This window comes from Brassica rapa, chromosome A02 (genome assembly GCF_000309985.2).
Source record: "Brassica rapa cultivar Chiifu-401-42 chromosome A02, CAAS_Brap_v3.01, whole genome shotgun sequence".
Lineage (NCBI taxonomy): Eukaryota > Viridiplantae > Streptophyta > Magnoliopsida > Brassicales > Brassicaceae > Brassica > Brassica rapa.
Genome location: NC_024796.2, coordinates 7,712,835 through 7,989,377, shown reverse-complemented (window position 1 = coordinate 7,989,377; position 276,543 = coordinate 7,712,835). Strand labels below are relative to the sequence as shown.

Below are 276,543 nucleotides of genomic sequence, written 5' to 3'. Positions count from 1 at the left end.
TTTATATGCATTTTTGAGTTGGATTTCATTTATATGCATTTTTGAGTTGGATTTTCATTTATATTTTCTCATGGTTTTGGTTCTAATTAAAATGGAATTTACTCTGAAGTGATAATTTGATTTATTTATTTACATGATTGACCTATAGAATGAGCCATTTTCTTCTTCTTGATTATCTATTGTTTTACTTAAAAATATAGTCACACTTGAAAAGAAGAAATACACGTACATACGCCTCTGTATTTCTAGAGACAGTGCTGCTTCTAAACCACTGTCTCTCATGTATAATTTTGTTAGTCCTGTAACTGAAGCCTTTTACTAATCTATGGTGTTATCCTTCTGCTAATTAGTTCTTAGATTCTTCACCGTCTTACTACTGTGACTCTACCATCTTTGCTTTATGTATTTTCAGGAATGAATCATCTCTCTATGCCATTGAGTTTTCTCATAGAAGTGGTTGATATTTGGTGAGCACGGAAAAGAAGAGAACTATGGTTATACCAATTATTGCAGATGCTAGATAAACAGAAGACTATATCTGCATACTAAATATTTTTCTTATAATAATATTCTACAATTCCCTAAACATTAGTTGCAAAATGATTTTTTTTTGTCAGTATTTTTTTTTATCAGCAAAGTGATTTATACTCGTTTTATCACCATATTCATTTTCACCAAAAAGATGATATGGATATAAAAAATAGTGATAAGGCATCAATCTAATTGTGGCATGTAAAACTTTTTTATAAAAATTTATATATTTTTGGTAAGAATTTTTAAATATGGTAATACCTAATAACTTTTATAATTTATACTTTTTGGTAAGAAATTTTTAATATAGTAACTAATAACTTTTATATCACAATTTAAAAGTTAAAATTTCTGTATAAAAGTATTTTCAGCAAAACTTTTAAAATATATTAGTAACTAATTATTCATATATCACCATTAAATAAATATATATATATATATATCATATATGCAAAAAAACTAATATATCATATATACAAAAAAAAAACTAAATGTAATTATATTATATATATATATATATATATATATATTATATATATATATATTATATATATATTAGAATTAATTGTAAATGTGCATTAACAAATATAAAAGTAAAGCAATACTAATAAATTAATTTTGTTTTGTTGATAAATATATGTTTAAAATTTTATTATCATTTATTAGTTTATTAGATTAATTAGCAAATTGATGTTTACCAGTTTAACATATTTTGACTATAAATTTATGTGCAATCTTAGTTATGCAAATTTTTTTTTAAATTATGTTACATGTCTGATTCAATAGTAAAGAAAATTGATTTTTTGTTAATCATTTTATTTTGCAAAAAGAAAAAAAACATCATTCTTTCCAAATTATGTGCAACTCTTGAAGATTATTGTTGGCATTCAAAGGCCACCAATATTGTTAGAATGAAGTGACATATTGTTACCAAATGTTTAATCTACGATATACAATTTTAATACAAGTTTTGTAATTTCAAATAAGACAATACTAGAAGATAATCCACTCGCATGCGCAGAGTAAATTTTTTATACTAATGTTTGTTCATGCTTTTAACATTTTGTAATACTACAATTTTTATCGATTGTAAAATAATTAATACAACTGTTGGTCTCTTAAATATATCATTGTTGTTGAAGAGTTAACATATTACAGTTTATTTTAATTATTTTGAAGACTTCATATGCATAAAATAAAATTAAGTTTTACGGCTGACATAAATCACAAAAACCAGACAGGCAATATCGATTGTAAAATGACAAAATGGGATTAGGTTTCTGCTCCCGATTTGTTTACTATTGACTCTCCATAAGTGATTTCATTTTCTACCTCTTTAAGATTGTGCTTTCATTCTCGTTTTTGTTTCACTGATATGAGTTTTTTTTTAACTTCTTCTGTGAATTCGATGAATTACATAAGTATCAATTTAAAAAGATTGTCATCTGTAAAAATTAGTTTCACTCCAGATACATATCTAAGAATCATTTTTTTTGAAGAAAATCAAAGGCAAACTCTATTCACATGTTAGTGTTTAAATATAATATATCAAGCTGTTATAGAATATAAGTGCAGATTCGAAATATAAATACATGTCTAGTATATATTCACCATTTCGGTAAAAAAATCATTTAATTCGAGAACAAAAAACAAATTACTTATTTTATTAACCTACGCTTTTGAGATTTAGTTACTTAAGAGTGTACCGATAAACAAATATATATATATATATATAATACTTTACCATTCAAGTATATATAAACTATGTATAAAGTAAGAACTGTTTAATTTATTAAATGATAAACCAGAAAACTTATAATAAATAGTTCAAAATTTTTATTCTTATAATTATAATAGCTAGATATGGTATTAGGGAGAAACAAATATTAGACGAATTATCAAATCTCTCATTCTTCGAACAAACTCAAAAGGAGGTGGTTGGAATCTTGTCATGATATTTCATTAAAAGCATTTTAGGAATAAAAATCAAGACTAAAATATTTAATCTGAATAAAATAATATATATAGTGCTTCCAATATTAAAAATTACTTAAAGAAGTGTATTTCTGGGATTGTTATGATCAAATAACATATTAAAAACTATCTATTTAAAAAATAGTTTGTATACATAAAATTATATACATCAGAGTAAACACATAAATCAAAATCAATACTTTTTTGTTTATTTACAATCATGGTTTTGGTGAATAAATCAAAACAATCAATTTATTTACTTTATATGGTATATAATTAACTTAAGGGATATTGACATATATATATATATATATATATATATATATATATATATATTATATTTTAATATAAGTATTTATTATTGACACTTCCTACTCATATGATTTTATTAACATTTGTGTATTTGCTGTAGCAAAAATTTAAATTGTTAATCACAAAACTTGTAATATGAGATTTATCAATACAAATTTCAAAATTAAAATATTCCAATGCAAAATTTGAAATTAACATATTTATATATTTTATATAGTATATAATTTAATTTAAATGATATATATACAAATATCTATTAATGAGACTTCATATTCATACGATTTATGATCATTTGTATCTTGATTGAACAAAAAAAGTTAAACCATTGATCACAAAATCTTCAATGTGGGACTTTCACCATTTTTAGTAATTTATAGTCGTTTTAAAATAATTAAAGTATAAGATATAAGAAAACATTCGATTTTTTTTATTATATCCTTAATGTGATTGTTTAATTTCTTCTAATAATATAAAATTAAACAAAAAAAAGAAAGGATACAAAAATTATTATCAAATATGCATTATTCATAATCATTAATTGACATATATATGTTGATCATATTAGGTAATTCCGTAGCTTTTATTTGAGGAAAAATTAAGAATCTTGTTTTGTACACTACTAATCAATTTGATAGTTAGTTTAATAAAAAGTACAATATATATTTATATGGATCAACTAATTTTTCTAAAGATTTTAAGAATAATCATAGTGATAACACATGGCTACGAAAACATATTGTAATGCTCGAGGATTAATATATAGGGATAATGTGATGATGATGTAGGTAGAGTTCATTAGAGCACCCCCATTAGTGAACTTATGGGGGGGGGGGGGGGTTCACATACATTCCAAAAAAAAAAAAATATTAAAATAAGGAATAGTGATGAACCTGTCTCTCTCCACCCCTTCCCAGTGAACCTGGTTCATCACTGTAGCGCGGGCCCCACGGCACGTGGCGGCCCGCGACTGGTCCGAAAAAATATATATATTTTTTTTTTTTAAAAACAAAAATCAACCCAAAAAAAATAATAATAAAAAAATACTTTGTGAACCCCTTTCATGGAGTTCACTAATGGGGCTGCTCTTACATGTTTTATGTGTCTTTTAGAACACATTAAATGATCAAATATTAAAGGAAATAGCTAAATGATTATTTATTGTAATTTGGTTATATATACTGAAGTATTGAGTGGTCAATTCAATGGTACTCTTGTAATAATCCTAGTAAAAATTAGTCCATTAAAAAAGGTGGGCTGAAAAGCGCTTTCAAGGTGACACCTAAGCATACTCATAAAAGTTGTCATTTTAAAAATGCTTGAGGAGTAATTTGCTAGATAAACCAAACAAATGTATGATTCTAGCAGTCCCTAAGTAATTACCCATGTACTGATAGATAAAATTCAATGGTATCATGGTAAATTTTAAGAAGGGAACCATCATTTCGTTTGAAACAATCACCGACATGGGCATATTGTTTACAGGAGCTCTATGTTCAGAAGTCATGTCCCTGTATAATATGTCCACTGGCGAAGCAATAGTAAAAAGCTCTCTTGCTCATTCCTGTAATAAAAATGATTTTCAGAATTATGATTTTTAGATTAATAGTCCTTCCCTTTAATATAGCAGGTTTTATATTCACCGATTTGTTGTTCAGAATAAAGGTTTATGTACATTATAAAGTTACTTTGGAGTAGTAAGGTTTAAGAGCATTGTTGTTTTAAGAGCATCTAGCCATTACAGTAAATATCAAATAGCGTTTGAGGAAGATATAAATTCTGATATGCCTATCCGAATCATAGTTTTTGTAGTCTATTGCGATTCACCGAAAACAGTCAGTTGGCTTAGACGCGTACGAGACAAGCCAGTTTCCTTTTCTTAAATGAGTTTTGTTTGGTTCTTCTCGGACTGGTGTTAAGATCTTTAGCAACAGAATTGTACATGTCAGAATCATGTGCTTCGACTTTAGTTTCAGTAATACCTTGACTCTCTGTTGTGGTATGGTTTTGATCTTGGGCTCGGGTCGTCTGCTCCACAATCTTCACTTCTCAGCTCTATATTTATATTTAGGTCTGGTTCTGGTTTGGGGTTTGCCTTTCCGATGTGCAGTTGTTGCAGGTGCATCTACAGTATCTTCTTTCATTTTTTGTTTAAGAATGTTTTACCAAAATGATCTCATCCGGTAAATTTCTTTTCTTGTTTCTAAACATTACTATTATGTTTCATCTTAGAATCATAGCATTAACCATTTTGTATATATATATATATATATATATATATATATATATATATATATATATATATATATATATCATGTAAATAACAGTAAAGTCCAAACCATGAAAGTTCGAAAGTCGAATAATGCAACGATTTTTTTGTTGTTGTAAATGCTACAAAATTTATTGTTTTGCTCTTTAGGGTGATAGACTATTAGTAGTCTTTTCTTAACACTGTGTTTATTGAAAATGATTTGGAACATATTAGTAGTCTACATGGCCCTTTTATAATAACCAAAAGTCGGCATGTTTAAATGTTGTTCTCATATAGTAATTCTAATTATGTTTTTCTCTGCATTTATTAACCAACCAATATTGCGTTGCAATGCACGAAGAAGATTACGTTATACACATACAAGTACAACCAATAAAGTTGGAACTCCTTTAACACCAAACAAAATTAGTTGGAACTGCGACTTTGTGTTAATAATTAATATATATGGTGGAGAAGAATCGAGTTTGGCAAGGCAGAAGTAGAACACGTGGTGATTAGAGTACTATTCATGTCTTATGTTAAATTAATAAGAAACCGTCTAAGAAATAAACTAAAGTACTCAACATTTGTGTTACAAAAAAAAAAAAGAACTCAACATTTAAAATAAAATTTAAGGTGGAATGTATTTTGGATGATATGGTTGCTAAAGGAAATTCTACTCATTAGGTTTTCGCCTTCACGCAACCTACTAAGAAATGTCAAAAAGTTTATGGTTTGGTTCTATATTTTAATACTTGTGATTTTCATGTTGCTCATAAAAAAATACTTGTGATTTAGAATTACAAGAAAGCTTTAGATCATTGTTTGATGGAATTCCAAAACAATTTTCATTATTGGTCAACATACCAATTCTCATTATAAAACTTTCTGGAAACCCTTAGTTCAATGGTTGATGAAAGGGTTGATTAAAACTTATATGTCAAGGATGAATTCTATTTTATCTCACTTTTCGTGCCACTATTCATTTTTACTTTTATTAAATGGATATTTTCATATATAGTTAAGTATAAAGTTTTATTAAAGGAGCAGACGACGTTTATATCTTTGTTTAATAGATATATAAATTAAATAATTATTTAAATAAAAAAAAATATTTTTTAATAATTTTTGAATTATTCGTATTCAAATTCAACCTAATCTGGACCATATAAGATCATAAGTTTTGCGTTAATATGCAAAAAATAATTTACTTACTAGGACATAAAGTTGCACGATGATAGTGTTCGTGTTTTATTGGAAGAGGTAAAAAGAAGAATAGGAGACGGAAACATCGCATTTGCATGTGAAAATCTAGGGCTACTTTGAATTGAAATCCAAGTGGCATATTTTTGTTATTTTCTCGTATTTTAAGGATTTTAAGGCTTTATTAAAGGTTCATAGAATACAAACAACATTGTGTTTATTTTATGTCACGGATATTTTGTACACATTTACAGATACAATATTAGGTGTGTAGATAAAATGAAAATACATTTTTTTTTATTTTTTTTCCTTAATAAAGAACTTAAGAGGGAAATTATTTGTTCCCGATTTTTTTAATATTACCACAAATTTGATACTAGTTTTCATATTTACCCTTAAAAATAAACACTTTCATAAAACCTTAAATATATGAAACATTTTTTTTTGTAACTTAATATATGAAAGATTCTCACATTTGCTACTTTGTAATAGTCTGATTCCCACAAACATTTTAGGGCAGTAAAATATTTCCTCTATTTCGTATATATTGTTATTTCAAAATTGTTATTTTTGTTTCACAAACCATATCATTTTATTTTTAATGTAATTTTGTATATTTTTGTTCTTTTGAATAACCAATAACTTTTTAAATTATTTATATTTAATTATTTTTCTAATAAATAAAAAATCTATTAATATATTTTATACTTTTCTTAGTTCGTTGTGTTAACTTTTTACAAAATAGAAGAAGTATTATGCTGGTAACTGTAAGAACTATTGTTATTTTTGATTGAAAAAAATTATTACTCGAACTAATTCAGAACATATATTTTTCTTATTTCTTTGAAACGGGTTTGATATAAACATATTAAATAATTTAATTAAGGTAACAAAAATACTACACCTCTCAGTTACAAACAAAAAAACACTACACCTCTTTATAAAAAAAAAAAGGGGGGAAAAGCTTCTTTTTTTTTCGTTTGGTTCATAAGCAAGTGCAAATAAATAACCGACACGTGTTGAATACTCCTACCCAGATTAGCCGGTAATCTTGTTAATTAGACAAAAGCGAAAGAGAAAAGTAAAGATGGAAACTGAGGATATCCACAAGGCCACAAGTACTCGAAGCCAAACTCTCTCAATTTTAACACAAAGAGAGTAAAAACTTAAGAGCAGCATTAACCGGGGTTCTAATGAGGGGTTGCTAATGTTTTTGGCTTTAAAAAAAAAGAAAAATAGGTAATTAAGGAAACAACGTCGCTTAATTTAGGGACAGAGGAAACGTCTCTAATTGGACAGGTGTTGGTGTTTGGAGGCTCCATCCTCGTTTCATCCGCTTCGTTCTCTCTCCATCGAATCTCTCCATCTCTCTTGTGATCTCTCCTCGTTGACGACTCCGTCTCTCTGATTCTCCTCGACGGAATCAGTCGGCGCCCCTCTCGACGACTAGTCGTTTCTCCGACTCTCCTCGACGCCTCCGCGCCTCGCGCTCGATCGTCGACGCCTCCGCGGCTCGCTCTCGATCGGCGACGACTCTGCCTCTCTCTCTTGATCTCTCCTCGCATCTGTTTTTTTTTTCCGACGACGCCGCATGTCTCTCTACGGCCGGTGGCTCTCGTCGACGAAATCAAACCGAAAGGTAAATCGAAATCAAACCTGAATCTGTCTTAGTTATTTTGATTTGGTTGTTTATGTCTGAATCATACGTACTACTTATGTCTCCTAATTCATTATTGGATCACAACTGATACATTTTCATTTGTCAAATACGAGGACTACACTTCGGATCAAGCGATATGAAAGTTCGGCAAAGACGAGGGGCAAGCAACATTTCAGCGGCGTCAAAGACTACACTTGCAAAACAGGTAAATCATTTCTCTCTGATAGAAGTTTTAGGATGTGTGATATGAAAGGAATTGATAATGAATTCAATGTGCATCTGCTTGCTTTGATTAACTGTGAATCTGGTTGTGGTTATCGTTTTTGAAATGGTTAGATATAGTTAATGCGATTTGTGTAATGGTGATGACTGCGCTTGATGTAATGGTTAGATAGAGTTAATGCTATTAGTGATGGTGATGAATGCGCTTGGTTACGGTTAGATAGAATTGATGTAATGGTTAGATAGAGTAAATGCACTTGTTAGCTAAATGTCAACTCTAATTTGTTGGCTGTGATGAATGCTTGTACGTTATGGAGATGAAATGTTCATTTGCTTTCTCTCTTCTGTCACCTCTTCTCTTGCATCTATTAAAGACATATCTTTCTCCTCTAGCTTTTCATCTGTCAAACGTTTCATTCTTCTTCTCTAGCTTTTCTTTCAAAAACCTCGGTATGGATTATAATCCTTCAAATTTTGTTGACCTTCTCAATAGCCAACAAGACGTTCCGTTTGGGTTAGGGGAAGATAGTGTCCATGTTTCTTCATCACAGGTTCCTCATCTCGGTGAGACCCCTGCAGAGCGTAAAGAAAGAAGAACATGGACGCCTACAGACGATCAAGTGCTCATATCCGCTTGGTTAAACACTAGTAAGGATCCCATTGTAGGGAATGAGCAGCGATCTGGAGCTTTTTGGCAGAGAATTGCCGCGTACTTCGCAGCATCACCAAAGATTGGAGCCAGTGAAAGGAGGGAGTCCAGTCACTGCAAGCAGCATTGGCACAAGATCAACGATCAAGTTGGGAAGTTCTGTGGCGCGTTTGAAGCTGCAAGCAGAGAGAGAACCAGCGGGCAAAACGATAATGACGTTTTGAAGCACGCCCATGAGATCTTCTTCAACAACCACAACAAGAAATTCACTCTCGAACATGCGTGGAAGGAGATTCGGAACGATCAAAAATGGTGTGACCTGTCAAGTTCTAAAATGGAGAGTGCCTGTAAAAGGAGGAAGCTCGACAACAGCGCACAATCAGCAGCCTCTCACGCCTCTGAATCCATGACTGATCGTCCCCCGGGTGTTAAGTCAGCTAAGGCCAATGGTAAGAAGGGAAAGGCAGAGGAAAGGCTGTCTGAGTATACGGGTATGTGGAGCATCAGGCAGGAGGATATGGCTAACAAAAAGGAGCTGACGAAAATGAAGCTCCTTGATAGGCTAATTGCAAAAGTTGAGCCGCTTGATGAGTCTGAAGAAATCTTGAAAAAGAAACTCATCAAGGAGTTGTTTAATTAGGTGAAGATAATGTTAGTATAAGTCTAAGTCTAATAAGTCTAAGTCTAATTTGTCTAAGTCTAAGTTGTTTGAGCACTCTGTTGATTGTTTATATAAATGCTTATGTTCTTGCCTTGGTTATTGGTTCTCTCTCTTGGTTTTACAGGTTCCATTGTCACGGGAAGTGAAGGAGTGGAGTCTGTCTTGTAGTAGTCACGGTCTTGTTGTCACGGAAGTGAAGGAGTGGAGTCTGTCTTGTAGTAGTCACGGTCTTGTTGTCACGGGAGTGAAGGAGTGGAGTCACGGGAGTCACGGGAGTGAAGGAGTGGAGTCTGTCTTGTAGTAGTCACGGGAGTGTATAACGTTTGGTTCTTGTATTGTAGTAGTCACAAGTCTGTATGCAACTTAATTTTATAAGTCACCTTCTCTATATAGTTGTCATCATTTTCTCTTTGTTCTCTCATCATCTCTTCCCTTCTCTAGTTGTCTTCTTTACTTTTCAAGCTCCCGTAAACTATATTGATCCTGTATAATTGTGATCACAAGTCTTTCTCATAACCACTCTCATCTTCTCTCCTCTTTATTTTTATCACATTTTTTAAACACAAAATTTATACACAAAATTTTACGTTTCAAGCAAGTCAATGGCATCTGGTTCTCATAACCCTTTTGAGGCATCAGATGATGATGATGAATTTGATCAATATTTCGATCAAACTTTCGATCAATATTTCGATCAAACTTTCGATCAAACTTTCGAAGATTTTACCAATGATTATGCTAATGAAGAAGAAGAAAGGAAGAAAAGGAAGAAACGCATATATATCGAAAGAAATCGTGAAGAAGGCGATTTACGGTTATGGAAAGATTATTTCTGTGACACTCCTACATATCCTCAAAATCTATTCCGACGACGTTTTAGAATGAACAAGCCATTGTTCATGCACATTGTTGACCGACTCTCCAACGAAGTTCACTTCTTTCGCCAAAAGAAAGATAGTCTTGGAAGGCTTAGTCTCTCACCACTCCAAAAGTGTTCAGCAGCCATTCGTCTCTTGGCATACGGTAGTGCGGCTGATACGGTTGACGAATACCTCCGGCTCGGTGAAACTACAGCTCGGTCTTGTTTGGAGCATTTTGTGGAAGCAATAATAAATTTGTTCGGCGATGAGTACCTACGAAAACCAACACCGGCTGATCTTCAACGTCTTCTTGATATGGGAGAGTATCGTGGATTTCCCGGGATGGTAGGAAGCATCGATTGTATGCATTGGGAGTGGAAGAATTGTCCCACTGCTTGGAAAGGCCAATATTCTCGTGGGTCGGGTAAACCAACAATCGTTTTAGAGGCGGTTGCTTCGTATGATCTCTGGATATGGCATGCGTTTTTTGGACCTCCAGGTACTTTAAATGATATCAATGTTCTTGATCGCTCACCTGTTTTTGATGACATAATAAATGGTCAAGCTCCGCAAGTCACTTACTATGTCAATGGAAGAGAGTATAATTTGGCTTACTATCTCACTGATGGTATTTATCCGAAATGGGCAACTTTTATCCAATCTATTCCGATGCCACAAGGACCGAAAGCGGTTTTATTTGCTCAACGTCAAGAAGCTGTCCGCAAAGATGTCGAGCGCGCTTTTGGAGTCTTGCAAGCTCGCTTTGCCATAGTTAAAAATCCGGCACTTTTTTGGGATAAAGTCAAAATTGGGAAAATTATGAGAGCTTGTATCATACTCCACAATATGATAGTGGAAGACGAACGAGGGAGCTATACTCTATCTGATGTTTCAGAGTTCCAAGGAGAAGACACCGGAAGTTCACATGTCGATCTCACGTATTCTACAGATATGCCTACGAATATTGCCAATATGATGGGTGTTCGAACTAAAATTCGAGATAGACAAATGCATCAGCAACTGAAGGCGGATTTGGTTGAACATATGTGGCGTAAATTTGGACGTGATGACGACAACAACTGAGCTTCAATTTTTTTTTTAATTCTCGTTTAATTTAGTTATCTTTGTTTGTATGCTTTTTTAAAGTTCTGTGTTAAAATGTAATATTTTATAATGTTTTAATTAATAAAAAAAATTCATTTATATAAATTTTTAATTTTTTAAAAAATAAGAACCTTTAAATAAGAGACTCCCATTGGAGGTCCAAAATTAAAGCGTTTCTTAATGAGTTTCTTATTTGCTTTTAATTAGTTAAATAATGATTAAGAGACCCATATGAGTATATGGGTTAATGCTGCTCTTAGAGACTGATCACAAACCCGACTACACAGAACTACGATCGAAAGACACGTGTCTTAATAATAGTCGTAGATCAGGTCAGTCTCGTGTTTTCGTAAATGACATGTCAGAGCAGAGAGAAAACATTCACTTACAAAACGGTGGAATGAAAGAGAAAAACTATTTGCGATTTGTTTCTAAAAGGGTAAAAATATAAATTGAATATCTGATCGGACGGTAGTAAAGCCATTTACTCTTTCTTTTTATATTTTCGTCACTATCATCCATCTCAAAAAGACCATAAGAGAAACCAACTTCGTCTTTTTTTTTCTCTCTTTCTGCGCTTTTGCGAAAGAATAAAAATGGTTTCTGGATTCCCCAGCGGCGGTGGTGATGGTAGATCTACCCCTGGAGGCTTCGGAACCGTCGTGAACAATAATCCTCAGCCGACGTATAGGAGTCAGAGTCCCGGAATATTCCTTGATCAGACCGGAAACAGATTCTCCGGTGGGAAACGCACTCTAGCTGATTTTCAAGCGGCTCAGCAGCAACAAGCAGCTGTCAACGCGTTTCTTCTGAGGTCAGTGAAGCCTAGAACTTTCCAGAACCTCCAATCCCCGACGATCGGTCTCACGTCCGTTAACGATATGGGTTTGTTCGGTGGTTCGTCTCAGACGCAGCATCAAACGGATTTGGTTGGGATCCGAATGGGATACGGTTCGAGTATTGAACCGGTTCAGAACCTAAACCGGGTTGAGGATTCAAAGAACATGTTGAGTAGCAGTTTAAGAGAGCTCGAGAAACAGCTTTTAGAGGATGACGACGAGAGTGACGCACAAGGCGGTGGTGATGACGTGTCCACCATCACACATTCGAACAGCGACTGGCTTCACAGGGTCTTGACTCCGGTTTTGTCCTCTTCGCCGAGCTCTGCTTCCTCGCCTTCCACGACGTGTTCGAGGCAAACAGTGATGGAAATCGCGGCTGCGGTCGCGGAGGGGAAGACGGAGATCGCGGCGGAGCTTCTGGCGTGTGTTTCTCCGACGCCGAATCAGAAGACGAACTCCGAGGAGAGGCTGGTGAATTTCATGGTGACGGCGCTTCGGCTGCGGATTAATCCGGCGGAGAAGGAGAGTCGTGCTCCTCCTTCTCCGGCGACGGCGACGGAGCTGTATGGGAAGGAGCATCTGATCTCCACTCAACTGCTTTACGAGCTGTCTCCTTGTTTCAAACTAGGTTTCATGGCGGCTAATCTCGCTATTCTCGACGCCGCCGGTGACAACCACGACGGAGGAGGGGTGCTGATGCACGTCGTCGATTTCGAAATCGGTGATGGGGGACAGTACGTTAACCTCCTACACGCGCTCTCCACGCGCCGGAGCGGTGATGATAAACCTCTGGTGGTTAAGATCACCGCCGTGACGAACCACGGTGGAGAGAGGAGGCTGAAAGCCGTGGGGGATCGTTTGAGCCAACTCGGTGATCGACTCGGTGTCTCCTTAAGGTTTAAAGTAGTGGCGAGTTTAAGACTCGGCGACATAAGCCGCGAGTCGCTTGGATGCGGTCCCGACGAGCCTTTAGCGGTGAACTTGGCTTTCAAGCTCTACCGTGTCCCTGACGAAAGCGTGTGCATGGAGAATCCGAGAGACGCGCTTCTCCGGCGCGTGAAAGGACTCGAGCCGCGCGTTGTGACTTTGGTGGAGCAAGAGATGAATTCGAACACCGCGCCGTTTTTGGGGCGGGTTAGCGAGGCGTGTGCGTGTTACGGTGCATTGCTCGACTCGGTGGAGTCGTCCGTGGCGAGTTCGAACTTGGACCGTGCCAAAGTGGAGGAAGGGATTGGCAGGAAGCTGATAAACGCTGTGGCGTGCGAAGGGATTGATAGGATCGAGCGGTGCGAGGTGTTTGGGAAGTGGAGGATGAGGATGAGCATGGCAGGGTTCGAGTTGATGCCAGTGAGTGAGAAGATAGCTGAGTCGATGAAGAGTCGACTCGGTAACGGAAACATAGTGCACTCTGGTTTTACCGTTAAGGAGGATGACGGAGGTGTGTGCTTTGGTTGGATGGGACGGACACTCGCTGTCGCATCCGCTTGGCGTTAGCTTCACAATCTTTTTCTATTTTGATTTTTTTTTTTTTGCTTCTTATGACTACCATATTATTACTGTTGTTATTAATTTTGGGGATATACTAATATTACTATCGTTGTGATTTTCCATTTTAAAGTGTATCAAATATATAAAAATGGAGGATTGGATGAATAAAGGGAAAGGTAGGAAAGCTTATGTAACAAAGAAAGGGGATTTTTCAGATTTTATTAATATAAAAGAAAGTGCGATTGAGTTTTAGGGAAATATCTTATGGTTATTTAATATTCTATCATTGTAATATCTTGTCAATATCTTATATTCACTAAAATATTACAGAATTTATGCCCAAAAACTGATTTTGATGAAATTTTGTAATAGAATCTTGAAGTGGTGTATCAAATAACAACTTGACAGATAGGTGATCCTTAGACATCATGCCTACTAATTACTTACTAAATCAATTAAACACTGCAAGATCAAATTGCCTACACACTCAGTATTTTCACAGCCTCGTGATTTTGCATTGAAGCAAACTTTTTTTTACCAAGTTTATTGTTGAAGCAACGTATTACTTACTTTTCATTTTTTACTACTTACTGAGCTATAGGAATAAATATCTCTGAATATATTTTAATGATAATCTCGGTCTGCCGGTTACGCATTTTTGGTCTAACAAATATATTATATGGTATATACGTTTGATAATTATGATTAGAATTCGTCAATTTCTCAACATGAGTTAGTTTTAACGTGAGTGAATATGTTGGTGAGAATATAATAAAACACTTTTTTTTGGAAATTAAAGGAAAAAGTATACCATATGGTAACTTTTATGGTCATGGACCTCATAGTTCAATTATTTAAACTAATAAAAGTTGGCATTAAATGGGTCCATTTCTCATGGAATTCGATGTTCTTTCTTATTTTGTAGTTGTAACTGAAATTCTCATAGCTATGCATCCTTACGCAAAACTTGTAAACTCTGTGTCTCTGGAATATTTTAATACAAACCTGGTCATTGAGAAAAGTAATGTTATTATTGTTTGGTGCAAGCTGTTTACGGCTAAATTATATGCATAATCTCTTGAAAGGACCTCTCTTCGTATATTTAATTTCTTGTAACTTGTTGGTTAATTAAGAATCTAAGATTATTTATTTCCTGTTTCATTGTACTGTTCTTTTTTGTCAACAATATCACAAAGATAAAACTTGAGAGAATTTCTTCATAAAACTGATTCATAAAGCCAAATTCTACAATGAACAGTTGGTCAAGCATGTATTTGATGTTTCACTTTTTTTTACCAAAAAATGTTTTGCACTTACATATTCCCTTATATGTTTTTTTTTAACATTTAACAACATATATATAAAGTTTTGAAGGCAATAGTCAACTTCCATTTATAGAGTAATGCTCTTTTTTTTGTTCATTATTCTATTTTTCACTCTATTTTGTAATAAAATATAGAGATAGAGATGATCTTATACTTCCAAATTCCAATCGAGTAAGTATGTGTTTATTAAGATTATTGTTTATAGTAAGTGGAACAAAAAACGATTTTTCATTTTTCATTTTATTTATTTATTGGGTTTTGAGCAATGTATTTTCTTTTTCTTTTAATTTCCATAATGATGTATGTTTTTTTTTAAAAAAAATCCTATTTATAATAGAAAACCTTTTCTTATAAAAATATTCATTGGAAATCTCATGAGGTAGTAACATTTCCGGTCCTATCTGAGTTGTGATGTAATCGAACTACCTTTCCCGATTACGACATTATATTGCACATTCATTTTTTGTCAACCATTATACTATTGTACATTCATTCGAAATAAATGAAGGGTGAAATTCATATTCGTTTAACTAGAAAATATTAATGAATAAAATTTGAGAATTTTGAAAGAAGTGAAAAAGTTATGCAGATGACTTTGGCATATTTTTCACTTGATTGAAGTAAGGAGTGAGCCTACAACAAGAAAATAAAGCAACAAAACGCCTTACACACGCTTGCAATAAATGTAAGATGGCGAGAGCCATGCATGTATTGTGTGTTATGTGTATGTATGCATTACAATATGTATACTACTATGTAGGCCAAGTGCATTATATTGTACCATGCACTAAATTAAGATTCAGTTATTGTTTAAAATGTACGACTTAGTTTGTGATCTGGTGTAGTTCAGTTTTTAAATAATTTACAGAACAATGAAGATTGTTTTAAAAACAATAATTATTTTCAAAGGGATGAAGCAAATATAATAGAAGATGGTACTTTTGGACTGTGGTCTACATGTGACGGAAGGCCATACAAAAGCGAAATATCAGTGAGTTTACTCCGAAAATGAGTTTAGATGTTTGGCAAACTGAACATTTGAGTTTGATTTAATAAAATAATAATTTCTTGATCCTTCAAATTCAGCATAAACTGAAATATACCAAAATATGATCATATAACCTATTCACACACTTTGATGTGGATAGACGTACAATATCATAATAATAAATTACATGGAGCTAAAAATAATAATATGACTTGGCTTGAAAACAAAATTTAACCAGACAGAGAAAATGAAACTATATTATACAAACAACAAGTACAAAATAAACGAAGTGCATATGCAAAAATATAAATTCCCATCATCCTTCCGCTTTCACAGAAAAATATATATACTCCCATCATCCCATGTTTCATTTATTATCATTAGGCTAATTATCATCGCCAAATTATTTTTTTATTTTTCTAAATTATTCTTTGGTATTCTAAAAATGATCCAACTCTCCAGCCCGAGAAATTAAAATATAAGGAATATGAGACGTGTATGTTTAAGTTTTTTAATTTATATATTTGTTTTAATTCATTTTAAAATTCTATACATCTGCATTATTATTATTATTATTGTTAATTTATACATTGAAAATTGATTATTGGTTAGTGAAGAGAGTTGGAAGAGTTCAGTTTTCTTCAAAAGTACCATACTTTTTAATTATCATTTGTCCGTTAAAAGCATATTTGTAACATATGCGAAAAGCCCAAGATTTGGAAAGATGTGTCCAAAAGATTAACATGGTCTAGACCTACGATGATTACTGGAGAAAAATATGAAGCATTCTGCTTAAATTTCAAATCAGTTTTTTTTTTCTGAGTGAAAAGGTTCAGAAGTATTTTCTCAAACTTGATTGTTTGTGGTCAATACGGAACGGTAGGGGTGGGCACTTTACCCGATATCCGAAGTGGCACCCAAACCCGATCCGAAAAACCCGAACCAAAATCTGAACCGAAGTAGCAAAATACCCGAACGGGTATTGAATAAGGAGAGATTGGATACCCGAACCCGAACGGATAATACCCGAACTCGAATGGATATCCGAAGATAACCGAACATTTGTATAATTAACCTTATATTTCTAGTTTACATCTTTCATTTTATATAAAATATTTATATTGATACTACACATACTTTAAGTTCATATGATATACATACAATTACGGAAAAAATAATTTGCTACTCACTTAAAATGCATGTCAAGTTTTTTATTTCAAAAATTAACAAAAAATTACATCCAATTTTTTTTTAAAAATAATTAAATTAATGTCTTTTTAGTTTTAAATGTTATATCCAAATCTATTTACCATTCAATCTATTAAAAATAAAAAATTAGTTAACAAAAAGTTGTATTTTTAAATACAAGAAACTTGAGAAATGAAAATTTTAATTTTTTTTTCAAAATCTAAATATCCGAACCCGATCCGAAATAACCGAATCCGAACTAAAAATATCCGAACCCGACCCGAAGTACAGAAATACCCGAACGGGTTCTACACCTCTATACCGAAATATTCGAAAATCCGAAATACCCGATCCGAACCCGAACGGATACCCGAACGCCCACCCCTACTGAACGGTAAAGAATGCGAAGTCATAATGTGTAAATGATAGTAAAGTACATAGCAAATATTTATACAAAGTCGAGACCTACAATGATAATAACTCCAGTTTAGTTTGGTACAATAACAGGACAGAGTCTGTGACTATTTTGTTTCCGGACAAAGGAATGAGTTTAACATACAATGCATGCTATATTGGATTCTATTTTGTTTTTGGACAAAGGAATGAGTTTAACATAATAAGCTGTTGACGGACAATTGTATTAGTAAATTATCATTTGTTGGGCCTAATGGGCTTATAGATTCATTTGAAGCTTAATGGGCTTATCTATGCATGAGAAGAAGCTGTCCGAGTCATCATCTCAGAGAAAGAAGAGAAGAAGACTTTTTATTTTAGCCTCTGACCTTAGCAACATCGTAAGGAAACACCAATCTCTCTGAAAAAGGAGATAAATGGTAGCTTCTCTGCGACTCCCTTCTCTCACCTCCCTCCTCTTTCCCGCCACCACTCGTTATCCAGCAGCTCTCCGCCGGTCCCTATGTCTACGGAACAGACCCGCTTCCGGATTCGCGACGGCGCCGAGCGGCACCGCTTCGCCGGAGACTAAGTCTGAGGTCGGGAGGCTACCCAGGTCGGACCAAGCCGTCACGCCTCGCTCGCAGGACTTCAACGCTTGGTATCTGGATGTCATCGCCAGCGCTGAGCTCGCGGACTACGGTCCGGTTCGTGGTACGATGGTGATTCGTCCCTACGGTTACGCGATCTGGGAAGCGATTCAGGTTTCTTGTTGAAAACTGTTGAGTCTTTGGAATATAGATTTGAAGTTGATTGCCTCCTTTGTTGTTGTGGTTCGCAGGACTACTTGAATGTGAAGTTCAAAGAGACTGGTCATAGCAACATGTACTTCCCTCAGGTACTGTTTTAAGTTGAGCATCATATTAAGACAGAGTCAACTATATAGTTAGTACAAGACAGATGAAATTTAATTACAGTTTGAAGTTAGAACATTAGATGAAGCTGGTGTGTGTTGTTAGCTCAGACATAGTTTAGAATATAGTTTGTGTAAGACTGACTGATTAATTAGAGATTATTTATCTAAGTTTGCTTCTTGGTGATAATCGTTTTTTTTTTTTGTATTCTTAGTGTTATCCTTCAGAGATTTTTGGTGCAAGGGCTGGGTTTTTTTTTTAATACATAAGACAAAGTTTCATTACATGTGTTCGTAAAGGAGGAAACTTTACTAGTAATTAAGTGAATGGATTGCCATTCTTGTTTTCGTCATCATTGCTGTTGTGTTCTTATGTTTTTATGTTACATTGAGGTTTCGGTGATAGTTTGTTATTAATCAAGAACAGGTGTTTTATCTCTTATGTTAACTCTATTCCAAACTCTGACTGAACAAACAAAACAAACCAGCTTCATCTAATGTTCTACTTTCAAACTGTAATTAATCAACAACACGTGTTTCATCTGTCTTGTACTAACTAGCTTCATCTAATGACCTTTTGTACAGTTTATACCATACTCGTTTATTGAGAAAGAAGCTTCACACGTTGAGGGATTTAGTCCTGAGCTAGCTCTTGTCACTGTTGGAGGAGGAAATGAACTTGAAGAGAAGCTTGTGGTAAAGAATTTCTCCGGCATTATTTTGTTGTGCCTAAGTTCTGGCTTTGATTGTTACACTTGTTGAGGTTGTGGCAGGTTCGGCCTACCAGTGAAACAATTGTGAATCACATGTTCACCCAGTGGATTCACAGCTATCGTGATCTTCCTCTCATGATCAATCAGGTGCGGACAGAAATTCAAATTTGTATATTATTCTTCCTATATGTTATTTTACTGCTCCTGATTAATTTCGTCGTCCTGTGGTTTAGTGGGCCAATGTCACTAGGTGGGAGATGCGGACAAAACCATTTATTAGGACTCTTGAATTTCTATGGCAAGAGGGTCACACTGCTCATGCCACTCCTGAGGAGGCAGAAAAAGAGGTTTGTTCTCCACTTTGTTATAACCAACTCATGGAGTCTTTTTTTTTGTGTGTGAAGAATGTTCAGTGCTGTATTGCAGGCAAAGCAGATGATCGAGATCTACACCAGATTTGCTTTTGAGGAAACTGCTATACCTGTGATTGCAGGTCGAAAATCAAAGATGGAGACCTTTGCTGGTGCTGATACAACCTATACTATTGAGGCTATGATGGGAGATCGGAAGGCTTTGCAGGCTGGTACCAGCCACAACTTAGGCCAAAACTTTTCTCGTGCTTTTGGAACTCAGGTACAGAACTATTATCGTAGGAGTATATCATATTTTTCTTTTTATTATATGATGAAAGCATTGTTTCCTACCTGTGGTTCATCTATGCTTTAGCTTTATTCACATTCTTTTTGCAAATTCATGTAAAATGAGATATATGAACATGCCAGTTCCAAGATGAGAATGGAGAAAGGCAACATGTGTGGCAGACATCATGGGCAGTCAGTACACGTTTTGTCGGTGGGATTATCATGACTCATGGAGATGACACTGGTCTTATGCTTCCTCCCAAGATAGCTCCAATACAGGTGCCTTAACATTTTCATTTTGCTTTATATCTGAATAACATGATAATGACAGTGCATTATCTTCTCTTTTCTTCCTTGGTAGGTAGTGATTGTACCTATTTGGAAGAAAGACAGTGAGAAAACAGAAGTTCTCAATGCTGCATCATCAGTGAAGGAAGTTCTCCAAACTGCTGGGGTTAGAGTTAAGCTTGATGACACAACAGAACGAACCGCAGGGTGGAAGTTCAATTTCTGGGAAATGAAGGTTCGTTACTCTCTTAGGTGTGAAAGATAACAATCAGCTCTGATAACTTGTGTTTGCAGGGAGTCCCTATAAGGATTGAGATTGGTCCACGCGATGTTTCTAACAACTCGGTTGTTGTCTCGAGGAGGGACATACCAGGAAAGGCAGGAAAAGTGTTTGGAATATCAATGGAGCCGTCAACGTTAGTGGCATATGTAAAAGAGAAGTTGGATGAGATCCAATCATCACTTCTTGAAAAGGCAATATCATTCAGGGATAGGTACACTTTGTTTATTGTCATGTTTCTTCTCCCATACAAAGACTCTTCCTCATCACAATATTTTGTTTGATGTGATTGTGCAGTAACATAGTGGATGTGAACTCATACGAGGAGCTCAAAGCTGCGATTTCTTCAGGGAAATGGGCAAGAGGTCCATGGTCAGCCAGTGACTCTGATGAGCAAAGGGTAAAGGAGGAAACTGGTGCGACCATTAGGTGTTTCCCGTTTGAACAGACTCTAGGGAACAAAACATGTCTAATGACTGGTAATCCAGCAGAGGAAGTTGCTATCTTTGCCAAGTCTTACTAAGGAGGCCTCTCGTTATTTTTACACACATTCTCAAAATTATATCCAATCTCTGTTTATTAAAAAAAAAAAGGGTCCAGAAGTGCTATAAGATTTTGTTTCCGTGGCTGTTGGGAGTGGAGTGATTGTTTCTCTGGTCTTTTCTGGTGCATTTGCCCCCAATAACTTTCTCGTCTTTAATTTTGTAAAGGAAAAAAATGAATGATTGAGGATTTCAAATGGCAAATTCCTTTTATTGCACTCTTCTGTCTTCAGCTCAGCTCTTGTTGTTTCATTACTAGAAGAGACTGTTCTATTGGTTAACGAAAGATAGACAGAGAGAGGAGATAGATAGGGTCCAATCCATAATCTAGTCATAACCATCTTTACATGAACTTAAGGACTTTCACTCCAAACCCAATCCCTATGAAAGTTGCAATGGAGATACCGAATATTCCAGCGAGAATCCCGGGTACGATCAACGAGTTCCATCCCTTTGCAGTCGCCATACCAGCTGCAGTCGTGGGTCCTCCAACATTAGCATTTGATGCCAAAAGCAGCAACCTTAGCTCCACGTTGAGCAGCTTTCCTACCCCCAATATCACAGCAAGATGTGTCCCAATCTGGACCAATGCAAACAAGAATATGCTCGGCGCAGTGTTTATCACACTCCATATGTTTCCGCTCGCACCTATCACAGTGAAGAACACCTGAACGAAAAAAAGTAGTTTGATGTATAAATTTTTCAGAAACTTTGCTCTGTTCTTGAAAATGAAAGTGTGTAAGATTCTCTCTCACACGTACCTGCATAAGAATCAGAGCCATGGCTTCTCCAGATGGAGCAAGACGACCAAACTGGGAGGGGAAGACAGTCGCTAAAACAACAACCACGGCGGTTATAGCTGGCAAGCTACCACCCGAAACCCCGAAATGCTTTGTTAGCAAAGCCCCGACCTTGCATATAGCTAATGACACAGCGATTCCAGTAGCTATCAGTAGCACAGGGATTTTGTTTTCAGTTTCAGAACCTTTGCTCGTCTCTGCATCTGTACACGGGAGCGCAACATCTAAGTTAGAGAGTTCAAAAACTGAGTCTATCCAAACATCACAGCTAACATTCAGACTTTACCACTAGTTGGTGGAGGTAGAGTTTCAGCAGGTATTTTGGAGCCAATAGCGAACAAAGACGTGAAATAAACAGCGCAAATAACGTTATCAGCAGCGAGTCCAGCAGCTAACACTGATGGAGAAACTTCAAGAGCATTGGCTATGGCAACATAGTTGACAGCTGGACAAAACAACAACAATCAAAATGCACAATCCAAAACTATAAGAGAGAAATGAAACAAAATCAGCATCCTCGAGAAAGTAGAAGATACAAATGGAGCTAAGCTACCTCCACCGATATGCCTCCCCATGAGAGCAGCTGCAATCTTCCAACTATCCGGACCAAGTGCTCTCATCGGCACTAGGTAGTACGCCAAAGCTGTACCCACTGTTGTCGCAACTGTAATGAAACCACGAATAAAAAATGATCAAGCTTTCTGATAACACAAGAGGAGACATGATTCATGTCGGTCCTAGGCCAAGCCTAATGAAACATTCGTCTTGAACCCCTAAATTTTTCGAAAAAATTTACATATAAATAAAATAGGCCCCTAAATTTGTAAAAAAAATTTTTTAAGGCTTCAAATTATTGAACTCCTTAAACCGTCTATAACCCCAAAATCTCAGGGCACCGAATGGTTAGAGATGCCGCAAGCAAAGATCATATAGCAAGGAAAGTACATTTTCTTCAATTTCGCCTTCCAATTCTTTCAACTCACTTATTAATTTGAATGACTATTGAAACATTCATCTTAAACCCCTAAATTTTTCGAAAAAATTTACATATAAATAAAATAGACCCTTAAATTTGTAAAAAATAAATTTTAAGGCTCCAAATTATTGAAATCCTTCTTAAACCATCTATAGCCCCAAAATCTCAGGGCCACTAAATGGTTAGAGATGCCGCAAGCAAAGATCATATAGCCTAATTGACTACAAGTTGAATAAGCGATGATCCTCTTTAGATCGTTCTGTAATATTCCAGTGGTTGCCGCAAGGAATGTACATTTTCTTCAATTTCGCCTACCAATTCTTCAAACTCACTTGTTAATTTTTATCTATCCATAAAAATAATTAGATAAAATGGATTCGACCTTGTCACCGCTTCTCACCTGAACCAATAACAAAAGCCAAGAGAAGCTTCCCAGTGGACTGAACCACACGGCGCAAGTCAGCTCTAAAGAGCAAGAGAGGAACAGCCAAGGGGAGCAAGAAGTTCAAGACGACAGCAAAAGCAGGAGAGTCCGAAGAGATGACGCCAAGGTTACTAGCGGCAAGGCCAATGAGTGTGCTGACCAACGCACCACTCACCGCACTCCCCACCTTCGTCTTCTCCGACCTGTACTTCCAAGGGAAATCAATCACACCACTTCTCAAAAAACAGCAGATCATTATTTACCGTACGTACCAGAGACCGAAAGCGCCAGTGGCGAAGAGCGCAGTCCATGTTCCCCATTCGTCGTTTCCGGAAATGAGAGGCGTGTTCAGCTGCGATCTCACTCTCACCGATCTGATCGGGGACGATGCGTTACGAGAGTCGCTAAGCCGCGGCGAGGAGTTGATGATGGAGAGTTTAGGAAGATCCTGGCGTGCGACAATGTGCGATCGCCGGCGAATTAGTCCAGACGTCGGGGATGAGATGCCTGTCGCGTTGAGGAACGCCAAGCTCGTCGCCATATCTCGGAGTCTGTGTCTGCTTTACGATGGAAAGTGACGATTAAAGAGAGAGAGAGAGAGAGAAAAGTGGGAGTGTTGACTCCATACATAGTGCGTCAACTTTTCTCTCTCATTCAAAATATCAACATCCACCAGCACCTACAATCAAAATTGGTTTAATTTCAAACCAGTAAACCAAAATTGTACCGAACCAATCCATAACTTGTATATCAATAGCCAATTGGTTCAATTCGGTTTAGCCAGAAATCTGAATCCGGTTTAAAAAAGCGTGAACCATTTTCCGATTGATAAGAATTAGGTGTTGTGAATACGTCACATTCGCCATATCCGGTTCGGTTTCCTTGTTAACCGGTGGTTAAACAGTGTTTTCGCCATCTTTGGGAGTTTTTAGAGTCTTCGAGATCGCGCTTTGAGCTCCCCCGTAAGTTGCTGCTTCCATGGAGATTATCTAAACAGTTTTGATCTATAGTTTACAAAGATTTAAACTTTCTGGGTTTGTCCTTCTACTCTCTCTAGTGTGTTCAGCTTTGTATTGTATTGATTACTTTGCAATTAGGGTTCTGTCTCTAATAGTTACTCTAGTTCATCGCTCTTAGAACGGACAATGAATCTGAGTACACAGATCTTGCTCCTTTGACCTAAAGGTTTCTCCTTTTTTGGTGCTTACTTCAATTCTCATGTAGAAGCCTCTGTTTTCGGACAATGTAGAGAGTTGTAACTGGGTTTTGTTAGATTATGTTTAACCTTTTCTTTTGATGACCAATAGTTCGTTTTGTTCTCATGTGTGTTCACTATTGGAATCTTGAAAGGGAACTTGTTTTACATAAACAAGTCTTGTTGCTTATTTTCAGGTGGATGCATAATACATATTCTTAATATCTTGAGCTGCCTGCAATTAAATGGTGACTACACTATCCTTTTATGTCAGTTCGTATATCATCAATTATTTCGTTTTCAACTCAGTCAAAGTTAGCCTTTTATCTAGCTTCTCTATTGAGAGAGGTTCAACTATCTCTTCATTCTTCAGTTATTTTGTTTGGTATTATTCTCTCTTATGTTAACTATGTATACCATCTTCTAACTAGTTTTTTACATGCTTCAGGACACCATTGGGTTTGTAGATGAAAAGAGCGAGAGCAGATTATATGTTGGAAACTTGGATCTTAGAATAAACGAGTAAGGAAAAAAATAAATCACCGTGAAGCAAAGCTTATTTTTACTGCCCATAGATCAAAACTTTGAAACCTTGTCTTGTTGATAGGGCTGCGTTGATAAAGATGTTTTCTCCATATGGGAAGATCATATCAGAAGACTTCCTCTGGCACACACGCGGTCCAAAGAAAGGAGAGCCACGCGGCTATGCTTTCATTCAATACAGCTCTAAAGAGGTAACCAATAATCTGTCTTTCCTGTTTTTTTTAAGTGCTCCTTAGATAAGATGGAAAAAAATATATATGGTCTAATTTTTGATTGAGCAAATCTCCTGATTTCTACAATCTAAAGTGAGTACACAGGAAGCTGAATTGGCTAAGGAGAAGATGCATGGGAGATTAGCTTGTGGTAGGCCCTTGGTGGTTCGTTTTAGTGACAAGCTTCTAGAGGATTCCTCTCATGATCGTCCTAAAAGATTATTACCAGAAGCAAACAGAACGAGGTCTGCAAGTGGAAGCAGCTCAGGACAAATGAGCCGAGATGAAAAAGTAGCTGCCATTAAGAACAAACTCAAAGCGTTGGAGGAAGATGAGAAACAACGAGATCCCAAGAAACTGAAGAGCTAAAGATCCCTTTGAAACACAAAACAAACTTGATGTAAAAGAGAGTTGAAATGTTTTTTTTTTCGAAGTTAAACCAAATTAAATTTGGAGGAATGGTATCCTGTTTTAGTAGTGGTGTTCTGCCCCGTACGTACGGGTAAATTTTTTTTTAAATTTGATATCAAAATCAAGATGTATTAACACAACATTTATTATTGGGCCTGGCTATCTTACACAATATTGCATCTGCAGTGACATCATGCAATAATAATTGAAACAACTTTGGAGAACGAATACTTCCGATAATGACAATTAAAAAACTGTAATATAAAAAGAAAACATAAGATATAATGAAGATCAATTTCAAACATACCAAAATATTATCTAATGATATTATCTTTCAAGCATATAGTACATATGATTAGGTTAATTCATCTTGAACCCATATTTTTGTTTTGAATATGACAACAACATGCATCAGTAGTACACAAACCATAGAAATAATCATGGCCTTTACAAAATATGGTGCATCCTCTGTTTCCTCCACGGTCACAAGTTTCTGTTCCATCGAAGCATTGAACATCCATCTGATCTGTTCCATCATTAAATTTATTAAGTTCGTTGAATCAGAATATGTATGTTTATCAAAAAAAGATGAATCATGTTCATAACTATCAAATAAGGGTACAAGAATAAATCATAGTACCTGGAATAATAGCGGCTGTCGTATGAGAATGAGCACAAGATATGATGAAGAAGAATGTAAAAACAAATGCGACTAAAGTTTTCACAGTGATATTCATTTCTAGTATTTTCTCAACTTTTTATGAATCCTTCTTTGTTAGTCTATATATATATATATATATATATATATATATATATATACTAGCTAATACAAATATACAATAAAGTCATTTATGGCCAAAGATGAAAATAATATATATCCACATTTTTTCCTCATAGTGTTATAGTGAAGAAGGTAATAGAATGATTTCTTACCAAATTTACGTTTGACTTGGTGAGATAGTATTTAAGATAAAGAGGGTATATGATTTTGTTTGATCCATGACTTCAACCTTGCTTGATTTGCAGAGAATTAGCATAAACATAAACATAAGCATTATCCAATCAACATTTTTTTCAAAAGCATTTAGAATAGCATCTACGTGGTGCAAAACTGCAAATGGTCCTCAAATGCTCTCTATCCAGTGGCGGATGCATGTGTATTAAGAGGGTGACACTTGCACCCACAAAAATTTCAAATTCTTTGTAAATGTTAGCTATTTTTTTATATTAAAAATCACATTTTAACCTCAATTTCTATATTTATGTGTAATTTGCCCCCACTAAAATTTTATGCTACGTCAGCCACTATTTCTATCAATACTTTCATATGAAGTTTTTGGTAGAGCAATTGCATTAAGAATATATAAAATCTTTCAAATAATTTAATATAATAATATCACAAAATTATTTTTATATCCAAAATTATATTAAAAAATAATATTTTTTATAAAAATAAATTTATTAAAATAAAATAAAATTTAAATATTAAAAATTAAATTATTTTAAAATAATTTTAAATTTTTAAGAAATTAATTATTTTTTAAAAAAATGTTAATTAATTTTAAATAAATAAAATTCTTTTACATTTAAAATATAAATTATATATATAATTAAATATAATTCACTATTGTCAATAAAATATAAAAATTAATATACCTATACAAATAAGCAAATTAATTATACATATAATATATCTATATTTTCAGAAATAAGCAAATTATATATCATATAATAATTATATATAATTGCTGCTCTACCAATCATTTTATTAATTGCATTCATAAGAGTATACTGTTTTTATAGTATATTGCTACTACTTTGTCATCCACTCTACCAATCAAGCATTACTAGTTAAGAAATTGTGGAGGTTAATTAAGTATCCAAATTATATTTTAGCATGGGTGTTATGAGGCAAGTGTTACAGACTTTGTTCGCTATTGCTCGTAGTAATCCATCATAGGCCCAGTGCCGGTCCAACATTCTCATTTTTTTCTTGATGCCCTAAGCTCATTTAAAATTTTATGGTTTTGTTATTTATGTAAAAAAAATTTTATGCCCTATATACAACTAAATTTTTCGCTTAAAATATGATGTCCTAAGCGGTCGGTTACCTCGCTTATGCTCGAGACCGGCCCTGCATAGGCCTGGACAAGTATTTCAGCAGCAAAATCATTGTTATCTTTGGTTAATAGGAGAAAAGTTCATTTTGGCTATGAGATCAGAGCTTTGGAGGATTCTTGGGTCCCATCGTCTTCGGCTAGACCGGATCAAGCTATTGCACTAGTCAATGCCATTTTGGAAGCTTTAGTGGTGCTAGACAATATTTCACTTATACAAAGCTTGGCACTGAGTCAGTCAATCACTGCACATGGATGACTTACGTGGAGTTATACGAAATATAGTCAGTATACATTTAAATACGGATGGATATTGGGTGGCCAAATGATCCTTAACAGGAAAACTATATCAATGGGTACAGAGCCGAGCATGCATCTGTTTCAAGCATTTGCTTGGAAAAATAAAGACATCTAAAAAATACGCCTTTTTATATGGCAGATTACGCATGGAAACTTGGTGGGTATGAGTAATCTTAAGCTCTACAATATGTGATGTGATAATCATTGTCCTTGATGTGGGGGCTATGTATGAATCTATAAACCATGTGATCTTCAAATGGCCTCCATCTCGTCAAACTTTGAACTTAGGAACTAGACAAACCTGCCATCAATTTTCAGAGATCGAGTTTATACACCAATCAATATGTCCTGGAGAAAAACCAAATTAGAATACTTATAACAGGAGAGAGATCCATATCCAGGAAAAAAATTCACCCCAAAGCTCGAAATGACAAGCTTTTTAGAGGAACTAGTTTGATATCCATTAGACACACAGAGGAGGAATCTCGAGCTTGGCATGAGGCAAATATGGGAGAAAATCAACTTGACGTACAAAAAAATCATCAATTAACATAAGCTGTAATCTTTCAAAATATTTGAATGTTCGATGGTTCTTGGCGTCAAGACTTACATTTTAACGGTTGCGATGTTGGATTTGGAAAGATCAATCTAGGAAAACATTACTTGTTAGAACCAGAAACCGTAGGAGAAGGTTGTCTCCACTACAAGCTAAATTTGAAGCATTCATATGGCCAATAAAATGTATTCTCCAACACTCAACATGCAACGCTTTGGAACAGATTGTCAAGATCTAATAATAGTGATTCACAGTCCAGAAGCATGGCACATATTTTCGAGAAAGCTGATGGAGATAGTACCACAAAAGAAACGTTTTCAAAACTTCAGAATTGGTACTTTTCTTGAACAAAAAATTCTAGGCCGGACTCATTATCTAAGTTTGCTAGATCTTTTTATATGGTGTTATGTTTCGTTGGTTATTCTATTCCGATTTGGTTACTAGAATTTTTACTTTAAGTATTAGAATAGTCATGTAAAGTTATTAAATTACTATTGGTTAAAAGTTTTGGGATCTTAAGATCGAGTACAGAAATTAATTGATCCTAAACCCCCTCCCTAATTCTAGGTTAATGATGGTGTAGATTATATACTTCAGTTAGTCATATATACAATTTCCCTTTCACCCAAGTGAATTAGATGTTACCTAAGATAGTAATGAAAATTCCAATGTTACTGGAGACAGTAATGAAAATTTCAATGTTACAGAAGATGCCAATCAAAGGTGATAAGAAATACATTAACAGAAAAATGGAAACCAAAGAGAAAAACAAAAAATCTTTTTGTGTTACGCTAAAAATAAAAATTAGTATTTATGTTATTTAATTCGTAAGCCGGTAACATCCTGTAGCGAGAGTACAACCTCGCCGGTATGAGTTATCCGGTCGATCCTTTTGACCATGTTGTTTAGCTGGTACATTGTGCTTCAGTGCATCGTAGTTTATATACCGTGTCCCTTGGAGAATCCTATGGCTCACACCTATATATGATATCATCTTCGTGATGTCTTCTGTTCCACCTTTGATGCAATTCCCACTTAACCAGTCACATTTTATCTGTCGACATTGGACTAATGCTGGACATAAAGCCATTGAGATGGTCATGACAATAACCAAGAACTTCACAAGATTCATCATTGAATGTCAAAGAGGGGTATGAAATGGAGAGTAATTGATTTCGTTACTGATTACAAGCCTTCTTATTGTAACTAAACACTTGATTTAGTCTACAATTATATATATGTTGATTTTTATAGGTTCATGTTTTATGACTACATATTCATTTGTATTAATGGTTCTTGGAATATTTGACTTAATGATTTTGGATTCTTTTACTTTGGGTAAAAATCTGGTTTTCATACCTGAATTATAACAATATAATCATGATTCATTGTACTTGATAGTTGATATTATTCAAAGAAGACTAGTTGAACTAAGCGAGTCAATTCGCATAACATAAACCGGTCAAAAAATTAATTATTGTTTTCCATATGCATATTAGCATTTAAGGCTCAATCAAAATTAAGGGAAGTGTATCAAAATAACTGATAGGATGCATTAGAATTTAGAACATGAACTTGTATTTCAATTTTTATAAAAAAAATAATTTCATAGTTGAATATTGCTAGTGTTTTTTATACTCCATCCGTTTCTTAATGATAGACTTTTTAGAAAAAAAATTTGTTTCATAAATAAGTATTTTTTGTGTTTTCTATGAAAAAATTGTAAACTTCAAAAAAATTAATTGATTTTATTGAATTACTATTGGTTAAAAGTTATTAAAAATTGAAAATTACAGAAAATGATATATTTATTATGGTAGTTTAATGTGTTTTCTTAATATCTGTAAAAATACTAAAAAGTTTATCTTTGTGGAACGGATGGAATAAAAAACAAAAACGAATCTGAACGGGACATGATTTTATATTAATATTTCGTTTTTGGTTTTTATAAAACATGATTAAATATTAATATAAAAATAAAACCTAATCCAATACGGATGATTTGGAATGATTTATATTTTACGTTTTAATCAAATATTTTCCTAATTAATTCTGGAGTTGGATGCAAAGAGTAAAGAATGAGAGCTACAAGCAACTATAGTAGAGAGGAAGGAGCTCAAAGAAAATCCTTTTGTCATTGTATAGCTTATCCGTCTCTCAAAAAATCTTTATCAAATGTAGTTCCTTCAAATTGGTAATGTCTACTAGGATGCAACTGAAAATTACAGAAGAGAAAAAGAAGATAGACTTGTTGCTGAAAAAAGCTCAAGTATTCTTAAAGCTTGACAAAGTGAAAGAGAGATGATGATTGCCAAGCATAAGGTACAGCAATTTTTCGTCTTTGTATTTAGATGTTTCATTCTATGTAACTCCTAATAACTCCTGCCATAATGAATGTTCATGAACTGCATGAAATTATCATTTCAAACATGCGTAACTCTCCGGTAATACGGTGCTACTGTCATCTTCTGAACATTCCATTGAAGACAACTGCGTCCACACTGGCATTCTCAGATATCTGCAGTGATGAAACAGCTTGAGCAGAAATCAAATCAGCCGATATTCCCATGTTATTGCTGTCACATCCCCTTGCAAAAGACTCATATGAGACTGACCAGTTACAGTCTCTTACTCTGCTTCTGTGAACCGCTAGGTGAGGAAAGAACCCGTTTCTTCCGCCTGCAGAAAGATTGAGTTTGGCAGTACAATCCCAAGGCTTGAAACCCGTTTCTTGGTTTAGCATGGTTCGACACGAGTCATCAGAGTCCTCGCCAAGTAAGACATGCAGAGCAGCAGCCTCTGCAATAGCGGCACCTTCCTCGTCCAATCTTCTCTGTTCCTCTAGCTTTTTAAGCTTCTTCTTCTCTAACTCAGCCCTGATAGCTGCGGAATTAGCAAGAGATTTCTCCAGACGAATCTTTTTCTTCTCCGCTCGTTTGACACGCTCCAGCTCGTCTTTATCCTGCTTCTTCTTCTTGGCCAAGCTTTCTTCATCTCCTTCTTGATGTCCTTCCTTGATCCTTTGCTTCTTCTTCTCAAGCTCAGCCCTGATCGCTAACGAAGCAGCAAGATTTTTCTCAAGACGTCTCTTCTTCTTCTCGGCTTGTTTGATTCTATCCGCTTCATCTTTCCCTTGCTTCTTCTTCTTCTTCTTCCCATTTCCAACAATCGGCTGATCTTGTTTACGCATTAGGCTACTATTATCCATGACCTCTCTGTTCGTCTAGCTTTAGAACACACTAACGAATAAAAAAACAAAAACTTGCTTTTTCTTTGCTTGTGAAGAAAACAAAACCAAACTCAATGACTACTACACCCACTCAGGTACGTAGGTATACCTCATTTTACGAACGATACAATCCCAAACAGACACAACAGGAGACAAGAGAAGAGAGACGCTGTAGGAATCTGCAGACTTATCACTTGGAACCACTCGTTGTAATATCCAGCATCCCTTAGCTTGTCCCATTTTCTACAAAAGAAGAACTTTATTAGATTTGAGTAAAACCTAATTCAATCACCCGAGCCCCCAATTTTTCAGATCTATTTCCGAAATTCATCAAAATCAAACCAAAAACACGATTCAATCAAGTGCCTTTAGGCAATAAGAATCACACAGCAGACACCAAATCAAATTGATCTATGAACAAACTGAAGAATCAACGGAAACTCAAAGAGGAATCGGGTACTAACCTGGGCTAAATTGCATAGAAGCGGAATAACTCAAACAACTCTCAGAGATTTATCGGATGATAACGAGAGAGAAGACCAAACGTGGACGTAAAGTTTTCTCTTTGGATCCCAGAGAGGTTCAAGTATAGAGTAGAGAAACGTAGAGAGAAGGTTTCGCGAAACAACTAAAATAGGAGACGAAGTACACGAGACTAGCTTGAGGCCCATGTAGTATTAATCCAATAGAAATATGCCACGTGGTACCGTTAGAGGCGGTTCTAACAATTTCTCAAAATATACTTTTAACACAGTTAGTTTTTGTGGGTCCCACAATTCTCACCATTAGAACATCTGTATTGGTGGGATGAGGAGAGAGGAAGAGAAAGTCCCTTGTTGTTGTTTTTTTTTTTTTTTTTGATCATAGAAGAGTAAAGGACAGCCCTTAATTAAGGACTTTTCCCTTCTCTTTCTTCCTCGGTTCCCACCCCCTTCCCCTAAGGGATGCCTTAAGGGCCTTCCAATACAGATGCTCTAAAAGAATGTAAGACTTTTTGTGAAGTGGAAGTTTTCGATTGGGAGTGTAGGACTTGGGCGGTGCTAACTCAACTGGTGAAAGAAAACTCCGCTTTGGTGCAAATGACGCTGTGACAAAAGGTTGTCCTCAAAATCCAAGTGAACAACATCGGTAGCAAAAAGAAGAAACCAAATGAATACTGAAGACAGCTATGGTTTTTCTCTCGAACTAAGGAACATAGGTCCTTGGTGGCACACCTCACAACCACCTTTCACTCAATCTGAGAGGTGAGATCTACGAAGAACCTTGGAATAAGCCGATAGAGAAAAACGACTGGAGCGAGGTAAAGAGACAGGAACGGTGACGGCAGATTCGGGTACAGCTGACGGCTAATAGGATATCCAAAGCCCCTAAGATAACCCAGACGAGGCACGTCGGAGTTCTTGAGGAATCAAAGACACATGTGATACCCGACTATCCAGTGGAGAAGTCCAAGAATCCAAATACACCGCGAAAGGAGGCAAAACGAATGGGAAACATCATAGAGATGAGGCGGAGGTGAACTTGGCGGGAGTTTCGTGGGCTCTCTCACAGCACCAGGAGCACCGAAGAAGCTAGGCGAAAGCGAAGATCGAGATCAAAAGTGTTAGGGTTCGAGAGAGAATTTAGGGTCGCTTCCGTTAAGCCGTTGGTTCTTTCATCTTATAGTGATACACACTTGAAAAGTCGTTTTGGCATGAATGCTTTTAATAATGATTTTGTCCATGCATAGTAGGAGCCATAATACTAATACAATTGTAAGTTCAACCCGACTTTCAATCGACGGCAAGAATACAATTTGATAATATATCTATATCATTATTTGCAAAGTAATTTTTCGCATTAGAGCTCTCATTTAAAAGTTAGAGTGGTTAATATCGGTAGATCCTTAATGAAAAATATATAAATTACCTAAAAAATAAAAACGAATTTAAATTATTTTGATTAGATAAGTGATAAAACTAATAATATTAAGAATTATCCGACATTTTAAAGTATATTTTAAAATAAAAAGATAATTCTTATATATACTATGTTGTTATCTGAAAATATCTTTTATCCAAAAAGTTAAAAATTAAAATAAAAAACAGAAAACACTCTAAATTAATAAAATAATTTTTTAATTTTATATAACTGAAAATAGAATATTGAATGATTTTTAATATATATATATATAAATAATGAATTTAGTATACAAAGAAAATTTCAAAAAAATCATACTTAAGAATGTTCAAATGAAAAAATAAATAATAATTGGTTTAAAATATAAATAATAATTTATCATTATGATATTTTTAATTGGTTAAAAAATTATTAATAAAGTAATTGTAAAGTGTTTAGGTCCGCATGCCCGGACTAAATATCTAGTTTTTATATTATTTTGGAACAAATTTCAGATGTTACTAGTTTGCAAATTAACTCTCTTTTCTTGTATTATTTGGAATAAAAGCCTTTTATCTGCACACGTAATGGAATCGATTCTCAACGCGCCTGTAGCTTCCTTAACGCACTCTTCTTTTTTTTTACTTTGTCTAGAGGGTAATCGATCTCTTCTTCTCCTTCTCTCGTCTCTCTCTCTCTCTCTCTCCTCGTGAAATCAACCGAGCATGGAAGCATCGGAGCTACACGATCTCTCTGACGACGCCGACTACGCTGCCTCTCAACTACAAGTTTGCTCTTCTCTCACTCCTCCTCTTCCCTTAACTTTCTATTTCGCAATTCTCTGCAAGTCAATCTTAATCGCAATCGCAATCGCAATCGGATTCTTGTTGTACAAACCTAATCGCTATGAATCTCTCCGTGAATTCGTGTTCCTTGGTTTGATTATGTTTCTATCGCTTCAGGGATCGGCTAGCATGATGCGGTGCGACAGCGATAAGAGAAGCAGATCTAGTGATCCCGACGCCGCTGAATTAATATATTTGAAGGATAACGTCGCAATTCATCCCACGCAGTTCGCATCGGAGAGGATCAGTGGTCGTTTGAAGTTAACAAAGCAAGACGCTCTTCTCTTCCTGGTAATCTTTTTGATTGCTTCATCTACAGTTTTGTATTCAGTTGCTTACTCGTTGATACTTTGTATGGCTAGTCGTGGATTCCGTACAAGGGACAAACCTCTAATGCAAAGTTATCAGAGAAAGGTATATTCATACTTTGGAATCTTCGGAACTAAGATTAGTATCAAGAAAATGCCTTGAACTTGGTTTATTAGTTTCTCTATCTTTTGTAGACAGGAATCTTTATACCATCACAGCAGTTCCATTCACTGAAGTTAGGTCCATCAGGCGACACACTCCTCCTCTCGGATGGCAGTATGTCATCGTTGTGCTCTCTTCTGGTAACTAAACAAGACCTTTATACTCTAGCTGCTGCTTTCTTGAGATGGATACTATTGATTCACTGTTTGGGATTGATCATTTGCGCTCAACAATGTTCTGGAAACTGTTAATTTGTTATAAAATGACCTGCAGGACTTGCATTCCCGCCTCTGTACTTCTACAACGGAGGAGTTAAGGAGTTTCTAGCCACAGTGAAGCAACATGTTCTTCTTGCTAGGTTTGTCCCTGATGTGTGATGTTTATTTAGTATGGAACTGGATGAGTCGTTACATAGTTATGCCGGAAATAATATTGTCTTACATAAGCTTACCTTTTATAGGTCAGCAGAAGATGCAAACGTGTTCATTGTGAATGATTTTCAGAGTCGCTTGCAGGTAACTATAACAAATCATCTCATGTTGTGTGGGGTGATCATTTTGGTTTATTTTATGGGCTAATATATTTTATGGTAATATCCGACAGAAAACTCTTTCTTCATTGGAGTTGCCAAGTTCATTGCCTGTTGCAAGTGGACAATCTACATACCCATTAGATGAAGTATATTCTAATGAAAATCAAGGGGGAACAAGTGCAGGTGTCGACAACAGAGTTTCTAATCTTTCCCAGTATGGATTGAGGAAGCAGAAGAGTCATGATCCTACTCGTGATCTTTCAATTCATCTTCTGGAGAAGTTTTCTCTGGTTACTAAGTTTGCTCGAGAAACAACAACTCAGTTGTTTTCTGAAAACAATGGCTTTGGTTCCGCCGGCAAGAGATGGAATAACCAGCCCGTGCATAGTTATCCCGAGAAGCTGTCAAATATTGTTGAGGAAAAACATGATCAGAACCCTCATAGTTATCCTGAAAAGGAGCATCTCAATGATGAAGAAACTTATAATGACATTGATGTCCCTGCTGATCCCTTAGAGGTAAGGATAATATTTAGTTTATCTTTTTGTTATAAGCATTAGCATGTTGGTAGAAATTCTGTCCGTATATTGTGATTCTTACTTTGCGCCATGATGCAGCATCTAGTTTTCTTCTGTGTTTTGTAAAGATTATCATTTAATCTTAAATCTTTGGGGTAAAATCGTACTTATGAATTTGTTATAGATTATGCTGTATAACTGTTCCTCCTTTGCAGTTTAACAAGTTGAGCTTGGTGTGGGGAAAACCTAGGCAACCACCAATGGGGTCTCAAGAGGTAAGAACTTTCAAATGCTGTGTTTCATCTTTTTACTAAATGGTAGAGAAGAAATAGTATATCTCCAAGCATTATGGTGAAGTTTAAAATAACGACTTAGTACCCTGTTATAAGATATGTTTTTTTTTTTTTTTTGTTTGCAGTGTGTACGCACAAATTTCTCTTTTTTCTTATCATTTGCTTAAAAATAAACTTTTCCTGGGTTCTCAGTTCACAGCATTCTTGGATTCTGAAGGACGAGTTGTTGAATCAAAAGCTCTTCGAGAGAGAGTTTTCTATGGAGGCATTGAGCACCATTTGCGAAAAGAGGTGAAATTTTCTATTTCAGATGAAAGTCGAATTTAGGCTTTGCGCAAGTATATGTAGATTGATAACTTAGGATCACAATTACAGGTCTGGCCCTTTCTCTTGGGATATCATGCATATGAATCAACGTATGCAGAGAGAGAATATCTTCGATCTGTCAAACAGATGGAATATGCAACCTTGAAACAGCAGTGGCAGGTTCGTTCATCATAATTTGACATCTCTCAAAATCACTTAATATTGGCTATATAGTTACTAGGCAGAAAAATTGTCTGAGCTAGTTATATAAAACTGAGGCGTTCCTCGACCAGCTTATTTCCCTCGTGTTCAATGGCATTCTTAACAAGTAGTTATTCTTTTTAACAGAGCATCTCCCGCGAACAAGCAAAAAGGTTCACAAAATATCGGGAGAGGAAGGGGCTGATAGATAAAGATGTGGTAAGAAGAGTTTGAGAATCTATTTTATGTATGCAGACTCATCGAATTCCTGTTGAGCTAAATGCCTTGTTTATTTCTTCTTCTGCAGGTAAGAACTGATAGGTCATTTGAGTACTATGAAGGGGATGATAATCTGAATGTCAATATCATGCGTGATATTTTGTTGACGTACTCCTTCTACAATTTTGACCTCGGTTACTGCCAGGTACTGAGTTACAAGTTGGCTGTGTCCATACTGTTAGTTTCCATTTTGTTTTGAATGTCTCCACGGGAATGCTGGACAGTCATCTATTTCTGGCTTTTGCATTGAATATTCCCACTGTGATTTAACTGACAAATGTTTTTGTGGTTTTTGCTTGTTAGGGAATGAGTGATTATCTGTCTCCTATCTTGTTCGTGATGGAGGATGAATCAGAAGCCTTTTGGTGTTTTGTGGCATTGATGGAACGCCTTGGACCCAACTTTAACCGTGATCAGAATGGGATGCATACTCAGCTCTTTGCACTCTCAAAGGTTTATAATTTTGGCTCGACAACACCTCTGCGTTTTATATTTCTTCCTTTCTATCAGCATTCAGCATTAATTTTTGGGATCTGAATCTGGAGCCTTTTCATTTTCACTGTCCAACAGCTGGTGGAGTTGCTCGATAGCCCACTGCATAATTACTTTAAGCAGAATGACTGCTTGAATTACTTCTTCTGTTTCCGCTGGATCCTGATACAATTTAAAAGGTTTTGTGTATTCTTCTACACCTTTCTCAGTTTAAAATACTTTGAATACAGTTCCATCACACTTGGAATTTCGTTGGTTGTATTTGACTGTGGTGGAAACGTACATGCATCAGGGAGTTTGAGTACGAGAAGACAATGCAGCTGTGGGAGGTGTTATGGACCCAGTACCTCACAGAACACCTTCACCTCTATGTTTGTGTAGCAATCCTGAAGCGATGTCGCAGTACGATTATGGGAGAACAGATGGATTTCGACACTCTCTTAAAATTCATCAACGAGCTTTCTGGGCATATTGACCTGGATTCCACAGTCAGAGATGCCGAAGCACTTTGCATATGTGCTGGTGAAAACGGTGCTGCTAGTATCCCTCCAGGAACCCCTCCTTCTTTGCCTCTTGATGATGGTATCGTATATTCTCTGGACGATGATGTTTTGTAAGTCTTACAACTTTCCCTTTTCTTAAGGACATGTTACCAAAATTACGCGCAGTTATTAATTCAATGGACATATGTTTTTTTGTTTTCTTTACTTGAGTGGCAAAATAGTCTGGTACATGTATTGCACTGGAGTTGATGTTTGATAAGATAAGGATAGGATCCACAATGAATCAGGGCTTATTACAATTCATGATTAATTCTTGCTTAGACTAATTGTATAATATGATTCGCAAAGTCTATGCAAGAATTTATCGCTCAGAGATAGAATCAGGAAAGTCCTAAAGGCTAAAGCAGAGGAAAGCAATCGGTGAAGGCAAAAGATGGGTCAAAACAAAGAGTGTCTGGGTAATGAGCAGTGAGAGGCTGGGGAGATTCTATGCGGGCGAAGAAGTTGGTCTCCTCCATCCAGGTAGTGGTAGTGCCCTCTTCTCCCTCTCCTCCTCCATGGCTTCCTCTCACTTCTGTAGACATAACTGGCTTGTCGACCAACGGAGTGGCTTCCACTGATTCAGCTGCATTTTGTTTCCTGGAACTGGATTTCTTGTTCAAATGGGTATTCCAGTAGTTCTTGACTTCGTTGTCAGTCCTACCCGGAAGGCGACCCGCGATCAACGACCATCTGGTGGTAGAAAAGAATTAAGTTAAATCTCTGAGAAAGTGGTGATGAATGGTAAAAGAAGAGGAAATACCGGTTGCCGAGAAGCTTATGCATGCGGATGATGAGGTCTTGTTCTTGAGGCGTCATGCCTCCTCTTTTGATGTTTGGTCTTAGGTAGTTCTTCCATCTCAACCGACAGCTTTTGCCTCCTCTCTTCAATCCTGAAACACAAGAAAACATATTCCTAATCTTCCCAAAACTTCAACACTCTGATTCTGGAGTAACTGAAACGTATGTGGAGAGTTTGAATTCGGACCGGATCTACGAGAGATGTCTGCCCAGTTTCCTTCTCCATGAGTGTCGATATAGCTTCGAAGTATCATGTCTTCTTCAGGTTTCCACAACCCTCTTTTAACATGAGTCTTCCTTCCTTCTTCCCTTTTCTCCATCCTTCTTCTTTGCCCTCCACAGTTTGAAAGTGAGGCGGTGTTTGCTATAAAATGCGCATAACGTGCGCGAGTTTCCAGCTTTAGTTCTAACATGTGGGGACTATCTATTAAAATTATTGAAGGGATAAAGGCTACTTTTCAAACAGTGAAACTACTGTAAATTCGTGCAAACCATAGCTGTAAAAGCTCTACTTCCTTTGTTTTTATCCGCAAGTATTGTTACGAAGGCAAACATATAATCAAGGCAGATCAAGGGTTGGAGATTGCCATCAACCTCGATACCTGCGCAACTCCATATACCATTCAGTCTCTTTCTTCAATCACACTGATATTTTATTCCTTCCTCTCTATACCAATACCAGTACCAATACCGACCTCTTTTCTTTATCACTGTGGAAACATCTACATTAGAGCTTAGAGGCCCTTGCAGAAATTCAGAATTGTTTATTCAAATAAGTTATTAACCATATTGTCCTTTCTAAGTTTTTGTTTCAACACACTTGAAAAGAGGAAAACAACATGTGCGTTTATAGCTTTTGAACTTGAGGGGTTCTTTATCACTCAAAAAGATAATGACATGCAGTTTCATTGTTTTGCTCAAAATGGTTGTTCGGCCGTGCATGCCCTAGATTAGTGCATACTATTGTATAACAAAATTAATATCCAACATACAAAGAGAAAAGAAACAATATTTTCGAAGTTTACCAAAAAAAAAAAAATATTCAACATATTAATTAACCAAAAGAGACTGAATTAGTTAGTTGTTCTGATATGGCTTCATATATATCTATATCTATACTATACTAAAAGGGGGATATAAGCCATGGAGAGGGTGTCCACATAGGATAGAAAAATCAACCAATCAGAGAACCCGAAATTGCCATGTCATCTCATTTTTTTTCGTAAAAAATAAAAAAACAATGCGAAGGTGAGGATCGAACCCGGGTTAGTATGATATATATATAGGACAGTTACCACTAAGCCATTGAAACTTTCTTGGACACATATACAAGAACCACTAAGTATATAATCACAAACTCTTATGTACATTTACAATAATATGAATTCAACTTTCAAGACTCCGATACTTTATTTTGTAAAAAAAAATAAGTAAGTGACTAAGCTAATATATTCTTAGAAAGTGTGAGAACGTTGACAAGTATGAAAAAGCATAGATTTTTGTTTTCGTGACAAAGTTAAGAATTTTGTAAAAGTAAGTTTAACATATAAATTTTCGTGACAAATATGAAAAACCATAGATTTTTGTAAAATTTTGACAAAATAACTCATAACATACTTCTCTAATGTCTTAATAAAATATTATTTAAGGGTGCAATAATTAAATATATTAATTCAATAAATTTTGTAATTTATAGACAAAACAATAACACAACAAATTTTGAAACATTTGTTTAACCTATCGATTTTTTTTCATGAGAATCCAACTAAACAAGATAAAAAAATAATTAGATTTACAAATATTTAATTACCATTTTATTCAATTTTGATTAATTTCAAATTATCATAATGTATCTTTTTGAAGTTACAAATATGAAAAAGCATAGATTTTTGTACAATTTGACAAAACAACTCAAAACATATTTTTCTAATGTCTTAATAAAATATTATTTAAGGATGCAATAATTAAATATATTAATTCAATAAATTTTATAATTTATAGACAAAACAATACCACAACAAATTTTGAAACATTTGTTTAACCAATCGATTTTTTTTCATGAGAATCCAACTAAACAATTAGATTTACAAATATTTAATTACCATTTTCTTCAATTTTGATTCATTTTAAATTGTAATAATGTATCTTTTTGAAGTTACAAAATAATAATGTTCTTTTTTTATTACACTAGAATTATATATAGATTATATATACACAAAATAAATATATTATAACAACATAAATTTACTTTCCCCGATTCATATGAAAACTTTTTAAGTTATCCACCAAAGCAAATTAATTAAATCAATGAAATTGTTAAAATACAGCAAATTAATATATTATTTTATTTTAAATTAAATTATTTAAAAAGTGTATTTTTGTTAAAACAAAATAATAAATAAGTAAAACTGATTTGATGGTAATTTTTATGATATATATATATATATATCAATTCTGTGAAAGAAACAGAAGCTTAATATGGAAAAAAATCTTAAATACAAAAACCTCTAAAAATTAACAAAAAAACTAACAAATTAAACTATGATATCACTTAAAAGCTTCTTAGACCATATTAATAAAATATTTAAGCGATAATTAGACAAATTTGATTTTTTTTCCAGCAAAAAGTTTATTATTAATTAGCATCAGTTATTTCAAGATGTTAAAGAAATGGTGGACAAAAAAATAGGATGGACATTAATGATATATGAACTATGAATAGTACTTTGTGAAGCAGACTTAGATAACATATATGCACATACATTTTCAGTCCTTTTTGATGCCTAAATTCAATTTCTTCAGAGTAATTATTCCACAAATAGATCGTATGAGATATTGTTTTGATATGTAGATTTGTTTTTTCAATGTTAAGAAGATTGATAACTGTAAAAATGTCTCATTCGTATATGATATGTCTATAACCGAGTCCCCAACATGAGACAAGTTTGTTTAAAAAGTAAATAATTTTATTTTTCTTATATTATATAATAAATATATATTATTTACTGATAATAAAAATATAGTTATTCATCTATCACAAATATCTATGCAAATATGTGAATCAAGTACAACAATCAAACAACATAATGATTTCCACAAAGAAAATTTAAAAAATATATTTATGTTATGTAGTCATATTTTATATTTTTAAAATAATATAATACAATATTATACATTATTTTTTAGAATTGAGAAATACATATAATATCTTATCCGCGCGTAGCGCGGTTAAAAAATCTAGTATCTATACTATACTAAAAGGGGGATATAAGCCATGGAGAGGGTGTCCACATAGGATAGAAAAATCAACCAATCAGAGAACCCGAAATTGCCATGTCATCTCATTTTTTTTCGTGAAAAATAAAAAAACAATGCGAAGGTGAGGATCGAACCCGGGTTAGTATGATATATATATAGGACAGTTACCACTAAGCCATTGAAACTTTCTTGGACACATATACAAGAACCACTAAGTATATAATCACAAACTCTTATGTACATTTACAATAATATGAATTCAACTTTCAAGACTCCGACACTTTATTTTGTAAAAAAAAATAAGTAAGTGACTAAGCTAATATATTCTTAGAAAGTGTGAGAACGTTGACAAGTATGAAAAAGCATAGATTTTTGTTTTCGTGACAAAGTTAAGAATTTTGTAAAAGTAAGTTTAACATATAAATTTTCGTGACAAATATGAAAAACCATAGATTTTTGTAAAATTTTGACAAAATAACTCATAACATACTTCTCTAATGTCTTAATAAAATATTATTTAAGGGTGCAATAATTAAATATATTAATTCAATAAATTTTGTAATTTATAGACAAAACAATAACACAACAAATTTTGAAACATTTGTTTAACCTATCGATTTTTTTTCATGAGAATCCAACTAAACAAGATAAAAAAATAATTAGATTTACAAATATTTAATTACCATTTTATTCAATTTTGATTAATTTCAAATTATCATAATGTATCTTTTTGAAGTTACAAATATGAAAAAGCATAGATTTTTGTACAATTTGACAAAACAACTCAAAACATATTTTTCTAATGTCTTAATAAAATATTATTTAAGGATGCAATAATTAAATATATTAATTCAATAAATTTTATAATTTATAGACAAAACAATACCACAACAAATTTTGAAACATTTGTTTAACCAATCGATTTTTTTTTCATGAGAATCCAACTAAACAATTAGTTTTACAAATATTCAATTACCATTTTCTTCAATTTTGATTCATTTTAAATTGTAATAATGTATCTTTTTGAAGTTACAAAATAATAATGTTCTTTTTTTATTACACTAGAATTATATATAGATTATATATACACAAAATAAATATATTATAACAACATAAATTTACTTTCCCCGATTCATATGAAAACCTTTTAAGTTATCCACCAAAGCAAATTAATTAAATCAATGAAATTGTTAAAATACAGCAAATTAATATATTATTTTATTTTAAATTAAATTATTTAAAAAGTGTATTTTTGTTAAAACAAAATAATAAATAAGTAAAACTGATTTGATGGTAATTTTTATGATATATATATATATATATCAATTCTGTGAAAGAAACAGAAGCTTAATATGGAAAAAAAACTTAAATACAAAAACCTCTAAAAATTAACAAAAAAACTAATAAATTAAACTATGATATCACTTAAAAGCTTCTTAGACCATATTAATAAAATATTTAAGCGATAATTAGACAAATTTGATTTTTTTTCCAGCAAAAAATTTATTATTAATTAGCATCAGTTATTTCAAGATGTTAAAGAAATGGTGGACAAAAAAATAGGATGGACATTAATGATATATGAACTATGAATAGTACTTTGTGAAGCAGACTTAGATAACATATATGCACATACATTTTCAGTCCTTTTTGATGCCTAAATTCAATTTCTTCAGAGTAATTATTCCACAAATAGATCGTATGAGATATTGTTTTGATATGTAGATTTGTTTTTTCAATGTTAAGAAGATTGATAACTGTAAAAATGTCTCATTCGTATATGATATGTCTATAACCGAGTCCCCAACATGAGACAAGTTTGTTTAAAAAGTAAATAATTTTATTTTTCTTATATTATATAATAAATATATATTATTTACTGATAATAAAAATATAGTTATTCATCTATCACAAATATCTATGCAAATATGTGAATCAAGTACAACAATCAAACAACATAATGATTTCCACAAAGAAAATTTAAAAAATATATTTATGTTATGTAGTCATATTTTATATTTTTAAAATAATATAATACAATATTATACATTATTTTTTAGAATTGAGAAATACATATAATATCTTATCCGCGCGTAGCGCGGTTAAAAAATCTAGTATCTATACTATACTAAAAGGGGGATATAAGCCATGGAGAGGGTGTCCACATAGGATAGAAAAATCAACCAATCAGAGAACCCGAAATTGCCATGTCATCTCATTTTTTTTCGTAAAAAATAAAAAAACAATGCGAAGGTGAGGATCGAACCCGGGTTAGTATGATATATATATATGACAGTTACCACTAAGCCATTGAAACTTTCTTGGACACATATACAAGAACCACTAAGTATATAATCACAAACTTTTATGTACATTTACAATAATATGAATTCAACTTTCAAGACTCCGATACTTTATTTTGTAAAAAAAAATAAGTAAGTGACTAAGCTAATATATTCTTAGAAAGTGTGAGAACGTTGACAAGTATGAAAAAGCATAGATTTTTGTTTTCGTGACAAAGTTAAGAATTTTGTAAAAGTAAGTTTAACATATAAATTTTCGTGACAAATATGAAAAACCATAGATTTTTGTAAAATTTTGACAAAACAACTCATAACATACTTCTCTAATGTGTTAATAAAATATTATTTAAGGGTGCAATAATTAAATATATTAATTCAATAAATTTTGTAATTTATAGACAAAACAATAACAGAACAAATTTTGAAACATTTGTTTAACCTATCGATTTTTTTTCATGAGAATCCAACTAAACAAGATAAAAAAATAATTAGATTTACAAATATTTAATTACCATTTTATTCAATTTTGATTAATTTCAAATTATCATAATGTATCTTTTTGAAGTTACAAATATGAAAAAGCATAGATTTTTGTACAATTTGACAAAACAACTCAAAACATATTTTTCTAATGTCTTAATAAAATATTATTTAAGGATGCAATAATTAAATATATTAATTCAATAAATTTTATAATTTATAGACAAAACAATACCACAACAAATTTTGAAACATTTGTTTAACCAATCGATTTTTTTTTCATGAGAATCCAACTAAACAATTAGATTTACAAATATTTAATTACCATTTTCTTCAATTTTGATTCATTTTAAATTGTAATAATGTATCTTTTTGAAGTTACAAAATAATAATGTTCTTTTTTTATTACACTAGAATTATATATAGATTATATATACACAAAATAAATATATTATAACAACATAAATTTACTTTCCCCGATTCATATGAAAACTTTTTAAGTTATCCACCAAAGCAAATTAATTAAATCAATGAAATTGTTAAAATACAGCAAATTAATATATTATTTTATTTTAAATTAAATTATTTAAAAAGTGTATTTTTGTTAAAACAAAATAATAAATAAGTAAAACTGATTTGATGGTAATTTTTATGATATATATATATATATATATATATATATCAATTCTGTGAAAGAAACAGAAGCTTAATATGGAAAAAAATCTTAAATACAAAAACCTCTAAAAATTAACAAAAAAACTAATAAATTAAACTATGATATCACTTAAAAGCTTCTTAGACCATATTAATAAAATATTTAAGCGATAATTAGACAAATTTGATTTTTTTTCCAGCAAAAAGTTTATTATTAATTAGCATCAGTTATTTCAAGATGTTTAAGAAATGGTGGACAAAAAAATAGGATGGACATTAATGATATATGAACTATGAATAGTACTTTGTGAAGCAGACTTAGATAACATATATGCACATACATTTTCAGTCTTTTTTGATGCCTAAATTCAATTTCTTCAGAGTAATTATTCCACAAATAGATCGTATGAGATATTGTTTTGATATGTAGATTTGTTTTTTCAATGTTAAGAAGATTGATAACTGTAAAAATGTCTCATTCGTATATGATATGTCTATAACCGAGTCCCCAACATGAGACAAGTTTGTTTAAAAAGTAAATAATTTTATTTTTCTTATATTATATAATAAATATATATTATTTAGTGATAATAAAAATATAGTTATTCATCTATCACAAATATCTATGCAAATATGTGAATCAAGTACAACAATCAAACAACATAATGATTTCCACAAAGAAAATTTAAAAAATATATTTATGTTATGTAGTCATATTTTATATTTTTAAAATAATATAATACAATATTATACATTATTTTTTAGAATTGAGAAATACATATAATATCTTATCCGCGCGTAGCGCGGTTAAAAAATCTAGTATATATAAATATGTGTGTGTGTGTTTATCTAATACGAGCAATATAATTAATGTGCAATAGGGTACCGTCACTTTCTCAAATAAAAAGAAACAAGAATATTGGTATATAATCAGTTACAAAAAAAAAAGAATACTGCTATATATTTAGTTTACAAAAAAAAAATTGCTATAGAGGTCCTAAAATAACAATACCAATAGGAAATGAGGTTTTGTGTAAATGTAACCAATGTGGAATCAAACATTATTTGTGTGTTCCACAGAAAAAAAACATTATTTGCTTTCAAAGTAAATCGTGTAACAAAATAATTGGGCCATCGAGAAAATAACCCTGGAAACAAGCCAACAAAATGAACGAGCTCACAACGAAACCTGTGGATAATATGTCATGTGTACAGACAAGCTAGATAGTCTCTAGGGCTGGCATAAAATTCAGAATCCGAGATCTGAACCGAAAAACCCGATCCGTTATCCGATCCGAAATATAAAAAACCCAAACATGTTTTGTAAGGTGTTTTAAAACTTATTGGAATCCAAAATGTTATGAACCGAACCCAAACGGCTAATATAAAAAATCCAAAATTATTGTCAATATAAATATTTGAAATACATATATATATCGATGTATATAAGTATTTTCAAATACTCAATTCAATATTTATGTTGATATGATATATAAAAATGAATATTAAAATTTTAGATACTGTAACTATCAAATTAATTATAAATTAGTACTTCAAAATTTGCTCGTTGAAATATCAAGTCTACTCTATCTATAAGATAATGCATATTGTCTATATTGTCTACAAACAATGTTTGTTTTTGTGCTTGATTTAACATTTTACTGTTATTTTATTCAATTTAATGTGTATTAGATTAAATTCTATTCATTTTAAGTATTTTTTATGTTTTGCTTTAAATTTTTTTTTTTACTTCAGATATATCCGAACCAAACTTATATAACCGAAGTGGTAACTTTATGGATTTTAGGATGTAATACAAATTTGAACAGAACCTGAAGTATTATTATCTAACCCATTCATACTAATAAAATATTAGAACGTGACTTAGGAGCGTAAACCTGAAAATATGAAAATTCAAAATACCCTATTTGAATCATAACAATGAGAGTAAGAACTAGAGTTATTTCCGAATCAATGAAACAACTAGAGTTACAGTAGTTTTGATCTTGCAGCTAGCATGCTGAGACACGTGATGCGCATACCTGCTAAACAGTGTATCGATATTGATGGAATCTCCAAAGTGAGCTACGAGCATTGATTCTGTCACTGCTCTTATACAACCAGCTTCTTTTTGTCCTTCTCTACCTGATTGTGAGACACAATCCTCGTAACTATGGCCGAGATCAAATCCATGTGTCTCCAAGTCGTTTATTTGGAAGGATCCTTCTTCTCTTATTATCTCCTTAACTTCTTCCTTGGTCGGATCATAAAAAGGGATTTTGAACGAATTCACTTTTGATGCACTCAGAAGACCCTATACAAAAATCATGACAATCTTTGAAATCATGCGTACGTGAACATATCCAAATATGGATATTTTTTCCTTGATACCTCCAAGACTAAGTCACGGAGAGAGTTGGATAATAATGTCCAGCAATGACAACAATCCCTATACAATGGATCATCAATAGTGTTTCTGCCCATGATTGTAAGAATCACTCGTCCATTAGAAACCATCTCTTCCGACCGCACTTTCAGAAATGTTGAGAAATCTCTTTGGAATTGATTCAAGTAAGCATTGTAATTACTTAGAGGACTTGAAGCTGTTATGTACACATTCATGTTGTTCTTCTCGAGTCTGTCCGGAACCTTAAAGTCCAAAAATCCAATAGTTATATACAATAAAAACTCTAGAAATTAGTACTCGATAAATAAAAATTTATCGATTTCGAGTTGGACCAAATTAAAATATATCACAAATCGATAAAATAATAGTTTTATAAATTTTATGTAAATGTATTGTCCCACTAGAATCATAAATTCATAATTTAGTTTATATAAGTTTTTAAATGAATTAATATATAGAGTTTTACTGTATTACAGTATGCAGAAGTTTAATATAAAATACCTTAGAGAGGAAATGAATACTGTAAAGTGTAAACTGAATGTACCAAATGGAGAGAATTGCGAGGGAAAAGCCTATACTAAAAAGAACCAGGGACTCCAGATATGAAGCACGATCCTTCACTTGTCACTTTTTTCTTGAAGAGAGCTATGAACTTGAAAACTGCGTTGAAATTGTTACTAGGGAGATCATTCAAACAACATTCTATCTCTGGCTGTTTTTGGTTTCGTTCTTGACATAGCAAATTGATTGTGTCGACGATCTCAGACATCACTAGAAACGTGTTTTGTCCCGACGAACACCCAAAATCTGCGACTTTGACAGATTCAAGAAAGTCCAGGTTTGCGAACATTTCCTTTGTGTTTTTAACCAAGACCGGCTTGGTTATTGATAAAACTCTTCTCTGAAATAAACAAAGAGTGACAAAGAAATCAAGATATTGCTTACGATTTCGGAGATTATAAATATGTTCTTAGGCTCTCAGCGTGTTCACCCAACGTTATCTTATTAAAAAAAAACTTATAACATTATTAACGTATGTAGTGAATTAAAAAAAAGGTATGCAGTGAATTGCACCCAAAAAACGTATGTAGTGAATTCTTCTAATTTAGGACTGTTTTTTTAGTTAAAAAAATTATATGGAAGATGAAAGAACCATAATAAGAGAATTGGCGGAGTAACTCTTATCTCCATCACCACCGTTCATGCATAGAGCACTCACATAAGGATATTTACTACTATCCTCTCCAGTCTCCATCGCCATTATTTTCACTTTTACCATTACACGTGCATCAGACACAAAAACTAATTTACGATCCGTGCCATGCGCGATAATTTTTTATTTAATAGATAAAATATATTTGGCGTATATGATAAAATTATTAAATAGTACAGTTTGAAAGTGTATTGTTAGATATTGTGTAAAAATAAACCCTATTCAAATTTTATATAATATTTTATGTTCTTTGACATTATATTTTGAGGTATGTTTTTATTAATAATATTAGTAACTGATCTGGGAATATAATATATTAGTTCTAGTGAAAGAATAATGGTTTTTATACTAGTTAGGTCCTAGATTGGGGAACCTTTGTTAGTGAAGGAAAATATAGTGGATTACATTGGATATAGAAAAAGTCTAAAAAGGTTAGAGAAATAACTACTAAATATTCTTTAGAAATATTTGTATATATATCTCTAGAAACATTTGTATATAAATATTTACTGAATCAAATTTAGAGAAATAACTACTTAAATATTCTATAGATATATTTGTATATATATATATCAACAATATAATACTTTATTTTTAAGTAATAGTAGATTTTGACGTGGATTTTCAAAGTTCAAAATTATTTTGCTTACACAGTTGTATTTAATTGCATCCATAATTTATGTAATTAAATTCTTACATCATTTCTTTAAATTTTTATACATTATTTGATAAAATGTTAAGTATGAATTTTAAGAAAAATATAATTAGTTGCTCAAAAAAAAAGAAAAATATAACTATTATTCTATATATATATTATTCATTTAAATATTTTAAAATTAGTTGAAAATAATTAATGAGAAATGTCATTTTGTAGTTTCATTACATGTGTATAAGTTTATATTTAATTTTTAAAAGTTTAAATAAATCATAAACATTAATAATGTTAATATATTTATATTTTAGATTTTTGAAAAGTAAAATTTTAAAACTAATTGCACAAGATAAGAAAATTATTTGTAGAAAAAACAAAAGAACTTGAATTAGAGAGACGATGCAGAGGTGGCAATAAACCATTCATCCACTATATTGATAGTGGAAGCTTCATTAAATATCTCAAACGTGGGAGGGGGGAATGAGAGCTGCCAATTGCGCATGGAATTTATAAATTTTCCGGAGCCACTTGACCCCCTACCTTTAGCCATAGATAGGCCCTTACAGCACACACATATATAGGGTGAATCTTGAATCCGTTGTTAAAGATTAAAACGATAACTTTTACAACAAGTATGTTGTTTAATGAGAGCCAAATAGGCGATTTGAAATAAATATCATGATTGTTAGCACGAAATTTATAAATTTTACGGGGCTACTTGACTCTCATACCCTTGGCCATAAATAAAACATAGTCGCAAAAAAAAAAAGAATAAATGAAACATATATATCGAGTATTTTTTGAGAAAATAATTATGAATACAAGTTCATGTAATTGATAATTGACATTTTTGTGATATTATAGAAATTTTGTCTCGAGCTGTTTCTCGTTTCCTATGTCTTTTATACTTGCAAGATAACAAAAGTTGAGCTGTGTTCTTATATGTTCAGCTTATAAATATATAAATATAAAAACTGAAAAACATATATGATTTATTAGTGAAATATTTTCTTTTCTGTTACTGCAACTTATTTTAAAACTCAACGGCTTTCTTTATAATCAATTTTTTTTTGCGCTCTATTGTTTTAGTGGGGATCATTGGTTCTACTATTTGAATGGATTTATAAATTCTATTTGGATTTTATAAATCTTTGACAAATACATTGATTTTAAAATCAAATAGATAGATTTCAGAATTAATGATATAGATTTCAAAATTAAAATAAATGGATCTGGACTCGAAGTTCTCATTATTGCTTCGTCAAACATATATTATGACAGAAAATATGTATGGCATCTAATTCATCGTAATGTGATGGAGATATTTTTTCTTCTTCTGAAGTTTCTTGTTTTTTAAGAAATTCTTGATTCATGTTTGATAATGTACAAATGTGACAAAAGAACCAAGTTTGAAGCAGGACCAAGTTTGACGAACAAATTTCTTGTTTCAGTTGAGGATGTTTCTTCGTGATTTGTGATTGCTTCTGCAGTTTTGTTATTTGAAAATAATATGATAACTAATTCAGAATTGCAACTCCTTCATTTATATCTCTTTTGAGATAAATTCAGTGTAATCTGGAGACTTCGTCAAACAAACTCCACCACCTGCTCTTTCGCAACCACTGTGGTTTCGGTAGAACCCAATGATGCAAATGTATATGAGCAAAGTAATTACATCTGAGTCTCGCCTTGGTACGGCAAGAAGTTAAAACGTTCTGGCCATCTAGGCTTTTCCACTCCGTCAATGAAAACTCCAGCAGACAAAGTCACAAAGCTGATGAGTCTTTGGTGAGAAAAGGTTCTTATTAAATTTGAAGTAGCATATCAACCGATGTTTATTAATTAGTATAAGAAAATATAAGGAGTTACCAATAATACAAATCCCATCAAAATAACAAGCTTCAACTCAATATTTGTTTCTTTGTATTTTTTCTTAAAAACAATTCTAAATCCATTCAAATCCAAATTCAAATCAAATCTCTAAACAAATCCCTACTATATATTGAATAGCACCTGATTCTAAAATCTATTTTAAAATTATAGAACCAACAACAATAGATTTTGAAATTAGATTTTTAAATGTAGAACCAATAATACTAGATTTAACTTGAATTCCTAAATCCATTGAAATATACATACCAACAAATTTCTCACCTTTTTCATGAAATAAGACTATAAATCAGTTATTTTCTCACATCAATACGCGACCTCGTAGACAAACCAAACTACAAATGCCAGACTGTTAGCGATAACATTCGTAATAACGGAGTTAAAAAATACATTCATAATAACTAGCCTAGTAATAACGATTAGTTTTTGGTTGTCTCAAAAGTTGAATCCGACAATGCTTTTTTTCAACGTTACACTACGAAACGAAATCGGTTGATATTTGCATGGAAATAAGGAAGTCAAAAAAAAAATTCTTGGTTCACAATGATTCCTACACTTGACGACTTAATTACCGCTATTTATCTAGTCGTTGCACATTTAGGACGACTTGTCCATTATGATTCATTCAACTCTAATCTCGCTTTCTTGGTCCAATTTTTGGCTGGGCATAAATCTCCAACAAAAGAAATACATGCTACAATTAATTAAAAAACCTGATTTAGTTTAAATAATATCTTTTGGATAATTTAATAATTTTTATATTAGTTGCAAATTTTGTTAAGAGTGCTATTTTTATGAAGCCATTTGTACATATTTCGACAGATAAATTTATGGTTTTGAAAAACATTACAAGTAAAAAAATTTCTTTATTTGAAAATATAAAAACTGGTAATTTATGCACCAAATTAAATTTAAAATTTTAGCAATTTTTGTATATATGAATGGAGAATACAGAAGAAAAAAGCTTATAAGAGATTTATATCTTGATTTTCTTCATTCTCCACGTGAAAAGGAAAAATTGTGAGTTTAATTATCTCTGTCTTTTCAGCATGACTTGTTCCATTTGTTTTCCGTTTTTATAGTAAATAAATAAATATGGTCACGTAGGTGCATGCGATGTAATGCAAGTCCTTATATAAGGAGGCACTTCCAAAGCTTATTAACAATCCACGACGACATGCTTAATTTCTTGACCATTAGTTGAAGAAAAAATGCAGGTTCGATTCTCTATCATTTCTTAGCATATTGTTTCTCAATTGGAAGTTTGTAAAATATGTGAAGGTTTTCAAATGGCTTCCTTTTTGCTTTTATAAATTAGCAATGGATGTAACGTCATTTACTATCCTAATTAACTACCGTTATGTATAATATCTTCATGATAGAAAGCGGTACTAAAATTGGATGTTTGTTGTGAAAGAACCAAACAAAAAGCTATGTCAACTGTCTGTTGTCTATCAGGTACACGATTCAAGAACACTCAACAATGATTAATATATAGAATTTAATTTACTTTGAACCTCAAAATTCTGTCATGTAACTGATTAAGTCATAATCATAGAAGGCAAATAGTCAAAAAGAGAAAGGAACGCTCCCAAGCACTAAAATCGAGGCAACCCTTAGATCTGTATCTTCTGGCGCCGGTGACGCCTTTTCTCGCCGGCGTCGGGACTGTCCATCATCTCTCTCCCTCTGCTTCACTTTCAAGTTCTTCTTTCTTACTGTTATGATGTCCACTCTTGTATCCTCTGTTCATCGTTTGGCGCCGCCACCCTCTGTGCAGATCTTCGTGGTCTCAGGGCCTTGGCTCGAGCCAACCGGAACAGTACATTTTTCCGGGGGCTCCCGGAAAGCCCGATCAAGTAGCACCGCGGCTCAGTCCTATACCATCTCTTTCCACTCCTGTACTCTGCTCTTCAGCAGTCGCAGCCTCTGCTCATCCGCACCAGTAAACAGACTCAAGTCTGACGAAATGCTCCGACAATCCCATTCCTATTCACAGCAACACCTCTTCCTTACCTCTGCTCCCGAGATGGCGTCCAGTGTCAGTGGGGTTCCACATTTGATCTGACGACCAGTTCAAAAAGCACGAGGTACAATGAGGTTGTGCTTTCCTCTTCACGCCCTCATCATCATTACTCCGTCAGACGTCTATCTTGACTGTTGCTCCGGCGAGAGCTTCTGTACTATCAAAGGCTACATCTCTTCTCCGATCTGCCTTGCTGCGCAAACCGTTCACTCCGATGAGACCAGCTTCAGCCCCGCCGCGCTCTTCTTTTCCTCCACACGTAGCCTCGGCGGCGTACAATTTGGTGACCCAAACCCTAGTAACATAACTATCTGGGCCTGGCCCATTAAGGGTTATAAAAAGGTCAGTCCACTTCTTAGAAGTCTGTCGGTTTCAAAGCCCACATTTGTGTGGGGGAGTTTGGTCATTTGGTCCAACTTGCTAATATTTTTCGGTGGGTTCACTGAAAATATTACCGAAACTGTTGATATGCATACAACGCCTTATCTCTCTTATAAGAAGAGTTTTCGAAGTTTCTATTTACCGGTGGATTCATCGGGATAATCTACACCACTTTCATCACTATCATCCTTCTCTCAGGAGATGCGAGCCGTATTACCCCATGCCTCAGTTATGAGAAATGTTTTCCCCCCAAACACTAAATGGAGGTGTGTATCTTTATCTATAGCCGTTTGTTCATCTTGCGTAGCGGTCCGTTTGGGGCCTAAAGATGCAACGGATATCGTTTCGACGATATTCCGAGGTGCGGATTGGATCTTAACGTCACGATACAAAGTGACTAAATTTCAAGTCTCTAGCACTGCTGTGAGTCTTGCTCCGACGCATTCGAGCCATGCTTCGAGTTCGCTGTCATTCTATCTTAGAGGTTTCTCTACTTTTAGCTTGTATGCTTTATTACTTGTTGTTAGAGTTTGGTTAAACTCCTTCCTTATTTGTAGTTTGAATGTTTGAGTATTAATGAAAGTTGTGTTTCAAAAAAAAAAAAAACTGATTAAGTCATAACTATATTATGATTTGTAAGGAGTCCAGTCGGTGGACGTTAAGGAAGGTAAACTAACGGTGGTTGGAGAGATTGATGCCTTTATTATTGTGAAGAAATTGAAGAAGATATGTTATACCGAGATAATCACTGTTGGGCCGGCTAAAGAACCTGAGAAGAAGCCTGAGCCGAAACCTGATCCGAAACCACTACAAGTAATTTGTCACTATGTCCCCACATGTTCTCCACCTTACTATCATAATTTCAACGGATGTGACGGTGAAAATCCCCATGGTTGGTAATCTAAAAAAAAAAAAAAAGAATGGACCAAGTCGGTGCCCAATTCTACACTTATCTGTCATCAGCTTCTTTGTAGTCATTGGTTTTGCTATGTTGTTACTGTAATGCTCTAAAATTTGATCCCACTTCATAATATATGGAAATGTATGTGGAAAAGATTTTAAAAATTGATTTAAGTATTGCGATCAGAATACATTTATTTTCGGTTATTAGTCTTGATAGAACTTTAAAGTTAGGTTCATTTCAACATGAATATTGCGATCAATGGTGAACTATTGGGAAATATATTTTTAGTACCGTGAGGTCAAAAAATAGAAAGAAGAATCTTTCGAGCCTTGCTTTTTTTTTTGAACAACTCTTTCGAGCCTTTCAAATAATGTCCCGGCTGTCAGACGAAGATGAAACCCATGGAGCGAAAGAAGAATCATGGAGCCCCCCTAACCGTAGGAGTTGAGGCATTACAACAATATTGTTTGAAAGAAAAGAAAATCAAATATTAAAAGTCAAATCTTAGTGTCTGGATTTAAACATTAATCTCAAAAATCACGAATAAGTTTTTTTTTTTCAATTTTACTTTGATAATTTGTCCAAGTACATGATTGATAATGTTACCAGTCAAGTGGTTAACACGGCTCGGTTTCAGAAATACCAATGTTTGTGTACCGGTATATGATAACAAAACAATCTCCTGAGCCTCTTAAAATAAGGTACCGGTCGTCGGTCGTCGGACGAATATGAAACTCACAGACCAACAGAAGTTTCATGGAACCCACTAACCGTGGCAGCCAGACATTACGACAATATTATTTAAAAGAAAACAAAATCAGATATTAATTAAACCAAATTTTTTTTTATGAAATATAATCTTAATACCTGGATAATCCTGAGCTTCGTCAACTTCGCTCTCGCCTGAGCAGCTTTGAAGCTCCGACAGTTGAGGGCAATCCTGAGCTGGAGAGAGCTTGGCGTCCATGACGCCATCGTAGATGCCATAGTTCGAAAAATCGCATCAACTGACAGATTACATGTTTGGTTTTGCTTTTGGTTCGATGCCTTCATAAACGAGACAAGAAAAAGTGATACGAAATGTTTCGTATAATTATGGAAATGGTCCTTGTATTTATCTACTACTTCCAACTTGTACCCATCTTTATTTATCTTTGATATTGCACAATAACATCTTCTTCTGTTTGCTCAAAAAAAAAAAAAAACATCTTCTTCTTTTTTTTACAAAGAGACCAGGCCCATTGTAATATTGGGCTTCTCACTTATACACATGATGAGGCTCTCAAGAGTTTGCGTGGCCAATGAGTTGTGTCTGGGGGAGTAGTTTCTTTGGATAATGTGTTTAACGACTACCTTTTTTGTCTGTTTTTTATATAATATCTTACTTTATTCCACTTTAAAAGAGACCAATATATTAAAAATTAAGACGGAAAAAGTTGGTGGCATGACGATATCGTTCTACGAGTTGAAACATTGTAGCAGTTACCGTGTAGAAAATTGGTGCCATAAACACACTGCTTAGACCATCTCCAAAAAGGAACTCTATTTTAAAGTTTCCAAAACTCTATATTTGAAGTTTCAATGTATTATTCTCCAAAAGTAAAACTTCAAACCTAACTTTAAAATTATTTATATTTTACACTATAGTCCTTATATTTGTCATAGTTGATGTAAATTCATAAAAACTTCTATAAATAACTAGTACATATATATAAATATTACAGAAATATTAATTAAAAAAATCTTACACTAAAATATAAAATTATAAATAAAAATACATAATTAAATATTAAACTGCAAGCAAATACTCCATTATTCCATAAAATTATTTTCGTAATGCTTCCATATATGATCAACTAGTGCATTTCTTATACCCGCTGATAGTTTGATATCATCAAATGAAAAAATCCTTGATCTTTTAAACGAAAATACAACAAGCAGGGAAAAAGGTCATGAGATGATTGAATTACGACTGCAAAATGAAGCAAAAAATAGCTTTCAAAGAAGTAAAAGAGGAAAATAAAATATTTCTAAAAAACTTAGCTTCTATCGATGATGTTAATATTCGTGAATACATTCGATCTGAACAAAAAAGAATCGTACGAAAAAGGCGTCAAGAACAACAACAACAATCATCTTCGGTTACACAAAATTTGTTTGAGCAACATTTTGGAGATTTGGGAAGTTTTGGAGCAAATTTACCAGACTGCTAGTGTTTTTATAATATTTAAATTTGAGTAATAATTATGTCTTATGTGTTTTTAATACGTTTTTATTATGGTTTTTGTAATATTCTTGTTGTTTAATTCTAGTTTTAAAATATTATAAATCTTGTTTTAAATTTTTTATTTAATTTCATGTGTAAACTTAAATTTATAAAACAAATTTAAAATATTTATGAGATATAAAATTTTTAAGGATTAAAACAATAAACAAAAAATATTTAAGAATTATAAATATGATCTATAATTGTAAGGACCAAAATGCAAATAAAAAGATGAAACTTCAAATTTGAAGTTTTGAAAAGTGAAACTCTATATTTGAAATTTCACTCTTCAAAACTTCAAATTTGAAGTTTTGAAGTTTCTTTTTGGAGAGCAAAAAACTCTATATTTGGAGTTATAGGAGTTTCTTTTGGAGATGCTCTTAGAGATGTCATGTCTTGAGAAAGTGTTACAGATGCCTCATTCGATTATCTTGAACTAATTGTCAGGTATTAGAGCTGCCTCATCGACTAAAAAGCCCACTTGTTCTCCACCATTTTGCTAATACTTCAAGAGTACGATTTTGTTATACAAGAGAGAGTAATAAAGGAGCTTAACTAAAGTAATAAAGTAAGATGAGAGAAAATAAATAATAAAAAGTAGAAAATGAAAAAGCAAAGTATATATGAATATTTATTAATATATATATATATATATATATATATATATATATATATTTATAGAATTATTTGAAATTCAATTGTGTATTATTTTATGTAGCATATAAATATAAAAATAATTGATCAAACATTGAACTTTAAAGTTAGGTCCAATGTTTGATCAATTCTTTTTATATTTATATACTACATAAAATAATGGATAGAAATTTTTTTATATAAATTGATATAATGATTTCATATTCATATAAAAATATAATCTAATCTTTAATAATTATTAGTCTCTTATAATGTCCATATATGCTTTTTAAATAATTAGACTTTGAAGATTAGATGAATTATATTGAACGAACATGTTAGAATTTTGATTCAAAATTGTTTGGTATTTAAATCAAATAATAAAGTGAATAAGGTGATGTTATGATTGAAAAAAACTATAAGATGGTTTTTGGTTCATTGATTGTATAATTTTTATTACTATTTAGAGAAAAATAAATATTAAGTAAAAATTAAGAAAACATTAGCAAAAATTTAATAAAAATAAATAAATAATAACAAAAACAATAAGAAGAAGATGCATAATATACATTGGAAAAGTACGTATGATTATTTTAGATTCTACCATACTTGTCAAAAAATGTTTTACCAACAAGAAAGTCTTTTAACATCCCGAAATCTTATAACATAAACAACTCGAGCGTCTTATTTGGCAGGAACTCATAAACTAGCAATCTTGGAGATCCAGTTACGCAATAACCAATATGGGAATTCCTGTGATGAACTCTACTTATGAACTGTATCTCTGCTTGAAACTCTCGTTCTCCTTGTCTACTTCCATCTTTAAGATGCTTAACCGCAACCTCAGTCCCATCTTGAAGAACTGATCAATCCAAAAAATATCAATTATATTTACAAATTCAAAACAATTGAAAGTGAATTTATATATAATCTAAAATAAGTAAGTAAATAACTTAAAATAAATAAATATATAAACACAATACTTAGAGTTGTCCCAAAAATGTGGTCATGCTTGTGATTATTTTTAAGATAATCTTCGTAATGATTCTTTCTACAAAAAATTACAAAATAGTAATAAGTTAAATATTTACTTATTTTAATTAAGTTATATCTGAACTTATTTTGAATCTCTTTTATTAAAAAATATTCATTCTCATAGATCCAAAATATTGTAAGTTTTTAAATTAAATACCAGTGATTTGAAATTCGATCCGGATCCGCGGTCAAACCGGTAAATCCGGTATGTAATCCGGTTTGGGTTTTAGAAAAAGCCCATTATTTAAAACCCTGATAAAATCCACAAAGAGACGTTAAAACCCAGAATTTGACTACTGGTTGAACCACTGGTTTAACCCATACATAAATTTTAATTATTATTTTTTGGATTTTTCAGTTACATTATTATAATTTGTTTTGTATTCTAATTAATATGTTAATTTTTTTTTTAAAGATCATACGATCATGTGGAGCATGAATCTGTTAAGAAAATTAGTTGATATGAATTGGCATTAGTTTTTTTGTTAACGATAATTTATTACAATTTAATGTTTTATTTTTAGCTTATTTTGAATTTAAAATTTTAATCTTATTATTCATATTACACATTTAAATACATAGATTTTACGTCTTGATATATTTTTATCCTATCTTGTAACTCTTAACTTGTTACTAAATTGTTTAATAGTCTTTTTTTGTTGATATTTTGTATATTAAATGAAAATAAAAATTAAGAAAGCTAAAGTTAATTATTTTTCCAAATATTTTTAAAACATAAAACACTTATTATATTTTTCAATAGGTAATATATTATTATATAACATAATTTATTTATTTATTAACCCGTGATTTGCATGTGGTCGACTCAATAACCCAATAACATCAAGTAGTTTTATGCAAATAAAATCTTATAGTCAATAAATTAACATCAAATAAGTTTTATAATTAAAAATTTATCAAATAACTATATATCACAAATTTAATCAGAAAAGTTACAGATATTTGATTAAAACTTCGTAATGTGGGTTAAAATAATTAAAAAAAAATTAAGTAATATTGTAGATAATTTTTTATTTAATATAAATATAAAATAATATAATTATATAGTTATCAATTACACTAAATAAAAAAAGTTAAAACATTACTTATCAATTTGTTAAAATATATTGATATCGTAAATTAGATTTTGGTAAAAATATTTTCGGTACTTTAAACTTGGGTCATAATCTAGTTTGGGTTTTAAAACACTAACAAATTTGTGTGTAACCAATATAAGATATTACGGATCGTAAAATACTTCAACATACGGCCACGTGACAATAGCCACAATGATTTTGCTACTTGTAACACGTAAATCCACCATATATTTCTTATTTTTGTCAAAAGCTTCAAAGGTCAGGTACCACTGAATGGGATTTACGAGAGACATGTCCGGAGTCTTTAGATCGACGAGAAGAAGATAAAATCATGAACTCTAAAATCGACTTTACATCAGCGTGAAGACAACGAGAATATATTAGGTCTTCTTGCCCAAAGTCACAAGTCAGGAACTCCAATATTGAACTTGGGTGTATATCTTTTTGGTTTGTCATGTAGCTAACATAACATCTTCGCTTGTTATTCCACCTTGACAAAAAACTCGAAGAAAATGATTACCTTGATGACCACAATAGGGCAGCTCGAAGTCATTGTAGATCGCAGAACTTGGGTCCACGTAGAGAGCTAGATATCATCTTGAAGAAACAAATTTTTGGTGTAACCCAGATCTCGTGGCTGGCCAGTGACTTCTCGACCCTGATTTGTAAAACCAATTTCAATGTCAAATTTGCTAATCGCCTGAACATGGTCAGTAGATTTAAGGTGATGACATCCACCTCTTGAATTCCAATGAAACTGGCATCGTTTTCCTCATCAAGGATGTCGGAGGTTGGATCTTCATCAACACCATCATGATAGACATGATTGACATCATCATAAACATCAAATATTAGGTTGATGATCGAGGCCTTCTCCAACCTCATCGTCGAAGAACACAGTACTTGCTCTTCGTTGTCGAAGACCATCATAGATATTGGAAATAGGTTCACCATGAATCCTCATAGATCAATGGATAGATGATTGACTCGTTTCATGAGTCTCCAGATGTTTTACGATGTAACTCAGCCCAATGATCTACTGTATTCGTTGCTCTGTCAATCCGTCAAGAATGTATAATTGTCCCATGCCATGATTTTTATAGATTGGGCCAGCCTCAAACTGGATAGACTCGAATCTCGATTGATTCGAAAAGGAATATATGTTTGACAAAAAGTTGATGATCGTTGATTTTGAAGAATAACAACTCAAACAAGGATTCCAACAATCATTTATTCAAATAAATGATGAAGACAGAAGAAGAACTGTACATTCTGTCATTTTTGTTCAAGATAATATTAATGATTTACAGGCGAGATAAATTACAATTTAAATAGAAAATACTAATTAATGAAACCCTAATCTAATGATGTACATTTTTAAGAAAGATCATAAAAGCCCAAGACTAATTACAAGCCAACACGTAATACAAAGAAGTGGAAATCATAATCACGATGAGGATCAATGAGACGGGATCGTGTGTGAAGATGCACTGCATCAGATAATTTATTGATCTATAAAATATAGATTCTCGTACATTCATAGAGCTTTCGTTTTTCGAATTGGTCAAAAGTTATCTAAACGGTTAGGCCAAAGTGGACTTTGCTACTTGGAACCAAAATACACTCATAATAATGGTTAGAGTTGAACATAGACTTGAAAATCCTAACACAACATAACCATCCTACTTAACCTTTAAACACTACAACCAAATATCTTAAAAGTTCATCTCACTACAAGTCATTCAATTGTTATTATACACCCAAACGACGGTCCTAAGATTTTGTTCCCATTTCTCTCATGGTCAACCGCCAAAACATGTAGCAAAAATAACCTAGTGGTGTATTTTCGATTTCCTTTGTGAACTAAATTATCATCATTTGGTGAGTCTATACTTGGATTTCGGTCCAAATAGTTTACATGGTGGATCGTAACAGATGATCGGTTCACTTCCTGGCATTAACCGGAATGTATTCTAAACTCGGGCCAGACAGTATGATAACCAGTTCATTCTATAGCACTAAGTGCGTTCTTTCCGATGTCAACCGGATCAACCGATAGGATTTATCAAAAAAATAGAGCAAATGTACCAGCTGTCGTCTGGTACGATGCGGGATATATTAAATCTCAACCAAATGAGACAAATTTTACAGTAATGAAATATTAAGGGCACGACATGCATCTACATTACGGGTAGTTTTTTTTAAAGATTATGAGTTCATTCAATTTATTTTTGTCTGACTGATTCTGTTAGAATAGATACACCGGTAACAACATTGTTATAAGGTACATAAATTGGCTTCTTGTAGTTATGAACTTTCTCTATTCTTTGACCAAAATTCAGTGAATGCTCCCTGTAATTTTTCCCTCAAAATTTTACTACTGGAAAATTTTATCCGTCTTTCAATTCTCTTATGGAAAAAATTAAAGATCCCATATTGTGGAATTGGATAATATATAAGAGATTTGAATCATTCCACTTACCGCCAATTGGTTTTAAACTTGAAGTCCAAGAGTTGTCATGATATCAGAGCTAGGTGCCACACCATAACCCATTAATCCGGCCCGAAAAGTGGCCCGATCAACCCACTAATTGATGGTCCAAAGAAGGTTCAATTTCTTCGAGATTGGTAGAAAAAATAAAACATTGTCTCGGTTGGATATAATGGACTCTGCGAAATTAATAGTTTATACGCACTATTATCTCGAAGAAAGGTATTAGAAAGAAGATCTCATATTAAAAATATATAAAAGACTTGAGTAATGTATAAAGACCACTCCATTTACCGCCAATTGGTTTTAAGTTGAAAGCCCATAAAATTTGTCACTCTCTAAGCTTAACTCTGAGTTGTGCCAAGGAAATTAGGTTGTTAAGGTCCTTAATGTGTTTGACAAAAAAAAAAAAAAGAAGGTCCTTAATGTAAAAGTTGGCAGAATTGCTCTCTAAGCCGATATATAAACTTTATTTACTCATGCGATACATTTTATCCTTGTCCAGTATATTTGTTGATCCTTTGGAAATACTTTGTTTTCAATCAAACATATCTGCAGTTCCAACTTGTATTTTTGTATTTACCAAACATGAATTTTAATAAAATTCACGTTCTAATTTTTTTTAATAAACTTAATATATTAATATAACTCCAAAAAGGTAAATCGGAAATCCACGTTCTATAATTTAGGTTCATCCGTAGGAGATCTCATCCTTTCTTATATGTGGCAATCTCAGATTTCTAGTGCTACCCTATGAGAATTTAATTCATAGACGAATATATTTTCAAAATGAACCTTTTCAGTCTAGTTTATGTGAGAATTTTTGTTCCAAATCAAGCTAGTCAGCTACTCCAAGCATGACATCGCCCAACTAAATGACCAGAATAATTCAACACAGCCAAATAAACACAACAAATTTCCACCTGTAACAAAAAGAGAGACCTCTCTCACTCTCAAAACAACTCTAATCTCTCTGAAAGATATGGATTGATAAGAGAGGAAGAGATCGAGAGAAAACTCTCTCTCTAGGAGAGAAGAGAGACTGCTTTTCAATCACATTCTGACCGGCTTTCGTCTCCGGCGTTCTCGCGTTCTTCTCCGGCGGAGAACGGCTGGATTTTGACTCTGGGATGCGGTGTAGTTCTCAGCTCCGTATCGCCGGCTTTTGGCTCCGTGTCACGCGTCTTTCGTGTTGACGGCGGCTTTTCAACGGGGTTATCCCGGTTTAGTCTGACCGGCGTTTCTGTTCTTCTTCTTCCCAATCGACTCTCCTTCCTTGGCCTCGTCTGTCTCTTCCTTCCTCTTCATGAGTCGATTCATCTTCGGGCTATTTCAAATCATAAAAGATGTCTGATTTGCATGTTGGAAGATCGATGGTTGAGGGATGATTGAAGACGATTGAATCTTTTGGAAATGACTGGTCCGGAAGCGATTTGGCTAACCGTGAAGAAGGCTCTGTCTGAGTTTCTTTCTTCATCGGCTTCAGTTCCACTGACGGCGGAAGTCCGTCGCCTCTCCGTTGCAGTGCCGGTGAAAGATGGCTGACTCTCGCCTTGACACGTGTCTCAGGATGCTGGGCGTTCGTACACGCGGTGGGCAAACTGTCAGTTCCTTCCTCATCCGGTTTTCGTTTTGGGCTTTAGGCCCAGAGCGGTTTGTACAGTCTGGCCCGTTTGTTGGGCCTGTTGTTTCTTGTTATGTTTTGGAATGGGCCTAGTTGGGCCTTTTTCCTTTTAATAAAATACCAGTGGAAAAAAAAAATATCAATGACTAGGCGGAAACAAATATTTTAATAGTCTAACATGATATTAAAAGAACCACCCATGCTAATAATGAACTCACCTGAGTTAGTTCTGATTTTTGGGTCCTTGCAATGGGGCTCAAACAAACATTTTCTTCTAATGATTGTGATACTTAAAACATAACAAAAATTATTCATTAATTTTTTAGAGAGTAATATGAAACAAGAATATAAATATATTAGTTTTCAGATCTATGTTTTTTTAGATCTATGTTTTCTTACGATTAAAAAAAGCAACCTAACTAAGAACAAACAAATGAAAATCCAACATCTTTAAAATCTATAGGGAACCGCTTTGACTTCAGTCCCAATTGGATTTCGATTTCAGTGTTCGTTTTAATGTATGTGTCTTACGCAATTGACTTACAAGTTACAACTGAACTTCTCTCAGAACAAACTCTAAAGAACTTCTAACGCAAAGTTCTTACGTGACCGAATAGGTCAACAGGGTCAAAAATCAACGTTGTCCAAGTCGTTAACGTGGCCTAATAATGAGCAAGCGACACTTCTTCAAATTGATTTCGTCGTCAACCAAATCCAAAAATATACTAGTAGAAATTAAAAAGTTGACTCGTTCATTCCTTTTGTGGTCCTTCACAATGCTTGTTATTAAAAATAGAAAGAAACAAACACTTTTCGTGGGTCAATATTAATTTCCACGCATATTCCTATGTACTTTGTATATATAATAGATACCTTTGGACTTGCAATTGTCATCAAGAATCTCTCAACATCTCAAGTTACCTCTATTCTCATTCTCCCTCTTTAAAAATATATCAGAATTTCTGAAGCTTTTCAATAATTGTCTCGAGCTATGACCGCCCAGGTACACCCTTTCTTTAAATATATATTCGCTCTTGAAATAATTAAACTATAATTTACTGATGTTTGATTAGTCGCTATATATAGAAACTGATCAACCTTACTTAGATTTTTTCAATTTGCAAAACTGATGTCTGGTTTCAAATTACAGAAATCTGTGTTGCAATTGAGTGTTCACGAGGAAAGAATCAGGAAGAAAGTGTGGGCGACCGTTTCTAAATTTTCAGGTATTTTTTATAAACTTCAACATTTACAATATGATCATTAATTTTAATAAGTTGGCGAAATTAACTTTTTCATGATTGTTAAAAAATTTAGGGGTTACTTCGATAACAATGGATGATAAAACCGGGAAAATGACGGTAGTTGGTGAAGCTGATGTACCGGTTATCGTAAAGAAGCTAAGGAAGATATGTAATGCAGAGATTGTTACGGTTGAAGTTGTTAAACCACCAGAGAAAAAGCCAGAACCAGAGAAACCGGCCGAAATTGTTGCCTTCCCTGTTACGCATTTTAGCTACCCGTACCAATATCATTCGTCCTATGCTAATTCTTACTATCAACCATGCGATAATTACAGAGTTGTGGTGGAGGAATCAAATACTTGTGTGATTATGTAACACTCCATTTTAGTCTGTAGAACTATTAATTTTGATGGAAGAATGTATTTTTGTGTTACTATGATATAAATTTCTTGTAATGAGCTTAAATTGAAGGAAAAAGGAATTGTAATTTTTGTTTATAGAAATTATATTTTCTTAAAAAAATAGGAAGACTTTCCTAAATGTGTATAATATCTTCATGAATTTGAGTTTAGAATGACCTTCCCCAATAAGTATAATATGTTCCTAGAATTGTAGAAGATATTAAAAAGATGTATAATAACTTCATCAAATTTAAGAAAATTTTCATAAACGTATTTGAAAAAACATTCCTAAATGTGTATTTAGAAAAGCCTTTATGAATACCTTACTGAATTTTAATTATATGTTTATTTAGTAAGATATTCTCAAATATGTATAAGATCTTCCTAAAGTTTTTTGAAGACCTTCCTTAATTTGATATCTAAATTTTATAAAGATATTATACATATTTAAAATCATTTTCATAAAGTTTTGAAATATGTTATATATCAAGTAATATTTTCCAAAATATACATATAAAACAAATTCATTAAGATCACGTACACATTTAGAAATTCCTAAATATACATACCAGTTACATTCAAATATTATATTTACACATTTATGAAGGTAATCCTAAATTCATGATTTTCTTTTTACAAATTTAAACAAATATCATACACGTCTAGGAATGTCTTCATAGACTTCGTTTAAGAGAATGTTTCCCCCAAAAATTGAAAAACTGATTCTCTTTTTGAAACAAAATCCAAGAAACACATTATTTATTTTAATATTTTGATATTCAATATTTATTTATTTTTATATATGTAATAAAAAAATTAGTTAAAATTATAAATGATGATAAAATTTTCAATTGAACTTTTAATAGAAAATATTTTAGTCACTTTGACTTTTGAGGGTTATTAAGAGAACAAAAAAATTTAAAATGTGCTATTTAAGAGATTTGCCATTTAAAAAAACCAAAAAAAGTTCTCGACAAGACACTATGTTTTTTGTGAAGGGACCCAAATCATTTTTTGTACCTTCAGAACAAATTTAAGTCAACTTCCTCGACTAGGTTTAGGCTATTTTCCAAGTTTTCTATACTTAAGAATTACTTCGTGTTTTTCGTTCTTTCTAGACAACTACTAAACATAATTGGATTCATATGATTAAACGAGGTTCAAGTACAACATATCAGTTTGCTAATATGCTATTACATGTTTAATATTTGACATAATCAACCTGAATCCATCATTCGTCATTCCTGCCTTAGTCCCGCATTCATGATATGTCTTTCTTTTTTGGGTTTGATCTTTTAAGAGGGGGGGGGGGGGGGGGGGGGGGAGCCAGAAACTTTTTGTACCAGGGTCAGAAAAACAAATCAAAGCGAAAAACTGGTTTTTTTTTCAATTAAAAAAAGTAATAAATGATGAAAAAAACAATTTTTAAACCATAAAAATGACAAATGTATTCTACGCTCACCCATAGCTTGAAAACTTTTTATACCAGTTTCATTGGTTACATCTTAAATATTTTTTCTTACTGAAGGAGACTAACTTTATATCCTATAAAAAAATAAAAAAATTATCTTTCTAAATATACAACTAATTGTTAAATATTTTTCAAATCATGAACATAAAGTAAAAATGCAAACAAAGGAGTAGAGTATTAAAAAAATATAGAAAACCAGCCTGACATTTAACAAATAAAAAATTGTAAAGCATGAGTTGGAACTTCGCAAAAAATTATCTTTCTAAATATCTCTATAATATTATTTGAGAAGTCCCTTTTCTATGTGTCGCGTTTACGTTAATTCTTACGACGGTTAATTACCGAGGTATCCTTAGTGAATTAAAAAATTTACATTTAAATACTATTATTTATTTTTATGTAGTTTCCTTTTAAAAAAATTCGAAATAACATATAAAAAGGAAACACTTATACAGTTAAAAACATGAATTTAAAAGCGAAAATATATTATATATAATTTGATTTCATTAAAAAGGAAAGTTCACAAAATAGTAATACTACATTTAAAACATATTTTTAAATAACATAAATATACTTTTGAAGTAATAAAATAATTTTTTTGTTCAAAAAATTACATTCTTTATATCTATTTTTTTTCTTAGATGAATTTTTTTTTTTGTATATAATGTGATTTCAAACAACAAGTTTACATAGATAATCTTGATATTAGAAAAATTAATATTTTTTTTTTATTTTAAAACATAATTTTAAACAATACAAAAAAAAAATATTTGTTTTATTAATATTTAGATTGGTCTTTTATTTTATGTTTTTATGTTAGTGGAACTTAATATAACCGTAATCAAAATACCCAAACAAACCTCAATTCTCATTTTAAGTTTATTTAAAATAAATTTCATATTGTCATTCAATAAATCTAAGGCAAAAAAATATTTAGAATTTATCAAATATTTTAATTATTATAAATATTGATATGTGTTCATGATCTTTCAAAAATTTATCAGTTACTTATGTAACTTCCTGTTGATCATCGTTTTATTTTCTAATATTTTTAAATATCAACATATAATTTGTTAAATAATATGGAAATACATGCACATTCAAGAGATCAATAAAACTAATTTGATTTGAATTAATTATAATAAAAAATAAGTACATGTCAGTGTGAATTTGAAAGAATATATGTAACTCAATATACACAAAACATGAGTGACTCGATCCAACTTATATCTAAAATCATAGATTTAACTACAAATATATAATTTTATAGTAATAATATATTTATTTATTTTATAAATATCGACTAATCCAAATAATATCTAAAATCATTGATTTAACTACAATGAAAATATATAATTTTAAATAATTAATTATTATTTATTTTATAAATATAAATATAGGATGACTCAAACTATATTAATAAACTAAAATAAAATATTAACCAACTGTTACAAATTAGTTCTTTTGTAAAATTTATATATATGCATGAGACTTCAGAGTGTTATCGTTATATTAATTATGTAATTTTGAATTAAATACTTTCGTTTGTTTTTTATTTCAATCTAAGCATAAATATTTTAAGTTATACATAATCTTACTAAAATACATTTATATATAAAACACGACCAACCTAATTGCAAATAAAAAATAATCAAAATTTAATATATTAAATAAAAAATATTATAGTTGAATTAGATAAATAGATGCAATTCAATATGCATAAATGATAACTAAATCGACTGTAAAAACAATAAAACCGACTAGATATAACATATCAAAAATCATGTCTATTTAAAGTAATATAATATTATTAATATAAATTATACATATAAATTATAAATTAATTTAAAATTAAAAGTAAATATCAATCAATTATTATAGTTTATTTATTGTATAAATATTTATACCCGTGCATGAGCACGGGAAAATCACCTAGTACAACTAATTGTTAAATATTTTTCAAATCATGAACATAAAGTAAAAATGCAAACAAAGGAGTAGAGGTATTAAAAAAATATAGAACACAGCCTGCCATTTAACAAAAAAAAAAATTGTAAAGCATGAGTTGGAACTTCGCTGTCGTCTTGAGTTTGTGAGGAAGAGGAACATATTTTTTTTCATATTTTTCGTTTTACTTATTTTCTTAATGTTTCTGTATTATAAATTAGTTGGGTCTGATACAATTTGGGCTTAAATAAACATACAGTTAAAGTTTAAAATAACAAAACGTGTTTAGTAATTTAAGTTTTTTTGTAATTATAAGGAAATGAGGTTAAATCCAAAATTTAATATTTTAATTGTATAATTAAATTGTATAGTTAAATTGTATCTTTAATGTTTAGTAATTATTTTTGTGTTGCCAAATTTATTTTTGGTCAATACAAATTTTATTTAAATAATACAGTGGTGGGTTCAGCTGACCCCCTCCCCCTGCTCTTAAGCTGTCTCCACCCCTGCCTGTATTTATAAAAGAGGCATAGGCAATAGATTTGTCCTGTATCACTTAGACAAACATTAAAGAAAATATATCAAAACAGAAACCCATCAAGTCAATTATGCTTATCAACAGAACCAAAAAGCCCGACGACGAGCTTGTGAAACTAACTGGAGTGTATAACTCGGTGGAACTAAACAAAGAGATAGATACGAAGAAACATCACAAAAGAAAATTGAGAAAACGACATTGTTTGGCCGAGCTTTCTTTTATTTCTTTTTAAATAGCTAGCTAGATTTTCTGTCACATTTAGCATTACCACATAAATCATTAGTATTAGACATGTCAGCTTTTTAAATATTTGACAAACATATAAGTAGTCAAAGTATGATTTAGTCTAGTTATGAGAGTTCAAGTATTAACTTTGAGATATGATTTAACAAATGTCATTAATGTATGTACTAATCGGAACCATTGGCATGTGTTAAGGTATGAAATAACCAATTTTTCGTTTCATGTTCCCAAGTTGCTTCTTATTCCCCATTGCAGTCACATGCAACTTGGATTATTTTGACTTTATTTCTGCCACCTGTCTTAACTTTCTTGCTAATGACCTAGAGTGGTATTCCCTCTACACTTAATTTTCTCTTAAGTCGGATGGTGGTTCTGAAATCACATTATCCCGATCACTTCCATAGCATAAATACATGGAACACGTTATGGAACTGAGCCATCGATGAAGGAATATCCAGTTCCTAGGTGACTTGTCCAATCCTTTCCAGGATTTTGAACGGTCCCATACTCCCATGTATCTTGGACGAACTTTGCATTCTTTGATGTTCAGTCTTTGCATTTGTAAGTGATGGTTTTGAGATATACTACATCTCCAACTTCGAACTCATACTGTTTCATGTATCTGTCCTCATAAATCTTTTATCTATTTTGAGGCTCTTTCATTTTCATCTTCAGTAATCAGATTCTTTCAGTTGTCTATTCAAACAAAGTCTAGACCAAATATATTGTGCTCCCTCATTTAGGTCGAGCATAGCGGTATTTTTTAAGATCGTCCATACAATGCTTTGTAATGCGAAATTCCAATGAATGCACGATGATTGGCATATGAAAACTTAACCAATGCAAGTGCTTGCTTAAGAAAATTTAATTAATAGATGACTACAGTTTTTAAATGAACATTTTCAGTCTAGCTTATGTGAGACTTCTGGCTCCATATCAAGCTAATCAGCTATTCCGAGCATGACATCGCACAATAAAATGACCAGAAAAATTCAACACAGCCAAATAAACACAGGAATTTTCTATATCAAAGACTCAAAGGAAAGAAAATATTACAATAGTCTAACATGATATAAAAAATACCACTCTTGCTAACAATGAACTCACCTGAATTAGTTCCCATTTTGGGTCCGTCTCAAACATACATTTGTTTTAAATGATTGTGCTACTTAAAAAAAAATTATTCATTTAGAAAAATAAAATATCTTAAATATATTTTTGGAGAAAACGGTCAACTAAATACTGAACTTGCACATTTTTGCTAAAAAATCACGAACTTTTTATTAATCCAAAAAACATATTAACTTATGTTGACCAAACCAAATTAGATATAACTTTAGTCAAAATTATTTTTTTTCTTAAACCGACATTTATTTTTTAATGGAAATTAAAACAATATTGTTTTGCTAAAAAAATTAACAAAATTCACCTTAAAAATATTTTAACTTACATATTTTGGCTAAAAACATGAACTTTTCACTGATCCAAAAAAATATAAACTTTTTCGGTTCGGATTTTTGAGTCTTGGTTTATATATATTTTTTATTAAACAAAACACTCTTTACATTTTTGGATCAATGAAATTTTCATGCTTTTTAGCGAAATTGTGTAACTTTAGTATTTTTATGGTGAATTTGTTAGATTTTTTCTTTTATTTTAGCAAAACAATGTCGTTATGATTACATTAAGAAATAAACATTGGTCAAGTGTAATTTGGCTTGATCAACAAAAGTTTATATGTATTTTGGATTAATGAAGTGTTCGTGTTAAAGGTTGTAAGTTCAGTATTTATTTGAAAATTTTCTCTATATTTTTGTCGAGGGTAAATATGTAACAAGAATCTACATATATTAATTTTTCAGATCTACGTTTTTTCTTCTTTTTTTTTTGAAACACAAAAAAAAAAACATTTTTTCAGATCTATGTTTTCTTGCGATTAAGAAGCAACCTAAGGACAAACAAATGAAAATCCAACATCTTTAAAATCCATAAAAGGGAACCGTTTTGACTTCAGTTCCAATTTGATTTCGATATAAGTGTTCCTTTTGATGTATGTGTCTTACAAGTACAACTAAACTTCTCCCAGAACAAACACTAAAGAACTTGTCAAGCAAAGTTCTTACGTGACCGAATAGGTCAACAGGGTCAAAAATCAACGTTGTCCAAGTTAACGTGGCCTAATAATGAGCAAAGGACACTTCTTCAGTTGATTTCGTCGTTGCCTCGTTACATCTATTTTAATGTTCAACCAAATCAAAATATATACTAGTAGAAGTTAAAAAGTTGACTCGTTCACTCTTTTTGTGGGTCCTTCACAATGCTTGTTATTAAAAATAGAAAGAAACAAACACTTTTCGTGGGTCAATATTAATTTCCACGCATATTCCTATGTACTTTGTATATATAATAGATACCTTTGGACTTGCAATTGTCATCAAGAATCTCTCAACATCTCAAGTTACCTCTATTCTCATTCTCCCTCTTTAAAAATATATCAGAATTTCTGAAGCTTTTCAATAATTGTCTCGAGCTATGACCGCCCAGGTACACCCTTTCTTTCAAATATATATTCGCTCTTGAAATAATTAAACTATAATTTACTGATGTTTGATTAGTCGCTATATATAGAAACTGATCAACCTTACTTAGATTTTTACAATTTGCAAAACTGATGTCTGGTTTCAAATTACAGAAATCTGTGTTGCAATTGAGTGTTCACGAGGAAAGAATCAGGAAGAAAGTGTGGGCGACCGTTTCTAAATTTTCAGGTATTTTTTATAAACTTCAACATTTACAATATGATCATTAATTTTAATAAGTTGGCGAAATTAACTTTTTTGATTGTTAAAAAATTTAGGGGTTACTTCGATAACAATGGATGATAAAACCGGGAAAATGACGGTAGTTGGTGAAGCTGATGTACCGGTTATCGTAAAGAAGCTAAGGAAGATATGTAATGCAGAGATTGTTACGGTTGAAGTTGTTAAACCACCAGAGAAAAAGCCAGAACCAGAGAAACCGGCCGAAATTGTTGCCTTCCCTGTTACGCATTTTAGCTACCCGTACCAATATCATTCGTCCTATGCTAATTCTTACTATCAACCATGCGATAATTACAGAGTTGTGGTGGAGGAATCAAATACTTGTGTGATTATGTAACACTCCATTTTAGTCTGTAGAACTATTAATTTTGATGGAAGAATGTATTTTTGTGTTACTATGATATAAATTTCTTGTAATGAGCTTAAATTGAAGGAAAAAGGAATTGTAATTTTTGTTTATAGAAATTATATTTTCTTAAAAAATTAGGAAGACTTTCCTAAATGTGTATAATATCTTCATGAATTTGAGTTTAGAATGACCTTCCCCAATAAGTATAATATGTACTCCTAGAATTGTAGAAGATATTAAAAAGATGTATAATAACTTCATCAAATTTAAGAAAATTTTCATAAACGTATTTGAAAAAACATTCCTAAATGTGTATTTAGAAAAGCCTTTATGAATACCTTACTGAATTTTAATTATATGTTTATTTAGTAAGATATTCTCAAATATGTATAAGATCTTCCTAAAGTTTTTTGAAGACCTTCCTTAATTTGATATCTAAATTTTATAAAGATATTATACATATTTAAAATCATTTTCATAAAGTTTTGAAATATGTTATATATCAAGTAATATTTTCCAAAATATACATATAAAACAAATTCATTAAGATCACGTACACAATTAGAAATTCCTAAATATACATACAAGTTACATTCAAATATTATATTTACACATTTATGAAGGTAATCCTAAATTCATGATTTTCTTTTTACAAATTTAAACAGATATCCTACACGTCTAGGAATGTCTTCATAGACTTCGTTTAAGAGAATGTTTCCCCCAAAAATTGAAAAACTGATTCTCTATTTGAAACAAAATCCAAGAAACACATTATTTATTTTAATATTTTGATATTCAATATTTATTTATTTTTATATATGTAATAAAAAAATTAGTTAAAATTATAAATGATGATAAAAGTTTCAATTGAACTTTTAATAGAAAATATTTTAGTCACTTTGACTTTTGAGGGTTATTAAGAGAACAAAAAAAATTAAAATGTGCTATTTAAGAGATTTGCCATTTAAAAAAAAACCAAAAAAGTTCTCGACAAGAGACTATGTTTTTTGTGAAGGGACCCAAATCATTTTTTGTACCTTCAGTACAAATTTAAGTCAACTTCCTCGACTAGGTTTAGGCTATTTTCCAAGGTTTCTATACTTAAGAATTACTTCGTATTTTTCGTTCTTTCTAGACAACTACTAAACATAATTGGATTCATATAAGATTAAACGAGGTTCAAGTACAACATATCAGTTTGCTAATATGCTATTACATGTTTAATATTTGACATAATCAACCTGAATCCATCATTCGTCATTCCTGCCTTAGTCCCGCATTCATGGTATGTCTTTCTTTTTTGGGTTTGATCTTTTAAGGGGGGGAGCCAGAAACTTTTTGTACCAGGGTCAGAAAAATAAATCAAAGCGAAAAACTGGTTTTTTTCAATTAAAAAAAGTAATAAATGATGAAAAAAAACATAATTTATAAACCATAAAAATGACAAATGTATTCTACGCTCACTCATAGCTTGAAAACTTTTTATACCAGTTTCATTGGTTACATCTTAAATATTTTTTCTTACTGAAGGAGACTAACTTTTTATCCTATAAATAAATAAAAAATTATCTTTCTAAATATACAACTAATTGTTAAATATTTTTCAAATCATGAACATAAAGTAAAAATGCAAACAAAGGAGTAGAGTATTAAAAAAATATAGAAAACCAGCCTGACATTTAACAAAAAAAAAAAAATTGTAAAGCATGAGTTGGAACTTCGCTGTCGTCTTGAGTTTGTGAGGAAGAGGAACATATTTTTTTTCTTCATTTTTTTCTTTTTACTTATTTTCTTAATGTTTCTGTATTATAAATTAGTTGGGTCTGATACAATTTGGGCTTAAATAAACATACAGTTAAAGTTTAAAATAACAAAACGTGTTTAGTGATTTAATTTTTTTTGTAATTATAAGGAAATGAGGTTAAATCCAAAATTTAATATTTTAATTGTATAATTAAATTGTATAGTTAAATTGTATCTTTAATGTTTAGTAATTATTTTTGTGTTGTCAAATTTATTTTTGGTCAATACGAATTTTATTTAAATAATACAGTGGTGGGTTCAGCTGACCCCCTCCCCCTGCTCTTAAGCTGTCTCCACCCCTGCCTGTATTTATAAAAGAGGCATAGGCAATAGATTTGCTAAGTGAGAGCAGTTGTCCTGTATCACTTAGACAAACATTAAAGAAAATATATCAAATCATAAACCCATCAAGTCAATTATGCTTATCAACAGAACCAAAAAGCCCGACGACGAGCTTGTGAAACTAATTGGAGTATATAACTCGGTGGAACTAAACAAAGAGATAGATACGAAGAAACATCACAAAAAAAATTGAGAAAACGACATTGTTTGGCCGAGCTTTCTTTTATTTCTTTTTAAGTAGCTGGCTAGATTTTCTGTCACATTTAGCATTACCACATAAATCATTAGTATTAGACATGTTAGCTTTTTAAATATTTGACAAACAGATAAGTAGTCAAAGTATGATTTAGTCTAGTTATGAGAGTTCAAGTATTAACTTTGAGATATGATTTAACAAATGTCATTAATGTATGTACTAATCGGAACCATTGGCATGTGTTAAGGTATGAAATAACCAATTTTTCGTTTCATGTTCCCAAGTTGCTTCTTATTCCCCATTGCAGTCACATGCAACTTGGATTATTTTGACTTTATTTCTGCCACCTGTCTTAACTTTCTTGCTAATGACCTAGAGTGGTATTCCCTCTACACTGAATTTTCTCTTAAGTCGGATGGTGGTTCTGAAATCACATTATCCCGATCACTTCCATAGCATAAATACATGGAACACGTTATGGAACTGAGCCATCGATGAAGGAATATCCAGTTCATAGGTGACTTGTCCAATCCTTTCCAGGATTTTGAACGATCCCATACTCCCATGTATCTTGGACGAACTTTGCATTCTTTGATGTTCAGTCTTTGCATTTGTAAGTGATGGTTTTGAGATATACTACATCTCCAACTTCAAACCCATACTGTTTCATGTATCTGTCCTCATAAATCTTTTATCTATTTTGAGGTTCTTTCATTTTCATCTTCAGTAATCAGATTCTTTCAGTTGTCTATTCAAACAAAGTCTAGACCAAATATATTGTGCTCCCTCATTTAGGTCGAGCATAGCGGTATTTTTTAAGATCGTCCATACAATGCTTTGTAATGCGAAATTCCAATGAATGCACGATGATTGGCATATGAAAACTTAACCAATGCAAGTGCTTGCTTAATAAAATTTAATTAATAGATGACTACAGTTTTTAAATGAACCTTTTCAGTCTAGCTTATGTGAGACTTCTGGCTCCATATCAAGCTAATCAGCTATTCCGAGCATGACATCGCACAATAAAATGACCAGAAAAATTCAACACAGCCAAATAAACACAGGAATTTTCTATATCAAAGACTCAAAGGAAACAAAATATTACAATAGTCTAACATGATATAAAAAATACCACTCTTGCTAACAATGAACTCACCTGAATTAGTTCCCATTTTGGGTCCGTCTCAAACATACATTTGTTTTAAATGATTGTGCTACTTAGAAAAAATTATTCATTTAGAAAATAAAATATTTTAAATATATTTTTGGAGAAAACGGTCAACTAAATACTGAACTTGCACATTTTTGCTAAAAAATCATGAACTTTTTATTAATCCAAAAAACATATTAACTTATGTTGGCCAAACCAAATTAGATATAACTTTAGTCAAAATTATTTTTTCTTAAACCGACATTTATTTTTTAATGGAAATTAAAACGATATTGTTTTGCTAAAAAAATTAATAAAATTCACCTTAAAAATATTTTGACTTACATATTTTGGCTAAAAACATGAACTTTTCACTGATCCAAAAAAATATAAACTTTTTCGGTTCGGACTTTTGAATCTTAGTTTATATATTTTTTTTCTTAAACAAAACACTCTTTACATTTTTGGATCAATGAAATTTTCATGCTTTTTAGCGAAATTGTGTAACTTTAGTATTTTTATGGTGAATTTGTTAGATTTTTTCTTTTATTTTAGCAAAACAATGTCGTTATGATTACATTAAGAAATAAACATTGGTCAAGTGTAATTTGGCTTGATCAACAAAAGTTTATATGTATTTTGGATTAATGAAGTGTTCGTGTTAAAGGTTGTAAGTTCAGTATTTATTTGAAAATTTTTTCTATATTTTTGTTGTGGGTAAATATGTAACAAGAATCTACATATATTAATTTTTCAGATCTACGTTTTTTATTTTTTTTTTGAAACACAAAAAAAAAAACGTTTTTTCAGATCTATGTTTTCTTACGATTGAGAAGCAACCTAAGGACAAACAAATGAAAATCCAACATCTTTAAAATCCATAAAAGGGAACCGTTTTGACTTCAGTCCCAATTTGATTTCGATATAAGTGTTCCTTTTGATGTATGTGTCTTACAAGTACAACTAAACTTCTCCCAGAACAAACTCTAAAGAACTTGTCAAGCAAAGTTCTTACGTGACCGAATAGGTCAACAGGGTCAAAAATCAACGTTGTCCAAGTTAACGTGGCCTAATAATGAGCAAAGGACACTTCTTCAGTTGATTTCGTCGTTGCCTCGTTACATCTATTTTAATGTTCAACCAAATCAAAATATATACTAGTAGAAGTTAAAAAGTTGACTCGTTCACTCTTTTTGTGGGTCCTTCACAATGCTTGTTATTAAAAATAGAAAGAAACAAACACTTTTCGTGGGTCAATATTAATTTCCACGCATATTCCTATGTACTTTGTATATATAATAGATACCTTTGGACTTGCAATTGTCATCAAGAATCTCTCAACATCTCAAGTTACCTCTATTCTCATTCTCCCTCTTTAAAAATATATCAGAATTTCTGAAGCTTTTCAATAATTTTCTCGAGCTATGACCGCCCAGGTACACCCTTTCTTTCAAATATATATTCGCTCTTGAAATAATTAAACTATAATTTACTGATGTTTGATTAGTCGCTATATATAGAAACTGATCAACCTTACTTAGATTTTTACAATTTGCAAAACTGATGTCTGGTTTCAAATTACAGAAATCTGTGTTGCAATTGAATGTTCACGAGGAAATAATCAGGAAGAAAGTGTGGGCGACCGTTTCTAAATTTTCAGGTATTTTTTTATAAACTTCAACATTTACAATATGATCATTAATTTTAATAAGTTGGCGAAATTAACTTTTTCATGATTGTTAAAAAATTTAGGGGTTACTTCGATAACAATGGATGATAAAACCGGGAAAATGACGGTAGTTGGTGAAGTTGATGTACCGGTTATCGTAAAGAAGCTAAGGAAGATATGTAATGCAGAGATTATTACGGTTGAAGTTGTTAAACCACCAGAGAAAAAGCCAGAACCAGAGAAACCGGCCGAAATTGTTGCCTTCCCTGTTACGCATTTTAGCTACCCGTACCAATATCATTCGTCCTATGCTAATTCTTACTATTAACCATGCGATAATTACAGAGTTGTGGTGGAGGAATCAAATACTTGTGTGATTATGTAACACTCCATTTTAGTCTGTAGAACTATTAATTTTGATGGAAGAATGTATTTTTGTGTTACTATGATATAAATTTCTTGTAATGAGCTTAAATTGAAGGAAAAAGGAATTGTAATTTTTGTTTATAGAAATTATATTTTCTTAAAAAATTAGGAAGACTTTCCTAAATGTGTATAATATCTTCATGAATTTGAGTTTAGAATGACCTTCCCCAATAAGTATAATATGTACTCCTAGAATTGTAGAAGATATTAAAAAGATGTATAATAACTTCATCAAATTTAAGAAAAATTTCATAAACGTATTTGAAAAAACATTCCTAAATGTGTATTTAGAAAAGCCTTTATGAATACCTTACTGAATTTTAATTATATGTTTATTTTGTAAGATATTCTCAAATATGTATAAGATCTCCCTAAAGTTTTTTGAAGACCTTCCTTAATTTGATATTTAAATTTTATAAAGATATTATACATATTTAAAATCATTTTCATAAAGTTTTGAAATATGTTATATATCAAGTAATATTTTCCAAAATATACATATAAAACAAATTCATTAAGATCACGTACACATTTAGAAATTCCTAAATATACATACAAGTTACATTCAAATATTATATTTACACATTTATGATGGTAATCCTAAATTCATGATTTTCTTTTTACAAATTTAAACAGATATCATACACGTCTAGGAATGTCTTCATAGACTTCGTTTAAGAGAATGTTTCCCCCAAAAATTGAAAAACTGATTCTCTTTTTGAAACAAAATCCAAGAAACACATTATTTATTTTAATATTTTGATATTCAATATTTATTTATTTTTATATATGTAGTAAAAAAATTAGTTAAAATTATAAATGATGATAAAAGTTTCAATTGAACTTTTAATAGAAAATATTTTAGTCACTTTGACTTTTGAGGGTTATTAGGAGAACAAAAAAAATTAAAATGTGCTATTTAAGAGATTTGCCATTTAAAAAAACCAAAAAAAGTTCTCGACAAGAGACTATGTTTTTTGTGAAGGGACCCAAATCATTTTTTGTACCTTCAGTACAAATTTAAGTCAACTTCCTCGACTAGGTTTAGGCTATTTTCCAAGTTTTCTATACTTAAGAATTACTTCGTGTTTTTCGTTCTTTCTAGACAACTACTAAACATAATTGGATTCATATAAGATTAAACGAGGTTCAAGTACAACATATCAGTTTGCTAATATGCTATTACATGTTTAATATTTGACATAATCAACCTGAATCCATCATTTGTCATTCCTGCCTTAGTCCCGCATTCATGGTATGTCTTTCTTTTTTGGGTTTGATCTTTTAAGGGGGAGAGCCAGAAACTTTTTGTACCAGGGTCAGAAAAACAAATCAAAGCGAAAAACTGTTTTTTTTCAATTAAAAAAGTAATAAATGATGAAAAAAAACATAATTTTTAAACCATAAAAATGACAAATGTATTCTACGCTCACTCATAGCTTGAAAACTTTTTATACCAGTTTCATTGGTTACATCTTAAATATTTTTTTCTTACTGAAGGAGACTAACTTTTTATCCTATAAATAAATAAAAAATTATCTTTCTAAATATACAACTAATTGTTAAATATTTTTCAAATCATGAACATAAAGTAAAAATGCAAACAAAGGAGTAGAGTATTAAAAAAATATAGAAAACCAGCCTGACACTTAACAAAAAAAAAAATTGTAAAGCATGAGTTGGAACTTCGCTGTCGTCTTGAGTTTGTGAGGAAGAGGAACATATTTTTTTTCTTCATATTTTTCATTTTACTTATTTTCTTAATGTTTCTGTATTATAAATTAGTTGGGTCTGATACAATTTGGACTTAAATAAACATACAGTTAAAGTTTAAAATAACAAAACGTGTTTAGTGATTTAATTTTTTTGTAATTATAAGGAAATGAGGTTAAATCCAAAATTTAATATTTTAATTATATAATTAAATTGTATAGTTAAATTGTATCTTTAATGTTTAGTAATTGTTTTTGTGTTGTCAAATTTTATTTTGGTCAATACAAATTTTTCGTAATGCACATTCCAATGCTTACACGATGATTTTCCTATAAAACTTAACCAAATGCAAGTGCTTGCTTAAGAAAATTTAATTAATAGACGATTACATTTTTGAAATGAACCTTTTCAGTCTAGTTTATGTGAGAATTCTGGTTCCATATCAAGCTAATCAGCTATTCCGAGCATGGCATCACACAATAAAATGACCAGAATAATTCGACAAAGCCAAATAAACACAACAATTTTCTATATCAATGGCTAGGTGGAAACAAAATATTACAATAGTCTAATATAAAAAGAACCACTCTTGCTAATTATGAACTCACCTGAATTAGTTCCCATTTTGGTTTTTGGAATGGGTCCAAACAAATAGTTGTTTTAAATTATTGTGCTACTTTAAACAAAAATTATTCATTTAGAAAAATAACAGATTTAAAATATATTTTTGGAGAAAACGGTCCAATAAATACTGAACTTAACACATTTTTGCCAAAAAAAATCACGAACTCTTCATTAATCCAAAAAAATATGAACTTATGTTGACCGAGCCAAATTAGGTATAACTTTAGTCAACACTAATTTTTTCTTAAACCGACATTTAGTTTTTAAGGGAAATTAAAACTACATCGTTTTGTTAAAATAAAAAATAAACAAAATTCACCATAAAAATATTTAACTTACATATTTTTGCTGAAAACATGAACTAGTCACTGATCCAAAAACTATAAATTTTTCGGTTTAGATTTTGGAGTCTTGGTTTATATATAATTTTTCTTTAAAAAAAATACATATTTTTTAGATCTACGAAATGTTCATGCTTTTTAGCGAAATTGCGTGAGTTTGATATTTTACGGTGAATTTTGTATGTTGGCAAAACAATGCTGTTTTGATTTCCGTTAAAAAGTAAACGTTGGTCAAGTAAAAATTATTGTTGACTAAATTTATACCTAATTTAGCTTGTCAACAAAAGTTCATATGTTGTTGGAATTAATGAAGAGTTCGTGTTAAAAGTGTGTAAGTTTAGTATTTATTTGACAATTTTCTCTATATTTTTGTCGAGGGTAAATAGAAACAAGAATCTAAATATATTAGTTTTTCAGATCTAGTTTATTCTGATCTTTGTTTTCTTACGAGTAAGAAGCAACCTAAGGAAAAACAAATGCAAAATCCACCATCGTTAAAAACTATAAAAGGCAACAGTTTTGACTTCAGTCCCAATTGGATTTCGATTTGTGGTCGTTTTGATGTGTGTCTTACAAAGTACAACCGAACTTCTCCCAGAACAAACTCTAAAGAACTTGTCAAGCAAAGTTCTTACGTGACCGAATAGGTCAACAGGGTCAAAAATCAACGTTGTCCAAGTCGTTAACGTGGCCTAATAATGAGCAAGTGACACTTCTTCAGTTGATTTCGTCGTTGCATCGTTACATCTATTTTAATGTTCAACCAAATCCACAAATACACTAGTAAAAGTTACAAAGTTGACTCGTTCACTCTTTTTGTGGGTCCTTCACAATGCTTGTTATTAAAAATAGAAAGAAACAAAGACTTTTCGTGGGTCAATATTATATTCCTATGTAATTTGTATATATAATAGATACCTTTGGATTGGAATTGTCATCGAGAATCTCTCAACATCTCAAGTTACATCTGTTCTCATCACTCTTTTAAAAATATATTGAAAATTTCTGAAGCTTTTCAATAATTTTCTCGAGCTATGACCGCCCAGGTACACCCTTTCTTTCATATATATTCGCTCTTGAAATAATTAAAATATAATTTACTGATGTTTGATTGGTCACTATATATAGAAACTGATCAACCTTACTTAGATTCGTACAATTTGCAAAACTGATGTCTGGTTTCAAATGACAGAAATCTGTGTTGCAATTGAGTGTTCACGAGGAACGAATCAGGAAGAAAGTGTGGGCGACCGTTTCTAAATTTTCAGGTAGTTTATATAAACTTCAACATTTACAGTATGATCATTAATTTTAATAAGTTGGCGAAATTAACATTTTTCATGACTGTTAAAAAAATTTAGGGGTTACTTCGATAGTAATGGATGACAAAACCGGAAAAATGACAGTAGTTGGTGAAGTTGATGTACCGATTATCATAAAGAAGCTAAGGAAGATATGTAATGCAGAGCTTGTTACGGTTGAAGTTGTTAAAGCACCTGAGAAAAAGCCTGAACCAGAGAAACCGACTCCAGATAAACCGGCCGAAATGGTTGCCTTCCCTGTTATGCATTTTAACAACCCGTACCAGTATCATTCGTCCTATGCTAATTCTTACTATCAACCATGCGATAATTACAGAGTTGTGGTGGAGGAACCAAATACTTGTGTGGTTATGTAATTTTCTACTTCTCTTTCAATAAATTCAGTTTTGGTCTATGGAACACTAAATTTTATGGAAGAGTGTATTTTTTGTTTACTTTTATATAAGTGTTCTTGTTTGAGTTTATTTATAATAAAAAAATCAATTTCTGTATGATTACTTTTACTCATCTAGTAATCATTTTATCGAGGAAGGCACTTCGACATTAGTGTAGGACAATAGAAGATGTGTTTTTCTTTCAAGACGATGGTCACAAGTCAGGTTTGAAGAACACTCAGCTTATCGTGACATACACTCTTTACGTTGAGATTCACGCATGCATGGTAAGGAATGAACGACCGATAAGTTAAGGTAGACCTTTTCAGAGATCTCACAATGAATATAACAACAATCAAAAGAAACAATGATGACACTTCATTAAATCATTTCTGAGACACGGTTTAAGAGGAACTTCAAAATACTTGGATATGGTACATGCAATCTACAAAATAAGTAGTTCTTAGATTTTTTTTTTTAATTTTGTTTTTAAAATTTTAATTGTTTTTCATGAATTTATCACAGGTGGTGCTTAACGTACATTTAAAAAGGTCATTGCCTCGAGCCCCCAAGAGAGATATTTTTAGGGCCCAGTTTTATGAAATGCGATGTGTATCATATATATATTCTATTAAAACTGAAGTACAAAATAATATTTAGCTATTTTAAGTGATTTCTTACTTTTTTTTCTTTTTTAACTAATTTAAACCACTTTATTTATTATCTTTTTCAAATAATTCAACTTCGCTTACAAAATAAAACCTACATGTTTTTAGTACATCTTTTACATTCATCTTTCACTCTTCCTAATTACTTCATTAATTATTTTTACCATAATAATACGACAATATTTATTTTACGTGTTAACCAAAATAGTTTCATAATAATAGTAAGTTTTTTATTTGTTTACAAAAAAGTTAAACATGGACATCCAGGTACCCGTTCGTGTACGGATAGTTTTTTTTGGGTATCATATTTTTGGGTTTAAAATTAAATTTTGATCAGATATTATAATTTTTTGGACGTGGTTTGGATTCGGATCCTTCCAGGTCCGGATAGATTTGTAAGAACCTATAAATATCCAAATAACTTATGTGTTTAGATATCTCATTAAACAATTTATAAATATGTAAATATTAACACCTGCAGGGGCATGCGGGTCAAGCTCTAGTATTGATTATAATACAACTTTAAATTATGTTTTTCCTCGTCCTAAGTTTGACACCCTAACTTGATTTTACTTTTTTTTCAAATAAGATTTTAGGAAAATGAAATCTTATTTTCTTGTCAATTTTCCAAAATCGAAAATATGTATCTCCAAACAGGAAAGCTAAATATATAAATAAATGAGGAATACAAATTTCAGTGAATTTTAAATATATTCTCTATTTAATTTGAAAATTGAGGATTTAACTATGATTTTTAGAGTTGTGAGTTTTCTTTTCTCTCACCCGGTATCAAAATTACATCTGAAAACATAAAAAGATAAAAATATCAATTATAATTTTGTTAGGAACCTAATAAAAATATTATTTAAGAACTAAATTATGAAAGTCTAGTGAAAGGTTTTTATTTTTTGAATTGAGGCTAAAATGAAAGATTTTACTAAGAAGAATGAAGACATATTTTATTTTAGTTTGATTTTTTTAATCTCATTTCAAAATTATATTACAATTTTTGAAAAACATAATTACATATATAGAAAAAGGTCCCGTATGTTTCATTCACCTTAAGCCCCTCAACACCTAAGCACATCACTGGGTAAAACTTATTGCTTTGGAACTACTTTTTATTAGTGTATTTATGATAACTACTCAAAGATGTCGGTGGTTGTTAGAGCATCTCCAAAAGAAACTGTATAACTTCAAATATATATTTTTTTATTTTCTAAATAGAAACTTTAAAACTTCAAATTTGAAATTTCTATTTTTCTATTTGTAGTTTGGTCTTCATAACTAATTTCATATCACATTTATGATTCTTAAGTATTTTCTCGTTTATCATTTTAGTTTTTAAAATTTTTATCTCATAAATATTTCAAATTTGTTATTATAACTTCAAATTTTACACATAAAATTAAATAAAAAACTTAAAAATCATATTTATAATATTTTAATTACGAGAAATTTTTAACAAACATATTAACTCATTTATATTAATTCTGTATAAAAAATAAATTTGACCAGTGCAAGACATGTTAAGAGATGTTTTAATCCGGTTCAATTTTAATCTGTTAAACTAAACCAAAAAATACGAGACAGAACAAAGAAACAAATCATTCTATGTTGATTATGATATAGTTATATACAAATTTTAGTTTGGCTATAGAATATTAAAAACACATATGAAATTTTATATGAACATATGTTATTTCATAAAACAAAAAAAATTATAAATGAATGCAATACATTTTAAACTTACATTGACTAATTTATTAAAAGTAAAATCATATTTTTAAATTATGATATTACGTTGTAGTAAATTTTAATTAACAGAATCACTATAAAAATGTTTTTCAATTTGTATTACAATTTACTATTCACAAAATTATAATATGCATATATTAACCTCTCAAATTAGCGCTTTCTCTTTATTTCACAAGTTTAAAACTAAAATCTAAACTTATACACATGTAACAATAAAAATAACATTCCTCCTATTTTTTTCATATAATTTAAAATATTTATATTAAAAATACCTATATATAATAGTGATTAAAAATACTTATAAATATATATAAAAAGATACTTGTAATCCTATGGTTAACTAATATAGACTTAGAGTTTAAAGTTGAGTGGTAGAGTAGAGTTTTTGGAATATGAAATTTAGGATTCTAATAAATATATAAATAAATACTTAAAATATATATAAAAAAATTTAAAAAATAGTTTCAAACATCATTTTCAAATTTCGAAAACAAATTTGTAAAAACAATTTGTAAAAAAAATCGAGAAAAAAATCAAAATTTTTTTAATAAGAAAGTTAGAATTTGAAAAAGTATAATTCGAAAACATGAAAAATAATAATAATTATTATTTTTTATTTATGTATTTAAATAATAATTTATTATATATAGAGAACAAGGGTATAAGAGTTTTTTGCCACTTAATGAAGAATGTATTTTTGAAATTGTCACTTTAATAGTGGTAAAAATGAAAAGTGGTACCATGAAATTGGTAAACATGAAATTTTCCCTTCTATTAAAAAAAATTTGGTAAGCAAAAATAATCTCGTATTTTGAAACATGGATCAAAATATAGTTGAATATTATGTTTGCACGTTACCAAACATTAATAGATTTCACATGTTAAACTTAAAACTGAATTTACAAATCAATAAATCAAGAGTTGATTACATCAAAGGATACTTTTTGTCTTTCTTTATTACCTAGAGACACTTTCCACATTTGACACACTTTCTGGTGGGACCTATGCGTTTTTTTGATAAATCTACCCTTAATGAGAAGGAAAAAAATGTTTGTGGACATGAATACATGAAAATTTGTAGACATAGGTACATTAATGTTTGTGGACAAAGCAAATTGTGAACGAACAATTTTAACGTACACATCTCTTATACACATCAATATCTTGTATAAATGATATTAATTATATAGAACGATGATATCGTTTGAACCAATAAATTGTGGATATACAAATTGTGGACGGGTTGATATTAATTATGTTGAATGAATGATATGGTTTGAACCAATGAATTGTGGATATACAGATTGTGGACGGGTTGATGCCATTTAGTATTTCATTAATGCCATTTAGTATTTTGGTTTTGGATCTATAACTACGAATAAAGCTCAAATAAATCATGGGGTTAGATCGTAATTATTAAGATTATTTATTAACTAAATGCACTTATTTAAAAACTCATTTGTTTCATTTGAAAAAATATTTTATATACATAGCATAAATTTAATATTAACTATAGGCCATAAAATCAAACTTTTAGTGGTGATACTATACCATAAACATACAATACATAAGAATTATATATTTTTGAAATTATTTATTCACAAACGATACTTTTAATATACGCAAATCAGTAGGAAAACAGATTTAACCACGTGTGTTTACTCTTTAAAACATAATTACTCAAAATTATAATATAACAACGTACTACAACAGTATGATTATAGTCCATCAGGATTGCATAAAATTTGACCAGGCTGTATATCATTTTCTAACTGGATAATAGGGGGTTTTTTGGGTTTTTACCGGTCTAATGAATTTTTAATTAACGAAATTTTTATTAAATTCAAACCAAATTATATACAAGGCGCCAGGTCTACCAATTTGACCACGGATCAGAATCAGATATGAAAATAATGCTTGAAACTCAAATATTATAATATAAAAACTTTTAAATTATTCATTTCTAATAAAAAGTTATAAATTCGTGCGAATATAGAATAAAAAATAGGTATTGCTTCTAAATCGAATAGGGATTAAAAATAATTTAGTTTGATGGTTAGAACTAAGATACGAATATATGACAAGAGAAAATCATTTTCAATTTAAAACTGACAATTCATAATGTTATTACATTTTAATAATGAAAACACATTGGTCTACAATATAGAATATCTATATTATTAAATCACACATATCATCTTTAAATATATTCCGAACACATACCACACTTTGAAAGAAAAAAAATTGATAAAACATTAAAACTCAATTTCTAAGATCCAAAAAAAAAATGGTAATCTTTAAATAAAATTTAGATCAATAAGTGAAAAACAAATATATGATTTCTAAGCACGGATCAAAATCTGCTAATTAATAATAAAACAGTAGCTATAACAACAATATGCTACAAAAGTGATATACTTTCATTAATCTACTTATTTTAATTGATTGGTAGAAAATAAAATTATTATATAATATATGGTATATGTATTTATGCATTATATATTTATATTTTTAACAACTTTTACTAAAAACATATCATATTTAGTTATGTTTATTAAATTATATCTTACATTATTATTTTTGATACAATTTTTAACTAATTATATACCTTAGTTTTAATAATAATTTTATTATTTCTAATATCAAAAATATCTGATATTATAAAATGAATCAATTATATATAACTACTTATTACTTTTAAAATTTAATCAAACCATTAAAAAGGTTAAAGGTCCGCCCATAATTATTGAAAATTAATCTTTGATTTGGACTCATGAAGGAAATTTTGAAAAGAAACCTTAGTTTCCAAGACTTAAATGAAGAACTTATGTTCTAAGTTGCTCAACAGCTCCCCTCCGAAAGATCTCTAAGGTAGACAATTGTTTTCTAATTGTTTTTTCTTATGGTTTTTGTGATTCTACTATGGATTGCTAATGAAGATCTGCTATGGATTGCTAATGAAATTGATAAAACATTAAAACTCAATTTCTAAGATCCAAAACAAAAAATAATGGTAATCTTTAAATAAAATTTGAATCAATAAGTGAAAAATAATTATGTGATTTCTAAGCACGGATCAAAACCTGCTAATTAATAATAAAACAGTAGCTATAACAACAATATGCTACAAAAGTGATATACTTTCATTAATCTACTTATTTTAATTGATTGGTAGAAAATACAATTATTATATAATATATGGTATATGTATTTATGCATTATATATTTATATTTTTAACAACTTTTACTAAAAACATATCATATTTAGTTATGTTTATTAAATTATATCTTACATTATTATTTTTGATATAATTTTTAACTAATTATATACCTTAGTTTTAATAATAATTTTATTATTTCTAATATCAAAAATATCTGATATTATAAAATGAATGAATTATATATAACTACTTATTACTTTTAAAATTTAATCAAACCATTAAAAAGGTTAAAGGTCCGCCCATAATTATTGAAAATTAATCTTTGATTTGGACTCATGAAGGAAATTTTGAAAAGAAACCTTAGTTTCCAAGACTTAAATGAAGAACTTATGTTCTAAGTTGCTCAACAGCTCCCCTCCAAAAGATCTCTAAGGTAGGCAATTGTTTTCTAATTGTTTTTTCTTATGGTTTTTGTGATTCTACTATGGATTGCTAATGAAGATCTGCTATGGATTGCTAATGAAGTGTAGAAAGATGAATTTTAAAAACTTCAGAACATTCAGTTTCATATTTTTGAACTTCATAATTCGAAAAAATATTCCAACGAATTCTCTTTTTTGTTTTCTGGGAATTATTTTCTTGGTAAGAAGGATAATTAAACAGTAGGAAATGTGTGTCTGTGGTGTGGCTAAGAAAATAATATCTTAAAGATACAAACAAAACTTGCCACCTTATCTACATGTATTACAAGGCGAATAATAAAATGCACAAATGAATACTAAAAAGAAATAAAACATTAGAAGTAGAAGAAGAAGAAAGAAGCAAGAAGATGAGAGCTCTCTTGTGCTCACACCACTCACCACCATTATCATTTCTCCCAAGAACAATTCTCAAAAGCAAACCTCAAGATCCAAAAACCCTAATCTCTAGCAACAACAGGATCAGATATGAATCTAAGCTCCACGCTAGCCCTAAGGGGTTTCAGCCTTCTAAAAACTCTGAAAAGCCTGGTAAGTCAAAGCCCGACCCGGAAGACGACCCGCCGATACCTCAAGAAGTGTTCGAGAGGATGATGGGGAGGATCGTGGTGTCTGTGGGGACACCACTGGGATTGGGAGTGGCAGTATTGAAACTACTTGATATTTTGAAGGATAAAAACGTCTGGGACGTGCCTTTGTGGGTTCCATTTTTTACCACGCTCGTGACCTTTGGTGCGTCTGCGCTTGGGATCGCATATGGGAGCTTGTCCACAAACCTAGATCCCACCAAGACTAACTCTCTTTTCGGACTCGAAGAGGCAAAGGAGAACTGGGTAGAGATGTGGAAAGAAGATCAGTAATGTTGATGTTTTTGCCTCTTGGCACTTGTGAGTACATAAATTAATCTGTATCCGTCAGTTTTTGTTTGATATTTTTGTTCAGATTATAATCACATCTAGATTCTTAGAGTCATCCTCGATTCTGGATGTCTTATCCAAAACGATTGTGATTTAGGAGGATGGCAAATGATATTGATAATCATAATGGTCCAAACTCCAAAGTAGGAACATTTGAATCCGGATTTCAATTTTGATTGGGGTTATTCAGTTTTCAAGAATTTTGGTTACAGGTAATATGAATCGGTTATGGTATGATGTAAATCAGTTTGGATCGATTTTAATAATAATATACATATTCTTAGTAGTAAGTTTAGGTTAGTTTTCAGACTGTTTGAATATGATTTTAGTTGTTTTTTGGGTATATCAAATAATTCAGGTTGATTTGGTTCATACCGGTTTGGTTTGGTTGTTCAAATTTGGAAACTACTCTTGCTTTTTTTCTTTCTTGAAACTAAACTTATTCTCATATAATTAAATCATTTATAACCTTATTATTAAAATATAAAATCAGTAAAAAGATGCCATCTAACGTTTTTTTAAGTTTTAGACATATATTTCTGATATTAAAAACATTGTTATCCCAAAAGAATTTAAATATATCTGTATATATGGATATTCCATTGATGAAGTCACCGTGTACCAAAAGTTATAGTCTTGTGGGTTCAAACAAAGATAGAGAACAGCAAATTTCACCAATTTTTTTTTTTATCTAAAGATATATTCATTGGGAAGATCTTATTAGATACAAAGTGTTCCGCATCGAATGTTGGAAGTGATCTTTAGTAATATATAAGATAGATGGACCATTCCACTTATCACCAATTGGTTTTATGTTGGAAATTCATCTAGCTTAACATGATATCAGAGCCGGATCCACGTAGTCCAACCCGATGCACATCGATCTGGTTCAAAGTTGGCCCATCGATCCTTGCCCGAGAATTTCGAGAATGACGCTCAAAGAGCCATCATCTCAAGGGGAAGTGTCACACATCGGATGTTGGAAGAGATCTTTAGTAATATATAAGATAGATATACCACTCTACTTATCACCAATTAGTTTTAGGTTGAAAGTTCATCTAACTTAACATATCTCACCAAGATATAGTAAAAAGAAAAGTAAAAAATAAAAGAGAAAGAAGAAAAGTTTTTCAAATGAGAATTTATGAAAAGTTCCTGAAAAGTTGTTGTCACATTTGTCTTTTTAATTGGTTTAAATTTTTAGATATTATAATTTAATTATATATTATATTCTTTATAATCTCATTTAAACGATATTTTGGAATGGAGGTAAACTAATTTTTCTTCGATTTCCAGTTATAGAAGAATTAATATCTATACTATTAAAAGGGAAGGAGTCCCAAAAAATCTACTTATGAAAGGTTGTTGGACCTATTCATTAAACTTAGCTATTTTTTTGGCATCACCTTATATTTCTCTAACTATACACTAATCAATTATCTTATATTTCTCTAACTATAAAATAACCAATGCTCTTATTTAATACTCAACTTACTATAATACACCAAAGATTTATACATCAATATTATTAATTCAGAATCATTGGTATATTTCACTCCTTTTTTTTCTTGGAATAATACTTTTGTGCCACTAAACCTATTAAAAAAAACAGATTATTTTATAACTGATTTAATAATCATACAACCCATGCTCATTTTTCTTTAACAAAAGCAGTTACTATAAAAACATTTGGATTTATTGGTAATTAAAGTCTGAACAATACCATACTTTCAATTCATATTAAATGTTTTATGACCCAAACTAACATAAAAACATGATGCAAGTACGGTTAACAAAAAGTTAAAAACATGATACCATTCGACAGTCAAAACATATTAACTTCCAATTACGATTGGAGAAATACTTCACAGTACAACAACAAGCTTAATTATATTTCAAAATTATAGCTTTTTTTTTGAAAATCTTCCTAGGTTATTTTTGTGATGAAAATCGTTTACAACTGGGTTTATTAGGAGAAAGGGTTTTGTATAAATATTTTCTCAGGAAATTATAGCATTTTAGAATGTTTTTTATGTTTAAATAAAATATATTATTTATTTTTAACATTTATAGGTAACTCAACTATACTCAACTTAATAATAATTTTATTTCTAAAACTCAAAAATTTAATCTTAATATAGTCATTATAAAACCTATAAACTAGAATGTATAACATAAAAAATGTAGTTTATTCAATTTTATATCTTAGTAAAATTTATATGAAAAATTTAATCAAATTTTGAAAAATATTATCATGTTATTTTAGATTTTTACCATGTCATCTGCTATAGATTCACGAGTTAATATGGGTTTTAGATTTAAAATGATTTTAAATAATATATTTTTATTAAATTGAAACTAGATTATATATGGTGACTGCGTTTACTGGTTTGACTGTGGATACCACTTATTGGTGTTTTGGTTCCTTTTAGTGAAAAATTAGACTGAATGTTGAAGACTTATTAAGATATTTTTTTAATATTTGAAAAACATGTTTGAGTAATTTGTTTTTATTAAGTAATTCAGCTTATAAATAGTATATTTAAGATATTTGGTTATTTAGAAATTACATATAATTAATATTTGTAGGTATATAATTTATGTTTTAAAAATTCAGGTATCTATTTATCTATTTATCTTGGTTCTAGATATATATAATATGTTCGGTTATTTATAAATTTTTGTTCAAGTTTGGTTTCATTTTTTTAATTTGGTATGGGTTGATTATTCGGTTCTGAATAATATGGCCAAACTTATAAACTATCTTATATAAAAATTTATATTAAAAATTATTAAATTCAAAAAATAAATCCGCGCTTTCTAAGCGCGGATCAAAATCTAGTTTTCTATTATAAAGAAGTACAACGGTAAATTTGATGACAAAAGTATGAATCAAATCCATGCAGCTGATTTGCTTGATTGATTCTCTATTTTAGAAAAGTATGATTTCTAACGAGACAAACATTCATATATATATTAGCTACTTTAACCTCTCTCTAAACTTGCTCTCTCTTCTCTCTAAATCTCCTAAAGGCAAGCTCTGTTTTCCTAAAGACAAACTGGTCTCACCTCGTCTTCCACGAATAGTTCCAAGCGGGGAAATCTCGTGGCTCCTTTGAAGTTTTGGAGCAACATAATGAGTTGTGTTGGACTTCCTCAATAGTTTCGACTTTAAGCTCAATCAAATCATGCCCTTCCGCTTGTTTTTCATCGTTTGTCCAAGGTCTTAGTTTGTTAAATCAATTTTTTTTTTTTTTGTGTGTGTAATCTTAAGCTTTTGTTTCAAATGTTCTTTGGTATTGTGAATGTTTTGTCTCCCTTCTTTAGAAGAACTGGATTTCTTTTTTGCTAAGAATGTTAATATCATTAACTAGTAATGAAAGTGATTACAAGTGGTGAGACTTGCAATACAAAGAGCTTCAAGAAGCTAATTTGGTTGTACAAGCTGCAAAAAAAGTTAAAAAAGCTTGTAGAACTTAATAGGATTAATCTAGTGAACTAGATTAATGCTAAAATTAAAGATGTGTTACTTTGCACTAGACACTTGAAGAGAAAATGACTGAGCCCACCTTAAGCTGGAACCTGCAAAAGGAATCAATAGGCATCAAAGAAGTCTGATAATCAGAGTTCCCCTTGGGCAGGGAGGCTGCAATCGCATTAGCCGGAAGAGGTGACCAAGCTCTGCATCAGCACATACAACGCTACCAACTCCAGGACTATCAACAACAGCAAGCCTTACAAGACTCATGACCTTCACGGTGTGGAAGCAGGCGGTAGGGACAGAAACCGGCCACATACCAAGTCGGAAGGCTCGACGAGACTCAAAGAAAGCCAGCTAACATCTTTGGGCAGCCATAAACAATCAAATGATTTGAGGACAAGGAGAGGCAGAGCTCTCAAAACAGGCGAGAGCTACGACGAAGGTGAGAGACTCCAGACAGCCCAAGATCCCTTGCCGATCTGCGAAGAGGAGGAGCTCACCGGAACCAAAAGCACTAAATGCACTGCTGTGCAAAGAGACAAATCTAGCAACAGAGTAAACCTCCACGATGGCCTCTACATCGTGTACCTGCAGGAGACAGAAAAGAGGAACCCACACAAACCAGTGGATAGCAAACCAACGACAAAGGGTCTGGAGAACGGTAAGGAAGGCTCCAGGCGAGGCAGCGACGCTCTCCATTCCAGACGAACCGTACGCCCCTAGATCTGACCCAGATCTAAGAAAGGACACTTTGTTGCGAGAGATCTCCGACTGGCACCACCAATCGCTTCAGCTTGCTACACCTCGCTTCTCCTCCAGCGGCTTGACGGACGCCCGTCATTGCCGTCGCAAATCACCGGTGAACCAGAGAAACCAGAGGAGAAAAGCATGTCGGTATAGATGGAGAGGAGAAGGATGGAGGACAGAGGCAAAAGGAAGAAAGAAAAAGAAGGAGGGGTGGCGAAGAAGAACGGAACAGCAAACTTGCCGTCGATCTTCTGCACTATAACAGGATTGTGATGTTGGCGGCGCTAGGTTAAAACGATTTGGGAAGGGAGAGACTCTAGAGAGAATATTTTCTCTCTCTCTCTTGGTTTTTTGAAAAAAAACTTAGCGGCAATCAGAAGCAATCAGAAGCATCTCACTTGCTTCTTGCTGGTTATGTATTCTTCAGAAGCAATCAGAAGCATCTCACTTTGTATCCTCCCTTGTTGGTAAATAAATTCTAATGGATAAAAAAAAAAGAGTTAAACATTCACTCTCCACTACTTGCAAGGTAAGACAAACATGAGTAGTTCAAGTTGAGAGTGTCGTGGTTATTAATAAAAATGCCACCGAAATTATAAGATGGTAACATGTTTCTCCAAGAGTTTACACCACAAGTTACGCAGGACTCATCATTTCAAGAGTTGATCTTTATCACAAAGTTGTGCTTAGTTTGAGATTTATAGAGAGCACAAATTGAATGACAAAGCGTGAGGAGAATTATCAGCCCGAGATGTTAGAAGGTGCAAAATCAATAGGTGCCTGAGCTGCTACAGATCAAGTGCATTCATATATTTTAATGTGTTATACAAATAGTTATGAAAAGGAATTTCATATAGTTTTATACGTTGAAAAGTTTTTTTTTCTGAAAAGTTAATATACGTGTGTTTAAAGTTATTATTAATCATTAATAAAGATAGCCGGTCATGAGAGCTTTTTTAACAAGTTTAAATGGTGTAATTTTCAGAAAAGGGGAAATTGTTTTTTAGGGTAATTTTACAAATTTTCTTAAGACTAATATTCATCATCTCTGAGTCAAGATACGAAATATCATCGTAAGCCTTACTCGACATGTGGGAGCCCCCAGTCAATGTAGACTTTTGCATTTTCTTTTAGTAATTTTTTTTTAGTTGTGAAAGAAGACTTTCGACCTTGACTCTTTCTCGATTTCTTCATTGCTAAATTATCTCATTCGCATAGTTCACACATGTTTACGTTTCCTCTACAATCGAATAGACTACGTAAAACCCAACATGGCCTAATGATAATGTAAAATGTTTGATTCTTTTGTATCCCAAACTCAAACCTCTTTTGATACATTTTTTTGTTGAGAAGAACCTCTAGCTTTTGATACATAATGCATTTCTAAATCATACTTTTTTGAAGATTAAATATTATTGGCTTAAGACCTACAATTTGGTTATTATAAAAAACAATTTGAAAACCAACATAATGTATTTTTTGGGGTCAAATGTATATATATATATATATATATATATACATTACATGGAATTTGCATAATCCAAATATGAACGGATTCAACCAAATTCTCGCAACATATTGATTTAGTAATATATAGTACTTTTGTGATGAAGAAGATTAAAAGTAAAGATTATTTAGCATTAGAGAAAAGTCTACGTGAATGAAACTTCGCGAAACATGATCACTTGATTTTTTTTTCGGATATTCTATTATTCGTACTTGAGATAGTTTGGAAAATTAACCAAAATAGAACAACCAACATAATTTTTATAGAACGATCAAAAAGGTAGCTCTAGTTAGAAACTCAGAAATTGTAGATGATTAAAAGTATAAAGTTAACAAAGCATATACAGCATAAATCTTACCATCCACCAATTGTGTTTTTCTCTTCAAAATAAACTCATACGAGAAATGTATATTACATTAACTCCAAAAAATTACCATACAAAATTGTGTTTTTCTCTTCAAAATAAACTGATACGAGAAATGTATATTACATTAACTCAAAAAATATGATTTCATCAAAAAGTTGTTACATTGCTAATATATATGATGTTATCTGAAAGAAATCTAGGAAAATTACATAACTGCACGTATTATTTGGTTCCTCCACCACAATTACAATAACAGTATGGTTGATGGTACGAATGGTATGGGTACGGGTAGTTAATCGAAAATGGATAGGCAACAAAATCTTCCGATTTCTTCGGTTCAGGCTTTTTCTCAGGCGGTTTAACAACTTCAACTGTAACAAGCTCTGCAGTACATATCTTCCTTAGCTTCTTCACGATTCTCGGTACATCAACTTCACCAACTACCGTCATTCTCCCGGTTTTGTCATCCATTTCTATCGAAGTAACCCCTAAAAATGTAACAAATTATGAAAATGTTAATTTTTCCACCTTATTAAAATTCGTGATCATATTGTATATTTTGAAATCTATAAAATACCTGAAAACCTAGAAACGGCCACCCACGCTTTCTTCCTAATTCTTTCTTCATGAACACTCAATTGTAACACAGATTTCTGTCATTTAAAAACATAAATATGACTGATTAGTTTCTATATATATAACGTTTAATGAACCATCTGTTTATTATATATAATCATTTCAAGAGCGATTGTGTATATATAAATATATGAAAGAAGGGGTGTACCTGCGCGGTCATGGCTCAAGAAAAATATAGAGAAGCTTTAGAAATTTCTGATATAACTTTTGAAGAGAGAATAAATGAGAAGAGATGATATCTGACTATTGTAAGTCCTACAAGATACATATATATACAAAAATTTCATAGGAATTTACGAGGAACTTAATATATGTGTCCCCCGAAAATTTTATCTAGTTTTAAATAGCAAAACCATAGCGAACGGCCCCAAAAAGAGAAAATGAGTCAATATCTATTAAAATTTCAGGAACTGTTTGAAAATTAAAATCAATGATTCAAGATAACGACGAAATCAAAGGAAATAAGCGACGAAGTGTCACTACTCATAACGTAGCGTGTACGACCGGTAAAACGTTAGTTTCTGACCTTCTTGACACTTCGGTCACGGTAAGAACTTCTCAAGCAAGTTCTCTAGATTCTCTTCTTGGAAATGTTGTATAGATATCACTTCAAAACCAAAACTGAAATTAAATTCACAACGGTTCTCTCTTATAATTTACAATTTATAATAAGTTTTACTGCTGTTGGATGCATGTTTGTCCTTAGTTCGCTTTTTAATCATAAGAAAATACAACTCAACTAATTCTGTTAAAAAAAAACTCAACCAATTCAATTTCTGTTTTGTGTTACTAGAACAGTCTGTTATTTTTCAAGTGATTAAAAAACTAATTTTTTTTAAAGCGTAATAATTTATGAATTCCCTTTTGGGAATTTTTTTCAAAAGATCCTAAAATATTTTGTTTAATAAGAAAACACATAGAAAATGACAAAAAGAAGTTTCATTAAAAAAGGTAAAAGATCCTTCTACTCTAACTTTAGATTTATAAATATAAATAAATAATAAATAATTTGAAAATATTATTTTTTGAAAAAAAACATTTTCAAACCGAAGTTTCTGATTTTTTTTCAACTTGAAATTTTATTCTGAAATCCAATTTTTTTATACTTTTAAATTTAAAATATTAATTTTCTTTTAAAACTATAAATTCCACCCATCTCTCAAATTTAAATTCTAAGTCTAGATTAGTTAAACTTATGGATATAAATATATTTACCTTTTTAATGAAATTTATTTTGACATGTGTGTTATATTTATGATAAAAATTATTTTAGTAATATTTTAGGAAATTTCTCTTTTCTTTGGTGAATAAAATGTTTGTTGGAGACCCTATGTAAGGACCCCAAATTGGAATATATTGGGTATAATCATAGATAGGATTTATTTTCGTTTAATAATATGTTAGCCTATTCATCTATTATTTGATTTATGAGAAATTTACATCTAGAGACACATTATCACTTTACAATTATATCTAGAGACACATCTTGCTTTTGACACACTTTCTTCATGTGATTTGTCTCTTCTACCCTTTGTTTAACCAAACAATAAGTTTAACTTTTATTCCAAGTAAAGAGAAAAAATCAATTATGGAATCTCACATCGACGCAGCTGTAGCCAACCCTTCTTCTCCGACTAGAACCGCCGGATCCTCTTCACTGCTGCGATCTTCCTCTTCTACAACACAAACTCGCATCGGTTCTTATTGACAAGATCTGGAGCCGTTGTCTCTCTAATTCAATCTATCACGAGCTTCTTCCCTTGGTAACATCTCTCCTCCGCCGTTTGTCTCCACCCTGAAATCTCACATCAATGTCGTCGTTCTCCGTTTAAAATCAATTGTGCCCATTACAAAGTCACAAACTTCACTGTCCGAAATCAATTGTCACTAATGAAAGATAAAGTTCTTGGTTTTAACGAGATAGCTTTATCTGAATTGTAAAGTTTTTGGATTGATTGAATTAAATCCACATAAATCCTCAAATACGAAGACTATTGATGCTGAATTGCTAATTAGTGTTTTTTTTTCTTGTTGTTGATGTAATCCTACGCTGATCTATTAAATTGAACTTTTTTATCAGCAAGATTAAGGTCAGAAACCCGTCCACAATTTGTATATCCACAATTCATTGGTTCAAACGATATTATTCATTCTATATAATCAATATCAACCCGTCCACAATCTGTATATCCACAATTCATTGGTTCAAACCATATCATTCATTCAACATAATTAATATCAACCCATCCACAATTTGTATATCCACAATTTATTGGTTCAAACGATATCATCGTTCTATATAATTAATATCATTTATACAAGATATTGATGTGTATAAGAGATATGTACGTTAAAATTATTCGTTCACAATTTGTTTTGTCCACAAACTTTAATGTACCTATGTCCACAAATTTTCATGTATCCATGTCCACAAACATTTTTTTCCTTCTCATTAAGGGTAGATTTGTCAAAAAAATGCATAGGTCCCACCAAAAAGTGTGTCAAATGTGGAAAGTGTATCTAGGTGTAAAAGAAAGACAAAAAGTGTCTTTTGATGTAATCAACTCAAAGTAAAGAGCAAAGAGCGTTATAAATACTAATCAAAGGCTAAGACGACACAGTGTGTTTACTTATAACCTTCAAACGGCAGGTAGTGTTTCTTCCAATGAAACATTTTAACTGATATTTGGATATGACGACGACGACTTCCGCTTACGTTTCACCCCGCCGTTCGATTCGAAAATTTACGCTTAAAGCGGCTCTCTCTTTTTTGCTCTTGTGAATTTGTGAGAGAAGAGACGAAAAGGGTAGAGGAATGGCGAAGAAACTAAGCGGGAAGACGACCATGGATGACGTAGATCGATTGTTTCAGTGTTTCAAGTGTGGAATCTCTCCTCCTGGTCAGCCTTTCCTTCTTTCCCTCTCTCTCTCTCTCACTCTGTTACCAATCTCATCTCCTGTCTTCACTTTCAGCCTCTGCTATGAGAGAAAAGAAACGGAGCAAAAAGATGTCGAATCCCGATAACAACACTCCTCCTGGGACCCGCAAGAGCTTGCAGACAACTTCTTTGTCTGGAAAAAGAAACCAGATTGATGCAAGTCCCAGTCTTGACTCCCTTGTATGTTATCATCAACCCAACTTGTTGTCTTTATTTCATTGGGTTATTATTATGATTGTCTTTTTATATCATATCCCCAGTCTGGTTCCAGTAATGTACAGAAGACTATTGGGAGACAGTTCTCACCAGTTGTATTCTACGGCTCTCCCAATGGCGTTCCTCCCAAAAGGCCCTTGAGTTTGTTAAGGCTGTTGCGCGAGATACGTATTGATCTCACTGAAGAAAGGAAAGCAATCTCCAGGTGAATAAGCTCTTTATATTTATCTCTAGAAGGTGAGGTGTATCATTTGATTTGTTTTAGGAAACAAGTTTGGGCTACGTTCCCTCGGCAAGATGAAGCGGTTAAGTTTGTAAAGAGGCATGAGAGCGCGCGGGTTTTTAGTTATCAAGATCATTTCAGTGGCCAGAGAAGGTTTCTTGTTTCAACTTATGAAGAATTCTGGAACAGGTTCCCTTTTTTGCTTACCTCTTTTAACATTCGTATAGTGTTGTAGTGCCTAACTTGTTTTTGTTCTTCTGCTACCTTAGATACAAATCTATGGATCCAAGGCGTCGGCACCATTATGAAGTGATTCAAGAGGTGTCTATAACTCATTCTAGTACTATTATGCATGTATGTCTGGCTTTGGTTCACTGCATTTGATTGGTTACCTTACTAGGGACTGCCATGCCATATGTACTTTGATTTGGAGTTCAGTCAGAAAGAAAACGAAGGAAAAGATGTGGATGAAATGGTAGATATATTGATATCAGTCATTCTAGAAGCATTGCATGAGAAATATGCTATTGAAGGACAAGAGGAGTGGATAGTAGAGCTTGATTCCTCTACTAAAGGTATAGTTGCTGTCCCTACTGCTAGTTGATTATGAGTTGAGTTGTGTTCTGTTTGCTTCAGTTTTATTCTCTGAAAAAAAAAATGCTAGTTATTGTCAACTGTCCTTCATTAGATATTTCACTATTAGAAGGTTGATTGGTTGGTTCTCATTGCAGATAAGTTCTCTCGGCATTTAATTGTCATCATTCCAAAGGTTGCTTTCAAGGACAACTTACACGTTGGTGCTTTTGTAGGAGAGGTATGCTTCAAACATTAGTTTCATTTTTATTGCCTGAAACGATGGTTTCCTAAGTTGCAAGTTTGGAGGTTATGTTGGGCATGGCTCATTTTCATCTTGATGTTTCTTCTTCAGCTATGCTCACGGATAGTAAGCACAAAGGAAAAAGATGAGAGGTTACGCAAGTTGTTTGTTCACAAAGAGGCTAATGATTCGGCATCCCTACTTTTTGTGGATACTGCTGTTTACTCGAGAAACCGTTGCTTCCGTCTTGCATTATCATCCAAAGCTGGAAAGACGTCGGTACTTTTACCTACAGGACGCTTCAAATGTAAGGATATGGTAAGTCCACCTTCCCTCTCATTTTCCATGTTGATGTTTCAGCTCTGACTTGTTGTATTACTTAAGAACAGTTCATAATAATTACAATATCTAACAAAACCATTGGTAAACAAACAGACCGAACAAGATGTATTCATGTCATCCTTAATCTGCAACGTGACATCAGATTGTGAGAAGCTTCTGGTTTGCAAAATGGAGTCAGACTGTATGAAGACACTTTGCTTTGACACTGAGGTAATTTCCATCAATTTTGCTTCGTACAATCACAGACGTGTGCCTTTTGGCTTCCTGTTGAATCTTCCTTCTAACTTGAGGGAGGATTCCACAAATGTGCCTTTGACCTGAACTCTTTGGAGATGGCAGGTGAACAATAACAGTATTGTAAGAGACCAGAGAGCTCATAAATTCCAAGTGGATGCTTGCACAAGTGACATGTCAACATCGTACTTCGGGGGCAAGTCCCCGTTCCCGCTCGTAGACCAATTCGTAGAATCCACTGCTTCCACCGGGGATGTCTCAGGTTTCAATTTATCTTTGTGCAACGTCTTTGTTCTGGAGAGATTGTAATGCTTATATTCTAAAGAGTTATTCTGTGATATTTAGGTAAGATAAGGTGCTGGTACTGGTTTTCAGAAGATAGCCTGATTGTGTACAGCATGTTGAGAAATAGATACTGCGAACGCATTGGCAGGGAACATAAAAGCAATCATGGTACCATCTGCATTTCATCCATTTCTGCTCTGGGTTTCATTCGTTTTCTGCTATTCTCAGCTAACAAACGTTGTTATTGTAGTGATGTACATTGTTGACATCAGAAGGGGGATCTATTATCAGAAGTGCTATGATCCAGATTGTCGAGGTGTGTACTATTCTCAGAAGATTTTCTTCAAAAAAAACATTCTGAAAGCAGAATCTTGTCCAATACCACTTGCCTTTTGTATTTTTCTCTTGCAGATTATAGATCTCCTATACGTCCAGTTCCAGATAGTTGTTTACCTGAAGATATAGTTTACGACCAAGGGGAGGCACAAAATGTATCTAATAATCTTTACCTAGAAGGAGAAAGTTACATTGATGACGAACGCGAACCAGATAGTGCTTCCAGCAGAGACTCATGGTGGCTTGAAGCAGCTAAAATTGCAGATGATCTTGAAAGCAAACCCAAGACACTGGAACCACACACCTTGGTTAGTTTACTAAACCATTTTTACTACAAGGAACAACAAAGTGTCATGTTCTTGACTTGACTCCAGATGCCGTCTAGTTTCTCGCGTTTAATAAAAGAATAAGCTTTTGTGTTGTGTTGGCACACAGGAAAGTTTCGAGGAAGATGATGACTGGTGGATAGCTGTAGAAGAGTCCCTACAAGGAATCTCATCTCTACGTAATTCCCCAAAATGCCCTTTGATTTAGACAAAAGTCAAGAATAATCTGGGTTCTGTCTTCTTTTCTTTTCTCTCCTTAAAACAACCATCGTTTCGTCCACACCTAACCTCAACAGATCTCTCCAATGGCTTCACTCCCAGTTTTCATTCCGGCCAAGTTGTTTCCTTCGATCCTCTCACATGAAACCTTGATCAATCACTTTCAGACCAATCTTCCCAGACATTCCTCAGCAATAACAAGCCCTGTCCGCCAAAACCACATCGTTTCGCCACCTTCTTCTCTCCTACTCATGCCTTCTTGGTCATCTTCTCCTTCTCTCCCTTACATGGGCGTCAAGCTCGTCACATATTTCCCTCATAACTCCTCTCAGAACTTACCAGGCATCCATGGATCCTACACACTCTTCAGCTCCACCACAGGACAAACCTTAGCTTCAATGGACGGTACCGTTTTAACCCTTTACCGCACTTCCTCTGTTTCAGGCCTAGGCTCCAAAATCCTAGCTAGAGACGATAGTCAGGTGCTGATCATGGTTGGTTCCGGTGCTCTGGCGCCACATCTGATCAAATCTCACCTTGCTGCGAAACCAAGTTTGAGAAGAGTGATCATATGGAACAGAACCCCTCAAAAGGCTCAGGATTTAGCTGAAACTCTCTCTAAGGACTCTCAGCACAGCGAGATCTCATTCGAGAGCCACCATTCGTTAGATGAGCTCATTCCTCTTGGAGATATCATAAGCTGTGCAACAAACTCAACAGTTCCATTGGTCAAAGGTGAGTTGTTGAAACCCGGAACACATCTTGACCTTGTTGGATCTTTTAGCCATGAGATGAAGGAATGTGATGATGACGCGATCAAGAGAGGGAGAGTGTTCGTGGATAACGACACTGCGTTGGTAGAGGCGGGAGAGCTGGTGGGAGCGTTTGAGAGAGGAGTGATTACGAGAGAAGAGATTTGTGGGAACTTGGTTGAGTTGATAAAGGGAGAGAAAGAAGGGAGAAAGAGTGCAAGTGAAATAAATGTGTTCAAGTCTGTTGGTTCGGGAACTGTAGATCTCTTAGCTGCACAACTTGTTTATGAGACGTATCTCAGTAGTTCTTAAGGAATATGTCTTGTAAACGAAATAAGGTATTGAGATGGGGTGTGTGACGTGTCAATAATGCATTTGGTGTTAGCCATTTATTTATTAAATAAAAATGCAGTTTTGTTGTGGAACTTTGGATCTGTTGAATTCTGGTTGCTGTAGATGAAGGAAGAGGACTTGCTGCTAAATGAGCTCAGCTCAAGTCTTGTCCACTGCAATTACACAGATTTATAGGCCGGTTTAAGAGGAGTTGGTTTGGTTTGAAATGTTGATATTCTAAGAGATAGAATGTGTTTGTTATATATATATATACAACAAAAACTGAACAGATATGACACTTAATCGCACAATGTTATGCGATATATTCTTATTAAAATAAATAATCATGATCTTGAAAATGATCAATAAAAAAAATTGTTTTTTTTATTGTGATGAGATTACAGTAGCTGCTGAACCAGAGTTTAATCAAAGTAAGCTGAAGATAACATATAACTTATGTTATGGAGTATGTTGGTACAATATATGTTGGGAATTGTTATTTATCTCTTATGACACATCAAAGTTTAGTTTTAAGGCTCTTGCATTTGCATGAGGTAAGTATGGATCTCATGTACATATGCATAAGCTGGTGCTGGCTTTTAATTCTTAATGCCTCTTTACAAATTACAACATTGTAATATCATCATGGCATAATCTTGGACAGCACTACAACATAATCGCATTACTGACTAAATAGCTATCTTCCTTTGGTGTACACATGAATGTGGCAATGGGATCAAAAAACTTGGATGCGAACGAATATATTAAGTATTAACAAATAACAAGGATGCCGTCTTAGCTCAGTGGTAGAGCGCGTGACTTTTAATCCCGTGGCCGTGGGTTCGATCACCACAGACGGCGATAAGTTTTTGTCTTTCGCAAAATATTATTATCTTTTATTTTATTTTTTGTGGTTTTTGGCTAAAACCCTAAAAGCCTCGGGTCGATTTAAAGCTAAAACAAACCTAATTGCAGTTCCTCTTCTCTCAAAACGGCCAACACGAAGTTGGAGTTTTGTAGCTAAACTCCATCCTCGTCGCGATGAACATGGAGACGAGCCAAGCAGGGATGGGGAACAACACGGTGATGTGTCTGTTAACAGACCCAGAAGGAACGAACTTAGGTTCCGCCATGTATATTCCTCAGACCGCTGGTCCTTTGCAGCTTACTCAGCTCGTCAACAGGTTCCTCAACAACGTAACCAACACTTTCCCCCACCTAATTTCGTTTAAAGAAATGATTTTTCAGAAACTTTGTTAATTACCCAACATTAATTATGTATAAAGTTTTGAACTTTTTGAGTATTGGTTTGCAGGAGGAGATGTTGCCTTACAGTTTCTATGTATCAGACGAAGAGCTTCTTGTTCCTGTTGGAACTTACTTGGAGAATAACAACGGTAACCATTCAATTAAGCTTCGGTTCTTATGTGTTCTTACAAACTTGTGTTTTTTTAACAGTGTCTGTGGAGACGGTGTTGACCATAGTTTATCAACAACAAGCTGTGTTTCGAATTCGTCCAGTTAACCGCTGCTCACAAACTATTGCTGGTATGTCATATCATTGTTCTAGTACTATGTTTCAGTTGCTTACTTGTGGTTTTTGTTTTAAATCTTAGGTCATGCGGAAGCTGTTCTTTGTGTTTCGTTTAGTCCTGACGGTAAGCAGCTAGCAAGTGGCTCAGGTGATACAACTGTCCGGCTTTGGGATCTCTACACTGAGACTCCATTGTTTACTTGCAAAGGTTCGACATTTTCCCTCACCAGATGTGTAATAATAGTTCATCCTTATGATATAGCATAAAATCATTTTTCAGGACACAGGAACTGGGTACTCTCAATTGCTTGGTCTCCAGATGGCAAGCATCTTGTGAGTGGGAGTAAATCAGGTGAAATCTGCTGTTGGAATCCAAAGAAGGGAGAGCTAGACGGCAATCCACTTACAGTAAGTCTACTTGATATTGTTTTAACTTGTGGAATGTTTACATGTATGATCACTGATTACCTTTGATGTTTACATTGTTACCTTAGGGTCACAAGAAATGGATTACTGGTATCTCGTGGGAGCCAGTCCACCTTAGTTCACCATGCCGTCGGTTTGTAACTTCTAGCAAAGATGGGGATGCAAGGATTTGGGATGTTACACTGAAGAAAACTTTGATTTGTCTCAGTGGACACACACTTGCTGTGACTTGTGTCAAATGGGGCGGAGACGGGATTATCTATACAGGGTATGTTTCTTATCCACTTTCATAGGTCTGTTGTCAGATATTTCAATGTATTTTAAAGCTTAGTCGATTTAAGTGTTGATGTTGGGTGGATCTCTAGTCTAATAATCATATATTGAGAAAGAAACTTAACTTGCAGTGTATTTATCTAGTTAATGACTTGGTACTTGCCCCCATGATCACTTTTGTTACATGATTTTGTGTTTTTTTTTTCTTGTCAGTTCCCAAGATTGTACGATAAAGATGTGGGAGACTACTCAGGGGAAGCTCATTCGTGAGTTGAAGGTAAACTTTTAGCTACATTTGGACTTTCTTATGATCATTGTTCTTCTTCTGCCTACTATCTCTAAACATGTTTTGTGATTTGTAGCTCGTTCAGATTCACTTTTTGACCACTTCAATTTTACTCTGCTTCTTCTGATTACTTTAGGGTCATGGACATTGGGTTAACTCCCTTGCATTGAGCACAGAATACGTTCTTCGAACAGGAGCTTTTGACCACACTGGAAGACAGTATCCTCCAAATGAAGAAATGAAAAAGGTAAACTTCTCACCCCACTCCACACTTAGAGACCAGTTTCTCCCTTTTCACCATGACTCTGATCTCTCTCTCTTTGGATAATTTGATATAGGCGCTAGAAAGATACAACCAAGCAAAAGGGGATTCCCCAGAAAGATTAGTCTCAGGTTCTGATGATTTCACTATGTTCCTTTGGGAACCATCTGTTAGCAAACAACCTAAAAAGCGCTTGACCGGTCATCAACAGGTAAAACATTACTTTACAGTTTCACTCTTTTCACCTAAGCCTTTTAGTTACTTCTGGTTCTAATTATGTACCTTTGATTATTTGATCAAAAATCATCAACAGCTTGTAAATCATGTGTATTTCTCACCTGATGGGAAATGGATTGCAAGTGCTTCATTCGATAGATCAGTTAGGTTATGGAACGGTGTCACAGGACAATTCGTTACAGCTTTCCGTGGCCATGTTGGGCCTGTTTATCAAGTCAGTTGGTCTGCAGACAGTAGATTGCTCTTGAGTGGCAGTAAAGACTCTACTCTCAAGGTAATAGCTTGCTTTTATATTGATAAAAATCCATTCATATTCATTACCAGAGATGTTATTCAGTTTCTAATTTAATTTTTTTTGTTACTTCCACACAGATTTGGGAAATTAGGACGAGAACGTTAAAACAAGATCTTCCTGGTCATGCAGATGAGGTACTAACCAACACCTTCAAAAGCTTAACTTGTTGCCTCAGTTTCAATCTCTTTCCTCTCTTAATTTTGCGACCCTTTTGTTTAATTATTGGGGATAGGTTTTTGCTGTGGATTGGAGTCCAGATGGTGAGAAAGTAGTCTCTGGTGGTAAAGATAAAGTTTTGAAGCTATGGAAGGGTTAAAAGGAAAGTGCATTATGGAGCTTATGTTATTTGAATTAATCATATATTTATTATCTAGATATTTAAGTTCTTCAACTTGTTTGGTTTCTGTACTGAAAGATCAGCTTTGCATCTCCATACTTATTATTGGCTATTTTGATATAATGTTTAATAAAAAAAGCAGTTTTTCTCACTTGTTGCTGTGAAAGTAAGCATGGAAAATGTTTTACATTAAGGTAAATACATGAAATTGTTTATGCACATTGAGGTGGTTTGTTAAAGTCACGATAATGTAGGTTTGGACCTTGACACCTTGTTGGTCCATCTCAACATCCTGATCTTAAACGTGCACTTGAATCAGGGAAAATCAGTGACTAAGAGAGAGATGTTATAGTTTTAAATGAACCGCTATAGAGTTTAAATTCCGATGTTGTAGAGAAGGCGGCGGCTCATGTTCCTTCTCTGATGCACCCAAAAATAGGGTGACAGTGAAAGGAAAGATTGATGTTGAAGAACATATGCCTCTCCTCACTAAGAAGCTCAAATGAATGTTGAACTTCTTTTTTTTTTGAACATCGTTGAACTTCTTGCACCGGCCAAAAAAATGAAGCCTCCAAACTGAAAATTAAATAAATACAAATAGATAAAAGAGTTCACCTGAAAATAAAAGAATAATCAAATTTAATATTTTAAAAGATTGTTGCGTAGTGCTGAAAAACTGTATTACTAACTAATGGAAACAAATTTAACACGGTGCAAAGAAAACTATTTGCTACACGTCAATTATAAGTTATTTACTAGATTTTGATCCGCGTTTTCAAAGCGCGGGTTTTTTTCTTTTTTTTTCAGTTGACAAATATTTAGTAAATGTAATATTTTCATATATTTGTGTTTTATTTTATAAAAGATTTACACTTTTTATCTTTATTTATCGTATTTCATTTTAAATGACTATTTATGTTTAAAAAATTAAACTTTATTTCTTTAATGAATTAAGTTTGTATAACTCTCATAAATTAATTTTATTATGTGGTTAATATTTTAATAAAAAAATTATATACTTTTAATAAAGATTTATACTTTTCAATGAAAAATTTAATATTTTTATGAATGCTTAAATTATATTAAGAAAAGAAAAAAACAATAATTAAGAATAGTTGAAAAACATTATTTGAACTTGGACTCAATTGCCCTAAGAAAAAAAGTGAGAATTGGATCTGATTTTTTAATCGGCCCAAATGGCCCAAGAGAGATCTGATGTGGGCTGGATCCAAAAAAAATAACCCAATATAGATGTGTTATTAATATTACTTGATTGTCTTTAATGAAACATGCAATGTTAGTAAAGAAAATGGTAAGCTAAGGTAAAAAGCACAATAGGATCCTCCTTAATAGTATAGACTAGATTTTGACCCGCGCTTTCAAAGCGCGGGTTTATTTTTATTTTTTTTTTCAATTGACAAATATTTAGTAAATGTCACATTTTCATATATTTGTGTTTTATTTTATAAAAGACTTAAAAACTTTATCTTTATTTATCGTATTTCATTTTAAATGACTATTTATGTTAAAAAAATTAAACTTTATTTTTTAATGAATTAAGTTGGTATAACTCTGATAAATTAATTTTATTATGGGGTTAATATTTTAATTAAAAAATTATATACTTTTAGTAAAGATTTATACTTTTCAATAAAAATATTCAATTATTTTTATGAATGCTTAAATTATATTAAGAAAAGAAAAAAATTATAATTAAGAATAGTTGAAAAAAAATTATTTGAACTTGGACTCAATGGCCCAAAGGAAAAAAAAAAGTGAGAATTGAATCTGATTTTTTAATAGGCCCAAATGGCCCAAGAGAGATTTGATTTGGGCTGGATCCAAAAATAATGACCCAATATAGATTTGTTATTAATATTACTTAATTGCCCTTAATGAAACATGCAATGTTAGTGAATGAAACATGCCTCTAAGGTAATTATGACAATAGGATCCTGCTTTAATAGTACAGATTATAAATATGGTATAGAAGCGTCTGAGATTAGTGTAGGCACATGTAAATAATCCGTTATCGAATTGTCTAAATCGTTATTTTATAATTTGTAGTAGGTTGATGATACGAATAAACAAAAAAGAATCTGATATTATATTTGTTCGAATCAAATTTACCAGTTGTAAATAATAAAAAGGGTTTTGAATATATAGATGACATAATCTTAGCACGCAAAAAGAAAAAGTTACTTGAGGCTGATCTACCATAGTTGTCGCTTGCCAAACCCATAAGAAACAAAATGCGTAGAGGGGCCAAGGTTTAAGAAACGATCTTTGGCTCATCCTCCTTTGAAACCAACCAAACCCACAAAAACTAAAACATGGTCACGAAATATTTTACACAAACACCAAGTGATAATGACAATCGCATCATTTTGTTCTTATCTCTCTCTCTGTCTCTAATGGCCCCTCTTTGTAAGGACCAAAAGCTTTGGTCGATTCTTTCTATCATCCATCACCTCTACCGAAAGGAGAAAGAGATATCAACAAATTCTTCTTATAGAGACAACCAAATTGATTCATAGAATGAGTTTTGAATGGGATCATCACCATAACACTTTCTTTGGCTTGTTTTTTTTTCCTTTTAGACGTAGACCAAACTATTAAAAACGAAACCCTCTTTTTCAAAGATAAGTGAAAGACACTAGAACCATTAACTTAACATCTCTCTCATCTCATTCCCTTTAGATGTCTTTTCTTCAAGAAAAAAAAGAAAGATGAAACATCAAATATGAATAAAACATTATAGTGGGCGTGGTACAGAAATCATAAGATTAATCTTTATATATATCCTTTAGTTACGTCTTATCATATGATCGTATAACCTCATTGCAAAATTAAAGCCACATATTTTTTCATGTCTCCAACGTTACGTCCTGTTTCTTTTTTCTTTCTTTCTAAGTTCTAACTTCTAGCCATTTTCCTGAAACAAACCAACACTTTGTCTTTCCACATATGGTCTTACAATACAGTTTATTAAAATAAATTTTTGTTGGAAGATATTGAACTTTAAAAGTTATTTTTTTATACAGTATATATATGTGGATACTGTTTTAGATGATACAATGCTATTAGAAATAGAATTACTGTATATTATATTGCTAATAATTCCAGCTCAGAAAGATAGTTACTTGTGGACATGGTATCTCTAGATTATTTCATAGCATGTAAAACACAACATCAAGAATCAAACCCCTCACTGGTCACTCCGCAATTCAAATTGTTTGGGACGTAACACTTAAATAAAAGAAAAAGGAAACTCATTAGTCAAAACTTACTTCACTGTTCTTCTTTTTTTTACTTTGTGAAAAGAAGAATTAGAGGAGTGAAAAATGTGTAACTTTGCGAGTAAATATAGTGTGATGTTCGGGTGTGATTCCTTGTTTTCTTTCTAGAAGCATATATTCCTTTTTTTTTTATCAACGTATTCCTTTTTTCTATCTCGTCTTATTTCCTGGAAAAGGGAAGGTTTATACATGCAATGAAGCCATATTCTTTTTGGTGGTAATCATATATGAGAACCCTTTTGTGCTCGTAAAGGGTTATATTCTCGATAGTTTGTTGCAAAATGAATAACAAATGGAATATTATTGGTACTATACCTTCTTTTTATTTTATAAAGTGGCATCCTTCAATACTGTCCAAAGAATTTTTTTTGCTTCGGACCCCTTGATGGGAAAAGACCTATTGTGCGTGTGTGAATTCTTTGTGATTTTTTTTCCTTCGTAAGCTTAATTTTTTTTCTTTATTCCCATTAAACTTTTCAATTTGAACGATATATAAACCCATTTCGCTCTTTTAAATTTTGAATATGCAAAAAAGAAAACTTACTTTTGAATTTTTGACTTATCTTTTTAGTTGCAAAAAAATTGTAGCAAATTGTTGTCATTAATTAGTAGTAAACAGAATATGTAATGTTCTGTAGTAGTAGTAGTAATTATTATTAGTGTATCAGTGAACGTTATGATTGTAGTGGGAACTAATGCAGTCATGTCTGGTAATAAGAGTGATGCCTTTTTGCTTCAACGTTTTATGTAGGAGGGTTGGATTGGATATCTTTTCTGCAATTTGTTGTCCACCTTCCACTCTTTTGATGTGCGACTATATTTTAACCCTATAGAATTGATCACATGATATACGTTAGGCGCACGTGCTCCTGAATCATAAACACTATTGACCTATGATTTATTTTATTTCCATTTAGAAAATATAATTTGTTTCTTATTATAATACTTCAATCGGTGAAAGTTTAGGTAAAATGAAATGCTATCTTGATATGGATAAAGTTTACTCCTCAAAGTCAATGTAGTACAAGAGGTGTCAATCTAAATCATAAACGATTTTAATCATTATGCAAGGCATTAATCGTAATTTAAGTGCAATCAAGTGATTCAATAAAGTAACCAAGTAACAAGTTTAAACTCAATGATTCAATTTCAAGTAACAAAGAATCTAAGCAAGTTATAAATCAAGGAATTAATACGAACCAATGGGCAAGGGCATTGAGTTAAGATGATCAAAATCCAACCTAGAGTGCTCATACAATCAATCATGTATAATAAGTCTAGACTCAAACAGATAGATTAATCCATTTCCGTGACAATAATGTCTATACTAATAAAGTATTGAACATCAAGTTTCATTGGTTTAATACAAGCAAGCATGCATGATTAACGAATCTATTAGCTTCCTAAGTTTTGCTAATATCAATCTCCATTGGTCAAACAAGCAAACAGAATATTAAGATGGTTCAAATATTTCATCAAACACATTTCAGACATGAATTCCGTTGGATTTAGATTTAGGGAGATCAACCTTAATCTAGCATGAAGATCACAAGATATGCATAGAATAAGAAGGATATAACAGTACTACACACTCTAGATAATCACTCAATCATCCTAATCTACCAAGTCTAGTGACTCAAAATGTATCTACTCACTAATCATTATGAGAAACGCAAAACACAAGTAAAATTTAAGATTAATCATAGTAGATAGTAAGATAAACTCAATAAACACAAGTTTCAAAGATCAAAATAGATTAAAGACGATAAAATTGAGTCTTTCACCAAATATGTAAGTGTTTAGAAAAAAAAACAGAAACTAGGTTTTTGGCTTCTAAAAGTAAATATAACTCTACTAAAAACAAGTTGGGTCAACCCAAAAAAAATTAGGCCAACCTGAAATAAATTAGAAAAATGTGCGGTTTTTCGCTCGTAGCGACCACACAAAGACGCTATGGGTGGCTCCTACTTCCTATGAAGTCGTTACGCCCTAACCGCTATATACTTAGTGTGGAAATTCCTCTGCACCTTATTCTTCACTCTTTTGTTCCAAAATGCCTAAATCACCTTCATATTCACCAAGAAGTATCTCCAACACCTGGTAAAGACAAATACAAATTTTATGAACCTAAATGAACTTTAAATGCACCTAAATAATCAAAATGAGAGTCAAAATAAAATACAAAACAAAGAAAAATCAAGAGACATCATATCTTCAACGAATATATTATCCAAATTTCAAGCTATAATTTTTGTTAAAGCAAAAAATTTAGGGTGATTTGGTTCACCTACTTAATGTGGAAGTAGGTTTTCATATTTTAAACAATTTAGAATCAGAGCAAATTGGATCCATTAACGCAATTTTGCCAAAAAAATATCAGTTAGATTGGATCAGTCAATTAAATTTGCTCATTAAAATAAATGATACTAATCGTTAAAATTTGAAAATTTTGTAAGAATACCTTATACAATTTACATTTCAATTCAACAGATTATGGTCATGTCTAATAATAATATATCTACATGAAATGTCTTCCTGTTTAGCCAAAAAATCGTCTTCTAGTAAGAATTAGTTGATCAATAATGAGTGAGGAATTCTAACTTCACTTCAAATTTGATCACACTTTTCAAACACCTTTAAATGAAAACTATTTCCATAAAATCTTAAATTTATTAAGAAATAAAATAAAATTAACCCTCCTCAGTCATTTATAATTCTTTAAAAAATATTTAAGAAGTTTATAAACTTAAACCCATCCCCCGAAGAACCTTACCAGGGATTGACATCTCCTGAATCCTCTTAAAAGAGAGGGGTACGTGGACACAGGTGGTGTGTGGCTGTCGTCAGCTCGTGCCGTAAAGTGTTGGGTTAAGTCCCACAACGAGCACAACCCTCATGTTTGGCTGCCAACATTGAGTTTAACTCTAAACAATAATCACTAAACCCTAATCTTAAATGTTATGGTATTTTTGATTGAGTGTATTTTGAAAGTATTTTTGAAAATAGTATCTAACTTAGAGTGTTTCAAGAAATTTCTCAATGATATATTTATTTGTGTGGTTTATTCAATTTAGGATTCAATTTGAGGTAAGATATTTCGCTAGCACGTCATTTAAAAAATTAGTTTTTAGTTCATCTAAAAAACACATTTTCGTTAATATATTCAATTTAGGGACTGACTTGTGTAACTGCAGCGGTTGCGGGTGCGGTTGTGGGCGTTTTCGGATGCGGTTGGTTTCGGTTTTAAGCGTTATCAAGAGATTTGTACACTGGTACTATGGTTAGAACTTGGTGCACCGGATACTTATGACTAGTTAACTACCAAATGCATCAATGGTTAAATAGTTAAATAAAAAATTAACAATATTTATATTTTATATTAATATAAAAATATTAAAAATCTTATTATTATAATTAATTTAAATTTTAAATTTATAAATAATATTATTAATTTTTAAAAAATATAGATTTTTTTAAATTATAATATAAATTTAAATAGGACAATTTTCTCAAATAGCTGTTTTTAAGTTTTTCTCACAAAATAGCTCTCAAGAAAGAAAATGACCAAAATAGCCCCTTTTTATTTTGAAAATTTTAATTTTAATTTTTAATTTTTTAAAATTTGAAACTCTATCCCCAAAACCTCACCCCTTAATTCTAAACCCTAAGTCTAGATTAGTTAACCCCAAGATAAAATTCATTTTTACCCTTTAATAAAATTTATTTTGGTCATTTTCTTCATTGAAGGTTATTTTTGTGATAAAAACTTAAAAAGAGCTATCCTAAGGAATTTCTCATTAAAATAGTATATATATATAGTCTTTCTATTATATCAATTAAAAATTTTATTGAATACTTTTTTATGTTTATATTTTTTCAAAAAAAATTACCTTCCCGCAACTGCCAGTAACCGCAAACGATAGCTGAAACTAGTTTTTGAATTTAAGAAGTTTAGAGTGACTTAAAACGATTTAGAATGTTTTATGTGATTGTTAGAAAATGTCAACAACTACTACCAACCTCAAAAGCTATATTTTCGGGTGGTACCGGGAAGCTAGTCATGTCCTTAATCTATACGACTGATTTAAAACAGGTTATAATAGTATACTACGCATTAATATTTTTTTAGCTTAAAACCAATTTATAATTGTAGGTATTTGAATATCAAAACTATTATTTGAAACTGATGATTATGTTTTGTTCGTGTATTCATGGAGGATAAAAGAGGAAATGAGAAGGGATTTAAGCAAACAGAACTTATTTACGTTTTTGTTTTGTTTTTGTTTTGGTAGAATTAATCAACATGTAAATAATAATCCATCTAAAAAATATCATAACTTCACCTACTTTCACATAAAACTAAAAGATAAAATTGTACTAGTGACTGGGAATCTATTGGAGAGGATTAGTTCAGCTACGTGTCTATGGTTGGAAGTAAAAAAACAAATTAGATTCAACGATAATTGGGAAGCATTGTAAAATTGCGAAAGCAAGAGAGTTTATGACCAACAAGAGTGAGAAAGGACTTGATGATCCAAATATAGCCGCTGACTTTCTAAAAGAAGTCAGACGAACTTAAATTGTTCCCCATTCACATGACCAGCACATGTATCAACTGTCAATGGCACTGGATTAGAAGTGGGTGAGCATGTAACGTACGGTGGTCCTGCTTTCCCATAAATAAATGATTAAACGGAGATTTGAAGCTAAATCCGCATGGTTTAACCAATTATGTGTGTTGTGAAAGTATACAATGTAGGAATAGACTTAGAACTGTTGGTATAAAAGTTGTTGGAATATAATCTGAAGTTCGTTTTAGCTAAAGATTAATTCTCTTATACTATAAAATTTAGGGAAATTTATTCTAAGTCACGTAAATATTTGAAAAATATGATAGACATGGAAATATATCCACAGTACAATCGGAAAGGGAGCAAATAAATTTTGGAAACCAAGCAGTGATCGTTTGGTGGTAGGGATTGGCTTAAAATAAAATGTAAACCTGTTAGTTTTGGGTTAGACAACTATTTAACTATCTTAGATTTTATTAGAGAACATAGATAATCGTCGGAGTTCGGTAATATCTTGTAGGAAATTAATCAGGCTTCAATCTTTTTTTTTTTTTGGTAGGGAATTAGGTCACTAGCTAATTAGGCTTCAATCCTCAGTTAAAAATGAAGAAAAGAGGTATCTTTTTTTTTGTTCACCAAGAAAAGAGGTATCTTACCTTTTAGTATTTGTTGAGGAGCATGAGTTTAGTCAAATAATATACATATATATATATATGTGTGATGGAACGCTCCAATAATAACAAAGAATGAGGGAGTTTTTTTTTTGTCACCAACATAAACAGAATTAAGTAGACTCTGCAAATCAAACTAGTAGTTCCGTATCCATATGGATAACAATAGACAATTGCTTTCGTGCACTACGTGCAAGAATGTCCGTCCTTGAATTATGCGTCCGTGGTACATGAATGAGCTCTGAGCTATAAAAACTTCTCTTCAAAACCTTTATATATTCTAAATAACTTGCAAAGACTGGTCATTCTTCTGGTTTCGAAACCATATTCACCAATTGTAAACAATCTGTTGCAAATATAACAGTAAACTGTCTTAGATTCTCCATACACTTCATTGCCCAAATAAGCGATTTCATTTTTGAATGAAGTGGCGACTGACTCGCTCTTGTTTTCCTCTCTCCCATTAAACCATCAAAACCTTCCAGTGTACTATACCACCATTGTCCCGAATGTAAATCTTGACTTTTCCATGATCCATCCGTAAAACACCATCGGCCTGGAATATCCGGTACTGTCGCTTGTACTGGTAATCGAGTTTGCTTGATTCCTTGTGTTAGTGAGATCTGCGCCTCCTCCCAAGAAGGAAGGAACTAAGAAAGAAAAACTAAAATTTTCGATTATTGTATCTGAGTTACATATGTGTATATTATTGAATGTGGTAGAAATTATTTTTGGTTGAGTTAAAATGTGTTTTAGTTCCAAATTCACTATTATAAAATACTCTAACATAGTGTTTTATCTGAGTTTTTTTTGGATCAAAAACAACCTCATTTACCTGCCCTGGAAACTCTCCCAACACGGAAATAGCCTCAGGAGTGTAATTGTTTACTGGGATGTTTCTCATGTGAACAGACGAGTAAATGTTGCAGATAATCCTAAGGAGGCTTCTCCATCCATCTTTTTTTTTTTGAATTAACCACATTGTCCGGCGGTCGAGGTCAACCAATTATTATGTGGGCCCATGAGTGCAATGTTAAATTATCTGGTGGCCAACAGAGATCGAACTACAAGTTCACCGTATTGGGGCTATCTCTCAAGTGCCACTAGCTCAAAGTCCGGTGGTTATGAAATCATAACCAACATCCATCTCTACATAACGATATATAACAAATAGAAGTTATGAAATCCTCTATTCATGATATCCAACAAGTCATGTTCATGTTTAAAAATAAATTGAAACCTCTCCTTAGATAGCGCCACTCGTTGACTATCTCGTAGAGCTGCCATTTTCTTGGCATTCCGAGTATCAAACCTGACATCTTCTAGCATTGTGGATTCAGCAGACGCCCCATCAACCTCAGCGAGCTATGTTCCATTTAGTATAACTCCGGACGGTCTGGTAACACAAATGGTTCATCGTCTTTCTCCAGCCAGAGGTGAAGCAAATGCTTTATCCAGATGAAACGACATGACTACACTTCTGAATCGTCAAGATCATGAGAAATACCATCGGAAAGTAATTTGAAACGGCCAAAATCACACATGATGGAAGCAATTCGTCAATGTTCACGAGAACAATCCTTAGAAAGTGATTGAAACCCAAGGAAAAAACAATAAAAAACTAACTTAGTAGTTGAAAATCTGTTTTTAGTCAGAAACTCCAATAACTAAGAAAAATTTTAGTTATTGGAGAAAGAAGTCCAAAAGAAATTAGAATTTATTTATTACGATTTATTTTTATTTACTAATAAAAGATATATTAAAAATGTTAAAAAAAAAAAAAGCTTTTCAATTTTTCTTGATCATTTTGAAACGGAAAAGATTTTCTTTTAGCAAAAACTATCATATGATGTTCCATAGTTCAATCCATATAGAAAAAGCGAGTTCAGCAGTGAAAGTGGCAAAGAATCTCCAAGAATAATCTTTGATTTCAACGTTGTACGATTGCATCCAAATTAAACCATTTAATTACGCGCTGCCTATCTGCATATATTTATGCTAACATACCTCACTATACACTTAAACTATTCTTAAGAACATGAGCAAGTCATGAAAGTGATCCGAAACAAACTATGGTATCTCATGATTGACTTTGGTATACGATAAGAGCCGACCATTTGTACGTGTTTTGGATTGGTTCAAAAATGACTTGTGGTATCATTTCAAGACAAAAGATACTGAATAGAGTGAACATATTTTCTTAATACTAGTTTCGAATCCTTCTCGTTTTGTATTAAAACTACTGAAAAAATACTCATCTTTTACAAGTTTTCAGCAAATATAATTCAGTAGACTATAATTCTTAATAGTTTTGGCTAAAGCTTGATTGGATAAATAAAGAAGAAAATTTCCCCCCAAAAATATATAAAGTATTTAAGAATGAAATATTTCTTAGAAGCAAATATTCTATCCTATATAAAGCAATGAAAGAAATTGATCGATCAAATTCCGAGTAATATTAACTCCATATAAATGAAAATAATATTTTTAGGTAACAGCAAAAAATCCATCCCATGTTGTCGTTTACTTCACGTGTCATGTATGGACCCATCCCTTCTCTTCTTATTGGTTTTTAATAGATTCCATAATTATCGATCTATCAAACCATTAATGGGCATTGTGATGTGTTATAGAATATATATATTGTGCGAGAAGTAACGCCCATTACCTGTTGGATTACTGGTTTGTTTCTTTTTTGTTTTTTTTCTTTTGCTAAATAACAACTTTTCATTCACTAAAGATTATTAGGAAGCTTTTGGTCTCAGTAGATTTTCAACCATAGAGACAATGAAATGATCTAGTAACACTTAGGAATACGTTTATAGATCAGACGTTACCCAATAAATTTCATTGTACACTTTTTATTACTACGGGACAAGTTCATTCATCCCAACACAGAAAATGAACCATCCCTTATACCACCTAGTTACAAGAAACCTTATCTAAACTATTAATTACAAAGACCGAATTGAGCTAATTTTCCAGACCATAGCTGTGATCTCCACATAATCGGATTGAAACTCATGGATCAACTGACTCGATCGACATCAAAACGCATATTCGTCGATCCGCCTCTTCATTAACAAGACCAAGGTCTCTGAACCTTAAAACCACATAGTTACAAAAAAAGACTCAGCTTGAACCTATAGAACTAAAGGACCGGATCAATCCGAACTCTTCCAGCCCATGGCTGTGATCCCCTTTAGGGTTTCCAGATCAGATCTCGCTTTAATAGTTCGTTTCTTTGAGAGCTCTAATAGGAAGTTTGCAAGAATATATCCTTTGTGTAGATGTTAACTAATAAATCCGATTTATAAGTTACTAATTCGATCTGTTAATGCTTCATATAAATAAAAAAATAAACAAAATTCGTAATCTTATAAAATTACTCTATAAGTACGGTTTGATAAGAAAATAATTGATCATTTTAGTCATGTTCTAACGGGATTTTCCGTATGATGAAGTCGTTATATCTAAACAATTTATATCAATTCAATCTTCTAACGTTATAAATTTTGTAAAATTACATTATTTATCATATTTACTTTCAGAAATGTATCCGTTCCGTGGTATCAAATATTTTAATATATCTTAAGTTATATTGTTCTAAACGTACGAAACAATTCTTCGTGTCATAAATAAAAGGTTTAAACTTTATACAGTATATTTTTTTCCTAACCTCGCGTTAAACCTTAATTTATTTAAAAAGGACAAGATGAAGCTTTTTTTTTCGTGGCTTCTTATGATAATAATGGATTTTTATATACAACTGTCTTGGGACGTGGCTGGAAAAGCTAATTTCGTCTTAGATATCTATTTTGGATCATTAAATTATTACATAATCAAGCCTATTAAGAAAGTTTTTTTTTGGTAAAAGCTTATTAAGAAAGTTAGTAGTTATTTGTTGGCAAAAAGTTCATTTCTGGCCATGGAAAAAAACAATATTATAGATTAGCAAGTTTTTACGAAAAAAACAGAACATTGAGAAAATGTTTGATATAAAACAAAATTAAAAAAAAAAAATATGAATAAAAAGTTTTTGAAATTTCGTAATCTTTTGTCAAGCATGTAAAACATGAAAATTAATACTACACAAGTACAGAGGTAAATTTTTGTTGTTAATCTTTTTTACGGAAATGATTTTTCTTTATAAATGAAGACTTAGCTATTTAAAATTTCAGTTCTGCAAACTGTGATTAATCGTTGTTTATAAGTAAAATATTGCTATAACAAACGAATATTTAATCGTAAACGCAGTCGTAAACCTCACTGACATAAGGACCAAAGGCCGTAGCGGGAGGCGTAAAGCGCACGGCCAAGACGCGCGTGACGACAAACGGACGATGTAGAAAAAGAGAATCATTACCCATTTAGTAGACGAATCAAAACTGGTGTGAGCGACTGAGCGTTTCATCGCAGAGAAGAGACTAGAGAAAGAAGAGCATATCACTAATATGCGCTTTTTCCTCTAGTGTACGCCAAAACAAAAATGGTCCCTACGTTTGACTTGGCTTAAAAAATGTCAAAACAAAAGCAGCTTTTGTGGGATAAGATGTAGAAAAGAAAAGAGAACAAAAATCTTAAATCTGTATCTAAATTCCACTACGAAATTACGAGAACTCTCCGTGTCATTTAGATATCAAATTTAAAAAGAGAAAAGAAGAGAGTGACAAGTGATGAGAGTGCATTGTTTGCTTCGAATATTATTAGTACCTACAACCATTTTAATTTTGGCTTTTTAACCTTTTTTGCAATTAAATCATACAAAATCAGTGATAAGGTGCGTTTTGTGAAGAGGGATCCCGAATCGAATTTAAATATGCTATTTCAAACCATTTTAATTCTTGGATTCTTATTTACGCTTTAATCAATTTAAAAATACTTTTATTAACTCCAATTATTGTGTATACCTCAAGAGTCAACATTGACATGGAAAATATTTTCATATCTTCACACACATTTTCTATAGATGTTAAAAACTAGTATGTTTTATTAGTTTTGTTTGTATGAAATATTTTATTTTATTATATTTAATTAGTTAACTGTTTAAATATCACTAATCATATTTCTTGTCTAATTTCCATCTCTTATTACAACTTCTTATCACTTATAAAACGCATCATCTTTCCTTTTTTTTGTTAGCACCATATCATGATCATCATCTAATTTTAAAATAGTTCTTATCACTATATTGAAAATTTGAGCGCAAATAAGCTAAAGAATAAAAAAGAAAAATACAAGTTAAATAAAACGTCAAAACATCAAAATATGGTTTTTAGTATAAAATGTGAAAAGAAATATGAGAACCATAAAACGTTAACATGTTTTTTTGGGGGGTCAAATGTATAAATAATTGAAAACAATAGCAAGTCAAGTGCTCTCTCTTTTCCACCCATCGATTCCTCTCGGACACTGCCCAATACATCCATGCTCTCTCTCTCTCTTTCGACAAAGAAAAAGTCAGCGCCGTCCTTTACGCCATAGTTTGTCTCCTTCTCTCTTCTCTCTCCTCACCAACAGAGTCAAAAAAAGAAACCAAAGAGATCATCAACCATGTCTGAGGATTGGGATCTCTTCGCCGTTGTCCGAAGCTGCAGCTCTTCTGTTTCCACGGCTACTATAAACACCAACTCTCGAGGTGGTGACGAGGGAAGAGCGAACTGCAAGCAACACGATCTTCCTCCTCTGTTCCAACACATCCATGGAGACATAAGCAGAGAGTCTTCTTCTTGCAACGAGCTACAAGATTCTTGCAAACCCTTTTTACCCGTTACCACTACTTGGTCTTCTCCTCTTCCTCCTCCTCCTGTAGTTTCATCAGCTCCTAATATCTTAATGAAACAAGAACAAGGGCTCATCGAATCACAAGATCAGAAACCTCCTCTTGGTACTAGGGTTTTCCCACCTCCCACAACCATTTCTTCTTCCTCTTCTGTCTTTGTTTTCAGAGGTCAACGTGACCACCTTCTTCAACAACAACCCCAAGCTCCTCTTCGATCTAGAAAAAGGTTTGATTCATTCATCGTTTAACATAACCCATGTCTTAGTTCAAAGTGTTTTTTTTTTTAATTATCTTTGCTTTGTTACTCTACTTTATACAGAAAAAATCAGCAAAAGAGAACCATATGTCATGTAACTCAAGAAAATCTCTCTTCGGATATGTGGGCATGGCGTAAATACGGTCAAAAACCAATCAAAGGCTCTCCTTATCCAAGGTCTTATCTTCTCCTTCTTTTTTTTTTCATTTTCCTCAAAATATTATCAAGAAAATGTGCTAACTAAACATGTTTTGATTCTTGTTATTACATGCAAAACAGGAATTATTACAGATGCAGTAGCTCAAAAGGATGTTTAGCTCGAAAGCAAGTTGAAAGAAGCAACTTGGACCCGAACATCTTCATCGTTACTTACACCGGAGAACACACTCATCCTCGCCCTACTCACCGGAACTCTCTCGCCGGCAGTACTCGCAACAAATCTCAACCCGTTAACCCGCCTCCGAAACCCGACCACCCCTCGGGTCAAACAGTTTCTGGAGTAAAAGAAGAGATTCATCTTTCTCCGACTACACCGTTGAAAGAAAACGACGACGTTCAAGGAACAAACGGAGAGGAAGTAGTCAACATGGAAGAAGACGAAGAGTTAGATGAAGAGGAAGATGATGATGATGACGTGGATGATCTTTTGATACCGAATTTCTCGGTGAGAGATCGAGATGATTTGTTCTTCGCTGGAAACTTTCCCTCTTGGTCCGCCGGGTCCGCCGGGGACGGTGGTGGATGATGAAAACGAATATATTCTCATTTTTTAAGAAGGTCAGTTTTATATTATTATTATTTTTGTTAAAACTTGACATTTATTGTGGTTATTAAAAAAATACATATAGAGAGAAGGCAAAAAGACGAGTCTACAGTTGTTCTTCGTTTAGACTGGTAGCTAAAAATAGAAAATTAATCTCTGAGAATAATTTGTGTCGATCAAATTGACATTGCATATAACTAATCATTTTTTCTTGGTTTAAAATGTATAAATCTGAATTTAGTTTTGTTTTCCTCTTTCATCTGCTTTTTTCCCTGCATGAAAAGCCATTAGTATATCATATAATGGAAGTTAACTGTTTAGGCAACTATCATATTTGGAAATTACAAATATTCAAATATGAATACCAAAATGCACCAAGTTTTTTGTCAAACTTTTTTTTTTTTAATATATAGCTATATATGGATTGCTGAAAAAATAGAGGTAACTCTGAAACATGCAACAACAACAAAAGTTCAGTTAAAGCAAACAAATTAAAAAGTTCAGAAAGCATACAGAAATTAAAGGAATCCTTATACATACAAAAATTAAAAGGCTCGAATCCTGTTTAAGAAAACAATAAATTCGGAAACATGAAAAAGTAAAGTAATTTATCTTGGAATAAAAGTTAAGCTAATTTAATGTGAGGACCTAGTTATAAAAATATTGGCAGCGATAACCATGCTAGCAATTTTCATAGTATTATTTGCTCTCATTTAATGTCGAAATAATTAAAATATTAGCTTAGTGTAATAAGTAAAGAAATCATGTGGGAAGCTAGCTTAGCTAAAGGCAACACAACAGTTAATTCGGTTCAGGCCGGAAACTGCGACTCCGGTTTTTGCTGGCTTTTTAATAGGACACGAGACAAGACCCTAAATCTGGTGTCTTTAGTCCCACTTGTGCCTTTGGCCTCTATTAAATGGTCAACCATTTTCTATTATAAGGTTTTAAAATTATTATATGTTATTTTGTCGTAATCCGAAGCGTGGGTCAAACATATTTTATTTGGGAGTTTTATTTATTTTTTGTCGAAATAGAAAAATCCTGCAATTAAACGTCACTAGAATTAAGTAAAGTAGGGTCGCCATTAGTATAATTAAAATAAGGCTATGATGAAATAGTTATTACGATTTATACTTTTAATATGAAACTATGTATATATAAATTATCATATATTATGGTCGGTCCAGATTCTCATGACGGAAGATGGGCATGCAAGTTGTTACCTCTCTTCTTATCTTATTAGTTTTTAGAAAGTGTTTCCTATTACTTTAGTGAAGACGCATTTAATGTACCAAAAATATGAAAACAAATTGAGGAAAAAAACTTTCTTTGTTGGAAAAAAATATTCAATTTATTATATATGGTCCCAACTGACGAATATAAACATCTGTACATAACATTTTAATAAACTACAGTTAAATTCGATATAAAGTTTTTAATCAATAAAATGCTTAAAAATCAAGGCCCATCTGTCATCACCTCAGTGAAGAAAAGACAATAACGCTTTAAGTTATTCAAAAGCCTTTAAAAGCTAAAACGGCCCATTAATAAATATAGTAAGGCCCATTTAAGAACCTGGCTTTCGTTGTCTTCTACATCTGAAACAACAAATCTTCTGAGATTTCGCCGGAGTTAAAGAGAGAGAGAACGATCCAGCGGCTGAGATGTTCTTACGAGCAATCGGACGGCCACTGTTGGCCAAAGCGAAGCAGACGACAGGGATCGTCGGGCTTGACGTAGTACCGAACGCGAGGGCGGTGCTGATCGATCTCTACAGCAAAACCCTAAAGGAGATCCAAGCGGTGCCGGAGGATGAAGGATACCGAAAAGCGGTGGAATCGTTCACGCGCCACCGTCTCAATGTGTGTAAAGAAGAGGAAGACTGGGAGGCGATCGAGAAGCGTCTTGGCTGCGGTCAAGTAGAGGAGCTCATCGAAGAGGCCCAAGATGAGCTCACACTCATTGCCAAAATGATCGGTCCGTATGCTCTTCCCTTTCTTAAAACGCACCGGTTTGATGCCATTCATTTGCTATTTGATTTGATGTTGAGAGTGTAGAACGAGTTTTGGATTAGAATCTGGAATCTAGAGGCGTTGTGGATCGTTAGGTAGCAGAAAATAGACAGAGAGCATTGCAAAGAAGAACTCTTTATTGGGTTTTAAGTTAGTGGACTGGAATGAAACTAAGAGTTAGTGGTCATTCAAGACGTAAGCTGAAATGAAATGCAAAGATGGACTCTTTGTTGAGTATTAAGCTTATGGGTGAAGGTTTGCACAGTTCACTTAAGTTTGGAACGGTCTTGTCTTGCTTCATTGTTATATAGGTGTGGTGGTGTTCTTGCTTTGCAGCTAACCTAGGCGTATTAGTGAAAGAGTGCATATTTCACTTATGTTTGGAGCGGTTCTTGCTTCACTGTCACATAGGCGTGGTCGTGTTCTTGCTTTTCAGTGAATCTAAGGCGTATGGGGTTAAAGTTTGCATAGTTCACTTTAGTTTGGAACTGTTTTTGCTACATTATTGCATAGGTGTGGTCGTGTTATTGCTTTGCATCCAACCTAGGCGTATGGGTGAAAATTTCCATAGGTCACTTAAGTTTGGAATGGTTCTTGCTTCATTGTCACGTACGTGTGTTCGTGTTCTTGCTTTGGATCTACCTATACGTTAGTGTTAGTACTTGTAATAGCTCTCTTTTGAATATTATAATCCTTCGAGCGAGGTTTTAGAAAATGTGACAGTGTTATGTTTGAGCCTAGTCACATTTTGGAGTTTTCCCCCATTGATAGCACGAGGTTGAAATATCTTATGTTTACATTTGCAGAATGGGACCCTTGGGGTGTTCCAGATGACTACGAATGCGAAGTAATTGAGAACGATGCGCCGATTCCAAAGCACGTTCCTCAGCACCGACCTGGTCCTCTTCCTGAGGACTTCTACAGAACCCTTGAAGGTCTTCTTTCAGAGTCCAAAACAAAAATCCCAGCTGCTAGCTCTGCTGATCCACAGTTGGAGAAGTAACTTCCAGTTTTACTTTGTGTGTACTTCTTGTTCTCTTTTTTGGCTAGTGTTTGTTTCAGAGGCCAACTAAGAAATTGCGTAATAATTTTGAAAACAATAACAATGTCACTCTTTTCATAAATGTTTTTTCTTTCTTCTCAAAAACCAATGATAATACAAATGATGTGTCTTCCCCATTGGAATAACATTTCCATTCTTAAGGACATGTACATGCTTCCCATATCTTATAGTGACACTCTTATAAACTAGGTCATATGATTCATGAATGACATTAAATCATGGCAAACCTTGCACATGATTTTGTTCTTAACAACATGAACCTGAGTTTTTGCTGAGACCATCTTCAATAACACACTATTTTTTCCTATATAATTTACATTAAAATAGAATAACTCTATTATATAATAATTTTTGCTCTGATGTGTACAGAAGACCGAAAACAACATTACGTTCTCATTACATGGTATGTAAAGCCTGATCTTTCGATCTCACTCCATCCATTCTACCTCTGTTTGATACTAATGTGAAAGTATTTGAAAATGCAAATGAAGCTCTATTTGATACTACCATAGAACGGGCAAAGTTGGAAGAGGAGGCATGGAGAAGAGAAAATGACTGAGAGAAAGTGGAAGCACCTGCAAGGGAAAGATGATGAGAGTTAGGAGCTTCTCAATCAATGTATATCCCAGTGTATCACTTGGATTATTGGCATGCTTCGAATCCCTTAGTACACATGAATTGGGGCTATCAGCGATGTAATTTGTCAACTGGCTCTGAATGGATTAAGACGCACATTCTAAGCTCAGTAAAAAATAAAAACAGAAAGTTGTACACACATTCTAATCTCAGTGAAAAAGAAAACCGAATTTGCTAACATTGAAATAACGTCCATTTAATTAAGCTCTAAGCATGTTTGAAATCACGTTCATTGTTTCTGTTGGAATTTAATTAATTAAAGGAAGCAACGTTGATTAAAAGATACTGCTTGAATTAACATATGAGTTGATTAAAGGCACTACTTGAATCATTATATAAAGTGATCAAGTGCAATACCAGAAAGAGAGAGAATAGAAAAAATTATTGAGAATCAATTGGTTTTGATCTTCTTCTTTTCCATAATAAGTTTTCGAAGAAAAACTCAAAGTAAAATTTGCTAGGGTCTCGATATAGGTGTGTTGTACGGAAATCGATAGTTGTATCCTCAAGATAGACACCTACGAAACTATACACACCATTGTAGGGGAGAAATTCTGTCTTATGAGATTACTTAGGTAAGTCTCTATCAAATCATAATTGGTTAAGTTACAAGAAGAAAAAACATAATTATCTGGGAACTTTTTATAAAGGTTTATAAATCGAGTAAAATTTATAAAAGTTTATAAACTCAAATGTATTGAGTAAGCAAGATTGATTTGCATCTGTACTTTGGTTTAACAGTTTCTGATATAAATCTCGAATACGTTATTATTGAATAAAACTAATACAAACCAATTGAGTTAATCTTGAAAGTCTTTTTGTTTGTCCACATCGTGACAAATAAAATTGTTTGGTTACAAACTTACAGTAGGGTTCAGTAGGCGTTCACGGGCGACTAGACAATGAGCAAGTCCGTGAACACAATATTCGAAAGATTGAAATCAAATATTTTAATATGCATGCATCTATATAGCTATCATTATTTGCATGTACATTATACTCATGACTACTCTTCCACTTGGGACTATATTTCAAGGAATCAAACAAGAAAAAAGTAACATTTAACTTTGGATAGCAACGTGACCAAAATGAACTGTTCCAACTTTTCAAATAATAATTTTCTTACAAAAATAAATGTAACGTGGAAAGAGTCAACTATACCAATACTAACACTTCAAACGTGTACAAGTTCTAGGAATGTTTAAAATTATAGATAAGGGTTATATATTGCAAATATTTTGCATTTCTGTTTTGTTATCTACTATTTAGTCTCATACTACCAAATTAAATCCAAACTGTAATACAGTAACTTTACTAATACAACTCGCGAGGCTATATATATATATCTGTGTTTTAGTCAAAGATTTTACATTTTATTCGTAAAATTAGGAAAATAAACTGAATAGTAAAGAGAAAATAGAGATGGAGACCCGTGAAGACCAAAGTTTGTCTCCAAGCTAATGAGTTAACCGAAGCGACTCTTCCATGCCAGTAGCCACGATTTATCACCTATACCCACTCAACCCTAGCACAAGGCCGTAAGCTCCACTTGTCATTTAGCTTTATAGAAGACGATGCTCGTGATATGTAGTCTCCAAATACAAAACAAGCCACAAGGTGGTGAAGAATATATATTACCTTCAGAAAATAATAGCCCTTTTCAATAAAAACACTACTTAAGACGAATTATAGTAATTTGAACAAATGTTGATGAGTCAATGTATGGTACTTATTCCGTGTTCTTTTGATATAAATATCCAAAATATTATGTATACACATAACTATTAGTGAAATTTTATCCCAAGATATTTCTTAAAAACTATTCTGAACAAATAAAAAGAAGAGAAAGAAATCGACAGGTCTAAAAACGTTGAATATGACCTCTCATGTCACGTATGTGACATGTCTCCACATAGCAAACACCTATTAGCATTGAAATGAAAGAGAGGAATATATCGAATGATTAATCTCGAATTCGTATTTCTAAGAAAGAGACTATATAACAGTTCCAAGATTATTATTGATCGATACGAAGATTTTTTTCAAAAGGTTGATCAGTATGGATAATAAATTTACAACAACAAAAAAAAAGTCACTAAGCAAAAGAAAAATAGTTACCTCTTGGAACCTGAAACCCTTCTAAGGAGGGCAAGAAAACACAACACACGATAAAGTACGAAGAACCCTAACAGAACATAAACATTAAACCATCTATGTTTCTCATGAAGCCCTTTCTTCTCCAACACGTCACCACCATTAACCAAGCATACCTTCCCTTGAGCTTCCTCATACCAGACCAAACACTTGGAAGCCAAACACGAGTACTCGTTTATAAGAAGCGCATCCAACGCATACTTATACATCGAGATGAAGTACATGAAAAGCCAATACTTGGGCAGACTCTCCTTGGAAATGAAGTAACCGGAGAACAAGAAGAAGGCCGCTAAAAGAACCGTCACAAGAGAGGTTCCCGCAATGTAATTTGGAGCAAGAGAGCTCAAGAAGAGAACAAAAGAGTTAGCCATTAGGACAATGACCCATATCACCAGGACAAAGTACCCAAAAGCTTGCCATGTAGGGCAGAGACCGACGAGGAAATAGACAGAAGCAGAGTAAATGATTGAGATAACAAACAAATAAGGCAAGAAAACGAGTGTGTTGGCAAGAATGTGCGAGGAGAGTCTATAAACACCACTTGAAGTCTCTCTGAGAAGAATAGGACGCTCGTTGATGAAGATAGGGAGGGTTTCGGTTGTTGAAGAGAGGAGAAACGTGAGTGTGAAGGCGAAGAGACCGAACCTCTTCTCGATACCTTCTTTGCCTATTCCGATGTTGATGTAAATAGTTCCTAAGACAAGACCAACCACAAGTGCTTCTAATGCATTGGTCAGAAGCAGCTGTCTTGTCCGGTATATGATCTTCCAGAATCTTAACGAAAGAAGGCATATCTCTGTGATTCTTGATTTTCTATATCGAACTATACTTTGTTTTTGTCTCTCTATTCGGTTCTCGGTCGAAGGGAGAGTGATAACATCGGTGTTTCCATCGGATTCACGGAGTTCTTGAAGTACTTCCATGGCGTATTCGAGAGAGTTGAGCTGAGGAGGGACGGTAAATCCCTTGGAGAGCAAGAAACCTTCCAGAGAGTCAAGCCTTCCATGGTACGCAACAGTTCCTTGTGAAAGAAGTAAGAGTCGATCAATGATAGAGAGAATCTTGAAGCTAGGTTGGTGAATGGACAAGATCACGGTCCGTTGTCTTGATACAGCTATGGATTTGAGAATGTTGACAACATCAAAAGCAGATTTACTGTCTAAACCGGAAGTGGGTTCGTCGAGGAGTAGAAAGCAAGGGTCGTGAAGTAGGGTTAAACCTATAGACACCCTTCTTCTTTCTCCACCGGACAAGCCCTGAGCGAGTCTTGTGTTAGAGAGGTGCGTTAGGTTAAGTTCTGAGAGAAGAGAGCTTACGGTTTGAGGGACATCTGATGGGTTTGGGAGCAAGAGACGTGCGGCGAAGGAGAAGGTTTCGGAGACGGTGAGGAGAGGGAAAAAAGAGTCGTGCTGAGGAACGTAAGAGGAGATTTTGCGGTAAGAGGAAGGGTTTATGGGAACCGAGTTTAAGAGGATTGAGCCGGAGGTTGGGGAGGTTTTAGAGGCGAGAATGTCTAGGAGAGTTGATTTTCCGGCGCCGGAGGGGCCAACGACGGCGAGGATCTCGGAGGGATGAGCGGTGAGGGTGATGTTGCGGAGGATAAAGGAAGGTGGCTCAGTGGCGGCTAAGCGAAGGAGAGAGAGAGAGGTCTTTGGTTGGGTGTAGGAGACTGAAGAGGTGGTTAGTGTGTAGGCCTTCGTCTCCGACGACTGCGGCGGAGGAGTTTTCATTTATGGTTTATACTTGTAAGACTTAGAGGTTGATCGAGTGTACTACTGAAGGAGACTTTTATAATATACGTTTTTTTTAATTTGGTTTTGAGTGATGTTTTTGGAGTTTTATGTTGTAAGTTGTAACCCACAGAAACTTCACATTTTGAGTTTTTTTTTTTCATTTTCACTTAAATTGTTTGCTTTTTATTAATTTGATGTACAGTTTTGGATTTTTGTAGTCTTTTGTGTTCTTACTTCTTAGATGTATATGAAAACTGAGTTTCACGGGACCCTATTTTCCTTATAGCAAAAAGTCATGCTAATTTTTATGTATTGCTTTTAAGTGAATCGGAAATATAAATGTAATTATGTATCAACTACATTGCGGTGGTCTGGTGGTTTCCACTGGAGGAAGAGTTGTTATGTTGGTCTAGGCAAGAAATCGATTCTCTTCTAGTATCAAATTATTAGTTTTACATGTGGCCACACGGATATGGACCTATTATTTACAGCCAATTTAAATATCCGGGAAAAGATTTACCTGTGGGCTGCGCCTTCCACCCGGAGATTAGGTCTCTGTCTTTATCCGGGTTTAACTTTTTTGTAATTATGTATTATCAAACGTAACAGACTAACAGTAACTATATTTATACGGAAGAAGAGGAATGAAAACATTTAGTTTCACAGAAAGAAAAAATGAGCCATATATCCGAAGAATCGAGAGACTAATAACTATGAAAATTCTAAAAAAATTGACAAAGAGAAAAAAGAGAGCAATAAAGCCAAAAACGAGTTAAAAGTTGAAACATGTGGAGAAAAAAAACTTGATTGACATATAGTACGTTGATCAAAAAAAAAAGAATGACATATAGTACATTGTATATTTGCTCATATCATATGCTAGCAGCCATATATGCCCTTAATAGATAAGTGTAATATATGGGGATATATATGCATGTGTATACAGTGAGTAACGATGCGAAACATAGAAGAAAAATACAAAAGGAGAATGATTGTAACGAGGTCACGGGCCTACTGTTTCTATCACACTTCTCCTCTATAATTGTTTTTTTATCCGTGAACTGTCTGCCTTAGTTAAGTAGGCACGCACATCAGAATACTTTGCTAAAACATTATGCTGATCTGATCTGTCTTCAGTAGATCAAGGTTTTTACTTTGTTTTCGGTAATATTGATATCTTGTAGAAACAATAAGTTAAGATACCAAGTTAAAATGGTTACTTTAGATATTCTAAACATAATTGGTCTTATTTCACGGTCCAAACCATTCGACGACACAATTTAATTGATTCTATGTTGTTCTGTTTGTTCTACTTCAGTTCACTTAATTAATCCGCATTGGATCTCATTTGGTATGCTAATTAACTTGTTCACCCAAAAAGAGTCTTCGAATTTACAAGTTCATATACCGATAACAATAATAAAACTAACTGAACATACACTGGTCTCCTCCTAACGATATTACGAAACTAGGACCCGTGGTAACCAAAACAAATATCTTAAGCATTTGTAACTTGAAGAAGATGTAAATGTGCCTTGATCATTGTGTATCAACCAATAAATGATAACCATTGTTTTTTCTTGTTAACTAAGAGGAGGAATTTGAGACTTACCTGGTGCCGGTACTATGTTTTACAAGGTCAGAAGCGAAAACAAAAAAAAAGCCACAAATTCCTTAAATAAAAAGAAAATGCACTAGAAGAGTTTTGAACAAAGGTTGTCCTTGCCAAGACCATTTTCTTGAAAATATACCACTAGATTAAGGCAATAGGTGGAAGTCCTCTTGGTGCAGTGGTTTAACCAACGGTTCATTAATGTTTCTACACCAAAAAGTTTGGGTTTCAATTCCTGAAGAAGACGGAATTATGCAAATTAAAAGAGAAAATGCTTACAAGAGATCTGCAGCATGACGCAAGGAGTACCGTTAAGTATGGATCCCATATGGCGGCTCAGGTGATGCAGTCAGGCGTGAATCCTCATACGACAGGTAGAATTGTTGGCTATAAAATCGTCTATAATATTTTTCATAGTTGTAATATCATAATTATTCAGCGTTCAAAAAAAAAAAGATTAAAGCAATACTATTGAAGTTTATAACCAAAATTTAATAATAATTAAGTCTGTCCGAAGCCCATGCATCTATAGCTTGGTCCACGGGCCTGCTCTAGTCTTGACATTAATCTTTTCCTTGGCCTATTTTGCTGATAGAAGTGAGTATTGTTTCCACCAGATATCTATACTATACTAAAAGGGGGATATAAGCCATGGAGAGGGTGTCCACATAGGATAGAAAAATCAACCAATCAGAGAACCCGAAATTGCCATGTCATCTCATTTATTTTTCGTAAAAAATAAAAAAAACAATGCGAAGGTGAGAATCGAACCCGGGTTGGTATGATATATATATAGGACAGTTACCACTAAGCCATTGACACTTTCTTGGACACATATAAAGAACCATTAAGTATATAATCACAAACTTTTATGTACATTTACAATAATATGAATTCAACTTTCAAGACTCCGATACTTTGTTTTGTAAAAAAAAAAAAGTAAGTGGCTAAGTTAATATATTCTTAGAAAGTGTGAGAACGTTGACAAATATGAAAAAGCATAGATTTTTGTTTTCGTGACAAAGTTAAGAATTTTGTAAAAGTAAGTTTAACATATAAATTTTCGTGACAAATATGAAAAAGCATAGATTTTTGTAAAATTTTGACAAAACAACTCAAAACATATTTCTCTAATGTCTTAACAAAATATTATTTAAGGGTGTAATAATTAAATATATTAATTCAATAAATTTTGTAATTTATAGACAAAACAATAAAACAACAAATTTTGAAACATCTGTTTAACCTATCGATTTTTTTTCATGAGAATCCAACTAAACAAGATAAAAAAAATTAGATTTACAAATATTTAATTACCATTTTATTCAATTTTGATTAATTTCAAATTGTCATAATGTATCTTTTTGAAGTTACAAATATGAAAAAGCATAGATTTTTGTACAATTTGACAAAACAACTCAAAACATATTTTTCTAATGTCTTAATAAAATATTATTTAAGGATGCAATAATTAAATATATTAATTCAATAAATTTTATAATGTATAGACAAAACAATACCACAACAAATTTTGAAACATTTGTTTAACCAATCGATTTTTTTTTCATGAGAATCCAACTAAACAATTAGATTTACAAATATTTAATTACCATTTTATTCAATTTTGATTCATTTCAAATTGTAATAATGTATCTTTTTGAAGTTACAAAAAAATAATGTTCTTTCTTTATTACACTAGCATTGTATATAGATTCTATATACACAAAATAAATATAATATAACAACATAAGTTTGCTTTCCCCGATTCATATGAAAACTTTTTAAGTTATCCACCAAATCAAATTAATTAAATCAATGAAATTGTTAAAATACAGCAAATTAATATATAATTTTATTTTAAATTAAATTATTTAAAAAGTGTATTTTCGTTAAAACAAAATAATAAATAAGTAAAACTGATTTGATGGTAATTTTTATGATATATATATACATATATATATATCAATTCTGTGAAAGAAATAGAAGCTTAATATGGAAAAAAATCTTAAATACAAAAACCTCTAAAAATTAACAAAAAAAACTAATAAATTAAACTATGATATCACTTAAAAGCTTCTTAGACCATATTAATAAAATATTTAAGCGATAATTAGACAAATTTGATTTTTTTCCAGCAAAAAATTTATTATTAATTAGCATCAGTTATTTCAAGATGTTTAAGAAATGGTGGACAAAAAAATAAGATGGACATTAATGATATATGAACTATGAATAGTACTTTGTGAAGCAGACTTAGATAACATATCTGCACATCCATTTCCAGTTCTTTTTGATGCTTAAATTCAATTTCTTCAGAGTAGTTATTCCACAAATAGATCGTATGAGATATTGTTTTGATATGTAGATTTGTTTTTTCAATGTTAAGAAGATTGATAACTGTAAAAATGTCTCTTTCGAATATGATATGTCTATAACTGAGTCCCCAACATGAGACAAGTTTGTTTAAAAAGTAAATAATTTTATTTTTCTTATATTATATAATCAATATATATTATTTACTGATAATAAAAATATAGTTATTCATCTATCACAAATATCTATGCAAATATGTGAATCACGTACAACAATCAAACAACATAATGATTTCCACAAAGAAAATTTAAAAAATATATTTATGTTATGAAGTCATATTTTATATTCTTTAAATAATGTAATACAATATTATACATTATTTTTTAGAATTGAGAAATACATATATCAGTTAGACAAATTAAGCGATAATTAGACAAATTTGATTTTTATTTTGTGAGTAAAAAGTTTATTATTAATTAGCATTACTTATTTCAAGATGTTTAAGAAATGATGGACAAAAAAATAGGATGGACATAAATGATATATGAACTATAAATAGTTTTTTGTAAAGCTGACTTAGATAACACATATGCACATCCATTTCCAGTCCTTTTTGATGCATAAATTCAATTTCTTCAGAGCAGTTATTCCACAAAGAGATCGTATGAGATATTGTTTTGATATTCAGATTTGTTTCTTGATTGTTAAGAAGATTGATAAGTGTAAAAATGTTTCATTCGAATATGATATGTCTATAACCGAGTCCCCAACATGAGACAAGTTTGTTAAAAAGTAAATAATTCCATTTTTTTTATATTATATAATAAATATATATTATTTACTGATAATAAAAATATAGTTATTCATCTATCACAAATATCTATGCAAATATGTGAATTAAGTACAACAATCAAACAACATAATGATTTTCACAAAGAAAATATAAAAAATATATTTATATTATGTGGTCTTATTTTATATTCTTTAAATAATATAATACAATATTATACATTATTTTTTAGAATTGAGAAATACATATAATATCTTATCCGCGCGTAGCGCGGTTAAAAAATCTAGTTAAACTAGAAGCACAATAACACCAACACATACGCTTAAACTAAATGATTCACCACGTCAGATGATAATGATTACCTTTATTGTAGTTGTTTGCATTAACAAATGAACAAGTTTACATGCAGATATATTCTTTTGTATAACCAAAGAAACATTCTTTTTTTTTTGTAACACACCAAAGAAACATTCTATCATCATGTAAATTTGAGACTTGCTGAATGAGTCTTACATGCTGAATCTGAAACTCATATATCTACGTTACAGAAAATGATTATATAATGTTGACTGTCATATAAACATAATGCGAAAAGTTTGTTTCACATTTGAAAAAAACTTAACCTCATACACAAAATCAAAGTAACAGAAGTTCTTGATAAAGAAAAAAAAAGAATGCACATCATTGACTATCTATTTATAGTATTTATTATGTCATGTTTTTGTTACCTAGTTGACAGTAGACCCATAAATACTATTTTTGAACATTTTTTTTTATGAATCTTTTAGTTTTAGTTATTTTTTAAAAAACTATTTCTTTGTGAACATCAGAAAAATAAAAACAGTAGAGCCAGGGGCTAATATCTTCGTGTGTTTTCCTTATGACTCTAAGCGATTCTCGTGTTGAACCACTTGCACATTGCTTGTCAAAGCTGTTGTTTCCCATGATCCGGATGGAAGTGAGCCGATTTCATATTTTCATTTTTGATTCTAATTAAATGTTTTTGACTAGTCGAGTTGCTGATGTCTTGCGTTCTCCATGCATTCTCATGTTTCGCTCTCGCCATAGACGGTTTGTAGACGTGTGGAATACTGGAATACATATCTTATTAGAACATAGTGTTCTGGTCTTAATAAGAGGTGATGAACAAAAAAAAAAGAGGGGGTGATGAACATAGTAATTTGAATCATTTGATCCCAATTGGATGTGTCTTTTTGCTTCTAGACTTCATAAATATTGATACAAGACTACTGTTAGGATGATTAAGATACAACTAAAGTAAAAATTCTATTAATTAATAATGTTGGGATTATGATATTTTATTAATTTATATAGTTATTAATTTACAAAATTTTCCTTTTTAGAATTTCTATTTTAAAATATATTTTCTATAAAATAAGAAAATGGTTGATTTTGAAATTTTAAAATTAAGCTTTACAGTAACAAAAAATTTGAAATTGGACATTTATTTTGTTTTTATTATATTATTTGGTATATATAAAATAATATTTCTTTCATAGAATTTAGATGTAGTTTTAGATATAATATTACTAAATATTATCAAAATTTATTGAACTGTTAAAAACTAGAGATAATTTCATTTCGAATATGAAATAAACAATACAATGTTTGGTTTGTGCTTAGATAAAATGTATACAAATATAATTATTAATTTATGCTTATGATGGAACCATATATTTACATGGAGTTTTCTAAATAATTTTTATCTTATTAGTTTTTCGATTGTACATTGAACCTGTCCAACTTGGGGCCGAGAATATTTATTAATATACAATATTTATTAATTTATAGAGTATTAATTTATATAGTTTCTGCTGTACGGCATATAATTAATTGGTTTTAATTTTATTAGTTAGGTTTCCATGTTAGTGTTTTTTTAGCATTTAGGTTTGTATCAAAACATATAAAAATGTCTTATTTTCTGGTGGCACAATTCGATGAATTAGAAATGTGCGGTCAAACTACTTGTATAAGGTGTGGTTTGCTTAACTTCTTCTTTTTTTTTTAAAAAAAAAATGTATTTTCTTATACTTTGCAATTTCACCAATTTTATGTTTATACTAAAATAAATAAAATATAATTACAAATGTATATTTTAACAGGTGTATTTATTTTATGACTTTTAATAATTCATATTGATAATTACGAGATCCCAAGAGAATAATCACACGAAGTTTTGAATCCGTACATGTTATTCTATCGTTAAAGGTGCAATTAGGTGATTAGTATGAGTCGAACCATCTAGCAGTAGCCAGCCGAAACCCCTTTAGCACTTAACCAACATGTTTTTATTTATTTTAATATATTTGATAAAAATTATATTATTTATAAAATTGCATAATAAAGATTCAATAGTAAAATATTAATACTGGTTTTAACATTTCTATGTTTAAATAACAAACTTAAATTATTTAAAGACAACTAGCTCAATTATACTTTAAAAAAGATGTTGACTATTAAATCTCAGTAATAACATATCAAAATTCATATTTGAGATATATTAAATATTTTTTAAAATAATATATATATATATATATTAAAAAATTTATTATTACTATTTTTTAGCTTGTAACATATAATTATATTATGTATCCTGCAGTTATACTATTCATTATACATGTCACCGTTCACATTTTGTTTTTAACCACTTTTTTAGACGAACCGCACTTATCCTGCAGTATGAATTTTTCAAACATAAACCGCACTGCACTAACTAACTAATCCGCTTGTCCCGCTCCACTCAACCTGTTGTTACATTTTGGATCCTAAATTTCACCATTCAAAAGTGGTGCGTATTTCAATTTATGTAATCCAAAACCGCACATTAAAGTTGCATGGCAAATTTACAAGGAGACTCTTAAAACTGCAGTTAACAGTAATAACACAAATATATCATCTGTTTCTAACGTTATGTGTGCGGTTTTGTCAATGTTGATATGATTATATTAAAAGTGTATATTTATATCTAAAGTATTTTAACTGAACCAAAAAATTAATAAAGGAAAATTACCACATATACCACATTCATAATACTATTTTCATGTTTACACTAAACACTTTTACCTTCACTTTTAATGAAAAGTAAAAGACATTTATATTTATAGGATTAACTAATCTAGATTTAGAGTTTAGAGGAGAGAAGTGGGATAGGATTTTTAGAATATGAAATTTAAGATTCTAATAAATATATAAATAAATACTTTAAAAATAATCTTTTATAAAAAAGTAGTTCCAAACATAATTTTTAATTTTCAAAAAGAAATTTTGAAAAAAAAAATCAAAAAAGAGAAAAAAAATTATAAAAAATTCGAATTTGAAAGAGTATAATTCAAAAACATAAATTTTTTTTATTTATTTAAATAATTATTTATTATATATGTACAGAGAAAATATATAATAGTCTTTTACCACTTGATGAAAACGATATTTTGAAAATATTTTTTTAGTGTTAGTAAAGATGAATAATTGTATCATGAAATTGATTAACATGAAATTTCTCATTGTTCTATCTAATCTATTATTTTGGTTGTGTGTAAAAAGTTTCTATTTTTTATTATCTGAATAACAAGAAAAAATAATCTGATAGATATAAACATAGATACATCTAGGTCAAGATGATGAACTATCACTGTCATATTTCATAAATTTTCCTGGAAAGTGAAATAGCAGAAAGAAAAAATGCTAAAATGAAAAAATGGACCAGTGACAAGTCACTTCCAAATTCTCAATGAAGAATTTTATCCATTAAATTTCAGTTTTTATTAATATTTTATTACCTTTTAATTGATATTCGCTAGAACAAGAAAAAGCTTACAGTTTTCTAAAATAGCATATTTCTTAGGAATTGACAAATTTACTTGAGAGGTTTAATTTGATATTACATTTTAATTTTGATATTGAGGCATCAAATAGTTTTTGAGTCAAGAAGATCATATATGTTACGGGGATTGAATTATACAGATACGGATACTACGAAATTAATATCAACACTTGGGTTTGAATATTATTAGTATATACTATAGACTATTAAATATTATTATAATAGATTTTAAATTTATTTCATTGTGTGTAACATTTTAGATTTTCTTCCATATATTAGATAATTTTTCTAATTTTATCTTTATTTTAAGCTCATTAATTTTTAAAAAAAAAATCAAACAAAACAAAGTATTAATTAAAAGTATAATATAAAATGGCTTACAAAAAAAAAGAGTATCATATAAAATTTATTAATTTTCTTAATAAGCATGAAAAACATATATAATAAGAAGGAATATGTGATAACTCAAATCATTTTTAAAATTTACTAGAAATAGCTTACAGTAAATTTGGAATTATGCCTGGGTGTATGCATTTTGTAGTTTTTATCATATTTGTAATTACGAGTATATTTTAGCAAATTTTTATACATTAAGCTTTCTAAACAATCGAAAGCTCAAAGCAACAATTTTTGTTAGTACAAAATTTTACTAGGAGATGTGTTAAAAAAAAGGTGCGTTCAAGTCATTTCTAAGGGAATTTAAGAAACTGAAGTATAAAAAGTGTTATTTACAAAAAAAAGGTATAAAAAGTGTTACACTGTTAGCTCAGCTGTCTAAACAAAAAAAAAGGTATAAAAAGTGTATAACTTTGTTAGCTCAGCTGTGTAAACAAAAAAAAGGTATAAAAAGTGTTATTTACAAAAAGAAGGTATAAAAAGTATTACATTGACAGAGATATGTAATAAACATATATATATATTTACCTCTTTTTTTTTCAATTTCTAGGTGTCAGGAATCACATAATGATCCATCACTATACAAAGGCAATAACCCGACCCTTCACTAATCTGGAACTCTGCTGTTTCTGGAACAAGATTCTCTGTTTTGCATCATTATCAACATTTTAAACTAATTTTCAAAAATAAAGATAATATAATCACGTATCCGCATCCGGTGTTAAAAAAACAAATTTTCAAAAGAAACTGAAGATGTGATTGTACAGCATTTCTAAGGAAAAACATAATGGTGAAAAATTAATTATTCCGATTTACTCTTAGAAGTTACCAATCAGGTGGAATTTATTTTTCTTTCATTTACTTTTATTACTGCTTCAAGACATTTGTTCTTTAGTTCAGCTCCATTGCTACCGTGTTCTTTGGAAAGGTTGTGAGTAATTATTGTTATTGGATCATTAGACTCAGGTCTAGTTCCATTATCTCTCTCTATATTACTTGTCTATTGTTTGTCTTGGTTACTATCATGTCTCCTTCTTTTAAGCTATTGTTTCCGAGGATTTTTTTCATGTTCCACCAGCTTATGCATTCTACTTTTTTGGGAGATTTTTTTATGTTTTCCACCGGCTTACATATTTTACCTTGTATTTTTTTAATAAATGAAGTGAATTTTCGAGTTACGAAAGTGGAAGTTACTCTAAGGCTCCGAATGGTGACTGCGGGTTGAGCGGTGCGGGACAAGCGGTTTAAGTGCGGTGCAGTTCTAACAGTTATAAAAATGTATAGATATAAAGTATATATAAAGATTTTTGTTACCGTTAACTGCGGTGCGGGGCGGGAAGGTGATTACCATTCGAAGCCTAAATATAATGAGAGTAAACAATATTTATTTGTTTTTCTTTTCTTTTCAATTAACCTCTTGACCCGTGAAACGATTTCTTGCAATGGAGAATAGCACTTCGAATCCCATCTTGTTGAAACTGTAAAGACTCATCGAGTCTCTTCCCCGGAGACATCGCTCCGACAGCCGCAGACGCTGACCGACTCTTCCCAAGCTGTCTCTTCACGCTGCGAATCCCTGATGGGATATTACTCCTCTGTTTTTCTCTAGCCGCCGGTGAAGACAAAGGAGATGTAGTTACACTGTTAACGCTCTGTTTCTTCGTTGTTTTGTTGTATAAAGGCTTTATGAGATCAAAGAATCTCTTCGAGGAAGAAGTAGAGGAAACAGAGTCATTGTCGGCTTTCACCTGTTGTCTGAAACTTGTTATCTCGTCCTCGATTCTGAACCTTACGTTGAGGCTCCTGTCGTTGTGTTCTTTCTTCTCCGTCGTCGTCGTTGACTTCTTGAATGAGGAAGCACCAAACTTTTGACAGGACTTTAGTGAAGTGATCGGAGACTGAGGTTTTGAAGTGGTTTCGACAAAAGGGAGGACTTTGCTCTTTGAGACAGAGAACGTTGTCTGTTTGTCTTCTCTCTCTTCATGGGTTTTGTTTTTCTTTGAAGAGAAATCGGAGGGAGAGATCTCGAGTTCGAAGAAGGAATCATCTTCTTCGTGGAGATCAAGTTCTGGATCTTCCAATGCGGTGGAGGAGGTTATGATTTCACGGCGGGGTTTATTTCCGTTGGCGTTTGTCAGCAAAAGTTTCATAAAGCTGAGAGCTTCCATTTAGAGAGAGAACGAGAGAGTGGAGGGTGAGAGCAGTGCCGGCTTATTAGGAGGGACAAGCGGTGCGACCGCCCCGGGCCCAAGCCCGTGTCTCCCCGTATAATACTAATTAAGGGGCCCAATTTTTTATAAATTTATATTTTTATATATAAAAAATTATAAATATAATAAATAAAATTGAAAAGGGGCTAAATTATTTGATATGCAGATAGTTTTATTTTTATTACAAAATATTACTGATTAAATTTTAAAAACATTTTAAATATTATCTACATATAAATTTTAGAACGTAAAATTTTTTTTTTCGCCCTAGGGCCCTTAACACTATTGAGCCGGCCCTGGGTGAGAGAGAGAGTGGTATGGTAGCTTGGCTTTGTCAACGTGAATGGGCAAGTAAGGTTTTAACTTTTAAGGAAGGAGAAAGAGGAGGTGGGTGAGCTTTTTCGAAATGGGTTTAATTTTTTATTTTATTTTCTTTTTGGGAAAGGGACAAAAAGATCAATGAAAATGGCATTTTTATTTGGGCTTTCTTGTACTTTTTATTACCGCTCATTTCTCTTCTTTTTTTCATTTTACTTTTTACTTTTTACTTTATTTTGTTTTTGATGCACACATGCTTAAAACATTTGTTGGATATATTGTCGGATACTCTATTGTCTTCGTTTATTTATCGGTATATGTCATAACATATTAACACACATATGATAGTAGCCTTTGTATGCTAAAGTGCTTTATTTTTTGCTGTTAAATAAGTGAATAAAAATTGATATTTAATTTAGAGAAATTTCCTATGATAGTGTTTTTTTAAAAAATATTTGTCAAAAAAAAAAGTTCTCGAAGAGTAAAATGACCAAAAGAAGTTTTATTAAAGGTTAAATATACGTTTATATCCTAAGGTTAAATAATCTAGACTTATGGTTTAGAGTTAAGGGGTGCGGTTTTGAAGACAGAGTTTCAATTCTTAAAAAAAAAAAATTTAAAATTTTCAAAATAAAAAAAAAAGTTATTTTGATCATTTTTCTCTTCGAAATCTATTTTTGAGACAAAAATTTAAAAATGACTAGTAGAGAGAATTGCCTTTTAATTTATTACCAAATACTTCAAACACATGAATGTTGCCAACTTTATTTATGTAATAAAAAGTTACATATGTTGTGATGATTTTTTTTGTTATACACATTTTTTTTTTTGTTCAATAATAACTTATTTTAATAGTCTTTTCAATAATTAATACATCTAAACACCTAGTATATAATATTTAGATTGACTGTGACTTGATAGATTTTACCTACATTTTTCAAATGTGGAAGATAAAGTTGCGACAAGTTGTCATTTTGAGGAAACCGAAAACACCAAGTTGAAAGAAACCACCAAAGTTTCACAAAACGTGGAAAAAAAAAACAAGGCAAAAGACATAGCAAAGAGCATGTTTGATGGCAAATGAGCAAAAACAGTATGCCATAAATGAGAGACAGAAGAAAGAGCCTGATAAGTTCGCTAACTACCCTAAGTTTCTAACCAATAGAAGGAAAACAAAAGCACTTCTCAAGAATCATTATCATCATCTACTTGTGTTGCTGCCTCCAAGAAGCCACTCTCTGAAGCTGCATTAGATTGTTCTGGTTCTTTCACTGTCTCTTCTCTACTTTCAAACAAATCCACCAAGAAACCACTCTTTGATGAAGCAGGCTGCTCAGGATTTGCTTCAGTTGCTGCAAAGGCTGAAGCATTCATTTTCTTGTTGCCAAGCTCTAGCTGAAGCTCCTCTGGCACATCATCATCAACGGGAGAGGCTGATTTCACCTCCACTCCACGAGGCTCAGCATCTGCAGGAGATTTCTCATCCTCAGTTCCCAGTTGATTAGTCTCACTCTGAAAGAGTTCAAGGCTGAAAGACGAGCTGGATCCCGTGGCTTGTTTTCGATTTGTCCCAGGTGCTGGAAAGAAATCAACGAAAGTGGTAGAATCTTCAGGTAAAGAAGAAGTGGCTGTAACTGTTGTCTTACTTGCTTCACAAGCTTCAGATGTCAGGACAGTGTGATCCTGTTGAGGTACATCATCACTAGCAAACTGCGGCATCAGAGAGAGTGTTTGGCCTTTAGTTTCAGTGAAACCAACATCTTTCATCTCTGTATCCATATGATGATTCCTCTCATCAACAGCCTCGGAACCAACACTCATTGGATGATTATCAGGCAGCATAGCAGATTGATTTTTCTTAACCTCAGGTGGAGTTGTGATACGTTCTCTAACATACATCTTAGCTTGGGGAAACAGATCAGTAGCTGGAGTAACGGGAGCTACTTTATTTGGTAAGAAAACGATGCCTTTGAGTTGCTTCTCAGTGTCAAGGACCTTCACGTTGAGAAAGTAACCAGCCTCGAAAGAACCTTCAACAACACCAGAAAAAACCTGACCAATCAGATTCTCATTAACAACAGGTGGGTGCTGACCCTGGCCTTCATGACGACCCCTTTTACGCGTGTTTGCAAAAGACGAGCTCGAGCCTTGGTTCGTTTGGTCCATCATCTTTGGTCTCTGCCATATATAGAATTAGAAACAAAAGTATCTGTTTTAGTTTCACCGATGTGATCATTATCTTACAGAAAATGATACTAAAGAACAATGTGTATAACGAACACGTTTACGAATCTTGAGAACAATATAACAAAAAGTAACGCTAATTCATACACACCACCAAACAAGTAACATAGCAACATTTTGGAGGTAAAAAAAATAACGCATTAATTTGCTTACTCGCATTTACAACCTTGAATTTTTTTTGTGAATTTTTTTTTGCCATTTTCGTTAAAAGTATATTATCAGAAGAATCGAGGAAAACAAAAAAAAAAAACAAAAACGTCGAGAATCTAACACAGCGAAGGTAGAAACCCTAGATTCCACAATGCCCAAATAAAACACAAAGAAATGAGAAAAGCACTCACGTCTTAGGTTTCGCGGCGAGGGGAATATACGTATTTGCGTATCCGTGGATTCTTTCTCCTCCTCTTTCTCGCCGTCGTCGCTTCACCTTTCTCTCGCTCCCTTGGCGTTTTTGGGGAAATAATAATTAATTATATTGATTTGAATTTAAAGTTTATGGGCCACATATGGTTTCTTTATTAAGCCCATTAAACTCTTTCCGTAAATGGTTTTTAGAAGGCTTGGTGGTAAAATGGTCATTAAATTATATCAAATAAATAAGCATATGATATAAGAGCATCTCTCACCAACTGTATGAGAGATTTGATGATTTTGTCAAACAAAATAATACTAGTAACATTTTGACAAAAGTTAATTAAATCATTTAATTTAAATATTTTAGAAGAAATGAAACAATTTAATGGTAGGCAAGCGGATTATAACATTTTGATTTTAAAATTTTCTCATTTGAAAACGTCTACTACTTTACTTCATTTTTATTATTTTCAATATTATATCACACAAGCACATTCATCTACAACTACAAGTTACCAACTTTCAGTATCCCATATAAATGTATTTAAATGGTATCTCAAATGTCAAGTTATCTATCAAGAAATATTTTAAATTATCTAATGAGATACTCAAAACTAAGAATTTCAATGAAATATCTCCAATAAATTCACAAAGTTTCATAGTTTTGAGAAGTAAAAAACTAATGAAAATATAATAAATTTCATTATAATAAGTTTTTATATCATATCATTTTAAAGTTTTACAACAAAAAATTGACGCACCTCGTATTTTACTAATACATAAATATTCGCTAATAGACATTTAAGTGTATATGTATATGAAAATCCCTTAGTTTAAACATAAATACTAAAGTATATCTAGTCATGATAATAAAATAAAACGCAAGTATACATACAATTACACAAAAGTATAAATATATACAATACAACTATACTACAAACGTTTATGTTTTCTCATTTCTAATATTTTTCATTTTAATTAATATATTGGTGTATTATACATACAATTTTTACGATAAATTATTTTTCAGCCCCTAGCTCTTACATTTTTTTTTTCATTAAAATATTGGTGTCATATCCTTGTCTTTGTTTCGTTGAAGAGTGTAGATGATGCCCGGATTGCAAAAAGTCGGAGAAAATGACGAAAATTATGCAATTTTGGATGGGAGAATATGTGCCAAAACTAATTAATATCTTATCCACAACGATTCTCTTGGTCTACGTATTTTTGCACAACTATAATAAACTTATAAATATATACGGTCGCACATTTTCATATATATATCACGTAATTTTGTGAGAGTTATGACAAGTTAACGAATTGATTCTCGCCCGACAGAAGGCATGAATTAAAGATAATGGTTTTCGTTGGCTTATTATTCCAATTTAATCAACTTTTTTCGCCCAAAGCTAAGTTACTAAAACGTGACTTGACCAATAGGCAACATTAATCTTACATCAATTTAAGGTTAGCAAGTACAATGACGTGATGAATGATGATGTAGCTAGTTCTAATGTTTTCTTGTCGGGATTTATCGGCATAATTATAACAACACATACATTTGGTTCCTTCTCGAATTGATTTTCCTGTTTTGTCGAAAGATATGTTTAAATTAAGTGATTATAGACGTGTAGTATAGAGTTCAACGTCGGCCAAACTTTATCAGATGTATACTTGACGACTATAGTATTCATAGGCTACGATTTATAGACCAGTTTTATTTTCAAGATCCGATTTAAGAAAATCTCCGGACAGTTTTTTTTTACTATATACTGTATGAAAAGTTATTTACTTAATGATTGGGACGACGTATGGCTAGTGTTGTAGATGCTACTTTCTGCATAGTTTATTTTTTTACAAGTAAACAATGTTTTTATGAGACAATATTAATTTGGTTCTTCTTCTTTAATATCGTACTAATATGCACTATAAAATTTAGTAGGCGTGCATGTTGACAGAAGATTGAAAGGTGGCACAAATGCAACAAATACGTTTACGTGCAATAATGTACATAGTGCAACTTTGATTAGGACATGAATGCAACTTAATTAAGCATTGCACTAAGGAGGAGTTACGTTGGACATTTGTTCGGCCTTTTGCTTATATCCTTAGCTACTTCTTGTTATAAAACTAATTTGGGTAAAAGAAAACCACTAGTCACTAATATTTGATTTACCAATCAAGTCTTTAGCGTTCCATCTTAACATGTTCGACAATATAATTTGATTGATATATTAGTTCACGTGAAACTATTTACTGCAGACTGAAAATCTTGGGAATTTTTTTCTTAATTAGAGAAAAGATAATAAAAATAATAACATACGTAAATAAAACCTACATATATTTCCGATATGAACATATCTAGCGCTACACATCGACGACAGATACCGAACGATTAGATGCAAATAATCTAGTATATCTCTCTCAACAAAGGAAAAATGACCTTATGTATGTTTAAGTGTCTTTGGTCCCCCGAGAAGAAGAAGATCAAATAAGAAGAAGATGAAGTGTTTACAAAAAAGAAGAAGAAGATGAATATAGGAGATAGGAACAGTGTCACAAGGAATGCTTTGGATCTTCTCGGAACATATCTTGTCTATATGTTTCCTTCTTTTGTCTCACTAGCACGTGAGATTAGAGTTTCTTCCTCATATTTTTGTGCCACGGCTAATCTTCACGAAGCTTCGGTTTAGTTGCCTAATTTCTCTCTATTTGCATTTTTGTCGGGATATAATTCGGTATAGGGATAATAGATCCTAGCTAGGTTATGTTCCGGATATTTTGAATGTGTCTCCTCCACTATGGAGTTGGTTAAATTGACGAGAATTATATTATGTTTACCTTTGTTAATATTTAGTTTTGCAATATCACGTATAGTTTTTCAGTAAATTTGCCTGGTTCTAAACGCTATCACTTGTTGCAAGTTTTATGGATATTTCTAGCTTTCGAAAACCATTATAACTCTTACTCAACTTGTTTCAAATGGTAACTTTTAGTATATGGTCTCATTAGACAAGTAATTATGGATATTTCAGCGTTAAAACCATTATCTCGCTTTACAAGACAAATTAAATTAAATGTGTAAATGCTCTGTGATTTTCATTATATTTTTGTTGTAAGATTTGGATCTAGATGCAATGTAACCAATGGACTCCTGTTCATCTACCCTAAAATCTTCTTGGACCTATAAATTTGCAGAATAAGAAAAGATGAAAAATGATGTCTAGGCAAATCTTTTTGCCTGTCTTTTTGGGTGAATATGTCCTTTGCCACAATAATTTCAAGCATTAAAATATCTGTATTTTCAATTAATATTTTAGTTTTGAATCTACTTGTCTCTAATGTTATAGGGTCTATAATTTTTTTATCCGTTTATAAATGGATCGGCAAATCTTCTTCTACAAAGTTGCTGCAAATATATGGGCAGCAAATTCTTTTTAAATAAAATTGAATTACTTTAATTCGGCCCTTAGTCTATACATTCAAACTTAAGTCACTTTTTTACATCTCGCTTGAATGAGAACCATAGGTTTGTCCCCGTCTAGATTGTAGACTACATTTATGCAGCTTTAGTCAAAAATGCGATAGATATATAGTAGTATAATTTATGGTCATACTAAAATGCCAATCCAACGTGGTTGACACAACGATATAACCAACGTGTTACCTTTGATATATCATCTGTATTATCAGGAATAATATATGAAAAGACATATGATAATACAGTAAAAGACATCTGGAGTTAAATTGATTAGTAAAAATTCTGAAGCAAAATCTGTGTATATCAGAATGATTAATGACTAACCAAATAATTTAGAAAGTTTGGGAAGCGAATTGTATAATACTCCCTGTGTTTTATAATGTAGGTAGTTTAGGCTGAAAGCAATAATATTTAAAAATTGTAACTTTTTAAAAATTAACATTTAATTTATAAATTCAACCAATTATAAAAACATGACATTATTTGATTGGTCACACTATATCCAATAAATATCCAATAAATGTAAAGTTATCAAGATATGTGAAAACTACCTACATTTGAAAACAAAAATATTTTCCTAAAACTGCTTACAATATGAAAAATATGAAATAGATGGAGTAATTTTTATATATAAAAGCAATAATTAACATTCTAATTTTTAATAAAATTTGCTGTAAATTTAAAGTGATGATCAGTTTTGGACCCAGTAATGATGTTTAACATTAAAAATCAGCTAATGAACTACAAATTCAGGTTGTCAAAAAAACTATATATTCAATTTGTAGTTTAAAATGATGATTCATTTGATCAATTTGTGTAACATAATCAGTTTTGGATTTTATTGTAACATATTCTGTTGTAATTTGAAATTTGACCCATAAAATGACATATGCATATAGACAATAGACCAAAGAAAACCGAAAATGTGGGGTCCATAGCTTGTTCGAGTGTGTAAATCATTCGCCATATGGGGTAATAATGACAAAGATCAAACTTTACCATACGAAAATGTTTGTAGTTTTCTGTTGGCCACTGTAGAGATTAATTTGGAAAACTATTTGGGTTGTATATGAGATAATGATATCTACATTGTTACCAAAAAAAAATCCCTAATACATATAATTGTATAAATAAAAAATACGATTAAGTCCTCACTCCTCATTATAGGGACTAGAGATTTTTTCCGCGCTTCGCGCGGATTGTGTCTTATAAATTTATTTTATAATATTATTTGTCGGTTTATTTCTTTTACATTAATTTTTTTTTCCAATGTTAGTTTTTCTTAATTTAAATTTATATGTTTATAATTTTTCATTTTTCTGGTTGTAGATGGAGAATTATATTTTTTATTGATGGTTTTTGTATGTGACATAAAATTTTTGAAATTTTAAAATAATGTTATATATAGTAGGATTAACACATTAAAGAAGAGAAACATATTTAGGCACATTTTACACAGGTTTTATATACATAATTTTAAACATTATATATGTATATATTATAAGTTTGAAACATGTAAATGCTTTCTAAAGTTAAATACTTGTTCTGAGTTTACAAAACTTATCGAAAGTTTTATCTTTTTTTTTAATTTAAATCACAGAAAAAAGTCAACACTGAAAATTTACATGAATCAGATAACAACAGTTTTATAAACAACTCGATAAAATTTGACCGAGCCAAAGATTTTCACACAATATGTTCTTTCTTCTTCAAATTGCGAAGAGCCTATAGGCACAAGAAAAAAAACATAATTTTTGTTTTCACTTATATAATATTTTTTCCCTTTACACACGGAATTTATTACACTGCTATAAGCAATTGAGAACTCTATTCATATAAGATTCACATCTATGCATTTTGACAAAGAAGAATTTTAGCCATCTTTAGTTTCATAATGGATCAACTTCAGTCATATACACTATATTTTCTCTATGATTCAAATCTTACAATTTTAATATATGTGCAGATTTCCATGTAAAAAAACACGTACGCCATCTATCGTTCAACCTATTACTTTTTCCAAAGTAAACACTATAATCCTCGTTTGGTTAGCTCCACAAACTAATCTCTTTGGATCAGTGTAACCTTTCAGAAAATGATAATCTTAACATCTTACCAAAAAAAAAACAACAAATATTGACTTATTTATATGAATATATATTATTTTAAATCATTATAGTGGACGAAGAAAGCACCATAATTTGTACAACAAATTTTCTTAGATTCACCTCATCATACTCACCATTTTACCATTTTAATTACATAATTTTATATGAGTTTCTTCACCTTTCCCGGTTATTCTCTTTATTTATAACTACAATATAAAGTTATAAACTAAATATATTATAAATTAATAATTTATTTACTCTTAAAGTCTAACGATTACAAATAGAACATAATTCAATATAGATATATGATTCTATTAATAAATTAGCAGTTACAAATTTGAAATTTCTAGAAATATCAAAAGTTTTATGTTAGTTAATTATCTTCTAAATGATATTTATTTTTAATTTTTTTTGGATGAGAATATTTTGGCTGAGGTGGATAGTCTCAAAAGCCTTGAATTTAGTCCCTTTTATATAGTAGGAGCAGTTACAAATTTGAAATTTCTAGAAATATCAAAAGTTTTATGTTAGTTAATTATCTTCTAAATGATATTTATTTTTAATTTTTTTTGGATGAGAATATTTTGGCTGAGGTGGATAGTCTCAAAAGCCTTGAATTTAGTCCCTTTTATATAGTAGGATTCAATAATCACCTTGAGGTACTTCTGATTTTCCCATAAACTAAGTTTGAATTCAAGATATAGGCGTGAAACTTATTTCAGTTTTGGATTTAGCTGGTTCATCATTTCTGGTTTGAAAAAATATAAGGATCAAAATCTCAAATATTCTGTTATCGATTTTCAAAGATTTTCACTTATGTTTGCATTTTGAATACTACTAGGTAATAACATGCATCATGCATTCCTAATTGATTAGATTATTTATTTTATGTTGTAATAAAAGATTTGTGGCACAGCTTTTTTAAGGGATGGACACTCAGATTTTCGTTAGGATACAGTTTTTTTTTTTTCGTTCGGATACAGTTAATCTATTCGGGTTTTGATTTTTAGAGATAAATTTAAATATGATTCGGATATTTAAAAATTTTGGTTTGATTTTGGATTAGATTTGGTTTGAATCATTGCAGGTTCTATTCGAGTTCGAGTTAGAATACCTATTTTAATTATGTAATTTTTTTAAAAAAATCCAAATATACTTAATCCTAAAAATTCAAAAATAAAAATAATAGAAAAACTAAAATTTGAATAATTTAAGACTAAATACTTAAATTTACATAAAAATAGTTCAATTTAAATGTTTAGATGGAGAAAAATATATATTTTTCAGTATATTGAACAAACTTAGTTAATTACATATTTTCATATTAATGAAATATCTGATAGATATAAAATTTAAAATAACTAATATATTTAATTAGATAATTGTGTTTTAGATATTTTCGGTATCCAAAATATTTTAGTTTGGATCGGATTCGGGTCTGGTTATCTGGATATTAAACTTTTAGATCTATTTTAGTAATTAATCAGTTTTAGTTTATGTTTAATATTACTTTCAAATCAAGTTCAGTTTGGTTTTTCAGATCCAAATATTTTATCCACACTTACTTTTTTTTTACATATGTAAAGAAAAATAAATAAATTTAAAAATAATATGTTAGGCTTATTTTACATATATAATTATTGGACCATACTTTAAGAATACGAATAAAAATGGTTGAACGTCGTATCAATATTGATAGACATGTTAAAAAATTGACGTAGTCTATAACCAATAATGTGTACTTTCTTATAAAAGTTCTTGGTACATATGATAAAAACACGATACAATCGAATGAAATGGGTTAGAGTTGCGTCAAAATAATGTGATCTCTTCACTCGGTAATATGAATTATGCTTTTCAATTGAGTTCGCGAATATTCTTTCCTTTTAAAGCTTTTTTGAGTTCTAATTTTTTCTAACACTTCTTGGTTTGATATGAAAACTCTATAAAGAAAACATAATATTTGGCTAAATTAAAGATCCAACTTTGTGTGTGGCGTTTTTCAACCTAGTTTTTTTTTAATTAATAACCAATCACAATTATTTTTTATTTTTGTATGCATAAACCTCAACCATGGTCAAGTTCGACAAGATACAAAACTATCAATTTATAAAAAAATCTAATTTCAGCATTTTAGTTGATGTGAATCTTAATGATTTTGTAATTTTTTTTCAACAATGATATTATTCAGTACTTGTCTGGAGAGAACTTCAATTCACTAATACAAAGGTTAAAAATATTAAAACTAAAAATGAGTTGATTAAAAAAATTAGTGTGTGAAAACATTAAATTATTTGCGATAGAATTAAGAAAACTAGTGTGTAAATATTAATTGCTAAATGACTGTAAAATTGACACGTAAACATTCTAAAACTGAAATGATTATAAAACTGACACATGTCAATTTGTGTGTTAACATATTTATTGCAAATTATTATATTTTAATATATAAGGGATATGGTATATTATAACATGTGATAAATTGTAGATTGTCCGGTATTTTAAGTAATCCTACATAAAATGATATAGCCTCTTATAAATGACAAGCACAATCATACAAACAAAAGAATATACAATATAACCTCTTTAAATTAATACTATATAAATTAATATACATTAAAAAACTCTATAAAATAATATAATTTTATAGTCCTAAATTGAATTTTTGGTTCAATTAGTATATCGATAAATTAATATTTCTATAAATTAATAAAAAATTATAGTTTTGGTGTAGTCCCAACATTATTAATTTATAGAGGTTTCACTGTATATATATATATATATATATATATATATATATATATCACGAAATCCACCTACTTATAATATCGTGTACCCAAATTTGCTCTACAAGTATTAAGTATGTGTTGTCAAAAAGAAGAAGTATAAATATATGTGTGTGTATATATATAAAAATATCTAAATGTGCCGAAACAAAACAATAAAATTACTTAAGTTAATGAATTAAACTCATAAAATTAGAAAACAGCCTCTAAATTTTAAAGCGTTGGTTTTTTATTTGTGAATTCTGAATTAATTTCAAAATAAACTTACACGAGGATTGTGGAAACACTATGGTATAGTGGTCAGGGTTTAAAGGTCTGCATCTAGGTATAGGGTTCGAATCACAGTTCATCGATTTTTATGGTTTTAGTTTAAACACTATTTCAGAGATGGATATGTTGAAATTCTCATGGTTTTGGTATAAACACTTTTGGATTAATCTTTTAAAGGGAAACATTTTGTATTTCTGTTTTTGTATTGTAATTATATATATACTAACTTTGGGTCTAATTGTTTTGTTTTTTGATAAAATAAGTATGTGGAAATGTAAATATAAATGTTTAATTATCACTGTTTATACATATATAAGTATGGAGAAAAGGAATTAATATTAGACATGAAAACGTAAATACAAACGCAAGAAGCAGGTGTTACGTTGTCTTATGTTATACTATCATTCACATTTGCTCCTTGTCATTTCCAATTTGTCATGAGTCTCAAATGTAACACTGGCCAAATTTTCGTTGTGTTTAATTTTAACTATATGTATAAATTTTTTAAATGTTATTTACACGCCTCCATAATGCATTTTTTTCTCATATGTATTTACCTAAATTTGCATATATTGACATAATTATTCTGGTACCCGTTCGGGTATCCGTTCAGGTTAATAAATTAAAATCATAAGTATGTTGTCAAAAAGAAGAAGTATAAATATATGTGTGTATATATAAAAATATCTAAATGTGCCGAAATAAAATAATAAAATTAGTTAAAGTAATGAATTAAACTCATAAAATTAGATAACATAAATACTTCGGTTCGGATTGAGTTCGGTTTCGGATATATAAATAGTTAAATTTTGAATCCATTCAAATATTTAATCAATTTTGATTCGAGTTTAATACTACTTTTCGGATCAGATTTGATTTGGTTTGGTTTTTCGGATTCGGATTTTTTGTCCTGCCCTAGTCGAAGGAAAAGAAGTCTGTGCTAAATAAACAGTTTGACGTATTGAATACTGACCCTGCACTTGTTTAGAGTCATAAAATCACCACCATTTCTATTTAGTTTTGTTTGATTCTCTTGTACACATTTGTTATTTGTCAGTATCTTTACAATTTGAACTAGTTTTTGTAACATAACAATTTGAACTAGTTTCATGGATTTAATACGCCATATTTCACGGGTTCTTATTTGAGAATCTTTTTCATTATTTTCTATAATTCTATTTTAAATTCTGAAATACTCAATTTTCAATTAAATCATTCGTCGTCTATATTATAGAATTGTTTTCGTGATTTTTTATAATAACAAAAATGATTTCAAGTTTAATTCTGGAATGTAAACTAATTTTTGGAGCTAGTATACATATACAGATATACATCCTGTTGATTTCACAGCAAACAAAATAAAATAATCCGGCTTGCAAGATTGGAACCATTTAATTTGAACCACTAGTATATGGGACTATCTTCATTTGGTCATGAAATATACTGATATAGATTTAGATATATTTTGGAGTCTCCTCTTTTTCCTTCTCTTTGTTAGATTTAACTGATTTGAATTACAATTATGATAAGAAAAGGAGCTCAATCATGCATATATATGATGACATCCACATATGATCTATAAGACAATAAAAGACAAAATTTTCACAAAAAGTAAGAATATTCAAAACACAATTTGACCAGAAAGTAAAACATGGGTAGGCACATATAAGATACACATAGGATTACATATATGAAAAGAAACTATAATACCCAAGAAAATCTGAAAATATTTTCTTGATTCTGCTAGCTGCCCTATATATGTGCCCACTCATGTAAAAAAAGAAAGTTCTTGACTCACATCAGATGACACATTCACATGGAATCATCACATCAATCTCTTTAATTCAAGAGAGAGAAACAACAAAAGACACAACACAAGTTGCTCTCTCTTTGCCACTCCATGTGTAACGTGTAATGCAATTTGCTTAATATTCTCCATCTCTACTCCTACCTGCTCCTTTTCCATGGATTCTTAAGTCTCATTTCTCTGTTTAAATTAACAAAAAAAACATAATTAACAAAGAATAAAATTCCAAAATTAGAAGAAAAAAAACTATACAAAAAAATGAACCTGGTTCCTACAACGTACCGAAAGATTTCTTGCAATGAAGAACGGCTTCGTAAATGGAGCTCTCTGAGTCACAAGACCTTCTCCAATAATAATCATCTGCAACACTTATTCTTGGCGACGAAGTCATTTCATCAGAATGAACTCTGCTTCTAGACAACGTCGTTACACGGATCCTAGAGTCGATACCGATACCTCCGGATGATCCAGCGGGTCTACATCTCCTTAATCTTTTACACAGTGGCGTCAATAACAACAAAACCCATTTCGAAACTCTTCTCAACTTTCTACAAGAAGAAGGAGACTTGCTCATAATGTCACGTGTCTCCATCTTCTTCTCCGTTTTCTTGTCCAACGGCTCATATTCTTCTTCCGTAGCTGCTGACGTGGCTTTTGGTAGATAAGGCATGACGTAGCCGTCGCGGAAAAGCTCGTCGGCGTGAACTAAAGAGTGATCTTCGTTGGAGAAAGAGACGAAGTTATCGAACTTGAAGCTACTTTCATGGGATTTGTTGATGAAGAATCTTCTCGAAGGAGGCAATCTTGGATCCATCTCTATGAAGGAAGAAGACGAATCTTCGTAGGTTTGATGATAATCATCAATGGAATCTTCTAAAGAAGGACGGTTAACTACCCAACTGTAAGAGAAACTATCTATGGGAACTACTGGCATTGATGAAGCTTCTTGATTTACTTCCATGGTTATTTTTGTTTGTTTGGTGGGGATGTATATATATTCTTGACTGTGTTCAGATGCTTTTGTCTGAGACAAAAATGTTTGAATGGAGAACATATGTTTCAGTGTATATATATAGGAAGGGACATACACACATTGAAGCTAAGATATATAATTTTTTTTTATAACGGTAATATATTATATTTTTGTGGTTGGTTTGGTAAGAAACAATAGATATTAATAGTCTGAAAGGGAAAAGAAAAGAAAACATTAGAGTTTGTGAGCCCATCTAACCTCTTATTATGTGCTGTTGCCTTCACTCTTTTCCTCTTTTTAATATTTATCTTGGTTTATTCTTTTTTGCATAGACAAGGTTCTTTTAATTATTTATTCCATGTGACATCATTTTTATCTTTTAAGGAGTCTCAATATCAAAACACTACGCATAGTTTTTCTTTTGAAGAATATCAAATATATCATTAAAAACGATGTATGCTGACGCATATTTCATGGGGTTTATTAATTAGAAAGACAAAAAAGCAAAATAATTGGTATGAAAGACATATAAGTTAGCTGTATTAGAGCACTCCCGTTAGTGAACTTTTCTCAAAATCTATTTTTAATTATTATAATCTTTTTTTTCGTTTGACATTTTTGAAAAAAAAATATTAATAAATCAATCAATCGCGGACCGTCACGTATCACTGGGACCCGCAAACAGTGTTGATATAGGTTCATTCTAGCGAGCTCAAGTGATACAGATTCATAAAAAGTAGATTATTATATTAATTTTTTTTCTTAGAAACTGTGTGAACCTCTCTTTACATCCTCCAACGGGGATGCTCGTACATTTTAAGATGAAAATTTTTAATTTTCGAAAAAAAAAGAAAAAGAAGGAAATTTCCAGAGTGTTACGAGTGAAGAGGACCACGAGTTGAAAATAAAAGAAAAGAACGTAAATAAAGAATACTAAATTTAAAAGTCATATTCATAAATAAGAAAAAGGTTAAAAATTAAAAATATACAAATAGGAGATGAGCGGAGAAAGAGAGAGGGGGAGACAGAGGTCCCGGGAAGTGTCGGGGTGCGGGACGTATGTTGTCGAAAGTTTAGGGGACAAAAGCCGAAAATAGAAAGTGACGTGGAGACTCATCCAAGTCTTATCTATAGGCCATTTTGCATGGTCTTTTTATGGGTTACGTTTGAGATACTCAGAAAACAAGGTTTTAATTTTGTGTATTTTGGTCGACAAATTTTTTTTCTTTGAGTAGTGCATTTAATGATATGAATCTCTCAAATCTCGAAGAGAATGTTTTTTGGTCGTAATAATTGATGATAACACGAGGTCTTTTTTTTTTGTAACACACGATAACACAAGGTATAATTTATAACACTGAGACATAAGTATCTCCTAGACATTAGAGAGAGAGAGAGATTAATTACATGTTCTCTTTTATTGTCAACATCTATTGAGAAAATTGGTAAAATAGGAGTATTAAACTTAAGTTTGTCTTTTTCAAAAAAAAAAAACTTAAGTTTGTCACAGGGTGTCACTAAGCAACATATATATATGAACCTTTTTAGTAAAGGTTCATATGTTAAAAAAATTCAAAAAACTACGTTTTAGAAAACACCCATGTTTTAGAAATTATTTCAAAAGATCTACGTTTTAAAACTTACTATTTGACAAAATCTTTTTGTTTCGAAAAGATCCATGTTTTAACAAAATGATTTTAAAAGATATATTTATATATTTTAATGCATTGTTCAATAGCAATATGTAAATTTATAAAAATATAAATTTGTTATTGAAATTTTGTTGTTTAAAAATTGTTTCAAAACGTGGATGAAAAAAAAGGTGGCGGTAAGCCCTCCTCCGGAATTTCGATAAATAAAAAAAAAAGAAATTTGCCAAAATAGAATGAAAAATACACTCTATGTCTCTATAGTATAAAACCCACTTTAGTTTGTCCATATAGTATAAATTTCTTATAATTCCAAAATTAACTTTGATTAATCAAATAAAATAAAATTTAAAAATAACTCTAATATTAAAAACATATTAGGAATAAAATAAATTAAAAATTTAAAAAAAATTTTGATATAAAAAAATTAAATAGAAGAAAAGTTTGTGAAAATCTCCAGAAAACTATGGAGAAACATGGTTTGATGAAAAACAAAGCTTAATTTCTATTTTTATGATTTTTGACAAGTAAATCGATAAAGCACGTTTTAGGAAACTAATAAGATTTCCAAACATTTTTAGAATATTTTGTAACTGAATTTTTTGAAATATGGTTATTCTTATCCATAGAATACAACTTCTACACTGTGTAGAGAGCGAATAAATAATATGTAAGTAGATTCTACCATATGTAAATTTTTGAGGTGTGTCTAGATTTTGTATTCGCAAAACTTTAGAATTCTCATAAAAGTTAGCTACATTCGGAATAAACATAGCTACCTTTAGGATGCGTAGACATCATATTCCTTATATTTATAATTCTATTTAAAAGTAAATTACTGGTTCTAGCCAAATTAGAATAACTTGTTTAATCTGGAATTCAATTTTCATCATGCCATTTTTCGTAAAAAGATGAAATATTCGTTTCGTAGTAATTAATTTTTTTAAAATTAACAAGTTTTAGAACCCAAAAAATATATCAGAATCTGTATATGGGTATTTCATCAATTGTTTACGTTTTGTATAATTTTTTTATTCATAAAATTATTTATTTCATTAAGTTTAATAAATGGAAAGGGTAACTAAAGCAAAAATGAGACAAAAAAGTTTTGTACTAAAAGGACAAAGATGTTGTTTTTCATTCTGTTTTGGCAATTTTCCCATAAAAATTCATAGATGTCATCAAGCCATATATATAAACCTTTTTTAATACTCATTTCGTTTCGAAAAGATTCATGTTTTAGAAGAAAAAAAATTAAAAATACATTTTACATCTTCAATGCATTATTTAATGGTAAATTGTAATCTTCAAGAAATATAATTTGTGTTCACTGAAATTTTATTGGCTAAAAGTTGTGAAATAGTTATTACAAAAGCATTAATAAGCAATATTTAAGATGTTTTGTAATATGTGTGAAAATGTTAAAACATAAATCTTTTTGAATCGATTAGTACTAAACTAATTATGTTTTTTTAATAAGTAAAGAGATTATAACTAAATGTATTATTTCAATAGAATATCTAATTACAACTATTTTGAAATATGTCATTCTTATAAGATGACAGTTAGTTAATATAGTTAGTTATAATCTCTTTAGTTATAAATAGTTTGACAACTAAATGTATAGAATATCTAATTACAAATAGATATTCTATTGAAATAATACAGTTAGTTATAATCTCTTTACTTATTAAAAAACATAATTAATTTAGTACTAATCGATTCAAAAATATTTAAGTTTTAAAATTTTCACACATATTACGAAACATCTTAAATATTTACTATTAATGTTTTTTGTAATTAACTATTTCACAACTTTTAACCAATAAAATTTCAGTGAACACAATTATATTTCTTGAAGATTACAATTTACCATTAAATAATGCATTTAAGATGTAAAAAAGTTTTTTTAAATTTTGTTTTCTAGAACATGGATCTTTTCGAAACTAAATGAGTATTAAAAAAGTTTATATATATAGCTTGATGATATCCATGAATTTTTATGGGAAATTGCCAGAATAGAATGAAAAAACAGCATCTTTGTCCTTTTACTATAAAACTTTTTTTGTCTCATTTTTGCTTCAGTTACACTTTCCATTTATTAAACTTAGTGAAATAAATAATTTTATGAATAAAAAAATTTATACAAAACATAAACAATTGATGAAATACCCATATACAGAATCTGATATATTTTTTTGTTTCTAAAACTTGTCAATTTAAAAGTTTAATTACTACAAAAAGAAGATTTCATCTTTTACGAAAAATGGCATGATGAAAATTCAATTCCAGATTAAACAAGTTATTCTAATTTGGCTAGAACCAGTAATTTAATTTTAAATAGAATTCTAAATATAAGGAATATGATGTCTACGCATCCTAAAGGTAGCTACGTTTATTCCGAATGTAGCTTACTTTTATGAGAATTCTAAAGTATTACGAATACGAAATCTAGACACAACTCAAGAGTTTAAATATGGTAGAATCTACTTGCATATTATTTATTCGCTCTCTACACCGTGTAGAAGTTGTATTCTACGGATAAGAATAACCATATTTCAAAAAATTCAGTTACAAAATATTCTAAAAATGTTTGAAAATCTTATTAGTTTCCTAAAACGTGCTTTATCGATTTACTTGTCAGAAAATCATAAAAATAGAAATTAAGCTTTATTTTTCATCAAACCATGATTTCTCCATATTTTTCTGGTGATTTTCCGAACTTTTCTTCTATTTAATTTTTTTATATCGAAAATTATTTTTATTTTTATTTATTTTTATTCCTAATATATTTTTAATATTAGAATTATTTTTAAATTGTATTTTATTTGATTAATCAAAGTTAATTTTGGGATTATAAGAAATTTATACTATATGGACAAACTAAAGTTGGTTTTATACTATAGAGACATAGAGTGTATTTTTTTTCATTCTATTTTAGCAAATTTCTTTTTTTTCTTTATCGAAATGCCGGAGGACGGCTTACCGCCACCTCTTTTTTCATCCACGTTTCGAAACAATTTTTAAACAACAAAATGCCAATAACAAATTTATATTTTTATAAATTTACATATTGCTATTGAACAATGCTTTAATATATATAAGTATATCTTTTAAAATTATTTTGTTAAAACAAGGATCTTTTCGAAACAAAAAGATTTTGTGAAATACTCCCTCAATTCCTAAAAGATCCATATTCTAGAGAAAATTTTTGTTTTAAAAAGATACATATTTTATATTTTCAATGTATTTTTTGTCAACTAATAATAAAAAATTGTAAAATTCAATGACATTAATTGAATTTCTTAAAATCTTAATGGTTTAAAAATATAAAATTATAAAAAACTATGCATTTATAGCTAAGTTTTAATATGTTTTATTAAAAATTGAAAAAATTCTAAAACATAGATCTTTTAGGAACGGAGGGAGTAAGTTTTAAAACGTAAATCTTTTGAAATAATTTCTAAAACATGGGTGTTTTCTAAAACATGACTGCACTGGATTGACTGTTAAAATCTAAATTAACATTTGTCTCACAAACAACTAACGTCTGCCAAGTAAAACAAACTGAATAAGATAACAGTAAACTGTAGGTTCTAGAGTACACAAGGACGTGCAAGGAAACATAACCGAAACCGGTTTTACAGATAAACGAAACAAAAACACTGACCAACTGAGATACTGAGACTCCTTACACCTTGCGGACTTGGATGTTATGAGTCGATTGAGACCGCCAGATTGGTTGTGACCCGCTCTGTACAATCGCTATTTCCTCTCCCTTCTTCACCATTCCTTGTTTCTGTTCATCCAAAAGTTACCAACTCAAAACTCTTAATCCCCATAACCACAAAATATCTACTATATTTCCAAATATAGAATAGAAAGCAACATATAGTGTTCTTTCTAAGAGATCCTTTTGAGCTTACCAGTAGTGTAGCCAAAGCTTTAGTGAAAGTGTCCTCTGCATCATCTGAGAACTCCATATATATGGGGCACACACCTTGATACAAGGCTAATCTTTGCTGTATTTTTTTCCTGCAGAAGAAAAGCCTCTATCGTTAGTTCTTAACATCTAACCAGTTGTCAGTCATTTGTTCTGGAAAGAATAATAAAACATGGATTACTCACTCATTCGTGAAGGCGTAGATTGTGCCGGAAGGGCGATAGTGACTTAAAAGTATGGCCATGAAACCAGTTCTGGTGAAGACAACAGTTGAAGTTCCAAGCGTGTTTGACATCATGGTTGCATGGTATGCAAACATCTCACTCATATGGTTCTGTAAACATCGTTCTTGTCAGTATGGATAAGATAGAAAGAAGGAAATCAAGCTGCAGCTTTACCTTGAAGGCTTGACCAAGATTAGGTGGCATTTCAGTACTAGTAGTAATGGTTGCTTCTGTTCGCAGTGCAACTGTATGCATCACTCCAGCAGCTTTCAATGGAAACCTGTTACCAAAGTAAAGCTCAGTCAATACTTTCTATATCCAAACAAACATGAGCTAAATCAGTCACTTACTTTCCGTGAGCAGTTTCTCCTGAAAGCATGACTGCATCAGCACCTTCTCTAACAGCTATAGCAATATCAGAAACCTCCGCTCGGGTTGGAGTCGGATGAACTATCATACTCTCAAGCATGTTAGTTGCAACAATAACAGCTTTTCCCATGCTACGGCATAGGTTAATGATCCTCTCCTGCATATCAATAGCAAAGCTGTTGAATTTGAGGAGCTCGTTTTCTTGGTTTATCTTAAATGAGAAGCAAGCGCTAACCTGAAGAATGGGTACTTCCTCAATAGGAAGCTCAGCACCAAGATCACCTCTTGCAACCATTGCCTGTGGAAGAAGCACACACATCTCATTAAGCAGCACAATCCTCTATATAAATAGTTTCACATAACAATCTCCAACATGTTGTTGTAAAAGGAAAGAACGTTGATGGGAAAAAAAAATTACCCCATCTGATGCGGTGATAATGGAATGCAAGTTAGGTATGGAGTCTGCGCTTTCAATTTTTACTATCACGTGAATATCAGCACCACAACCTTGGAGGTAATTCTTCAGTTCATGCACCACTTGTGCATCTTTGACAAAAGAAACCGCATAGAAGTCAACTTTGTTCTCCACTCCGAACTTAATATCCTCCCAATCCTTCTCTGAAATAAAAGAATTACAAAATAGATATATCAGAGCAAGATCATTCAGAATTAAATAAAGAGGGTGAAACAGAAGGTCGAACCAGTGATTGAAGGTAATGTTGCACTTTTCCCTCGGACATTCAAGTGTCTCCTTGACTTAAGCTCTCCACCATCAACAACCTCACATATGACAGTCTCTTTAGTCTTAGACTTCACCATAAACGACATCATACCACCTGAAACATAGAACAATCATTCCCACTATATTGGAGAACAACAAAAAATCCTTTTACACCAAGTAATGAGAGATCAACACATACCATCAACAAGGAGCATGTCTCCGGCCTCCACATCGTTGACAAAATCATCATAGTTAACACTTACACAGCTTGGGGTGCTGACTCCTCTCTCAATTGTAAAAGTAAACTCTTGACCAGGGTCTAACATAATCGGCTGGGGTAAATCTCCACTCCTAACTTCTGGACCCTAAAGAACAATGAAGAAAATATACTTTAAAAATAAAAAAAGAGAATAAAACTTTGAATTAAATGGGAAACAAAAAAAAAACAAAACCTTGGTATCAAGCATGATGGCAATGGTGTTGTCCTTAGATTGCGCATTGTACTCTTTGACCAAATCAATAACCTTCTTATGAGAAGCATGATCCCCATGAGACATGTTCATCCTTGCAACATTCATCCCAGCTTCAGCCAGTTTCCATATCATCTCTCGTGTGTTGGTAGAAGGACCAACGGTGCACACAATCTTAGTCTTCCTCCTCACTGTCGGTTTCGACCACATCCCTACCGATGTGTCACTAAACTTCTGCATTTCCAAAAACCTCTCCAATTGCTCCTCTCTCTAATTAACCACACAGTAAAAAAAAAAACAATTCACTTCAGTAAAAACATGGAAATGCTTTCTTATCTAAAGCTTTTACACATACGTTTGGAACATCCTCGGGAGACACTGGAATGACTTCGGTCTCCACACGAGCGGATCTCACAGTGGTATCAACCTTTCTTCCTCCTCTTACGGACACTCTTCCGCTCTTCTTGGATTCGTTGCCAAGAACCTTCACTGCGAAACTCGCCGGCTTCAGAAGCTTGTCGGATCTCGTGGAAACAGATCCACCGTTGGGACTCAACATCGAGCCTTGAATCGACCTTGTAGCAACGACCTGAGCCATTTTGGTTTCCGCGGAGAAGAAGTTGCGAAAGAATGAGAGTGGGAGGGAGAGAGAGAGAGGTTGAAACGCTAAAAGAGTAGTGAAGAGTTTGATATATCGGCGGAGTTTACGAAGAAATGCTTAGTTTGTATCGAAAGAGAGAGTGACAAATCATATAAAAGTAGCCCTGCCGGTTTTTTAATCTAAAACCGAATCGGTATGGACTCTGAACCGATCGGTATATTTGCAAAATTTAATTCGGTTTAATATCTTCTTTTTTTCAGAATCATGTTCAAACTGGAATTAAACTGTTATACAAATTTAACCAAAATTTAAATGAAAACAGAAAATTTATATTCAATACAGTAATATGAGGGTTCAACTTTCTGTAACTAAAGACTAATATATATATGCAATAAAAGAACGCACAACAAATTGGTAACTCAATTTGCAATCTTTAACCGCTTTGTCTGAGGAAGAAAACTTTTGCTTTTCAAATTTCACTAGACTAAAGAAAAATCTATAGCTTATCAGTACAAATTTTATACAAGAGCGAAAATACAAAACCATTCTGATACATAAAAACCTAGACAATTACATTTGTTATATACAGTATAAGGTATCTAAAACTGACTTCAATGCTTGCCACATTGTCTTGTCTTATATGGGCAATGTCATAACTTTCGGCTCATATTCGAACTTTTTTTCTTTCCTCCTCAAAACATGTCTCCGGTCCAAAAGACAACCAAAGATTTACATTCTCGTTCTTTATATTCTTGTCAAAATCTTTGTTATCAACCCAACTTCCTTATTTTCCTCGAAACCTGAATATCAGTGTCTTCCTTCAGTGATAGTCATATATGGTGTTACCCTTTTCACCATCTTCGTATGAGATTCTCCTATAATAATCTTTTCTCATGTGTTTTGTCCTAACTCTTTAGCTTCATCCTATACATTTGAAATTCTCAGCTCCTATTGTGAGTATCCTACCGTTTAGGAATCTTCATTTCTAGACCTTGAAGATTAATATGTCCCATTTCACACCTTCTCCAATTGCTACTCTTGTGAGTGTCTTCCTAATGTGTTACTAATGTTCAGCTATAATTGCACATTCTTTCAACTATTTCCACTGCACAGACACATCCTAAGAGAAATACCTTAGCTGAAGATGCTCATGTCGATTTTCCTTACCTTAACACTTTTCACTTGGTGTTATTTTTTCCTGTTAAATGATCCAGTCGACATAAATTTTCTCGCTATCATGTAATCTTTTAGGTAAGAACTTTGAGGCTCGCTCGCCCCTGCACAAACTTCTACTTAGGTTAACTCTTTTTAGTGAGTCCGCTGGAATTACTAAAGTATGTATCTTACATAGAGATACTTTTGCATCGTCAATAACATATAATCTATTAATTTAGGGTCATATTTTTAATCTACTATACAAAGGTTGTCATTTAAATCTGGATTCTTTTATAACTTTAGCTTTTTCTATAGATGCTTGCCCACCCTTAATAAATACTTAATCTTAACCGAAAAAGTTTAATGTAAACAGACATTGACATAAACCAAAATTCAGTTATGATATACAAATAATGAATCTATTCATATCACTTACTTTTAAACACACATTTCATCTAATCTACACATTCCTCGGCAAGAGTTTTCCATCTGACTTTTCTTGTGAACAAGCTGGACCTAACCTAAGTCTCCAATGCTTCTCTTCAGTTGAATACATGTATTGTCACACACCATATAATCAATACTTCTCTCCAGTTGATAATCGGCACCTGTCAAACGCCATAATCAAATTTCATATCCTACAATCATACTAACCCTTAAAAAATTTATTCATACGTTTAGTTTAATAAAAATTGTCATTTTTATTTGATATATTTCAAATTCCAAAATACTGTATATATGATAAATTTTAGACTAAAATCTCCAAGTTTGAATATTATCTTAACCAATTTCAAAATAATATCCAAATCTAGAAACTAAATAGATCTTTTGAATCATTATATGTCTAAAAATATTTATTTAAATTGTTTCCAAGGAAGATATCGTAACCATATATTGCTCTACAACAAAAAAGGGATATGCCATAGGAGATTTTACATACCTCAATATCGCTTGCTCAAAAACAAGAGCTGGGCTAAATATCCGAATCCAAAAATCCAAACCGAATCCAATCCGATAAAGTATTACCAAACTGGACTCGAAATTGGTTAAATAACCGAACGGATCCAAAATTTTGGTATATAGAGAACCGGAACGGGATCCGAACAAAGGTATTATGGATTCCTGAGTGTGTCCGAAATAGATTTATATATCTAAATATTTTAATTATTTTTAGATTTAATATATAAATATCTAAAATAGAAAAGATATTTTAAAATTGACCAAAATACTTGAAATATATACAAATGGTAAAATTAAATGTCTAAAATTGCTAAACAATACTCAAAACACCAAAATAATTGAAATATCTATTGATTCTCTATCCAAATATTCAAGCTAAACCGATTTATTTGTTAAGTTTAGATATTTTGACATACATTATTAAAATTTATATGTAATATATTACTTTGTTTTAGATTTTAAGAAATTTAAAGTATATAATAAATTTTAAAAATTTTAAAATAATTTAAACGGGTTATCCAAACTCGAACCGAACCCGCAAAGATATGAACTGAACCCAACCCAAATTTTATAAATACCGAAATAGGGCTAAAATCTGTAACCCCGAAAACCCAAAATCCTAGTAGATCCCAAACGAACCCGAATGAGTATCCGAACACCCACTCCTATCAAAAACTATATATCAATAACAAACAATATTATAGTTTTTATGTATTTCTAATAAATTTAAGACCATAAATATTTTATACGATCCGTGCCATGTGCGGATCATTTTGTTTTCTAATAAATTTAAGACCATAAATATTTAAGACCATAAATATAAATTAATAATAACAACATAAAAGTAAAACTTAACCGCACATGGCACAGATCGTATAAAATATTTATGGTCTTAAATTTATTAGAAATACATAAAAACTATAATATTGTTTGTTATTGATATATAGTTTTTGATAGGAGTGGGTGTTCGGATACTCATTCGGGTTCGTTTGGGATCTACTAGGATTTTGGGTTTTCGGGGTTACAGATTTTAGCCCTATTTCGGTATTTATAAAATTTGGGTTGGGTTCAGTTCATATCTTTGCGGGTTCGGTTCGAGTTTGGATAACCCGTTTAAATTATTTTAAAATTTTTAAAATTTATTATATACTTTAAATTTCTTAAAATCTAAAACAAAGTAATATATTACATATAAATTTTAATAATGTATGTCAAAATATCTAAACTTAACAAATAAATCGGTTTAGCTTGAATATTTGGATATAGAATCAATAGATATTTCAATTATTTTGGTGTTTTGAGTATTGTTTAACTATTTTAGACATTCAGTTTTACCATTTGTATATATTTCAAGTATTTTGGACAATTTCAAAATATCTTTTCTATTTTAGATATTTATATATTAAATCTAAAAATAATTAAAATATTTAGATATATAAATCTATTTCGGACACACTCAGGAATCCATAATACCTTTGTTCGGATCCCGTTCCGGTTCTCTATATACCAAAATTTTGGATCCGTTCGGTTATTTAACCAATTTCGAGTCCAGTTTGGTAATACTTTATCGGATTGGATTCGGTTTGGATTTTTGGATTCGGATATTTAGCCCAGCTCTTGTTTTTGAGCAAGCGATATTGAGGTATGTAAAATCTCCTATGGCATATCCCTTTTTTGTTGTAGAGCAATATATGGTTACGATATCTTCCTTGGAAACAATTTAAATAAATATTTTTAGACATATAATGATTCAAAAGATCTATTTAGTTTCTAGATTTGGATATTATTTTGAAATTGGTTAAGATAATATTCAAACTTGGAGATTTTAGTCTAAAATTTATCATATATACAGTATTTTGGAATTTGAAATATATCAAATAAAAATGACAATTTTTATTAAACTAAACGTATGAATAAATTTTTTAAGGGTTAGTATGATTGTAGGATATGAAATTTGATTATGGCGTTTGACAGGTGCCGATTATCAACTGGAGAGAAGTATTGATTATATGGTGTGTGACAATACATGTATTCAACTGAAGAGAAGCATTGGAGACTTAGGTTAGGTCCAGCTTGTTCACAAGAAAAGTCAGATGGAAAACTCTTGCCGAGGAATGTGTAGATTAGATGAAATGTGTGTTTAAAAGTAAGTGATATGAATAGATTCATTATTTGTATATCATAACTGAATTTTGGTTTATGTCAATGTCTGTTTACATTAAACTTTTTCGGTTAAGATTAAGTATTTATTAAGGGTGGGCAAGCATCTATAGAAAAAGCTAAAGTTATAAAAGAATCCAGATTTAAATGACAACCTTTGTATAGTAGATTAAAAATATGACCCTAAATTAATAGATTATATGTTATTGACGATGCAAAAGTATCTCTATGTAAGATACATACTTTAGTAATTCCAGCGGACTCACTAAAAAGAGTTAACCTAAGTAGAAGTTTGTGCAGGGGCGAGCGAGCCTCAAAGTTCTTACCTAAAAGATTACATGATAGCGAGAAAATTTATGTCGACTGGATCATTTAACAGGAAAAAATAACACCAAGTGAAAAGTGTTAAGGTAAGGAAAATCGACATGAGCATCTTCAGCTAAGGTATTTCTCTTAGGATGTGTCTGTGCAGTGGAAATAGTTGAAAGAATGTGCAATTATAGCTGAACATTAGTAACACATTAGGAAGACACTCACAAGAGTAGCAATTGGAGAAGGTGTGAAATGGGACATATTAATCTTCAAGGTCTAGAAATGAAGATTCCTAAACGGTAGGATACTCACAATAGGAGCTGAGAATTTCAAATGTATAGGATGAAGCTAAAGAGTTAGGACAAAACACATGAGAAAAGATTATTATAGGAGAATCTCATACGAAGATGGTGAAAAGGGTAACACCATATATGACTATCACTGAAGGAAGACACTGATATTCAGGTTTCGAGGAAAATAAGGAAGTTGGGTTGATAACAAAGATTTTGACAAGAATATAAAGAACGAGAATGTAAATCTTTGGTTGTCTTTTGGACCGGAGACATGTTTTGAGGAGGAAAGAAAAAAAGTTCGAATATGAGCCGAAAGTTATGACATTGCCCATATAAGACAAGACAATGTGGCAAGCATTGAAGTCAGTTTTAGATACCTTATACTGTATATAACAAATGTAATTGTCTAGGTTTTTATGTATCAGAATGGTTTTGTATTTTCGCTCTTGTATAAAATTTGTACTGATAAGCTATAGATTTTTCTTTAGTCTAGTGAAATTTGAAAAGCAAAAGTTTTCTTCCTCAGACAAAGCGGTTAAAGATTGCAAATTGAGTTACCAATTTGTTGTGCGTTCTTTTATTGCATATATATATTAGTCTTTAGTTACAGAAAGTTGAACCCTCATATTACTGTATTGAATATAAATTTTCTGTTTTCATTTAAATTTTGGTTAAATTTGTATAACAGTTTAATTCCAGTTTGAACATGATTCTGAAAAAAAGAAGATATTAAACCGAATTAAATTTTGCAAATATACCGATCGGTTCAGAGTCCATACCGATTCGGTTTTAGATTAAAAAACCGGCAGGGCTACTTTTATATGATTTGTCACTCTCTCTTTCGATACAAACTAAGCATTTCTTCGTAAACTCCGCCGATATATCAAACTCTTCACTACTCTTTTAGCGTTTCAACCTCTCTCTCTCTCCCTCCCACTCTCATTCTTTCGCAACTTCTTCTCCGCGGAAACCAAAATGGCTCAGGTCGTTGCTACAAGGTCGATTCAAGGCTCGATGTTGAGTCCCAACGGTGGATCTGTTTCCACGAGATCCGACAAGCTTCTGAAGCCGGCGAGTTTCGCAGTGAAGGTTCTTGGCAACGAATCCAAGAAGAGCGGAAGAGTGTCCGTAAGAGGAGGAAGAAAGGTTGATACCACTGTGAGATCCGCTCGTGTGGAGACCGAAGTCATTCCAGTGTCTCCCGAGGATGTTCCAAACGTATGTGTAAAAGCTTTAGATAAGAAAGCATTTCCATGTTTTTACTGAAGTGAATTGTTTTTTTTTTTACTGTGTGGTTAATTAGAGAGAGGAGCAATTGGAGAGGTTTTTGGAAATGCAGAAGTTTAGTGACACATCGGTAGGGATGTGGTCGAAACCGACAGTGAGGAGGAAGACTAAGATTGTGTGCACCGTTGGTCCTTCTACCAACACACGAGAGATGATATGGAAACTGGCTGAAGCTGGGATGAATGTTGCAAGGATGAACATGTCTCATGGGGATCATGCTTCTCATAAGAAGGTTATTGATTTGGTCAAAGAGTACAATGCGCAATCTAAGGACAACACCATTGCCATCATGCTTGATACCAAGGTTTTGTTTTTTTTTTGTTTCCCATTTAATTCAAAGTTTTATTCTCTTTTTTTATTTTTAAAGTATATTTTCTTCATTGTTCTTTAGGGTCCAGAAGTTAGGAGTGGAGATTTACCCCAGCCGATTATGTTAGACCCTGGTCAAGAGTTTACTTTTACAATTGAGAGAGGAGTCAGCACCCCAAGCTGTGTAAGTGTTAACTATGATGATTTTGTCAACGATGTGGAGGCCGGAGACATGCTCCTTGTTGATGGTATGTGTTGATCTCTCATTACTTGGTGTAAAAGGATTTTTTGTTGTTCTCCAATATAGTGGGAATGATTGTTCTATGTTTCAGGTGGTATGATGTCGTTTATGGTGAAGTCTAAGACTAAAGAGACTGTCATATGTGAGGTTGTTGATGGTGGAGAGCTTAAGTCAAGGAGACACTTGAATGTCCGAGGGAAAAGTGCAACATTACCTTCAATCACTGGTTCGACCTTCTGTTTCACCCTCTTTATTTAATTCTGAATGATCTTGCTCTGATATATCTATTTTGTAATTCTTTTCTTTTTATTTCAGAGAAGGATTGGGAGGATATTAAGTTCGGAGTGGAGAACAAAGTTGACTTCTATGCGGTTTCTTTTGTCAAAGATGCACAAGTAGTGCATGAACTGAAGAATTACCTTCAAGGTTGTGGTGCCGATATTCACGTGATAGTAAAAATTGAAAGCGCAGACTCCATACCCAACTTGCATTCCATTATCACCGCATCAGATGGGGTAATCTTTTTTTCCCATCAACGTTCTTTCCTTTTACAACAACATGTTGGAGATTGTTATGTGAAACTATTTATATAGAGGATTGTGCTGCTTAATGAGATGTGTATACTTCTTCCACAGGCAATGGTTGCAAGAGGTGATCTTGGTGCTGAGCTTCCTATTGAGGAAGTACCCATTCTTCAGGTTAGCGCTTGCTTCTCATTTAAGATAAACCAAGAAAACGAGCTCCTCAAATTCAACAGCTTTGCTATTGATATGCAGGAGAGGATCATTAACCTATGCCGTAGCATGGGAAAAGCTGTTATTGTTGCAACTAACATGCTTGAGAGTATGATAGTTCATCCGACTCCAACCCGAGCGGAGGTTTCTGACATTGCTATAGCTGTTAGAGAAGGTGCTGATGCAGTAATGCTTTCAGGAGAAACTGCTCACGGAAAGTAAGTGACTGATTTAGCTCATGTTTGTTTGGATATAGAAAGTATTGACTGAAGTTTAATTTGGTATCAGGTTCCCACTGAAAGCTGCTGGAGTGATGCATACAGTCGCACTTCGAACAGAAGCAACCATTACTACTAGTACTGAAATGCCACCTAATCTTGGTCAAGCCTTCAAGGTAAAGCTGCAGCTTGACTTCCTTCTTTCTATCTTATCCATACTGACAAGAACGATGTTTACAGAACCATATGAGTGAGATGTTTGCATACCATGCAACCATGATGTCAAACACGCTTGGAACTTCAACTGTTGTCTTCACCAGAACTGGTTTCATGGCCATACTCTTAAGTCACTATCGCCCTTCTGGCACCATCTATGCCTTCACAAATGAGTGAGTAATAAATGTTTATCCTTCCAGAACAACTGGTAGATGTTAAGAACTAACGGTAGAGGCTTTTCTTCTGCAGGAAAAAAATACAGCAAAGATTAGCCTTGTATCAAGGTGTGTGCCCCATATATATGGAGTTCTCAGATGATGCAGAGGACACTTTCACTAAAGCTTTGGCTACACTACTGGTAAGCTCAAAAGGATCTCTTAGAAAGAACACTATATGTAGTTTTATTTTTTTGGAAATATACATATAGTGGATATTTTGTGGTAATGGGGAATAAGAGTTTGAGTGGGGTAACTCTTGGATGAACAGAAACAAGGAATGGTGAAGAAGGGAGAAGAAATAGCGATTGTACAGAGTGGGTCACAACCAATCTGGCGGTCTCAATCGACTCATAACATCCAAGTCCGCAAGGTGTAAGGAGTCTCAGTATCTCACCTGGTCAATGTTTTTCTTTCATTTATCTGTAAAACCGGTTTCGGTTAACTTTCCTTGCACGTCCTTTTGTACTCTAAAAACCTACTGTTTACTGTATCTTATTCAGTTTGTTTACTTGGCAGAAGTTATTGTTAGCTCATTAGTTGTTTGTGAGACAAATGTTAATTTAGATTTTGAGTAATAAATGTGAGAATTCTCTAATACACACCTGTGTTGTTCCACTTGGGTAAAATGTTACTGTAAAAACTAAAAACGGAAGTTGCAACTAAGTAACTGTTCTTAGTATAGAGATCTGCTATGGAGAATTCTGTATGATGAATATGCAAACTTATGCCCTTGGCCATTTAAATCAATTAATCCGAACACAAATTATGCAAACTTCTGCTGGCAAGATTTTGTAATATAAAATACAATGAGATTCCATTTACATTTAGGGTTTGGAGTACTTGCTCCCTGTTTGCAACATAAATTCTAACAAAATACAGCTCTGCTCATTCTAATTGTAAGTGGGACTTAAGTGTAGTCCTTATTTCAGTGTTTAAGATAATACAAAAAGAGTTTGCCTAAGAATCATCATCCTGAAACAAAGCCTTTGGTACGGAACTACGAGGCAGAGTCCCACACTCGTATTCATCAGTTCGTGTTCGTTTGTTATCTGCTGTCACTGGTGTCTCACATACTCTGTCATATTCCACTGATCTATGTTCGTTCTTCCTTTTGGCTAATCTCTTTTGCTGATCCGCTTTGTCTTTAGAGTTCTTCGTTTGTTTCGGTGCCCAAACTCTACAAAGATCAGGCATCCAACTTGTGAAACTCGAGAATCTTCTTGCCCTTTCCCTCATTTCTTGTGCTTCAACTACTTTCCTAGCTTCTCTGCACTCCCTGCTCTCTTTCTTCAGAAGGTTCTTCTTACTCGAACCGGGAACATCTTTATTTCTTTGACTGCGATGATGACTCTTGCCATTCCTATGGATGTTTTCTCTCCCTGATTGGCTACTGTCTTCGTTGTTTATGAAACTATCTGCAAGATCCTCATCACTGAACATAAGCAGATCCATCTCTGTATAAATTATGCTGACAGCTTCTCCAAGAATATGATGATACCTGTAAAGGGGCAAAGCCAATGGTATTAGAATAAATACACAAATAACCAAAACTACTATACTTTCTCAGAATGGAACTATACATACCTGGCTTTTATAATTTTATCCACATACTTGTCAAGACTCCAATTACTAAAGAATCCACCGTCTAACTTGCACTGTATGGCCTCAAGAAGCATGCAAATCTGTTTTGCAAACTTCTGAGTTACAGACTCCTCATTTCCGAGACCTATCTCTGATCTTAGAATCTCCATTCGAAAAAGAATCTGCAGCTCGTATCTTATAGCTAATTAAAGAAAACAGAACAATAATGCCAACAGCTTAGATAAATGAAAGAAAGCATCTAAATGGCACAAAAGGATACTCTCTAATGATGTTACTGGGTGAAGCTTCTTCAGACTTCTGCTCACTGTCCGTGGATGATGAATGTTTCTTTTTAAACTTGGCAACTAAATCTTTCGGTTCTTTCAGTAACATCTTGGTTAGCTCCTCAGTGACCGACAAGAGGGTTCCACTCTCACAGCTATAATCCTTCTCAAGTCTTTGAGAGGAATGGAGGAGACAGGACTTGACAAGCCGTTCTGCCAGAGCTGCCAAATCTATATCCTCAGACTCGATCCCTTTCTTTATTTTACTAGGAAGACTAGCAAAGAAAACTTCTGATGACTCTGATGCTATAACAGATGTATCATTCTCCTGCCTTACGGATAGACGATTTCCACTCAGAGCTATCTCCTCCTCAGATCCAGGTAAAGAGATAGCCTTTTCTGTCTCTTCAGATGAGTTGTGCTTTCTCACAACTGGATCTGCTTCCACATCTTTCTGTGCATCGCAGCTACTAGCAACGGATAAGCTGCAACCTCTCGGTTTCCTAATCTGTTTTATCCAGCATTTCAGAAACTTATATTTCTTCGAGTTGCTAAACTTGGAAAAGTACACATCCTCCAGATCTATTTGACCATAACCTTTCACTGATCTGCAGAATTCCTCCCAGCTAATGTCATGAAGTGAGTTTAGAATCTTTCTGCTTAGTTTTCTTCTGTTTTCGCCACAACTGACCATCTTACTGCTATCTTCATGATCCACAGTTTGAGGAGAGACTTCATTGTCAAAAACATAGATTAAAGCCGAGGAGAAAGTAAATGGCTTGAGGATTCCTGTCCGAGAACTACCATTGCTACTCGTTAGAGATACCAAAGCTGAGTAGCCTTCCCTATAGAGATAACTTAATAAAATCTGCCAAACAGGAGATGATCTTTTCACTACTTTCTCACCCGTCTCCTTCTCTAGTATCTGAAAGACCCGACCAGCCCAAAATCCACTCTCCTCCTCCAGGTTTTGGTCAGAATCCTGGGAGACTTCATGAACGACAAAAGTACCAGAAGTATACCTCTCGAGTTCGATAAGATCATCACACATCCTCAAGGCTTTAATACTGAGTTTGGTGATTCTATTACAGAACTCTTCAGTTAGAGATTCCTCAGATGCAGTACCCAGGTTGACGAACTCACCACACCTCTTCCCACTCGAAATTTCAGAAGAAGAAAACTCTAGCTCGCCGCACTTGCACTCCATAGGTTTACCATCAATATCAGCGATCTCAAGACTAACCTGAGCAGTAAACTTGCGGCTAGTAGATAGCTTCGGCGAAACACCAATGGTTGGATATATCAATCCAAAGGGAACTATTGAAGAACCATAAACAACTGAATCCGTAGAACAATGCCCCCAACCCAACTCTCTAACTCCACTATCGAAAAACCCAGACTTTAATCCCAATTCACTTCTTTCACCGAATCTAACATCAATCCAGCTCAAGTGGATATCTCTACCACCAAACAAGTCATTGACACAGTCAAAAACCTCAGTCAACTTCGACTTGAACAAACCCAACTCTCTCAAGCACTCATCACCACTCTTAACGTCGAGAAACTCAGAAACCCAATTCAAATCCCTAGAAATTGGGGAAAACATCAATACCAAATTCGATCTGACTACGTCGACTCCACCATCCGTGAACCCAGGAATCAAACCTATCTCCGGATCTCGAACCACCGGCTCCCAAGCGTAATCGTAAACGATCTGTCGCAGAGACGCCGCAACGTTGACCCCGCGAGCCGCCGAATTGGAAGTCGATCGGAGCTCGCATCGCTTGACGGCGTCGATGGCGCGTCTGAGGGAGGCGAGTGTAGGGCCAGGGAGGTCAAACGAAAGCTTGGAAGATGGAATCGAGAGCGCAGAGAGCTTCGAGGAAGATAAGAGAGAGGATAGAGAGGAAATGAAGAACTTGAAAGAGAAGAGAGAAGCGGAGAGTGGAGGGAACGAGAGAAGCTTCTCGGCGGCGGAGATCACGACGGCTAGGTATTGCTCCGATGTGGGTGTGAGAAGAAGGGGGTTGAGATCTATGAGGAGCACGATACGCTGCGTTTTGGCGTATAATAAATCTCCAGCCATTGAAAATGAGAGAGAGAGGTATTGATTTTAGATTTGAGGGTTTAAAGAAAGAGAGGGGCGGGGGGGGAGCGACTGTCTTGCCGGGAAAATATTTTGCCACGTCATCAGATTGGAGATTAATTGGGCCGTGGTTATCTCAAGATTATAGGCCCATTTACAATTGAAAAGAAAGGCATACCTTCTAAAAACTCAATCAGGTAATTAGGCATACATGAGTGAGTGTATCCAATTATAACCTGGTTTAGTAGTAATGTGGAACTCGATGTTCTTGCACCTGTCGTGTGTGCCATTTCCCTTTTTAAGTGTGTGTAGAGCCCGGTCCTTCCTTGGCATAGTGAAATGAAACATTCGACTATGATTCCTAAAATTATTAATGGTTAATATTTATATGTTTTTAGGTCCCCAAATGATTAAGAAATAAATATATTTAGTAATTGTCTCAAGCTTATAAATTTCAGGAGCGGCCAAGTTGGGACTAACTCTATAGATTGCTTTGAAACACAAGTACTTGAACAAGCGGGCCGGAAAGTCTAGAGAGCGACATGGAAAAAGATTTAGTTATTATAATTAAGCATGAGCAAGGAAGATACCATGTAAAATATTATATCGAACAAAGATTGAAACATCAAACAAAGTGCGTTCAGATATATTTACACAAAAGGGATTTGGAAGACTCAAAACATCGAAAAATATGTCTTAATCGGTCTTTCTTGTCAGTTTATGCAAGGGCAAAAAAAACACACATAATTCTAAATTAAAGCTGTTAATTTTAAATGGTTTGAATTTCACCATAAGATTTTCTGGTCATATAACCTTTCGATATTCAAAAAGAAAAATCTGCTAACTATAAAAAAAATAAAATAACACATAAGGAAAAAAGACAACTTTAGTTTGTTATCTTACATGTACATATATAAACTATGAGTTTTATTACAATACTGATATAAAAGAGTGGGAAAAGGATAAATAATTTTTTTATAGAACTCACAAGCATAATATTAAGTCCCATTAGTCTAACTTTGTTATTTCTTTTTATTCCCGGGACAGTTACTTCCTTTTTCTCGTTCTATCATCATATTCTTCATTACATTAGCCATGCAAATACAACAAGAAAATTATGGCAACAAAGCCTTTGTACTCTATTTAATTTTAACCAAATTCTTCAGTGCCATTACAGCATGCATCAACATCTGCTTAACTTCCATAAAACATTACGACCTTACTTATATAGATTCTCAATACCTACTTATTACAACCTACTTGTCCTGATGTCCCTGAAACAAAAATTTACTCACCATAAGAAAATTAGAAACCGGCTGCTATTTTACATGCGGTTTTCCTAAGAAGAAATATTTAAGGTTAATCATCTTAAGGCTGAGACACATTCACAGATGTTAAAACAAATATCAAAAACAATATAAAATAGTGGGGGTCAAAAGAAACTTTCAATATTCTCTTTGATAACGTAAATATGACCATACTATAGTTATATTGGTCAACTCAACTTCATGAAAGAAAGTGTAACTCAAAATACATTAACCTAAACATGAGTTTCATTTTGAAAGAAATTCTAAAACTGATACAGTACATTCTCTTTAATTTATATGATAAAATTTTGTATCCTCACCCTATATATTCTTAGTATCTGTGCATATCAAAATCCATCCTAGCTTTTAAGCATAAACGAAAAAAGGACAAGGAAAAAAAAAGATTAACCAATAAGATGGGAAGCAAAGCTGTTGTCTCAGTCTACTTAATTATTTCAGTGTGTGCTGCCATCTTTGTCACTCGTGGAGTAGCTCAAATGCAAAATCCGCAGGCGATTCCACGAGTTTTTCCACCTGGCTTAGTACCTATTGATCTCGTCAAATGTTGGTCATCTCTCTTTACCGTCCAAGGATGTGTCCTGGCAATCTCCAACTCATTTTTTCTGGAAATTTTGAAAACGTTGAAGTGGCATGCTGCAAGGTCTTTTCAACTTTAGATGCAAACTGTTGGCCTCATATGTTTCCTTTGAATCCTTTCTTCCCTCCTCTTCTCAAGGACAATTGTGCGCATATCATCCCTAACTCCCCTGCACACAATTGAAAGGAACAATGATTGTTCGTCTACAGTTTTAGACTAATATATTAGCTTCAATGTCTAAGTTTTTCATGTGTGAACTCAATTATAAGGAGAGCCCTATATTTACCTTTTCCTCAATAAAGTGAAATTTTAGCAATATCTACAATTCTTGTCAATGTGTCTTGGTCACATTATAGTTATATAATTACAAATACATCAACGAAAATGGGTTTGTTATCTATCCTCAGTTGGCTAACCATGTAAAATAATATATCAGAAATTAAAACTCACAAAACACGACTCGAACAAAGATTGAAACATCAAACAAAGTGCTTTCAGATAAATTGGCGCAAAAGGGATTTAGAAGACTCAAAACGTTAAAAAATATGTCTTAATTGTCCTTTCTCGTCAATTTATGCAAGGGCAAGAAAAGATAACACATAACTCTAAATTAAAACTGTTAATTTTAAATGGTTTAAATTTCACCCTAAGATTTTCTGGTCATAAAACCTTTAGATATTCAAAAAGAAAATCTGCTAACTATAAAAACGATAAAATAACACATAAGAGAAAAAGACAACTTTACTTTGCTATCTTACATGTACATATATAAACTATGAGTTTTATTACAATACTGATATTAAATAGTGGAAAAAGGATAAATAATTTTTTTTTTATAGAACTCACAAGCATAATATTAAGTTCCCATTCGTCTAGCTTTGTTATTTCTTTTTATTCCGGGGACAGTTACTTCCTTTTTCTCGTCCTATCATCATATTCTTCATTACATTATCCATGCAAATACAACAAGAAAATTATGACAACAACGCCTTCGTACTCTATTTAATTTTAACCAAATTCTTCAGTGCCATTACAGCATGCATCAACATCTGCTTAACTTCCATAAAACATTACGACCTTGCTTATATAGATTCTCAATACCTACTTATTACAACCTACTTGTCCTGATGTCCCTCAAACAAAAATTTACTCACCATAAGAAAATTAGAAACCAGCTGCTATTTTACATGCGGTTTTCCTGAGATGATATAGTTAAGATTAATCATCTTAAGGCTGAGACACATTCACAGATGTTAAAACAAATATAAAAAAGAATAGAAAATAGTGGGGGTCAAAAGAAATTTCAATCTTCTGTTTGATAACGTAAATATGAACATACTGTAGTTATATTGGTCAACTCAACTTCATGAAAGAAAGTGTAACTCTAAATACATTAACCTAAAATGAGTTTCATTTTGAAAGAAATTCTAAAACTGATACCGTACATTCTCTTTAATTTATATGATAAAATCTTGTATCCAACCCCTATATATTCTTAGTATCTGTTCATATCAAAATCCATCCCAGCTTTTAAGCATAAACAAAATAAAAAGGACAAGGAAAAAAAAAGATTAACCAATAAGATGGGAAGCAAAGCTGTTGTCTCAGTCTACTTAATTATTTCACTGTGTGCTGCCATCTTTGTCACTCGTGGAGTAGCTCAAATGCAAAATCCGCAGGCGATTCTAGGACTTTTTCCACCTGGCTTAGTACCTATTGATCTCGTCAAATGTTGGTCGTCTCTCTTTACCGTCCAAGGATGTGTCCTGGCAATCTCCAACTCATTTTTTTCTGGAAATTTTGAAAACGTTGAAGCGGCATGCTGCAAGGTGTTTTCAACTTTAGATGCAAACTGTTGGCCTCATATGTTTCCTTTGAATCCTTTCTTCCCTCCTCTCCTCAAGGACAATTGTGCGCGTATCATCCCTAACTCCCCTGCACACAACTGAAAGGAACAATGATTGTTCGTCTACAGTTTTAGACTAGTATATTAGCTTCAATGTCTAAGTTTTTCATGTGTGAACTCAATTATTAGGAGAGCCCTATATTTACCTTTTCCTCAATAAAGTGAAATTTTAGCAATATCTACAACTCTTGTCAATGTGTCTTGGTCACATTATAGCTATATAATTGCAAATACATCAACGAAAATGGGTTTGTTATCTATCCTCTGTTGGCTAACCATGTAAAATAACATATCGGAAATTTAAACTCACAAAACACGACTCGAACAAAGATTGAAACATCAAACAAAGTGCTTTCAGATAAATTGGCGCAAAAGGGATTTAGAAGACTCAAAATGTCGAAAAATATGTCCTAATCGTCCTTTCTCGTCAGTTTATGCAAGGTTAAGAAAAGATAACACATAACTCTAAATTAAAGCTGTTAATTTTAAATGGTTTGAATTTCACGCTAAGATTTTCTGGTCATAGAACCTTTAGATATTCAAAAAGAAAAATCTGCTAACTATAAAAACGATAAAATAACACATAAGAGAAAAAGACAACTTTAGTTTGCTATCTTACATGTACATATATAAACTATGAGTTTTATTACAATACTAATATTAAAGAGTGGAAAAAGGATAAATAATTTTTTTATAGAACTCACAAGCATAATATTAAGTTCCCATTCGTCTAGCTTTGTTATTTTTTTTATTCCCGGGACAGTTACTTCCTTTTTCTCGTTCTATTATCATATTCTTCATTACATTAGCCATGTAAATACAACAAGAAAATTATGGCAACAACGCCTTGGTACTCTATTTAATTTTAACCAAATTCTTCAGTGCCATTACAGCATGCATCAACATCTGCTTAACTTCCATAAAACATTACGACCTTGCTTATATAGATTCTCAATACCTACTTATTACAACCTACTTGTCCTGATGTCCCTCAAACAAAAATTTATTCACCATAAGAAAATTAGAAACCAGCTGCTATTTTACATGCGGTTTTCCTAAGAAGAAATATTTAAGGTTAATCATCTTAAGGCTGAGACACATTCACAGATGTTAAAACAAATATCAAAAACAATATAAAATAGTGGGGGTCAAAAGAAACTTTCAATATTCTCTTTGATAACGTATATATGACCATACAATAGTTATATTGGTCAACTCAACTTCATGAAAGAAAGTGTAACTCAAAATACATTAACCTAAACATGAGTTTCATTTTGAAAGAAATTCTAAAACTGATACATTACATTCTCTTTAATTTATATGATAAAATTTTGTATCCTCACCCTTTATATTCTTAGTATCTGTGCATATCAAAATCCATCCTAGCTTTTAAGCATAAACGAAATAAAAAGGACAAGGAAAAAAAAAGATTAACCAATAAGATGGGAAGCAAAGCTGTTGTCTCAGTCTACTTAATTATTTCACTGTGTGCTGCCATCTTTGTCACTCGTGGAGTAGCTCAAATGCAAAATCCGCAGGCGATTCCAGGACTTTTTCCACCTGGCTTAGTACCTATTGATCTCGTCAAATGTTGGTCGTCTCTCTTTACCGTCCAAGGATGTGTCCTGGCAATATCCAACTCATTTTTTTCTGGAAATTTTGAAAACATTGAAGCGGCATGCTGCAAGGTGTTTTCAACTTTAGATGCAAACTGTTGGCCTCATATGTTTCCTTTGAATCCTTTCTTCCCTCCTCTCCTCAAGGACAATTGTGCGCGTATCATCCCTAACTCCCCTGCACACAACTGAAAGGAACAATGATTGTTCGTCTACAGTTTTAGACTAGTATATTAGCTTCAATGTCTAAGTTTTTCATGTGTGAACTCAATTATTAGGAGAGCCCTATATTTACCTTTTCCTCAATAAAGTGAAATTTTAGCAATATCTACAACTCTTGTCAATGTGTCTTGGTCACATTATAGTTATATAATAACAAATACATCAACGAAAATGGGTTTGTTATCTATCCTCAGTTGGCTAACCATGTAAAATAACATATCGGAAATTAAAACTCAGAAAACACGACTCGGACAAAGATTGAAACATCAAACAAAGTCCTTTCAGATAAATTGGCGCAAAAGGGATTTAGAAGACTCAAAAGGTCGAAAAATATGTCCTAATCTTCCTTTCTCGTCAGTTTATGCAAGGGCAAGAAAAGATAACACATAACTCTAAATTAAAGCTGTTAATTTTAAATGGTTTGAATTTCACCCTAAGATTTTCTGGTCATAAAACCTTTAGATATTCAAAAAGAAAATCTGCTAACTATAAAAACGATAAAATAACACATAAGAGAAAAAGACAACTTTAGTTTGCTATCTTACATGTACATATATAAACTATGAGTTTTATTACAATACTGATATTAAAGAGTGGAAAAAGGATAAATAATTTTTTTTATAGAACTCACAAGTATAATATTAAGTTCCCATTCGTCTAGCTTTGTTATTTTTTTTTATTCCCGGGACAGTTACTTCCTTTTTCTCATTCTATCATCATATTATTCATTACATTAGCCATGCAAATACAACAAGAAAATTATGGCAACAACGCTTTGGTACTCTATTTAATTTTAACCAAATTCTTCAGTGCCATTACAGCATGCATCAACATCTGCTTAACTTCCATAAAACATTACGACCTTGCTTATATAGATTCTCAATACCTACTTATTACAACCTACTTGTCCTGATGTCCCTCAAACAAAAATTTACTCACCATAAGAAAATTAGAAACCAGCTGCTATTTTACATGCGGTTTTCCTAAGAAGAAATATTTAAGGTTAATCATCTTAAGGCTGAGACACATTTACAAATGTTAAAACAAATATCAAAAACAATATAAAATAGTGGGGGTCAAAAGAAACTTTCAATATTCTGTTTGATAACGTAAATATGACCATAATATAGTTATATTGGTCAACTCAACTTCATGAAAGAAAGTGTAACTCAAAATACATTAACCTAAACATGAGTTTCATTTTGAAAGAAATTCTAAAACTGATACAGTACATTCTGTTTAATTTATATGATAAAATTTTGTATCCTCACCCTATATATTCTTAGTATCTGTGCATATCAAAATCCATCCTAGCTTTTAAGCATAACCGAAATAAAAAGGACAAGGAAAAAAAAAGATTAACCAATAAGATGGGAAGCAAAGCTGTTGTCTCAGTCTACTTAATTATTTCACTGTGTGCTGCCATCTTTGTCACTCGTGGAGTAGCTCAAATGCAAAATCCTCAGGCGATTCCAGGACTTTTTCCACCTGGCTTAGTACCTATTGATCTCGTCAAATGTTGGTCGTCTCTCTTTACCGTCCAAGGATGTGTCCTGGCAATCTCCAACTCATTTTTTTCTGGAAAATTTGAAAACGTTGAAGCGGCATGCTGCAAGGTGTTTTCAACTTTAGATGCAAACTGTTGGCCTCATATGTTTCCTTTGAATCCTTTCTTCCCTCCTCTCCTCAAGGACAATTGTGCGCGTATCATCCCTAACTACCCTGCACACAACTGAAAGGAACAATGATTGTTCGTCTACAGTTTGGACTAGTATATTAGCTTCAATTTCTAAGTTTTTCATATGTGAACTCAATTATTAGGAGAGCCCTATATTTACCTTTTCCTCAATAAAGTGAAATTTTAGCAATATCTACAACTCTTATCAATGTGTCTTGGTCATATTATAGTTATATAATTACAAATACATCAACGAAAATGGGTTTCTTATCTATCCTCAGTTGGCTAACCATGTAAAATAATATATCAGAAATTAAAACTCACAAAATACGATTCGAACAAAGATTGAAACATCAAACAAAGTGCTTTCAGATAAATTGACGCAAAAGAGATTTAGAAGACTCAAAACGTCGAAAAATATGTCTTAATCGTCCTTTCTCGTCAGTTTATGCAAGAGAAAGAAAAGATAACACATAACTCTAAATTAAAGCTGTTAATTTTAAATGGTTTGAATTTCAACCTAAGATTTTCTGGTCATAGAACCTTTAGATATTCAAAAAGAAAAATCTGCTAACTATAAAAAAGATAAAATAACACATAAGGAGAAAAAGACAACCTTAATTTTCAATCTTACATGTACATATATAAACTATGAGTTTTATTACAATAATGATATTAAAGCGTGGGAAAAGGATAAATAATATCTTTTATAGAAATCACAAGCATAATATTAAGTTCCCATTCGTCTAGCTTTGTTATTTGTTTTTATTCCCGGGACAGTTACTTCCTTTTTCTCGTCCTATCATCATATTCTTCATTACATTAGCCATGCAAATACAAGAAGAAAATTATGGCAACAACGCCTTGGTACTCTATTTAATTTTAACCAAATTCTTCAGTACCCATTACAGCATGCTTCAACATCTGCTTAACTTCCATAAAACATTATGACCTTACTTATATAGATTCTCAATACCTACTTATTACAACCTACTTGTCCTGATGTCCCTCAAACAAAAATTTACTCACCATAAGAAAATTAGAAACCAGCTGCTATTTTACATGCGGTTTTCCTGAGATGATATAGTTATAGTTAATCATCTTAAGGCTGAGACACATTCACAGATGTTAAAACAAATATCAAAAACAATAGAAAATAGTGGGGGTCAAGAGAAATTTCAATCTTCTGTTTGATAACGTAAATATGGACATACTGTAGTTATATTGGTCAACTCAACTTCATGAAAGAAAGTGTAACTCTAAATACATTAACCTAAACATGAGTTTCATTTTGAAAAGAATTCCAAAACTGATACCGTACATTCTCTTTAACTTATATGATAAAATCTTGTATCCTCACCCTATATATTCTTAGTATCTGTTCATATCAAAATCCAGCCCAGCTTTTAAGCATAAACAAAATAAAAAAGACAAGGAAAAAAAAAAGATTAACCAATAAGATGGGAAGCAAAGCTGTTGTCTCAGTCTACTTAATTATTTCACTGTGTGCTGCCATCTTTGTCACTCGTGGAGTAGCTCAAATGCAAAATCCTCAGGCGATTCCAGGACTTTTTCCACCTGGCTTAGTACCTATTGATCTCGTCAAATGTTGGTCGTCTCTCTTTACCGTCCAAGGATGTGTCCTGGCAATCTCCAACTCATTTTTTTCTGGAAAATTTGAAAACGTTGAAGCGGCATGCTGCAAGGTGTTTTCAACTTTAGATGCAAACTGTTGGCCTCATATGTTTCCTTTGAATCCTTTCTTCCCTCCTCTCCTCAAGGACAATTGTGCGCGTATCATCCCTAACTCCCCCGCACACAACTGAAAGGAACAATGATTGTTTGTCTACAGTTTTAGACTAGTATATTAGCTTCAATGTCTAAGTTTTTCATGTGTGAACTCAATTATTAGGAGAGCCCTATATTTACCTTTTCCTCAATAAAGTGAAATTTTAGCAATATCTACAACTCTTGTCAATGTGTCTTGGTCACATTATAGTTATATAATTACAAATACATCAACGAAAATGGGTTTGTTATCTATCCTCAGTTGGCTAACCATGTAAAATAACATATCGGAAATTAAAACTCACAAAATACGATTCGAACAAAGATTGAAACATCAAACAAAGTGCTTTCAGATAAATTGACGCAAAAGGAATTTAGTAGACTCAAAACGTCGAAAAATATGTCTTAATCGTCCTTTCTCGTCAGTTTATGCAAGAGAAAGAAAAGATAACACATAACTCTAAATTAAAGCTGTTAATTTTAAATGGTTTGAATTTCACCCTAAGATTTTCTGGTCATAGAACCTTTAGATATTCAAAAAGAAAAATCTGCTAACTATAAAAAAGATAAAATAACACATAAGGAGAAAAATATAACTTTAGTTTGCTATCTTATATGTACATATATAAACTATGAGTTTTATTACAATAATGATATTAAAGAGTGGGAAAAGGATAAATAATATATTTTATAGAAATCACAAGCATAATATTAAGTTCCCATTCATCTAGCTTTGTTATTTGCTTTTATTCCCGGGACAGTTACTTCCTTTTTCTCGTCCTATCATCATATTCTTCATTACATTAGCCATGCAAATACAACAAAAAAATTATGGCAACAACGCCTTTGTACTTTATTTAATTTTAACCAAATTCTTCAGTGCCATTACAGCATGCATCAACATCTGCTTAACTTCCATAAAGCATTACGACCTTACTTATATAGATTCTCAATACCTACTTACAACCTACTTGTCCTGATGTCCCTCAAACGAAAATTTACTCACCATAAGAAAATTAGAAACCGGCTGCTATTTTACATGCGGTTTTCCTAAGATGAAATATTTAAGGTTAATCATCTTAAGGCTGAGACACATTCACAGATGTTAAAACAAATATCAAAAACAATATAAAATAGTGGGGGTCAAAATAAACTTTCAATATTCTGTTTGATAACGTAAATATGACCATACTATAGTTATATTGGTCAACTCAACTTGAAAGTGTAACTCAAAATACATTAACCTAAACATGAGTTTCATTTTGAAAGAAATTCTAAAACTGATACCGTACATTCTCTTTAATTTATATGATAAAATTTTGTATCCTCACCCTATATATTCTTAGTATCTGTGCATATCAAAATCCATCCTAGCTTTTAAGCATAAACGAAATAAAAAGGACAAGAAAAAAAAAGATTAACCAATAAGATGGGAAGCAAAGCTGTTGTCTCAGTCTACTTAATTATTTCACTGTGTGCTGCCATCTTTGTCACTCGTGGAGTAGCTCAAATGCAAAATCCTCAGGCGATTCCAGGACTTTTTCCACCTGGCTTAGTACCTATTGATCTCGTCAAATGTTGGTCGTCTCTCTTTACCGTCCAAGGATGTGTCCTGGCAATCTCCAACTCATTTTTTTCTGGAAAATTTGAAAACGTTGAAGCGGCATGCTGCAAGGTGTTTTCAACTTTAGATGCAAACTGTTGGCCTCATATGTTTCCTTTGAATCCTTTCTTCCCTCCTCTCCTCAAGGACAATTGTGCGCGTATCATCCCTAACTCCCCTGCACACAACTGAAAGGAACAATGATTGTTTGTCTACAGTTTAGACTAGTATATTAGCTTCAATTTCTAAGTTTTTCATGTGTGAACTCAATTATTAGGAGAGCCCTATATTTACCTTTTCCTCAATAAAGTGAAATTTTAGCAATATCTACAACTCTTGTCAATGTGTCTTGGTCACATTATAGTTATATAATTACAAATACATCAACAAAAATGGGTTTGTTATCTATCCTCAGTTGGCTAACCATGTAAAATAATATATCGGAAATTAAAACTCACAAAATACGATTCGAACAAAGATTGAAACATCAAACAAAGTGCTTTCAGATAAATTGACGCAAAAGGGATTTAGAAGACTCAAAACGTCGAAAAATATGTCTTAATCGTCCTTTCTCGTCAGTTTATGCAAGAGAAAGAAAAGATAACACATAACTCTAAATTAAAGCTGTTAATTTTAAATGGTTTGAATTTCAACCTAAGATTTTCTGGTCATAGAACCTTTAGATATTCAAAAAGAAAAATCTGCTAACTATAAAAAAGATAAAATAACACATAAGGAGAAAAAGACAACTTTAATTTTCAATCTTACATGTACATATATAAACTATGAGTTTTATTACAATAATGATATTAAAGCGTGGGAAAAGGATAAATAATATCTTTTATAGAAACTAGATTTTCTAACCGCGCTACGCGCGTATAAGATATTATATGTATTTTTTAATTCTAAAAAATAATATATAATATTGTATTACATTATTTAAAAAATATAAAATAAGACTACATAACATAAATATATTTTATAAATTTTCTTTGTGGAAACAATTATGTTATTTGATTGTTGTACTTGATTCACATATTTGCATAGATATTTGTGATAGATGAATAACTATATTTTTATTATCAGTAAATAATATATATTTATTATATAATATAAAAAAATGAAATTATTTATTTTTTAAACAAAGTTGTCACATGTTGGAGATTCAGTTATAGACATATAATATTCGAAGGAGACATTTTTACAGTTATCAATCTTCTTAACAGTCAAGAAACAAATCTGAATATCAAAACAATATCTCATACGATCTTTTTGTGGAATAATTGCTCAGAAGAAATTGAATTTAGGCATAAAAAAGGACTGGAAATAATGTGCAGATGTGTTATCTAAGTCAGCTTTACAAAGTACTACTATTCATAGTTCATATATCATTTAAGTCCATCATTTCTTAAACATCTTGAAATAACTGATGCTAATTAATAATAAACTTTTGGCTGAAAAAAAAATCAAATTTGTCTAATTATCGCTTAAATATTTTATTAATATTGTCTAAGAAGCTTTCAATTGATATAATAGTTTAATTTTTATTTGTTTTTTTGTTAATTTTAGAGTTTTTTGTATTTAAGATTTTTTTCCATAGTAAGCTTATATTTCTTTCACATAATATATATATGTCATAAAAATTACCATTAAATCAGTTTTACTTATTTATTATTTTGTTTTTAATGAAAATACACTTTTTAAATAATTTAATTTAAAATAAAATTATATATTAATTTGTTATATTCTAACAATTTGATTGATTTAATTAATTTGTTTTGGTGGATAACTTATAAGTTTTCATATGAATTGGGGAAATCAAGCTTATGTTGTTATATTATCTTTATTTGTGTATATGGAATATATATATAATGCTAGTGTAATAAAGAAAGAACATTATTTTTTTGTAACTTCAAAAAGATACATTATTACAATTTGAAATTAATCAAAATTTAATAAAATCATAATTAAATAAATCTAATTATTTTTTTCTATCTTCTTTAGTTGGATTCTCATGAAAAGAAATCGATTAGTTAAATAAATATTTCAAAATTTGTTGTGTTATTGTTTTGTCTATAAATTACAAAATTTATTGAATTGATATATTTAATTATCGCACCCTTAAATAATATTTTATTAAGACATTAGGGAATTATGTTTTGAGTTGTTTTGCCAAAATTGTACAAAAATCTATGTTTTTTCATATTTGTCACGAAAATTTATATGTTAAACTTACTTTTACAAAATTCTTAACTTTTTCACGAAAACAAAAATCTATGTCTTTTCATATTTGTCAATGTTCTCACACTTTCAAAGAATATATTATCTTAGTCACTTAGTTATTTTTTTTTACAAAACAAAGTATCGGAGTCTTGGAAATTGAATCCATATTATTGTAAATGTACATAAGAGTGTGATTACATATTTAGTGATTCTTGTATATGTGTCCAAAAAAGTTTCAATGGCTTAGTGGTATTTGTCCTATATTTATGTCATACTAACCCGGGTTCGATCCTCTCCTTTACATTGTTTTTTTATTTTTTACGAAAAAATAAATGATATGACGTGGCAAATTCGAGCTCTCTGATTGGATGATTTTTTGTGCCTATGTGGACACTCTAAAAGGAGCTTATATCCTCCTTTTAGTATAGTATAGATCACAAGCATAATATTAAGTTCCCATTCGTCTAGCTTTGTTATTTGTTTTTATTCCCGGGACAGTTACTTCCTTTTTCTCGTCCTATCATCATATTCTTCATTACATTAGCCATGCAAATACAACAAGAAAATTATGGCAACAACGCCTTGGTACTCTATTTAATTTTAACCAAATTCTTCAGTACCCATTACAGCATGCATCAACATCTGCTTAACTTCCATAAAACATTACGACCTTACTTATATAGATTCTCAATACCTACTTATTACAACCTACTTGTCCTGATGTCCCTCAAACAAAAATTTACTCACCATAAGAAAATTAGAAACCAGCTGCTATTTTACATGCGGTTTTCCTGAGATGATATAGTTATAGTTAATCATCTTAAGGCTGAGACACATTCACAGATGTTAAAACAAATATCAAAAACAATAGAAAATAGTGGGGGTCAAAAGAAATTTCAATCTTCTGTTTGATAACGTAAATATGGACATACTGTAGTTATATTGGTCAACTCAACTTCATGAAAGAAAGTGTAACTCTAAATACATTAACCTAAACATGAGTTTCATTTTGAAAAGAATTCCAAAACTGATACCGTACATTCTCTTTAACTTATATGATAAAATCTTGTATCCTCACCCTATATATTCTTAGTATCTGTTCATATCAAAATCCAGCCCAGCTTTTAAGCATAAACGAAATAAAAAGGACAAGGAAAAAAAAAGATTAACCAATAAGATGGGAAGCAAAGCTGTTGTCTCAGTCTACTTAATTATTTCACTGTGTGCTGCCATCTTTGTCACTCGTGGAGTAGCTCAAATGCAAAATCCTCAGGCGATTCCAGGACTTTTTCCACCTGGCTTAGTACCTATTGATCTCGTCAAATGTTGGTCGTCTCTCTTTACCGTCCAAGGATGTGTCCTGGCAATCTCCAACTCATTTTTTTCTGGAAAATTTGAAAACGTTGAAGCGGCATGCTGCAAGGTGTTTTCAACTTTAGATGCAAACTGTTGGCCTCATATGTTTCCTTTGAATCCTTTCTTCCCTCCTCTCCTCAAGGACAATTGTGCGCGTATCATCCCTAACTCCCCCGCACACAACTGAAAGGAACAATGATTGTTTGTCTACAGTTTTAGACTAGTATATTAGCTTCAATGTCTAAGTTTTTCATGTGTGAACTCAATTATTAGGAGAGCCCTATATTTACCTTTTCCTCAATAAAGTGAAATTTTAGCAATATCTACAACTCTTGTCAATGTGTCTTGGTCACATTATAGTTATATAATTACAAATACATCAACGAAAATGGGTTTGTTATCTATCCTCAGTTGGCTAACCATGTAAAATAACATATCGGAAATTAAAACTCACAAAATACGATTCGAACAAAGATTGAAACATCAAACAAAGTGCTTTCAGATAAATTGACGCAAAAGGAATTTAGTAGACTCAAAACGTCGAAAAATATGTCTTAATCGTCCTTTCTCGTCAGTTTATGCAAGAGCAAGAAAAGATAACACATAACTCTAAATTAAAGCTGTTAATTTTAAATGGTTTGAATTTCACCCTAAGATTTTCTGGTCATAGAACCTTTACATATTCAAAAAGAAAAATCTGCTAACTATAAAAAAGATAAAATAACACATAAGGAGAAAAATACAACTTTAGTTTGCTATCTTACATGTACATATATAAACTATGAGTTTTATTACAATAATGATATTAAAGAGTGGGAAAAGGATAAATAATATATTTTATAGAAATCACAAGCATAATATTAAGTTCCCATTCTTATAGCTTTGTTATTTCTTTTTATTTCCAGGACAGTTACTTCCTTTTTCTCGTCCTATCATCATATTCTTCATTACATTAGCCATGCAAATACAACAAGAAAATTATGGCAACAAAGCTTTGGTACTCTATTTATTCATAACCAAATTCTTTAGTGCCCTTACAGCATCCATCAACATCTGCTTAACTTGCATAAAACATTACGACCTTACTTATATAGATTCTCAATACCTACTCATTACAACCTACTTTTCCTGATGTCCTTCAAACAAAATTTTAGTCACCTTAAGAAAATTAGAAAGCGGCTGCTATTTTACATGCAATTTTCCTAATATGATATAGTTTAGGTTAATCATCTTAAGGCTGAGACACATTCACTGATGTTAAAACAAATATAAAAAAACAATAGTGGGGGTCAAAAGAAACTTTCAATCTTCTGTTTGATAACGTAAATATGAACATACTGTAGTTATATTGGTCAGCTCAACTTCATGAAAGAAAGTGTAACTCAAAATACATTAAACCTAAACATGAGTTTCATTTGAAAAAAAATATAAAACTGATACTGTTCTCTTTAATTTATATGATAAAAATTATCACCCTATATATTCTTAGTATCTGTGCATATCAAAATCCATCCCAGCTTTTAAGCATAAACGAAATAAAAAGAAGAAGGGAAAAAAAAGATTAACCAAGAAGATGGGAAGCAAAGCTGTTGTCTCAGTCTACTTAATTATTTCACTGTGTGCTGCCATCTTTGTCACTTGTGGAGTAGCTCAAATGCAAAATCCGCAGGCGATTCCAGGACTTTTCCCACCTGGCTTAGTACCTATTGATCTCGTCAAATGTTGGTCGTCTCTCTTTACCGTCCAAGGATGTGTCCTGGCAATCTCCAACTCATTTTTTTCTGGAAAATTTGAAAACGTTGAAGCGGCATGCTGCAAGGTGTTTTCAACTTTAGATGCAAACTGTTGGCCTCATATGTTTCCTTTGAATCCTTTCTTCCCTCCTCTCCTCAAGGACAATTGTTCCCGCATCATCCCTAACTCCCCTGCACACAACTGAAAGCAATAAAGATTGTTTATCTACAGCTTTAGACTAGTATATTAGCTTCAATCTCAAAGTTTTTCATGTGTGAACTCAAATATTAGGAGAGCCCTCTATGTAGCGTTTCTCAATAATTGAAATTTTAGCAATGATTATTTTTAAAATTTATCTTCTTTTGAATGTGTCTTGGTCACATTATAGCTGCATAATTACACATACATCACTGAAAACAGAATTGTTATCTATCCTAAGTCAGCTAGTCATGTAAAATATTACAACAAAAGTTAGAACCCACACAAATACGCTCTAACAAGATTGAAACACCAAACGAAGTGCCTTCATATAAATTGACAAATGGGATTTAGAGGTCTCAAAACCTCGAAACAATTATATCTATATCCGCTTTTGCTGTCGGTTTATGCAAGAGAAAGAAAAGATATCACGTAACTCTAATTAAATATAAAAGATATCATGTAACTCTAATTAAATATATTAATTTAAAATGGTTTAGACTTCACCCTAAGACTTCTGGGCCTAGAACCTTTATATGCAAAAACGAAAATCTGCTAACTATAAAAAGATAATACAACACATAAGGAGAGACACTTCTTTAGTTTGTTAACTTACACGAAAATATATAGAATGTGAGCTTTATTACAATACTGATATCAAAGAGTTTCATAAGCATAACTTTTTTTTTTTAACTTACAAGCATACTATTAAGTTTCCACTCGTATAGCTTTGTCATTTCATTGTTTACCAGGACAGTTATTTCTTTTTCGTCGTCCTATCATTATATTCCTCATTATGTTAGCCATGCAAATACAACAAGAAAATGATGGTATACAAAGCTTTGGTATTTTGCTGACATATATATACGAGAAATCAGGATGTTACAAATCATCTCTATTCACAGAGCATAATGCCTCCGTTACGCACCATGATAGGTTTCATGACGCCTCTCGAATCAGAACGGAGATGTCATACCAAGTTCTGATACCACTTGTAACACCCCGAGCGCTCATCGCTAATGGGCCATCCACATCTGTTTACTCGGACTGTGGGTCCCATCCGTGCAACAACTGGAGGCTTGAAAGTCTTGTTTACTAACTCTGCAATCACCACATGACCTTTTTCCGTGTTTTGATCTCACTCACACGATGTCGCGGATCTATTTCGGATAACTCACCCATCTTTCCACTATTCCAGCTCAAACACGTTTAACTTTGGAATTCTAAACGGATATGTGCCCGAAAAAATAAATACACTTTAGTGATACATAGGTAACCAAATCATTTCTCCTAATCATTTCTATATATCATAAATCGCGATTTTACAGGTATATTAGTCAGCTCCACTTGATGTAAGAAAGTGTAACACGTAATACACTAAACCTAAACATGAGTTACATTGTGAAACAAAGTTAACTGATATGTTCTCTTTAATTTATCTGATAAAATTTTGCATCTTCATCCTATATATTCTAAATATCTGCGTATATCCAAATCCATCCAAGCTTTTAAGCCTAAACAAAAGGAAAGGACAAGGAAAAAGAGATTAACCACGAAGATGGGAAGCAAAGTTGTTGTCTTAGTCTACTTAATCTTTTATCTGTGTGCTGCCATTTTTGTCACTTGATGAGTAGCTCAAATGAAAATCCGCAGGCGATCCCAGGAGTTTTCTTTCACCTGGTTTAGTACCTGTTGATCTCGTAAAATGTTGGTTGTCTCTCTTCAATGTCCAAGGATGTGTGTTCGCAATCTCCAACTCATTTTTTCTGGAAATTTTGAAAATGTTGAAGCCGCATGCTGCAAGGCGTTTCAACTTTACATGCAAAATGTTAGCCTCAAATGCTTTGGTTAATCCTTTCTTCCCTCCTCTCCTCAAGGACAATTGTACGTTTATCGTCCCTAATTCCCTTGCATAAAACTGAAAGCAACAATGATTGTTTATCTATATTTTTTGACTAGTTTATTAGTTTTTAATGTGTGGGTTCAAAATTTTCGGGAGCCTGTGTTGTTTTTCTCAATAAGGTTAAATTTTGGCAATGTATTCTTTCCGGAAAAAAAAAAGACGAGAGAATTATCTACAACTCTTGTCACTGTATCTTTGTCAAATTAGGTAAGTAATATAATCACAAAATATTTTTGAAAATGGATTTTTATTATCCATCTCATGTCGACTTCTGATGGACAAAAACTATGGTTTGAGAGGCCTCAAAACGTCAAGACAGTTCTAATTTGTATCTGGTCTTTTGGTTTATGCAAGTGAAAGAAGGAAAAACAACATAACTCCAAATAAACTTGCTTAAGAGAAAAAGATAGATTAATACAAATTTAACAACCATAAGAAAAGATAGCTTAATACATAAGAATAAAAATTCAATTCAGATAACTTTCTGTTTTTTTTTGTGTTAGATGAATGGTCTCGATCATATCAGATACATCTCCAAGCTAAATTTCTATCCTCAGTAGAACCAGAGAACGAGAAGGCAAAAACAAGTTCTATTGATTCTTTTTAGTAGTGGGAGTGAATGATGACGATGATTTAGAGCTCTGAATCTGATCATCTTTAGATGTTTTGATTATAAACAGAAGCGTCTCCACAAGCATCGCCAAAACTAGTCCAAGTATCCCACCAGCAGCACTCTGAAATCCGAAAACACAATGATTCAAAAAGCACACTTAATCCTGAAATCTTTCCAGAATTTGACAAAATGATTTGACAAACAAAACATACCAAAGCGGGGTTGCGGTTGAACAAAGCTCTGAAGGAAGCGTACCCAACCAAATATCCAGTGAACATGGTAAGACCAACGTGTAAACCTATAGAAACGAGTTTTCAAACAAAAAAAAAAAAAAAAATCTTCAGTGACCTATTTGTGTAATACATTTTGGCAAGAAAAGTTATCAAGAAGTGAGTAAAAATGATTTACCAAAACCGAGCTGGTCTTTGTAAGAAGAGAAAGGCTCTTCGACTTGTTTCCTAGGTGTAATATCTTTAACAAGCTCGGCATACTCCTTCCTCTCTGCTATGTCTCTCAGCTTAAGCAATCTCAGCTTCAGTTCTTCACTCTACCAAGAACAAAAATCAGATCAAATTAAACATATATCTCACAAAGAAACCAAAAGCATCCTCGAACGCATTCAAACATAGAAAGAGTAACGATCATTTCCTTAATTATGCTTCATTACTCCCATTAATCAAACAGAAATGCATACATATTTGGATTTCATTATGAATCAGACAAAACACAGCTGTGTTCATCCCTATCAAATTATGATTCCTTCATTGTCGGATTGTCCGAACAGAATCTAACTAGGCCAATTTTCGCCGGATTCTAGCCCAGCCCCAGAAAGATAAATCGAAATTGGATTAAAATGTAAAAATTCGAGCTTTCATATACTACCTTTTCTCTCGGTTTGGGACTGGTGAAGACGAAACCGGAGCCGGAGAAAAGTCCCAACAAGTCCGGTCGGGTCGAAGGATCGGATCCGGTCCATATAGCGCGGAGCAATTTGTACGGGACGGTGTTCCTTGAGCGCAGATCAGAAGCGATATCTCTGAGCTCCTCGGAGAGACGATGATCATCGCAGGCCAACGTGAGAAACGACCGCATCGGTTCAGTGGCGGAGAGGATCAGGCCAGAGGCGTTTCTCGGGTCGGGTTGATCCATAGTTTGATCGGATTCAGACGGGTTTCAGTTTCTTCGCTAGTTATAAGGCCATGTTTCTCACGCGCTCTGGAACATCTTGTGGTGGAAATCACGCGAGAACAGTAACACGTGAGACGTGGGCTCCGTTTTGGGCTTTATTGAATTCGATGGATCGGGTCGGGTAATCCGGTCGAAAAGTAGTAAGCATCTCTTACGAGTTACGTGGAGTTAGACCATCCGCATCAGCGGTTTAAGAGGGTGTCATGGGCTCGGGATCTTAGGCCCGCGCAATTAAAAAAAAATGTAAAATGGGTATTTATCGCTGAACCGGGCCTTAGTTATGAACCCGTAAGACGCGAGGTCAAGCCACGCGTCACGCACGGATTGGCTGGTCGTTTCCGCGTTGACGTTGTGGAAAGACGGGATCTCGTGTGATTCCATTCATTTCTTTCCTCTCTCAAAAAAGCTAGGGTTTCATCCCTGCGGCGATCTTCGGTGCGACGGCGAATTCCGTAGCTTTTGGCCATCAAATCGACGACGGTCTCTGTTCTCGACGCTGTAAGGTGAATATATAGTTGATTAAATATGGATTAGAGTTGATTTGGGGGTTTTTTCGAATTGCGAATTGTGTGATTCAAAATCGATTTGGGGTTTTTTTTCTTAGGGTTCTTAATCGATAAGGGAGTTCGATTGAGAGTTCGTTTAATCATATTCCATCATTATTATGTGCTAATACTATCGATTTGTGGCACAGATGGATCCGGGTGAAGAGAAAAGAAATTCAAAGAGGCAAATCGATAACAACAACATGTTAGGGTTCGTGGCCGATTCAGAGTACGGGATTCCAAGAAAGTGTCCATGTGGTGGGAGAATTATTGATGAGGTTAGACGGAAGGACGAGTACGACACAAATCCGGGGAAGCGGTTCTTCACCTGCATACACCACGAGGTTATCTTTTTTCCGGTTTGATTATCGTTTATGGGTTTCATCAAGTACAAGTATCTGATATTTTTTAATGTTGTAACCAAGGCTGATGGGTTCCATTATCGTCAGCCTTGGGTGATAGGTGTGCAGGAGGAGATCGAGAGGTTGACTAAGCGGGTGGTGGAGGCTGAAGACGTCATGAGGGGGATGTGGAAAGTCACTAAACAGATTGAGACTCTGGAGGTTAGTGAACTTTCTTTGCTGTTTCATTCCTCTTACATGTTTGATTTTAGTTATGTACTTCTTTAAGCGTGACTAACACTATTTTTTTTATGTTTCCATGTCCAGGAACAGGTACAAATCCTCTCTGGACAGGTGGCTGACCTGGAGAAGGTTTGCTTCGAATGAAAAGCAAAGGTAAGAGTCGACATAACTGTAGAGGTTGTTTGCAATTGCTTGTTTGAAAAACTTGATTGCTTTATGTCTGTTCGAAATTGTTAATGTATATTTAAAAGTAGAACTAGAAGTAGAATTTTAAAAAACGAAGCTCATTTGTTTAACCGTGGAAAAAACCAACTTGAACACACAAATATATTAACACGTAACCAAACCTTAAACTACAACGATAACTAGATGTCTAAGTAGAACTTAAAAGTAGGTATCATTAATTATATTCTGGTTGTTGGTTGCTGTTATGAATGTTCGATAGTACTAAGCTGTAGTTAATTTTGGTGAGTGATTTGATGTGTAGTTACTGCTTGTAACAACTTCTAATGGCTTTTGTAATGAATGTTTGGTAGGTAGAGTTTGTTTAATTGTTCACAAACTAGTTTATAAACATAGCAAATCCGCCACTCCAAACACAGAAACATATAAACAACAAACCCAACCTAAACCACAATGGACCCTTTCTCCTTTAATCCTCCCGGGTTTGTTAACCTTTTAGCTTCGCAGAGGAGTCTACCAATAGACGTTGACTCTGCTGAGGCAGCTGCTATCTCTCCCGGGATAGTGAAACCAGTGGAAAGGAGAAAGTGGGTACGCAAAGAAGACCTCGTGCTCATCAGCGCTTGGTTGAACACGAGCAAAGATCCGATAGTCAGTAATGAGCAGAAGGCAGGAGCGTTTTGGAAGAGAATTGAAGAGTACTTCAACTCAAGCCCTCAGCTCATTGGCGCCGTTCCTAGAGAATGGAGTCAATGTAAGCAGAGGTGGGGAAGGGTAAATGAGCAGGTGTGCAAGTTTGTGGGATGCCACGAAGCGGCTTTGAAGGAGCAAGCCAGTGGCCAAAATGAGAATGATGTCATGAAGGCTGCCCATGACATCTTCTTAAATGACTATGGTGCCAAGTTCGTACTTGAGCATTGCTGGAGGGAGCTCAGGTTTGATCAGAAATGGCGATCTTTCTCCTGCTCCAAAGATGGTGGGAAGGAGAAACGGAAGGAAGCATGTCCGGAGGTGGTGGCTGACGATGCGGAGGTTAGGCCTCCGGGTGTTAAAGCGGCGAAACGCAAGAAGCACGGGAATGAACACGCTTATGATCAAGTTCAGAGTATGCTAGCTATGAAAAATAGCATTTCCAAACAGAAAATACTTGAGCGTCTCCTTGGCAAGAATGAAGACACACTTTCTGATGCAGAAGTGTGTCTTAAGAAAAAACTAATCTCGGAAATGATATGATTTGGTGAGTGCCTTGAATTTGCTTGAATATTAGAGGTCTAGATTCTGTTTAGGTTGATTGGCTTAGGTTGTGAATATGTTCTATATCTTTAATCTCTTTTCTTTACTTGATTGAATAATTGGGCTTGTTAACATGTTAAGCTTTATTGAATATCTTTTAGTGTACTTGCTTGAATCTGTTTGCTTTTCTTTTGCAGGACAGGGAGTGCAGGTGACGGTTTGGAGGTCACGGGTGTTGGAGCTCACGGGTGTTGGATGTTTGCTGGCTGTTTGTTTCACGGGTAGTTTGACTTTAGTCACGGGAAAGTGTACCATTTTGTTTCTGGGTACACATAATATGTAATATGTTCTGAACTTGTATCACGGATGCTCTTATCTCATTTTCTAAACTCTCTATATAATGTCGATGTATGAACTCTCTTTCTATGCACCTCTCTAAGAATAGCTTTCTATGCACCTGGCTTTCTATGCACCTCTCTATTTATGTATCTAAAAAGATAAACCTCTTCTCTTCTCCTCTATCACTCAGTCAAACGATGAAGCCATCTCCATCTCAGTAAAGACGCGCTCCATCTCCATCTCAGTAAAGACGCTCTCCATCTCAGTCAAACTGCCATACGGGCAACTCAAACACACAAACAAGGTAATGCCAAAAAATATATGATTATGAAAAATAAAAAGATTATGCAATATAAATGAAACAAATAATATAGGATTATGAAAAATAATTGATTAAGAAAAATTTAGAATTATGAAAATAAATGATTATGAAAAAATAGGATTAAGAAAAATTTATGATTATGAAAAAATAGGATTAAGAAAAATTTATGATTATGAAAAAAATAGGATTATGAAAAATAAATGATTATGAAAAAATAGGATTATGAAAAATAAATGATTATGAAAAAATAAATGATTAAGAAAAATAAATGATTAAGAAAAATTTAGGATTATGAAAAATATAGGATTATGAATAATAAATGATTAAGAAAAATTTATGATTATGAAAAAAATAGGATTAAGAAAAATTTATGATTATGAAAAAAATAGGATTATGAAAAATAAATGATTATGAAAAATAAATGATTATGAAAAATAAATGATTATGAAAAATACATGATTATGAAAAATAAAAATGATTAGGGAAAATATAAAAAAATTGATGGAGTTACAAACCCCCTACTTGCCTTTTGTAGGAAGGAAATCATAAATAAATTGCTTGACAAATGTCTTCCTCATCAAGTGATGAAGTTGATGAAGCTTTAGACGAAATAGTCGACCAAGTAGTTGACAATTTCATCGACGCAATAGTTGATGGTCAAGGCAACAAGCCGAGGAGACGAGCTTATATCGAAAGAGATCGGGAAGTAGGACACAATCAACTATGGAACGATTATTTCAAGGAAAATCCTACATACCCACCGGAAATGTTTAGGAGGCGTTTTCGAATGAACAAGCCATTGTTCCTTCGCATTGTCGAACGTATAAGTAATGAAGTTCCATACTTTCAGCAAAGACGAAATGCTCACGGAAGGAACGGGCTATCTGCACTTCAAAAGTGTACGGCAGCTATACGTATGCTGGCATATGGTCAATCGGGAGATACATATGACGAATATCTCCGACTTGGTGACAGTACATCACGTTTGTGTTTGGCAAATTTCACTGATGCAATAATACAATTGTTTGGAGAAGAGTATCTACGAAAACCTACAGCCGAGGATCTTCAACGCTTACTCGATGTTGGAGAGGTACGGGGGTTTCCGGGGATGATAGGCAGCATCGACTGCATGCATTGGGAGTGGAAAAACTGCCCAACGGCTTGGAAAGGTCAGTTCACACGTGGTTCAGGAAAACCGACAATTGTCTTAGAAGCCGTGGCATCACAAGATCTTTGGATATGGCACGCATTTTTCGGCTTACCAGGTACCCTCAACGATATCAATGTTCTTGATCGTTCACCTGTTTTTGATGACATCTTACATGGTCGAGCACCTAAAGTTAAGTTCAAGGTCAACAACCACACTTATCGTATGGCCTACTATCTTACTGACGGAATTTATCCAAACTGGTCAACATTTATCCAATCCATCCCACTTCCTCAAGGTCCTAAAGCCGAGAAATTTGCAGAAAAGCAAGAATCCGCCAGAAAAGATGTCGAACGGGCTTTTGGAGTATTGCAATCGAGGTTTGCAATTGTTAAAAACCCAGCTCTACAATGGGACAAGGAGAAGATAGGAAAGATCATGAGAACTTGTGTCATATTGCACAATATGATAGTAGAGAACGAACGACACGGATACGCTCAAATTGATACTTCTGAGTTCGAGTCAGGAGAATCAAGCAGAAGTTCGAGGGTGACTAGGAGAGAAAGTATTCATGTCGGTGATATGTTAGGCATGCGCAGAGAAGTTCGAGATCCAGAGAAGCATGCTCGTTTGAAAGCTGATTTAATGGAAAATATATGGCAGAAGTTCGGTGACGAAAATGAATAAATAAGTTATGTATGTTAGAAAAATTTCTCATTTATGTAATGTACTTTTAATGTATTGAATAAAATGTTTTCATAATTTTAATAATATGTTTTAATATTTCATTCATCTTTTCTGAATATTTTAAATTTTTTTTTAAAAAATTAATATTATTATTTTATTCCTATGAACTCCTTCTTCGGGTTCACTAATGCAGAAAACAGCATATCCGAGTTCATAACTGTTCATGGGCCCACGAAAAAATAATAAAAAATGTTGGTGAACCCCAAAGAGGGGTTCACCAATGCTCATGCTCTTACTCTATCACGTAAATGGCTTAGTTGGACCATAGTAGTAGTCCTTTGGAATACTCGTTATTTGGATATTGTAGTTCGTATTTTAAATTCTTTTGTTTTTGTAACTGACGTAATTGAATTCTTGGCTTCAGTCTTTTATGACTCCATTCGAACTTGACATATGTTCAGGTTGACTTCAGTTAAGAATACTTTTGACTTCAGTTAATCCATTTTAGATGAACTCAGTTTAGATTGGGCTATACTAATATTTTAGGTACATATTAATTCAGATTTTTTAATATCTATACAGTTTATTTTTAAAAAGCTATTCGGATTTTTGGGTTTTCAAATTACTTTTTTATGTCGAATATTGATTCATTCGCCTATTTTACTGATAGAATCGGATTTTGAAGTTTGGTTTTTGGTTCGAATTCAATTTGATTGGTGGGTGCAGAATCACACGGCTGTAAAAGTTTGGGGACAATCTTGTAAATATGAAACTCCACGATGGTGGTTTGACAAAAAAGAGTCAGTACTATATTCTTCTTCTATTCTGCATCGTCTTCTCCAATTCCGCAAACCCTAGAGAAAAAAAACATAGAGAGAGAGAAAACAGTTGATAAGATTTCTAGAGAGAGAGAAAAAATCCTCTGAATCTCTCTAATCTCATCGCAGCATTTTTTTTTCCATTGTTGCGATACGAGATCCCCGAATGAAAACCTAACGATCTATTAAAAGATGATTTCGAATCCAAGCCTATTGTCGTACACATGCATCGCGAAAGGAACCGTCGTCCTCGCCGAGTTCGCTTCCAAGGAAGAGCCAGGAATCGAAGACGTGGCTTTACGATGCATCGAGAACACGCCTCCTCACCATTCAACGTTCTCCCACACAGTTCGCAATAAGACCTACACGTTCGCGATCGATGACGACTCCTCCTTGGTCTACTTCGCTATCACGGACGAAGCCATGGAGAAGCCTGAATCATTCCGGATCCTGAACCGGCTGAGATCGGCCGTTGATGGATCCGACGCCTTGATGGATCCTTCTCCGCGTTGTCTCCAAGCGAAGATGGATCCAGTATTCGCGGAGATCCTCGGTGGTGTGGATGTGGATTTGGAACTGGACATGGACTTGGTCGTGGCGAGGGAGAGTCGGAATTTGAGTATTGATTCGACGAAAGGGAGGAGAGCGGCTTTGATGCCGCTTCTGGGGAAGCCGTTGACGGCGTTGAAGAAGAAGAAGAGGTTGTTGCATGCGGATGATTCTGCTCACGTTGGTGTGGTCGATACGGCGTCGGAGAAGAAGGTTGATTTATGCGGGAACGGGAACGGTGGAGTGTTGCGCAAGGAACTGAGGAATGGGTTGTTGACGGATCATCATAAGGCGAAACAGATGTGGAAGAAACATGTCTGGGTGGTGCTGATGTTCGATTTCTGCATCTGTGCTGTTCTGTTCGGAATCTGGCTTTGGGTTTGTCAAGGTTTTCAATGTGTCAATGGGTGAAGTAATGTACATCTAATGTTTTCAATCTGCATCAACATTTTTTTTCACTTTCATTCTTTTGCGTCTTGGTTATTCGTTTTCTGGATCGAATCTGATCCCTTTTTTTTTTTTAATCTTCTTTATTTTTAAGATCACAGAATGTGTTGTTTACAGGAGGTTGACTCTCCTGGGTTTACATGTTAGTGATATGTTCATTGTACTGACAAGCAACATGTGTTTGTTGTATTGTATGTCTCTTTCTCGTTTTTCTTTTGTTTTGTATTCCCCCATAACTTGTCTGCTGTGTGATTGAACGTGGGTCGCACAATAATTGATGACAAATAATAGACAGTCACACATTAAATATTAGTACACTGCATCTATGGTCGGTGTATTTTAAAATTATTATTCCAAAAATGAGATTGGTTCCAGCAGTTAGATTTATGAATCTGTAACAGTCTATGGAAAACCTGAGCTATCATCCGCTCTCTCTCTGTAGAGAGACCTCCATTCACGATGCTTGCTGGACCGAATATCATAGGTTGGTGCTTGTGTTCATGACTCTGTGATACTGAAGCTCTACCTTCTAACACATCTTCTGCAAATGTGGCACAAGTGATTGGTTGCGCTGGTCTAGAGTACTGTACCCTCGCAGCAGCATCTCTGTGCCAGGTTTCAGCTTTCTTTATGCCATCATCAAGAGCATCCCGAGAAAACTCATCCTCTCCATTTTCTTAGTTTGCATATGCTTATCAAAGAGTCATTTGCCTTGTAAAGAAAGAAAGCAATACTTTCAACTGTTGTTCCTTGATTGGAGAGACTCTATTAAGCATTTCCATCATAGCAATAGCCTGAAATGAATCTTAACCATCAGATAAAGCCATACAACACATAAGATTTTAGCAAACAAAAATGATTTAGAAATAACACAGAGCGTAACAAAACAGAGGACGAACATCTCTCTCTCTCTCTTCTTCGCTGTCAACATCTGTAATATCTTCTTCTTCTTCACCAGAACCAACCGGAGTTGACAAGGTAGCAGCTTTAGTTAAAGCAATGTGCCAACTCAAAACACACACACAAATCTAATACAAACCCAGTTTCAGACTCCACATTAGTCTTATAATAATGGATGCTGTTTGACCTAAATTGAATACGTGAAGAAGTGATATCATTTTGATAGATTCCAATATACATATACTTACGTTTGGACATGCAAAATACATTATGTACATAAAGTAAATATACATAATACATCAGTTTATATGTGTGCATGAAAGATGAAAGCAGGGGAAGGCGAAGAGGCAGGAGATGCGCATGATTCTCCTAATTTTCGCACTCCTGTCTACACAAAAGTCGCTACAAACATAACTGTCACAACGACAAAAGAAAAAGAGAGAGAGAGTGATTAAACAATGAAAGAGCTAGCTTTGACTTCTTCACACCCTAAGCCAAATTGACCGTTTGTCCATCAACACGTCCTCATCAATACGTACTCGTCAACGTCCATTAGGATTTTACCCAAACAATACAAATCTCAAAACTCAAAAGACTAACTGCCTCAAAACAAACCATGTGTGGTATGATAACGCTGAAATGCCCACAAAATGTAACGTTTTGTAACCTAATCGTTAATCATACTCTTATCGTCAGATTTTCATATATTGAAGGGATTTGTATTATTCCAGAGTTGTTATCTCGTTTTCAATTATTAACAAACAAAAACGTCATACCTTCCCTCGTGAACAAGAAAGCACACAAAAGAGGAGAGTTACATTTATTTAATTCAGTTCATTTTAAAATATTTTCTTTTCTTCTGCTTCATGTCTTCTCTCCCATTATACTCCCTCCTTAACTTTTCCTTAGAACTATGTTCAAATGAATCCACTCCCTATTAAGGTTTTCTTTTTTTGTCTATTTAACCCCAACCCATTCCATATAACGTCAAAAACATTGTTGGGTTTCATTACAAGAACACAAAAGACATGGGTTTCACTAAAGATCAAGATCGGTTCTGTTCGACGCCTAAGCTTCCTCTGTTTTCATATCCAATGAACAGACCATACGAAACTCCGGGATTAGCTACACCGCCGGTTAACATCGCCGGTTCTGTTCCTTTTCTATGGGAAGAAGCTCCCGGAAAGCCTCGTTCTTCCGTTAGAAAACCGCCGAGAACGAACCAAACCAGAGAAAACAGAGGAGTTGCGAGATGCTTGGACCTTCCCCCTACGCTGATTTTGCCAGGAGAAGCTTGTAAATCGTCCACGGCAAACGAGCCTTCTCCGACAACTGTTCTCGATGGTCCATACGATTTGCGTCGCCGTTCACTGTCGCTTCCGAGATCGGCGGCTGTGATCAGGAAGTTGAGAGGTGTGCCGGCGCCGTTTGGGTCAAGTAGATGGGGAAGTTTAGGGAACTGCAAAGAGTTGTCTGAGGGTATATATGACTTTTCACGTTTTAGAGACGGCGGCTGTGATTGCCAGAAGGATTGGGCTGGAGGAGGATATGACTTCGCCGGCGACGGCGGTACAACAGTGAAGCTTTTCAGACGTCTTAAAAGGAAAGGAAACCTTTTTAATCTCTCTCATGCAACAAAGTCCGACTTCTTGGTAAGTTTAGTTTTTTCAGCTAAACAGAAAAATCAAAAGTTACATACTTTTCACAAATCCATAATTATTTATTTATTTACTTTATTGTCAAAATCTTAAAATAATGAAGACATAATAATACTTTTTTCGTTTTTTTGGTTATCCCCATTATTCGATATTTAAAAACGCAGGCAAGGGTTTACGAAGGGTTTAAGCAGGTGATTCCGTGGAGACGTAAGCAAGAGAATCTACAAAGGACGAATTCTTCCACTATTTAAATCGTATCTCCATTCAATTTCTTCTAACTTTAAGTATAGACTATAGTTTATATACTAATTAATTAGTCTTCTCGTGTGTATTATTTATTTATATATAATATGTCAATGAAACAACTTGTATTAAAGTTTAGAATTAATATCTAGGGAATTCGATTTTTATTACATGTATATAATACTTTTATTAAATAGAAATTGGGGCTCATATACACAAAGGAGACCATATTTAGCTATATTTTTTTTAAACTGGCTCCATATTTAGCTAGATAACCCCTTTACTGTGATTATTGTTTCATTTCCAGTAATCCGAACCTACCTCTATTAGTCTTCCTTCCCATAGATATCAACAAAAATGTCATCTAAGAATGGTGTCAAAATATATATTCTCATCTCTACGATGATTTCTTAAAAATAGTTTTATTTTCTTAGCATTTAAATAAATTTGGGCTAGTATCACCATTTTTTCTTAAACGACAGAGAAAACAAAAAGCTTGGGCGAAATAGTAGAGGAAATTTGTCTCATACATCTGCAACCTCGTGGAATCGGTGAGCATTAAGATATGAAGCTGAGAAGACCCCGTTCGCAGTAAGATAACATGGATCTCTTTGAAATATGTATATTACACGAATCTTAAGTTTCCATTGATCTGAACGATTTCCTTGCATGTCTAACTACATTGCCTTGTAAAACACTCTTTCATTTATTTGGATTAGGCCGTAAATAATTTGTAGAGGGTAATTTGCAATTTTTTTATCCTATTGTGTTAAAAGTGCGTTGTTAGTCTTTTAGATAAGCTTTGATTTTAACCTCTAACATTTACTAGTAGCTCTTAAGAAAATTAGTAGAGGCTAATTTATGGTATAATAGCCAATTACTGAATTTTTTGGTTCAGCTCCTCACTTATGCAATTTTATGTCATTCCAGGTCCACGTGAAATCCATATTAGATCCTAGACAAGTTTATTGATTGGAGGACAGGGTTTTCTGATCCCAGACAAGTCTATGTGTGGGAGAACGAGGTAGATGATGACTGTATTGAGGATATATGGTTGGACTTGTTCTTCGATGCCCTGTTTTTAAGAAATAAGTGTTTGTTGGTGGAGGGATGAAAGCGGCTGACCTTCTCAGTTTACGTAACGAGAAAAAAAAAACAGAAATAAAAAGGATAAAGAAAAGAAAGAGAGGGACAGCAATACATATTCAACTGATGCTCGTAGTTTTACATTATAGATCCCAACCAAGTTGGAGAGGCTTCCAAGTAGCTATCAGTCACGATTTTTCAAGAAGTTGAAACCTAGTAAACGATGAATCGGTGTTGTCTCAAAATAATGTTTGGCAGCAGCTAAGCTCAGAGAATGTAAACGTTTATGCCCCAATATTATCACCAGACCCTTTGCTTCTGGATTCACTATACAGAAGATTTGGCCTTAGAATTATCTACCCAAAAAGGAAAGAAATAAGAAACAAGATTACTCGGCACAAGTGCCTCAAGAGCAATGCATTACACCGCAAGATCAACTAATGCAAAGTTTAGTATAATGGCCATCATGATTAAAAAGCCTGATACGAGTGTCCTCTTGTTAAGTCCATTTTAAAATTTTGGCAATATCCAAACATTTTCCCTTTTTTTCCCCTTCTGATAAAAGGAAAAGTAACTGCACCTCCAAGGAATAAGTAACATTTTCCTTTTTTTGGGGGGGGGGGGTTTATAAGGAAAAAGGAAAGTCTAAACCCTGAATAAAAAGAAGATTATTAGCTATGAAGGTTTCATCCAAGTTAAATCTCAAAAGTTTCAAGATGGGTGATGCAAAGATAGTTCAAGGAGAGAATTGCCCGATAGCGCGATGGATATATCGAGGGATATGCATGTTAGCATCTGTGAGCGGGTTAATTATGCTCGCTCTAGATCTCTTCTGGCCGGAGTTTTCTTCGTTGTCGCCACCGGAACAGAAAGATGGACCGGGCGTGTTGGTGCTCTGTTCAGCACCGTTCTTGATTTTTGCGGTTGTGGTGGTGAGGTCGTTGTACCTCCCGGTTCCGCAATCTTTTGATCTACAAAGAGGCGGGAGACAGCTATTGTCTAGTTTCCTTGCATGTATGACGTTATCTATGTGCGCTGTATCAACTAAGCGTTCTGTAGAAGGGCTTATCTTCTCGTTTTCGCTGCTTTCTGGCTTGTGTTCCGCAGTGCTACTCGAATGGCCAATCAAAGATGTATGCGTCCAACATGTTGTCTACACCTATTTTGTGTTGGCTTTGATTGGGTACTTAGGTTACCAGCGACCTGTTTGGCCGGCTTATCTTTTCGTAGTTGCCTTGGTCATTGTCAATGGCTTTATTTTCTATGGAGTACTTCGTCTTGATCTCCCAGAGCCACCAGAGCCGGAAGAGGAGGACTCCAAGGATTCTCCGGTCTGAAGCTTTTCAGTTCAGGGGTTTAATTTAACTGCTTTCCGTCTGTCGCATGTAATAAGACTCTTTGCTAATTCTTTGGTATAACTACTACTTTTCATTTAATTTTGGGTATCCATACAAAGAAACTCTCGACTAAAGAGTATCATAAGGTCCAAAATAAACAAAAGTAATTAAATAAAAGCAAAAGAATTACAACTTTCACCAAATAATTTTCCAAGAGATGCTTAAAGAGTTTGTCGATGTTGATCATATCTTGAAGCCATGACGAGCCAGAACTTGCGTAAGCCACCAGATGTGCTTGGCCTGAAATCATGTGAGTTATCAGCTGGTGGCTCCTCCACAACCTCAATTTTGGTTTATGTCCTCTGTTCACCATCACTTTGATATAGATCGATGTTTTGTATTTGCGAGATATGTTCTTTTTAAGAAAGCATAAATTCAAATGATTATACACGAGGGTACTTGCCATGCAAACCTCACCATCAAAATCTTAATGCTAGCAAATTTTAATTTTCGAAACAAGGAACACATGGTAATTAGATCTCTATTTTGCACACAACAGCAAGCAGTATGGTGAACAAGATTAAGATGACATTAAAGCACTTACTTTGATAGATAAGCTAGCAACTTAGGCTGGTTTTCAAGATAAACGTGCATTGGCACAACAACTCAATTAAGCATACTGAAAATAAGTTGAGTTTCTTACGTACTAGCTTTATATTTCACTCAGATTTGGGGTTCCTACTAATTAAAGGCAAAGAAGAAAGCTAGGCTCCCCAGTTTTGGGAAATATAGATACTAAAGCAGTTGATTATGCACGCAAAGCTAGGGCGCTAAGGCACTTTTCCACGCAACCTGAATTATCTTAATCCTTGAGGTCTTTGAAGTACTGTTCCAGTCATTTTGGTTTCTGTGCTAGATCTTGATGTGCGAGATCTGACCTAGTCATCTCCAAGTCCGTTCCTTTCCAGGTTTGATCTTACTTCTTGTTATTGTGGGAGTTCTCTGTGCATGCGTGTAATTAATTAAGTCTCTGATCTTTGATACAAGCTCCTCCACCTTTAATTTTGTCTGCTCGCCTCCTTTATTTCCCTCCTGGCTTCTCACCTTTCTACCCCTTTACCTCCTCAACACACTCAGAACAACTCACATTAACCTTCCTTGATTACTCCTCTGAGATCATACAAGTCTCCTAACAACGACGTGGAAAGGTTCAACTGTGAAGAGAAATTAAGATCCCTAAAAAGCGTAGCACACTTACTTGTGGTTCTTCGTCCTGATAATATGTAAACTTGGAGAATGGAGTGGGATCACCGCGGCTGAAAGAGAGTATGGGAACAGGAAGTTAGTGACGAGTGTTCTCATGCGCTACGAGGCCTTAAGAAGAAGGTTTTCTCAGCTGGAAGATGCGAGAGAAGCTGTAACAAACGTGCTGATTTGAAAGCAGGATCTAATATAACATTACTCGAGCTTAATCACACAAAAGAGTATGGTTTTGGTTTGTTTTATGCATGTTAGAATCTTTGAAAATACTTTATATGTTTTCTTATATCAACCATCCTTACCTATTTACTGCTTAAATGGGGTCCACGACAAAAGGAGCAAACATTTTTTTATATTTTGTTTCTAACAATCTAGACAAAAATTGACAATAAGCAAAACCTACTCTGATTTTCTTTCTCAATGACAATGGCAAACAACGAAAAAATAATCTCAAACATGGGAGGAGCAGGCCCGTCTCAGTTGGAAACGAGGCCTAATGCTGAAAAAAAAAATTTGGGAGCCTTTTCAAAGAGAATAAACAAAATTTAGAGCCATTTTTCTCAAAAAAAAAATAATTTCAAATCTAATTTGGGCTAAATTTTTTATAAATTGTAATGGGTCCAGCACATGCACAGAGCCGGGTCTGGGGAGGAGCTCCTCCTCGCATGCACCGTTCAACATCACGGTATTGATTCATGCATGGGACTCCGTTGCTGTCAAAATCAATCAACAAAGACTGATCTTCGAGAGAGAGAGAGAGAGAGAGAGAGAGAGAGAGAGAGAGAGAGAGAGAGAGAGAGAGAGAGAGAGAGAGAGAGAGAGAGAGAGAGAGAGAGAGAGAGAGAGAGAGAGAGAGAGAGCTTAAAGGAGGCGGAGAAAGAAATTGAGTCTCCAAACTCATGGAGAGACGAAAGAGAATTTTCGGTTATCGGTGGTTAGAGAGGAGGTGACTCGCCCGAGTCGGCAGGACTGGAAGAAACGAGTGACGTTCGGAGCTCGGCGGTAAATCTCTGGCCGTCAATAAGAAACTTATTGAATCTCAGCCGTTGATGGAATTCATTGAGATTCTTAAAGTCTCACCCTATTGGCTCCCACTTTTCGCGTCAGCTCGAGAAAGCCAGGTAACAAATTAATGTGTTTAACGAAAAAAGTTTGTTCCACAATATGTTTTTATTTATATCATAATAATAATAAAAATTAATAATTTTTCAAAAAAAAAATTTATTTCTTGTATTTAACGTTACGAACAACAATTAATAGTCACATAAAATAGTATTTTTTATGATTCTTATTAATAAATCGGATGGAAATTATAATTAATTCATTATAATGAAAGCACAAGCTCTATTTTTTATTTAATTACTCCTTAGTTAATTGGGTGGTTCAGAAGCTACAGGAAACACCCGAGTACTGGAGAGGGATAATAAGGCAGCATATAGACTTTGAGCCGACTCGAACTCCCGTCCACCACCACCAAGGACCAAAGCTCCAAGATCAAGTTTTATCGAGATTTACTGCTTCCGAGTATAAATTCCGCTTAACAAACTCATACAGAAACAGAAGACTCTCATCATGTCTAAAGCCAAAAAATGTCAGTGTCTTGTAGGAAAAGTGGTTCCTTGGCTGTTAGATGATTGTAGCCTTGAGCAGAAGAAAAGTGATCAAGGAAAGAGCACAAATGGTGTCTCAAAAAAGCAAGTTTTATTAAGAGAATGAAAGGGGGTTTCTTTGTCTGAAACTTTGCTAGAGATGGTGAAGGTTTTTGATTGAAAGAAAGGAGTTAAACAGAGTTGATGTAAACATTAAGCATGAAGAAATTGATACATGAAAGCCATCTTTGCAAAGAAAAACACTAGTGGCGCCTCTAAAAGAGAAGCTAGTGAGAAGGAGCGAAGGTTATTTTGCTCGCCCAAAGAAGCATATACAAAAAGGTTATGAATCTTCATTTACACAAACGAGATTGAATTTGCTAGCTCATACTAAAAGAGCAAAAGATCTGAAAGGAGTTTATAAGAATGTTTCAGCTATCAAAGAGTCAATGAAGGGTTGTCCTCTTCTTCTCGATCTTCTTTTTAAGGAGTAGGAATCTTCTCTTCTTCAGACCGGAAGTAGTTAGTGTATTGATCAAGATACCTCAGTTGTTGTTCAAGTGTTTGGGATGGTGCTTGCCTAGCTGTCTTAGCGGTTTCTTGTTGGATCCCTGCCTCACATTGAGGTTTTGAATCTTCAGTAATTGTCTTCATCTCGAGCTTCTCCTTCTTAGACCTAAACCTCTTTGCTTTAGCCAACATAGACATCCTCCATACGGTCTTGATTGGCTTCTTTAATGGTTTAAGCACACCTCTCTTGGGAACCTCATTGGCGTTAATAATCCAATCCGTTTCAGGAGTAGTGTCACCTTCTTCAGGAGTTGTGTCTTGTTGGATATTTGCAGGAGTTGGCAAAGCTGGATTAGTAGTGTTAGGCTGACTAACGTCCGGTTCCGTCCTCATGTCACCCTCCGCATGATGCAGCAGTGTTCCTTGTTCAAGATCAGATTGTCTCTCAGCTTCTTCAGGAGTTGTGTCTTGTTGGATGTTTGCATGAGTTGGCAAAGCTGGATCAGTAGTGTTAGGCTGACTAACATCCGGTTCCATCCTCATGCCACCCTCCGCATGATGCAGCAGTGTTCCTTGTTCAAGATCAGGTTGTCTCTCAGCTTCTTCAGGAGTTGTGTCTTGTTGGATGTTTGCATGAGTTGGCAAAGCTGGATCAGTAGTCTTAGGCTGACTAACGTCCGGTTCCGTCCTCATGTCACCCTCCGCATGATGCAGCAATGTTCCTTGTTCAAGATCAGGTTGTCTTTCAGCTTCTTCAGGAGTTGTGTCTTGTTGGATGTTTGCATGAGTTGGCAAAGCTGGATCACTAGTGTTAGGCTGACTAACGTCCGGTTCCGTCATCATGTCACTCTCCGCATGATGCAGCAGTGTTCTTTGTTCAAGATCAGGTTGTCTCTCAGCTTCTTCAGGAGTGTTGTCTTATTGGATATTTGCACTATGTTACATGGAAACGGAAGCGGGTACGTGGAAGCGGAAGCGTAAGGAAGCGCAGAAGCGAGATTTTTTAAAATATTAGGAAGCGGGTACGTGTTGGAAGCATATATCCATATATAAATATATATATATATATATATATATATATATATGTATATGTAATTTTTTTAAAAAAATTAGGACTAAAATTATATGATTTAAATTTGAAATAAAACATTTATTCATTTATAATAATTTTGAAATGATTTTATATTAAAACTGTAAAAATACACATAAAATATGTTTACAAAAAATATTATATTAGTTATTTTTAATACTTCATAAATAATTGACACAATATGTTTCAATATGTGCTATAGCTTTAATAAAAAATCTCAATGCATAAAGATAATTTATAGTATTATTTTGATATTTATATATTTATAATTCAATATTCATTACTATTATTTTTTTTATTTTATATAGATTAAAACTATGGTTTTATAATTTATTGATATACATTGTATTTAAAAAAAAAAATAGAAGCGTGATGCCAAAACAGAATCATAAGCTTCCAACATGTTTTTAAAGAGATATTTTAGAAACGTTTGGGAAGCGAGATTCCGCAAGTTTCCACAAGGTTCCGATTCCGATTCCTGTTCCGAAGCGGGAAGCGGACGTCCGATGAAGCTTCCGTGCAACGTAATATTTGCATGAGTTGACAAAGCTGGATCAGTAGTGTTAGGCTGACTAACGTCCGGTTCCGTCCTCATGTCATCCTCTGCATGATGCAGCAGTGTTCCTTGTTCAAGATCAGGTTGTCTCTCAACTTCTTCAGGAGTGTTGTCTTGTTGGATGTTTTCATGAGTTGGCAAAGCTGGATCAGTAGTGTTAGGCTGACTAACGTCCGGTTCCGTCCTCATGTCACCCTCCGCATGATGCAACAAGTTCCTTGTTCAAGATCAGGTTGTTTCTCAGCTTCTTCAGGAGTGTTGTCTTGTTGGATGTTTGCATGAGTTGGCAAAGCTGGATCAATAGTGTTAGGCTGACTAACGTCCGGTTCCGTCCTCATGTCACCCTCCGCATGATGCAGCAGTGTTCCTTGTTCAAGATCAGATTGTCTCTCAGCTTCTTCAGGAGTGTTGTCTTGTTGGATGTTTTCATGAGTTGGCAAAGCTGGATCAGTAGTGTTAGGTTGACTAACGTCCGGTTCCATCCTCATGTCACCCTCCGCATGATGCAGCAGTGTTCCTTGTTCAAGATCAGGTTGTTTCTCAGCTTCTTCAGGAGTGTTGTCTTGTTGGATGTTTGCATGAGTTGGCAAAGCTGGATCAGTAGTGTTAGGCTGACTAACGTCCGGTTCCGTCCTCATGTCACCCTCCGCATGATGCAGCAGTGTTCCCTGTTCAAGATCAGGTTGTTTCTCAGCTTCTTCAGGAGTGTTGTCTTGTTGGATGTTTGCATGAGTTGGCAAAGCTGGATCAATAGTGTTAGGCTGACTAACGTCCGGTTCCGTCCTCATGTCACCCTCCGCATGATGCAGCAGTGTTCCTTGTTCAAGATCAGATTGTGTCTCAGCTTCTTCAGGAGTGTTGTCTTGTTGGATGTTTTCATGAGTTGGCAAAGCTGGATCAGTAGTGTTAGGTTGACTAACGTCCGGTTCCATCCTCATGTCACCCTCCGCATGATGCAGCAGTGTTCCTTGTTCAAGATCAGGTTGTTTCTCAGCTTCTTCAGGAGTGTTGTCTTGTTGGATGTTTGCATGAGTTGGCAAAGCTGGATCAGTAGTGTTAGGCTGACTAACGTCCGGTTCCGTCCTCATGTCACCCTCCGCATGATGCAGCAGTGTTCCCTGTTCAAGATCAGGTTGTTTCTCAGCTTCTTCAGGAGTGTTGTCTTGTTGGATGTTTGCATGAGTTGGCAAAGCTGGATCAGTAGTGTTAGGCTGACTAATGTCCGGTTCCGTCCTTATGTCACCCTCCGCACGATGCAGCAGTGTTCCTTGTTCAAGATCAGGTTGTCTCTCAGCTTCATCAGGAGTGTTGTTTTGTTGGATGTTTGCATGAGTTGACAAAGCTGGATCAGTAGTGTTAGGCTGACTAACGTATGGTTTCGTCCTCATGTCACCCTCCGCATGATGCAGCAGTGTTCCTTGTTCAAGATCAGGTTGTCTCTCAGGTTTTTCAGGAGTGTTGTCTTGTTGGATGTTTGCATGAGTTGGCAAAGCTGGATCAGTAGTGTTAGGCTGACTAACGTCCGGTTCCATCCTCATGTCACCCTCCGCATGATGCAGCAGTGTTCCTTGTTCAAGATCAGGTTGTTTCTCAGCTTCTTCAGGAGTGTTGTCTTGTTGGATGTTTGCATGAGTTGGCAAAGCTGGATCAATAGTGTTAGGCTGACTAACATTCGGTTCCGTCCTCATGTCACCCTCCGCATGATGCAGCAGTGTTCCGTGTTCAAGATCAGGTTGTCTCTCAGCTTCTTCAGGAGTGTTGTCTTGTTGGATGTTTTCATGAGTTGGCAAAGCTGGATCAATAGTGTTAGGCTGACTAACGTCCGGTTCCATCCTCATGTCACCCTCCGCATGATGCTGCAGTGTTCCTTGTTCAAGATCAGGTTGTTTCTCAGCTTCTTCAGGAGTGTTGTCTTGTTGGATGTTTGCATGAGTTGGCAAAGCTGGATCAGTAGTGTTAGGCTGACTAACGTCCGGTTCCGTCCTTATGTCACCCTCCGCATGATGCAGCAGTGTTCCTTGTTCAAGATCAGGTTGTTTCTCAGCTTCTTCAGGAATGTTGTTTTGTTGGATGTTTGCATGAGTTAGACAAAGCTGGATCAGTAGTGTTAGGCTGACTAACGTCTGGTTTCGTCATGTCACCCTCCGCATGATGCAGCAGTGTTCCTTGTTCAAGATCAGGTTGTCTCTCAGGTTCTTCAGGAGTGTTGTCTTGTTGGATGTTTGCATGAGTTGGCAAAGCTGGATCAGTAGTGTTAGACTGACTAACGTCCGGTTTCGTCCTCATGTCACCCTCCGCATGATGCAGCAGTGTTCCTTGTTCAAGATCAGGTTGTCTTTCAGCTTCTTCAGGAGTTGTGTCTTGTTGGATGTTTGCATGAGTTGGCAAAGCTGGATCAGTAGTGTTAGGCTGACTAACGTCCGGTTCCGTCCTCATGTCACCCTCCACATGATGCAGCAGTGTTCCTTGTTCAAGATCAGGTTGTCTCTCAGCTTCTTCAGGAGTTGTGTCTTGTTGGTTGTTTGCATGAGTTGGCAAAGCTGGATCAGTAGTCTTAGGCTGACTAACATCCGGTTCCGTCCTCATGTCACCCTCCGCATGATGCAGCAGTGTTCCTTGTTTAAGATCAGGTTGTCTCTCAGCTTCTTCAGGAGTTGTGTCTTGTTGGATTTTTGCATGAGTTGGCAAAGCTGGATCACTAGTGTTAGGCTGACTAACGTCCGGTTCCGTCATCATGTCACCCTCCGCATGATGCAGCAGTGTTCTTTGTTCAAGATCAGGTTGTCTCTCAGCTTCTTCAGGAGTGTTGTCTCATTGGATATTTGCATGAGTTGGCAAAGCTGGATTAGTAGTGTTAGGCTGACTTCCGTCCTCATGTCATCCTCCGCATGATGCAGCAGTGTTCCTTGTCCAAGATCAGGTTGTCTTTCAGCTTCTTCAGGAGTGTTGTCTTGTTGGATATTTTCATGAGTTGGCAAAGCTGGATCAGTAGTGTTAGGCTGACTAACGTCCGGTTCCGTCCTCATGTCACCCTCCGCATGATGCAACAGTGTTCCTTGTTCAAGATCAGGTTGTCTCTCAGCTTCTTCAGGAGTGTTGTCTTGTTGGATGTTTGCATGAGTTGGCAAAGCTGGATCAATAGTGTTAGGCTGACTAACGTCCGGTTCCGTCCTCATGTCACCCTCCGCATGATGCAGCAGTGTTCCTTGTTCAAGATCAGGTTGTCTCTCAGCTTCTTCAGGAGTGTTGTCTCATTGGATGTTTTCATGAGTTGGCAAAGCTGGATCAGTAGTGTTAGGCTGACTAACGTCCGGTTCCATCCTCATGTCACCCTCCGCATGATGCAACAGTGTTCCTTGTTCAAGATCAGGTTGTTTCTCGGCTTCTTCAGGAGTGTTGTCTTGTTGGATGTTTGCATGAGTTGGCAAAGCTGGATCAGTAGTGTTAGGCTGACTAACGTCCGGTTCCGTCCTTATGTCACCCTCCGCATGATGCAGCAGTGTTCCTTGTTCAAGATCATGTTGTCTCTCAGCTTCTTCAGGAGTGTTGTTTTGTTGGATGTTTGCATGAGTTGACAAAGCTGGATCAGTAGTGTTAGGCTGACTAACGTCTGGTTTCGTCCTCATGTCACCCTCCGCATGATGCAGCAGTATTCCTTGTTCAAGATCAGGTTGTCTCTCAGGTTCTTCAGGAGTGTTGTCTTGTTGGATGTTTGCATGAGTTGGCAAAGCTGGATTAGTAGTGTTAGACTGACTAACGTCCGGTTTCGTCCTCATGTCACCCTCCGCATGATGCAGCAGTGTTCTTTGTTCAAGATTATGTTGTCTCTCAGCTTCATCTCTTTCTCTCCTAGTTGTTGCAAACTTGATGAATTGAGAGACTACGGCCAATAAGTATCCACCTCCAAACATTAATCCTAACTTGACAGCGGCACTTGATGTCATGTGGATAACAATCACTTAAGCCACAGTGAGGAAACCTATGGTTACCCCATAATCTCCATGAACGTTGAGTTTTAGTGCTGCCAAACCGAAATGAACAGCCCAAGCGCTCGAAGCAACAACAAATAGGGTTCGGGATGTTTTTTCCCTATCTCATCCGTGAACAACGCTAACGTACCATACACCAAACCTTGAACGAGAAATTTGATAAACCAGTGGAACCGTAGGTTTCTTTATGCAAAATGAAGCAGCACCAAGAAAAAAAAAAGAAAACCTTTTTAATTTCTCTCATGCAACAATGTCAGATTTTTTGGTAAGTGTACTTTTTCAACTGAACACAAAAATCAAAAGTTACATGCATTTTTCACATATCCAAAAATATTTACTTATTATTTACTTTATTGTTAAAATCTTAAAATAAGGAAGACAAAATAATACATTTTTGGTTATGAGGTACACCAATTATTCGATATTTAAAAACGCAGGCAAGGGTTTACGAAGGGTTTAAGCAAGTGATTTCATGGAGGCGTAAGCAAGAGAATCTACAAAGGCCAAATTCTCCCACTATTTAAATCGAATCTCTATTCAATTTCTTCTAACTCTGTATATAGTTGATATACTAATTAATTAGTCTTCACTTGTGTATACTTTATTTATATATATATATATAAATAATATGCAATGAAATAACTTGTATTTCATTTTTTTACTGCATATAATACTTTTATTGAATGCAGTGTATTATCCTATTTGTGATTTATTTTGGAGACGATAAAACAAATTGTAGCGATAATTATATAAAAGAGCTAAACTTTTTCACTAAAAATAATAAATTTCTCCCATTTTTATTTGATGCTTTTAGATTATTTTATTTTACATTAAATTCTTTCAGTGTAAAATTATTAATTTCATATTATAGAAATTTATATTTTGATTTGTTTTACTATTGATTCAATTGTTGTTAACTAGATAACTAAATATGTTTGTATTTAAAAAATTAAAAAATATAGTTTGTGTGTATATCAAAAAATAAAATGTTAACTTATAAGAAAGGGGAAAGAATATTATTTTTACTGTAAATTCATTCAATAAACCTTTTAATATTAAAATTTCCATTCTTATGTAAAAGGTGCGACGTTTGACCGCTGAAAAATTGGGTGAAATGGTGATTTTCATTATTGTATATAGGCCTGAAAAAAAAACAGAACCAAAGAATCTAACATGTGCCGAACTGAAATACTCGAAATTGAAACTGACTGAAACCTTCAAATTACCAACTAGTTTTTATATTTCTATATCAAAAATAATGAAATTGAACTGGAACCGAACCAAGAACCAAATATGTACCTGAATATATAGAAAAATACTAATTATATATACATATAACATAACTATATATTTATATATATTTACAATTTAAAAATCTGTTAACAGTATTATTTGAAATAAATAATACAGAGTATCCGAACTATTCGAACTACCCGAAAGTATTCAGATAAAATATCCAAAATATCTAAAGTAATCTAAAATATCCAAAATTTAACCTTAATTATCCGAAATAACCAAACCATAACCGATATTTCAGTATATTTTAGGCTAGTTTTACTATCCAAACCGAAAATGAGTCAGATGGTAAATGAATCATGTAACCCCCTATCCAAACTATATGATACCTGAAATACCTGAAATGAATCAAACCAGTTCCTGAAATGCCCATGCCTAATTGTATATAGTGGAATTTTGCTTGTTTGTGAATTTTCTCAAAACAATTTAGAAATGGCAGTTTAATTTGTGCAATTACGATTTTTTCAACTCACCAACCTTCCATCATACAAATTGCTTTAAATACCTAAAGAACCAACCCTAGATATTTTTATAACCCCAAGACAAAATGTCCCTAGACATTTTTGATTGACTAAGTGAAGTCTCTAGAAACGAAATTCTAAAATAAAATTGCAACTTAAAATAAAATTGTAGAAATTAAAACAATAAAAATATGGCATCTCCGTTTCATTCTAGTTATATTTTAGATTTGTATTCACAAATTAAGAAAACATTTAATTTTGTATATTTTCTAAGTAAAATCATCATTACCTTTACACCAAACAATATTTTAACCAATTGAAAAATAAGCTGGAGAATAAAGTTAATAAATGTTGCAGTCAAATTATAAAAAGATACTTATTTTATAATGAAAATTTTACTCTATAATGACAATTAAAATGAAACAAAGTAGTATTCAATACTCCTTATGTTTCAGTTTAGTTGTTGTTGTAAGGTAAAATTTTCGTTTCAAAATAAGTGTCGTTTTCAAATTTTAATGCAAAATTTATTAACAATATTCTGCAGTTTATTTTTCTATTGGTTGAAATAAGGTTAGTTGTATAGATAATGATGTTTTATTTTGTAAATATGTAAAATTAAATATATTTTAATCTGTGTGCATAAACCTAATATTTTTTTAGATTCAAGTTTTGTGAAAGCATCGTAGCCTATTGGTTAAGGTTTAAAGGCTTCTACACCGAGGTCTGGAGTTCGAATCCCAGACCATGCAATTTATTGTAGATTATAGGAAATTCAGGTTTCAAGTCTCGGAGAGAGCGGTTTATTAAACAAATATGCAGACTACAGAGGAAAAGCTTGCAAGGGATCTTCAACATGGTGCAAGTAAATCTGGTCAGACGTGGATCTTCATAGGACAGCTCAGGTGATGCAGTTAGGCGTAGATCTCCATAAGGCAAGTAGTATTGTCGGTTGTCGAATCGTCTATGTAATCTTTCCTATATCATAATTGTAATATGATAATAAATCAGCGTTAAAAATAAAATAAAATGGAGAGAGTAGTAATCAGTAATCACCTTTGGCAAGTGCCTTCTTTTTCTTGTAATTAGCTTTTAAACAAGCTTGCCTCAGCTTCTTGGTTCCATCAGTTAGCTCAGCATCAGGTTCTTGCTTTATAAGAATCCTATGTTCCTCCAAATTCTTCACTTCTTCCTCCATCCCAACACCCTGTCACCGAAAATATTAAACTTTCAAAATCAAGAAAGCAATAAGACCCTATAACAGAATTAAATAATAGCAGCAGAGGTTCGTACCTTTAGATTACCAATGAGAGAGTTAAGACTCTTGAGCTTCCGGTGAGGCCACCGATGAATCCCAAGTTCTCTGCAACGCTTCTTCAATACCGTAAGTCCAACGTTCAGTTCTTTAGCCGCATTTTTGATCGGTCGATCGAAGAACTTTTTGATCTCAGCCATCTCCAACTTGTCCTTTGTCACAGTGTTACTCTTCTTCAGTGTTCTCTTTTGGCATCTCTCGTTGGAACTGACACTATCGTTGTTTCGGGCAGCAACATGTGAAGAGGAGTAACTTGAGAAAAAAGAGTTCTTCTGTTAACATAGTATCAGATGAAATTGTGTTGTTCCCTTCGATGTTTTCCGAGAATTCTTCAAAGCTAGTGGGATCGAACTGAGAATTGAACCCTGCATTTGGTTTTGGGTCTTCAATGTATAGAAGTGAGTCTAGCGGAGGCAACCTGCAGAGCGAAATAGAGTAAACACACACAAAATAAAACACAAACGAGAGATAACTTGTTTAGGAAGAAAGCGATTTGAGGATTTACAGCAAACTTTTTGAGCATGTCAAAACATGAATCTGAATCATCCTGGTTTTTGATACTCAGAGAATCGAGAGGAAGAACAGAGTTAGGATCCATTTGGTGACAAAGCAGTGATACAAACAGAGAAAAATAATTACAATAAGAAAAACAAAAGAATATATTGACGAGCGCACATACAGTGTCTATGTAATAATGTTCTTAGGGAACTGTGTGCAGTGTAATGGGAGATACGAGTCCCAAAGGATATAACCGTGTGATTTAATTAGTTGCATGATCATGGAGGCTGAATTGTTTATTACTCCCTCCAAAAAACACATTTTTTTATATTTTCAATGCATTATTTATGATGATAGATTGTAGACTTCAAAAATATATAATTGTGTTTATTAAAATTTTATTGGTTAAAAGTATTAAGAAATAATTAGCTATAAATATTAATGTATTATATGTTTTCTTAATATATATAAAAATTTTAAAACGTACTTCTTTTGAAACATAAGGAATAGTTGATTATTTAAAAGTAAACTAGGAAATTAGGCAAACTTTAAGTTTGCAATTAGTACATAGAGTCACACTAAATGTTTATTTGTAAATAGGGTCACTTTGCTCTTTAAAAAATCAAAACAGTTCTTCATACTTTCATAGACACTTATAATCATGATTTTGCCATTCATATTTAAATAAAACAAATCAAATAACACTCCTTCCGTTCCTCCCGAAATTAAGATTTTATAGAGTTTTCACGTTTATTAAAAATATAATAAATGTTTACAATTTAATTTACAATTTATTTTTTAATATACTTTCCAATAACTATTCACCAATAAAATTTAATCAATTCAATTATTCATAATAAATGTTTTCAAAAATATACAAAAGTACCTGAAAATATAGAAAATCTTTTTTTGTGGAATAAAAATAAACTCTAGGAAATCTTAATTTTGAAAACTGAGGGAGTAATAAAAATGACCCACTTTATTTTAGTAACTACACATAGGTATCTCTCTTTCTTCACGAATCAAACTATCTTTTTACATTCTTCCTCGTAAGATTATCTCCTCAAAACTCCGCATAGGTATATTTTCTTCTTCACGGATCAAAGTGTCGTCTTTAGAAATTTGTCTTTCTCTATTCGAATCTCCTTCCATGTTTATATCAGGAAAATTCATTTTTGTGCTATGGCCGCTGCTAGTAACGAGGAAATACGACGTGAAGCAATCTGTGAGGAAACTGGAAGGTTGGGTAGGCTCACTGGAGAAGGAGAGATTGACAGTGGAGATCTGCTGGAAAGGACCTAAGGCGACAATAGGATCTCTGAGGAGGTCAGTGAATAGGGACGACATCAAGAAAGCTGTGGCGGAAAGCGAAGTCGTTTAAGGTAACACACACACAAAATAAAACACAAACGAAAGATAACTTGTTTAGGAAGAAAGCGATTTGAGGTTAACAGAATACTTTTGGAGCATGTCGTGGGTCATCCTGGTTTTCTATACTCATAGAATCGAGAGGAAGAACAGAGTTACGATCCATTTTGTTGACGATGCAGTAATAGAAAACAGAGAAGAATTACAACAAAAAGCAAAGGATTATATTGACGACCGCACATACAATGGATATAATGGGAGTTACGAGTCCCAGAGGATATAACCGTGTGATTTTGCTAATTGTATTGCAGTGTTGTGGTGATGAGTAAATCAATCCGGCTAAGGTTATTGCATTGCTTTAGTGATTTTACTAAAGGTTTGTTTGTTTCACTATTTGCCTATCTCCATCCAGATGATCCATTTATATAATTCATTCAAATGATCCATTCATATATTATTTGGGAATGTTCATTTGTCCATCCACATGAATCAGCTAGATGAATCCATCTAAATGAAGTCATGTTCGTTTCTTTATCTCTATTTCTATTCACATGAGTTTAATAAACAGATTACTAATATATCATTGTTTTGATTTAATCATATTTTATTTTTCTTTCACTATATTAATTATCTAAAATATAACTATTTTAAAATATGGTTTTGGAAAATAATATTATTTTGCAATTTTAGCGGAAAAATACATATTCACAATTTTGGCGGAAAATTTGATTTGTGATTTTAACGAGAAAAAATAATTTTGTGGTTTTGTTGGGCAGACAGGACGGTTCAGATGATACAATCAAACGTGAATCTTCATAAGGCAGATATAATTTTTGAATACCTCAGGAGCATCGACCGGAGGAAACACTTCTCGTCATTGGGGTGTAGTTGTCATGGGAATTTCAAAGAAATGTTCGTGTGGTGATGAAACTGTTCCTCTCATGTCCAAATCTGACAAATGTGAGTTACTTCTGCTGGCTTTCTCTTCCTCGTCATCACTCTCATAAATCTGGTCATGTCGAAAGGAAGGCTTGTCCATGAACTCCTCGATCAACTCCTCGATTTCATGATGATCTCTTTCTGGTCCTTCTTCGTCATAGGTTTCACCAGCTCCAGCATATGCATCAACGACTAAAGCCATCGAACTCTGCATCTTCTTCAATCTCCGTTCTCAAAATTTAATTCTCTCTTCTCAATTTGTGCCTCTATGATTTGGGAATTTAGGGTTTCTGATTTCGAAAGATGAGACATTCGGGTATTAGGGTCACGGTTTAATGGGTTAAGTGGTTCTGGATTTTTAATTAATGGTTTAGAAGAGGTAATCGGATCTTTATTGGGTCATCAATTGGTCTAGTGCTGGTTTTATTAAGTTTCTGGGATTAACTCGATACAGTAAACCGAGTAATTGAATTTTATGGGGTTATAGATTTTCATCTTTCATATTGTGGAGGTTTAAGCCTTTATCGTTACTTTGGTGGAGAAATAACTTTCGGACTTTATTTTCGAAGATATATAGCACGGAATCATAGTTTGGGAGATACTTGTCGTGCTATACGATACTTCTCATGGAAAAATAGCTTATTTTCCCATATCATTATGATTTGTATTATCTTGAAATTTGATTAGGTAAAATGTGGCCAAACAAAAGGCCAAGGGGTCCTGTTTTTTTTGTCACGATCCAAGGGGTGGTCAAATCTATTGTACTACATTTGAAGAAGAAAAACTAGGTAGGGGAATAGTGTCAAGCACCAAATTTGAATCTGGACACTTTCAAGGCTCAGTGCATTTGATCTAACGTGGCGCCATCATTTGATCCAAATTTGAATCTGGACCCACGCTTCACAACCATATTGGTTGAGAATCTGTTGGAGATCCCAAGTCAACCATTTTGTTTTATGTTGCCAAATCACATTTGTTTTCTAACCATAGAAATAAAGAGATGTCTAATGTTTTTGAGAAAATGAAATATATTTGCAACATATTTGTCGCTTTGCTAAAAAAATGTAAATTTGTCACTTTGCTAAAAAAAATGTAAATTTGTCGCAAGTTTTTAAATATGGACATTGTTTATGTATTACTCCCTCCCTCTGTTTCATATTAATATACATTTAATTTTTTTTTATTACATAAAAGTTTCATTCTACGATTTCAATGCAATTTGTACTTATTTTTAATTGAATATTAATTATAAAATATATTGATCTTATAAATAAATGTATTTATCTCAAATGCTATTAGTTAAATAGATGATATTAATGAAAACATATATGCATTTAATTCAGTTTTTTAATATGTTTGGAAAATGTGTAAGTGACACTTTGTAAAACGGAGAGAAAATCTAGTTAACGAAATGTTGAGGACCTTTTCAGTTTGAATGCTACTCCCTCCGTTTCATATTAAGTGTCGTTGTAGAGAAATTTTTCCGTTATAAAATATGTGTCATTTTCGATTTTCAATGCAAATTTTATTAATTTTTGCAGTGATTTATTTTTCTATTGGTTGAAATATGGTTAGGTGTATATGTAATTATGTTTTTATATAGAAAATATATATAATTAATTATTTTTTTAATTTGTGTGCACAAAGTTAAAATGACATTTAATATAAAACAGAAAGTATTATTTTAAACAAATTAAACTATTATGTCTACGCTAAAACACGGACATCAATATAAAACCACGGAAACTTTTAATTGTAGTTTAAATTTTAAATACTCCTAGCTGTTTGTGCTTTAACAAAAAAAATGATGTTAATTATAGTATGTTTCTAGGAACGACATAATGAACCTGGACAGCGTGCGAGAGTAACTAATCGATGACCACCACTCTCGTGTGTACATTTAATGGCATGACAGCAGTAGAAGACAAAACAGTTGTAATTGTACAACTATTGACTTTCGACATTCATGTACAAAGTATCTCCACATAACTTAGATTAGAAAAAAGAAAAACTGTTTTGAACAAAAAGGAAAAAACTATACACACTAAATAGCCCTCTTGTATTTTTTTTTTAAATGACGCCACATATTTGTTTCCACCAGAGTTTATAAAAACTAGATCCTTTCTCCGCGCGATGCGCGGAAAAGTGTGTTGATAGCCGATTTTTGATTATAAATTTCAATGTTTTTGTTTGGAATGGAAGCATTGTGTTTTTCAAAATGTTTGGAAAATTGGTGAATATCGAGTTTATGCAATTGTTTAAAAACAAAAAGAGTAGCTAAATAAGCATAAATAATGTAAGAAAGAGATTAAGTCTTTTGAAGATGTGGTTTATAAGAAAACAAATAGCCTGAAATTGGTTAAGAATAAGTTAGTTAGCTTAAATTTAAGTAAATACAAAACTATGGTTATTTATATTAAAAAGGTTCATACCTGGCATAGCTGGGTAAAAAACTCTGTGTAAGTCTTTCTTTATTTGATTGTATCATCGTTTGGTTGATATGTTGGGCATTATAAATCTGTAAATATAATATTTTATCAGAAAACTTCTGAAAAATGGTAGAAGTGAAAACTACTAATTTAATTAAAATACCTTTCTGGGAAGGAAGACCTCTGAATATTTCTTTATAGACTATGTTATTCATTTTCAGCTGGTGAAGTTTTCACTTTCAGCTGGTGAAAGTCTTCACTTTGTAGACTATGTTCTTCACTTCCTACGGGCATGATATACTTTACTTGTGATCTAGGCTATTAATTTTTGTATGATTTTGTGGTTTGTGTTTTGGTTTGCATTTGTAAGAGATGTGTGATAATGATTTTTGTCTTTTAGAAAATATTAGGTCATGAAAGATTATATGTGATAACATATATAAAGCTTGTTTGGAATAGTTTTTTCTGTTAACCATGTTTAAAAAAAAATTATAATAACCATGGTTGTGGCCTTACAATTTGTGCTGTTTTCAGAGATGAGTTCTCTATTGTTTAACCATATTATGCTTCGTATAATGGACTGTTTTTTTTTTGGGTTGCCCGATTGGGTGGTGAGTGGTTCGTATCGGGAACAAAAACTTTATAGTGATTGTAACGTACGATTAGTTATGAGATTTTTTAAAAGTTTAAGGTTCTTGTAATATTGTTAGGGTGTCTTTGAAGTTTTGGCAGAATATATTGGTGGACTCCTTGTTTTCTATAGTAAGAATATAACAATTATTGGGTTTATATTGATCTAACAGGTACTGTTTAGGTATTGTTGATTCGTGACTTTCCACTTCGGTACTACTCAATTTGGATTAAGAATTATCATACTATTAACAGTATATCAAATGTTCCATAATAATCTTCATAGCTAACAATACATCAAATAGTTATGGTTTTCTATTTTTTATGAGTTTAGCCTATATTTTGTTGGTAAAAAAAGGAAACAATTGTGGAATTTTTTTTTCAAACTTTTGTTGATATGAGTTATAAGTAACATAAAAACAACATAAATATATTTTTTCTCGAATACAATAATTCATAAATATATAATCTAAATATTTATTTATAAATATTAGAAAGCCACAATTGATATTATATTTTATGCTACTTGCTTATTTTTTTAGAAAAAGATAATAAATTGGCATTTTCTACTTATTAGAATTATAAAATTTAAGAAGAAATATATTAAAAACCTATTAAATTCAAGAAAAGTAAATAATGTAAAATAGTAAAATAGATATATGTGTGTTTAATATAGTAACAAATATATAATTTCTAAAAGAAAAATAAATAGTAAAATATGTCATAAAAATAGTAAACATAATAATTAAAACAAACTAAAAATTTATTAAAATTTTAAATAGGGCCGCCTAATAGCACATGCAAGTGGAGCGGTCGAACATGATCCGAATCAAAAAACAAAAAAAAAATAATTAAGATTTTTTTTAAAAAGAATATAAATTACAGTTTATAATTTTAGATATAAATCTACATTTAGAGCATATAATATTTTAAAAAATCATTAAATATTTACACAAATAGTTAAACTATTTTACTACATTATTAATTATATTTTTAATATTTTTGAACATGATCCAAAAATTAATTAAGACGACCTGATTTTAAATATATATATTTTTTCATTTGTTTACTCGTCCGTAGGGCGGATCCGACCCTAGTATATCATATACATGAGGTGTAGAATTATGCTTAAAAGGTGTGTAAGTTCTAATTCTATGTTGGGGAAATTACATGTTTACCACTTTCATGGTACCAGTTTTCATTTGTACCACCACTAATTAAGGAGACATTTTCAAAAATACATTCTTCATTAAGTGGTAAAAGACTCTTATGCTCTTGTTATTTATATATATAATAAATCATTATTTAAATAAAAAAATTAAGAAAAAAAGTAAAATTTTTTTTATGTTTTCGAATTATACTTTTTTATAAATTTTTTTTTTAAAATTTTCTTTTTCGAATTTTTTTATTTTTTTCAAATTTATTTCTGAAAAACGAAAATTATGTTTGAAACTATTTTTTAAATTTTTTTTTATATTTATTAAGTATTTATTTATATATTTATTAGAATCCTAAATTTCACATTCCAAAAACCCTACCCCACCCCTCAACTCTAAACCCTAAATCTAGATTAGTTAACCCTAAATGTATAATTGTCTTTTACCCTTCATTAAAAGTGAGGGTAAAAGTGATTAGTGTAAACATGAAAATTGGTAGTATTTTTTAAATTTTACATCACATATATAGTATTTTAAAATTATCCTTTACAATTAGGTTATGAGAACTTCTTATAACATGTAACAATACCGTAGAATTATTATTTATTTAAATAAGTGGTTCTGGAAAAGATTTGAATTTTGTCAGAAATTACTATCCACCAATAAATGTTTAAATTTTTGAATGAAATAGAAAATACATGAAAGTACAACTAATAACTATATAAGTTGACACATATTAAAAACTTAACCTTTTATATACATATACAATGTTGAAGGATTTGCAAATTTGTATGCTGTTATTTTTTTAAATAAAATTTGGATACATATAAAATATTATTTTAAAATTTTGAGCTGATAATTAATGTATTGTTTGTTAGATCTTTGTACAGTAATTATGTCATGTATGTATATTTTAATACATTGTTGTGAAAATATAATTTGGACCACATGATACCAATAAATTACAGATGATAGCAAAGTTGTCAAAAATTCATTACTTCGGTAATCGGTCTTTTACCATAATAAATCAAATTTACTCAGGAAACATTTTTTTTTAATTGTAACTGCACAGAAAAAAAACTTATCAAAGCAAATATATTTTCAACTTTAAGTATCACTCTGCTCTAGCTCATTCCGATAGTCAACTTAAAGTATTAGAAAAATCTGACTACAACACCAAATCCCACTGGTATGCTCGTTTCAAGGGAAATATTTCCGGGCACATTGGGACTGAATTCTGTTAAGAAATTAGTCAGTGGAGCCCGCTAGAGACACCAAAAATTTGAAAAACAAAAAATCAAAACTATGAAATATCCATCGCCCAAAAGAGCTTATGACCTTGAGAAAGACTTTTCTCTAATCAGAACCTACAAAGATTGTAAAAGAAACATATAACATTATAAGTAAAAGTTGAATCAACTGATCAAACATAGAAACTACAACAGTCACATCGTCCAAGCAAATACCCTCTGGTGTACCTGAAAGAAGGGGTGTTACAGAGCCTCCGCAGATGGTGTCTGATAGTAAATGCACCTGATGGAGTACAAAAATTTGATACTAACCAACTTCTAATGTGCATAGATAGGACTGTAGAAGTACTTCAGGTGCTCTCTTTGGCTCTACCTATCAGAACAAAGCTTTTAGAGTCAGTAAGGCAGCAATGGTGTGGCCACTAATCCACATATTGGTCACTGAAGTACAATCTTTACCAGTGTATAACAACATACTCAATAAACGTGGACTTAAACGAAACATATGGGTCACTGAATTAACCTCCCCGCTGACAAAAAAAAGAAAAAAAAAGAATTAACCTCCCTGTGGTGAAACAAAAAAAAAGAAAAAAAAAAACATCCCCTGCCTGTCCAAAATCAGCAATGTTAATATTGGGTTTAAAAGAAACAGATTATTTTTGCAGCAACCAACACAGCATAAACATATACTGTTCACAAACAAATTAACTATGATTGTTAGAGAGACCTAGTGGTTAGAATCAAAACTGTCAATTTTTATAGCAAATGTTTTAAGTCTTGTATCAATTGACCACACTGATGATTGTCAAAGTGACCTCAAGGCTATCAATCACCTGGCTTAAGATCACGTTTGATGCATGTAAGGATTGCTTTGAAAGGCTTGAAAGTTCCAATTTCTGATATCATCTACAACAAAAAATTTTTTTTGCCAACCCTTCATAAGCAGGTAAAATATTTTCATTCCTGATCAAATAGAATGAGATACACAGATAAGTTCCATGAATTAGTGTCAGGAAAAATCAAAATGCAAGCAAGAAGAAGTATAACATGTACTCAAAGAACAGCTCGCCAAACATTATCAAAAGTCCATCACAAACCTCTTTGATTAACTTGTACATCTAAGTTCAAAGGCAGCTCACAAACCAAAAATTAAGGGACCAGATGCTAAAGATATCAAAAATAATAATAAGAGTAATTTAAGCATGTCGGTCGTCTTTCTGGTGAAGCAAAGTGGCTTTATTTTATGTATGTTATAACTTTTGAAAATTTTATATAGCAACAATCTTTTAGTCGTTCGTAGCAAGGACTGGAAGCAAACTCAGTCCTCACTCCTCCACTACAAAACTCATTCCTGCATATACAGTGAAAAGGAATTTTAATGTGAAATCTTTTAGAAGCAAAGCTTAATTGAGAACATACATCAAGATCCATGGGGGCTTAATACAATTAACAGATGATAATTACATATATTTTGCTTAATCAATTTGGGAGGTATTTTAATCGGGGAAGAGAGTAAACAAAAGGAAATCGGATAAGTTCAAGTAACGCATTTGATTTGATTTGACCTAATCAATTTCTAACTGAAGACAATCATCCATTAGTTAATCATCAGCTAATACAAAAAGATCTGTAAGGAGTAGAAACCCCAGAGAAGCGAATTTGGGAGTTAGAGGTTGGAGCTTACAGATTCGAAGGTGTATGAAAGTCGCCAGAGAAGAAGGTAAAAGACGAGAGAGAGATCGGAGGAGAGTGGTTTTAATGCGAAGATGAGTTGACTAACGGCACCATCATTGAGGATTTTTGAAGCTATCGATGCGCTGAGATTTGTTTGGATGTGGGTGGAATAAGTGATCAGAGAAGCGGAGAGGAAGTTATATATTGAGAACCTGAGTGAATCTGAAGAGTTATATGCTAGGTGAAACGAATTCATTAAGAGGGGATTAAAGAAATTTATTGATTGTTGAAGAAAGGGGTCGTTACAGAACTTCATCGAATAAATGAAGGAGAAGGGTCGACTACGCTTTCATACGAAATAGATTTGGTGAATATGAACTGATATGGGCTTTTTAAAAAATATAAACAGCCCATTTGAAAGGTGATCACACAAAATATATTAACGTGGTATGACGTGTCAAAATGAAATCGTTTGATTGGATGATTTTTTTGGCAGACGTGGACACGCTGAGCACTCAGGATATCGGCCTTTTAATATTGTTAGATAAAATCTACTATAATAAATTTGAATTCAGTAAATTTACTGAGAACATGATTAAATGAAAATGTTCTAATTTGATTAGTTATAAAATGTGACATGATAAAGGTGACATATATTGATAAGTCAAATGCGATTCAATTCCACATAGGATTAGGCTCTTTATAGCTAATGCAAAATTAGATTAAGTAAGCCATTTTTAACTACCACACATTAAATTTCGGTTCATTCTAAATCATATCAAAACTCTCTAAATTATTAAGATGTCAATTATTTTGTTTAAAATCATATCATAAAATTTGATGTATAATCTAAATATATTCATATGATTTAGAACGGTTTAGTGGTTAAGTTACATATAAGGTTTATGTGACATATACGGTTTGGATATACAATTTTGTTCGATCGTCTAGTTGGTTTTCCAATTCCATATTATGATTTCAAAATCATACATTAGTTCCATATATGATTATTTATACTATGATTCACTATCATATTACCTATTTAGGGTTTGTTGTGTAGGGTTTAGGTTTGCAAAACATGTAAGATTTAGGTTTAGGGTATATGGGGTTTGAACACTAAAGTATAATACACAATACATTATGTTACAAAATTAAGAGATTTATAATAGTATGGTATTTGGTTGATTGATAACCACGTAAAATGTGATATTCAGTTTTGATATTACAGTAGAACCTCTATAAATTAATAATATTGGAATTTTAAAATTTTATTATTTTATGGAGATATTAATTTACAAAAGTTTTCTTATTTATTCTAAGATAAGAAAAATATTTGATTTAGTTTATAGATATTAAATGTTAGTTTTTAATTTTGACATTTCTATTAATTTTATTATATTATTTGGTGTATAAAATATATATTGTATATAATTTAAATGTGGTTTTAGATATAATATTACTAAACTCATCAAAAATATATTAAGTGTTAAGAAAATATAAAGATAATTTCATTATGAATATAAAATAAACAACATAATAATAGATTCTTACTTATATAAAATATGTATACATATAAATTATTAATTTATAATTTTAGTGGGACCATATATTTACATATAGTTTTATAAAAAATAATTATGTTATTATTTTATCGATTTGTGTCAAATTTTGAACCGGCTCAAGTTGGGACCAACGGAATATATTAATTTATAGAGATTATTAATTTATCGAGTATTAATTTATAGATATTATTAATTTATCGACGAAATGTATTTTCAAAAACTACATTTCATATATTTTCTCATCACTGAAATTATCTCATTCATACACGTATGTGTTTTTTAAAAGAGAAATATGCCAAATGTATACCATAAATTCCTTTAACTATTAATTTAAATATAACCTGTTATAGACTTATAGTATGTATGATGTTACATTTTTTAAAAATCTTTTAAACATGATAATACTGATATATTTGGGAATATTCTTATGATGCTTAGGTTCAACCGATTGACCAACTTTCCAAACTCACCTTCTATCAACCGTTTTTTTACCATGGAATTGGTTAGACGGCCGAGTTTTAGAACATGACTTTAATGTATAATTAGTGTGTATTTTCTTGAACCAGCATTTTAGTTTATAATATTTTGTATATTTTGAACCAGCATTTTATTTTATTGTATATTTAGTATGTTGGTGTCTATCTTCAGAGAGTATAAATTATCAAAGTCAACCTTCCGCTCATAAATTTCTCCCAGTGTCAAATTAAAGTATACAACTCAAATATTGTGAAACATTATGATCATATTTTTTAAAATATATGTTGGCTATAGTTGAATTTATCAAATGAAACATGTTTACTCTAACAAGTAAAATGAAAACCAAGCTGTGATGATCTTGAGAGTTGACCTTCGAATATTTCACAGCTATATAAAGGACATAGCAAAACTCTAATTCCTCCTCAAGCAAATCAACAATTTCTCCAAACTAATAATATCATCCTTCGTCTAAGGTAAAAAACTAAACTATAAACACATAACGAGCTTATAATTTATTTATTATTTGCGAGAAATTTCTTTTTTTGATAAATAATGTTTATTAATGGTAAAAAATGCAGGCAGCTAATTAAATTCAAATTTTCAACAATGGCCAAGACTAATCCGCCGGACGGAGGAGGGTCCGATGCAAATGAAAATACATCCGTTCGTCACAGAGTGGCACGTCCTCCGAAGGAGGGTTTGCTAAAGGAGTTCAAGTCGGTGGTTCAAGAAACGTTCTTCCACGATGCGCCTCTGAGGGATTTTAAGGACCAAACAGCATCTAAGAAGGTGTTGCTCGGGATCCAAGCTGTCTTCCCAATCATTGGATGGGCTAGAGAGTACAATCTTCGAAAACTTAGAGGAGATGTCATTTCTGGTCTCACCATTGCTAGTCTTTGTATCCCTCAGGTTTACTATTTAAGACACCATTTTTTTATAAAGTCTACGTACATTTTTGTGTGTTTCTTTCTTTATATATACATCATATGTATGTTTCATGGATGTTAGGATATTGGATATGCAAAGCTCGCGAATTTGGATCCAAAATATGGACTTTGTAAGTCTTGATATATTTAACCTAAGGAAAAAATATTCTCAGAAATAGTGTAGTTGATAATACCTATAGCTGATCCACAAAAAAAAAACATTTACCATGTATAAAAAATAGTGAATGCATGGTTTTGTGTACAGATTCAAGCTTCGTGCCACCACTGGTGTATGCGGGCATGGGGAGTTCTAGAGATATTGCGATCGGACCAGTGGCGGTGGTGTCTCTTCTACTTGGCACTCTTTGCCAGGCCGTGGTCGACCCGAATGAGCATCCCGAGGAATATCTCCGCCTTGCCTTCACCGCCACTTTCTTTGCTGGCGTTTTCGAAGCTGCCCTTGGTTTTCTCCGGTTGGGATTCCTGATAGACTTTCTGTCACATGCGGCTGTGGTTGGGTTCATGGGAGGAGCAGCCATTACAATTGCTCTCCAACAACTTAAGGGCTTTCTTGGCATCAAGAAGTTCACCAAGAAAACTGATATTGTTTCCGTCATGCACTCGGTATTCGGGGCTGCTCGTCACGGGGTACCTATTAATACTCTTCTTTCTTTTATAACCTTTCTCTATGCTTACTTTTATAACCAAACAAATTAATATCTCACTCGCTTTCGTTTCTTCGTGAATGTTCCAGTGGAATTGGCAGACTATTGTCATTGGTGCCAGTTTCTTGACATTCCTTCTTGTCGCAAAATACATTGTAACTTCTTTATTCCCGTTATATATAAGCGGGCATCTTTGAATGTTTTCTCTAATATGATATTTGATTACAGGGGAAGAAGAACAAAAAACTCTTTTGGGTTCCGGCAGTTGCTCCTCTTATTTCCGTCGTTGTCTCCACTTTCTTTGTCTTTATAACTCGTGCGGACAAACAAGGAGTCCAAATTGTAAGCTCACACAATATGAATCATGTGTAGTTTTTAATCATTGATGAATAATGATTTTTCATAGTCTTGCTAATGTTTTTCTTCTGAGTCACCACCCGAGTTGATAGATATATTGGTTACTAAAAATATTTTTTTTTATCATAACCCATGAAGGTGAGGCATATAGATCAAGGAATCAATCCGATTTCAGTTGGTAAGCTTTACTTTTCCGGAAAATATTTTACCGAAGGAATTCGAATTGGGGGCGTTGCTGGTATGGTAGCCCTAACGGTAAGTCACACATAAACAAGGGAGATATCATTTAGTCTTTTCTAATTATATCTGAATAATTTTTGTTTTTAAAAAAAAAAAAATCAGGAAGCTGTAGCCATTGCAAGAACGTTTGCCGCAATGAAAGACTATCAAATCGATGGAAACAAAGAGATGATCGCATTGGGTACTATGAACGTTGTTGGTTCACTCACTTCTTGTTACATTGCCACAGGTACGCTGCCAAAAAAAATTAAGTTTCGATGCTTACTTTTTAAACTAACTAATCAAAAGAAGTTTTTAAGTTTAACAAAATTTTACTATTCCTTTTTTCAGTCAAAAAACAAAAACAAAAACAAAATTTACTTCATGATATATAGTATATTGTGAAAACATTTATGGTCTTCCATTTAAAACCCCGTCTCATACTCAAATAAATGGGATTCTAACATATATTTAAGAAATTTATAGGTTCATTCTCGCGATCTGCCGTAAACTACATGGCGGGATGCCACACAGCTGTTTCAAACATTGTGATGGCCATAGTGGTAGCTCTAACATTAGTGTTCATCACACCGCTCTTCAAGTACACGCCAAACGCCATCCTCGCAGCAATCATTATATCAGCCGTCCTTGGTCTTATTGATTTTGACGCAGCAGTCCTCATATGGAAGATCGATAAACTCGACTTCGCGGCTTGCATGGGAGCTTTCTTCGGAGTTGTTTTCGTTTCAGTCGAAATCGGTCTCTTGATTTCCGTAAGATTGCTCATATGGATGAATCGATAATATATGTACATATATTATAAAGCTTACGTGTATTTGGTTCTGGGGGAAACGTTTTACATAGGTGGTGATATCGTTTGCGAAGATTCTGCTGCAAGTGACGAGACCAAGAACAGCGGTTCTAGGGAAGCTTCCAAGGACGAATGTGTATCGGAACACTCTACAGTATCCAGATGCTGCCAAAATTCCCGGAATCTTGATCATTCGCGTTGATTCTGCCATCTACTTTTCCAACTCCAACTATGTCCGAGAAAGGTGAATTATATACACATTCTTCATTATACAAATTTATTATTTGTTTCAGTTCAAAACCGAATTGACAAAAAAATGAATAGAAACATATATATAATTTGAAAAGTAAATATGTAAGTTAATAACTCACTAACTAACTAACTAACCAACTAAATAACTAATGGTATTCTAGTGGTTAAGGATTCATTCTGCTAGTCAGCAGGGCCGGCTTAAAGGGGACAAGCGGTGCGACCGCCCCGGGTCCGAGTCCGTGTCCCCCCGTGTAGTGATAAATAAGGGGCTCAATTTTTTATAAATCTATATTTTTATATATAAAAAAAATTATAAATACAATAAATAAAATTGAAAAGGACCCAAAATTATTTGATATGTATATAGTTTTATTTTCATTACAAAATATACAAAATATTATTGATTAAATTTTAAAAATATTTTAAACATTATCTCTATATAAATTTTAGAGAGTAAAAAAATTTTTTTTGCCCTAGAGCCTCTAGCAGTGTTGAGCCGGCCCTGCTAGTCAGATATTAGGGGTTCTCTGAGTCCTCCTAGTATAGATGTCTTCAGTGGCAAGGAAACTCAGATCTTCAAGTCCCAGAGATTGGTTGATTTTTCAACATCAAAATTTATAAATTTATAACACATTAATATATATTTATGTGTGTGTGTGTGTGTTAGTGCCGGTTTGGATTTTAAATGGCTACACAACGATAACATGAACACGAATTATTATGTAGCATATCCTGGTCAGATGGATATAAATTTATTAAGCGGAAGAAAAATTAAATAAGTTTGACTAAATGTGGTGACAGGATTCTAAGATGGTTGCGAGAAGAAGAAGAAAAAGCTAAAGCAGCAGACATGCCGGCAATCAAGTTTCTAATTATTGAGATGTCACGTAAGAACGATATTTCTACGTACAACTATAATGATAATCTTCGTAACAGTTTTTTTTTAATAATTTATATCGTAACTATTCTTATGATCCCATAATGTAGGAATATTACATATATTTTACGATACAAGCTTACTGATGGTTTATATAAATGTATGCGCAGCGGTTACAGATATTGATACCAGTGGTATCCACTCCATTGAAGAGCTTCACAAGAGTCTTGAAAAGAGACAAATCCAGGTGAAGTGTTTTAATAACTCAATGTAACTTTTATTGGTTGCAAGCTTGCAATTAGCTTGGTTACTAAAATCGACAATTTTTAAATAGGTTATACAGAGCGGACATAAAAAATTATTTAAACCAGTTTTGGTTATATTTTGTTGTAGAATTTGATCTAAATTAAATTGAGACATTTGGATCATAACAACAAAACTTTGGACGGATTTAATAATTTATTTGTTAGCATGTTAACTGGAATAGATTAAGGTAAGGACACAAAATCTACTAAACAAAGGCATTGCTTAACAAACACTAATGGTATCAATTCTAGAGCTTTGTTGTAGTAGTTAATATGCTATCTGAGACTAAATTCTAGAGCTTTGTTGTAGTAGTTAATATGCTATCTGAGACAATGAGAATGATTAATCTGATCGATTAACTGACTTGACACTGAACAGTTGATTCTTGCAAATCCCGGACCAGTGGTGACTGAGAAGCTTCATGCTTCTAAGTTTGCTGATGAGATTGGGGAGGAGAACATCTTCCTTAGCGTTGGCGACGCGGTCGCAATTTGTTCTCCTAAATTGGCTGAGCAACAAGCATAATAAGGAGCTGAACTAAACCTTCACCAACCATTGTTTTGATTTGTGTGTGTGTGTGTGTGTTTTTTTTGAGAGATATATGATAATTTGTGCAACATATGGTTCTTAAGTTTGACTCCTTCCACTGTTATTTTCTCTCGTGTTTGTGTTTGATATGAGATGATAAATAAATTGTACTTCCAACTTATGTCGACGATTATGTGTTTAATCTATTTTATGTTGTTTTATACTCGCCGATAGTGTTTTGTTATTTAACTAATGAGTATCTATGAAAAGTTCAACTTCCCGATAATGAAATAATCTATGAGTCTATGAGTCTTTTCACTTTGAATACCAATAATGTATGTGTTGTATTTGGAATCCTTGGGTCCGGATACTCCAAAGCATGTTGTCTTAAAGAGAGACTGAACACTAACCAATTAATATTATTATTTGTAGTTATAGCAGAAAAGCTACCTATATTATAAGTAGTTTTTATATTTATATGTTATATTTTGTTATACTGGATTAGATATAAGAAACCAAGAGACGGTCAGCAGAAGTCTCAATCGTAAAGAAAACCCAAACAACCTAACTTATCAGATATTATAAGCATCAATCTCGTCCTAGTTCATCATCGTTTCAATTAACTAATTGGCACTTGTTTAATATGATGAAATTTATGTGAAAAACTGACAGCTAGGCACTGTTCACAAAGCCGCTTAAGAGGGCAAATACATCGCAGACTGTTTCACCTAAATAATACTACAGAACACAAAAAGAAACAATAATATCTGGATAGAAAGAAAACCTAGTCCATGTCCAATAAAAGAACCAAAATCTACATAATATTTGGGTGGACTTTCTCCACCTTCACCAAAAGGCAGAAATTAGGTGGTTTGATGGTCAGGCCAATTCTATAATAAAACAGTATTTATATGAACGTGCAAGTTAATAAAGATAACATTGTGAATTCGACAATAAGATTCTACAACAACCTTATTTTTAAAAACTTTTGTATACCTACCTAATATTGGTTCAGTTTATGCATATTCCACAAAATATAAATACTGTTTTATGATCCAATATTTAGGTATTGATCCAATACTTTTGTATTCAACATTTTTCGTTTATGGCATTTAAAATATAAATATTTTTGATGCTATGATCAATGATATTCATCGAGAAAGACAAATATTTAGGTCTTGGTCCAATACCAATACTTTAGGTATTGATCCAATACTTTTGTATGAAGAATAAGCCAGCGAGCACACACAGCCCCCGGAGACAACAGCTAAAGGAGAAAATAAACTTCCCTAGGGAAACTAACTTGCCTCGTTGTGTCTCCTTGTCTGAAGAGATCGTTCAGGTCTAAATATTCCACTCATCATGTTGTTTCCACTCATCATGTCTTATTGTTTGTTTTATATGCTCCACCAGGATTGTCTAACCCCGTAAAACCGAACCAGTTAAAACCAAACTAGACCGAAATAGAGAAAATGGTTTGGATTTGTTAATACCGAATATAACGAATATAAGTTATTTATAAAAAATCGCTGTATATAGATATGGTTTGATATATAAACCGATTTTAGTAATTTAATATTTTGTTTAAGTTAAATGTTATTCTTCATTTTTATCAAATTAAACAAAACATAATTTTTACTTTTCGTTAATAAATATGTGTACCAATATTTATTTATTTAATAATATTATGGATTAATAATTTTTATTATTTTCATTCTATAAAAATATTATTATTATCAGCCTAATATGTTACTAATTATTTTAAATAGTAAAAAACAGGGATGTATATTTAAATATATTTATAGTTTTTTGGTGTAAACCCAAATAAAACAAAAACAAATGGTATATAAACCAAAACAAATCAAAATAAATATAGTTTTAATATAGTAGCTATTTTTTATAAACTGAAAAACCGAAAAGAAAACAAATCGAAACTGAAACAAAATCAGGATTTGATACTGTTGTGATCCACTAACTAGAAAGAGGAAATATTAAAACACATGTATACATCTTTTTTAGTAGGTCAAATTTTATGTTTACCATTTTCATGTTATCACTTTTCATTTTTACCACCATAAAATGGACATTTTCAAAAATACTTTCTTCATTAAGTGGCAAAAGACTTTTATACATTTGTTATCTATATATATATGATAGATCATTATTTAAATAAATAATTTTTTTATGTTTTCGAATTATACTTTTTCAAATTCGAACTTTTTATAATTTTTTTTTTGAATTTGTGTGTTTTGAAATTTTTTTTTCAAAATTTCTTTTTGAAAATAAAAAATTATGTTTGAAACTATTTTTAATTTTTTTTTTAAGTGTTTATTTATATATTTATTAGAATCCTAAATTTCACATTCCAAAAACCCTTCCCCACCCTTCAATTCTAAAGCCTAAGTCTAGATTAGTTAATCCTAGGAGTATAAGTGTCTTTTACTCTTCATTAAAAGTGATGGTAAAAGTGATTAGTGTAAACATGAAAATTGATACTATAAATGTGATATTTGTGGCAATTTTCCTTTTTAGTATATATCAATACTTTCTGCAAACTTGCAAAACACATTCTCCATCCGTTCCCGAAAGTAAGATTTTCTAGAGTATGCACGCTTATTAAGAATTTAATAAATATTTATAATTTAATTTATTTTTTACATTATTATACACTTTTCAATAATTTTCCACCGATAAAATTTAATCAATTCAAATATTCTCAATTAATGTTCCTCAAAAATTTTAAAAAGTACTTAAGAAAATCTATCTTTATGGAATAAGAAAAAAATTTAAAAAATCCTACTTGCAGAAACGGAAGGAGTATCATTAATCAATTTATTTTTGAGAACAACGTAATCATTTAAATGAGGCCTGCGATTTTGTTTTTCTGAAATTGAACCAAACCGAACCGAACCAAACCGAATTGTTGGTTTTCGATTAACCAAAATTTTGAAAACCAATTCCAAAATTATCCGGATTAAATTTCAGTTCGGTTAGGTTATCGGTTATTTTGGTTTTCACTATTATTTCCGAAAATAACTATTTATTTTTTATTTTCGGTTAATTTCGGTATAGTTTTCTAAAAATATTTGGATATTTTCTGTTAAACTCGATCGGTTAAGTTCGGTTATTTTCGGTTTTTTGATTAATTTCGGTTCGGTTTTTTGGTTATTTCAATTATTTTTGATTTTCTTAATTTTTTTTTTGAAAATCAAAAACCAAACGGAAACCGAAATATTTTTAAGAACTCAAAACCGTAACCGAACCAAAAACCAAAAATTTTGGTCGGTTTGGACAAAAATCCAAGGGCTAATTTAATTCAATGTTGAAACAAAAAAGTCAAGCTGATAAACTGACAAGACAACGATGCAACTCCACAGTTTCGTCTGCATCTACACTTTTACTGACTAGAAACATATCATGCTCACTTTATCTAACACCTGTTTTGAGAGGTGTTGGTCAAACTGTTGAAAGCTACAAACGTCACCGTTTTGCCAAAGAGTCATCATGACCCTTGCACGGGTCCCTCTAGTCTCTACTCTCCCAGCTTCAGAAAACTCCCTTCGTGATTCTCAACAGGGAAGAAGATAATCAGATAACTCTTTGCACTGCTCCTCTGACATCATATTCGGAGAAAGGAAAGTAATTGATTACTCTCTTGACTTCGAATTCGAATGTCTCCTAGTTGATTGATGGAGAGATCTAGATCGAAGAGGAACTATCACTACGTCCAAGACTACGACCAAGACTCCATCCCAAGGTCCAAACCTCGCTTCAACAATAACTATGGCGGCGGAGGAGGTAATAACAGATACCGCGGCGGCGTTGGCGGCGGAGGAAACGGCCGTCCCTCTAAGTCCCACCCCGAAACGATGGCGACAACGACCTACCGCGTCCTCTGCCACGACGCCAAGGCGGGAGGCGTCATCGGCAAATCAGGATCCATCATCAAGTCCATCCGCCAGCACACCGGAGCCTGGATCAACGTCCACGAGCTTCTCCCCGGAGACGCCGAGCGCATCATCGAGATTTCCGACAACCGCCGCCGCGATCCCGACGGGAGGATGCCGTCGTTCTCCCCCGCTCAGGAGGCTCTGTTCAGCGTCCACGACAGGATTCTCGAGAGCGAGCCTCAGTTTGGGGCGGAAGACGAGGAGGATTACGGCGGAGTGAGAGGCGGGGGAGGGAGGGTTGTGACGAGGCTTGTGGTTTCGAAGCTTCATGTGGGTTGCTTGTTGGGTAAAGGTGGGAAGATTATCGAGCAGATGAGGATTGAGACCAAGACTCATATTAGGATTTTGCCTAGAGAGACTAACTTGCCTCGTTGTGTTTCCTTGTCTGAAGAGATTGTTCAGGTCTGAAAAGCTCTCCACTCATTGTTTTTTTTTTTTTTTTGCTTACGTATGAGTTGCCTATTTTAGATTGTGGGTGAAGCAGCTGCAGTGAGAAACGCTTTGGCTATTGTATCCTCGCGTCTAAGAGAGAGTCAGCATCGTGATCGCAGTCATTTACAGGGGCGTGTGCATTCTTCACCGGAACGGTCTTTTTCACCTGCTGATGATTACATCCCACAGCAGATAAGACAGACGTCAGATAGGTTTCATTATAGGAATAACAGTTTCAGCTCTCGCCAGTCCAACTATGCAGAAGAAGAAGAAGCTCCAGTTGGTGAGAATGTACAGCCTTTTTACACTGAAGAGCTTGTGTTCCGGATTCTATGTCCTGTTGAAAAGATTGTTAAGGTTGTTGGGGAAGCAGAAGGTATAGTAGATTTGCTTCAGAACGAGATTGGCGTTGACGTGAGGGTGTCTGAACCTGTTGCTGGTTCTGATGAACAGATAATTACCATTTCTTCAGAAGAGGTACTCTTTAACATCCTTTAGCGGTATCTGTTATGTATACAACTGTGAACTTGAAGCTCTGTTTACTTACTTTGCGTAGGCACCTGATGATCAGTTTTTCCCTGCTCAAGAAGCTTTGCTGCACATTCAGACTCGGATTGTAGACCTTATTCCTGATGAAGATAACATTATAACAACGAGATTGCTTGTCTCATCTAGAGACTCAGTATGTTTGGAAGGGAAAGCAGGATCAGTGTCTGAGATATCACGAGTAACTGGAGCTAGCGTACAGATCCTACCAAGGGAAGAGATGCCGCGATGTGTTTCCACCAATGATGTTGTTGTACAGGTTTATTTTCTCTAATTTCGAGGAGTTGGGCATATTATCAAACTTATGGTGTAAAAAGAGAATCCTCATGTGTGTATGTAGATAACAGGGGAGATCAGAGCAGCTAGGGATGCACTTGTTGAATTAACGTTACGACTCAGGAGTCATATGTACAGGGAGCTCTCTCAGAAGGAGACACCACCAGCTTCAACATCCACAACTGGCCCTCTTGAAGGTGTTGCAGGAGTAATAGAGGTCGCTTCATCAAATAACACAACTCAACCCCGTGAAGGACTCTCAATAGCGCCACAATATAAGGTTTTTTGGTCTCATCATCAATCTTGTCAGTACATATGCATCCAATATCAGCTAGGTTCACACTTATTGACAGTTATTATGACATGGAAACAGCGAATAATTGCAATCTGGCTATGCATAATAACTTGAATACTCTGAAGGCAGCTTAAAGGTTCTTGCCAGTTCCTGTAATTTTTCTCTTGGGAGGTTTTGTAGGAAAGTGGTGGATCAGTTGCAAAGGCGGGTGAAAGTGAACAGCGGGAGGAGGTTCCTAACACGGCAAACAGGTAGAGAAGCTCCCAAATTTAGAATTATTCTTTCTGAAACCATAGACAAAATATGAATCTCTCCCTTTCTGTTGTTGTTGTTGTTGTTGTTTTTTTGTGATCTAGAATGTCGGTGCCACTTGTTACTAGGAGCACTCTTGAAGTTGTCTTACCGGACCAGGTTATTCCTAAGCTAGTTACGAAATCAAGAAACAAGCTTGCACAAATCAGTGAGGTGTGGAACTCTCTATTAACTTGAAAATCAAATCTTAGACATTTGTCTGACACTCTTTCTCATTTATTCACAGTGGTCTGGAGCTAGTGTAACCTTAGTTGACGACCGACCGGGAGAAACACAGAATGTGATTAGAATTTCGGGTACGCCAGAGCAGGCAGAGAGAGCACAGAGCTTGCTTCAAGGCTTCATCTTGAGCAGTAAGTTCTTCTCTCTTTTCAAACTAAATACTGTCCAGTATTGGTGATCGATATATAGATAGGACTGATCTTTGTTTCTTCTTGGTTCCAGTACAAGACGATGAATCGTGAACTTGGACATGAGCAACGCAAGGATTCAATCAAGAAATGTGGAGTTTTTATTGAGTAATAGGATCTGAGTGAAAGTGTGAGCAGTAAAGGGTAGAGGTATAGGTAAACATTTTGAACATCACGCTTTGGTTTGTATGTTATATCTATTAGCCTTCTCCATTGTTTTTGTAACTGATATAAGTCATCAAAGTTTAATCATCGGAAATACTCATTAATGACTGAAAGATCTTTTTCTTTTTTGCATATATCTTCATGTTCGTGCTCATTTTGTTCATTGATAGAAGAACAAGCGTTTCATCCACCAGATGGAGATGTATTTGGCAATTGGTTCCTGGATCGGACTTGTACTCCTGTGACCTTGGACTTGGATTACACTCCTGCACAATCTTGACCATCGATGCGTTAGTGTCCTTGACAAGCAGTTACATTTTAGTTCGTGGCCTCTATAATGAGAGGAACTGGTTGTATTATAGTACTACTTTTGTTGTATAGTTGTAAACGACGCTATATATATATAGTTGGCTTGAAAGCCTGTAAAATCACTTTCAGAAATAATGTTGCACTTGTTGTTGGAAAAATAAAACACAGGTTGCTTTAGCTGTTGGAGATTAGTATTTAGAAAGAACAAAAAAGTCAAGCTCATAGACTCTGATAGTAGTGGTCAAGTACCATATTATCATTCAAATCCCCTAAACAATTTTAAAATTTTCAGAATATCTAACCAAATCACCTATAACTTTTATTGTTGTTTTAAATTTTTTACTAAAATCACTCAAACAACTTCAAAACTCACCTAAATCCCACTAAAAATACAAAATCTCAACATCTCCTAAAATCTTTAATTCAATACATCTTTTTTAGTAAATTTGTGTTTTTTTTTGTTATTAGACCTGATTTTCCAAGATTATTTTCAAGTCAAAAATATATAGATATATACCTAAACAATAGAGAGTATTCTCTATTTTTGTTTTCCCTTTTATACGATAGTATAATTTTTTTAATTATTAACAAATCGCGATTGTAGAAATATTAATTCAGTGATTTGGTTGATTAATATTTCCACACCAAAAAATCTATATTTTAATTTTCAAAAAAGGTTTACAAGAGATTTTCAATATGGTGTAGGTAAATCCGGTAAGCATGGATTTTTTCTAATTGGCTATGCAATCTTTTTCATAATAAATCGGCTTCAAAGAAAAACAAACCGCAACAAGTGTTTGTTAATTAATCATCCTTATACAAAACGCTTAGCCACCGATAAGAAACGGCGAGGCGTTTCTTTGGTTTTGTTAGAAACATCGAAGCGTTCTATAACCCTGAATCCTTAAACGCCTTGTCGTTTCTCTTCACATGACTGCTAAAACCTCGCCTGTGGTTCCCGTGAAAAAAAGAGACGTCGAATCGTATCGTACCGCCGTCGCCGCTTCACCGGTGATTCTTCCCTATCTTCTCTTCCTCTCTCATATCTTTCCTATTGTACAGCTTTTCTTACTTCGATTAGTGTTGAACCTCTTCGCAGAGAATCTGGTTGAATCTTCAAATGGCTCATGTGGCGCAAAGCCGAAACGTGATTCGGCACGTAGTATCGAGAGGAACAGCTTTCCACAAATACGAAAATGCGATCCATCATCCTCTCCTTTTCGCCTGTCAAGGAGTTCGTTACAGAAAACTCGAAGTCATTCTCACCACGGTGGGGCTTTTACTTATTTTGATTATTCCATTTTCTGTCAGTCAACAAAAAGTTCAAATCTTTCTTGTGGATTCCTTTGATTTGAATCGAATCAGATGGTGGGTTTGTTTTTTTTGATTTGTGCTTACTCTTCATCTGATTTGGTGACTTTGTAGGGCATAGAGAAGCTTGGGAAAGGTGGTGAGACGGTGAAGGTAGCTCCTGGTTACTTCAGGAATCACCTTATGCCCAAACTCCTTGCTGTCCCCAACATTGACAAGTATGCTCATCTCATCCGTGAGCAACGCAAGGTCATTTCTTTAACTGACCTTTGCTCTCATACGACTAAGTTTTAGCATTTTAGCTGTTTTCTGCTCTTTGTTGTTTGCTGTAGGATACAGCCTGTATCTAGGTTGTGTTCTTTAGGGCAAAGCCAGATAGTTTCGACATGCCCCTCATATGATATGACTAAGTTGTAGGATGCTAGCTGTTTTCTGCTCTTGTTGTTTGTTGTATCTTGGTTGTGTTTTTGATGTGAAGAGTAAAGCAGATACTTTTGACATGACTTGATAGTGTTATGGTAGTGAGATGTTTTTGTTAGTAAAGTTTTTGATGTGTTTCCTTTAGTTATTTGTATTTCTTGATGTGAATCTGTGTTCAGATGCGTAACTATGAAGAAAAGGAAGAGGTTAAGGTGGTTCATAAGTCTTCAGAAGTGCAGACTAAAGAGTTTGAAAAGGCAGCTAAGCGCCTCGCCAATGCCAACTTGGTACTTTTACTTAACTATCTAAATCTCAACATTCTTGTTTCCTGTGGAGTGCTCAGGAACTGGCTATCAGATTTAACTCTTATGAGATCCGTTTGTTTTGGTTAACAGGTGTTGAGGAAGTTAATTGACAAGGAGAAGTTCAAAAACCGCTCCTCAAAGGAGGACAAACCAGATGTGCAAACACCTGTGACAAAAGAAGAGATAGTCTCTGAGGTAAACGCTTGCTTCCTTCTAATATCTTTAAACTATTGTAACTAGATCATATCATCATCTCTAAGGTGTCGGTTTTATTGAAGGTGGCGAGGCAGCTGTGTGTGAAGATTGATCCGGACAATGTGGTTCTTACGGAGCCATTGGCAACTTTTGGGGAGTATGAGGTTCCTCTGAAGTTCCCCAAGACTATTCCTTTGCCACCAGGAACTGTTCAATGGATTCTCAAAGTCAAAGTCCGTGGCCATTAAGATCTTGTACCATAGAAACTCTTCTATGATAGTTTTTCTACTCTAGTCTGTTTCATGTAGCCATGGAATTGCAGAAAAGCATTAGGCCTGTTCGTTTACTAAACGCGCTGCGTCAACACTAGCGGCTGAAATTTGTTTGTAATTTTCTTCTGCACTGATCGCTGGTGAAGGAAAAACGAGAACGCGCGTTAGAATGATCGATGGAATCCAGTGATGTTTTTGCCGCTGAAATAACTAGCGTCACTGTTTATCTTTTCTTTCTCTTCTTTGCGACTGAAAAACATGGATGCTCTTCCATTCTTTCTTTTCTCTCTTCGTTAAGTTCTCTCATTTTCCCTTTAAACTCAGCCGCTAGTAGTTTGACGATATGAGATCAGTTTCGTTTTTACATGTAGTTGTGTAAATCGGGTATAACCCGGTTTAAGTTTAAACCATGATTCGAATTTTGTATGACTGCAAGAAGGAAATTAATAAGCTTTGATTTTTGTGAAATTAGTTAAAAAGCACACACATGCGAAATAGGACGATTTAGTACAATTAGAAACTTCGGGCCTAATTTGTAAGATTCTATTATTTCGGGGTCATTTCCGTCATTATTGATAAATCTCACCGGCGTTATCTTCTTTCTCTACTCGGCGGAACCGCGGCTACGACTTCAATCTTTAAACGAATACGAAAAGCTTCACACTCCCTCCCTCGCTTGTTCTCTCTCATCAATGGTGTCTTCTATCACTCTCCTCCCTTCAACCACTCTGCTCACCAACTGGTAAAATGATTCTTCAGCTTCGAAGTTGCAACTTATCTTTTTTTGTGAAAAGCTTGAGACTTTTAGTTTCTGGGATTCGTTTATTGTTAAAACTGAGCTTCTGGCTGTTGCTGAACTTCTGTTTTGTGTTTCAGGGCGAATCAGTCATCTTCTCAGTCTGGTCTTTCCCCTAGACATTCCACGTGGCAGTGTGTTTGTTTCCGTGATCAGAAACGCAAGCCTAAGCTCTACATCATTCCCGCCAAGATACATGCTACTTCCGGTGTTTCTCAAGTTCAAAGGTGAGAACTTGATTCATTGATGTTCTTTTGTTTTAACTCAGTAAGAAGAGTTTCGTTGAGTTTTGTCTGTGTATTATTATCCACCAGGTCTACTCATGGCAATGGGATGAAAGAGTTTGAGATGGAGCTACAAGAGTTGTTCAACGAAGTCAAAGCTATGGTTAAAATTGGCAACGAAAGAGACGCAATGGACCTTCTTCGAGCTAATTATGTTGCTGTCAAAGAAGAGATTGATTCGGGTTTGAAAGGTATCCAACAAGCTGCCCTTCTCGACATCATTGCCTTAGGGTATATGGCTGTTGGAGACCTAAAGCCTGTTCCAGCTCTGCTTGACATGGTGAGTTTGAGTCTGATATCAGAAATAATATATTATTTGGGCGGATTGTGTTGTTCTAAAACAGATGTGTTAACAAATGCAGATAAGCAAGATTGTTGATAAGTTAAATGACTCAGAACCTCTTTTGGATTCAGTCCTTACGCATGTTGGCAGTATGTATTCAGCACTAGGGATGTTTGAAAACGCTCTACTCGCGCATCAACGGGCTGTTAGTATATTAGAGAAGACATACGGTGATGATAATACTCTACTTGTCTCACCATTGCTTGGGTTAGCAAAGAGTTATGGTTCATATGGAAAAGCAAATAAAGCTATTGGCGTTTACGAGCGTACGGTGACTATCTTGGAACGGAGTAGAGGCTCTGAAAGTGAGGATCTAGTGGTGCCTTTGTTTGCACTCGGTAAACTTTTGCTCAAAGAAGGTAAAGCTGATGAAGCAGAAGCTCCATTTACCAGGTACAGCACTGGAAATGACTTGTTAAGTTAATTTTTTTTCTTCTTATTTACGGATTACGCGATCGATTGGTCATATGCTGTCTTTATTTCTTGTAGGATTTTAAATATGTACAAGAAGTCATACGGAGAGAAAGATGGAAGAGTTGGTATGGCCATGTGTTCCCTTGCTAATGCAAAGTGCACTAAAGGTGGATTATTACTTATATATACATTCCTCATTATCTCCTGTTGTGGTGATCAAAAGAGTTTTGTTGAAGAATGTGGATTTTCTCAACAGGCGATGCAGATGGAGCGGTAGATCTTTACAAGAGCGCTCTACGAATCATCAAAGAGTCAAATTATATGGACATAGACAACACTGTCTTAGAAAACATGAGGATAGATCTTGCTGAGCTGCTTCATTTTGTTGGAAGGTATAGTTTTTGTTTCTCTAATCTTCTTCCAGTGATTGAAAAACTTCATTCTTTTGGCTAATGTGCACAGGGGAAACGAAGGACGAGAGCTGCTAGAAGAATGCTTACAAATAAACGAGAAGTACAAAGGGAAAAACAATCCAAGCACGGCTACACATCTTATGAACCTTGCAGCTTCTTATTCACGCTCCAAGAATTATGTGGAGGCGGAGAGATTGCTGAGAACTTGTTTGGACATCATGGAGAAGTCGGCTGGTTCAGAGGATCAGTCCATAACCTTCCCAATGCTGAATCTTGCAGTAACTCTTTCGCAGCTAAACCGCTATGATGAAGCCGAGCAAGTAGCTTTAAAGGTTCTACGGATACGTGAGGAGGCATTTGGCAAAGAGTCTCTCCCTGTTGGTATACAGACTCACTTTCTTGTTGGATCTTTTTCATCTAATATGTAATTCAACAAAGTCTGACTTCGATGGACAAACCTTACGCAGGTGAGGCGCTGGACTGTTTGGTGTCGATTCAGGTGAGGTTAGGAAGAGACGATGGAGAAGTACTGGGTTTGCTGAAAAGGGTGTTGATGATACAAGAGAAAGAGTTTGGTTCATCAGCAGAAGAGCTCATTATCACTCTCCAGAGGATAGTGCATTTGTTGGAGAAAATGGAGATGAAAGATGAGAAATTTAAGTTTAGGAGAAGGCTGGCTTTGCTTAGAGAGAGATACAAGCAGAGTCTAAGCCTCTAGAACATATATATATACAAGCAGATCTGGTTCGTTCTTAACCGGATCGGATAAAATCCCGGTTAACATGTAAAATTAATTTGGTTTACTAAACGACGTCGTTTCGAAACGAACCGAAACAAAATTGCGGTTCTATTTGCAACCTGTCATTCAAAATACCTGATTAAATTAAGGAATAATGGAGTTTTTAATTTAACTAATAAACGCAAATAGTGTTTTTGTCTTTCTCTGTAACAGATCTCTAGTCTCGTCTGGGATGAGCAGTGAAACGAGGAGGATGAAGACGAAGATTAAGAAGAAGGAAGGTTTGGGGTGGATGGAGTGGATCAGAGGATGGGCATGCGTGTTCCACGAGTTCCTCTTCCAGAGATTCATGTCTTCTCATCTACCCAATCCACTTTCTCTTCCTCCTCTCAGTCACTTGACCTGCATCGTCACCGGCTCCACCAGCGGCATTGGTCGCGAAACCGCTAGGTCAATCTCTTCCCTTAACCCAATTTTACGTTGACTTTTGACCAAACTGTAGTAAGAGTAGATGTTTTGGTGATTGATTGTGTTAGTGAAAAAATCTTTACTTGGTTGTTATTGAAATTAACAGGCAGCTAGCAGAAGCTGGTGCTCATGTTGTAATGGCGGTTAGGAACACAAAGGCAGCTCATGATCTGATTCAACAGTGGCAGAGAGATTGGTCTGCTAAAGGCCTCCCACTTAATATCGAGGTTATCAATTTGGACTACTATAGTATTGGTCGTAGTCAAAACATGTGTTTATTAACAAGATTTTAATTTTTAATTAGATATGAAGTGTGTACTGTGTAGTGTATGTTGTTTAACAAATATGAAATGGCTGATGATGATAGTGATATAATATGTATACTATGTTTGTTTTAATGAAGGCGATGGAACTTGATCTTCTCTCTTTGGACTCTGTTGTCAACTTTAGCATTGCCTGGAACGCTCGTTTAGCTCCTTTGCATGTTCTCATTAACAATGCCGGCATCTTTGCTATGGGAGGTTGGTTTTTTCACGCAATTTTACATGTAAAGCTTTGAGCTTTCTCTGCCATACTGTTCCACCATTCACCTTCCGCTCATACTTCAGTATGATGGACCCAAGTGGCGAAATTTGCATATTCGTTTAGTCATTCTTCTGCTAGTTTCCTTGTTCTTGTTTTTTTTTTTTTTTTTGCACTGTCAAATGATCTTCAGACTGCATAGATAGATGTTGAGTGAAACCAGCTAAAGTTGCTTGGCACTTTGGTTTATGCAGAGGAACAGAAGTTCTCAAAGGATGGATATGAACAGCACATGCAAGTCAACCATTTAGCTCCCGCGTTGCTTTCCCTCCTCCTTTTGCCCTCCCTTAACCGTGCCTCCCCGAGCCGTATCATTAACGTCAACTCTGTTGTAAGTAGCATCATCGTCACTTAAACACCGCCCAAATTCAAATATTTCGTCATCTAGTTTTGGATTCTCTCTGGCATCAGTAAATAAGTAATGATGTTCAAAAGTTCGGATGTTTTTAGGTATACAGAACTTAAGCAAACTGAAAGCTTAACCTCATTTGCTTACCTCTGTGAATTTCTGTTTTATTGAATCTAAACATGAATGTGGTAGATGCACTACGTCGGTTTTGTTGACCCGGATGACATGAATGTGGTATCTGGTAGACGAAAGTTTACAAGCCTCGTTGGATATTCAGGCAGCAAGCTTGCACAGGTGAAACGTAACATAAGAAACAGCATTCAGTATTTTCTTTCTGTTCTTTGGTTCTTGATCTCAGAAGCTAATGGATAAACTTCCCATCAATATCATCTGGTCAGGTTATGTTTAGCAATGTTCTATTCAAAAGGCTGCCTCTGGAATCTCGCATAAGCGTTGTTTGTTTGTCCCCTGGGATTGTTCTAACAAATGTGGTGAGTCTTTACTTTTTGTCAATCAATTGTCTCTTTCCTCAGAACTTTGTTAACACTTTGACATCCAAATATGCAGGCGAGGGACCTGCCGAGATCTGTTCAAGTTCAATACGCGTTGATACCGTATTTCATCTTTTCGCCTCAAGAAGGTTGTAGAAGCTCACTTTTCTCAGCGACGGATGCTCAGATTCCAGAGCACTGTGAAAAGCTAAAGACCGGTGATAAGCCCATATGTACATTCATATCTCAAGACTGCAAACACACAAAGCCTTCAGAAGAAGCTCAGAACGTAGAAACAGCAAATAGAGTGTGGGAAAAGACGGTAGAGCTGATTGGTCTTCCTCTTGATGCATTGGAGAGGCTTTTACAAGGACAAGAGGTGCAATGCCGTTATGGAACTCATCAAGAATAAGTTTTTCTTTTCTCACAAGTCTATTACAATGTCATAGCTTCTTTACGAGTCTCTCTCTTCTTTTCTTTATTTTATACTTGTTAGAAGCTTCTAGAACTTGAAGGATCAGCCTCAGGGAATAGCTTTTCGTATTTATTACATTTTCATTATAATTCCTTAACTTGTGCCAACATAACAACATGTTTCCTCGTTAATTTAAGTCTTTATTTAAGACAACAATGCCTAAACTAGTAGAAGATGAGCTTTCATAAAGATGGGATTCACAAACTTACAAAATATTATGCTATCACTAATTAGACATGGTACATAACAACAACCAACAAAGTTACTAAGAGAACAATAATTATAGAAAAGCAGTTCCTTTTTAACACAAAACAGATATATAAATCTCTGACGTGATTCTGAGATTTATATAACATGGTACATAACAACAACCAACAAAGTTACTAAGAGAACAATAATTATAGAAAAGCAGTTCCTTTTTAACACAAAACTATAAATCTCTGACGTAGTCTGTGACCTGCTTAGAAAGGAACTGCTTTTCGTTAATCAATAAAAATTTCAATTTGTAACTGATTATTACAATGACTTAACTGAAAAGAACTGATTCCTTTTTAAACAGTTCCTTTTTAACACAAAAAGAACTGATTCTTAACTGATATCAGTTAGCTGATATTTTTTATCACAAAAAGAACTGATTCTTAACTGATATCAGTTAACACAAAAATGTTCAACAGTTCCTTTTTAACACAAAAATGTTCAAACAGTTCCTTTCAAATACTAAGAATCACTTAACTGATATTTCAAAAATGTTTTAACTGATTCTTACTATGATATTGGGGTATTGTTTTGTGTTAACGTAAACAACAAGTTGACGTATGTTTACGTTAATCAATAAAAATTTCAATATGTAACTGATTCTTACAATGACTTAACTGAAACTAAAATGTTCAAACAGGCAATAGTTTAGAGATGTTGTAACGGTGTATTTGAAGAAGAAGAAGAAGGATATTGTTTAGTTTGGATGGCGTGGTTGAGAGGTTGGCTAATGTTTTGCAGAGAATCATGGCTTCTCCCACTTACACAATCCAATTCCTCTTCCTCTGTTAAACCACTTAAGATGCATTGTCATTAATAAATAAAATGATGCATTGTCACTGGCTCCACTAGTGGCATTGGCTCAGAGACCGCTAGGTCCCCAAAAAAAACAGAGGTTTCCTTTAGCTTTTGATGTTGTTTTTGACCTTTTTGTTGGTGGTAGAGGAAAAAAGTAATGTGAATCATTCAATGTATACTTATTGTTGTGTGAATTTGTATGCAGCTTGCGGAGGCTGGTGCTCATGTCGTTATGGCGGTAAGGAACATGAAAGCGGCTAATGAGCTTATTCAACAATGGCGAACCAAGTGGTCTGCTAGTGGTACAGGACACCCACTTATATAATATCACAATCGATCAGCTTTATAGTACGTACACATGATCACATCCGTTTTAGGTTATTTGAAATACGCAGTGACATATATACATAGTGTTTAGTAGAGAGTTGAAACGTCTTTCTAGACCATTTCACTCTAATTTATTTTTCAAAAAATCAATAACTAGTGATGGGCCATAAAATTATTTTTGCATGGGGTCCCCAATATCAGAGAGTGATTTATAAGTCAATGTTCTTTTTATAGTGCAGTTGGAACAATGTATGACGATTTTGTTTTGCAATCAAATGGCATTTGGATTGCCATGCTTTCAGCATACTGCCACTAAGGTGGGGTTATTCAGAGACGGTCATCCAAATATTAATGTTCGCTTTGTCAAAGTAGATTGGATGTCGAATTGATTTTTTGGATATAAAAAATGTAGAAATTAATCACAATATGCTTATACAGATGTAATGAATTTTTTTTTGCTCGAACAGAACGTAAATGACATCACATAAGTTAATTGTCTTGTTTTCAAATGAGTCGGAAAACATGAAACAGAAATGTTAAACAAAAATTAATGCATACACAGATCCTATTATAGAGTTCATTATACATTCTTCACGTATCTAAGATTTTAGTATTTGTTATAAAGAAAACAAGAGACATTATTTTCTACTCAAAACCACATGCTACCGTCGGGATCAGAAAGAAAAACAGCTAGGCTGGTTAGCATCCATGTCCATTTTGGTAGGTGCACTAAAATTCTCAAAAACCATTGGAAGGACTGGTCCTGGGCAAACCCTAATAAAACATTCGGCTATAACTCTAAACACATGGGTGAAGCCACCTTGTGAGGTGGGGTGGCAAGCGCACCCGTAATTATATTTATATTAACAATTTTATAGGCAAATACATTGAAATTTTGATTGGATTAGATGACAAAACTCAGCCTATGCACCCATAATATCTTAAGTTCAAATCTCTTTCATACATTTTTAATTTTATTACCCATAGTATCTCATTCATTATGTTCTCTAGATTCTCCCATGTCTAAACATTTAGAAAAAATTACATTGACATAAACCTTCAAATTCGTATAAAAATATTTATTAAAGTATTTATGAAATTACTTACGGCCCCTAAAATTTCAGGATCGGCAAGTGAACCATTTCACTACTCATTTCTTTCGCCTTGCTAACTCCATCAATATCATCATATATTTGTATGAAATTATGCTTTCTCGTGTATTTGTTTTGTAGATACATTGTGTTTTTTTTGTTGATCCTAATGATCAGATTCTTTTCTTTGGTCTAAATGATCTGCATTTTGTTTATAGTAAATGAAAGTTCTCAAGATTGGTTGGATATTCGGGCAGCAAACTCGCTCAGGTTAATTTATAGATACAAAACAAAAAATTTAAATTTGAAGCGTTTCTATAATTGATATTACGTGTATATGCACACCAATTAACCTAATGTGTACATTACCACAATCGAATGGTATGTGGATGTATCACTTTAGAATCGAATCCACAAAGACCAACGATTACACTTTATTTCTATAGGATCAATATCAAGTTAAAACAATATGGAGGTTTTGAGATCGTGACCGAAAATAACAGACTAGTTTAAGGGTTTTCAGATGATTAAATGAGCTAGGTTCAGGATGATTCATCGCGATACTTAGGATCATGAGCTACACAACTATTCAGGAAGGCAATAAGAGCCAATCTAGAACTTGAACAACAAGAATAGATAAACCTGCTGTCGTGGTGTCTACCAATTTATCAAGTAATCCTAGTGCCTAAATTGTCATTTGGATCAGAGAATGATGACAAACATTAAGTTCAGATTCAATTGGTTCACGATTTGCCTTAGCGTCAGCTTTTGTTGGCTAGGGACAAATCGCCTATCTATATTTTTTCTAGCAACCTAATACACTTTTGATGATTAGATTAAACTTATGATCAGATGATAAATGGCCAGTTTAACACATGCATTAAGATTAGAGATATCAAAGAATAATAATCCTATTTGTGTCTAACTCATTGATCCATGATCCCTAAAACTCTAAACCTAACAAGCGACTACTCAACCATGAACAAAGAAATCACAGAGACAATAGATGAAGAAAACATGCTGAATCAATAAATAAATAAGATAGGGTTTAGGAATCTTCTCAAGGTGAGAGAGATGAAGCCTTTTCCCTTTCAAGATAGCAAATTTTCAAGTACAAAAGTCTCCAATATTTTTTTGTGGAAAAACTAACGTACAATAATAATAGAAAAAAATATATATTGCAGGTCTTTGGCGGCTGCAGGAGAGAAAATTGGGATGATTAGGGAAAATCTTGAAATATTAGAAGTTTCCTTAAAAATCTCTACCGCTAGAACATGCACTCGCACTCGAGTTGCTCCGCTCGATCAGGAACAGTCTAACGACTGTTCTGCGTGAAAATCACCAAATTGCATTGTTTCTCTTCTCTTTTCCTATAATTGGTCTATCTTCCATCCAATGCAACTCCATACCTTTAATGATTAGAAAGACTCAATAAAGACTTGAAAACCAATTGGAAAACATATATACAAGATGCCAAAAATACCATATATCAATAATCTATGCAATTTCTTGGTCTTTTCATACGTCAGGGGTCATGACTCATGTTTAACAATGTTATATTCAAAAGACCGCCATTGAAAACCGGCATTAGGGTCGTTTGTTTTGTTCGCTGGCGTTGTCCAAACCGATATTGTGAGTGCGAAACCTCATTTGTTTGCGTTTATATGAATTTATATTTGGCATACGTATATATATATGTTCATTTTATATAACGCATTTTAAATGAACTCATAGTCTTAGATATATCTGCTAACTGTAGAGTGAACGTGATAAAACTTTCCATTTAATATGCAAAAGCTGTTTATTTAAAAGACTATGGAAATGTTTTCATACATGTAAAAAATAGGTTGCGTCTACCTTAATTAGTCTTTTTGTTTTTGCGTCTACCCTAGTTATATGGCAATTGCAAAAGACTGCCCTAGATATATATATAGTACATATTTCCACATATCAAAAAATTTGTAGACTGGAGATCTTCCAAGATAATCCAAGATATTTACTTTGCATTGCCTTACTTCATCTATTCGCCACAGGAAAGTTGTAGAAACTCACTTTTCTCCGACGATAGATTCTCAAATGCATATATACAATGAAAAGTTAAAAACCGATACAAATTCTTTTAAGCATTTATATCTCAAAGTTGTCGTCAACCCATAAGTTCTTCAGAACAAGCTCAAAACATAGAACAAAATTTGGGGAAAGACAAATAGAGCATATTGTTCTTCCTCTTGATTCATTAGAAAGACTTACTGATGGAGAAGAGGTCTAATTTCATTATGGGATTCAATTCATTATCAATAATTCTATGATTGACTTTTCGTTAATTGTTGAAACTTTTTTAATGACTCAACTAATCTATACTATTAAAGCAGAATTCCTAATAGGATTCTACCCTTATTTTTTGAAGTTATTTACAATAGAATGCCACTGCCATTTTTAGATGTATTTTTAAATATTACAATTATATATTCGACCAATCATAGACAAGACGTTTTAAAATCCACGATTTTCAACTTGGGTAACAATTTAAGTATTAACTACACCATTAAATACTGTAGGGATATTTAAATTAAATATCGCTGTTCCTATTTTATAGTAACTTGAAACCATATATAGTAGTTATGATTTTGCTCATGAGATTAGTATCAATTATTAGTTTTATATTTTTAGCTATTTTAAAATATATTGTATCACCAATAATATAGGGACTTCCTAAACTAAATGATTCTATTCCTATAATATATTGACCATTATTTTAAGAAAATTGCACTGAAGTCTCTCTCTATATAAACACATTCATCGATAGAGGATTATAATCAAACCCACAAAACATATACAGTACTTACAAAAACATATAGAAGGGCAGTGTTAAAATCTTCGATATATTTTCTATCAGTGCTACACGGTTCTTTTAATGGAGGTGCTGACATAGAATCTCCGGAAGACGAATCAATTAAATATTTACCAGGAAGAGAGAATGGAAGTGCTACAATCATGATTCGTTCTCATTTACTGCAGGTAAATGACCCTTAACTATCTTCTAACTTTCATTTTTTTGTTTCTTGATCAACGATGAAAACCCTTAATTAATTTATATGTTTCATAGTAGTGGAGTTGAGGTTCCAAACCGCGAACCGAAGTATTTTAAGAAAAGAACAGTGAAGATGAGCATATTTTGGAATCACATCTCGGACTTCTTCAAGAAGATCGAAGCAACATTCACCGTCACTCCTACGGAAGACATGAGACCTAGCCGCAGTGCCATGAGAATGATTTTAGGACTTAAAGGCAAGTTTCAAAAATAAACTTATTTATAACTATATATAACTTTATATATATATATATATATCATTTTCACCAAATACACAAATCTAAAACTGTTAAAAATAATTTTATAATATAAATATGCTTATATCATATAGATAAAATAGTTAAGTTCAGAAAGTGAATTAGTTGAACTCTCCTCGAAGTGTTTTTTACAACAAAAAGTCTAAACCATTAAACTATAATTTTTAAAAATTTGTGACCCCAAAATAATGCATGAGAAGAATGACTTTTAGGCATGGCTTTGTGTAGCCGTTGAGAAGATTAGCTACCTATGACATAATAGAACTTAAAATTTTAGAATTTATAGAATTTGAAAATGACATAAATCCCGCCCTTTGAAAGGGCGGGTCAAAATCTAGTAACTATTTAAAAGTCCAATGTTGTAACATTATTTGCCAATTTGTTATGCGCTGCCGCCACTAGAAAGTCTTTAGAATTTTGGTCATAGTCACACACTCTTGCTTGTAAGGAAAAAGTTGACTTTTTAAAAAGAATTACTAAATTTATAGAAATTACAGTAACACTTGTCACTTGGGAAATCACTCAACTTTTCTTTAACACAATAAAATTAATTAAACAACTAAATCATGTTTTTTTTTTGCTAAATTGTAAATATCATTAATCAAAATGAAAGTTAGGTTACAAATTAAATCGCAACCAGATTCTGCTCGAAAGCTATTCTGAATCTTAGGGACCGCAAAAAGTTTAAAAAAACCCCTAAGACACAAAGAAATTAACAACTAAATCATGTTAAAATAATAATTCTATTTTACTTCGAACTCCATTTGAGATAGTGGAACGATGGAGTTGATTTTAGTCACCAAAGTGTTAATCTTATTTTTATTATTTTCCTTTTTTTTTTGCTAACTTATTATTTTCCTTCTTTAAAACCCAATTCTTTTTGTCTTGTCATTAATATACTTGAAATCGTTTTTACGACTCAACGGGATTGTTTGTTAATTAGGGTGCGCTGGTTTAGCTAGGACCAAAGAAATCCTAAGAATTCTACCAATAAGATCTTAGACATTCTATGCATATTACAGAGGTAATAAATAAACGAAATATACGGTAGAATACAACTAAAAACTAAATATAATTATAGTATTAAGAAGGTTACGTGGAAGAAAATAGAAAATGATCACGTAGCATTATGGGTCCATTCTCAATTACAAAAAGGATTTGGCTACTGCTTTAAACTCCAACAAACACCAAACCAACTCCTCCTTCAGACAAAAAAACAAATGGATTTTACAAAAACAATATCATTCTCTCTCTTGTTCCTCTCTCTCCTAACCCCCACGACGGTCACCGCCGCATGCACTAACGCCGTTTGTCGCCATGGTGATCCGATTATCCGTTTTCCTTTCCGCTTAAAGCCCCACCAGTTAAACTCTTGCGGTTACGACAAAGGGTTCGACCTAACGTGTGGTAGTGACGGCGTTAACCGAACAACCATAACACTGCCTTTTTCCGGTGACTTCACCGTCGAGATGATCGACTACGCAGCTCAAGAGATTTGGATCAACGACCCACATAACTGTCTTCCTAAGCGGATCTTGACGCTAAACCTCTCCGCGACGCCATTTGCCGGCGTTTACGCACGTCGGTTCACGTTCTTTAACTGTCCGACGTCGGAGTATCTCCGTTTCAGGCCGCTAAATCCGATAACGTGTTTGAGCGATAAAAACAGCACGGTGTTTGCGACTGCTTCGCCGAGAGTGGTGAACTACCTGTTGTCTCAATCGTGCCGGGAAATGAAAACCGTTGAGGTCCCGGTTCGTTGGCCGTTTTATGAGCAGGCCGTGTCGTATTCTGAGTTGAGTGATAACCTCTGGCTCACATGGAGGGTTCCGAGATGTGGTCGGTGTGAGATCAGAGGTGGTAAGTGTGGGATTAAGAGTAATTCTTCTCGTGAAACCATTTGCTCCGATGCTCATAAACCAGGTAAATTAATTTCTTTTTTAAAACCCTCATTTTAATTCTTGAAATACTAAAGTGAGTATTACTTGCTGTTTTCGGTCTCGATTTTTAAAGTTTAGGATATAATTTAATCCATATAAAGTCAAAAAATACAACTACTACGACGATTGGATTATATAAAAAGTGACGTAGACCATGACGAATTTTGGTGTTGAATGAGTCATGTGCTTGTGTGTATAGAATTGTGAATATAAACAAATTTGAAAGATTGACAAGTGTACAACCAAATACGTTATCCGTTCTAATTGTTTAAATCCGAAAACCACATCAGACGATTCAACATATGCATATACAAAAAAAAAACATATGCATATACATTTTCTACAAAGAAACCTAGTATAAAAAGATACGATAAAAGAAAAGTAAACGCGAAAACATTTGACGGCGGAAAAGAAAATCGCCGAAACTTGTATTAGGAACAAAGATAATATAACGAATAGTTACTTACCAAAATGACCAGCTTGTCTTAGTGAACGTGAAAGGCATATCAAAAGCGTTTTTGTTTCTCCTCAAAGTTTTAAGACTATTTAAACTTATAATAAACTTAAAAAATCTGTATACTATTTAAGATGGTATGGTGATTGTTATTTCTTTTCTTATAAATATAACAACAATAAAATATAATAACGAACTAGCATATAGAACATTAACTGCGAAGAATGAGAAGTTGGGAGAGTAAGAGCATCAGCATCAGTGAATTCCATGGGGAGTTCACACAGTTTTCGAAAAAAAAAATATTAAAATAAACAAAAGTAATGAACCTCTCTCTTGAGAGTTCACTGCACTGAACCCGGATCATTACTATAGCGCGGGCCCCACGATACGTGGCGGTCCGCGATTGATCCGATTAATAATTTTTTTTTTTAAAATAAAAATCAAACAGAAAAAAATAATAATAAAAAATACTTTGTGAACCCCTTCCGAAGGTGTTCACTAATGCTGATGGTCTAAGTGGTCACAAGGTCGTTGCCATAATAATGAGAGCTCCGATGCGTTTGACTTCTTACCACTTTATGGCCTACTTATTTTAGTCAACGCATTCAATTGTTAGTTGTTACCCATTTACTAAGAGTCTTCTCTACTACCAATTACATTTTGTTCTTTTATGATTTTTTTAATACACATGATAATTTTATTTTGATGAAAAATAATCAATCATAGTCGGTCCAATCCTTCCATAACACCAGTAAAGTTGCTGGTTTAAGCCATAATTAAGTATCAAATGAATGATTACTAATCACGAACTAAACCCCAAACCAAACAAAACAAAAACAATATGAAGTCATCCAAAAATATTTTTTGGTAACTGCTTCCCTAAACAATAATCCACATAGTTTTACTATCAGTTTAATATATAAAAAAATTCTTATTTGTTGTCTTGTTTGTATAAATAAGGTTAACGCATATGCATCTTTTGTCCAAGAATATATATGCATATGCTTAATTTTATTTTATGAAATAAATTACAGATATAACAAAAAAACTGAATTTCAAAAAAAAAATGTATAATCAGATCAGAATATTAGAAAATAGAAAATAGATAATGAGCCAGTATATAATAACTACTCCCTCCGTTCCTAAAAGATGTATGTTCTGGAAAAAAAATTTGTTTCAAAAATTTACATTTTTTTACCTTTTCAATATATGATTTTATGAAAAATTGTAAGTTTCAAAAAAATTGATGGTGTTTATTGAATTTCTATTGACTAAAAGTTATGAAAAATTGTTATTCACAAAAAACAATGCATATTTAGTGAGTTTTCTTAATATATATAAAAAGTCTAGAATATGCATCTTTTAAAAACAGAGGGAGTATAAACTATTTAATTATTTGTTTGATTTTTCTGATGATTGTTTTTTATAATTTTCAGCTATCCCGAGAAAAGCCCGTTACGCGATAGCCATCGGTGCCGGAATCCCAGGTACTTTGATCATCTTCGGCCTTTTCTGTTTCGTTTACAGCAAAATCAACTCATGCATCAAAAGACGTCGTCTCGTTCCACACTCAGAGATCAACAGCACGCAAGCCCATTCTTTACAATCCAGTATCATGATAACGGGCCTAGATGCGCCGACGATAGAGTCATACCCCAAAATAGTATTGGGAGAGAGCAAAAGGCTTCCCAAAATAGACGATGCCACATGTTCCATTTGTCTATCAGAGTACGAGCCAAAGGAAATACTTAAGACAATACCACCATGCCAACATTGTTTTCATGCAGATTGTATTGATGAGTGGCTGAAACTAAATGGGACTTGCCCGGTGTGTTGGAACTCTCTAGAGCAGATTTTGTCATCTGAGAACAATAATCCTTAGCTAGTCATTCTTTTGTTTTCTTAACAATATGACATCTGGAGTTAGTTTAATACTTCTACTGTTCTACATATTAAATTCTACAGCCTTTTTTGGCTTCTCCGAATATTTTGAAATCATGTTGTGTTAAATTCAGTACTGTATAACAGAAAAAAATTGGTGCGGGATTTTTACATCCATGTTCAACTCTAAAAAAAATAGCCAGACTCGTATTTTATACCTTTATTAAATTTCATTAAACTTTTTAGTGCCTAATTTTTGGTTACCCTATTTAATATTCAAACTAATTATTTTTCTCCATTAAATACACTTACTAATTTTTGTTTTGTCAGTAACTTAATAAACGCCGGTCCGCCTTTGCAAATAAACTGGTAGCTTTGCATCCATAAGAACAACAAACGCTGGTCCGCCTTTGAATTATGCGTTCGTGGTATATGAATGAGCTCTAAGCCATTGAAAATACACTTACTAATTTAAATATTAAAAAGCTTAATTTTTAAAAATTTATCCAGAATTTAGTTACTTTATTCTTAAATCTTAAAATAAAATTTGAAATTATTAAGATTTTGGTTTGAATTTTAGAGTTAAAATTTTATTTGAAACTTATAAATATCTTGGTTTAAAAGTGTATTAAATTGAGCAAATATTTAGCTTGGGTACTAAATTGGATAGCGAAAATTTTTTAGGCAATTAAAAAGTTTAATGAAGTTTAGTTGAGATATTTTATGGAATTTCTGTTTTATTTAAGCATAAGTAAAAAAAATCTGGTCATATGGGTATAATAAGGGTATTAGAGATAGAATTGAAAGTTACGAAGCCCACATAAAATTTTAAAGTCCAAAAGGCCCTATACCAAAATCATGCCCAAAACCAACTTAATTGCCGCAATGGCCAAAACTAAGTCGACAAACAAACACCACACATAAAAATCTTTAATCTTTTACTTCATCCTAGGCCTAGGCGTTCGGTTTTTCGGTTTGGTCCCAATTCGATTCTTTCGTTTTTCGGTTCCATAAATATAGGAACCGTTCTGATATCTATGAAATTTGGTTCGGTATGGTAGATTTTTTCCGTTTTCGGATCGGTTCGGGTAACAATTATAACAACTGCCTAGTATCAAATAAACTTTTGGTTTCAATATGGTAACAATTTGGTTCTGATTTTTTGGTTAATTTTGGATAATGCAGAGTAAAAATAGATTTTTGGGGTTTTCATATAAAAATCGGGTAATTCGGATAAATTTTAATATTTTGGATAAAAATTATTCGACTTATTCGGTTTTTAGAATCATTTGGATAATTTTAAATACTTCAGATGAAAAAATATTTGGGTATTTCAATTTTTCAGGTAGTTCCATGTATAAGTAATATATTTGGAATATTTGGTATTTTCAATACTATATATTATTAATACATTAGTTATATATATTGTATTTCAGATATTTGGGTACCCTTTTGGTTCTCGATTCGGTTTCGGTTCGGTTTCAGTTCCGGTTATAGAAATATAGGAACCGTTCAATTATTTTTGAACTTCGGATTGGTTTCGAGTTTGGTTTGGTTTGGTTCTGATTAGGTTTTCGGTTCTCGATTTTTATGTCCATGCCTATTTCATCCGTTTTACTTTAGTTGTCCTTGTAGAGTAAATTTTTCGTTTCAAAATAATTGTCGTTTTACAGTTTAAAGAAAAATTATTGACTTTATATTCTAATTTATTTTATATTTGTTGAAATGTGGTTATGTGTATTGGTAATGATGTTTTTATTTAATGAATATATAAAATTAAATATTTTTTTCATTTGTGTGTCAAAGTCTAAAATGACAATTAAAATGAAACGGGGCGAGTAAATCATTAGGGAAGGCTTTGTACAATTTTAGAAACACTTCCAAAAATTAATCGTACATAACATATGCTAAAAAATTAAAAGATTTCTTATACGAAAACAGCTGAGGTCTCTTCTGTGTCTTGTTCCTTTTACTAATAAAGCATTTCATGGTCTCTTCTGAGGACTGCAACAAAGGGACCAATATGGCGATAGTGGTATTTGTTTAATGACGTATACAGAAATGCTATCAGGTTTGTGCAATCAAACACAAGTTCTCGGCACATTTCTAGGCGTAAAGGTGGAACATAGTTGTTCCTAGGCCTGAAACGTAGTCGTTCCTAGGCCTGGAACAGAGTTAGAATTTTTTTGATGTTAGTTTTATATTTTGAATTCTACTTTTGAAGACTAGAATGATAATATAAGAAAAATAAAAAAAAATATTTTGAAGATACATACGACAAGGATAAAAATAAGAGATTTTGAATATAATGTTTTGTAGAAAGAAATTTTATATTTGAAGTTTTGTCGTTTGAATTTTAAAATTTATATTTGAAGAAGTTGCTACTTTTTAAAAACTATATTCAGTCTTTGGCAGTAATGATGCCCATCAGCCCATATATAGTTTTTTCTTATAAAAAGCTCAAAAGCAAAATCTTGTCAGTTGACAATGAAAAAGAAAAGCTGATTCTGTATGCTCTGGAGTATTACTGAATAGAAAAACGTACTATACACTGAATACTGATACACTAATGAGAAGGTTGCTGCATTAATAAACAGGGGCGAAGCCAGCCATATTTATTACTGGGTGCACATAAATTAAATAACTATATATAATGATATATATAAGTTAAAATAGGTGTATCGAACTCAGGTTCTTCAAAAGTTACGGGTGCATCTTGACCAATTAAGCCATTTTCCCTTATATTTCTAATGTAAAATATTCAAAACCTAAATAACAGTGGGTGCATGTGCAGTCCTACTCTATGGTGTAGCTTCGCCCCTGTTAATAAACATAATATTATTGTTGTCTCGTTATTATTCATCATTTGTAACATGGTCCGCAAATATATATGTTTTACACTGAATACTGATATATATATATATATCAAGAAAATATTGTATTTTTTTTTTAACTGCAAGAAAATATTGTATATAACTATATTTTACAAGTAGATATAAGTAACTGTATATAAATGTGTAGGCCTCCAAATTTACTGGGAAGGCACTGTGTGGAAGTTTGGTAAGGACCGAGTCGAAAGGAGGAGGAGATTGGGGAACTATGAAAACGTGTCAACGACCAAATTTTTTTTTTAAAGGAACAAAACTAAAAGACACCGACATCTTCTCATTCATTCTTCGTGGGACCTTGTTTCAGTTTTGTTTATGACTTTTTAGTTTTCTTATTTATTTACTTTAAAACATTTGTTGACATCGCATCCACTTAACGATACGTGTCTGTTTGTAGTTAGTGAACTTTTCTTCTACCAATTCCTATTTGCTAGAACATTTTCAAATTTTATCGATGTCCCCGAAGGGACAAATTTGTGCACAAAAAAAAGAGAGAACATTTTCAAATTTGCGAAGAAAATAACGCTAAATTTTTTTTTTTTTTTTAACTTACATAACGCTAAGGACATTTCCATCCCCACTCCATTTTTTTTTCTAAAATGGAGTAAAAGTAAATATGGAGTAAAGAATACTTTTACTCCATTTTGGAAGAAAAAAATGGAGTTTTACATTGGAGATGCTCTAAGATTTTGGAATTGAAAAAGGGCAACATAACCACTAATCACCTAAATTATTTAAAGACTAAAAATGCAAAAAGTAAAGTCCCATTCTTATAATATGTAACTAGATGATAATCCGAGTTTAACCCTTTTCACTTCAAAAAAAAAAGAATTGGAGAAAAAAACAAATTTGGGAAAATAGGGAAAAAAAAGTGTTACTCTCACCAAACCTAAAAAATAATGAGTATGTATTTTTTTCTATATTTAAACAGTAGCTATAATAACTAAAAGAATATATAATTCCACTTGATTGTAAATTTTATAGAGTAAATGAAAGAAATAACTGTTTCGCCTACTTTGTTACTCTATTAATGCTACACAATATTCTATTAATGCTATACAATCAAACCCTTAACTTCAGTCCACATTTTTAAGAAATATTGTCATAAATATCACATTTATAGTCCTACTTTTTATGTTTATACTAATCATTTTTAGATTCATTTTAATTGAAGGGTAAAAAAATATTTATACTCCTATGGTTAACTATCTAAACTTATGATTTAAAGTTGAGGAGTGGGGTATAGATTTTGGAATGTGAAATTTATGATTATAATAAATATATAAATAAATACTTAAAAAATAAAAAAAAAATAAAAAAAGTTTCAAACATAATTTTTGATTTTCAAAAAGAAAATTTGAAAAAAAGAATTTGAAAAAAAAGATATTATAAAAATTTCGAATTTGAAAAGTAAAATTTGAAAACATAAATTTTTTATTTATTTATTTAAATAATTATTTGTTATATATGTAAAGTAAACAATGATATAAGAGTCTTTTGATACTTAATGAAAAATTATTTTTGAAAATGTCTTTTTTGTAGTGATAAAAATGAATAATGGTACCATGAAGCGTAAATATGAAAGTCTTCCTTTTTTAACTAATAGCATTTAGGTTAATTTTTTACTCTTGTTTTCACTATTTTATTTTTTACTATTTTTCACTTATTATTTATACTCCGGTTTACTCTAATGAAATCAATCAGAAACTTCATGTTTATTAACAAACTTAAAATTATAGTTCTGTGTTTCCAGTGTAGAAATACCAACAAATCAGACACAACATGATTAGTCTCTTGAATTTTGGACTGTGTCACATCACCTTTATTAAGATCAAACATGGTAGTATGGTACATGTTGAAAATACGTTATATTAAATAATATTTTATATAAGAAACTGAAATATCAAAGAAAAAAAAGAAGCAAAATTGTTTTAAAAAGTAAAGTCTGGCGTGGGGGTTCTTCTAGAGAACACAAATACGCAGAGAAAGGACCTGAGAGAAGTGAGAAGAAACGCAAGATTAAAAGAGAGAGAACGAGACTTCTCTCGCTGTTTCCTCTTCTCATATCACCTTCCAGCTTCCGATTCCTCTCTCTTTCTCTCTTCTCTGCCGTTTACCACAAGGTATCATTCTCTCTCTCTCTCGTCAATCTGGTTTATTCGCATTTTCTTGGTTGATCTTGAATGATCTCGGAGGTTTTGATTGTTCCGATGAGAATGAAACTTGCTCACTGGGTCCTGATACGTCGATGCTGCCTGAAAAGTTCTGTTTTTTGAGACGATTCTTGGTTTCTCGAGAAAAGGGACATCTTATTTCGAAATCTTCTTATATTTGGTTAGATGAGTTTCCTAAAGTGATATACTTCTATATTCGGACCAACCCTTGTCAGTAAAGTGATCAACTTTCCAGTTTGTAATATTCGTTAATTAATGCTAAATCTATCTCTCCTCTTCTTTAAATCTTTGTGTGTGTGTGCAGTATACAGAGGCTGGAGCTGGGGAAGAAAAGGATTGTCTATGGAGGGAGACGGCGCAAAAGGTTTGGCATGCCAGAAGACTATGGATGGGAAGGCGAGTAACGGGAATAAGGCTGTTCCTTCTTGTTGCCTCAAGGCTATGTCTTGCTTACCTGAGGAAGATGCTAAGTGCCACTCCACTGTTGTTTCTGGATGGTTCTCCGAGCCTCACTCTCGCTCTGGTACTGTTTTTCTTTCTTATCAAGCTTCTCTATTTTCTCAGAACAGATGTCTTATTTTTGTTTTTCTGTTCTTAATTGGATGCAGGGAAAAAAGGCGAAGCTGTCTATTTCAACAACCCTATGTGGCCAGGTAGGGCACTTGTTGATAGGCTTATTTTTATTACTTTTCAGTATCTTAGTACTACCTTTCTGAGTTTATATGCTAAGCTTATGTATTAAGGGTCGCTTGTACATGTGACTTATGAAGCTATGCTGTTTTGATGTTTGGTTGCAGGTGAAGCACACTCACTGAAAGTTGAGAAAGTTCTGTTCAAGGACAAGTCAGACTATCAGGAAGTCCTTGTGTTTGAGGTTAGAAATATAGCTTATTTCGTTAGACTTGTGTGTATTGGAATGTTTATGCTTTAGGAGGATGGCCTCATTTGTTTGTTCTTGGTTTTGCAGTCAGCTACCTACGGGAAAGTGCTTGTTCTAGATGGTATTGTACAGCTGACTGAAAAAGATGAATTTGCTTATCAGGAGATGATTGCCCATCTTCCTCTTTGCTCTACACCTTCACCTAAAAATGTAATTTCTCTCTAGTCTCTCTGGTTGCCTATAGCCCGTGCAAGTGATCAAAGTAACATTATGTACTGTTTCTGATGATTGCTCCCTTTTTTGGCGAATCTGATGATACACAATGCGCTTGCCTGTTTTTAAGTACTAATCTCATGAGATGGATCTTTTTGCCAATGTTGATCATTCAAGGACATTGAAACATTGATTCATCTCAACTTTGATGGCTAATTTGGCTGTATAAATATAATTGCAGGTTCTGGTTGTTGGTGGCGGTGATGGTGGTGTTCTCAGGGAGATATCTCGCCATAGCTCTGTTGAGGTTATTGACATTTGTGAGATAGACAAGATGGTTATTGATGTAAGTATAATGGTATTTCTATCCTATCATAAATATGAACACTTTTAGGTTTGTGCTCTATATCTCAGAAAACATGTGATTGCTTTAATCTTGTAGGTGTCTAAGAAGTTCTTCCCCGAGTTAGCGGTTGGATTTGAAGATCCTCGTGTTCAACTTCACATTGGTGATGGTAATTAAAGCATTCTTCAACTCATTCCCAGTTTCCAAATCTATCTGAAATTTTCCTTGTGTTGATAATTGGATATCACTTTCTTGTGGCAGCTGTTGAGTTCCTTCGTAAGTCCCCTGCAGGGAAGTATGATGCCATTATTGTCGATTCTTCAGATCCTGTTGGTATGATCCTGTTGAGTTTTACCTAAGCTTCCGAATAAGAACTTGTTGCTGATACAAAACTCTCACACTTTTTCGCTCTATATAATTGATCATAGGTCCTGCTCTGGCGCTTGTTGAGAAGCCTTTCTTTGAAACTCTAGCTAGAGCTTTGAAGCCTGGAGGAGTTCTTTGCAACATGGCTGAAAGTATGTGGCTCCACACTCATCTCATTGAAGACATGATCTCCATTTGCCGCCAGACATTCAAAAACGTTCAGTACGCGTGGAGCAGCGTCCCAACTTATCCAAGGTAAACTTTAACTCTACTTTTCTTCTTTCCTAGTCTCGTCTTACTCATGAAGTGATCCTTTATTGTAGCGGCGTGATTGGTTTTGTCTTGTGCTCTACCGAAGGACCTGATGTTGATTTCAAGAATCCTATCAACCCTATTGAGAAGCTAGACGGTGCCATGACCTACAAACGAGAAATGAAGTTTTATAACTCTGATGTAAGTTCTTTAACACAACTTTGACTTCTGTAGATTCTCACTTGAACAAGATCTTAATTTGTCTTCCTTTTCCAAAACAGATGCACAGAGCAGCTTTCGCATTGCCCACATTCCTGCGGAGAGAAGTGGCTTCACTTCTTGCTTCTTGACTTCTGTTTTGACTTTTAACGGCTTTCATATAAAAACTCTAAAAAGAGGAATGAATAATGAGTGTCATAGGAGGCTTTGTATCTCTCTTACTTACTAAGAGCTCACTCCTTTACATTAAAAAACTTCTATTTTTATATATTATCTTTCATGAATCGTTTTGGGTGTTTTCATAAGTCAAATCATATACAGTAATCATCACTATTGAAATCTGGTTCTGCTGGTTTCTGAAGCAGCATTCGTTCCGGCATCCTCGGCTTCCTTACCGACCCGCTCCTACGTATAGTCCTTAAGATATTAGCAGCAAACCGTGACGCGTACATGGTGGCGCCGAGGCTCGGGGAGCTTCCACAAGCTTCCTTGGCCAAGGCGTCCTGCAACCGATTCTCTTCTTCTTTGAGAGACTCTTCCATCTTCTTCTTCACGTGTCTTCTCCACGCGGCTTGTATGAAACAAGCCGCCCATGTCCTCCACTGCTGGGAGTAGAATCTGAAAGTATGTCTCAGCTGTTTGCTGTGGAGACGTCTGAACTGAGAAGCAACGAACTTGAGGTCGTCAGCTTTAAGCGCGAAAGCTTCCACTTCAACGAGAGCTCGGACGGTTCTCGTTGAGATTGGGAGGTTAGAGGATGTGTGTGGGTCTAAGGCCCATGTTAGAAGCTCCTCGCCGCAGAAGTCGCCGGCTCCGAGGTGCTCTGAGTTGAAGAAGCCTGTTCTTCCACCGTTTGTTGTCATTGTCAGTAGCTTCCCACGCATTATGAAGAGCATTTCGTCTACGGGGTCTCCTTCTCTTACGATGTAGCTTTCCTCTGTGTACAGCACTGGTTGCAAACGGTCACAGAGAGCATCGAGAAGCTGCTCGTCCATTTTCTCAAACATTGGGACCTAAAAAAACAATAAAGACATGAATTGACACTGAGAAAAAAGAGAGGAGATGAGTTGTGTTTTGTTGTGTGTTTTACCCTCATGAGAAGGGCGAGACAGAGATGGCGTTTGATGTCGCGTCTAAGGTCTTTAGGGAGATTACTGAGAAGATTCTCTTCGTCAACGCCTCTAGTCTCTTGCCACTTGTACTGCTCGTATCTTCTGATTCTTTTTCGCAGACTCTCAGGGAGCAAACGGTGAGCCATCCACTGCTCTGCGTCTCTTCTCTTGACTCTCATCTCCTCCAACCTTGTGGTTGTTGATTGCAGATACGTCTGCACGTTTTAGTTTACAAAAAAAATAAGATAATGATATTGCAAAACAATAAGATGAAAGGGATACTACTAACCTGCATGTTACCAATCAAGAAGGAGAACAGAACCAGCCCTGAGATAGAAATGAAGACAGCAAAACAGATCTCCCAAATGTATGTACTTGTTTTAAGGTTTTGGCCTAGCGAACTGGATCAAGAAACACACACAAACAAAGATTCAAGAACTTGTTGCTGTCTTCTCTGTGCATGATTTTAAGAAACAGGATCATTACCTGAGGTTTTGAAGACCCCACCAGAAGCAGTAAAAGAACTTCTGAGGGAAGTCTTGAGATTCCACTACACCGGACTGAAGAGCGTTCAGGAATATCCCAAAGTCGAAAAGCGTTGCGTTTGGCGTCTGAACCGGACAAGACGCGTTGAGGAAAGCGTTGCCTCCTGCAGCTTTATGGTCACAATACAGCGAAGTGATATCGCAGATGTTCCTGTTTCTGTTGCACGCTTGTTTCCAACACACGGTTTCGCGCTCGATAGAGAACAAGTACCAAAATGCACCAAACACCTGCAACAAAAACTTACATGTTTATGCTCTGATCCTGAACAACGGGTTAGAAACGAAGTAGGACTCACATGACTAGCAAGCATGTAGAGGAAGAGATTGAAAGCAGCTCCCGCCCAAGCTGTCTCGGTTAGTATCCCTGAGGTTCTCGTCACTTCCTTATAGAGCGGATAGATTCTTATAAACCTCGGTATGTATTGGAAGAAAACAATGAACTTCAACAGATTCTTCGTGTTCAAAGACCTTGAGCCTCTCATATGCGGAATGATAATCAAAATCACCACCTGAGGGAAACAAACGATCATTAGTGGCTTGGAGATACAAGTAGAAAGAACCAAATCAATCTCAATCTCAATCTCAATTCTCACCTGTGGAAGAGGAAGAACAGCGAGAATGTCAATAATGAAATGAGAAGACAAGTAACGTATAGCGATCTGCCTCGTGTCCTCAACAAGAACACCTCTCCCGAAGACACGAGAAGAAGGAGCGATGAAGCCAGTACGGAACTGAAAAATGATGTGAATCACGTAGAAGATATCAGTGAAAGAGCGCAAGACGCTAGCGGTTATCTCCATCTTGTTATCAAGACCGAGACACTTCTTGGCGTCGTCGACCACGGGGACGTAGAAGAACAAAGGGTCGAGAGAAACGGCGATGATGCAAGCTAAAACGAAGATCTTGTTCCATCTCTGAAGGAAAGGTCCCTGCGGGTCGAGGATCTTGTGAGATGAATCGATCCCTTTGGAGACGGCTTCTTTGAAAGAGTAGGACTTGTATGTTCTCCTGAACGTTTTGATCCTCGCCGAGCTTCTGTGGAACTTGTCGGAGATTGAGGTTATCGTTCTCCGGAAGATTCCGTTTGGCGGCTCGTTTCTCCCGGAGTATTCGACGTCGGAGGTCTTGTCGGACTTCCAGTCTTGAAACCTGATCCCAACAAGTGAAGAAACAAATCGATTTTTTTTTTAAGGTTTCGAGAATTAGAAATTTCGAGGAGACAAGATGTGAAGAAGTGAAGTGGGGTTTGGTTTGGGAACACTTACCTCACAAACTTCTCTTGTCGGAAATTCATTTGTCGGAGAATAAATACTTCAAATCGTAGAGATTTCACCTTACAACATCGAGTACCTTCTTCTTCTTTGTCAAATTTCAAAACTTTTTTTGAGTAAATTTCGAAGTAGAAATCAGACAGAACACAGACAAGTGTTTTGTTTCCGAGAATCAAGTAGATTCGAGGACAACAAGAAGTACAAAAAAGGGAGAACAAAAATCACTGTTTGAACCCAACAACCAAAAAAAAAAGGTCGAATCTTTGTTTTGTTTTTCCTCGGAAAGAGCGAGAAAGACAAAGATTGAAGAAGAGAAAAAACGAACCAAGAAACAAAAGGAGAGAGAGAGAAAGAGTAATGATAATGGAGATGGAAGAAGAAGAAGATATTGAATGATGAAAGCGAAGCCTTTATCGGAAGACAGAGAGGACGGGAGAGGAGTTTCCACGAAAGTCTGTGACTTTCCTGTATTTTAATAATTTTTCTTTCTTTTTTTTTTGTGTGCTAATTTCTAATATTTTTCACTGTTTTTGTGAGTTTTAAAAGTCATCCTAAAAAGACAGTTATGCTCTCTGCAACTCCTTTGATATTTTAAAGATTTGGAACCAAACATGCACAACTAAGTTACATGAGTGACTGTGAATTTTAGTAAGAAATCCAATTTTGAACTTAGTTTTAATTGATAACTGTATTTTGAATTGTGTAATAATTAAAATTATAGTAGAAGAATATGTTGAAAGATTATCTCTAGATTCTCTACACCAATATACAGTATGTTTTCTTTGCTAACTAATATGTCATATATTTATGTATATTTTCTAGTTAATGCGTTTTGTTTGCTTACATTTTCCTATTTTCCATATATATAAATGTATATGTTGTTTAGTTATGGTATCAAAAAAACTTACGAATGTAATCTCCCATATAAATTAGGATCTAATGAATATTTGTTATTCTAATATTCTTTGTAAGGTGGACATTCCTAAAGATTTTTGTTATGTTCCAGTTATTTGGAACTACTTTCTTGTATTACTTTGGTTTGGTTTGATTTTAAATTGTTTGATGTGGTTTAGGTTTAGTTTTACACAAAATATAATAAAAGTATAAATAATTAATATTATATGTAGTGTATAATTCTATATAATATAAATTAAAATATATTTAATGAATTTTGGTTGATCTGGTTCATCTTTTATTCGTTGATTCAGTATAAAGGTTTATATTATATTCGAAATACATTATAATTCGGCTTGGATTTCAAAATTTGTTTTAGATTCGATTTGATTTTTTACCCAGTTCTACAATAATAATAGAATATAAACAAATTTTTTAGATCTTTTTCTGTATGATCATCTACTATAGTCTATAGACATGTACCTTTTGAACAAAAGAAGCAGTTATGTCTGAGTAAAATTCAGCTCACCATAGGAGGTCTTCAATTAAGAAATTGGCTTGCTGAAAATCTGGTTAAAAAAGATTAGACTTCAACACATACGAACCTGAGAAAGACAGCCACAGACCCCGTTCAACATCGACATAATTAACATTGCAGTTCCATACATCTAGCAAACATGGATTTGGAATAAAACAGCATTGAGATGAAACTGACATTTACGAGCTTTACAAAATTTGTGTCTCTAATGGTTACTGTGGCATGAACATGTCACCGGTTACGATATGTAATTGTATTATAGAAGGTTTGAGTCGAAGAATACGCATGCATAGGCGTTGGATCACCCTCGGGAATTCCCCTGAGTTTTTGTTATGGGAGAACATAAGATGTATGTGTCTACACTGAGATGCAAAGACATGAATATTTCAGAGTTTTTTTTTGAAAAAATATATTTTAGAGTTTTTTTTGAGTCAAATCACACATAGGTTCAATATATTGCACATTAACCATATGTATATTAGTTTTTTATATTTGAAAATAGGTGCTAAAAATAGGTAAAAAGTCTGAAATAGGACTTTTACAGTAACAACAACATTCCTTCAAATAACCTCATAAAATGTGTCAAAGAAAACCTTATAAAATAGTTAGTAATCGGAAAATCAAAACATTAGTTCCAAAAAAAAAAAACATTTTGAATTTTTTTTCTGAAATTAACATTGTAATTTTCTTTTTCTCCTAAATTTCCATTTGTTATTTTTCTGGCAAAGTATTTCATTTTATTTAATCTGTAAATGCCAGGCTTTTCTTTGTTTATTGGCCATGAAAAAAAAACAAACAAAAGGATGATACAAGATATTGCCCGTGAGTATGTGTCGAACCCACGTGATCTCCTCCTCTTTTTCTTCTCCTTTTACAACATTTCGTGCTCCACAATTTCAGACCGTTATGTGTTAAAATTAAATTTGTTTGACCACATCCAAAACTAAACACAGGAAAAAAAGTTTAAGACAGCTAATTGATAGTATTTTAATTAAGTGCTAACAGAGACCGTTGAATGTGTCGTGTCCCTTCTCGTACGGTTGTCTTATAATTCCCATTTCTCAGCCGTTGGATCCAGAGAGCAGCTCAATGTTTTCTTTGTCATAGTTTATCAAATTATACAACAACGCATTTCATAATTCAAAATTCTGAAAACGAGGTCAACTCTTTTCTTAATTGATTATAAATTTATATTCCCTCCGTTTTTTAATATAAGTCGTTTTAGAGAAACCTTTTTGTTTCAAATTATATGTCGTTTTCGGTTTTCTATATAACATTTATTAATAATTAATGTTGTCTGACCAATGATAATATATCTTCTATTTTTCTATTGGTTGAATTGTGGTTAAGTAAATAATTAATAATGTTTTTGTTTCGAAAATATAAGAAATTAATGATTTTCTTAATCTATGTGCATATCTTTAAAACGACTTATATTAAAAAAACGGAGGGAATATATACTAGTTGAGTATTATCATCGAGTTCAAAATTAGTAAGACCTTTGAATATAGACGATGAGTCAAGCTAAAAATCAGGTCAACTGTTATAGCATGCGCTATCTGTTTCATACTGTATTAACTATCATTTTAATATTTTTTCTTGTTACATAAAATGTGTAGTTCTATAATTTCAATTCAATTTATACTTACTTTTACTTCATATTAATTGTAAAATGCATTGATTTTATAAATAAATGTATTTATCTAAATTGATATTGGTTAAATAGATAACATTAATGAGAACATAAATACATTTAATCAACTTCTAAATATGTGTGAAAAATGTATAAATGGCATTTTTTATGAAATAAAGTAAGTATGTAATTTTATTACAATAAAAATACAGTTGCGTTAAAGGATATTTTGCTCCTGAATTGAGTATGTGGCTTAATTCTTACCTTTAACCATTTACTAGAAATATGTTTTAAGTGAAAAAAACATATTTCTAAAACATATTTCTTATATTTAACCATTTACTAGAAATATGTTTAAACTAAAAACATATTTACCTTTAACCATTTACCTTTAAAAAAAATTGTAAGTAAATTTTGACCATAATTTTTTTGACCGTAACTAATTAAAGAAAAAACCGGAAATCCTTTTGAAAATAATCTCTTAACATCTATTCATTATTATTATTTTTAAATTTAAATATTATATTAATATATAAAAACAACCCAAACCGGGAATCCATAAATGATACATTTTAGAATAAGATAAAGCAATTGTTTCTAACCCCACTAGATCCCCTTACACAAACCTAACCGGTGTGGTTCGCTAAAGAAGCTAGAGTATATGCGGGATCATTTTCCGTTCTCAACCGAAGTAGGCATAGCTCGAGGAAGTTGAATTGATGTAGAATTACCCACATACCATACTTTCCCAAGCCTAAAAGTATGTACAATCATCTTAGCTTACCTTCCTACCGGAGTAGCTGGATCCTAATGACCATGGTCGGATAAAAAATTCAGGGACCATAACATTTATCAATAATTTTAGTAATTTTTTTTAGTGATTTGGAGGACTATGTCCGTTGTCCAAAAAAACAGGAGGACTATGTTCATATATATAACTAGCAAAAAATTTAAGGGTCAAAACCAATGTTTCACTACGCTTGGTCCAAATCTGGCCCTGCTGATAACTTATCATCAAATCATGGAATCAACTTGTTCTCTGAAGCGCCAGTCAACCAACAGATGGGAGGAGAGTCAAGGACTACCATAAATCAATACCTGCAACATCCGACAAAAACAATTCATTCTCGGATTGAAAAACGGTTTGGAAAAGAAGAACCATCAAGCACTCGAACGTTACTCATTACTGCGTTTATACACACAACAATTAACTTAATGTGCATGCTACCACAATCGAATGATACATTGATACAACACTTTAAGATCGAATCCACACAGATATAGCGATCTATAACACTAAAATACACAAACTTCCTCAATCTACAAAAATAAGAAGATTGTTGATTGGTACCAAGTTAAGATCCAAGAAATGTAAGCAAACTTTGAAGAAGAGTACATGGGAATTTATGGGTGACGAGTATCTCAATAATTGATCATAAAATAACATTAAAAATAAAAT

General features: G+C 33.1%; 51 protein-coding genes, 3 long non-coding RNA genes, 1 other non-coding gene and 4 pseudogenes across 72 annotated transcripts in view; 41 read left to right on the top strand and 18 right to left on the bottom strand.

The window, feature by feature from the left end:
* Nucleotides 1-1,791, top strand: part of LOC103852096 (mediator of RNA polymerase II transcription subunit 36a) — a 3,940-nt gene extending 2,149 nt beyond the window's left edge. The window contains exon 7 of the mRNA XM_009128989.3: nt 1-1,791. This exon is cut by the window's left edge and continues 274 nt beyond it. The gene's annotated coding sequence lies outside the window, so the exon portion shown is untranslated.
* A 6,360-nt stretch (nt 1,792-8,151) lies between these two features.
* On the top strand, nt 8,152-10,220 carry LOC108870909 (glutathione S-transferase T3-like). The gene is made up of 2 exons (XM_018656714.2): nt 8,152-9,439; nt 9,585-10,220. Exon 1 carries the CDS (start codon nt 8,462-8,464, stop codon nt 9,437-9,439), a length of 978 nt encoding a protein of 325 aa, XP_018512230.2. The 5' UTR covers nt 8,152-8,461; the 3' UTR covers nt 9,585-10,220.
* LOC103852263 (putative nuclease HARBI1) lies at nt 10,006-11,456 on the top strand. The gene has a single exon (XM_009129177.2). It carries the CDS (start codon nt 10,063-10,065, stop codon nt 11,401-11,403), a length of 1,341 nt encoding a protein of 446 aa, XP_009127425.2. The 5' UTR covers nt 10,006-10,062; the 3' UTR covers nt 11,404-11,456.
* Nucleotides 11,457-11,967: 511 nt separating this feature from the next.
* LOC103852095 (scarecrow-like protein 8) lies at nt 11,968-14,006 on the top strand. Its single transcript, XM_009128988.3, has one exon. It carries the CDS (start codon nt 12,021-12,023, stop codon nt 13,758-13,760), a length of 1,740 nt encoding a protein of 579 aa, XP_009127236.1. The 5' UTR covers nt 11,968-12,020; the 3' UTR covers nt 13,761-14,006.
* Nucleotides 14,007-18,013: 4,007 nt separating this feature from the next.
* Nucleotides 18,014-21,245, top strand: LOC103852093 (proline--tRNA ligase, chloroplastic/mitochondrial). Its single transcript, XM_009128986.3, has 10 exons — nt 18,014-18,412; nt 18,490-18,546; nt 19,147-19,257; nt 19,335-19,421; nt 19,508-19,621; nt 19,701-19,907; nt 20,057-20,194; nt 20,277-20,438; nt 20,498-20,697; nt 20,781-21,245. Exons 1-10 carry the CDS (start codon nt 18,086-18,088, stop codon nt 21,004-21,006), a joined length of 1,629 nt encoding a protein of 542 aa, XP_009127234.2. The 5' UTR covers nt 18,014-18,085; the 3' UTR covers nt 21,007-21,245.
* LOC103852094 (uncharacterized membrane protein YjcL) lies at nt 21,223-23,860 on the bottom strand. Its single transcript, XM_009128987.3, has 6 exons — nt 23,498-23,860; nt 23,202-23,428; nt 22,379-22,489; nt 22,112-22,270; nt 21,787-22,028; nt 21,223-21,692 (listed from the first exon to the last, which is right to left on the bottom strand). The coding sequence occupies exons 1-6, from the start codon at nt 23,764-23,766 to the stop codon at nt 21,369-21,371; spliced, it is 1,332 nt and encodes a 443-aa protein (XP_009127235.1). The 5' UTR covers nt 23,767-23,860; the 3' UTR covers nt 21,223-21,368.
* A 103-nt stretch (nt 23,861-23,963) lies between these two features.
* LOC103852092 (probable RNA-binding protein 18) lies at nt 23,964-25,753 on the top strand. 4 transcript variants are annotated; one of them, XM_009128984.3, is made up of 5 exons: nt 23,964-24,187; nt 24,618-24,668; nt 24,869-24,942; nt 25,028-25,154; nt 25,281-25,728. In XM_009128984.3, the coding sequence occupies exons 2-5, from the start codon at nt 24,666-24,668 to the stop codon at nt 25,542-25,544; spliced, it is 468 nt and encodes a 155-aa protein (XP_009127232.1). In that variant the 5' UTR covers nt 23,964-24,187; nt 24,618-24,665; the 3' UTR covers nt 25,545-25,728. The 4 variants fall into 4 exon arrangements, with proteins under 4 accessions (XP_009127232.1, XP_009127231.1, XP_033140221.1 ...); XM_009128983.2 differs by having other exon boundaries at nt 24,112-24,259; XM_033284330.1 differs by having other exon boundaries at nt 24,152-24,259; nt 25,270-25,753.
* Nucleotides 25,754-26,355: 602 nt separating this feature from the next.
* Nucleotides 26,356-30,430, bottom strand: LOC103852089 (protein RALF-like 18). The gene has a single exon (XM_033284331.1). The coding sequence runs from the start codon at nt 29,692-29,694 to the stop codon at nt 29,380-29,382; it is 315 nt and encodes a 104-aa protein (XP_033140222.1). The 5' UTR covers nt 29,695-30,430; the 3' UTR covers nt 26,356-29,379.
* Nucleotides 30,431-30,781: 351 nt separating this feature from the next.
* On the bottom strand, nt 30,782-33,034 carry LOC103852088 (stress response protein NST1). 2 transcript variants are annotated; one of them, XM_018656772.2, is made up of 3 exons: nt 32,253-32,846; nt 31,898-32,031; nt 30,782-31,798 (listed from the first exon to the last, which is right to left on the bottom strand). In XM_018656772.2, exon 3 carries the CDS (start codon nt 31,765-31,767, stop codon nt 31,021-31,023), a length of 747 nt encoding a protein of 248 aa, XP_018512288.1. In that variant the 5' UTR covers nt 31,768-31,798; nt 31,898-32,031; nt 32,253-32,846; the 3' UTR covers nt 30,782-31,020. The 2 variants fall into 2 exon arrangements, with proteins under 2 accessions (XP_018512288.1, XP_009127228.2); XM_009128980.3 differs by having other exon boundaries at nt 30,782-32,031; nt 32,253-33,034.
* A 1,285-nt stretch (nt 33,035-34,319) lies between these two features.
* On the top strand, nt 34,320-38,389 carry LOC103852085 (TBC1 domain family member 15). Its single transcript, XM_009128976.3, has 15 exons — nt 34,320-34,454; nt 34,629-34,802; nt 34,874-34,925; nt 35,015-35,122; nt 35,256-35,340; nt 35,443-35,497; nt 35,586-36,032; nt 36,248-36,307; nt 36,518-36,616; nt 36,701-36,811; nt 36,980-37,051; nt 37,140-37,256; nt 37,415-37,564; nt 37,682-37,782; nt 37,896-38,389. Exons 1-15 carry the CDS (start codon nt 34,392-34,394, stop codon nt 38,218-38,220), a joined length of 2,019 nt encoding a protein of 672 aa, XP_009127224.1. The 5' UTR covers nt 34,320-34,391; the 3' UTR covers nt 38,221-38,389.
* Nucleotides 38,339-40,237, bottom strand: LOC103852086 (transcription factor MYB82). Its single transcript, XM_009128977.3, has 3 exons — nt 39,134-40,237; nt 38,909-39,038; nt 38,339-38,838 (listed from the first exon to the last, which is right to left on the bottom strand). Exons 1-3 carry the CDS (start codon nt 39,357-39,359, stop codon nt 38,505-38,507), a joined length of 690 nt encoding a protein of 229 aa, XP_009127225.1. The 5' UTR covers nt 39,360-40,237; the 3' UTR covers nt 38,339-38,504.
* Nucleotides 40,238-47,469: 7,232 nt separating this feature from the next.
* On the bottom strand, nt 47,470-54,853 carry LOC103852084 (annotated as a pseudogene).
* On the top strand, nt 53,124-56,644 carry LOC103852083 (heavy metal-associated isoprenylated plant protein 12). The gene is made up of 3 exons (XM_033284272.1): nt 53,124-53,129; nt 53,186-53,261; nt 54,851-56,644. The coding sequence occupies exons 1-3, from the start codon at nt 53,124-53,126 to the stop codon at nt 55,108-55,110; spliced, it is 342 nt and encodes a 113-aa protein (XP_033140163.1). The 3' UTR covers nt 55,111-56,644.
* Nucleotides 56,645-57,614: 970 nt separating this feature from the next.
* LOC117132136 (heavy metal-associated isoprenylated plant protein 13-like) lies at nt 57,615-66,010 on the top strand. Of its 2 annotated transcripts, XM_033285792.1 has the most exons (4): nt 57,615-63,018; nt 63,055-65,263; nt 65,411-65,486; nt 65,578-66,010. In XM_033285792.1, the coding sequence occupies exons 2-4, from the start codon at nt 65,252-65,254 to the stop codon at nt 65,877-65,879; spliced, it is 390 nt and encodes a 129-aa protein (XP_033141683.1). In that variant the 5' UTR covers nt 57,615-63,018; nt 63,055-65,251; the 3' UTR covers nt 65,880-66,010. The 2 variants fall into 2 exon arrangements, with proteins under 2 accessions (XP_033141683.1, XP_033141682.1); XM_033285791.1 differs by having other exon boundaries at nt 57,615-65,263.
* A 2,975-nt stretch (nt 66,011-68,985) lies between these two features.
* Nucleotides 68,986-73,391, top strand: LOC103852082 (heavy metal-associated isoprenylated plant protein 13). The gene is made up of 3 exons (XM_033284217.1): nt 68,986-72,648; nt 72,797-72,872; nt 72,962-73,391. The coding sequence occupies exons 1-3, from the start codon at nt 72,637-72,639 to the stop codon at nt 73,261-73,263; spliced, it is 390 nt and encodes a 129-aa protein (XP_033140108.1). The 5' UTR covers nt 68,986-72,636; the 3' UTR covers nt 73,264-73,391.
* Nucleotides 73,392-77,601: 4,210 nt separating this feature from the next.
* On the top strand, nt 77,602-78,934 carry LOC108870730 (heavy metal-associated isoprenylated plant protein 13-like). The gene is made up of 3 exons (XM_033284218.1): nt 77,602-78,205; nt 78,354-78,429; nt 78,522-78,934. The coding sequence occupies exons 1-3, from the start codon at nt 78,194-78,196 to the stop codon at nt 78,764-78,766; spliced, it is 333 nt and encodes a 110-aa protein (XP_033140109.1). The 5' UTR covers nt 77,602-78,193; the 3' UTR covers nt 78,767-78,934.
* Nucleotides 78,935-79,198: 264 nt separating this feature from the next.
* Nucleotides 79,199-86,223, top strand: LOC103852080 (heavy metal-associated isoprenylated plant protein 13). Its single transcript, XM_009128971.3, has 3 exons — nt 79,199-82,588; nt 82,735-82,810; nt 82,904-86,223. Exons 1-3 carry the CDS (start codon nt 82,577-82,579, stop codon nt 83,218-83,220), a joined length of 405 nt encoding a protein of 134 aa, XP_009127219.1. The 5' UTR covers nt 79,199-82,576; the 3' UTR covers nt 83,221-86,223.
* A 3,337-nt stretch (nt 86,224-89,560) lies between these two features.
* Nucleotides 89,561-90,365, top strand: LOC103852079 (uncharacterized protein PAM68-like). The gene has a single exon (XM_009128970.3). It carries the CDS (start codon nt 89,655-89,657, stop codon nt 90,162-90,164), a length of 510 nt encoding a protein of 169 aa, XP_009127218.1. The 5' UTR covers nt 89,561-89,654; the 3' UTR covers nt 90,165-90,365.
* A 3,197-nt stretch (nt 90,366-93,562) lies between these two features.
* LOC103852078 (heavy metal-associated isoprenylated plant protein 13) lies at nt 93,563-98,691 on the bottom strand. Its single transcript, XM_009128969.3, has 3 exons — nt 97,108-98,691; nt 96,901-96,976; nt 93,563-96,811 (listed from the first exon to the last, which is right to left on the bottom strand). The coding sequence occupies exons 1-3, from the start codon at nt 97,117-97,119 to the stop codon at nt 96,546-96,548; spliced, it is 354 nt and encodes a 117-aa protein (XP_009127217.1). The 5' UTR covers nt 97,120-98,691; the 3' UTR covers nt 93,563-96,545.
* A 937-nt stretch (nt 98,692-99,628) lies between these two features.
* Nucleotides 99,629-103,028, top strand: LOC103852076 (DNA-directed primase/polymerase protein). The gene is made up of 14 exons (XM_009128967.3): nt 99,629-99,859; nt 99,933-100,078; nt 100,159-100,319; nt 100,380-100,526; nt 100,607-100,658; nt 100,738-100,912; nt 101,069-101,151; nt 101,266-101,472; nt 101,590-101,706; nt 101,836-101,992; nt 102,076-102,183; nt 102,266-102,331; nt 102,427-102,659; nt 102,787-103,028. The coding sequence occupies exons 1-14, from the start codon at nt 99,775-99,777 to the stop codon at nt 102,883-102,885; spliced, it is 1,836 nt and encodes a 611-aa protein (XP_009127215.1). The 5' UTR covers nt 99,629-99,774; the 3' UTR covers nt 102,886-103,028.
* LOC103852077 (protein SAR DEFICIENT 4) lies at nt 102,929-104,074 on the top strand. The gene has a single exon (XM_009128968.3). The coding sequence runs from the start codon at nt 102,983-102,985 to the stop codon at nt 103,958-103,960; it is 978 nt and encodes a 325-aa protein (XP_009127216.1). The 5' UTR covers nt 102,929-102,982; the 3' UTR covers nt 103,961-104,074.
* Nucleotides 104,075-104,770: 696 nt separating this feature from the next.
* TRNAK-UUU lies at nt 104,771-104,842 on the top strand. The gene has a single exon. It is a non-coding gene; the product is annotated as a tRNA-Lys (tRNA).
* Nucleotides 104,843-104,918: 76 nt separating this feature from the next.
* On the top strand, nt 104,919-107,782 carry LOC103852075 (notchless protein homolog). Its single transcript, XM_009128966.2, has 12 exons — nt 104,919-105,178; nt 105,297-105,378; nt 105,440-105,529; nt 105,598-105,723; nt 105,796-105,923; nt 106,010-106,209; nt 106,428-106,491; nt 106,637-106,747; nt 106,839-106,973; nt 107,076-107,273; nt 107,372-107,428; nt 107,527-107,782. Exons 1-12 carry the CDS (start codon nt 105,023-105,025, stop codon nt 107,608-107,610), a joined length of 1,431 nt encoding a protein of 476 aa, XP_009127214.1. The 5' UTR covers nt 104,919-105,022; the 3' UTR covers nt 107,611-107,782.
* An 8,140-nt stretch (nt 107,783-115,922) lies between these two features.
* On the top strand, nt 115,923-128,768 carry LOC103852074 (probable WRKY transcription factor 27). Of its 3 annotated transcripts, XR_004455338.1 has the most exons (5): nt 115,923-122,180; nt 122,274-122,387; nt 122,490-122,987; nt 126,421-126,454; nt 126,543-128,768. XR_004455338.1 is itself a non-coding variant. In XM_033284912.1 (4 exons), exons 1-3 carry the CDS (start codon nt 121,726-121,728, stop codon nt 122,953-122,955), a joined length of 1,035 nt encoding a protein of 344 aa, XP_033140803.1. In that variant the 5' UTR covers nt 115,923-121,725; the 3' UTR covers nt 122,956-122,987; nt 126,421-128,768. The 3 variants fall into 3 exon arrangements, 2 of the variants coding, with proteins under 2 accessions (XP_033140803.1, XP_009127213.1); XM_033284912.1 differs by having other exon boundaries at nt 126,421-128,768; XM_009128965.3 differs by lacking the exons at nt 126,421-126,454; nt 126,543-128,768 and having other exon boundaries at nt 115,924-122,180; nt 122,490-123,474.
* On the top strand, nt 123,721-126,196 carry LOC103852073 (probable NADH dehydrogenase [ubiquinone] 1 alpha subcomplex subunit 5, mitochondrial). The gene is made up of 2 exons (XM_009128963.3): nt 123,721-124,953; nt 125,795-126,196. The coding sequence occupies exons 1-2, from the start codon at nt 124,641-124,643 to the stop codon at nt 125,989-125,991; spliced, it is 510 nt and encodes a 169-aa protein (XP_009127211.2). The 5' UTR covers nt 123,721-124,640; the 3' UTR covers nt 125,992-126,196.
* Nucleotides 127,998-132,808, bottom strand: LOC103852072 (ABC transporter G family member 8). The gene has a single exon (XM_009128962.2). The coding sequence runs from the start codon at nt 130,569-130,571 to the stop codon at nt 128,802-128,804; it is 1,770 nt and encodes a 589-aa protein (XP_009127210.2). The 5' UTR covers nt 130,572-132,808; the 3' UTR covers nt 127,998-128,801.
* Nucleotides 132,809-135,753: 2,945 nt separating this feature from the next.
* LOC103852071 (probable membrane-associated kinase regulator 5) lies at nt 135,754-142,696 on the bottom strand. The gene is made up of 2 exons (XM_033285655.1): nt 140,016-142,696; nt 135,754-139,895 (listed from the first exon to the last, which is right to left on the bottom strand). The coding sequence occupies exon 1, from the start codon at nt 141,692-141,694 to the stop codon at nt 140,936-140,938; it is 759 nt and encodes a 252-aa protein (XP_033141546.1). The 5' UTR covers nt 141,695-142,696; the 3' UTR covers nt 135,754-139,895; nt 140,016-140,935.
* Nucleotides 142,697-143,010: 314 nt separating this feature from the next.
* Nucleotides 143,011-149,283, bottom strand: LOC103852069. Its single transcript, XM_009128960.3, has 2 exons — nt 144,640-149,283; nt 143,011-144,232 (listed from the first exon to the last, which is right to left on the bottom strand). Exon 2 carries the CDS (start codon nt 144,221-144,223, stop codon nt 143,240-143,242), a length of 984 nt encoding a protein of 327 aa, XP_009127208.1. The 5' UTR covers nt 144,224-144,232; nt 144,640-149,283; the 3' UTR covers nt 143,011-143,239.
* Nucleotides 149,284-154,823: 5,540 nt separating this feature from the next.
* LOC103852068 (probable membrane-associated kinase regulator 6) lies at nt 154,824-158,885 on the bottom strand. Its single transcript, XM_018656273.2, has 3 exons — nt 156,336-158,885; nt 155,387-156,128; nt 154,824-155,284 (listed from the first exon to the last, which is right to left on the bottom strand). The coding sequence occupies exons 2-3, from the start codon at nt 156,063-156,065 to the stop codon at nt 155,277-155,279; spliced, it is 687 nt and encodes a 228-aa protein (XP_018511789.2). The 5' UTR covers nt 156,066-156,128; nt 156,336-158,885; the 3' UTR covers nt 154,824-155,276.
* Nucleotides 158,886-161,228: 2,343 nt separating this feature from the next.
* On the bottom strand, nt 161,229-164,193 carry LOC103852067 (plastidial pyruvate kinase 2). The gene is made up of 11 exons (XM_009128958.3): nt 163,809-164,193; nt 163,436-163,723; nt 163,183-163,348; nt 162,964-163,098; nt 162,681-162,880; nt 162,498-162,560; nt 162,244-162,419; nt 162,068-162,173; nt 161,855-162,003; nt 161,653-161,761; nt 161,229-161,525 (listed from the first exon to the last, which is right to left on the bottom strand). The coding sequence occupies exons 1-11, from the start codon at nt 164,049-164,051 to the stop codon at nt 161,418-161,420; spliced, it is 1,743 nt and encodes a 580-aa protein (XP_009127206.1). The 5' UTR covers nt 164,052-164,193; the 3' UTR covers nt 161,229-161,417.
* Nucleotides 164,194-164,419: 226 nt separating this feature from the next.
* On the top strand, nt 164,420-166,904 carry LOC117131921. The gene is made up of 2 exons (XR_004455368.1): nt 164,420-166,602; nt 166,643-166,904. It is a non-coding gene; the product is annotated as an uncharacterized LOC117131921 (long non-coding RNA).
* A 269-nt stretch (nt 166,905-167,173) lies between these two features.
* On the bottom strand, nt 167,174-169,541 carry LOC117131832. Its single transcript, XR_004455226.1, has 2 exons — nt 167,359-169,541; nt 167,174-167,318 (listed from the first exon to the last, which is right to left on the bottom strand). It is a non-coding gene; the product is annotated as an uncharacterized LOC117131832 (long non-coding RNA).
* A 226-nt stretch (nt 169,542-169,767) lies between these two features.
* LOC103849110 (plastidial pyruvate kinase 2) lies at nt 169,768-172,754 on the top strand. The gene is made up of 11 exons (XM_009125923.2): nt 169,768-170,152; nt 170,238-170,525; nt 170,613-170,778; nt 170,863-170,997; nt 171,087-171,286; nt 171,407-171,469; nt 171,548-171,723; nt 171,794-171,899; nt 171,964-172,112; nt 172,189-172,297; nt 172,426-172,754. The coding sequence occupies exons 1-11, from the start codon at nt 169,910-169,912 to the stop codon at nt 172,531-172,533; spliced, it is 1,743 nt and encodes a 580-aa protein (XP_009124171.1). The 5' UTR covers nt 169,768-169,909; the 3' UTR covers nt 172,534-172,754.
* A 179-nt stretch (nt 172,755-172,933) lies between these two features.
* LOC103849111 lies at nt 172,934-176,331 on the bottom strand. The gene is made up of 3 exons (XM_009125924.3): nt 174,019-176,331; nt 173,742-173,933; nt 172,934-173,655 (listed from the first exon to the last, which is right to left on the bottom strand). Exons 1-3 carry the CDS (start codon nt 176,106-176,108, stop codon nt 173,115-173,117), a joined length of 2,823 nt encoding a protein of 940 aa, XP_009124172.1. The 5' UTR covers nt 176,109-176,331; the 3' UTR covers nt 172,934-173,114.
* A 508-nt stretch (nt 176,332-176,839) lies between these two features.
* On the top strand, nt 176,840-178,699 carry LOC117131831 (annotated as a pseudogene).
* A 236-nt stretch (nt 178,700-178,935) lies between these two features.
* Nucleotides 178,936-180,097, top strand: LOC103849113. Its single transcript, XM_033284627.1, has one exon. The coding sequence runs from the start codon at nt 179,597-179,599 to the stop codon at nt 179,960-179,962; it is 366 nt and encodes a 121-aa protein (XP_033140518.1). The 5' UTR covers nt 178,936-179,596; the 3' UTR covers nt 179,963-180,097.
* Nucleotides 180,098-180,945: 848 nt separating this feature from the next.
* LOC117131830 lies at nt 180,946-181,862 on the top strand. Its single transcript, XM_033284628.1, has one exon. The coding sequence runs from the start codon at nt 181,362-181,364 to the stop codon at nt 181,725-181,727; it is 366 nt and encodes a 121-aa protein (XP_033140519.1). The 5' UTR covers nt 180,946-181,361; the 3' UTR covers nt 181,728-181,862.
* Nucleotides 181,863-182,850: 988 nt separating this feature from the next.
* On the top strand, nt 182,851-184,158 carry LOC117131828. The gene has a single exon (XM_033284625.1). It carries the CDS (start codon nt 183,128-183,130, stop codon nt 183,491-183,493), a length of 366 nt encoding a protein of 121 aa, XP_033140516.1. The 5' UTR covers nt 182,851-183,127; the 3' UTR covers nt 183,494-184,158.
* Nucleotides 184,159-184,578: 420 nt separating this feature from the next.
* LOC117131827 lies at nt 184,579-185,527 on the top strand. The gene has a single exon (XM_033284624.1). The coding sequence runs from the start codon at nt 184,773-184,775 to the stop codon at nt 185,259-185,261; it is 489 nt and encodes a 162-aa protein (XP_033140515.1). The 5' UTR covers nt 184,579-184,772; the 3' UTR covers nt 185,262-185,527.
* Nucleotides 185,528-186,045: 518 nt separating this feature from the next.
* Nucleotides 186,046-187,631, top strand: LOC117131829. Its single transcript, XM_033284626.1, has one exon. It carries the CDS (start codon nt 186,653-186,655, stop codon nt 187,016-187,018), a length of 366 nt encoding a protein of 121 aa, XP_033140517.1. The 5' UTR covers nt 186,046-186,652; the 3' UTR covers nt 187,019-187,631.
* A 1,552-nt stretch (nt 187,632-189,183) lies between these two features.
* On the top strand, nt 189,184-190,889 carry LOC117131931. The gene has a single exon (XM_033285123.1). The coding sequence runs from the start codon at nt 190,227-190,229 to the stop codon at nt 190,590-190,592; it is 366 nt and encodes a 121-aa protein (XP_033141014.1). The 5' UTR covers nt 189,184-190,226; the 3' UTR covers nt 190,593-190,889.
* A 745-nt stretch (nt 190,890-191,634) lies between these two features.
* On the top strand, nt 191,635-194,917 carry LOC103849116. Its single transcript, XM_033285124.1, has one exon. The coding sequence runs from the start codon at nt 191,979-191,981 to the stop codon at nt 192,342-192,344; it is 366 nt and encodes a 121-aa protein (XP_033141015.1). The 5' UTR covers nt 191,635-191,978; the 3' UTR covers nt 192,345-194,917.
* On the top strand, nt 193,896-194,917 carry LOC103849119 (annotated as a pseudogene).
* On the bottom strand, nt 194,606-196,096 carry LOC103849118. The gene is made up of 4 exons (XM_009125930.3): nt 195,736-196,096; nt 195,262-195,400; nt 195,066-195,151; nt 194,606-194,974 (listed from the first exon to the last, which is right to left on the bottom strand). Exons 1-4 carry the CDS (start codon nt 196,000-196,002, stop codon nt 194,831-194,833), a joined length of 636 nt encoding a protein of 211 aa, XP_009124178.1. The 5' UTR covers nt 196,003-196,096; the 3' UTR covers nt 194,606-194,830.
* A 230-nt stretch (nt 196,097-196,326) lies between these two features.
* On the top strand, nt 196,327-199,260 carry LOC103829357 (glutathione S-transferase T3-like). 3 transcript variants are annotated; one of them, XR_004455395.1, is made up of 3 exons: nt 196,327-197,149; nt 197,255-197,323; nt 198,784-199,260. XR_004455395.1 is itself a non-coding variant. In XM_033285121.1 (2 exons), exon 2 carries the CDS (start codon nt 197,807-197,809, stop codon nt 198,584-198,586), a length of 780 nt encoding a protein of 259 aa, XP_033141012.1. In that variant the 5' UTR covers nt 196,327-196,544; nt 196,736-197,806; the 3' UTR covers nt 198,587-199,260. The 3 variants fall into 3 exon arrangements, 2 of the variants coding, with proteins under 2 accessions (XP_033141012.1, XP_033141013.1); XM_033285121.1 differs by having other exon boundaries at nt 196,327-196,544; nt 196,736-199,260; XM_033285122.1 differs by having other exon boundaries at nt 197,255-199,260.
* A 552-nt stretch (nt 199,261-199,812) lies between these two features.
* Nucleotides 199,813-201,081, top strand: LOC103852262. The gene is made up of 2 exons (XM_033284270.1): nt 199,813-200,416; nt 200,693-201,081. Exons 1-2 carry the CDS (start codon nt 199,813-199,815, stop codon nt 201,079-201,081), a joined length of 993 nt encoding a protein of 330 aa, XP_033140161.1.
* A 497-nt stretch (nt 201,082-201,578) lies between these two features.
* LOC103852066 (phytolongin Phyl2.2-like) lies at nt 201,579-203,647 on the top strand. The gene has a single exon (XM_009128957.3). It carries the CDS (start codon nt 202,092-202,094, stop codon nt 202,857-202,859), a length of 768 nt encoding a protein of 255 aa, XP_009127205.1. The 5' UTR covers nt 201,579-202,091; the 3' UTR covers nt 202,860-203,647.
* Nucleotides 203,648-204,356: 709 nt separating this feature from the next.
* Nucleotides 204,357-209,834, top strand: LOC103852065 (uncharacterized protein At4g00950). 2 transcript variants are annotated; one of them, XR_004455396.1, is made up of 2 exons: nt 204,357-206,287; nt 206,627-209,834. XR_004455396.1 is itself a non-coding variant. In XM_009128956.3 (2 exons), the coding sequence occupies exons 1-2, from the start codon at nt 204,824-204,826 to the stop codon at nt 205,702-205,704; spliced, it is 711 nt and encodes a 236-aa protein (XP_009127204.1). In that variant the 5' UTR covers nt 204,357-204,823; the 3' UTR covers nt 205,705-205,934. The 2 variants fall into 2 exon arrangements, 1 of the variants encoding a protein (XP_009127204.1); XM_009128956.3 differs by lacking the exon at nt 206,627-209,834 and having other exon boundaries at nt 204,357-205,447; nt 205,618-205,934.
* A 3,475-nt stretch (nt 209,835-213,309) lies between these two features.
* Nucleotides 213,310-215,857, bottom strand: LOC103852261. The gene is made up of 2 exons (XM_033284269.1): nt 215,242-215,857; nt 213,310-215,171 (listed from the first exon to the last, which is right to left on the bottom strand). Exons 1-2 carry the CDS (start codon nt 215,855-215,857, stop codon nt 213,310-213,312), a joined length of 2,478 nt encoding a protein of 825 aa, XP_033140160.1.
* A 2,048-nt stretch (nt 215,858-217,905) lies between these two features.
* Nucleotides 217,906-220,780, bottom strand: LOC103852258 (annotated as a pseudogene).
* Nucleotides 220,781-228,223: 7,443 nt separating this feature from the next.
* LOC103852063 lies at nt 228,224-231,498 on the bottom strand. Of its 2 annotated transcripts, none has more exons than XR_004455700.1 (5): nt 230,138-231,498; nt 229,287-229,804; nt 228,931-228,983; nt 228,682-228,826; nt 228,224-228,570 (listed from the first exon to the last, which is right to left on the bottom strand). It is a non-coding gene; the product is annotated as an uncharacterized LOC103852063 (long non-coding RNA). The 2 variants fall into 2 exon arrangements; XR_629849.3 differs by having other exon boundaries at nt 228,913-228,983; nt 230,138-231,495.
* Nucleotides 229,012-249,363, top strand: LOC103852059 (nephrocystin-3). Of its 2 annotated transcripts, XM_009128950.3 has the most exons (8): nt 246,831-247,047; nt 247,182-247,328; nt 247,416-247,665; nt 247,748-248,121; nt 248,218-248,309; nt 248,399-248,534; nt 248,605-248,936; nt 249,023-249,363. In XM_009128950.3, the coding sequence occupies exons 1-8, from the start codon at nt 246,998-247,000 to the stop codon at nt 249,271-249,273; spliced, it is 1,632 nt and encodes a 543-aa protein (XP_009127198.1). In that variant the 5' UTR covers nt 246,831-246,997; the 3' UTR covers nt 249,274-249,363. The 2 variants fall into 2 exon arrangements, with proteins under 2 accessions (XP_033141803.1, XP_009127198.1); XM_033285912.1 differs by lacking the exons at nt 246,831-247,047; nt 247,182-247,328 and adding an exon at nt 229,012-229,312 and having other exon boundaries at nt 247,577-247,665.
* LOC103852062 (sulfate transporter 1.1) lies at nt 231,590-239,868 on the top strand. Of its 2 annotated transcripts, XM_009128953.2 has the most exons (13): nt 231,590-232,639; nt 232,745-233,075; nt 233,175-233,223; nt 233,358-233,740; nt 233,847-233,912; nt 233,986-234,099; nt 234,253-234,369; nt 234,457-234,583; nt 234,820-235,106; nt 235,198-235,388; nt 236,198-236,283; nt 236,444-236,520; nt 236,958-237,104. In XM_009128953.2, the coding sequence occupies exons 2-13, from the start codon at nt 232,773-232,775 to the stop codon at nt 237,102-237,104; spliced, it is 1,947 nt and encodes a 648-aa protein (XP_009127201.1). In that variant the 5' UTR covers nt 231,590-232,639; nt 232,745-232,772. The 2 variants fall into 2 exon arrangements, with proteins under 2 accessions (XP_009127201.1, XP_033141801.1); XM_033285910.1 differs by having other exon boundaries at nt 231,590-233,075; nt 236,958-239,868.
* On the top strand, nt 240,494-243,982 carry LOC103852061 (RNA-binding KH domain-containing protein RCF3). Of its 4 annotated transcripts, none has more exons than XR_629848.3 (9): nt 240,494-241,459; nt 241,526-241,966; nt 242,046-242,294; nt 242,376-242,591; nt 242,787-242,857; nt 242,963-243,071; nt 243,145-243,271; nt 243,363-243,484; nt 243,667-243,982. XR_629848.3 is itself a non-coding variant. In XM_009128952.3 (8 exons), the coding sequence occupies exons 1-8, from the start codon at nt 240,797-240,799 to the stop codon at nt 243,380-243,382; spliced, it is 1,896 nt and encodes a 631-aa protein (XP_009127200.2). In that variant the 5' UTR covers nt 240,494-240,796; the 3' UTR covers nt 243,383-243,627. The 4 variants fall into 4 exon arrangements, 2 of the variants coding, with proteins under 2 accessions (XP_009127200.2, XP_033141802.1); XR_629847.3 differs by having other exon boundaries at nt 243,664-243,982; XM_009128952.3 differs by lacking the exon at nt 243,667-243,982 and having other exon boundaries at nt 243,363-243,627.
* LOC103852060 (50S ribosomal protein L9) lies at nt 244,586-246,776 on the top strand. Of its 2 annotated transcripts, XR_004455699.1 has the most exons (7): nt 244,586-244,813; nt 244,902-245,072; nt 245,228-245,362; nt 245,713-245,820; nt 245,929-246,033; nt 246,117-246,364; nt 246,636-246,776. XR_004455699.1 is itself a non-coding variant. In XM_009128951.3 (6 exons), the coding sequence occupies exons 1-6, from the start codon at nt 244,733-244,735 to the stop codon at nt 246,279-246,281; spliced, it is 765 nt and encodes a 254-aa protein (XP_009127199.1). In that variant the 5' UTR covers nt 244,586-244,732; the 3' UTR covers nt 246,282-246,538. The 2 variants fall into 2 exon arrangements, 1 of the variants encoding a protein (XP_009127199.1); XM_009128951.3 differs by lacking the exon at nt 246,636-246,776 and having other exon boundaries at nt 246,117-246,538.
* On the top strand, nt 249,357-251,768 carry LOC103852057 (dehydrogenase/reductase SDR family member FEY). Its single transcript, XM_009128948.3, has 7 exons — nt 249,357-249,744; nt 249,869-249,989; nt 250,166-250,283; nt 250,539-250,675; nt 250,886-250,987; nt 251,092-251,184; nt 251,261-251,768. The coding sequence occupies exons 1-7, from the start codon at nt 249,527-249,529 to the stop codon at nt 251,594-251,596; spliced, it is 1,125 nt and encodes a 374-aa protein (XP_009127196.3). The 5' UTR covers nt 249,357-249,526; the 3' UTR covers nt 251,597-251,768.
* Nucleotides 251,769-257,977: 6,209 nt separating this feature from the next.
* LOC103852056 (RING-H2 finger protein ATL20) lies at nt 257,978-266,036 on the top strand. The gene is made up of 2 exons (XM_009128946.3): nt 257,978-259,401; nt 261,309-266,036. The coding sequence occupies exons 1-2, from the start codon at nt 258,699-258,701 to the stop codon at nt 261,752-261,754; spliced, it is 1,149 nt and encodes a 382-aa protein (XP_009127194.1). The 5' UTR covers nt 257,978-258,698; the 3' UTR covers nt 261,755-266,036.
* Nucleotides 266,037-266,530: 494 nt separating this feature from the next.
* On the top strand, nt 266,531-269,377 carry LOC103852054 (spermine synthase). The gene is made up of 11 exons (XM_009128944.3): nt 266,531-266,764; nt 267,120-267,338; nt 267,424-267,468; nt 267,613-267,689; nt 267,783-267,905; nt 268,150-268,254; nt 268,351-268,423; nt 268,516-268,587; nt 268,683-268,875; nt 268,944-269,073; nt 269,154-269,377. Exons 2-11 carry the CDS (start codon nt 267,158-267,160, stop codon nt 269,220-269,222), a joined length of 1,068 nt encoding a protein of 355 aa, XP_009127192.1. The 5' UTR covers nt 266,531-266,764; nt 267,120-267,157; the 3' UTR covers nt 269,223-269,377.
* Nucleotides 269,332-272,836, bottom strand: LOC103852055 (cyclic nucleotide-gated ion channel 1). The gene is made up of 7 exons (XM_009128945.3): nt 272,014-272,836; nt 271,342-271,897; nt 271,045-271,257; nt 270,690-270,976; nt 270,493-270,604; nt 270,182-270,418; nt 269,332-270,104 (listed from the first exon to the last, which is right to left on the bottom strand). Exons 1-7 carry the CDS (start codon nt 272,040-272,042, stop codon nt 269,403-269,405), a joined length of 2,136 nt encoding a protein of 711 aa, XP_009127193.1. The 5' UTR covers nt 272,043-272,836; the 3' UTR covers nt 269,332-269,402.
* Between the last annotated feature and the right edge of the window lie 3,707 nt (nt 272,837-276,543).

Excerpts from the sequence above, each read along its gene's own strand:
- LOC117131828 (XM_033284625.1), top strand. The coding sequence starts at position 183,128 with ATGGGAAGCAAAGCTGTTGTCTCAGTCTACTTAATTATTTCACTGTGT.
- LOC103852057 (XM_009128948.3), top strand. The coding sequence starts at position 249,527 with ATGAGCAGTGAAACGAGGAGGATGAAGACGAAGATTAAGAAGAAGGAA. Across the intron at positions 249,990-250,165 it reads GCCTCCCACTTAATATCGAG|GCGATGGAACTTGATCTTCT; the intron begins GTTATCAATTTG and ends GTTTTAATGAAG. Across the intron at positions 250,988-251,091 it reads CAGGCAGCAAGCTTGCACAG|GTTATGTTTAGCAATGTTCT; the intron begins GTGAAACGTAAC and ends TCATCTGGTCAG.
- LOC103852077 (XM_009128968.3), top strand. The coding sequence starts at position 102,983 with ATGGCTTCACTCCCAGTTTTCATTCCGGCCAAGTTGTTTCCTTCGATC.
- LOC117131830 (XM_033284628.1), top strand. The coding sequence starts at position 181,362 with ATGGGAAGCAAAGCTGTTGTCTCAGTCTACTTAATTATTTCACTGTGT.
- LOC103852072 (XM_009128962.2), bottom strand. The coding sequence starts at position 130,571 with ATGAAAACTCCTCCGCCGCAGTCGTCGGAGACGAAGGCCTACACACTA.
- LOC103852262 (XM_033284270.1), top strand. The coding sequence starts at position 199,813 with ATGTCTTCCTCATCAAGTGATGAAGTTGATGAAGCTTTAGACGAAATA. Across the intron at positions 200,417-200,692 it reads CTGCCCAACGGCTTGGAAAG|GTCCTAAAGCCGAGAAATTT; the intron begins GTCAGTTCACAC and ends CACTTCCTCAAG.
- LOC103849116 (XM_033285124.1), top strand. The coding sequence starts at position 191,979 with ATGGGAAGCAAAGCTGTTGTCTCAGTCTACTTAATTATTTCACTGTGT.
- LOC117131827 (XM_033284624.1), top strand. The coding sequence starts at position 184,773 with ATGATAAAATCTTGTATCCTCACCCTATATATTCTTAGTATCTGTTCA.
- LOC103849111 (XM_009125924.3), bottom strand. The coding sequence starts at position 176,108 with ATGGCTGGAGATTTATTATACGCCAAAACGCAGCGTATCGTGCTCCTC. Across the intron at positions 173,934-174,018 it reads CCCAGTAACATCATTAGAGA|ATACGAGCTGCAGATTCTTT; the intron begins GTATCCTTTTGT and ends ATTAGCTATAAG. Across the intron at positions 173,656-173,741 it reads GATAAAATTATAAAAGCCAG|GTATCATCATATTCTTGGAG; the intron begins GTATGTATAGTT and ends GCCCCTTTACAG.
- LOC103852083 (XM_033284272.1), top strand. Across the intron at positions 53,262-54,850 it reads AACTGTCTGTTGTCTATCAG|GAGTCCAGTCGGTGGACGTT; the intron begins GTACACGATTCA and ends ATGATTTGTAAG.
- LOC103849118 (XM_009125930.3), bottom strand. The coding sequence starts at position 196,002 with ATGGATCAACCCGACCCGAGAAACGCCTCTGGCCTGATCCTCTCCGCC. Across the intron at positions 195,401-195,735 it reads GTCCCAAACCGAGAGAAAAG|AGTGAAGAACTGAAGCTGAG; the intron begins GTAGTATATGAA and ends TGTTCTTGGTAG. Across the intron at positions 195,152-195,261 it reads CAAAGACCAGCTCGGTTTTG|GTTTACACGTTGGTCTTACC; the intron begins GTAAATCATTTT and ends TCGTTTCTATAG.
- LOC103852261 (XM_033284269.1), bottom strand. The coding sequence starts at position 215,857 with ATGACGGAACCGGACGTTAGTCAGCCTAACACTAGTGATCCAGCTTTG. Across the intron at positions 215,172-215,241 it reads CATGACGAAACCAGACGTTA|AAGCTGAGAAACAACCTGAT; the intron begins GTCAGCCTAACA and ends ACATTCCTGAAG.
- LOC103852263 (XM_009129177.2), top strand. The coding sequence starts at position 10,063 with ATGGCATCTGGTTCTCATAACCCTTTTGAGGCATCAGATGATGATGAT.
- LOC103852082 (XM_033284217.1), top strand. Across the intron at positions 72,873-72,961 it reads GACCGTTTCTAAATTTTCAG|GGGTTACTTCGATAACAATG; the intron begins GTATTTTTTATA and ends TAAAAAATTTAG.
- LOC103852076 (XM_009128967.3), top strand. The coding sequence starts at position 99,775 with ATGGCGAAGAAACTAAGCGGGAAGACGACCATGGATGACGTAGATCGA. Across the intron at positions 100,320-100,379 it reads GAAAGGAAAGCAATCTCCAG|GAAACAAGTTTGGGCTACGT; the intron begins GTGAATAAGCTC and ends GATTTGTTTTAG. Across the intron at positions 101,993-102,075 it reads TTCCACCGGGGATGTCTCAG|GTAAGATAAGGTGCTGGTAC; the intron begins GTTTCAATTTAT and ends TGTGATATTTAG.
- LOC103852074 (XM_033284912.1), top strand. The coding sequence starts at position 121,726 with ATGTCTGAGGATTGGGATCTCTTCGCCGTTGTCCGAAGCTGCAGCTCT. Across the intron at positions 122,181-122,273 it reads CCTCTTCGATCTAGAAAAAG|AAAAAATCAGCAAAAGAGAA; the intron begins GTTTGATTCATT and ends TACTTTATACAG. Across the intron at positions 122,388-122,489 it reads AAAGGCTCTCCTTATCCAAG|GAATTATTACAGATGCAGTA; the intron begins GTCTTATCTTCT and ends CATGCAAAACAG.
- LOC103852054 (XM_009128944.3), top strand. The coding sequence starts at position 267,158 with ATGGAGGGAGACGGCGCAAAAGGTTTGGCATGCCAGAAGACTATGGAT. Across the intron at positions 267,339-267,423 it reads CGAGCCTCACTCTCGCTCTG|GGAAAAAAGGCGAAGCTGTC; the intron begins GTACTGTTTTTC and ends AATTGGATGCAG. Across the intron at positions 267,690-267,782 it reads AGGAAGTCCTTGTGTTTGAG|TCAGCTACCTACGGGAAAGT; the intron begins GTTAGAAATATA and ends TTGGTTTTGCAG.
- LOC103829357 (XM_033285121.1), top strand. The coding sequence starts at position 197,807 with ATGGACCCTTTCTCCTTTAATCCTCCCGGGTTTGTTAACCTTTTAGCT.
- LOC103852094 (XM_009128987.3), bottom strand. The coding sequence starts at position 23,766 with ATGGCGACGAGCTTGGCGTTCCTCAACGCGACAGGCATCTCATCCCCG. Across the intron at positions 22,271-22,378 it reads GGGGAGGCATATCGGTGGAG|CTGTCAACTATGTTGCCATA; the intron begins GTAGCTTAGCTC and ends TGTTTTGTCCAG. Across the intron at positions 22,029-22,111 it reads TCTACCTCCACCAACTAGTG|ATGCAGAGACGAGCAAAGGT; the intron begins GTAAAGTCTGAA and ends TCCCGTGTACAG.
- LOC117132136 (XM_033285792.1), top strand. Across the intron at positions 65,487-65,577 it reads GACCGTTTCTAAATTTTCAG|GGGTTACTTCGATAACAATG; the intron begins GTATTTTTTATA and ends TAAAAAATTTAG.
- LOC103852065 (XM_009128956.3), top strand. The coding sequence starts at position 204,824 with ATGGGTTTCACTAAAGATCAAGATCGGTTCTGTTCGACGCCTAAGCTT. Across the intron at positions 205,448-205,617 it reads CAACAAAGTCCGACTTCTTG|GCAAGGGTTTACGAAGGGTT; the intron begins GTAAGTTTAGTT and ends TTAAAAACGCAG.
- LOC108870909 (XM_018656714.2), top strand. The coding sequence starts at position 8,462 with ATGGAGATGAAATGTTCATTTGCTTTCTCTCTTCTGTCACCTCTTCTC.
- LOC103852093 (XM_009128986.3), top strand. The coding sequence starts at position 18,086 with ATGGTAGCTTCTCTGCGACTCCCTTCTCTCACCTCCCTCCTCTTTCCC. Across the intron at positions 18,413-18,489 it reads CGATCTGGGAAGCGATTCAG|GACTACTTGAATGTGAAGTT; the intron begins GTTTCTTGTTGA and ends TGTGGTTCGCAG. Across the intron at positions 19,258-19,334 it reads AACTTGAAGAGAAGCTTGTG|GTTCGGCCTACCAGTGAAAC; the intron begins GTAAAGAATTTC and ends AGGTTGTGGCAG.
- LOC103852056 (XM_009128946.3), top strand. The coding sequence starts at position 258,699 with ATGGATTTTACAAAAACAATATCATTCTCTCTCTTGTTCCTCTCTCTC. Across the intron at positions 259,402-261,308 it reads CTCCGATGCTCATAAACCAG|CTATCCCGAGAAAAGCCCGT; the intron begins GTAAATTAATTT and ends TATAATTTTCAG.
- LOC103852086 (XM_009128977.3), bottom strand. The coding sequence starts at position 39,359 with ATGTTAGAACTAAAGCTGGAAACTCGCGCACGTTATGCGCATTTTATA. Across the intron at positions 39,039-39,133 it reads AGACATCTCTCGTAGATCCG|GATTGAAGAGAGGAGGCAAA; the intron begins GTCCGAATTCAA and ends CTTGTGTTTCAG. Across the intron at positions 38,839-38,908 it reads CATAAGCTTCTCGGCAACCG|ATGGTCGTTGATCGCGGGTC; the intron begins GTATTTCCTCTT and ends TTCTACCACCAG.
- LOC103852088 (XM_009128980.3), bottom strand. The coding sequence starts at position 31,767 with ATGGATAATAGTAGCCTAATGCGTAAACAAGATCAGCCGATTGTTGGA.
- LOC103852068 (XM_018656273.2), bottom strand. The coding sequence starts at position 156,065 with ATGGAAGTAAATCAAGAAGCTTCATCAATGCCAGTAGTTCCCATAGAT.
- LOC103849113 (XM_033284627.1), top strand. The coding sequence starts at position 179,597 with ATGGGAAGCAAAGCTGTTGTCTCAGTCTACTTAATTATTTCACTGTGT.
- LOC103852095 (XM_009128988.3), top strand. The coding sequence starts at position 12,021 with ATGGTTTCTGGATTCCCCAGCGGCGGTGGTGATGGTAGATCTACCCCT.
- LOC103852092 (XM_033284329.1), top strand. Across the intron at positions 24,943-25,027 it reads TTGGATCTTAGAATAAACGA|GGCTGCGTTGATAAAGATGT; the intron begins GTAAGGAAAAAA and ends TCTTGTTGATAG. Across the intron at positions 25,155-25,280 it reads TTCAATACAGCTCTAAAGAG|GAAGCTGAATTGGCTAAGGA; the intron begins GTAACCAATAAT and ends GTGAGTACACAG.
- LOC103852073 (XM_009128963.3), top strand. The coding sequence starts at position 124,641 with ATGTTCTTACGAGCAATCGGACGGCCACTGTTGGCCAAAGCGAAGCAG. Across the intron at positions 124,954-125,794 it reads ACTCATTGCCAAAATGATCG|AATGGGACCCTTGGGGTGTT; the intron begins GTCCGTATGCTC and ends TTACATTTGCAG.
- LOC103852069 (XM_009128960.3), bottom strand. The coding sequence starts at position 144,223 with ATGATGGACCAAACGAACCAAGGCTCGAGCTCGTCTTTTGCAAACACG.
- LOC103852079 (XM_009128970.3), top strand. The coding sequence starts at position 89,655 with ATGAGAGCTCTCTTGTGCTCACACCACTCACCACCATTATCATTTCTC.
- LOC103852061 (XM_009128952.3), top strand. The coding sequence starts at position 240,797 with ATGGAGAGATCTAGATCGAAGAGGAACTATCACTACGTCCAAGACTAC. Across the intron at positions 242,858-242,962 it reads GTTCCTAACACGGCAAACAG|AATGTCGGTGCCACTTGTTA; the intron begins GTAGAGAAGCTC and ends TTTGTGATCTAG. Across the intron at positions 243,072-243,144 it reads AGCTTGCACAAATCAGTGAG|TGGTCTGGAGCTAGTGTAAC; the intron begins GTGTGGAACTCT and ends ATTTATTCACAG.
- LOC103852071 (XM_033285655.1), bottom strand. The coding sequence starts at position 141,694 with ATGGAAGCTCTCAGCTTTATGAAACTTTTGCTGACAAACGCCAACGGA.
- LOC103852059 (XM_009128950.3), top strand. The coding sequence starts at position 246,998 with ATGGTGTCTTCTATCACTCTCCTCCCTTCAACCACTCTGCTCACCAAC. Across the intron at positions 247,048-247,181 it reads ACCACTCTGCTCACCAACTG|GGCGAATCAGTCATCTTCTC; the intron begins GTAAAATGATTC and ends TTTGTGTTTCAG. Across the intron at positions 248,535-248,604 it reads CTGCTTCATTTTGTTGGAAG|GGGAAACGAAGGACGAGAGC; the intron begins GTATAGTTTTTG and ends TAATGTGCACAG.
- LOC117131829 (XM_033284626.1), top strand. The coding sequence starts at position 186,653 with ATGGGAAGCAAAGCTGTTGTCTCAGTCTACTTAATTATTTCACTGTGT.
- LOC103852075 (XM_009128966.2), top strand. The coding sequence starts at position 105,023 with ATGAACATGGAGACGAGCCAAGCAGGGATGGGGAACAACACGGTGATG. Across the intron at positions 105,724-105,795 it reads TCCATTGTTTACTTGCAAAG|GACACAGGAACTGGGTACTC; the intron begins GTTCGACATTTT and ends ATCATTTTTCAG. Across the intron at positions 106,492-106,636 it reads AGCTCATTCGTGAGTTGAAG|GGTCATGGACATTGGGTTAA; the intron begins GTAAACTTTTAG and ends TGATTACTTTAG.
- LOC103852085 (XM_009128976.3), top strand. The coding sequence starts at position 34,392 with ATGGAAGCATCGGAGCTACACGATCTCTCTGACGACGCCGACTACGCT. Across the intron at positions 34,926-35,014 it reads TGCAAAGTTATCAGAGAAAG|ACAGGAATCTTTATACCATC; the intron begins GTATATTCATAC and ends TATCTTTTGTAG. Across the intron at positions 36,308-36,517 it reads CACCAATGGGGTCTCAAGAG|TTCACAGCATTCTTGGATTC; the intron begins GTAAGAACTTTC and ends CTGGGTTCTCAG.
- LOC103852066 (XM_009128957.3), top strand. The coding sequence starts at position 202,092 with ATGATTTCGAATCCAAGCCTATTGTCGTACACATGCATCGCGAAAGGA.
- LOC103852062 (XM_033285910.1), top strand. The coding sequence starts at position 232,719 with ATGTTTATTAATGGTAAAAAATGCAGGCAGCTAATTAAATTCAAATTT. Across the intron at positions 233,224-233,357 it reads GGATCCAAAATATGGACTTT|ATTCAAGCTTCGTGCCACCA; the intron begins GTAAGTCTTGAT and ends TTTTGTGTACAG. Across the intron at positions 233,741-233,846 it reads TCGGGGCTGCTCGTCACGGG|TGGAATTGGCAGACTATTGT; the intron begins GTACCTATTAAT and ends TGAATGTTCCAG.
- LOC108870730 (XM_033284218.1), top strand. Across the intron at positions 78,430-78,521 it reads GACCGTTTCTAAATTTTCAG|GGGTTACTTCGATAACAATG; the intron begins GTATTTTTTTAT and ends TAAAAAATTTAG.
- LOC103852055 (XM_009128945.3), bottom strand. The coding sequence starts at position 272,042 with ATGAATTTCCGACAAGAGAAGTTTGTGAG. Across the intron at positions 270,419-270,492 it reads TCTTGATTGGTAACATGCAG|ACGTATCTGCAATCAACAAC; the intron begins GTTAGTAGTATC and ends TAAAACGTGCAG. Across the intron at positions 270,105-270,181 it reads GTCTCGCCCTTCTCATGAGG|GTCCCAATGTTTGAGAAAAT; the intron begins GTAAAACACACA and ends TTGTTTTTTTAG.
- LOC103852067 (XM_009128958.3), bottom strand. The coding sequence starts at position 164,051 with ATGGCTCAGGTCGTTGCTACAAGGTCGATTCAAGGCTCGATGTTGAGT. Across the intron at positions 162,174-162,243 it reads GGAGAAACTGCTCACGGAAA|GTTTCCATTGAAAGCTGCTG; the intron begins GTAAGTGACTGA and ends CTTTGGTAACAG. Across the intron at positions 161,762-161,854 it reads ATCTACGCCTTCACGAATGA|GAAAAAAATACAGCAAAGAT; the intron begins GTGAGTAATCCA and ends TTTCTTCTGCAG.
- LOC103852089 (XM_033284331.1), bottom strand. The coding sequence starts at position 29,694 with ATGATGAATCTTGTGAAGTTCTTGGTTATTGTCATGACCATCTCAATG.
- LOC117131931 (XM_033285123.1), top strand. The coding sequence starts at position 190,227 with ATGGGAAGCAAAGCTGTTGTCTCAGTCTACTTAATTATTTCACTGTGT.
- LOC103852078 (XM_009128969.3), bottom strand. Across the intron at positions 96,812-96,900 it reads GGCCGTTTCTAGGTTTTCAG|GGGTTACTTCGATAGAAATG; the intron begins GTATTTTATAGA and ends TTACATTTTTAG.
- LOC103852060 (XM_009128951.3), top strand. The coding sequence starts at position 244,733 with ATGACTGCTAAAACCTCGCCTGTGGTTCCCGTGAAAAAAAGAGACGTC. Across the intron at positions 245,821-245,928 it reads GCCTCGCCAATGCCAACTTG|GTGTTGAGGAAGTTAATTGA; the intron begins GTACTTTTACTT and ends TTTGGTTAACAG. Across the intron at positions 246,034-246,116 it reads AAGAAGAGATAGTCTCTGAG|GTGGCGAGGCAGCTGTGTGT; the intron begins GTAAACGCTTGC and ends GTTTTATTGAAG.
- LOC103852080 (XM_009128971.3), top strand. Across the intron at positions 82,811-82,903 it reads GACCGTTTCTAAATTTTCAG|GGGTTACTTCGATAGTAATG; the intron begins GTAGTTTATATA and ends AAAAAAATTTAG.
- LOC103849110 (XM_009125923.2), top strand. The coding sequence starts at position 169,910 with ATGGCTCAGGTCGTTGCTACAAGGTCGATTCAAGGCTCGATGTTGAGT. Across the intron at positions 170,526-170,612 it reads CCATCATGCTTGATACCAAG|GGTCCAGAAGTTAGGAGTGG; the intron begins GTTTTGTTTTTT and ends ATTGTTCTTTAG. Across the intron at positions 172,298-172,425 it reads AAGCTTTGGCTACACTACTG|AAACAAGGAATGGTGAAGAA; the intron begins GTAAGCTCAAAA and ends TTGGATGAACAG.